The sequence below is a fragment of the Solea solea genome, chromosome 12 (genome assembly GCF_958295425.1).
Source record: "Solea solea chromosome 12, fSolSol10.1, whole genome shotgun sequence".
NCBI classification, from domain to species: domain Eukaryota; kingdom Metazoa; phylum Chordata; class Actinopteri; order Pleuronectiformes; family Soleidae; genus Solea; species Solea solea.
In genome coordinates, this window is record NC_081145.1 from 7128474 (window position 1) to 7416831 (window position 288358).

Genomic DNA, 288358 nt, shown 5'->3' on the forward strand with positions numbered 1-288358 from the left:
TCAGTCAAAAATGTCATAGTACAGTATGTCGTCCAAAATCAGTCAAAAATGTCATAGTATAGTATGTCGTCCAAAATTAATCAAAAAAGTCATAGTATAGTTTGTCGTCCAAAATTAATCAAAAATGTCATAGTATAGTATGTCGTCCAAAATTAATCAAAAATGTCATAGTATAGTATGTCGTCCAAAATTAATCAAAAAAGTCATAGTATAGTATGTCGTCCAAAATCACTCAAAAATGTCATAGTATAGTATGTCGTCCAAAATCACTCAAAAATGTCATAGTATAGTATGTCGTCCAAAATCACTCAAAAATGTCATAGTATAGTATGTCGTCCAAAATCACTCAAAAATGTCATAGTATAGTATGTCGTCCAAAATTAATCAAAAATGTCATAGTATAGTATGTCGTCCAAAATCACTCAAAAATGTCATAGTATAGTATGTCGTCCAAAATCAGTAAAAAAAGTCATAGTATAGTTTGTCGTCCAAAATGTGACAAAAATGTCATAGTATAGTATGTCGTCCAAAATGTGACAAAAATGTCATAGTTTAGTATGTCGTCCAAAATGTGACAAAAATGTCATAGTATAGTATGTCGTCCAAAATCTGTCAAAAAAGTCATAGTATAGTATGTCGTCCAAAATGTGACAAAAATGTCATACTTTTAGAAAGGGTTAGACGACAACGATAGCAATGTTTTGATGTAAACATTGTCTGTGTAGGTTGGAAATTGTGGACAGGATAAGAGTTTGTTTAGAGATTTTTGTGATTATTTTTCTGGATCTCAGCAGAGTGTGTCACTGTAGCTCAACGACCAGACACGCAATACACACTCATTATAAAATCTGAAATCGTCAAAAAAAAGTACAAAACTTAAACTGTGATTGTATAAAAACTGTAACATGTATCAAAACGTTGACTTAGGTAAGAAAAGTCTTGTGACCCGATTAAAGTTGCAATCATGCTTCTACGTTAAAGTATGACGACACTGTGATGCTCCAAAGTGGGCTTGGTTTTACTCCTTTTTTCAACCGTTTCCTATTCAGTTTTTTCACGATTTCTGTGGTTACTCGAAACGCTTAGCACACCATTCCCGATCAAGTCGCACATTTTGGTATAACATGTGAGGGGGTTTTCTCAAAACAGTGGGAGGAGTTACGCGGCAAACTTTTGGTGGAACTGGAAACAGAATAAACGCATAGATAGATGCTTGCACTGCAAGGCATTCTAGTGAGAACTCTAGGTTCACACTAGAATGCCTTGCAGCAACAGGCACTAAATACAGTGTTTGACGACAGCACCAGTGTCAACACGCCATGTCTCTGCCGTGTTTGTAATATTATGGTATATTGGCATCGCTTCACACACAGTGCAGTCCCTCCCTGCACCAGCTCTTATTTACAGCCACAGTGACAGGACTTGTCCTCCGGCTTCACCGTGAACAAACTATGTGTTTGAGGACTTGTTTAGTCATATTCTGTGAGGAGGAACGTCATGTAGCATCACAGATCATTTATTTTCCATAGCGTCTTCTCCAAGAAATAAATGCCAGCTACATCATGACCACAGACAGCAGACACGTTTCCAGGCCTGTGTATGTGTCACATGAAGACAGTCCTCAAGTAATTGGCTGCCAAACCCTGCTGCGTGCAGAGGCAACCTGCGCGTCGCTGGATCCAGGCTTATAGCCACCGGTGTTTATTGATATGACAGTTATAATGATCATTAATGAATCAATTTTTATGCTGTTAGCTGATCATAAATTAAAAGTGACAAGTGTTATGAGCTGTTTTGTTCTCATAACCCTTTGGAATTACCTGGTTCTGATAATTATTCAGCACATCCGGGGCTGAATAGCGTGTTATATAGGAAGCTAAGTTGTTTCCAAACTGTTGCCATGAACAATAGATGGTGTTAACATATTTTGACAAGTTCCATTAGTCTTTCTTCTTAAACAATGGGGCTATAGTGGCTGCCACACAGCAGCCAAGAGTGAAAACGAGAGGAGATCTAATGAATTATGCAGAGAGCGCTTTCTCTAAGCCTGACAGTATGAAACCTGCCTGGAGAAAATTGTAAGAGAAGTACAAGTCAGTGCAGCCATCACAAATCCCCCTCCCCTTCCCCCCAGGGACCACTGAGGCCAAGGCCTGTCAGTCAAGCGCTCCCTGCCTCAACCGTAATGTGGGGACCGCGCATTGAAGCCTGCAGGTCTGATAAAGTGCTGAAAGATGCCCAGAATCTCCCGGCACCTGTCAGGCAGAAGGGTGAGGGAGGAAAAGACAGCAAATGTCCCTAAACTGCCAACACAACATTTACCACATTTACCAGCCACTACTTTTGGATTACGCCCACCAAATAAAGTGTCTTCTGCTGCTGGAGCTCATCAACCTCTCCCTGAGAACTTATGCTCACTGGAGATTTTCTCTTTTTTGGACTGTTCTCTGTAAACAGTGGTTGTGAGTGAAAATCCCAGTAGATGAGTACTTTCTGAAATACTCGGGACAATCCATCCATCACTTATAGCCATGCCACGTTCAAAGTCACTTATGTGAAAAAAGTATGGCTGAAAGTCATAAAATGAGTATGATGCCTTATGTTAGCAGACAAAAAGGAATACTTCATCGATAACAAAGGTACAGCCAATTTATACAGCACTTTTCTAGTCTTGATGAGCACTCAAAGCCTCTTTCCACTCCACTTCCTGCCATTTACTCAACCTTCCAGTTGAAAGACAACTCACTCTGCCCCTGATCCACCATCGCCCATATGTTATGTTTTGGTTTGATGTATTTGACTGTTTCACCAACCCAGCTCATAGCACTTTGACAGGCAGGTTGCTAGAAGAGTTATTCGTCAAACACAAGGAGCTGCAGCTGTGGTTCAGACTTTGCTACCCCTCTCAAAAATGTCTAGAATTGAAAGAATATATATATTTTCGTTAACTGAAATGAAAATAAATAAAAAATAAAACTAGCGGCGAGCTGAATAAACTGCCGCTGTATATGACTGTATCAGACTGAGTCTGTGCTCTGGAGACCTCCGACACAAGGATCAAGCCGAACAGTGCCAAACTGTAAATCAGCTAAAAAGACTTAGGACAGCACCACTGATCACCAGCGGCGAGTGGCACTCTCGCATTTTATAGGAACAAGGTGGAGCTAAGGTGGAGCTCTCGAGGTAAACTTACTGGTGGGGTGGTAACATTCGCGGTGAAATGCGCATGCTGCCGTCATAAGCGCAGGGAATTCAACATCGCGTGTTTTATCGCCTCTACTTACACTAAGGGGGACCACGAAAAAGGACTGAATATTCTTTTTCCACACTTTGGCGACTGGTAGGGCCTCCAGAGTCCCAAATATAAGTATTAAATGATTAAAAAGTTGATTTTGCATAATATGTCCCCTTTAAAAGAACAAATAAATTGAAACTGAATTGTGTGTTTACAAAGCTAACTTAAACTGACTAAAATTGTAGCAAAAATGTGCTGATTTTTCGTCTTTGTAAATTAATTCCATACATAATCCTTTTGGGTTCATATGAAGTGTATTTATTTTTTCTCTGCCGGCAATTTTGAAAGGTTTTTATTTGAGCCACAATATTTATTATCACCTTTTTGAATCTTGCACCTGGCGGCAAATACTAAAATTATAAAAAAAAATAAAAAAATACTAAAACTAATAAAAACTAAACTGAAACTAAGCATTTACAAAAACGAATTATAACCTTACATTATGGACCGTACATGTTGTAGTAGATGGCAGTAGCTCTGTTCGTCTACATGCTGATTTGTCCCTGCTGCACACAGATGTGCTGTATGAATTGGTGAATATCAAACATGAAGTAGGTTAAGGTTAACCCTCATACATGTTGTGGGTGGATATTTAAAGTCAATAAAAACGTTTTTACAGTGCATTAATGTTGACTTGTCGAATATCTCTCGTCTCATCCTGTGCTAATTCTCTCCTGCTGTTGACACGTGAGAATGAACAGATCGTAAAGACATTTTACGGTATGAATCCTTTCCTCCCTATTCGGATTCCTGTCTTGACCGTTGTTGCAGCCATATGATTGACTGATTAGATACTTGCATGAACATGCAGTTACAGAGCCATACATACACGAAAAGGGGTCAAAATCATCCGTCCGCTTGCCCTCAAACCACAGTCTCACTCTCAATCACCACTCATGACCCCGGCGAATGTGCTTAGAGGAGTGAATTCACAATCAACCGACAGTCTCACCTCGGCCTTGGTAGTTCAAGGAGCGAGAGGAATCTTCTCTCTATTTTAATGAGAAGAGGCTTTCCTCTGTGGCAGGCAGCTGAGTGTGGGGATACAAGAGTGCAGGCTGGTAATGAGAGGCCAAAAGGTTCAGGTGTCTTCAAACAGCAACACATAGATGGAGCTTTAATACGCGCGTGTTTCTGCTCGCAGTGGAGGGAACATGGCGCTGGATGAATATTCATGGGGAGTTGATGAATTGTGTTGCCTGCAGCAGCGTGCCACTTTGAAAGCCCTCATGCTGCTCCTTTTTATCACAGGAGGTCTTTGCCACTGAACCTCGCCGGCCGTAACACAGCGCCACAGCATCCAACTACCAATTATCATCTGAGATCATTTACTTGTTATGTTGACACAAACACTGTAATTTCTGAGGCCCTTCTTTATTCAAATGACCCTATTCATGAGGAATGGCTGACTGAGTTGATTGGATTTTTTTCTGGCATGCACCGCAATCACTCAACAAGTGATGTTTGGACACACAACTAATGAACAGTGTACAATGCTTTGAACTGTGTGCGTGCTGTGTTTCAGGGTGGATAAACAAGCTTCGTAATATCTTTGAAAATATGCATTAGCACAGATTGGGACATTAATGGCATGCCGTTGAATTTGAATGTGTTGCTCTATTACACTGGGCACACACAAAGAATGTTTTTCACCCGTTTATTGAGAGGGCTGAAATGGTATTTCAGCTTCCTTTGGCACAGGGCGAGCGAGGAGCGAGTCGTCAGATGAATTTCTGACATGTCAGAGATTTTGGTCGGCTGTCGTCAGGCTGTCACAAAATTGAAGCAGAGCCACAACTCCACTCCCCAGCGTCAGTGCCTTTTTCCCTCACTGCACCTGTGTGAGGCAGCAAACAGAGCATCTGCCTCCATCAGGGTGTCACCATCCATCACCTCCTCGTACAACTAATCGATGAACCTTTTATTTCTATAGCATTACACCTACTTAAATTATACAATGATGCCACGGTGAAAAGATCCCATGACTTGATGGTATCGACATCAGCGCGAAAAAAACCCAAAAACATTTTAAATGTCCAGTGTGTAAGAATTAGTGACACCTTTGTTGCAGATTGTAACAAAGCAGAGCTCTCCCCTCCATCACCCAGGTGCATCAGGGAACTACGGTGGCCGGCACGTACCAGAGAAGATGATGTTCTTTGATTTTTTTTGCTTAGTAAACGTCAATTTCAAAAAAAATGAGAAACACATACTCATACACAACATGGCAGTGCAAAAATGGCAGCCTCTGTAAAGCAAGTCTTTCTCAAAAGCACATATAAAAGGCTTGTTCTAAGGCTGCAAAACCTATGATAGTGTTTACACCTGGTTCTTCCTTTTTAATTGTTAATACTATTACTACTTATATATTCATTTACATGATTGTATGTTTGTGTATGTCAGACTCTGCAAGTAATTGCCCCAATGGGAAAAATAAAAATGGAAAAGTAGGAAAGTCTGCAGGCTGATTGTTTACACAGCTAATGTTAGGTATCACGTTAATGTTACACACGTGAAATGGGAAAAAGGAGTCTCCGGTGTGTAGATATTGAAGGATCATTTTTATTCCGTAAACACAGAAACACGGCCGTTTTAACATACATGCTACAATTGCTACGATGCTTCGCGCGCTGGTCCTTAACTACAGAGTACCAAAAATACACATCATCATATTTACGCTGATAAGTAACACAAATACTTCTGTTTCAATAACATTACTGAGATCCTCTCTGTATTGCACAACATAATTATACAAATAATAAAGAAGATTTCCATATCTTTGCCACAACAACAAATTATTAACACAATAAAAACATTACTTTGCCTTCCCAACTATTGCAACACACATCATCTGGTCAATAACTAGAGTGAGCCACAACACACACCACACCATTCACACTTCTCCCTCACTCCCAACCACAGACGCACTTCTTTTCCCTCGCGTACGTCAGGTGCGCATCTCTCGCCGTCATTACGCACTGTGATCGTTAATATGCATTCCACACACACATTCACTTCACATACTTTCCGGTTCATATCTTCATTTTAACTCGCACTTCATCTCATACTATTAATGTGCATTGTCTGCGGTTACTCACCTGTAAACACAGAAACACGGCCGTTTTAACATACATGGCTACAATCGCTACACGATGCTTCGCGCGCTAACTACTGAGGACCCTCGCACGCGAGCGCATAGCTGCCCAGGCTACTGCCCGCCCGTATGTTTTCTTACCGTTTTCATGTGTACACTTTCATAATGAACTCCTTTACAGTAATGTGTGGGCTATTGTCTTCTATACCTCACCCAGCTACCAGACTAATAATAATATGATATACAATGAAGACATAATACTTGTTTTCCTATAGTACCTCATCATAGCACGGCTGCGTGAAAGTGCCGTGATGATGTTTCATATGCAACACTAACACACACAGTAGCAACAAAGCAGTTGTTTTCAGTGTAACTGAATCATTAGAATCAGTTCATTAAGACGATTAGTTCAGTACTTCCTGCATAACCGGAGCACAGTCTCCATCTCACATAGTCGCTGTGATGAAATACAGCGGAACGTTCAGCAGTGCTGTCGTTAAAAACACCAGGCTCCTCTGTTAAATGTTGAGATTTTAGACATTTCCTTGCCAAATGTTGGAGATGTACGCATGTTTTGAGGATTTTTAAGTCTTTTTAACTGATCTACAGTTTTTGTTCGGTTTGATTCCTGTGTCAGACGTCATGACTCTTCTAGTGACGACACTCCCTGTGACTCTCTGCGGAAAGTCTGTCGATGTCACATTCTAGTATCGGCTCAGCTCGCTTGGAACCCGCCAGAGCAGGTACTAAAACAGCACCAGGTACTAACACTAATGGAAAAGCAAAAACCGAGCCGTGCTAGAACTGTGCTGTTAGTGGCACCATGAGCTGGCTGGTCTGATCTGTGACGGCTGCTGTAAAACATGGCAGTGCAAGATAGCAGCCTCCATAAAGCAAGGCCCTAACCTAAAGCACATATAAAAGGCTTATTCTATATGGCTATGAAAACTTTTTTTTTAAACTTCAAAGCGATTATACGCTTACACTAACACATTTGTGGGTAGTATATTCACTCTCATGCCAATAACCCTCCTAAATGTTACTCTGGACCTTTCAGGCGGCAATCTCCTTACAGTGCTAGTAAGTCTCAAGGCAGAGAGATTAACGGGGGAAAGGACAGAGGCGGAGAAGGGTGGCAGGGTGGAGGGCCTGGGGATTGAGCAACGTCATGTTTAGCAGCCCCAGACGGGTGATTCATACCAGCCTCATCACTGGCAACAGACAGGACATCCAGGCCTTTATTACCTACATCCATCACCATCACTTCATCAGTCTGAGGTCCTGTGAGCCAGCTCTCCAACCAGTCCCCAAACACCCATCCCAACGTGCTGCCGGACAGAGATTTACACCCGCCCACTAACACCCTCTCCCTCTTTCACTTTAACACACACACTCATGCGCGAGGAAATGAGCTTCCGTGTCGGTTTTAGACACACACTGTGATGGAGACAGAGGAAGAGGGAGTGTGTAAAGGCCATTCTGCAGCCAGACATGGTGTGAAGCCGCTCCCCTAAGGGCCTCCGGCTGACAGGCTATCGTGCATTCTGAAAGCCACTTACACTTCAGCCATATCATACCACCTGCTGGTGCTGACCAATGTGTCAGAAAGGTGTAGCATGATGGATACACTTAGCTGTAGGAGAAATCATTAAATCATTCCCACCGCTCTCCCCATTATAAATCCCCACAAATATACACAGGACTGGATTCTCTAGAAAGAGCTTGAAAGAGAATGCAGAAAATGCCTGGAGTGATGCAATAAATATTTCCTTCTTCTGACAAGATATTGTTTGGATTTTTTTTTTATTATTATTATTATTGTCAGCCAATCCTGTGAAAATGCCAAAACCATGTGATAACTAGTGACATAAGAATCTGAACTCTCATTTAGAGCCTTGAGATTTGTGATATGTCCAGCTCCATGTTGAGTTTTTGTAACTGAGAAATCAGAGATGTCATCTGCAACTAACAATTATTTTCATGATCGATTAATCTGTCGATTATTCTATTAATTAATAATTAATTACTAATTAATTAATCGAGTACTCGTTTGGTCTAGAAAATTACAGAAAATGTTGATTGGTGTTTTTAAAACATGGAAATTATTATGTTCTCAAAGGTCTTGTTTTGTCCACAAACCAAAATGATTCAGTTTTAATGGATTCTTTATTACATGCAGCAAAGAAACCAGAAAATATTCACATTGAAGAAGCGGAAAAATCAGAAACCTCAAACCGATTCATTGATTATCAAAATAGTTGACGATTCATTTAGTAATCAATTAATTATCGATTAATCAAGTAATTGTTTTAGCTCTACCTGCAACCAGACTTGTATTGGACAATACCAGCTGTCAATCACACTGGTGTCCACTCATATGTGCTGTAATTACATTCATCTCAATTTGATCCTTTTCATGTTCTATTGAAAAGTAACTGAAACTAGTGAATTAAAAAGTGTACTGACGTCACAAATCAAGTAAGAATCAGAAGCAAATTTTTTCCATTCACTATCATGCAACTGGGTTCTTTTGCAACCTGTTGGCCAGTCACTATATTCTTGCTTCCCTATTAGTTTCACTCTGCAAAAATAGACTACAGCCCATCCATCCATCTTCCACTGCTTTGGTCGCCTGTCCTTCACAGGGGCACATATAGAGACTAACTACCATTCACTCTCATACCTATGGTCAATTTAGACGGTGTGTAATTTGCCTAATCCCAAAATCTGCATGTTTTCTTGGACTGTGGGAGGAAACTGGAGGACCCAAAGAAAACCCACGCACACACGGGGAGGAAGACCATGCCCAAAACCAATAATGTGTTTGCAGAGGTGGAAAATAATGAATTACATTAACTCACATTAACTGTAATTGAGTAAGTTTTTTGTGTATTTGTAATTTTACTTTTACTTAAGTATGTTTTTTTGGATGTACTGTACTTAAAAAATGTTGGTCTGAATTTAAATATAAATGAACGCACCGGAAACGTTGGCAGTGAATGACGAGGACAGGTGAATGAGGACAGGTGAATGATGAGGACAGGTGAATGATGAGGACACGTGAATGAGGACAGGTGAATGAGGACAGGTGAATGATGAGGACACGTGAATGAGGACAGGTGAATGATGAGGACACGTGAATGATCAGGACATGTGAATGAGGACAGGTGAATGATGAGGACACGTGAATGAGGACAGGTGAATGATGAGGACAAGTGACTGATGAGGACACATGAATGATGAGGACACGTGAATGATGAGGACACGTGAATGAGGACAGGTGAATTGGTGTTAATTTAGTTCCCTGAGTGAGAAAGTTAAAGCATTTGTGACCTTTGACCCATGTTGACTGATACATTCTGTCTTGACATATTTTATTTTGTCAGCACTTTCATTTGCAAAGGTTTGCCTTTAAATAAAAACACTTAATGTGAGATTTGTGCTCCTTGTCATTTTTGCACGATGAAAGAAGCTATTGGTTTACTTAGACCAGTACTTCTACTTGAGTCGAATATTTCAGCACTCTTTACACCTTTGTGTGTTTGTCCATTTATCCTTATAATCTGACTTCCCAATTTTGTCACAACCCCTGTGCAATTAAAAAGATTAGTGAGTTCGAGTTAGCAGGGTCTAATAAAAATTAAACATTTTACCCATGCGTATGTGTGTATAAGTGTTTAACTGTTTTCAGGTAAACATCTTTTGGGGTTTGTAGCCTCAGAAAAAAGCCTTTAATATGCACCATAGGGCTTTGCTTTACAGAATTTGCCACTTTGCGGCGCCATGATTCTACAGCACCCAGAACACACAAAGCAGCCAGGGCGTATGTTTTATGTTTGGAAGCTGAAGCTTAGCCTGCAAGCAATAAATGGATATGCCCACGTGAACAGGATTTATAAACCAATGAATGGCAGAGAGAGCCAAACAGCACAAAAGGGATGAACTGGGACAGGACACACTTGCTATTACATACATTTATTAGCTTTGTGTTTCTTAGTTGTATTGTATTGTGTTGAGCTCTCTGAGGCCTCACAAGTCTGAAGCACAGCGGCTTGCCTCAATACACCCATTCAACAGGAAATATCAAGGAAAATATCTCATCAGATAATCACATGGCAACAGCTCAATTCATTTAGGCAAGTAGACATGGTCAAGACGACCATCAACATCAGAATGGAAAAGAAAACTATGTACAGGCGTTTTTCCAACTTGCTCCTCTGACGCTTATTCGCCAGCTTCCTGCAACAGCGTGAGTGAAATTACAGTAATAACCACACGTTGGCTTTGACTTCTTAACTTCTAAGCTTTCAGAAACAGTTGGGATTTTTCCAATAGCACAAACCGTCGCATTATTGCGGTAATGCAAAGTGGCGTCCGGGTTAAGGTGAGCTGGTCTATTTCCAAAACTGCTGATTTACTGAGAGTTTATAGAGAATGGTCCAAACCAGAGCAACAATACATTGTTGATGCCAGAGTAAATGTGCCAGATTTGTTAAAAAATGATAAAGAAAGGAAAGAGTCATTGATAAACTGCTCAGTACAACCAACGAAGACCATCACTGAACACATAACACGGGGAACCTTGAAGCAGACGAGCGACAGCTGCAGAAAACCACAAGTGCCACTTCTTTAGGAGTCCTGTGTACCTAATAAAGTGGCCAGTGAGTGTAAAACTGATATGGTGAAATGTTCACAAACTACAAAGCAACACTTGAGATCTTCAGATGCTTCAGATCACATATGAATGTTACTCCTATGGTGTTTTAAAGGTTTGTCTGACTTCTAAGAGAAATATGTGTTTCTGTAGCTGCTAAACTTTGTATTACATTTCTGAATGAACCAGCAGCTGTTTGTGTTGCATACATGGGTTTGGATGAGGTCATTAACATTAAGACTGCAGGTCAAATGAATCACTTGAGAGACATTCAAATGCTCTGCAGAGGTGAAGGAAAGAGCAGCGCTCTGGTGTTTTTTTATATTTCTGTGTGGGTCAGAGTTATTTAATCCATGCCTTATACTTCCTGTAAAGGTGCGTTACAAACATATAACATCACACAGTTTATCACATATCACAGGACTGAACACTTTCAGGTTGGAACTATTTTCAGACGTGCATTAACATCTGAGTGATAATTACACAAAGTATTAATTCATATACTGTATAAATTACACACCATTAACTTAATTTTAGGGTGCTTGCAATAAGCAGTAATTCACAACTAATAAGCCACTTACATACATAAATATCTCCACACAAGTGCTTATAAAGCTGAATTAACTATTTCTATTGCTTAAATATACATATTGTTATATGTATTTATGTACCTGTCATAATAAGATGCTTATTAACAATAGTAGAACATTATAGATTAAGAATAATTATAATTAGCAAACATTTTTGAAGTTTTGATTCCAATGTTTAGGAAAAAAAGGAAAGATTAGATGTTGATTAACAATAATAAGAAAACTGAAAATTTAATTTACTCATTTATCAATCATTTTTTCCCGATAAGCACTCACAGTAAATGTGTTAACAAGCTTCTATGCATTTATTAACGCACATACTTATTTATGTTTATAAGCTGCTTATAAAGTCTTATTACAAGGACTTTAAGTGTTATTTATGGAGCATAAATCATTGAATTACTCAACATTACCTCGTTTTATTTAGTGCAAACAGGGGAAATGGCTAAATATTGCATTACCACCTTAATCTTTAGTATTAATCACACATGTGTCATGATAATGCACGCAGTGAACACAGTATACAAAGATCACAAGGACTGAAAACACGATTGTCTCCGTGTTTATATTCAAGATTCAAGATTCAAGAATTTTTTATTGACACATTTGCAGAGACTATGGCTCATGATTAATCATTTATTCACAAACAGTTTCCCAGGCTGCAGTGTTTATGCTCACAGACTGGTTTCATAGTCGTCTTGCTTTCTGCTCTTTGGGATGAGAAAGAGTTTCTCACTGAGGTCGTGTGTGTGTGAAACGGGTTTAAAAGAGAAATAACAAAACCAATCACTTCTGGACTTTATGTCGAATAGATTTATGAGCGCTATTATAAACTCCTCTACCTATTCTGTACATCCATGCACACACAGACCATTGTCAGAGTCTGTGCTGTGACACAGACGTGTCATTAGAGAGAGGAGCCAACATGAGGGAGATAAATCAATGTTCTGTTCACAGAAACGTTTCCATCTGCTCTTTGTGACATTATCGATTTAGACACCACATAGTGTTTCAACACTGTCTTACATTCATTTTACACATTTTTTTTTTTTTTGTTAGCCAGAGCTTTATTTTTATTTTCTTTTATAAGCTCCAATATGTTTACTTGCTTGGCCAAATTATGGTAAGTGGTGGCTGTGGAGAGACGGAGGGAAGAGGTTTAACAGAGGGAGAGAGAGAGGAGGGGAAACAGTTTAAATGTAGGTGTCTGCCAGAGTGGGGATGTTTGCGTAATGGTGGTTTCCGTGGTGACAAAGCGAACAGCAAATATACTAAGAGGTATTTTGTGCTTTTAGGGGCAGAAGTTGGGAATCAGGTTTTACAAAATAACTCCTTGAGTGCTTTATTTGGATGTTTTCATAATGTTTTGTCACACAGTTTGTTAACATATGCGTGTTTTGTGTGTGTGTGTGTGTGTGTGTGTGTGTGTGTGTGTGTGTGTGTGCGATGCCTGTGTGGGCTTGTATGCATAAGGATGTACTGTACGATATTACATACACACCCTCACACAGATATAAATAAGTCAGCCAGCATGCGGGGGGAATATGAATAATAAGTTGTGTCACTGGCAGCTATTCAAAGTTACACTCTGCCACGCTGGTTTGATGAAGAGCGAGCAGAATGCAGAATGTGATAGCAAATATTTGGCCTGCACTCACTGTAAATTCAATCAGCCAGTTATTTCTTTATTTATTTGCTTACACAGATGAAATTCATTGTCGGGCAGATTTTAGATCTTGTATCATTGCATCTCCTCTGCCTCAGTCGATGTTTTAATGAGGGTGACAAATGGGTGAGTGGATGGGAATGTAAGTTTGTTTGCTTATCTTTGTCTTAGGCATCTACAGTGTGTGTGTGTGTGTGTGTGTTTTGGGATGGGGGGGGGGGGGGGGGGGGGTTATCTCTTCCTCATTCAAGTCATGTCACAGGCCAGACACTCCATTGTCAGGAGGGGCTTTCATCCACTGACTTCAGATGTGCCTGTCATCCAGTCCAATTATACAGAGAGAAATAGGTATTGTTACACTTGTGAGATTGATTCAAGACAAAATAGAAAAGTCAAGAGAAGACGACACAGTCATCTACGGCCGTGCGCCACTTGCCTGGAGTCACACACACTTTTGAAATCACATGGACGAGCAACCTCAATATCTGGGCGATAGCAGAGCCTTATGAGGCGACGCAGCCACCCCCCTCCCCCCCGCGGTCTGCAGTGGAGGTTGGGTACAGCCATTTGAAATGGTGAGTGCGGCTCCTCCACCTCAGCCTCACTGTGGCGATGATAGGCCGGCTTTTTTATGGAGATAACTGCAAAATGATGGAGCAGCTGAGCAGCACTGGGCTTTAGGTAACTTCAACCTGCTGCTGCTGCTGCTGCTCAGAGCAGGTGAGAGCTACTCAAGCATTGGTCAGCCACACTGACATGAACACTTTCCTTGCACCACTTTCTGCACTTTTCTTGCCGCTCTTTTTGCTTTTCGCCTTCTCTCATAAAAAAAAACTCCAGAAAAGATGTCAAGAACATTTACCTGCAACCACTCAGGGGGAACAGCACCATTCTGCCATTGCACTCAGATGTGTTTTTACAACCTTGTCAGTCAACGTGAGATGTTTAGAATCTACACAGGTGGCTACACTGTAGTTGTAACTGTGTTTCTTCAAAAGTTCACAATAACTTTCTCAGGCTTTGTATTAAATGTGCTGCAGTGTGAGGACTGTGAATGATTAAGGGGCGACACGAGAGTTCAGCCTGGCTTAGAAGCTCCATTTAACTCATCTGTCATTTCATTAAGTCTGTCAGGTGCATCCTTGTCTGTACGCAAGAGTTGTGACAAGCACAAGATGGCAGACGTCTCAGTTTAGACAACCCTGTGTCTCCACAGAGCCTCCAGTGTCCTTGTTCCTGATACTGATTCACTGATGCGAGACGCACTTGGCTGAGAGGCTGGAGGACACGCGGAGAAGGATTTGCCTCTCTGCTAAATCTCTTCTCTCTACTGATTCCTACAGGAGGTTTTAAGTCGTCTGCCTTTGTATACACACTCTTAAACTGTTTCTCTCACACACACACAACACACACACACACACACAGGTTTGCACAGCTGTTTGTAGACTCACATCTAACATATATGTGTATATACATACATACATATGTCATCATCATATATATCCATATACAGGTGTGGATGGCTGTAGTCACTGTAAGTGTTGGGGCACGCACACACACGCACACACACACACACACACACACACACACACACGCACACACAGTTTCCCTGCCATCAATCTCCTAAATCCACCCAGGTTGTTTTGAAAGTGATAAATTCAGCCATTTAATATCCATAATTAATAATTTATTACACACAGCGCGCCACAGATTTAGATGAGGTAGTATTTTATCTAGGTAATAGTCGCACCCTTGAAGGTCACTGTGGGCGTCTTTTTCATTGTCGCTTCCTCCCATTTGCATTCGATACAGCTGTGTAATAATGCACAGGAGATAAGATGCATGATTAGATGTTAGAACACCTGTTTCCAGGGTTACATGAGGGTCTATAACAGGCTCTTGTTCTCTTAGATGACTCTTTACTAGTGTTTTTGTAGTAAGGTATAAGTACAAATAAGGAATTGCCGACTCTCCAGCTTTAACCCTAATGTGCACTTTTGTCAGTAATATACTGTATAAATGGGGCAATATTCAGGTTATCTCACTTAATAGAGAACATGCAATGTATGAACAATGTGTACTTTACACTGCAATATACAGGTCAATGTGCAATCTCTATACTGGCACTTTACATCACTCTTTTGATTGTGCCTTATATCTATTTGTGTTGACGTGTGTGAATATGTGTATATCACTGTGTGTATTTATGTGTTCATATGTTACATCAAGCTGCCTTGAGACTACAGATGAGAATTAGCTCATGACAGCAATCTGGCACATTTACATGCTGACATAAAATAAATCTCATGAGTTGGAATATGTCTTCAGTTTGTGTCAAAATAACCACTTTTGCACATTTGTGGTGTTATAATTGAATTAATAAGTAATATTATTCTGCCTCTGTTTGGTCTTTGAGAACAGAAACAGTGTGACATTAGACGGGAAGAAGAAGTATTTCTCCGTGTTTTTTGAGCAGGAGAATTCACTTGTGAAACTTTGTTCTATGTTTACCTGTTTGCAGTCGTCTTGCTTTACGAGCGCGTCGTCGCTGCTGCTGCTGCTTCTCTCTGTCTCGACATGAAACGAGTCACCTCACTGGAATGTCACCGGGCGACACCGCCGTCGAGCGAAAGGCAGTCGCGTGGAGCTGGTTTGTGTGAACTTGTTTGACAGTCGTTTGAATAGAACAGACACTTGTTTACATTTAAATCTTACACAAAGTTTTTTTTGTTTCTCAAAATGTCTTTGTTTGTATTTTCAGTTGCGCCGGCAGCCCACACAATCTGGTAAAAACAACACTGTGACAGAAATACCCACAGATAGTGAGTCAGTGGGTACTATTATTGGCATCACAGTTGAAGTAACAACTGCTTTATTTTTTGGCAAGCTGTTGCCGAGCCATTTATCAAAAGTTAAGCAACTTAGTGTTGACAGCCAGTGAAAAGTGAACAGAGGACTCTTTCCCTGACGTAGAGAACGGGCTCTGTGCCTTTTACCCCCTTTTTTCTTTTTGTAGTGAATAAATGTAAGTGAACCAAGTTATCTTGCTGTCATCCCCCTCCTCTGTCTCCCTCCCTCCCTCCCTTCCTATGCCTGTCTGTGTGTGTCTCTCTGAAATACACACACTCTCCCGCACAAAGGAGGGAAAGTGTCACTATGGAAACAAGGAGGCGAGAATCTAAAAGCTACCTCTTGAGACGAGAGTTAAGACAACAAAAAGGAGTCCACAGTGTGAGAGGCTGTAAAGCAGAATATGTACAGATTCTATACTTCCTTCCTCCTCTTCTCCTGCTACTGTGGATGTCATCATCATCATCATCATCATCAACCGTCCTTCTCCCTTCATTCCTCGGCTACGAGCCTTTCCCTTTGGCTGTTGAATGTAAATCTGTGTCTGCTCGCTCACATGCATGTGCATTCAAACATACTTTACAGCATGTGTTGGGTCGAGTGTTGTGTGTGGGTCTTTAGTCAACTGCTAGTGTGTGTGTTTGTGTGTGTGAGTGTGTGAGAGAGAGAGAGAGAGCATGTGGGTCTGGGTGTAATATGCACCACACATTTCTTTAATAGGGCTAATCCATTTTAATCCCACCTGCCACTGTTACCTTACAATGATGAATGTAAGCCTAAATGAGTTGAGACGCAGAGAAATGCCCACGGGAAACAGAGGAGGAGGCTGGGAGGTGGATGAAAGTCTAATGTGTGTGTGTGTGTGTGTGTGTGTGTGAGAGGGAGGGAGAGTGCATGTGTATTTATTAAGGCTGCCGTAGCAGCAGAAAGAGGTTTTCCTCCATACTCTGTTCAAGGCTATTTTTTGCAGGTCTGCGGGGTCACTGCTGTCCATCGTGATGTCTCCTTCAGCTGTAATCAGCACCATGGACAGCAACAGCAAGCCCCGCCACCGCAGGCACCACAGCAGGCATCCATCTCAATATACAACAAGTCTCCCTCTGCTCTGCTCCTGTCTTTTTTTCCATTCTTGGTGATCTAAAAGAATTGGATAGGTGAAAGCAGGCTGCCCGTTAGACTTCAGTCTTGATTTACTCCTCAGATGCTTGGTCTTTAACAGAGACAGGAGGGGGATGCAGTGAGAAGGACACAGACCAAGAGCTAATTGTGAAGATCCTACAGAAACCTGTGTCTATTTTCAGTGTTGTAATGAACACCTCACAGCGGATTTGTGGGTTTTTTGGGACGCCAGATTCACATTTTCGATTATGTAGTCTATTCAGACTTCTATAAATAGAAAAGTACAGTTTAGCACTTGTAACTTGCGCATAAGAGCCCAGTTTTAGTGTTTTAGTGTCTCACACATGTGGTGAAAAATAGAAGCAATATGTGGAAGCAAATGAAAGAGGGAAGGGAAGGAGAGATTAGAAAAAGGAGAAGCAAGGGGGGGAGATAGGAGGAGTATACTACTGTACAGAGTGAGTGGCTGAGTTATGTGAGGGAGAGATAGAGGGAGAGGGAGAGGGAGAGAGACAGAGAGAGAGAGAGCAAGAGGGTGCAGATTGCGGGAGGGGAAAACCTCCTCACTGAAAGGGATGATGTCAGTCTCTGCAGCTGAGCCCCGGTCCCCAACTCGATAGGATGAAGACTCTCTTCTTCAGAAACAGGCTGGCAAACAGGCACGACCGTGTCTACACTCACACACACACACACACACAGAGAGAGAGAGAGAGACAGAGAGAGAAAAGAGTAAACCTGCAGGTATGTATATGCGACACATTATCCTCATCCACATTCTGACTTCATTCATTCATTCATCCCTTTGTGTTTCTGCCTGTCACCGTGTGCGTTGGTTGGTTGCCGGCGTCTCATTAGTTCAAAGTCACTGTCATGTTGTCACAGTGAGGAACCTGATGTGTGTGTGAGTGAGCGGTCACTTGTATAATTCCATGCTTGTCTGTTTGTGTAATTTCATGTGGGTTTGTCTATTATAATGAGGGTTGTGGAGGGGCTGTAGTCACACACACACACACACGCACACATCGAGAGAGAGATTAGTGGAAAGTTTTTAATAAGGGGGAAACTGCTGTATTCATTCCTCTGGGGAAGAAGGCAGCTTTTTTTATTCAAATCCAAATCAGCAGAGTCTCCAGAGCAAAGGGCATGACAGAGATTTGAGATTAGGAGAAAGGGGATTTGGTGCAAAGATAACCTACAAAAAAAAAAAAAAAATGCTCTTTTATGTGTTGCGTCATTGTTATAGAGCTCTCCCTCTGTCTGCATGAGGGATTTGCCAGGTTAAAGCAATGCCTCCTGGGATACTGGTGGCCAGACAGGTGACATAGCTGTGGTGAGTCACCCTCGAACATCTGTCACTGACAACCCCTGTTTTTTTGCCACTTTACTTAGATTTCAGCTTTGCTGTGTGCACACGGGGGTCATTGTACAGAGCAGATAATTCACGGTCAACCATTGTACAAGTTCAGCCCCGGTCTGTAAGACACGCTGCGTATACGACATGAGGAAATCTGATTTTCTCATTCTCTCAGATTGCTCACGAATGTCACAGGCAGCCAGACAGCAGCTAATGTGGGGTCACATTCAACAGGAAACAACACGAGATGACACTGACAAAGGATGAAATGTGTCTTTGTAGCAGCGTGTGTGTGTGTGTGAGTGTGTGAAAGAAAGAGAGGGAGGGAGAGAGAATAATGAACTAACAAGCTACCAGACACCAAAAAAGAAAAGAAAAAGGGTAGCCTACAAACAAATAAACAAATCGAAAACAAGTGCCAAAATAAAAGCAGGTCACAGAAATATTTCACCAGCAGCCTCCATTTACTCGGTCGGGCTGCTGGAGTGCCACTCAGTTAGTCACAGCGTGGATCACACTTCACGAGGGGCTCAGTGAGAGAATCACGCTGGAAATCCAATTTTGTGTCACATCAAATGTCAGAGTACAGCCGTCTGAGTCTCTGTGATGAGCACAGACACAGCGGGAGGAGAAGAAGGTGAGGGAACACACTGCGGATGGAGGAGGAGGAGGAGGGGGGGGGGGGGGGAGGAGGAGGGTGTGGGGGGGTGCAGGATGAAGGTTATAGTAAGAAGTAATATAGAGGAGTGAGGGAGTGGATGTGGGGTGTGTTAGAGGTTCAAGGGGCTTCCCTGCAGGTCCAGCTTTGTATGTTCTTTTTGTTTTTCACAGACAGACAGACAGACAGACAGACAGACAGATAGATAGATAGATAGATAGATAGATCCTAACCCTAACCCATCCCTGGTTATTATGGGATTTCACTCTCTTTAATGCTATAATAGCATTCCGTTTATTCAAATTGTCATTTAATGATGTGCAATTTTGCTATTCAGAGATTTTTCTCTGGTTACACACCCACCAATTATTACCTGTTGACTTTTATTATACTCTGTGACACGGGAACGAAGACTGAGCAAGACTGAAAAAAAGAATAAAAAAAGAATTGAGTGAGGGTAACTTTACAAAAAGAATCCCAAACGTTCTTTGAGCATCAGCTGTGTGTTCGTGTGTAGACACCTGCACACAGACGGTGATTTGTTTGCATAGCCACCGCCTGCAGAGTGAGCCCATTTATTTGTGCAGACCTGGAACATCAGACTAGTGCTTTTAGCTTCTGTGTGGAGTCTGTTCCTGTTCTGGTGCTGAGTGAAATGACAAATGGTTGTTGTGGTGGATAAAGGCTTCATTGGCAGTAAGAGACCATGACTTCCTGGTGATGGGTCATTAATTAGGAAAATGTGCCTGACTTTAATGTTTCATCTTCCATATTATCTTCCCCTCACTGTGATTTGTTTTTTTTTACAACTCATTTTGACGTTACGACTGTCCCACTTCCTTTGGCTTCTATTTCAGGTGCAAGTTCCCCTGTCTGCTTTTCTTACTGTCAGTGTTTCAGAAGGTCAATGCAGTGTTATTTTGAATTCTTTATTTCAGATTTTTGTATCACTGACAATGTAATCATTTTCAAATTGAAATCCGAGCTGAAAACAATGCAAGTGGCCAAACACAACTGTTCTACTTAGGATTGTTCAGTGTTTGATGCTAATTGAAAGAGTCACGTTGAAAACAAGTCATATCTTTAACTGAACTCATTCCTGCATTGGACTATAGGAAGTAGAAATGTTTGTATCAATCAGTCTTTATAAGTAATGAAACTCACAGGATAAAGCGAAACCAACAATATATAACAAAGGTAGCAGAAGAGACAGAGAGGAGGAAATGAGGACGTGAGGAAACACTATCATAGATCTCAACAATCAGAGAAGAGGAAACACCGTCGACTAAAAATACAAGCGGATAAACAAAAATACAGCAGGAATAAAAGAGGAGAAAATAAATGAATACAAAGTGTCAGAAAAAATGCAATTAGACATTTTCTCTGACTCGTTCAGTCCTGATTTCTTTGTTGCCTTTATTCACACCAAGAGAATGTGTCCACACTGAATTATTCATACACTCTCTCACTGGCTTATTCAAGTGATTTCAGATATAAACCCAGTGGAAATTCATTACAATCTCACAGCCACGGTAGAATAGAGGGATGCTCAGTCATTACTTTCCCTTTTTTTCTCTCACACAACAAATCCATCCATCTATTTATTTGTCTGCACTGGCAGAAGCCTTCCATTCCCAACAGAGGTGACCTGCATGACCCCGCAGCCTGTGTGTCATTACCACTGACCAGTCGTCCATCTCCATCTGACCCTGATCTGCCGATCTCCCTGAGAGGCAGCCAGCGGCACATGCCGCGGTGAGGGAGGAGAGAGCAAAGGGTGACAGGGGAGAGAGTGAGGGAGGGTAAACAAGGGAGGAGAGGGGGTGTAAGGGTGAGGGGGCAACAGGAGAAATAAGGTGAGATAAATAACAAGGGATGGAACCGAAGAGTAAAAAAAAAAGATGGAGGGAAGGAGCAAAATTGGCAGAGGCAGAAGCAAATATGGAAAGATGAAGCGTGTCGCTGCCGGAGAGGAAATTTATGGAGAAAAGATAAAGAAATAAGGGGGAAAAAAGGAAAAGCCCGAGAATGAGGGTGGCAGCAGAGGAAAATAGATGGAAAACAGGAAGAGAGTCGGAGATCAGATGAGACAGGGAGGGAAGCTCACAAATAGAGTGAGAGGAGGAGAGAAGAGGTGCTATTTCAAGACCATACTTACTGATAATGTCACTCTACTTCAAAGTGCAAAGCGTTGCTGTCATGCTCCTGCACGGCTCTGCCCCAGGAGATTTTCCTCATAGATCAGATGATAAAAAGACGGCTGCCAGCGGAGCGTGTGGAGCGTGTGGAGCCCCGGCTCACTCTGAGTGACAAGTTCTGGGTTAAACTGTGACAAAACACACTCAGGCCTGTGTTCATTTTGTTTAATCAACTCACAGCTGCTGCCAGACCAAAAGGACCCGGGGGAGGTTTACACACGTGGGAAATCCCAGCGCACCATGCATGGAGCAGGTCAAATTCAGGTACGTTCTGAGTAAAGCTCAAAAGGCTGAACAAATCAATCAAATATCAAAATAAATGTGCAGCACAAGTGAGAAGGATATTAGATCAGAATAAAAGACGGCAGATTAAAGAGATTAAATTGTTAGATTAAAATGAGACTCCTCTGCTACCCCTTCACTTCCCAAGTGCATCAGGGAACTACGGTGGCCTTCACTTACCAGAAAGGACGTCATTCAGTCTTCATTCAGATTACCAGACTGAAGTGACTCCTCCCCAGTGTTTTTCAAAGACGTCATTCAATTATGAATTATGTAAGGGCTCAGAAATCCAATCATCAATTCAGATTTTATAATCAGACTCGTGGCATTTAATTTGCTGATCCCAGATATGGTCATCTGATCTGATCTGATCTGATCTGATCTGATCTTATCTTATCTCACAAAATAGTTATTTGTGTGCATGCAGCAGTTTGAGAGAGGGTGAGAGTTACTTGTACACCTTTAGTCATTAAAGTGAACCATGAAATCTGATCTAATAATGAATCAGATTTGAATTGGATTTGAACAATCTGGCTGGTAATCTGAATGTAGCCTGAATCGTACAAGCTATGTTCTTTTCTGTGGTTTGCATAGTCGGCTCCTGTTTTAAAAGATGAAATGAACGCTGTGGTTGCTGTGGAAACATGGTGACACATGGCTGTGCGTCGTTAAAGCCAGACCTTTGGCTAAAGTACATGTAAAAAGTGTAGCTCACACTAAATACTTCTAAATATTTTAAAACCGCAAACATGTTTCCCATCATTTTCTCAATGTGTTCCAATGAAGTGGTAGTGAAATAATTCTACTGTATGGTGATTATAATATTGCTACAACAACAATTCTAATGGACGTTTACACAGTAAAGTTCTGCTGTCTGCTGTGATTTTCTTTTCTTTTGTGTGTATGAATGTGCACATCTGTATGTTTATTTATGCATCGATGTGGGTTATGTGAGTTTATGTGCATATGCAAACTAATTTACTCTCGTGAACTTTTAATTGCGTATTTTATCTTATTTTAAACTTGTGTGAAGCACTGTGTGAAATGTGCTTTGCAGATAAAACCATTATTATTATTGTTATTATTTGTCTAATTACTGTTAATGCATTTGCTATGAAAACAGCAGATGGTCATCCAGCTTCACACTTTTCATTTGGTTTATGTGAGAACTGGAGAATCAGTCTTTATCTGTGGATTTGAATAGAAAGATGGCACACATACAAAAACAGTTCATCATTTAGTGAACCGCATTGATATTCACCTGTGGACTCAAGGTAAAACATCAGTGGATATTTGACAGTGTGACAGCGGAGAGGAACAAAAAGCCATTCAACAACTGCTATGCTACTAAGATTAGATGTATTTTTATTAATCCCCCATAAGGAAATAACTCGAGAAATGCCGTTGACATTTTTAATACACTAAAATTACATTTACCTCTTGTTTTCAGGACCTTTCCGTTAATAACTCTGCAGACACATGTTCATAAACACATGTTAGTTTTTAAAGATGGTGACAGTTGTCCAAGCAGATGTCAGTGTATGAACTAATGTTTGAACTAATAGTACAAAATATTATAAAAAGAAGATGTATAGTATGTGTATGTACAGATTCTTACATGTTCATATACTTATATATACATAGAGGAATGTGTGCATTAACACATTGTTGTTTATGTTTATTTCATCCATCCATCCATCCATCCATCATCTACCACTTTATCCTCACAGTGTGTCAGTGACACGGACACTATTACACTGTTACACTGTGTCAGGGTCACAGGGTCACAGGGTCACAGTGACACAGGGTCACAGTATCATAGTGTCACAGTCCAACAGTGTAATAGTGTAACACTGTGACACTATGTTACACAGTGTAACAGTGTAACATAGTGTCACATTGTGGACCATCTCACGTTGCTGGATTTAAATCCTGTTGGTGAAACCTCAGCACAGAGAGTAGACGTGGTCCATATTTCAGCAACAGTTACACATGCTGTGTTTCCTCGTGTCACCAGAGTCCAAAAATATTGTCTCGGCGTGTGCTGCCAAACCAGTATTCCCACTAAATTAATTAGAGAGGTTATTTCAGCAAAGGCGCTGCGGTTCTCCTCTCTACTAATGGATGTCTGCCACAGTCTCTTGAGGATGTTTTTACAAACAGCATGTGTCTCCATGGATGTTTATTATGTGAATACAAACTCATGACATTATTCTGGATGCACTAATGACATCTCAATTCATGAGCACGACTTAGAGCAACTCACCAAACATCACTCATGTATTTATGTGTTATTATGTGCTATGTGCAGGATACAAAGTATCTGCACATTGCTGTAGATTGTAAAAGATTATGTTTATAATTTTACTTTAATCTCTTTCTGCACCAGTTTCGAGTGGAAGTGTGTTTTAATAGCTATCCAGTCTTTGTTGTCTGCCTGTTGGATGCACAATAACGTCACCTTAATTAAGGATAATACAAATAAACATTCTGATATTAAATATTTTGTTCTTTCATGATGGATTGTGATGGAAGAAAATAACCCTTCCTTGTTTTCTTGTTGTCTCCCTTTCACAGGTCACATGGTGACTCCGTGGATGATTTGAAAACACGACTTTTGTATGTTTGCCACTGTGTGCTATGGCTTTTTATTCCTATGTGATGGTGAAAACGGTTCATGTAGGAAGAGAAGCCATTTTACACATGGTAGGAGAGCAACATGACAGAAGTGAGCGTCGCCTGCTCGTCAGTGCTCGTGGAGACAAACATATGGTTGGATAAATGTAACTGTTGTCTGTTTTCCTGATGTTTCCCTGAAGTAAAGATACATTTATGTCGATCTGAAGACAAAGCAGTGAAGTCAGACCTTGTTATGTGCGTGCACCTGTTTTTGCCTCAAGGCACAGGCAGCTTCCCCTGCCTGCAGGGTTTGATGCGAGTGGTGACAGCTGCAGTCTGTAGGGATGGAAGTGGGAACGCTTGCACAACATGCCACGAACAAAGGAAGAAGAGAGCGAGGAGAGACCATCACAGATCTTTAATAACAACTATAAAAGATGCATTCAGTGAACCACTTTACAACTTGCAAGAGGCGCCGCATTTCCCTTTCTTCTCTGATTCTTTTTGCACATTATTAAAATAAAACTTTGACATGAAGCATTACACCAAACAGTCTACCTACAATATTATACAATATAAGGTACATACAGTATAAACAAGATAAAGCACCTTTGTTGTCTGAGTAAATACTATTCATAATTCAACAGTTGTCTGATGAGTTGCAGACGCAGATGACTGAGTTTGTGGTTGGTGTGTGGTGTTATCAGTGCAGGGGAAGAACTCTCAATACAGGTCTATGGACTGTAATGTCCATGTATGCACCTGAGTTTATCCGTTAAGCTTAGGAAACTAATGGAACTGTTCCTAATTTTCTGTTCTATCAGACTACATTGATGCACTTGGATGGTTTACACAGTATCTTCAATAAACAAAAGAGAACCAGTAAAATCGTTTGAATGAATGTACTGTAACTGCTACAGATCTCCTGTTTCCCTTCAGCGGGCATTGGCATTCACATTACGATAATACACAATGTAGCACCAGGTAATGTTTATACAAAAGGCTAAAATGAGCATTGTCGATGCAGTACAGTAAAGTTAAAAAATAATAAAAAAATGTTACAATGAATATGCTGGAAGCATTTTACGAAAGGTGCACAGACAACAGTCCAGGTCAGTTATGACGTCATTTGCAAAAAAAGAGACTTAAACTGATAAAATCATATTATGAATGCAAAACGAACATGCATTTCTTAGAGGAAACATACTTTACTGTATTTTCAAGTATTTTTATTTTCTTTCCTTTACTTTAACGATATATAATCTATGAAAAGGACAATATCCAACATAGGAAAAGCAGACAAATTCTCCCAAATAGCATATTCATTTTAGACCCAAAATTCATATCTGCCATCTGTCCTCACATTTGGGTTAAAAAAAAAATGTACAAAAAAGACATAAAGTGACTATGTAAGTAATTAAAGATAGCATTTCACAGAAAACAGCTGTGCAATCTCATTCACCATAAGGAATTGTCTTAAAACATTTACAGTCTCTTATTCACAGATCCCTCAAACCCCCACTCAGTTAATAGATTCTGACGTGTCCTTCCTTAAAGGAATCTTAAAGCTAGTGAGTTTCTGACCAAACAGCTGGCTTAAGAGGTGGTTCTGGGACTCCACTGTCCGATAGGAATGGCTCTCCATTGACCTAACCCCCATCTTTGGCCTGGATTTATTCAAAGCATTGTTCATAGAAACTGAAGACACTTTAGAAATAGGGGGATGCAAAGGTCGACCCAGCGCTCCCTTTTTGGCTTTGTAATCCCCGTTCAGAGGATTAACATTGTCAGTTTTCTTTGGACTGCAGCTGTCAAGCAAACTTCTTTTTGATGGCAAAGTCGTGCTGGACGTCTTGCACTTGGAGACTATTTTGTTGCTCACGACGTCGTCCCGTACGGATGACAGCACGGGGTAGTCGCTGGGTCCGTCTGACTTTCTTTGTAGAGAGGAGTTTGCACACTTGCTCGCCCGAAATTTCTTCTTGGCCCTGGAGTCGACACCAAAGTTCTCTTGTGTGGCTGGAGAGGAGACCCTTTGCAGGCTGTGAGGGGATTTTGTGTCCTTCCTCTTCTTCTGTGGTCTCAGAGATTCTTTGTCCTCATTTGAGACGGACGTGTTGAGGGAGACCTTGGAGTGGAGGACTGGTGTTGATTCCGGAGCCTTTGTGCTGCTTGTCATCATGTTGTTCTTCATGTTGTCATTTGTTTTGGCAGCTCTGTCTTTCGTCTGACTGCTACATTCTTGCTCAGCACCACGAGATAAAGTTTGCTGTTTGCTGTCATTATTAGGAGCTTTTGACGTGCGCTGCCACTGCTCATCACCCATCTGCTGGTCCATCACTTCGACTGCTACTTCATGCCTTGCTGGTGTATTTGAAATTGTTAGATTTTCTCTTGAGATGCCAACAGGCTCTTCACCAGGAGGAGGCAAATCAGTTTTTTCCTCCATCTCAGCTGTGTCACCCTCTGCTGAGCTCATCTTAGCCTCCTCCCCCACACTACTGCTCTCTTTAGCTGCTGACCATGAGGATGTCTCAGCTCTAATGCAGACTGACTCATTCTCCTCTTTCACGTCACATACTTCAGCAACTGATTTTCCATTCCCATTAGGTGAGGGACTCGCGTCAATCTCTTCTTTCTTGGGCGTAGGAGAGTCTGACGAGCCCATATGGATACATTTCTCAAGCTCGACAAGTAGTTCAGAGTAGTCCTCAGCCATGTCCTCAGTCTTCACATTTGCACTGTTTGTGTCGCTGTTGCATTCGCTTGCCATGGTCTGTGTGGAGTCGTCTGCTGTGAACACAGAGAGTTTCGAGGACTGGGCGTCAGAGTTTTTATTTAAGTGCAGTGAGCTCAAACTCGCCAAATTAGTGCCGTCAGAGCTATTTTCTTGCAGACTGTGAGAGAGAATTCTTCTCTTTTTACTTGCAGGTGAATCACATTCATCTTCTTTGGACATGGATGCTTTGACAGGTCTGAGGACACCTCGGAATTTAAAGATTTGGTTCCCCCCAGACAAGTGTTTTTCCATGTGACGATCGAACTGTTCCTTCTTAGAGAAGGTGTAGTTGCAGGTGCTGCAGATGAAAGATTTTTTGATCACGTGCATGACATCGGCACAGAGCTCACAGGTGTACAGAGTGGTGTGTTTTGAGTCAGGCTCGTCCACCTCCTCGTGTGCTGCCTTCAGGTGGTCTTTAAGTGCCTGTGACTCCTGATAAGAGACGGGACACTTGTGACAAAGGAAGATCTTTTCCAAATTGTGAACCACTAAGTGCCTCTGGAGTTTAAAGGGCTTAGGGAACTGTTTCCCACAGTGGTGGCAGTCTCTTGATGGATCTTTGCAGTTGGGATGCATCTCCACACTTTTAGATGTCTCTGTGTTGTGGAGGACCTCCAGTGGGGTCAATGTGCTCTGCTTCCCACCTGCTCCACCGCTGCTTTTGGTTTTGTGAACTCTTGGCTCGGCACGGTCTGATGTTTTCCCCTCTTTCACAGAGGTTTCTGGAGAAACAGCTTTTTCCTGTTCTTTTGTGGCTTTGCTGGACTCCCTGGTGGCTTTGCTGGGGCGGTGTTGCATAATGGACGTGATAAAGTTCTTCACGGCTGTCTCCTGCATGAAGCAACCTGGGATGTCTAATATTGAACCTTGAGTCTGACCCCTCCGGGCAAACTGAGTGGCATGCTCGCGTAAATGTTCGTTGTACATCCACACGTCTGATATCTCCTTCAAGCACATTCCACAGGTCCAGATCCCTGTCTTATTCTTGGCATGTTTCTCCTTCAGATGATCTCTCAGCTGCTCCCTGGAGCTGAATTTGCGCTGCACACACATGTAGCAAGTTGGAGGTGGAGAGGGGTTGTGGGATAACTTGTGAAAGTTCAGCTCACCCAGGGTGAGGAACCACGTGAAGCACACTTTGCACTTGTATTGCTTATCTTTGACCTTAATTCCACCATCTTGCCGTTTCCTTCCACGTCGCTCTGCTACTTTCTTGGACTTTTCTTCATCTCTGTTCTCCACGTCGACAGCTGTAATAGTAGGAGACACTGAGATGTCATTAGAGTCGAAGATATGAACCTCAGGTAGTTGAAATGTGGTGTTGATGCTTTGGATGTCAATGCTGTGGAATGCTGTGGTTTGGACATTGTCTTTGACAGGTGGCTCCACAGGATATGGAACAGCAGGAAGGGGCAGAGGAGGAGCAGGAGGGGGAGGAGGAGGAGGAGGAGGAGGGGGAGGAGGAGGAGGTGTGGATGGCACTTCAGGTTTACAGGTGTTGGGGTCAGAGATTACTCTTGAGTCTGCGTCAAAGCAAGTCAAATCAGAGGAGCCACTCCATTCGATTGGTGGTTTATCGATGGTGCTCTCAAGTGGATTATGCAGAATATTGGCAGGCTCTTTAAGATCCTTATCAACATCCTTCTTTTGACTTTGTTTGGAATCTGGCAGTGGCTTGGCATCAGCCTTCAATGTGCTGTTGTGGCACATGTTCAACATGATGGCATCATCAATAGATATTGTCTCATATTCACAGTGGTTGGCGGGGTTGGCAGTGAATGGCTCTGCTTGCTTGTCCATGTACTGATCTTTCTTTGGCATGAAGCTTTCTGAAGAAGCGTAATCCTGAGTAGTATTTGAGTCGGACGACAGCTTTACTCTTTTGTTTTTTTTGCTGTACACCCTTGGACACTTTTTCCTTTTTGCCTCCTCATCTCTGGGGAACAATTGAGAGAATGTGGCGTCGTCGTCGAGTATGGCCCTCAGGTCGGATGATAAGCCAGGAGGACTGAGAGGGGGAGCATTCAAACTGGACAGAGGCTGTGAGGCCTTGTCTGATGGGCCACTGTTTTTCTCACTTTTTATCTCGACTTCCACTTTTCTAAGATTCTCCTGTGCAAGGTTCCCTTCTAATCCTTTCTGCTCACACATCTCTTTCATGGGACAAAGACTCTGTCTGGCCTCCTCACATTCCCTGATTATATTCTTGTCTGCACATATAGCACTTTCCACACCATTGTTTGCACATACTTCTCCATTTGCCACCTCTGTCAACCTTGTACATTTCATTTCCTCTGTATGATTGATATGACTTAGCTCCACAGTTTCAATCAGTGCATGTGTCTCTTTTGTTGGAATTTGAGATGTATCATCCAAGGCAGCGTCTGAAGTAACAGGGTCAGGGAATTGCTCTGTTCCAGTAACAGCTCTGCCATTGATTCTCACCTGCTCCTCTGGAGATTTGCAGTGTCCTTGTAGTCCACTGTTTTTGAATTCGGGAGTTAAAGCTTGAAGAATGTCTGTTTTCAGTATATTCAAAATCTCATCAGAGAAAGGGTCAGGCTTTGTGTTTATCTCACTCTTTTTGTTCTTCCTAGCTTTGTTGTTTTTCTTTGCTTTAGCTGGCAGCGGAGGGCTTTGACGGCCTATTTCATCCACCGACACTGCCTTTTTCTCAGTTGCCATTTCCTCCAGTAGTGACTCGGTCTCTGGTGCTTTAGAGATGAGAGTGTTACTTGTCTCAAGCAGGCTATCTATTTTTGTCAAATAAAAGGCCTGTGAATCATCTTTATGTTCTTTCTCTTGAGTTTGTGACACTTCATTAATAAGCATATTTGCCTGATGGTTTGATGTTTTCTGTGGGCCAATGTGTTTCTCAGTTCGGACCAAATGTTTCATGGCCTTATGTCTCTTTAACCCTGGCGCAGTCCTGAAACACATGAAGCAGATTTCACAGAGTTCTTTCCCCTGTTGAGCGTTGTTCTGTGTCTTCTTTTGTGACATTTCTGTCGGTACTTTGTATGTTTCTGGACAATGGCCAGTCTCTGTTGTTGGTTGTTTCTGTAACGGCGGGTCTGGTGGAAGAGGCATTTCTTCATTTTCACAGATGATCACTGGCTTAGGAGTGGGTGGACCATCTGAAATGTCTTCATGGTGAAGTGAACTGTCCTCAGCAGAAGGCTTGTGAGAATCCATATTCACTGCTTCAACGTGTCTAAGCAAGTCAGCATGGACCTGCACCGGATCTGTAGCCTCAACTGGCTCATGATGAATCTCAACGTCTTTCTTTGAACAACCACCTGAATAATCTGTACTACTGACTTCAGCTGGGAGACCCATTGGAAAACATGTGACTTCTATATGCTGCTGAAGAACCATTGGGTCATCTGATACATTTATTTTAGCTGCAGAGTCTGTGTTTAATTTTGTGTCTGTTGCAGCTTTGTCAAAGTTCAGTGCAGGGTTTACAGTCAGGTCACATGGTTCACAGTCATCTGTGGGACTCTGCTTACTGTCCTCTGGTTTACTGGCTGGTGAAATTGGTATGTAGTCATATTGATTCAGGTGTGGAGGTTCATCTGAAATGCTGTTGTAGTTGAGAGGACTGAGCTTGAAATCATATATTGGATCTTTCTCCCTCTCCACCTCTGGTGGTTCTGCTGTGCTGGTCACATGAAGTGGCGAGGGACAGGTGGTTTCAGAGCTGGAGATTTTACACTCTGTGATTCCCAAGTCCAGGTGAGGAGGGCTTATCAAAGAATACTCCATCTCACCTGGTGCCTTCGACTGTTCTTCACTGTTTAGAGCCTCTCTGGCACTTTGGCTGCCATCTTTTACATTTTGACTTGAGCCCTCATCGACAGACATGTCATCACATTTGATTTGTGAGAGACACAAAGTGTCTTCTAGGACCAATTTCTGCATTGGCATTTTAAGAGAGGTGGATAAAAGAGGGCTGCTTGGGGGGGCAGTGTGTAGAAAGAGGCAATGACTTTCTTCCATCTCCTCTCTGCACGGTGAGTTTTGGTGACTTGCCATGAAATTAACAGGAAGATGTTCTTTGATGTCTGGAACATGTAAAATCTCATCCTCTTTCTGAATGGAGTCAAATGCAAGACCCAGTTGAGGTTTCAAAGAGTCATTAAACTGAATAGCTTTGCAGGAATCACTGTCAATGAGAGCACCAGACTGGGAAAAGACCAAGAGATTGTGTTGTCCTTCGATGGACTGGGCGTCTTGGAAAGGTGAGCAGTGACTAGACCTCTCTGTACTGGTCTCCTCTAGTATTGGCGTACAGGGCTTTTCAGTGGCGACTATGTCCACTGACAAATCATTTCTTGGACTTACAGCACTCATCTTAACAGGGCTACAATTAGTGGATGGAGAAAGTCCAATCAAATCATAATTTTTAGCTGTTTCATGTGCCTCTATCAAAGTCTCAGATGCTTCCATATATAATTCACTAGCATGCATTGGGCTAAATTCTCCAGTATTACTATAATTATTAGAGGACTGCTCTTGCATCACATCTACAATTTTCATCTCAATGTTTAGACTGCTGTCAGGTGACGCTGGTGATGAAGGGTGGCTGTCGGACTGAGCGGTGATTCCCTTCACTGCCCGGGCTTCCTCACAATCATCCTCAGTCAAATGTTCCTGGTGATCGTTTTTGAATGACTGATTTAAAGTTGTTTCTGCATTACTGTTGTCACAGGACTTCCCAACCCTGTGCAGGTCATGTGTCGCTTCACTTGAACTGTGAGCAGACTCAATCAAAGGCTTATTGTCAGGGATATCCTCCTCTGATGAGACTTTAGTTTCACCCTCTCGATCACTGTTTTCCGAGGGCTCACTTGGCTGTGATGAAATTGGCTGGTTTCCATTCACTGTGGTGTCAGTGCTATTGGAGCAAGATGACTGTGAGTCATTCAGAATGAATTCAATATCATCCTTCCTCTCATTGATATTTGGAGGTGATAATATATTCTTATTCTCAGTAATTGCCTCCTTTTCACCGGGATCTTCTCTCTTAACGGCATCAGCTGCCTGACATTCAGTTTCTTGATGTTGTTGACTGGTGAGAGAGCTAACATTCACCTCCTTTTTTTCCAATATTATGGGTTCCTTTTTGAATATAGAGTCTGAAATCACCTCAAGGCTTTTCATGAGGTTTTCTGTATATCTCTTCTCTTCTAAGATGTCTTCCTTTGTTTCTAAAAGAGCCACTTTCTCAACACGCCTCTCCTGGGATTGTTGGTCACGCTGGAGCTGTGAACATTCAACATGTGAGGATGTGGTAATCATAACTGGTGCATCATTTTCTTTTTCAATAAAATGTTCAAGTGCCTTTGGATCATTGTTGTGCAGGGTATGGGGACTGTGGTGTTCATCCATTAGTTCAAATGTGAATGGACTGGACCAAGGGAGTCCTGGTTCTGTGAAAGGCTGTGACGGCATTCTGGTGACTGTGACATCCATCGGTCTCATATCAAGACCAGTGCTGTCACTCTCTGACTCATCAACCAGTCTTAAAGGTGAAAATTTGCTCATTTGCAGCTGTTTAGGGACATCGTGATCCAGTAATGGTGGGCTTTCCAATTTAGTTGTCTGCAGCTGGTTTTCAAGCTCATTAACTATCCTCTTTATCTCCAGTTCATCCTCTGATGCACAGCTGTTCAGATTTGCACTGTAGTCAATAATTTTTTCTGGCAGAGACAACGGGATGTGATTGTAATCTGGTTTCTTTTCATTTGATTTCTCACAGTTGTCTTTGTACTGAGATATCTCATCTGGTAGCACAGGGCTAACTATAATGTTCCAGTCTTTGTGTTCCAGAAAGGAGGGAAATGATGACACAAATTGCTCTTTTTTATCAGACATGGTCTCTATTGAATGGAGACCCTCTTTCTGAATTGGCATTTCTGAGTAAAGGCCACTGTCGAATCCTGTGAGGTCCCCGAACATTGACGAGGTGTCAAATGAGAGCCCTTGCTCCTGATCCAGAGGATAGGGCATGATGTGGAGCGAATCTTTCTGTATCAATGAGTTGCTGTTCTCAGTTGAAGATAGACACACCTCATCCATCAATAAGGTGCACAGAGATGCTGGCTTGTGTGTGTTGAGGTTACTGCCTAAAGTAATAGCCTCTTTCACCACACAGACACTGTCAATCTGTTTTTCCAATGTGGAGCTGTCTGATAGCTCTGGCTGTAAAGCTTTGGGCCCCTCTCTGATTTTGCCCTTTGTGTTTCTGTCAATATTCAAATCACTCTCTTTGTTGATGGCAGGAGAGTGTAAATCAAATTGTAGCAGCTTGTTCTCTGTGTTACTACTAAAACTACTTGGTGTTGGTTCTTCTTTGGTGCATTGGTTGTCGACTCTCTGTAGAGTGTTTTTGTCGTCACTGGTGGATTCTTTTCTGTGAGACATCAGCTTTTCTTTTAATTTCGTATGAAAGCTTCTGCTTTTTCCATAGTTTTTCAGTGTTTCCTTTGGTTTTTGTGGGGATGACACTGAATCAGCAACTTCTGGATTTGAATAATATTTCTTTACCTCGTGTGGACTGTCTTTGTTGTCGGAAAGAATGATTTTGTCGGTGTTATACTTCCTGACAGATTTGGTGAATGTCAGTGCTAGTGTGCTGGACTCTTTACATAACTTCTGTGGAGAAGACCTTTCATAGGTTTTCTGCTCTGAAGACGGTTTCCTTTTCATTTCTGTCTTCTTCTCACAGTCAGAGTCAGCCCGATCAGTGCTCTTGGGACTGTTAATACTATCACTTGAGACACTCACAGATGTGCTAAGTTCACTGCTTGTGGATGACCTGCTACCCCTCCTTCTTAGTCTCTGGTGAGAACCATGTTTCTCAGGTGAGAGTGAAACTTCCTCACTTTTTTTCACCTCAAAACACTCCTTTGACTCATGACGCCATGCTGCCTGGTCCCTCTCACTTCTTGCTCTCCATTTGCATTCTTTAGTGTATGTGTATTTACAACGACTTCCTTGATTTAGTCGACCTTGGCTTGCTATCTTCACAGGCTCACAATCATCATCAGAGTCTGAGACATAGTCATATTCTCCAAATGCAGGGTTCTGTACTGTGGGAGTCAGTCTCTCCATCACCAAGGAAAACTGCAGGTTTTTGGTGCCTTTAACTTGAAGTTTATGGAGCTTGTTCTTCTGCTGAACTATTTTGTGAATAAGTTCTTTGCTCCAGGTTCCCCCTCCACTGTTTTTCCTCTTGCTCTCTTTGACTGCAGTCCTTGAGGTTGGAGATGTGGAGACCTTTGTGGGTGGTGACCCTCGAGGTGCAGAGCTGTCCTGTAAGCTTTTAACCCCGCAACGTTCAGGCAGCTTGTTCGATGAGAGAAACCTTTGTGTTTTTGTGTTTTCATCCTCACTCTTGCACACTTTTCTTGCCTCTTTCACTTTGCTATCCTGTTCGCATGTCTTCTCCCTTGAGGCAATTCTTGAATTTTTATGAGAGACTTCTTTTTTTATGCTAATCTTCTCACTTTGTTCCAACGATATTTTCTCCAGTTTGCTTTCTGTGTGCTGCTTTGCTGTGTCGGGGTTCTCAACATCAGTCTTGTAGAAATATTTTCCTGGTGTGAAAGACCTGTCATCATCTCTTGCTTGTTTATTTTTACTCTCAAAGACCAGGGATTCTTTGGTTTTCAGACATAGTTTGTTTGATGTTGCTTTGACAGTGGTGAGGTCATCATCAGCAAATGCATCAATAAAGCTGCTGTCTATCTCTGCATTATCTGACTGATATCCATTTAGTGCCTCTGTGATTAGGCTGTCTAATTTTGCGTCCTCCATTTCCAGCTCAGGGAGAGGCACGGCGATGTTACTCGGGCCAGAGAACAAGTTGAGTCTCATTGGATCATCCTTACTGTCTCCTTTTGTTTCACTGTCAGATATCAGTTCCCCATTTTTGTTGAGGTCCAACAGGGACAGGTGGAGGTCAGAGGGACACCGGGTCATTGAAACATTTGACACAGAAGGCCCTGCTTTGGATGATTCTGTGTGAAACTTCCTACTGTCACCTGTCTTTGATAAGTCTTTGAGTTCATTTTGTGCAAATGTGTGTTGGGTACAGTATTGCTTATGGCCTAGAAATGAAGCCAGGTTATTGAAATTTTGATCACACTGCTTGCATGTGAGAAGCACGTCTAACTGGTCAAGGTTTGCTGTGGCTAATGAGGTGGCTAACAGTTGATGTGCAGAGTATGGTGGCGGAGGCTGGTGATGCTCCACTCCAAAACTGTCCACGTAACCTTTGTTTCCATCCATATTTGTCTTTGGATGGTTGCTGTTCTGCAGGTAACTCATGATGTCGTCTTTGGCTCTGTCTGGTGCATAAGGAAGGATTCGTGAAGCATCCGACTGTATGTGGTGGTTGTGAGAGCTAAGGTGATCTGAAGGTAGCTGGGATTTGGTTTGGGGCTGGTTGTAAAATGCGTGCGACGTCGCTGACTTTGACATTTGACTGTCCTCTGAGCTGATGTTTACAGGGCTGGTGGAAGCTGGGGAGAGCGAAGAGCACGTACTGCTGGACGCATGGTTATTAAGGGGGGAGGGCAAAGGGGATTCATAAGGTGACACCATCATAAGTCCCATCGGTGGTGCCTGTAATGGTGGATAGTTGTAGTTTCTTGGTGCCACTGGTAGAGATGGGTTGAGTCCGTAGTATACAGACTTATTTTTTGACTCACAAACCTGTGCATGGTTCACCTCTACTTTAAAAGTTGAGACTGTATTACTGGAATGTTTTACAGTCTCCTGTCTTTGGTTTGAAAAGCCATCTCCAGTTCTGCCGCTCTGAAATGAGCTGGGGTTTTTCAGCATGTTATGTTTATGTGATTTACTTTCATCCTGCCAGTCAGAGGGGGAAACAATGTAAGCCAATTTTTGATTGCTTATTTGCCTTGATAACTCAGTTCTGCTTTGGTTTGGCAGGTTTGGCCGCATCTGCTGCCAGGTCATTCTACTATTTTTAGATGGATTTGGCCTTTGGTCAAGTGCTGGCTGGTCCTGAAACTGAAACTTTTCATTCATGTCAGAATACTGAACTGTGCTTTGATCAGCGGGTGAATATGCCTTACTCTGACCTTCCCAGGACTGTGGTAACCTATTTAGAAGCTTATTGTTCATGTTTTTATCAAAATGATTTGAGCCTGTGTGAATGTTATTCACTGGAGGGCTGTTAAATGTCTTGCTGGTAAAGTGCATGTGTGAGCCAGGACCTTGTGAAATATTTCTCGGGTGGTGCACACTTCCTTGAATGAATGTTCTTTGGTTGGCCGCTGTGTCTTTAGGGTGGCAGTTCCTCTTATTCCCAGAGGTGATGTTTGAGTCCCTACCGTCTGCCTGTCCATTAGTTTCTGAGTTTTCCGGCAGCGCAGGCTTCCCCTGCTCTGACTGCTGCGAGCTGGAGCCCGAGCTGTCACTGCTGGCCGAGTCCTCGCTCAGATTCCTCGGACACTGAATGGAGGACGCTATCCCTTGTATGTACTGTGACTGAGGAGAGCAAGAATAAGAGCTACCATCCTCAGATTGCTGTTCATTACTGAACTGAGTGCTGTTTGGAACAATATTTTGCCCTTCTCCAGACGGAAAGGAAAATGAGTTGTGTGCCACCTTCAGGAGAGTGCCTATGGAGTCTGTAAAGTCTTGTGACTGGGGGTTCTGTTCACAGGGAAAAGAATCTGAAGTTGATTCCTCCAGAAAATTATATCCATATTGAAAAGGTCCTGGCACAAAGACACTTGTCTTATTGGCTTCTGTGAGGGTAGAGGATTTTTGTGATGAAACTCCGTAATTAGTCCTTTCAGGAGACTGCCACGGATTAGATCCACTCAGCTGAAAGTCAGCCAGCATTAGCTGGCTGCCAGACTGTGTAGTGCTGTTCTCCATGGAGGCAGGCTGCTGCTGCTGCTGCTGCTGTGATAGAGGTGGATGTGGGTGGAATGATGTTGCACTTGAGCAACCCAGTGCCTGTGAGGTATAGCTTGGGGAGGTTAGATTAGCGGAGGCCTCCTGAAAGCACCGGCTATAACTGAGCTCCTCCTGCTGTACTTCGGGCTCTCTCTCCGTTATACTGGGAACGTGGAATCTGTAGCTGCCCAAGTGTAGGCTGCGACTGGTCTCCAACTTCTTGGGTGGCGAAACCTTCTGCTGTGGGTAGGCGATGCCAATGGGATTGTTGGAGCGTGGATTTGTAATGCTAAGTCTGTACAGCTGCTGTGGGTTGCCACGCTCTGCCTTTCCTGACCGCTTCCCCTTGTCTTTGCTGCGGCCCTTTCCACTCGGGGACTGGGGGCTGCCTTTGCCAGTTGACCAAGTCCTGTCAGTTGCAAATTTTGATCGGTTCTGCAGTGACCTGAAGTCAATTTTTCCTGCTTGTTGTGGCCGTATGACAGCCTCACGCTGCTGAGGACAGTCCCTTTCCTTTTCTAGTTTTTCAGCTTTGGGCCCTCTGCTGCTGGCTCTGGCCTCAGTGCCTGTGCTTGAAAAGTGCTCGGAAGACTCCTTTGTGGTTTTGTCACTCTGCTGCTCCAGTGCTGTCTCCTCATCCTGCAGTTTGGACTCAGCGTCCAGCTTTTTGACAGCGGGCATTCGCTGAGTCTCTCCTGCCATGGTGCACAATGCGTGCTGTGAAGGCCTGGTCCTCAGAAGTGCTATCTGGGAGCCAGGGGCATCATCCTCTGGGTAGTTCAAATCAGTAAAGATCCAGTGGCAGGAACTGCAGGGACAGGACGACTCGCTGCAGGCTCATCTCTTCACCTTCATTGTGCACAACGGACCTGGTGCCATAGCAAAGCAGATCTGGAAAGAAAGAGAACAAGAGAGGATTAGAGGTGTTTTTGCTGTTTAATAATCAAAGTTCTGTGTGTATGTATAAACATATACACACACATATATATATATATATATGTGTTATGTACGGTATATATATATATATATGAACACACTTGTACAAATGTTCTAATTAAAACTGCTACTACTATTTCAACTCACAAAGGACTAAGAGTCATACAAAAAAATAAAAGCATAAGAGATCTCCAAAACAGGTTAAAAAACTATTCATGTACTTCAAGTATTAGTAAAGGAAAAATCTCTCCATGAACAATCTTAAAAAGCTTTAATTGGTCTAAAAAGGATGAATTACAAAAGAGAATGCAAGCCTCCACTTTAAAATGAAAACTTTAGTCCCATTATTATGCTTATATTCCAAGATTCTTCCAGCAGGGAGCACTATTGCATCATCACACAAGAGACAAGGAGTCAGCATAATCAATAGGGAATTTCAAAAATACTGCCAAACTCGTACTCAAACATCTTGGAGATATAAGTAACACTTAAATCTTGACAACAACAACAATAACACGTTCAAAAAAAGAATGCAGTTTCCTCTGTGTGTTGTATTCCTGCTTTTACAGCCATGAATCAACTGTGAAATTTCTATATAAACAATCACAACACAAAGAAACCAGTTTGGTCTAGAAATAACAAAGCTCACAACAGTACTGGGCCTGAGAGAAACTACAGTGCACGGATCCAGAAAGCACAGCCAGTAAATGAATCACAGACTCCTGAAGAGTGGGGACACAATGCCACAGTGTTCTATTGCTACGGAGTGCTGCAGGTTTAGATCATGGAGGAATATCAGGGATTAGTCAGTCGGCCATTAGACAGTGAGAACTTTGGGCACACTGATGTATGGAGCCTTTCCTCAGGCTTCCCAGACACAGACTCTCACTTCTTAGTTTACTTTGGCCATCCACTGCCTCTGCTTCTTTTAAAATTTGGAATTAGCATCAAAATGTCATTTCTAAGAAACATCAATGCCAACAGCTTGTCTGTTTCACCTGCTGATGTGTGCCTTTGTTGTCCTTTGTACCAAAAAATAGAAAAAAAATAAGAGTATTACACTATGCCAATAATAACTGTGGGAATGTAGCACATGGGCATTAATTGCAATGGAACTATCAAAACACATTTACAGCAGGATGCATTGCTCCTCTGCACCCTATATCTGCATTTGGTGACTGGTCAAATGTGCAAATATGGAACAATGCTGTAAATATGACCCCCACACCATCATCCTTATTTATCCCTGGAGATATTTTATTGTCAGGGTCATTTGCAAACTGAGCTCCACTGATAATTGCAAGTGATCAAAACAGATTTGTGTGTCCAGATATAAGCATATCTAAAGGAGGTTACAGAGGTGTACGTCATTGTTATGCGTCACGATTAAAGTAACACAAAAGACAATTTGACGTCCAATTTGAGCATCTGCAGAAATCTGCATTTCAAACCACCTACAAATGTGGTTTGAATGAGATTTGAGAATGAAAATGATTATTCTTTATAGCTTTCAGCAACTAATTGATAAAATTGGAATATGCAAAACCCCCCAGAATTCTTTTTCCTGGCAGATTGAACAAGGCCTTTAAGATCAGCATCTGATTTAGTTTCTGTCCTAACCTCCTGAGTGCCCCCTCCAACATCCCAGGGGGCTCAACCTTTATTGCATTGATTTAATTACACACGGGGCTCTTATTTACACAGCCAAGTACAGGTAAGAGGTCAGAGGTGAAATAATGTAGTCCATATGTCATATTTACCAAAAATAAAAGCTAAAAAAAAAAAAAAAACTGCACAGACAAAAGTATTGTTGAACAGAACACTTGAGTAGTGTTTGCAGAAATGAAAATCTTAGAAAAGATAAAAGAAAATTAAACAATAATACGACCCAACATTATTAGGAATGGGCCTATACGACTAGCACAGGTAAAATCACTGGATTAGACACCGGTAAATGTGAGTTATGTACAATGTGTGGACTTATATCTGTATCTCAGTGTTACACACAATTAAAGACAGAACCAGGTGATGCAGAAATCTGATAAGTCGACATGGCCTACAGCACTGTGTCTTACAGAATGAGCTACAGAATGTGAAATTACTGCCCTGCAGCCGATGCATCCAGATATTTTCCTGACAAAATAATGAAATAGTGAGACATGACCCTCCACATTTACCCTAAAGGAATCACTCCCTGCCATGATTTTCCCTGGCTCATCCTCTGGTAAACATCCTGGAGGCATTTAGCAGGTTGAAAGGGAGCCTTGAGGCTGAGAGCTGGCTGGGTTTAGGCCTGGTTGTGAAAAATCACATCCCCTCAACAGCTCCACAGTATCTGAAAGCCAGAGTGTGTGCAGCCATGTCTTCTACCGGTGGGGAGAAACCAGTATGAATGGCCCATGAGCTGTGAATCCAGCTCAGGGAGACAACAGTCACAATCATACATCACAGCCCCAATTGTATTTGCTGAGACCGACCTGCGAAGTTTGGGGGCAGAGGATGAATGCTTCGAGCAACACAAGGAGCAGCATGAGGATCTCTAAGGGCCTTATAGAAGTCACACCACAGCCTGATTTGACACTTTATGAAGAGTGAAGAGTCAATTTATGCCCAAACAAATGTCCTCTCTTCCTTCCCTCCAGCTGTGTGGTGCAGCTTGGAAACTCTTCCTTGTAGAAATCTCCTCCACACAAGCCAAAAGCTACTTTGCACACAGAGTGTATGTGACTTTGGTACAGCTTATTGAGTTTTATCTTGAAAAGTATAAATTGTTCTTGGATTGAGCATAAGTACAATGTGCTGGTAACACAAATGAAATCTAGGCAGAAGTTGATATCAAATTCTGCGCGACTGCTCTAAAATGTGTTCCATAAAAGTGTGTTTTAGTGGGGTTTTACAAGTCAATTAAGGCTGTGTGTGTGTGTGTGTGTGTTCTTTAGGCCTCCTGTCAAATCATCAAGTTCCTCAAGCAGTGGCGCCCCATATGGCTTCACCGCAACACCACCCTGATGCTGTAGACTGCTGAGCGTTGGAGAACTGCTGTGTTTGTGGTATAGGTGCATGTTGTGTGGGAGTTTTTTTCTCCTCACTTAATCAAGGGGCATGTATTGGTTTTCCTCTGAGATGAAGGAATATGAAAAGTCAATTTCCTAAAACTCATTTTCCTGTCATTTTGGTGCAGGATGTATGTGGTGTTGGCTTGAGTGAAAATCTCTGTCGACTCATGAAATTGGTGCCTTCCGCTTGTAATTGGCTTTACATTTTCTATTTTCCAAGAGGCTCAGACCCACAATGAGCTCCATATCTCTCAAAATCGGTTACCTGAAAAAGGCCAGACGCTCAGGCATCCCTTCCCTGAGCTATTCACCATTTCAGTTTATGCGTGCTCTGTAACCGGAGAGCAGCCATCGTGATGGTAAAAACATACCAAGATAGGCAGATATTTCACATCTGTGTAAGATACCACACAAACCTCTGCAGATATACAAGGTATTCTTAGTAGAGCCGAGGGAGTGACAGCAGCAGCCCGAAGAAGCCAACAATGAATCCTTTTATAATAATATAAATCAATAACTGGTATTAGCACGAATTTCCCAAGCTGTTCAGCTTCTCCATATGGTCACTCACTGAAATATCACCACACAGTAGCCTTAAAGAGAAAAAGAAGGGGAGCAGAGGAGAGGAGAGGAAAGACCATGCCAGGAAGTGAAGAGGATGTTCAGTGTGCTGAGTAGCCCAGGAGGCTGTGTAATCGGAGGGATGCGGGGGTGGGGGGTTGGGGGGGGGGATCAAGTGGCAGAATAAAAGCTGTCTGACTGCTCTCATCACACCTCTCCCAGCACGACTGGTCCAGTGAAGGGAATGCACACAGCGAGAACAGCTGGCCAAAGGCCCGGATGCGGGGCGCGCCGCCAAAACCTTGGTCAGCGTGCCTGCCCTACTCCTTCTGTATTTTTGGAAACATCCATTATGCAAGCAATTTGCTTTTAAGATCTTTGCACATATGTCCATTCACAGACGGACCGGGGCGAGAGATGTGAGGAGAACTCGGCTTGCTTTCACACACACTAATTGATAGAGCGGTATAGACTGTCAATGAAAACAAACACAGGTGTCCACTCACATGACGCACGGTTATCATCTATTTTCCGCTAAATGGAAAAATAATTGACAAATTTGGCATCCTGTTGTATTGAAGAAGAGCTGAAAGTAGTCAGTGAGGCCATTAACTCCTCAGGAAAATGTTCCCATAGACTTTCTTTTTGTAACCAGTGGAGTTGCCCCCTGGTGGATGACTGCTGCTTTTGACTATGTCCATTTTTATGCACAGTGTATGCACAGAAGTCATGGTAGGGAATGAATGTCACACAGTTGTCTGTCAGGAACTGGTTATTTTCCAATTACAGGGAATAATTCATTAAGAGTCATCTGTCGTTGTTCACACTGTGGTGACGTTGTGTCAGAATGTGTGGAAGACGCTGGAGAAAAGTTCAAAAGAAAGAGCGAGCGCAGAACTGAAGGAGGACTGTTATACTCGTGCCTCCCTACCTCCACCAACCATAACCCCACCCTTAAACCAACGTGGTTAGCTGAGCAGTTAGGAAAAGGGAAGGAGTGTGTACATAGTGTGTGTGGGAGTGTGTGTGTGTGTGTGTGTCTAAAGGGGGTTTGGTGTGTAATTCCAGAGGCTCCCCTTACCCCCTCCCAACTTTTTCCTCTGTCTTAGACGGGTTTTTCTTTCTTCTATTTATTTTTCTAACCACTAGATTCTGTATTCAAACGTTTCCATATTGAAAACCACAACATTCCACAAACATGATGGAATCTTTGTTTTAAAGAGTTTAAAGATTCATTTTTCCTCCTTTTTTGACATAGTTTCCCTTATTTCTGCATGTCTACGGAATATAACTTTGGTTACTCTGGTTCGGCAAAAATGAAGTGGCGAGGGTGAGAAGGTAAAACATGACCGAATAGAACAGGATATTAGCAGAAGGACAACACGAATTTCCTGACTCTCACAAATGTGACAACCTTATCCTTAATGAACAAAATATCTTTCTTTCTTTCTTTCTTTCTACAATCTAAGTAGATCAATATTTTCCTGCCTCTGTTTCTGCCTGGGGCAAAGTATTTGGTTGCTTCCCGAACTTCAGCAAAGTTTCATTAAATCTAAAAGAAACCTCAAAATGGAACGGGACAAGGGTTCATTAATGATGACTCTCTGTAACCTCAAACTTAATTATTGCAGTAACATCTGGAGTTGTCTCGCAGAGCTTGACTCGTGCTGTGTCAGCAGCTCAGGATACAGCGACAGGGCCCCAAACTAAATAGTGTCTTGAATGAACTTGTTGAAAATACCACAAATATATCATCAAATAAAAGTAAAACACAAAAATCAACTGTGTGATTCCAAGTCTTGGCCAGAAATGGCCTTTTTCAAAGAGTAAGTGGTGAGTTCAGATGTTCTTGTTTCCAACAGTGAATCACAAAACATCTGAGGCTGCACACTTACTTACTTTGGGAGACTGACCTCTGACCTCCCCATCTACACAAACAAAAGGTGAAGGATGAAATATAGTAGCTTTAGCTTAAATGTCAAGAACATCAAGGACATCATAAATCTCAAGTAATAACTGTGCTTCAAACTGCAGGCGAAAACAGAAGCAGCAAAAATATAAGAAAAAAACTAAAAACATGTTTATTTATTCTTTTTTGAACATTTTAAAAGTAGGATTTCCAGGTCCTGAGCGGTGTTACTGTGACACCTTTTCTCTTTCTCTCATATTCAATATTTTACTTCTATACACATAAACAGTAAACCCAGAGGCTGATGCATGCTCCTGCATGTGCTCACATAAGAGCTACAAATGCATGTATTAGTATTATTATTTCCACCATTTCTCCAGGGATTGAGTAGTTCTAATGAGCATTACTTAAAACGCTCCCATTAATCAAATGCTAATTTAAGAAAACATTACAAAGGAAGACATTTATTTATACAGGAACTGCATGTTTTGCTCTATTAACATTTACAAATACAAGCCAGTGGTAGTGAGAGGCCTTCAGGCCCACTCCCAGGTGAAAGTCCTGAGAGGAGACTGGGCAGCAGCAGCAGCAGCAGCAGCAGCAGCAGCAAGGTTACAACCTCAGAGTCAGTGGCCTCAAGGGATTCAACCTTTTCTTACTGACCCGTCACCCACCCGCCCATAAATCAAAGAACAAACTCACCTAAGACAAGTATACACACGTAGGAACGGGCAGCTGATAACCATGTCCACACCTATTTATCCTCATGTGTAACACATGCATGGCAAAACAATGATTCAGCAATGCAGCTGCTTCTGTTTGTGCAGAAAACCTAAAAAAAAGAAAGAAAAAAGCTGGGTGCATCAGAGGCTAAAGTTTTAAAGCGGTACTACTGTACATGAAACTAAATATAAAGTGGTCTGTACAGTACCAACCATGTTACGTTTAATCTAAATCAAAATCACAACTTGGTTTCTCATGAACACATTTTAGTTTAGTTTTTCCTGACAAGTATGGGGTGGGGTGACGTCTGACTTTGAAGTGTGATTCACAGAGTTTGGGAGTGGCAGACATCATCAAGGAATAATCAGGAGAAAGTTTGTTTGGATGCACCTCCAGGCCACACTCATGACCTTTCACCTGCAGGGACTACGCTGGCTTGTAAGACTTGGAGGGAGGTTTAAATGCATATATCAAGACAATAGGACTGACAGTCAAGTTCCAACAAGTGGCCGTAAATAGGGGTTTTCTTCAAACACTGTGGGAGCAGGCTACATGAACACACAAAACTACCTGCAAACTAAGTTAATGTTTGCAACAGGGATGTCACTATATATAAAAAAATTCAATATTACTTGGAAAGTGGGATGAAAAATTCACTTTTGAACTATAATGACCTGCTGAAAATGCATGCTGCCATCCCATAAGCAGCACCCCTTAGAATGCAGCAGAGGTAAAAGTTCCCTACCATGTATAAAACATTATTACATAACAATAATAACAAACACGTGAGACAGACTCCTCTCTCTGCAGGTAGTAAGCAACCCCCTGCTTAGGTGGAGAGACATACTGCGTGCAGTTCTGTGTAAGCTGGCTCATGAATACCTGTGTGTGCCAGGCACATCTGTGAGCGCTGAACACATCTGTGAACAATAATAATAATAGCACTAATACTAATAATAATCGTTTTTGGCAAATACTATCAGTAAATAAGTTGGGTCTTTTTGTTTGTTTGTTAAAAGCTGTCATAGCTTGCTCCTGTTGTCACTAATTTTCCATTCAGGGGGTGTTTATTCCATCCTACTCTGCAGAGTGCTGTATGTTACACTAGCAGCACTGTTAATACAATGATTAGAATTGCAATGAAAGCTGTGACGTGTGTGGACGGGTCACTGTGTCATTATGAATTCGTTGGAGCATGATTTTTGGAAAAAGGGACAGCCCTAGTTGGCGATTAGGGGAGATGGAAATAATTTCAGTTTTAACACACATGCAGTGACTGAGTGTGTGAGAACACATTTGCACACTCCATTGAGTCTAATTGGACATACGTGGATTTCAGTGTGAGCCTACTGGAGCTTTTATGTCTAATTTTGGCAGATATTCTGTGACAGATTGGTGGTTTTTACAGAGTAATGCGTATACTGCTATTTATTTCGAGCCTCAGCACATGAATCAAAGTTTTTAACGTTGTCTCACCGGGGTCACAGACTGGCACACAAACATTTAAATCAAAGGGCTGAGCAAAATCAGGAAGTGATTCATTTCCTCTCAACTTTGACACAGGTAATGTGATGTAGTCTGAGAGAAAAAGTCTGAAATACATCATCATCAATGAATTCCATCCTTCTTAAGTTTCTCTGTTTGAAAGCACAATGCTAAATGCATCATCCTGTCATTTTCATTCTTCCCCTCACTCTGTCATTGTTACTGTCTTTCTTTCTTTCTCTAACCCAAGAGCACATGAAAGCAAATCTCTCCCGTTTGGCATTATGTCACAGGAACTGAGAGGCAGGTGGAGGATGGTGCGAGGAGGAAACAAAAATATTTGTAAAGGATTCCGGACGGACGCTCATGGGGGGAACGCATGATTGACAGTCATGGTTTAATGCTAGAACCAACACAGCTAACTCAAAGAATAAGATCCTGAGCTGAGGTTATTGGGAGTTAAGTGTCTCGGGGCGAGCCTGAGTATAGTTTAATTTCTGCAGCGCAATTCAAGTATGTATGGTAAGGGACGGGTGGAAAGCATAGCAAAGGAAAAAAAAAAAAAAAACATTGAAAAATATTTTTCTCTCCCTTTTTTATTCTTCAGTCCAATTTACACCAAGGCCAAAATCAGTAGTCTCCTGGCCAATGGTAAAGAGGGAATTCCAGGCCCAGTGTGCTTGAGTCAGGACCAGTATTTTCCAAATGCATCCTGCCTGCCTTTAAATAGCCCAAGGAAATGTCCAAATGACCTAATTATGTCTCGGGCTCTCCTAAGTAGCCTGTGACATGGTATTCAAAAATACACACAGTCACAAAACAGCAGGACTTTAGTGGAAGTGAAGGATACTTCTCTCTCTCTCTGTTGGCTTTTATTAGCATTATGGTGGGACAGTGGGCTGGACACTGTCTGTCTGTCTGTGTCTGTCTTGGTTCTCAGAGCTTTCCTCGGCCTGGGCAGACCTTCAAAGACTCGCTGCGGCTAAATGAGTTGTCCAGATCACTTCATCACACGTTAATCTCCGTCATAATAATACCAACTGCAAACTCTGTTTCAGCAATCCAGTCAAAGCTAAACTGACGTTCCAGCAAAAAAACAAAGACCATTCAATAATTGTTTCTGTTTTGGGGTCCTGACACTGTGGACCACTTCAGCAGCTTATCACACCCACAGTAGTGCTGGTGGAAACAATAACAATGAATCCTTTTCAAACAAAAGCCTCACTCATACCATGTAAAAGTGAGGAATCTGACTTTTTTCTTTTACTATTTGTTTATTTACTGCTGCGGGAGACAAGGTGGCATGTATCCTGCGAAAGCCACTTTATGGTAATGGTTGAAAATAGTCAGGATAATTAAAGCAAAATGATGTGGGAAGTGATGGATCAGTTGGCGTGCCTAGCATTCCTGCTCAGTGTTTTGTCAATGGGCCACCTTTGTAGAGAAGACTCTTTATTTGCAGCTGCAAAAACCATCTATAAATACCTAACAGGAGGGGAGACGCTGACCTTGGGCAGCAACAGGATCTGAAATCAGATATTACCAAGTTCAGCAATTCACCTACAAGCATTATGTCGCCTGGGAAATCCAAAAGTCATGATCAGGAGGGAGAGAGAGAGAGAGAGAGAAAGAGGGGGGTGGGGAGACGTGAGGAAGAGGAGAGGAAGTCAAACAGAGAGGACACATAGTCCAGCTCCCGCAGCTCTGAGTGCTGAATGATAATCTACATCAGACCAGAGAATATGAGCGGAGTGATGAGAATTTACGCTCAACACCACCCTTCAACTGCACTCCACTGATTATCGCTTCCTGCTCAGGGCGATTTCCACACTGCTGGTTTCAAAAAAGAAAACAATCTGCCCTGTATTTTAATTTGAGCTAAAACTACAGCCTGGTGTCCAGTGTTGAGGTTACTTAGTGATACATTATTGTAAAATCATTAAGTTATTCAATAACAAGTCGTGCTAGTGATTATAATTTACATCTCAGTAATAATATTACAATTGCTAATAAACGTACCATTGCATTAGTAGGCGGTGATTTGTTGTTTTTGACTTTAGAGGCTCAGGTCATGGCAGGTCACATCGGAAGGAATATGCAGATAACAGTGAAAGACAGGACGGACCAATGTTTTGCTTTGTTTGCAGTTCTGCTGCTAATTTTGTTTCAATAAAATGTCTTTGTTTCCAAAAGAAACTTGTACAGATTGTATTTACAAAAGTAATATAGAAAAATATTACTTTTGATACAAAGTAAGTTTTTTAAGTAACTTATTACACTTCCAGAGTAACGTTGCCCTACAATGCTGGTATATAAAAATAAAGCTATGTGTAAAATGAAAAATGCTTCTGTGTGTTATATGAGATATTTTTGATGTGTACTCAGACATTGGTCAGACAAGCGTCACATGTTTGTTTTTGTTTTGTTTGTGCTTTTTTAAATATGCCACTCCAAAATGCAGCAGATATAGTTACATGTAAATAAGTCCCTCTGTGTGCTGTTCACCTGTAGACTAATCTGACATCTCTGCTTACAGTCAAGTGATGACATTATCATTTTCATCATTGTTTGCTTTGCAATAACAACAGATTTAACAGATACAAATCAAGACCATTGTCCAGGAATGCTTTTATTACCTATCTGATCAGTGAGTGAAGCACTCTCTTTCTCTCCCCCCTTCTTATCTTTTACTCTCATCTCTCTCTCTCTCTCTCTCTCTCTCTCTCTCTCCCTCGCTGCCTATTGTGGGTGTGGCTTGTGTCTTGCTGTGCCTGCATCAGGAGGACTACCTGATGTGTCGCTGTACAGAATGGGACTGAGGGGTCTGCAGTTGAAAAGGGGCTCTGTGCGGCATCTGCAGATCACCTTACACAACCACTTCCTGCTTCCGACCCGCTCCTCACAGGCAAGCCTGTGTGCCAAGGCCGAAAAAAGCACAAACAGAGGGGTTCAGTCCACCCAGTGGCTGAGCACAGGACCTTATTCATCCTCTTCCCAGAGCTCCTCCCTGCTCCTCCACCAAACTCAGGATAGCTTTATTTGAAAATTCACAAATATTCCCCTCTCAGCGGCATTAAGATTAACTGGCCACTCATTCCCTCTCTTCAGTGGAGCTTGACAGACAAACGTCAGTGCTGCCCCCAGACTGGGGAGGTGAAACACGCTGGTGTCAAGTATTTGTAGGATGTCTGTCTGTCTGTCTGTCTGTCTGTCTGTCTGTCTGTTTGGTGCAGCCACACCTCTGGCATCTGTCTTGTTACATAACAAGGAAAAGAGAGAGTCAAGGGTCATTGATAAAAGGACAAGCCGAGCTAAAGTTATAGCGATAGATCCTGGTGAAACAGTTTCCTGTGGAAAGACTGTCACTGCATGGGAGCAGACGCAGTCACAAAACATTTACACAGCTTGTGTAAAGTGTTGTGCTTTGCTGCTCAGTTTTTATAGTGCAGGAGCATTATTGTTCCTCCTTGAATGTGGCAAGGTATTCACAGAGATTAATCATCATTTGTGTAAAGTTGGGAGTGAGCGTTTGCAGGAAATTTGTAATTCTCAAGCGAGAATTCTGATACAGAATATAAGGGCGTTATCAGTTTCACAATATTGCATCAACACAAGTGTCTCAATACCACCATGGACCAATGACATATCAAACAATTTGTCTTTGATTTAGTTTCATCTGCAGCGGAGCAGAGCGCGGGAGGTGAGAACGACAGAGAGATCGTCCTGCGTGCGTCACACACCGCCTCCGTAGATCTACTTCACTGCAACACAAAGGTGTGAGTGAGCAGAGCGTGGATGTAGGAGAGAAGGAGACTACGATTTTGAAATTGTGGATGCTCCAGCCGCAGACATGTGGAAGTATTTAAGTTTCCATGTGTCAAGAAAAGAGAAAAGAAAAAAAGACAAACAAAAAACAACATGCAGACAATGCCGAACTGCAGTGACGTACACATCGCGGAATACGGGTCACAAGAGAGGCCACTTGGAACTTTGTGACCCCAAAAAGACTTGAGAAGGTGTTAGAGAGAAAACATTCACGACTACACTTCTCCACTTATTCAGACATTGATTTAAAATATTGCCCTCATTGTAGATGAGGGTAGATGAGTAGAAAATAGAAACAAACAAAAAAACCTGAGGGTAACATCATCCCTCCAGAGATGTGGATTAAGAACAGCTTCAGGTTGTTTTGATAACACGTCTTCCCTTCGGCTACACTATTCTGGTGAGCAGCCATGCTAAATGTTACAGCATGTTAAACTGGAGCTTCACAAAGGATTGAATTCATTAGCAGAACAAAAAAAAAGGATGAAAGAAAGTTTCAGAACAAGGTTGCATCACTGCTTTTTCACATCAACCAAACACCGTAGAAGTCCCTCCCAAGAGCCAACGAGATTACAAGATTTATCTGGTGAATGTATACAGTATACACAATATATATACCTATTACTCGCTCTGTACAAAGAGACACAAGCTAAAGTTACACAGAGAATAAAAGTGAGCGTCTCACTCACCACAGATGGGTGCATTTCACCTGCTATTTTCACCTACAATCCATGTTCTACTGTGGACTTGTTTCTGCATTATTATCAAATCATGAGATGTTGTTATTGTCGCATCCACACGATATATGATGAAACACGACACTGTCGGGGGGTGGATCCTTTTATGTTGGCCTTTACTGGTTTAGTGTAAATAAGCAAACCTGGCGTAATGAGGGAAAGAAGGGTCCCCCTAATGGCAACACTGTGCAGTCTACGGAATGTCGTAAAGGGGATACAATTATACGTGCAGAGGAGAATGGTGCATGATTAAAAAAACATCCCTGTCTGGTGTGTGTGTGTGTGTGTGTGTGTGTAGGCGTTGGAATCATGTTGCTATTCCTGGAATGCCCACATTGTAGTCCCATCTAGACCTGGTAAAAGTGGGGGGGGACAGGAGCTTGGGTATCGTGGACTCCCACCAAGTTGAAATATTTATGCAGGGACCCAATGAGGGCCAAGGGGGCACAGGTATTAAGATTCTTGGGGAAATGGCAGAGTGGGCAAATAAATCTTAAAACAAACAAACCAAGAGCATTAATAATGACTCTGTCACTGGAATGGATGTTTTCGCGTTTGCCCTTGCATATTAAAAAGGGAGGGCCTAAGTCACAAGCTGTTTTCACTACTGTCCTTGTTGTGTTCGACCATTGGTCATTGGCCTTGTTTTTCTACTTTAAATGCATTAAAACAGCACCTGATACGTCCATTCCTACCAGGGGGATAAAAAAACATTAGCCTGCCGGCTCCCTGGGCTTCCCCCTCGGATGTCAGCCTCAGACGAGGGTGAGAAGAATGACGCTCTGTACAGCCACTGCAAGAGGCCATTCATACAGCCACAGCTCAGTCACAGAGAGTGTGTAGCACTGACCCATGGTGGCAAGAACAGAACCAGCACTGATCCAGTTCCTGCTGTCCCAAAGCTGCACAACACCAGTATTGATCTCATCCGCGCTGGACAGGACAGCGCTGCGGAGACAACATGTCCACTGATTCAGTGGGATCACTGCAGGGTCTGACCAGTGTACAACACGGCCACTGATTCAGTCAGAAGGACAGACGTCTGCAGGATCCTTTTCAATTGGCTCTGTCAACACCTGCACAGATGAGAAGTTACACGAAGAAACTCGACTCTCTCCAGGACTGAATCACTGCAGCCTGTCAGAAACAACGCTGCTATTACTGATTGAGCTCTATTAAGACATTGCGGTGTAATAGACCCAAACCTGTGTTTACAGGGCTAATCTCTGGTCGATCAACAAACTTAGTCAACCTGGTCGACGGTGATTTTTTTTTCCACTTTCCCTATTTCCTCTGCCATACTGAACAGGAGGCCTTATTATGGGTCGGTGGCTGAGCGGAGGCAGAGGAACAAACCAAAGGTCCCTGGCAGGGCTCGTGTCGCTCCCCTCAGAGCTGCACAGGCTCACTGGAGACCAGCGCTAAAAGCTGGAATAGAGAAAGTGGCTTCTGTGCATTGACCATGTATGCTCAACCTCTGTGACTTCACATACCTGTGTGTGAGGTGAGCAACTGGGCCAAGCAAAAGAGTGACCCCAGAGAGAATGCTGTGTACTTTGGAAAGTTTCTCCACCCAGTTCACGAGCACTTAATAGCACATTTATGCAAAACTGACAAAGAGGATGAATTTGATTTCTCTGTCTCTGATTCACCCAAAAAGGCCCAAATCAAACTGAAAGCAACAAAGTGGTGCTGACATAATAGTGAAGCATTCTTCGGGCAGAACATGAAGAAATCCCCCCGACAATGTTATATATTAGCACAATATACAAATGATAGAGATGGATATAAAAAGAAGCAGTTTAATGAAGAAGAAACTGAGAGTTCAAATGTGTTATTCTGTTACTTCATTCTGTTTGACACAGGAGCTGCTGGTCTGCCTGTGTGCCTGTACTTCATACAACCACACTTCAAAATACATTAAAATATCACTTTAACCTTGAATACAAATTCTATGAAGGGCTGTAACTTTTCATGAAAACTCAGTGAAAATCACTAGACATGTAGAGTCTCAGTTGTATCTTCATCAAGCTGGTCTGTCTTACGTTCATCTCATCTGGCTCGCTGTGGCATTTATCTGATAAGGCCTGAAAAGGGGGCACATCATTTGGATCCTCTTTATAGTATATATAAGCAAGATAATGTAACCGCGTCCTCCCTCACATGAATCATACTTTCCCTCTGCTTCCTATTTTTACAGCTGCCGCACAACTTGATCTGCTCAAACGCTTTATTCCTCTGTGACTGGAAGAGACAAGAAGCCCAGAGTGTTTGAGACTCAGGTTCTCACAGTCACTCTACTTCCTCATACTCTCTGCATAAACAGCTACCAACGATCCCCTTTTGACCTTCCGATGCAGCCAAGCATTCATGCCCCAAATGTGTGTGCGTGTCTGAGAGAAAGCGAGAGAGCGAGAGAGAGAGAGAGCGAGCGTGTAGAAAGCTCCACGCACGTGCTTTACAGACTCTTATCTGAAAATCAGAAATGATTTAAAGGCTCTGTTTTTCTTCTTTACTTTAGCCAATTGACTTTTAACCACACAACATAAAACCAAAAAAAAAAAACTGTCACGTACTAACACTTGGAAAGCATTAAAAACATTCAGATATTGTGCTGACAATGACCAGCATCTGAGACAGGATACAATATATGAGTCACCAAGGACTAAGATGCCATAATAGTTTCTGAAATTAGACATAAGGATAAATCAGGATGTCAGACACACTTCGTTCGTGTTTAGAATTGAGAACTGCTGCTTGTGCTTTTCATTACAAATTGCAAATTAAAAACTTTCAGTGAATAACAGAAAGGTATTTCTTTAGTGAGTTCTACAGTGGAGTGTGCCAGCTTTCTTTGCCTTCATAACTCTGCACAACAGTCAGATGATTTCCATTTGCACAAGCCGAGGTAAAGATAGAAGACTGTAATTTGTGTGTCAAACTCTGTAAATGCACCAAAAATGCTGGTGCTGCACCCATGAGCAGCTGATGAATGTTGGGATCGGAAACCCTGTCATAGTCCATTTAAAGGCCGCAACAGAGGGACTCACTGGGGTCTGTAACCCTGTACCTTTGACCCCTCGGGTCAGCATTGAGGTTCTAAGGCTGTTTTTATGCAGCTGCAATAGAAAAAAACTACTTGTCTGGGCTGTGGTCGGCCTTTTGCGCTTTTGCCCTAGTTTAATTTGTCATGCCAACACCGCGTGGCCAGCCATTTGTGTTGGCACAGCTTGAATCTCTGGGGCAACAAGAAAGCCATTAATCTGAGGCTAGTGGGTCTTCAGGGACCATTGGTCACTAAAAAACACCCTGATCTCAGTTAAAAGATTCAGTTGAAAATAGTAGCCACCATTTAGGAAATATGTAAAAATATTTGAACCTGCAGAAATGCTAAATAAACAGAAGCTGTGCTCATGCAAAATGTGATTAGTTGACTTTTGAACCTTCTCTGTTTCTACTCACTGGAGGACAGAGCACCCTGCCTGATGCATTTTAAATGTCCGCTGGATCAGCTCGACATCACTGTAACATGAATGAAAGGTTGTCATAACACGTTCCTTGTGTGATACAATATAAATCTAAAGACCAAGAATGACATCAGAATTATTGTTTTCACAAAAAAAGACACTTGCACTAAGAGTTCATGCACTGAAAAGTATGCGGAGGAGTAAGTATGTGCAACGGTTCCAAGAAAAGAATAACAAACGATAATCTAATGGGTGTTTTTTTTTTTTCCAAAAGAGAGTAGACTCTGCATGCTTTATCCACCTTGCATACCAAGCATGTAGAGGAGCAGAGGACAATTAAAATGAATTACTGGCTCATAAACTCTTAAGAGGACTTCAACATGTTAAAAGCATCGCAGATCAACCTCAGAGAGTGAAAAGCAAAATCTGCTTTGCTGTTTTGAAGTGAAGACATATAAATAGAACATTTATCAGGGACATTCTCTTATCTAACATTGGAATACCTTTCTTTCTATGGCAAAGCCGGCCAATCACCATTCCTATAAACCAGCAATGAGAGAAGACAGAGAACGTTTGAGTGTGTAATTATAACGACTTAGTCGCAAATCAAAGGCCCTCATGCACTTAGCTTCAATGAGGATTAATGGTGTTTGCTTGGTAAGGGCCTCAGTTGCAGGTGGGTTTCCATCAGCCTGCTTTATGCCCATTTTAGAAAGAAAGAAAAGGAAAGGAAATGAATTTCATATGATGAAGAATGGCGCATCGATACAACGTAAATGTGAATAAGTGCAATGGAAACACATTCAGCTGAGAAATGAAGGACATAGTTTAAGAAATGGCACATGAGCTTCTGCATTTCACTGCACTGGGAAATGTAAGAAAGTGCAGATGAGAGGAGGAATGTTTGGACTGATGAGGAAACCACAACATTCCTCAACTTAGTGCAACAAGCAAATATTACGACAATTGTAGTTGGAAGCAGCAGCAAAATGCCGTCATGTATCAACAGCTACTGGCGCTCTTTATTTACGCAGCAAGAAGTGCTGCCCTTTCTTGCTGTGTCATAATTTCCATTCTCATTTCCTTATGCACGCACATGCCCACAGTTCCGGTCACACTGAAACTGAAGGTCCATCCGTCCAGCGTTACACACATGTGTACTCAATCTGACATTCCATTCCAGCAGTGCTGATGTCACGCCAGGAGTTCTCCTCCATTTTTATGTCCCTGTATCCTTTGAGTTATACATCTGTGTGCACGTATGTGAGGTGGATGTCCTCATATAACTTTGAGAGCAAGCTGAAACACAGAACCGTTAACTGCATATAAAAAAATATCAAATATGGACGTAGTCTTCTGGCTTGGTGTGTTTAGTGCTGTGCAAATGGATAGATGACACAATTTACTTCAAGCGGACCGTCGTGCACCTCTGTGAAGCCGTGAATGCAGAAAGACCTTAACCTTCTTTTATGGTGACCCAGGCTTATATACTACTATAGGATGGGAACACGCAAAAATGCTCATTTTCTTTTACCAGTTTTTTGAAAATCTGCAATACATTTCAATGGAAACCAGGTCAGTGATGTTGTTTCGCCACGAACGACAAGCTGATTCCACAAGTTCCATCTATGTTAAAAAAGGGAAAACATAATAAGGGGAAAGAGTCCCTGCTTTGAGTGGGAACATGACATCACAGTAGTAAAAATGCTCCCCTTGATAAGGCCTGTGACTTCAGTAGGTTATATTTATGAGCTTACTCTGAACTTTTAGGAGTCCATATGTTGTTTGTCTGTCATGCCGTCGTGTTATGTGATTGTGTTCTGCTCTTTAGGTCGCCTCAGTGAATATTGGAACATGTAATATCCAAATATGTAATTGTTGGCAATCGCAGCGTATAAAGAGTTTATAAAAAGGAAGAGAAGTGAGGCTGCGGTAAGGATGAAGAAATTGTCCTGAAAAGCCCCGGTTATAACCTGCAATGTTGACATCACAGCAGCTGAGAGTAGACTGTACTGCGGGTCAGAGGGAGGTTGTTGATTTATACTGTCTGTACTGCGCCATGTGATGAGCATGGTGAATCCACCTGGCAGAATCTGTGCCAGACTTCTTCCTCAGCAAGACAAAGCTGTGGGTGTGGGCAGTCTCGAGGAGTCTCATATACCCTCAGGCAGATGGATGTTAGTGACTAAGGCCAAAGATTGTTTTAGTTTCCGAGGGAGGATCTGAACGTCCCGGAGACAGTGTCAAGTATTTTTAGAAACTGTTCCCCTCTTTGTTAAATGACTCTCACAAGTCTTTGGAGCAACTCACCAAATCCCAGTCACTACCCAAAACAAACCAACACTGTCCCGTTCCATTCATTTTCCTGGAAGACGGAGGGAAAAGAAAAACGCAACAGTAACAGAGACGACGATGACACATCAGACGGTACAGTAGCAAACTGTGAGTCAGACGCTCAGACTGGAGAGCAGGGAAGCATTTGAAGAATTGGTGACTCTGTGGAGTGTGTGATTCATTGCTTGTGTGGTGAACCTCACAGAGAAGGGCAATGCCACCAGGCCTTGTTAAATCTCATCTGTTATTTCATATTTTCCAAGCATTAGCTGCTTTTATTGCCGCACCAAGACTCACAAAAGCCTCAGGGCCAAATAGGTGTGTAATGGCATTGATTTGAGTCTGGCTGGTTGACTAGCTTAGTGAGAGAAACCTGCAGGCATCATACAAGTCTGATCCACTCAGCAGTCTCTAAAACTTCATGAACTCTTTCTCACTCTCTCAGTGATTAAACGGTCCCACATCTTTCCCAGTACTAGTCCTTCTTTGCCACTCATCCTCCTACTCAGGCTCCATTTTCCATCACAATCCCTCCCTGTTTTCTTGTCTCTTTTCTTCCTCCTTTTTTCTTTGGTCCTCACCAGCACTTTGACTGTCTCTTTGGAGACAGACGCTTTAACAAGCCTGCCCCAGTGGGCCGTGCACAGTGAGGGGAGGTTATTTTTAGATTGCACATAGATTAAAAGTGGAACGTTTTCCTTCATCCTTGTTAAAGAGTGTTTTTTTTTCTCTATTTTACTCTGTAAAAGAGTTTAGCATCTCTGTGGGGGATCTTGTGTTACCTCCCCCACACGTACTCTTCTCTTGCCCCCTCACAGACTCGTCTCACTCCCCAGAACCAACACAGTCCTCCTCTCCAAACACTGACATCATCCGACTGACCAAACTCCTTCCTCTGCCTGTGGGGGCCGTTTCGTCCTGTCTCAACAGCATGAAATGGGAGAGTCTCAACTCTTGACACAAATCAAGGAACGTGAGAAAAAAACAAGCTGTCAGAGAACACACATCTGCTACAGAAAAAAAAAAAAGCCCGATCATTTCATCCAGTGCAGTTATCCTCAAATGACCTATTCCTCTGCAGCATTACTACGACATTTTGGTCCACTTTATTACGTTTCACATTTATTTGCATGAAAGCTACCAATGTAACCGATCAGGACCTTCTCAATGACAGAAGGTTCCCTTCTGATGAGGAACAGTGGTCCGACATCTAAACCCTGCAGTCTTTTGACTGTTCAACAGGCAATTGTCACTTCTAGGCAACAATGGAACGGAATGAGAAGAAACACAAAATATGCTATTTTTAAATGTACCAAGGGAGGATTCAAGGCAATTTGTGTTTCTTTTTAACAAATAATGTCAGTGCACAACAGTGACCCACGTGTTCCAGTTCTCCCTCTTGAATCTATTGACGTGCTACACTGTGTTGTGCTGGTAAGATGCCATAGTATTTACGACGTTGTCCCAGCTATCGCACTTCAGCCTAAACTTCCCGCTGTGGAAGCCGAGTAAACTAAAGCATTCACCATGTTCAACCAAATCACGCTGAGCTGAGCTGCACTGTACACTGCACTGCACTGTGGAAATGCAGCTATGGATTCTGAAAGCTCTGTAAATGGGGCTGAAAGACTAAAGCACACAAGTACGTTAGTTATAATTAGGTCAGAGGTTTATCCAGGATCTGAGAGGTGATGGGTGAGCTACCTTCAGCCTTTTCCTGTTTGAACCGAAACCAAAATCTGACTTAAAACTTCTGTTTCTACAAACTCATACACACACTTTCCCCACCATGTGGATCACCTCATCTCTGGCCTGCACCAGGGAAGTGAGTGGAGGCGACATGGCCCTCTAGTTTTTACTAGTACTACTGTCACTGACCCGTGACTGGGTTTAAAGTCGGATAAAGCTCCTGTTTCTTTTCTTGAATGTGTTTTTTGCATCGTAGTTGTTTCTTCACCCTGAACTTGAGGAAATGACCTGTACAGGAGTGGGTGATACCGAATAGTTTTTGGCCTGGCAGAGACTAAGCAGGAAATCTTCCATTAAAATTCACTTAGGGTTCTAAGCTCTGTGGTAAATATCAAATGATAGACAGAAGTTCTGCTCAAGTGTTTATAATGTCCTTCATCACAGTATGACCATTGGGCCCCAGCTTGAAACATGGGAACTCAGCTGAAACAAGCAGTCGAGATGAATCGTAGATCAGAATCGTAGATCGCATGCTGAAATGTAAAGCTTCTGATTGACAGCTGTGTTTCACTTTGGCTACAGGCCCTTGTGCGTTTGATCAAAGTCTCTTTGCCCACAGGTTTTTATTAATTCCCTTGCAATGGAGCCAGAACAAAGAGCAAAGGGAAGGAGCAAAGTATTGTAAAATAGTTAAGAGTCAAAAATAAAGAGGGAAAGCGATAAAGACAAACCAAGGGAGAAAATGAAGTCTAATCACAACAAAGTGCTCTGCTTAGTTACAACAAATCAAACCACATCACCACTTCTTCTTCTTCTTAAGTACATTTTATTGATGCTTTGAGAACTGCAGTTAAAAAGGGAACTCATTAGGGCTAATTGTCGATCACACTTTAAAAAAAAAGAAAGAAAAAAGAAATCTATATATTCTTACATGTAAAACACATGGTGCACCTCAGGAGAGCATGCTCTCCAACACAAACAGATGAATACAACTGTGACACCACAACACACTGACGCCCCCACTGTTTCTTACTCACAACGAAAATCACTGGAAAACAAAATGTCAGCAAGAATTATGAATTTCTTTCATGAAACAGAATAGCTGAGGTCCAGCACATGATTTCATGAGCAGGATGCACTTGAATGCCTCTGGGAATGTGAAGAGCCCTATGGTAACTCTGGCTCAGTCCCAGCCTTTGCTGGAGGGAAACCTGATAGTCATTCCTCTGGTCTGCCCACCCTCTTTCCCCCTTGCTGCTCTCCTCTGAGTCTGTCACTCTACTTGAAGGAGGTGTCTGGACCACAGAGGCAGTCTAATGTCTCCCAGAGCCATACCAAGTTGAAATCTGACTGCTTTCAGTAGCAGATGGAGACGCCTGGATACAAGAGAGGCAGAGTGGAGGAGAATTCCGAATAAGAATCAAAGAGTGATAACATCAATGTTCTCTGCTGTCTATGAGATTCCTTATATCTCCTTCTCCCCAGTGTCTGCCTGTGTCCTCAATACAACTAAGCTCCTTAGATGTGTTTCAGCTTCTCAAATAAAAACTAGCTGAGAGAAAGAGGCATTTGTGGTTGAGGGGATGATCTGCCTATTAGGTTTTCTATTGTTAGACCAAATCTGAAATCCCAAGGTTGCTTTTTCAGAACTGTGGCAGGAAAAGTGTTTCTGCTTCAGTGCTGCACAGCACTTAAGTTGTTAGCATACCTGGAGCTGTGCCTCCTGCAGAAAGCATTCTCATTTAGCCCAGGCTCGGTGGGAATAATAAGTAGACATAATTCCTCAGTGGGCCTGGTTGCTCTGCACAATGGCTTACACAAAAAACTTTAATTGTATTCTCCTTTTCAAAATGTGCAATGATGAAACTATATCCACTGCTTTTCTGGCTGATAGTTCTTCTTTTCTCAGACTTTAACATAAATTAACCACAAATGTGTGTATTTTGAGCATCATGGTAGGACAACGTTACGTTGCAGGGTTCCTGTGTATTTTAAACCTAAAATGAAGGCGACTGTGAACACATCCAGATTTATGTGGCTACACAACTACAATACAAGATCCAGAGTCACATGCACTTTTCCAGAGTCAACATCCTTATGATAATACTTTTTGCACGAGATTATTTAATACTGTGCTAACAAGTAGCCAGACGGAGTTCCCATGGATACATAAACACCACAAAGGTGCAAAGCAGCACTACACCTCAAACTGGCGAGACCATTGTTAGCCCAGTGAGTGGATATCAATCCTCTAATCTGTGAACACATTATACTATGTTTTGTATTTACATGTCATACCACTGCGTCTCACAGGGAGAAGCTGTGTTAGCTTAGTCCAGCTGCACAAGCCCACTCGCTAGATCTACCTAAAGAGAAAGATTAAAAAAGGCAGATTTCCCACAACCTACAGAGCAGAAGTGGACAATGCAGTACGCAATGCTGTATCAAATTTTGCTTTTATATGTTATCAAAAACTTCATTTGATACTGTGGCCTCAAGGAGATCCTACAGGGCTAATAAAGATTAAAAACACACTAATCTCTAGTATCAGCATTCATTTTCAGCCTCAGTAGCTGTCTAGGTGCTGATAGCATTACACCAAACTGTCAATCTCAAGTCTAACAGGAGATGGAGCGTGAAAAGACAGACAGATGAAGCCGCGCTCAATGAGATCCCCACTGCTCTGACCTCTCACGTCTGCTTCCACGGTCACACATGGTTCACATAACAAATCTTTCTCCTCATAGGCAGTTTCAAGCTTAATGCAAACCCAGAAATGAGATATACACAACTGTGCTGAGGTTAAGTCTAGAGGGTGAGCACTGACCTTCCACAGCAGAGATATAACCAACAGATAGCCACAAGGAACCAGTTAAACAGAAGCATATGTAGGTTTGTGACCGTGACCTCTCACACACAGAAACACACGTGTACACTCTCAGCTGGTCGTAACAAAGCAGATGACCTCTTTGTGAGTAGTCAAAAATTCAGGGTAAGGCAGAGGAAAGATGCTACAAGAAACAAGACAAAATAAGACTGTGTGCACAGATTCTCTGTGATCAGTAACCCGGATTTGTTTTGGGCTTGGCAATGAAATAGTCCTCTGAAGCATGGCGCGTTTGCAGAAATAACCAGAGTCAGTCTCTGGTCCCTTTAGATTTCCAGAAGCAAGCAAATTAAAGGTACATTTCAACCTGGCTGACACTCCCCTTAAATGGCAATGTTTAACTTTAATTTACACTGAAGTTTGTTATTACTCCACCTCATCACTCCAACCATCTCCACCTCCTACTTTCACAGCCCCAAACACCTGTTTCAACTCTATAAAATGTGACTCCATTATCCTTAAAAAGTAAAAGTTAAGCACTTGAAGCCTTCGTGTGAACAAACCACACATTTTCCTCAATGTATATGAAACACAGTGAGCTGTGAACTCTGCCTCTGGCAGCAAACACAATCACTTACTGAGCAATCACTTTATCTGGCCAACTTTTAACACATCTCATATAGTCTGTCTTGCTTTATTCCCAGAATCTGTGAATGTGTGTTTCGTTAAGTGAGTTAAAACACACACACACACGCACACACTTATGTATTTTCCACTATCCCTGTGTTGATCCCTTTTGACAATTCCATAACTCCAACCTTAATCACCACAACTAAATACGTAACCTTAACCTTTGCCCTAGGCCTAACCTAAATCTGGTTGTAACCTGAACTCTGAAAGCGAGTATTAAGCCTCAAAATGGAGCCTGCTGCACACACACAGGCAAAGAGAAAGAGGTTTACGCAGCTTTTCTTAAAACAGGCCTAACGCAAACCTAATCCCAATCCAAAAAACAAAACCAGTTCACACCTAACCCTAAATTTAACCTAATCACAATTAACAGGAAACTTAACCTGGGCTTCAACAATTAGGTTCTGCCTCATTTGGACAAAGCATGAGGACTACTAGTCCTGACAAGTCAGTGTTTATGCCAGAAAAGGTCCTGAAGATGTAACAAAGTACACACACACACACACACACACACACACACACACACTCTCTCTCTCTCTCCCCCCTCCCCAAACATACTGTCAATGTTTGGCTGTGCCAGCTGTGTGAGCTTGACGCTGGGTGTGGGGTGTATACAATTGTCTGATAGACTGCATGGTGTGTATACACAAGTCATAAACAGAATCTGGAGCGGAAGCACTGATCACCTAGATGTGCTTGGCCTTATGAACCCGGGGCTGAACTGTTATGCTTAGACAGCGTGTAATGCTCTGAGCCCATATGGCTCAAACACTTGTGGAAAGGCTGGGTGCTGCACTGGACCTCAGCCAGGAAAACTGTTTGTGTGTGTTTGTGAATGTGTGTGTGAGAACGGACACACGTGCTAGCGGCTATTCCTGATTCCATCCTTATTGTTTATGTTCTCGCGTGGAAGTAAATATAAATGATCTAAATGTATGTTTGTGTGTCTGTGCATGCAACGTCTGCGTCCAAGTCTTTGATGCTGACCACACATTGCACTGCAGTGAACTTGATACACAGGGAGAGTGAGAGAGAGTCCCACAAAGACCTACATTTTTGTGTCAAAAACATCTGCAGTTATATATATCTGCTCTAAAAATACACAAAGAGAATTATATGTGTGCTGTAAAAGTGGGAAAACTCATTCTACTTTTTTTTCTCAGCTTAGGAAAGGCGCTGTGTGAAAATCCTCAGAATATAGCCCCCAACACCTGAGAGAACAAATGAACGGATCACATGGACTGTCAAGGCCCTCATACCACACAGGTGAGACATGCACTGCTTTTAAATACTGCCAGGACCCTGTTTTCATAAGATGACAGTTTCCCCATCATCGAGTATTTGAAAGCAACACTGCTTTTTAAACAAAGTGCTGGAGATGCTAATGACTGCATGTGGACTGTTTAGGTCAATGGGAGGTCATATAGACACAGCAACTGTCTGATGACTACATAATCCAAATGCTACTTTCCATTTCACTGTGCCTCTGTGAGTTTGTGTGCGAGACTGAATGGAAATACATCAATTGTCTGCTTGCAAAACGCGCCATTCCAGCTTTCAACTCCTGAAGGGTCAAGAAGCCACTGTGAACTCCCTGAGCAAACACTGCAGTAGAAGTAATGAGAGGGAATGGTGAGGGATGAAGATCTGGCAAACATGCCCATTTGAACCGGAAATATTCAGCGGGATTATAAGTAATAGCTGTTTGAACCAGGAACACTAGAGAGGAGCTGGCAAATACATGTGTGTTTCAAAGTCAAACAGTGTTCAGGGCAGAGCCCTCATGGGGAATCTGACAGTAGAGCCTCATAGTCAGCTTCTGCCGACTCGCCGATGGCCTGGAGGTTTCCAATAGGAAGACACAATAAGGACAGTCATTTCTTCAAAGAAGAAGAAAAAGGTGCCATCCCTGCGTCCCCTAAAAGTGAGAAACAATAGATGCTTTTGTAGTTACAGTTATGGGGAATACCCTATACGCACATACCCCACACACTGAGAGGCAGAAAGAAATTCATTATCCCATTCCTCGATGGCATGAGATGCCAGGTTCACTGACTGAACGTGCTAATTAGGGAGGCAGGAACTTTTAGGCAGCATGGGACTCATCTAATCCTTTAAAAGCCTGTTGCTATTTGTTGGCAACCTCTTTTAATTTCACCCGACTTGTCAAGTTGTTATCAAGTTTTACTCAAATATATCATAAACGCCCATAGAGCAAGCTTCATTTGACTTACATAATGAAACCTAGTAGGCAAAGTGGTGATAAAATAATAAAAAAGACAAACAATTTCTGGCTTTGTAAAAATGTGTGCCTCCTCCCTGAACCTGAAAAAGGACATGTCTGTCAACACTTGAAATGAATGTGGTCATCTGTCCATGACACAGATTGCTGTGCCATGGATGACAGTCATCAGTAGTCCTCGGCAGAGGCTTTGAAGTGCAACCGCAGCACACTTCTTTCCACCCAGTTCTCATGGCTTTCCCTTTAAATAGAGCATGACATCAGACCCTGCACAGGTCTATCGGAGCAAGCCCAAAACAAATGTGTCTAAACAATGCCACATCTGGAGCAATACGCACAAGCGAGGGGAGAGGGGAGGAGCTGGAATTAAGCAGAAAAGGGGTTGAACAAAGGGAAAGCAGTTCTAAAAGTGTTTATCTCTCGGAACCCGGCCAAGGCGTCTGGGGATGTGCCTAGGCTGACTGGTGATTCCCCCTTTTTTTCCTCCCCCAAAAGTCCTGAGATCACCACTGTGGAGCAAAGTGTCAGGCACAGTGAAGTAAGTGGGAATGCAATGCATGTCTGTTCTTGTGTATTGTAGGCTCAACATCCTCAGTCAACTCAGTACCAAACCCTATGTATAAAAAGTGGACGTAGACGCCATTTTGAAGGCTTTTGATTTGTGATTTGTCAGTTTTGGAAAGTGAAAGTTCCCAAACATCACTTGCAGGCACCTTCAGACCAGTACAAGCTGTCACACAGGTGTCCACTGTGTCATGCTTTAATGTCTATTTTCCTCCAAATATTAACGTCATTTACAAAATCACCATCATGTGCTATTGTAGGCATGAAACTAGCAAATGAGATCATTACCTCCTCAGGAAACTGTTGACTGACATGATAAATAAAGTGAGAAGTGGACTTATTTTCCAATAGAAAATTATTTTGTTCTTTTTGAAATAAATTGTTATTTTGTTGTTAGACTATGTCCACTATTTATAAAAGGCCTTTGCTCATTACAGACCGAAGTATTTCTCTTCAATTCGGTATAATCTTGAACTTGCGAATGTTCTCACAGTCGTCAGCAGACTTCTTCCAAATTTTCAAAAGAAAATCAGAGAGAAATGCAATTTCTCATTTGGTTTGGCTCACTCCTCTGCAGATACAGGAGGGGGGTTTTCAGAAAGCCTTCATAGGCAGCCTGTTCTTGTTGTCGCTGTCAGAAACAATCAGAGTGGCTCCAAGGAACAGAGGAGCAAGGCAAATATTCAGGCCAGTTTTCTACATGCTGCATACAGTGTCTAGTAAATAACACCTGATCCAACAGTTTACCATATGCAGTGCACATGCACTATGTCACTAACAATCTGACAGAGACACTGCTATTCAGGAATGGAGTAACATTACACACATGCACTTGCACATTTACATCAGTCTGTTAGCCTGTGAATAGATGTGTGTGAAGCTCGGTGGGCTTTCACACTGAATGTGGGACCTGACACACACAGACACACTATATGTGCTGAATGGGTCCTGTTTAAAGATGAGAGCACAGATAGTGAGGATTACGAGGATGGAGGAGGTGGAAAGGAAAGATAGAACCAGAGGGACTCTCTTCTCCCACGGGTCATGTGTTTTACATCTGCACTGCACTCAGCCATCGAAACCCCACTTACAGGCCTGACTGTAGGTGTGGGCCAACACATGTAGGTGGTCAGTGGGAGGACTACTGACTGGAGATGGCACCAGATAGGCAGGTCACTGATAACAGTGATACATCATCACGTTTTAAAGGCCCTCAAAGTTATGACAGATGAGAACATTTTTAAGTAAACATATGGTTGCACTGCACATCTCACAGTTCACCTGGCTCCAACCTGGGTCCTGTTAGCGTAACTGTTAGCAAAGATGGCGGACACTGTTTACATTCTGGGAATGAGGTCTCGCATCCACCCCCAACGAGTGGGTCTAAAAATTCTAGATTCTAGTAATACAAAGCTAAATGCAAATCGGTATCCTATATTAGTAAACAATATTCCTATAAGTCACTTTCGAATTAAGTGACTTGTCCTTGTCCCACGATACAAGCACTTGCAGGGTGACCATTTATTTAAAGAAGGGTGTCTGCCTCCGCTAAGCTAGGTAGCGATAGGCCGTCTTTCAGCCTGGTGACCGATTACAACACAGACCAAAACAACTTTATCTGACGAGCAACATTCTTTGTCTTGTCCACCATCCATTAACTTAAAATTATAATTTCGTTTAAGCTGTCAGTCAAATCTGGAGTGTGTTATGTGTTTGGCTTCTTCTTTTATTTCTAGTTATTTGACCGCCATCACATTATCTGGGTAAGTGAGTCCAACTTTGAGAAACTGGACTGGACTAACATTTTTGACATGTATTTTAAAAGTCCAGTTCTAGCAACATTTTTTTTTTTCTAACATCATGTAAATGTATTGAGTAAAGCTGAGCCGAGGAAGAGATGACGACACAGTTGGGTCAAGCAGTTCGATTCTGAGAGCTTCCGGGTGTTACACAACAAACAAATGATTATCTGCTCTAGATGGAAATAAAACAAAGAGGGGTGTGTTGCAGAAAATGAAGAAAACAAGGGCTGACAGTAAAATATTGAGGTATTGCAGCTGATGCTCATACACTGAGCCACACTATCAATATATCAGCCCTCCTAATAATGAAAACATGTCATCTGCCTGTAAAGAACAACATGAATATTAAAACTGTAAGAAGACGTCTGCAAACTCTGATAGTGGATATCATATAATTGAAGCTCTGAATGAATATTACCGCAGTCACTAGTCCATGGGAAATATTTGATCTGCTATGCATTCAATGCTTTTATACTAAAGGTTTGAGAAAGTTAATGAATTATTTCTGTGCTTTAATTTTTGCTGCCTTTTCCTGCACACACTGAGCCTGCAGAGGCTTCGGACTCATGTGGTTCCCACAAGCCACATCACATGTGTGTTTCTCATGGGAAGTATTGAGTGATGTCAATTTGCAAAGGATTATGGGTGTCGTCAGTAAAAGTTGGAGGAAGAGAGTGCAGAGTCTGCCAGTACCTGCTGAGCTGAAATTGAACCAACCTTAAAGTCATTAGTTTGCCACTAATACAGTTCTTACACCAAAATCTGTGCATATATGCAGGTTTTTGCAACCCACGAGCAAAAAAGCAATTGCTTCCTTCACCACTGCCAAGGCATTCTGCAAAAAAAAAAAAAATGGGTGAAAGAAACACGTTCACACGGTGTCATGTTTCCTTCACTGCTGATCAAAACTGATAAACACCCATGACTGCTGCACAGTGACCTGGGATTGTGTACCCTTTCACACTGGAGAAGATTCCAGATGTTGTTGTGTGGTAATATTCTTTTTTCTTTTTTGCCTCATGGATAACAGTCTTTAAATTGACTAAAACCTCTGTAGTAGTGTAATTATGAAACACAAGTCCATTGGTTTTATGACGAGCAGCCGCTCTATCTGTTTTTTTTTAAAAGTAACCTGAGACTCACCTGTTTATACAGGCCTTTGTGATGCCTTAAATGTTTTTTATTGGCTGTGAATATTCTGTGTTTCTCTATGTTTAAATCTCTTTTTAGTGATGTCTTCTCTTTTTAGATGTATTAAATGTATCATTATTATTATTAAAGCTACTCTGCATAACTTTCCTGAACAGATACGACGTATGCTGTGTCTGTCCTCTGAAAATGGGTCGGTCAAGCAATACTATCAGAGATGACTGAGTGTATATAAGTGTTTGGGAAGGATAGACATGGCAAATGTGCATCAATCATCAATCGCACTTCCTTTCACACATCAGCCGCTGCATATTCAGTGAGGTTTCATTGGGGTTATCCCACCTACATGCACTTTTCGTCACAGTATCCATGTGGATGTTTGCTTTGAGGCACACGTTTCACTGAGACCTACTGTTGCAAGTGTTCCTATTCTCATATTTCACCCTTTCTGTAATCATGCATAAGTGAGGTGGTGGGGGAAACGGGAGGATACTGTAGAGGCTTTAAGGCTAGAGTTACACGACCAGGCAATGGGAAAGGCAGTAGGTGGTAGCAGGGTTCAGAGGTCACGGTGCCCTGACAAACAAATGAGCAATCCAGCAGGGAAGTCAACAAAAGATGCTTCCCTCTGTAGCTCTAAACGCCCTAGCAACAGCAGCTGCTGGCAAACATGTGTGTGACAAATGTGCCATCTGAACCAATGACAGGGTCTCAATCATCACCATATGGAGTTGCCACACAAACATGACACACAAACACAGCAGAAGGGGGGGAAGGGGGGTGGGTGAAAGACGACATGGGGTGAAGTGGGACAGACGAGGGGAGGCAGCAGACACAATAAAAGATAACAAGGCAGATATTGATAGTATATGAAAGTCATTGCCCTCATGGGAATTTCCACGACATAGAACAAACTTTGGTTGGCTTGCTGGTGGTCTGTTTACAATGCAAATGCTCTCAGAAATGACAGCAACAGTGCTTAATGTTGTATGACGACTCCCTGCTGGGAAAATCATGGAAGAGATGCTGCTGCGGCTTAATGATGAGCAAACTGTCTAATGAGTGGCCTCTGTCTGCCATTATATCCAACTAAACTCCCCCTTCATACACTGTCCTGAATGACAGAGCATATGAAGCACACATCTTTTTGTAGTTTATTTAGAAGCGTTTCATATCATTTTCCTGATGATTTCTCTTTATTCACGTTCTGAAAATAATGTTTTCAATCAGTCCTTGTGAGTTTCCACATGTTTGTTTCAAAACTTTATTTTCCTCTGCTTATCTCATGCTTTTTTTTTGTATTTTCCTCTTTCCCCTTCGCCAGCTCTGGAAAGTACATTCACACAGTTCAACAGTGACACAAGGACTGTCTCCTCCATGGCAAACTATGCTTGTGTTTTTTCAATTAAGTCAGGCTCCTGTACGCTATTCATTTGGGAAACCATAATTCTCATGGCCCAGCAGAAACTAATGGAAAGTCGCTTAGGTTCTTTTTTTTTTTCCAGGAGAGGTATCGGAAAGACCCGTTCGTAAAAAGCGTGTCATACAAATGGGGAAGTTGAGTAAAACCATAGGAACAGTATGCAAATACAGAGTGAGGAGGTGATGATAGGAGAGGAAGGCCTCAGCCAGGAGTATGGGGGTGCAAGCACTCATAGGGTGAGAGGCAGCAGGAAGGAGGTGAGTGAGAGTATACAGATGGATGGATTTCCAAGGGAATGTGGATGAAAGTGAGTGAGTTGTGGTCCGGATCTGAATTGCCCAGTAGGGAGGAGAACAGATCCAATGAAATCACTTCAAAGCCTAGTGTCACTGGGCTGCAGATGACTGCAGACTGTCTCCTGTCTTTTTTAACTCACAGAGATCAGGCCCATTGACCTGTTGCATCAATCTACCTTCAACAGCCAAGAGGGAAAATAAACAGCTTCACACATGCTGTATGGCTCTATATTACACTGAACCAAGTATAAATGTCAGCAAAGGCTTTTTAGATTAGAGAGAGTTTACATTTAAATGATAAAAAAAATACTGTCAATAACTGAATTATCACTTAATACTCACTTTCAGGTACATTTTATTCCAGTTCCCATCCAATAACAAGTGTGTCATCAGGCCTAGTCTGACCCTCTTCCTTGAGTGACCACTGGGAATCATTTATCACTTTTACCATAAACCTTTCACTGGCTGCTGACCAAGTCTGCACTCATACATAAACACTCAAGTAAATGTGCATACTCATACAGTAGTCGTCAAGGATCCTTCCCAAGGAGTGGAACCTTCCTAAACAGGGCAACACTCCATCCTTCAGTGAACGCATACATGGCTCATGCTGGCAAGTGTGTGATTGACCAGCTGCTCTTGAAATATGAACTGGGTAGAAAAGCTAAGCAGACACTGAATCCTTGCTTTGTGCAAACTGTAAATATTTATTTCATATATTATATTAAGTACATACAATGTCTCGTATATTACTCAGCGTTTAGCCGAATGTAGCCATTTCAGCTAATGTTAGCATTTTCTAACTGAGAATTATTGTCAAGTGATACTTGCATTTACGTTTTGGGCTTTATATTGATGTAGTATATTTACAGTTATGACAAACTTCCAGTAAAAATACAAAAAGGTCCAGTGAGGGTTTATTGGCAGAAGTTTAACTACCAATAAGTATGACTGTGTAAGTGCATTATCACTTTAAATTGTAATTTTTTTGTCGCCGTAGAATAACTGTTATATGTACGTAAGGCAAAGGCCTTGTTTTATACACAAAAGAATAACATCCTTCCTGGCTCCCGTAGTTTCCAGATGTGCATGGGAAAGGCAGGAGTGAGCAGTTGAATCCTCTGTGTGTTACAGCCAAAATACACTGGTTGCGGAAAGGTTGCACTGCGTCTCCAATCCGGCGTCGGAGCTGCTACGCATCCATTCTAGTCAACGCGTCAAAGTTCACTGGTTGCGAACGTCTGCGTAGCGGCTGCGTGTCGGGTCCGCTCAGTTGAGGAAGGTCGGCGTGGATACGCAGGACCTCTATTTCTGGTGGTTGCTGCACGAATTCAGCAGATCTCAGCATGAGCAGGAGAGGAAGTAGGAAAATAAAACATCCGGTTTACTTTCCAGAAAAAAACATCCTGTGTTGACATTTCACTTAACTACATCATAGCAATCCTTGCAAGCCCAGCGTGCTCCTATTTCTTCGGTCCGTTTGTTGTGTTTACGACATATACAGTGTATTTCCGAGCGAGAAAACCAAGTCTTCCAGCCGCGTGGAAGTGGGCGGACGCGTACATCGGTGGAGCCGTGTGCGCAGCGCAGCCGTTCCGCAACCAGTGTATTATGGGAGTCTTACCAGCAGGGGTCACAAATTCTTACATGCTGGACCTTTAATATTTAAATGGATACCGAGTTGTTGCTCTGGTAGCTCTGCTGTCACTCGCCACAGTTAAAAAGTCTGGCAAAGCATGTGCGCAAAGGATTGTGGGAACTTCCACTGTGCTGAGGATACACATCATGTATCTTTGTAAATTCAGTAAAGAGTCCTTTGCATTATTAAAAGGATCCAAGACATGAGGACATGAGGGCGTGATGACAACACACATCACATTCATGAAATCTAGCCTTAAGAGAATCAGTGAGTATACTCATGCACTTGTATACACACGTGCACACGCACACAAACACTAAAAGTGGGAGGGACTCATACCAGACAAACCCCTTCACACCAGTGCCCACCATCACAACAGTAACCAAGATAGACAGAGAGACAGTAAGAGAGAGAGAGAGAGAGAGAGAGAGAGAGAGAGACAGGCACGGGCAGCACACCAGCACACCAGCAGGAGACTGAAGTCTGAAGTCTTACCTCAAGAGTAATGCTGTGCAGCCAACACAAGGGAAAGCCTCATGATGGTATCGGTCTCTCTGAGTCTCGGTTTCTTTGTATCTCTCAGCTGTGGGGAGGCGGGCACTGAGACACACAGGCAGTGCAGAGTGGAGCGGCGCTCGGCACACTTTACACGCAGAGAAAGCAGTGGAGCCACGCAGATCCTGGGCTCGTCCACTCACACTCTGCCTTCTGAGGATGAAAAGAGAAGACTTCATTACCAGCTGCAAGACCACGCCTCCACCCCTCCAGTCTCCCTCCTCCTAAACTCTCCCTCCCTCCCTCCCCTCCTTCCTTCACTACCTCCCTGCTTCCCTTCCACACTCCCAGCCAGTAGCACGCTCCAGGGCCTGTCCTGACCAAGAGAGGGGGAGCAGACTGCCAAAGAAAACCTCCCATCTCGCTGCCTGCCAGCACTGTGCAGTGCACAGAAAGAGCGAGAGAGAGAGAGAAAGAGAGAGGGACAGAGTGACACAAGAGGGAAGAGATGGAGAGACAGATAGCTGGCATATGGAATATGGTTTGAATGCACAAACCGGTATTTTGTTTTGAATCGTTGAGTTAAATATACAGAATTGTTTGAGCATAACACTTTTACCAGTGAAGCACTACGGAGGATGAAGTGTGTGTGTGTGTGAGAGAGATGGGGGGTGGTTGTGGGAGTAAAATTAGTCAGGAATAAAATGAAGAAGGAAAACAGAAGTGAGGAGTGTGAGGCAACAGGGATTCACTTGAGAGATGGAAAGAAAAACACAGACACCCGGACAGAGAGAGAGAGAGAGAGAGAGAGAGAGAGAGAGAGAGAGAGAGAGAGAGAGAGAGAGATGGGTGAGCAACGTGAAAGGTTTAGGGAGAAAAGTCAAAAGAGAAGAGACACATTTAACTAGGGGTTGTTCAAAGTTGTTATTAAGACTTGATGTAAGAAATTCACATCAAAAGACTGTCATTTAAAAGGAAGCACGAGTGAGTCTGTGTCTCTGTGTGTGTGTGTGTGTGTTGGGTTTTTTTGGGGGTGGGGACGGTGTCTGCCTCTGCATGTTTGTGTTTCTATAAACCTGTCTGCGCGTCTCACCAACTCTTCACTAACTGCTTCCATCATCAACACGCAGAATAAGGATGACACTTTCTGTCCATCTCCAGTGAGTCTCTTCCCCTCCCTCTCATTCTCGCTGCCTTTTCGTCTTATGCCAAAGTGAACTCTCTCCCCATCAGACAGGGAAAATGGGCCTAAAAGCACTGGCTGTTTACTGTCTGTAATTATGTGGGGCTGGGTACACTCAACCCAGGCAAAGCTCTGCACCCTGCCCCCAGTGCCACCACACACAGACCGAGCTACACCAAGTCTGGGAGTTTAAAGCAGGTTGTGGCACAAAAGGAGAGGGGTGCAAAGAAAAGTCTAATTATTTAATGTCTTACATGAACTTATAATTAAGAACACATTTATTGATCTTCAGAAAAGATATGCAATATGGGATATTTTCAGCAGATTGCAGCTATGAGTTCACTAAAGGTCGAATTGCAAAAAAAAAGAAGGAAAAAAAATACCAAGGCAGTGATTTCACATGAATCTCAGTGAACTAAGTTATGGATTAATGCTGTCAGTCAAACTCTATTTAATTGCATGACAGTTAAGCCTTCATCCTGCTGAAAATTAAAACACAGTCACAGGGCATCATCACTACAGCGGACTGCCAATCCTGCGTTTCCCATAAAATAAAAAACAAAATTCAGAGCTGAGGTAATACAAAAAAAAAAGAGTAAAGAAACAGCTGTGAGGAATACAGCTATCATATTACAAAACAACACAAAAAATCACAGGAATTCAGGAGGAAAAATTCTACTGAGAAAAAAAGAACAAAAGTTCCAAAAAGTCTTCATGATGTTCTTAAGAAAAAAAAAAAAAAAAAAAATAGGGAATCTTTTTTTTTTTTATTGCCAGTACGTGATGAGGTCAGCAGGGATTATGCAGATCTCAGGCAATCACTCACACTAGCATTAACACCTACACAGACCCTCTCTGTGGCATAATAGTGTCAAATTTACACAGGTCCACAAAACAGCACTTAAAGGTTATATAGGCTGCCTTCAGTGTGGGGCTGTGAAAGCCCAGACCTGGGGTTTGGAGTTTAAGGCAGCTGTGGTGGGCTGTTAGAGACATGACAGAGAAAGGAGCAAAATTCATTTGAGTGCTTTTTATTGCTCAGAAACACTAATCCTTCAAAACCAGAGACATGAACAGCCCCTCTGTGGTGCTTTATGTCTCTAATCTGAGGCTTTAGTGACAGAAAAGACTAATCCAACATCTGAAAGCTATTGTTTGTTTACTGTCTACTATGTAATCAAGAAAGGCCATTACCATAACGATAGTAAATAGATAAAAATAGCATAAAGTGGCCATATAATGAGGAAAATTAAAACAGTAATGACAGTCTATCACTCACACTTAAAGGTATAATTGTACATCAGGATCAAAAACTGGGATTTAGGAGTGAGGTACAATTTATACTGAAAGGACACAGTATTGTATCCAGCCACTAGGGGCTGAGTTGAGCTGTGCTGTACATACAGTGCATTAACAATCATGGATGAGGCCAATTTTGGCACTAGCACTTCCACACATCACCACTCTCCCCCTCCTCCCTGTTTTTGTTTTTGGGGAGGATAAACCTTTGTGCATCTTGAGTGCATGACTGAGGTGTCTGCTGGATTTGGCTTATTTTCTTAGGGTCATGGTTCTTTTTCAAGGACAATTCCTTCCACATTTATTCCAATCAGTCATTTAATCCGGCGCAGCACACATACTATACAACAGGTCATTATGAAGATTTAAAGTAACAGATGTTCATCATTACAGCTGAATCCTGTCACTGCAAACTGAATTCAGTCCAAACAAAAACAGTTTGCATAATGTGGATGCCACATGCTGCCTGGTGTAAAAAAAGAAAAGAAAAAAAGAATGTGATCGTCACGAACAACAGATGAGACATCGCAACATGTCAAATGTCTCCATGATTTCAATTTAACACTGGGACCGTGATTTAATGATTAAAATGGGATGTTAAAAAAACACGTGGTGAAGGTGGGCGTAGTGGCATCCAGCTGCAGAGTTAGAGGTGATCATAATAAATGATTTCCTCTCCCTTAAATCAAATAATACACTCAACCTATGTGACACCGACACTGACAGGAAGATGGCCATGCAACATCACTGTCCGCACTGTTAATTGCAAGTGTGTAAATCGGATGTGTGCATCCAGACATGGGTTGCAATGGTAACAACACAGGTGAACCCATCTTTGTGGCAAAGATTTCCAACAGCAAATGGACATGCATCCTTTTTCTCGCCAAACATTTGTACTGTCGAGTCACAGTGCAAAGTCTGTGCTGAGCACTGAGCAGTGAGAGCTGTGGCACTCCGGTTATTGGTTTTGACGTTGTTATTGTCCGTCATGTTTAACGTCACACAATAAACAAATTCAAATTTGTTCATTTGAGTGTTCAGGCTGAGACACATCTGAAGGAAAACATTTCTAACCACCTCCAAATTAAGTTTGAATCAAATTTGAAAAAAAAAAAAAAAAGATTTCAAGTGTTTTTTTGCTGTCCAAACAATCTGGATAAAATCTGGACACGCAAAAACTTGGATTCTTTCTGGCAGTCTATACAAAGCCTAAATCTGTGCGCCAGAGGAGCCGGGTTGAGCACAGGGTCAATTTATATTTCTGTTTTTGTGAAAGGATCTTAATAAAGAGCATTGCCAGTGAGTGTTTTATGGGGAGTTATCCATAGCAGCAGTAGACCTGCTGCATTAATGGCCTCAGAAACTTCAGATGAAAGAATAAAAAGGAAAAGGACATGGTGTCATTTTAACTGTTTTTCAAAAGCCACAGGAAAAGGTGTTACGTCAGACATCACACACATCTGGCAAGACATCAGGCTTCAAAAAGCCAAAGAGAATCAAGAATAAATCTTAATAACAACAAATGTGTTTGCTCCAAGATCTCATGAAGCACAATAATGAAAGCAACTAAACTTAAGAAAAAAAAAATACATAAAGATGTAAAATTTATGCAGGACTTTGGGACAAACATGCCCTTGGATGGCAGCTGGGTTCATATTAGATTTTAGGATTCGACCATAGTTTGTTATGAAATTGAAATTTCACTCTTAATGACCTGAATTGAAAGCAGAGTTGAGGCAGATGGAAAAAGAAGGGGACTTTCTGTGTTCTTTATACAGAAAACCTTTGTGAGAAGTATCAAAGTGAAGGAACTGAGGTTTGACTCTCAACATTTCCAGGATGAATATGGAGAATGTTTAAACCCAGCCCCGAGGCATATGCATATCAGAACATCAATGGCCTCTATTATACTAGTCTAAACACATATTTCATACACGGCATTAAAAACACATCTGTATACTAACCCCTAAACCATATTCTCTGTAAGGTGTTTAAAATGGACTCCCTCTCTCTGCCTGGCAGAAATAGAGTCATATAAAACACTAATACTAACCTTGTAAAGTGTTTTAATGTCCTTGGAGTATTCTAACCTCCCCCATGGAAGCAACTCCTGGGTCAAAAAAGCTCATTAAACTGTGTCCTCTTGGAGGCAAGTTTCAAAAAACATTCACTGACCCAATGTGCAGTTGCCACTAAATATAATTCCCTAAAGCTAAATATAGTCGCTTGGTAACATGAACAAGCTACACAGTAGCCTTTCTTTTCTACTGGGAGACAATATTTAGAAACCAATTTTTGACTTCAAAGTCAAAAGGATGAATCAGCGCAGCCACGGCAGGAAGACATTTGGGTCAAATGTCGTACTGTGGCTACGTGCCACAATAACTAGTGCATGCTGAAGCACACAGTCATTAATCTGTGGTAACTGGGACTGAAACTGTCTTCAACAAGACTTGACAAAAGTTGATACAGAAAAGATCGAGCCTCAGGTCTGTGATTCATACAATACTTACTCGGCTTGACATGCACGGTAATACGTAGTGTGGTATCGGAGGACAATAGGAGCAACCTGTTTTCTTCCGACTTGTAAAATGATATTTGCAGCCTGATTTTGCCATGATTGCTGTGAGGATGTGCAGCAGCAGCAGCAGCAGCAGCAGCAGCAGCAGCAGCAGCAGGGTCACACCAGGTTATGTCGGTGCCACACCCAGAGCCCCAATGAAAGACCTTCCCATCACCACCAATACCAACTCTCCTGTAACTGTCAATTAAGGGCAGCGAGTGTAGGCACTGGCTACATATGGTGACATTATTCCATGACTCAGCGACTCCTAAACACCTGAAATGTCCAATAAAAACAATTATGTTAAACCTTTATAGCAGTAAAAACACAGTCTTTTACAAATACAAGAAACAGTCCCATGAGTGAACTGTGCGTTTGTGCAGTGAGAGAAAAAGAAAGAAAACCTAGACTGGGATTTAACTCAGACACAGGTAATGGCGGTTGACCAAAAAGGTCTAACACATCCATTAGCTCTCCGTCTGTCTGTGTGGCTTTCTGGTTCTGGAGCTTCTGGGTTGAGTCGCCTGCCTCAGTATTGGGAATTTCACACCTATGATGGCCACGACCACCAACTTGCAGAGCCCGTCACACCCAGGTGTGCCATTTCTGACCCAGAGGGCCCAGCGGCCATGAACACATGCTCTCCCCCAGGGCAAACACGAGGCACCCCAGTCAGTGTAGACTTAGCAGCACAGCGATGTGTACTCGCTCTGCCATGTGGACTAGGAGTGATGATGTTCCCAGGGAGCGAAGGGCTTGGAGGTTTGGGATGTGAGGAGGTGGGGTGGGTGTGGGTGGGTTGGTTTTAAAAAAATAAAAATAAAAAATGGAAAACTGCTTTTGTGTCATGGACTTGAAGATGCAATGTTGAAAAAGGTCCAATGTGTAACATTTAGCAGGGTTTACTGGCAGAAACCACCATGTTTCTGCAGCACTGCACCTCATCAGACCAAATACAGTCAATGATGCTTCAGTTACGGTTGCACAACACAAACATGAGAAGGTGATGGTTACAGATGACAAATTCAACTTTTTCTATTTCATACCAACTACAACGCCTCGACCCAAAAGATTTGTTGATACTGACGCTCTCGTTTCCCAGTTACTACATCAGCTTGTTGTGAGGGAAGGAAAGTAACTGATAGCAGAAATACTGATTTTATAATCAAATAGACAAGGTCAGTGTTAGGACAAATGCTGATTGACTGGATTGCACGGATGCAGGTGTGATAAGGCATAAAAACATTTCATAAAGATGAGATATGGGTAATAAAAGTCTATGTTTTATTACTAACAGATCTGTGATGACAGGCCTCTTTAACGTCATCTCCACACCCTTACTTTCTGCTTATTTAAATAAAAATGATACAGTTTAGTTCAGCAATGAATGAAAATAAACCAATATGGTACCAAGTGAAAGCAAGAATAATACAAAGTGCTTAATGATACAAAAGAATCTTGGGTTCTCGATATAATAACTTTCCACAAAGAATGATCATGAGGTCTTTCTTGTTTGAATCCAGTAGCAACATGTACAGTTTGCAGTAGCTGTGGTATCTTTGCTACTTAATGACTCGATTGAATTCTAATAATCTAATTTCACACATAAAAAATTTTTTGTAACCCTGGATACATCAAACTCCCAGCTCGTTTACAAATCAGGTTCACACGTTAAAAACCACATGATACTATACTTGCTGGTATTTCAGTCCAAACTGTAGATAATTGAAGGGTAACTGAGTGAAAATGTAGTTTATGCCTGGTACATGGTGATAAGTACTACAACACATCAATGGTTCCTCTTTGGGATCCATCTTCCGGTGTCTTGATTAAAGCGTGAGGGTTGAAACAGAGAAGGCTGGTGGATAGAGCCGCCATTGAACTGTAGCCGAGCCACAGCAAAGAAAACACACTGATGCCTGGTCCTCATCTGCACAAACAGGCCTTTCAATCCTTCCCCTCATTTTTCTCCCATCAATACTTCACTCTTCATGGAGACCAAAGCTACCAACTCAAACCTTCCCATGTGCCCCCCCTTCAAGCACACAGAAAGGTGAATGGCGTCTACTGTACCTCGCACCACTCCCCACTCTGTGGGGTAGAACACATTCTGACAGGCCTGTATTTATGGCTGGCTGGAGTAACGTTGGAATGAATCATGAAAAGGACCAAAATCATCTTGCTGGATGTTCATTTATATTAAGTGCTGGTCAGCTGTGTGGGTCTGCGTGTGTGGCCTGTGAGGAGAGACTATGACTTGTTATGTATAAGTGGGAGTTGAGGATTAAGATAAGCCCTCTAATGAGCAGCTAACAGTGTTTATTATGATGTGTTTGTTATCGGTCTCTGTCTGTATAAAAGATTGGTTCTGAAACAGAAAAGAAATTCATATTCAACTGCCACAAAATAGCCAAACAATGACTTTTGACTGAAATGCTACTTTCAGAAAATGACATGTCAATTTCTTTTCAGCAAAAATAACTTTTCGTGTCATCTGTCAAAAGATGCCCCTTCAGCCCATTCTTTTAAACTCGAGACAGTGAAAATATGCTTTTTGCAAACAACAACAATCTGTGAAAAAATGCAAATGCACATATTTAAGAAGTTAAGAAAAATACGCCAGTCAGTTTTAATCTCATCACTGCATCTATAACTCCAATGAGTTCATTTGCTCAAAACATCTTTTGAAAGCAGAGGTGCAGCCTTATGTATGTATCAGTATGTCACTCTAAAGTCATGCTTGGACTGTCTATAGCCAGCTTTTGGATGTGGTGAGGGGAAGGAGATGCCCTCTGCTTTCTGTCCTCAGACATATGAAGTGTCTGAGTTGTTTATTGTTTATTAATTTGGAAAATATAAAATTACCTACAACATAAACCTCAGCCTCAGGGTGTATGTGTGGAATCTTGAGTAACTAATACATGTGAAAATAGAACATATGTCAGAACAGATTGCAGGGGATTGAGCTCAGCAGCGTCCAGCATGCATGGCGCCCAGTGTGGATAACACGATAGATTAACATTAACAACAGCAAAGGGAAGCAGGCAACGCTTCTGGGCCCTTTGTGGTGCTTTAGTGTCCAGTGCAGCGCAGCCGCTGAGGCCGTCTCACACATACACAGAGAAGGCGTCAAATGAAGCACTTCTTATTTACTGCCAAACTGCAATGTGGGTCCATTGCTTCTCTTTGTCTGCATAGCTGGAGGCCGAAATTAAAGAAATGTTAAGCTTTGTGTGCCACAAATCTAACTGTGTTATGCAAATATTCTTGCAGAGGTGCTACAGCCAATCAAATCATGTGTATGAGTTTCCACTCAAACACTACACCATCTAAATGGAGCTGTCAGACACGGCCATTGTGCCCACGCCTGGTGTTTGCGTTGCACCCGACAATGACAGAAACCATATCGCCATGGGTTTATCAACATTAGCAACTCTTGCTGCAAAGTCAGCCAGGGCGGACGTTGCTATGCTAATTCTGCTGAATCCTCAAGGGTCAGGCCTGCTTCAGATTTTGGAAAATATCAATTTAATCAACTTAATCATCTTCTGGACTAGTACTTCCTTTCGGTTAGAGCACTAATGGTTGCTAATGGTTTTAGTTAGAAATACAACGTTGGGGTTCTGGATTGATTGTGTGAGCGTTGTCCTCTGTGCCGTGTTAACATTTACTTTGCCACGAGAGGGCACCAACAATAAATAAAATATACCTACCAGCTAGTCCTTTAATGTCGGAAGACGACTCTCTTTATGGCCAGTAAAACAAGAGCAATGATTACAGTGACCAGTGAATGTTTTAGACTCTTTCATATAGCACGTTCAATAAACATATGGGCCTGCGAGTGTTGTTTTAAGACAGACTTTAAATAAAACCTATCCTTTAATTATGAGCACTGTTAGCTTTATGCAATGTTGAGCTTGCAGGAAGACTTCCAGGCAAATAACAAAAGGTCATTACTTGGAGCAAATGGTTGTGACTCATCCTATGTGAGACCACTGTTGTGTGCAACTGATGCAGCTGCTTCATTGGAAAGATTTATCCAAACTCCAAAGAAACATTTCTCAAAGGCACATAGTGGAATAAAAATCCAACAACTCCCTTATATTGCATAGGGCGTAATATTTAACAATAATCTCCCCTTCAGTTCACACACAAACATGCCGCATGCATCACCCCAGGAATCCCTCAGAGAGCACTGTCTCAGTGGGTGTGTGGTAACAATGGGTACTGGGGTGAGCTAACGCAGACTCCTCTGGTCCCTCTCCACATAAACCTTTAATATGAGGCCTCCTCAGCACCAGTCAGCCATCTAAAGGCACTGTACCCTGTAATTGACCTTAAAAATACTTTCCGTGGAGGTCGGCAACCATGTCATTGGCCTTCGGCCCAAGCAGTGGCCGCATCTCCCCAGCCCAGAGGAGCCTGAGAAGGCCTCACAGTGTATATTTAGTGGCCCTGTCCTTTGAGTGGAGTAGGAGATGCAGATAATGCCAGTCTGTGTATAAAACCACTCTGCCGCCCACGAGTAGGCCTCTCTTAGGCATATTTCCTTCTCCCACGGGGATGCGTTTCCTGAGGTCAGAGTTAGGGTGTATGTAAGCCAGGTGAATCTACAAACATTTGAGATACTGACCAGAATATCTCCTGTGAAGTAGGGGCATCTTTTATCTCTGTATACTCTGATTTATTCTCTGTTGTATGACACTTTTACATGAGTCTTTTAAGTGTGTAGACTGACAAAAATGGATCCTGGTAGAATTGTTCCGTTACTCATTCACCTTTGTTCATGCAATGTGATTTGGAGTCACCATCTCCATGAAGGCATTTCCTCTTCAACTGTCGGACCAAAACTACATTCTCTCTGTTGCTCTTGATTTTATCAACTGTGATGAAGCACGACTGTCCGTTTCTTCTGCTCCCGTTGTGCAGATAACTCAAAATATCTTGTGCAGTAAATTCAAAATTCATAAACGTCTTCATCAAATCCATCCATTATCCAAATAAATTAGGATTTAGTTGTGTGGTCACGCAGAGACGAATGGAGCTAGAACGGCTCCACCTATGAAAGTCAGCTGATTGAGTGACAGAAAAGCACAGCACCCTTGCGACCAGTGTTTCTTCAATAATCTTTTCTCATACAATTCTTGACATCTTGTTGAGACAAACAGCCACAAACCAAGCAGGAAAAAAACGAGCTGATGGATGTCCTCTATTGTTGTCTTCTGTGTCACATCCGTATCTTGTTGACGCGGCCATCGGGCATAGCCTACACTGGGTCGACCTACCAAGTAAAGGTAGGTGGGGTTCTTAGTCTAACCAGGGCTTTACCGTTCCAATTTGTGCTGTACCAAACCAAATGGAAACACACACTGACCACTGGGTATTGCAGGCACAAGATGAAGTATTTGACAATCTGGGATCAATTTATGATGACATTTGTCATGATACCATTACTATGTGGTGACAATTACTGAACATAAGGAGGATGAGGACACAATTATTTATGTAAAGTGTATTTAATGACAGATCTACTGTCATACAACTGGGCTTTTTAATGCATCCATTTCATTTCAACTGTCTGAACAACAGTTGTGTTTAGATTGACCAGAGCAGCTCACAAACCAACAGACAATGTGCAACATTTGAAAATGACAGAAGATGGCCTGACAAGAGAAAAAATTAATAGTTCAGGTTTTATTTCAGTGTGGTTATATAAGAAAACTGACACATAGTCAGCATCAGCCTTTAATGTGCCTATGCACATTTAAGGATGTCTCTCAGTCCTATGACTGGGAGACATTCACTCAGTGAAAACATGGCTGCTAGGAAGACCTGTTTGATCCTCTCATTAAAAGGGATTACCTAAACAATATCTACACCTGCTCAAGTCCAATTATATCATCAGAATATGCTCACCATTTTGTCTTACTGTAAATCCAAACAAAGGATTTCATATACTGAAGTCAACAGATTATACATATTTGAACACAGTGACGGAGGCAGCGGTGGATTAATAACTCCTATGTTCTGTGATGTCAAGTCACAAATGTTCTCTAAGGACTTTTGTGCAGGGAGACAAGTTTACAAAGTTGCATTAACAACCTGCAAACATATTCTTCATGTATTGTACACTTAAACATGTGTGGATTTTATTAGGTCAGATCTTAAGTTGCTAAAATCTGTTTTCCCTTTTGACCCGTCTGGCAGTGTCCGGATCACAGGCTGGCTCAAGGAAAACGCCATATCCTCACTACCGTTCCTGTTTTTGGTTTGGTAGAAAGTCTGTTTGAACTTTAGTATTTTGATTATACTGTCCAACTCCTATCCAGTCCTTCATTTCATAAGAGATTAACACTGACAGTCATGTCTCCTTAAATATGATACAAAACATATGGACACTTTGCAAGATTTTATAGAAAGGGAAAGAATTAAATGATAGAAGAAGATGCAGGGATGAGGAGTGTACCAGTACTAGATATGATATGGTTGTCATACTAAGAAATGCATGGGGAACTGTTAAATATTGGTTAGGTTTAGGCACAAAAATAAACTACTCTGTTAGGTTTGGTAAGATATTTTGTTACAATAGGATCCTTAGTTATCTGGTTTTCCATGTATAATTGTAAAACTAACATACAGTATACTGTGTGGTATGCAGTGTACATGTTAAGTAGGTTGTAATGGAAATTCTAATGCAGCTGAACCAACCTGCCCTGATGTCGCACATACCTACCGTAACATTCCTGCTGTTTCCTGTGACAGACTGTTGTCAGGGGCATCTGCATGATTATTTATGATTTCTTTCATGAATGATCACTGGTCATAAATCAGAGCTTTTCTTTTGTGATGAAAACTGGAATTTTGCTTAAAAGCAAAAAAAGAGTTGCGATCCCTCAGTACACCTCACTCCTTCTGCATGACTGGCTCAAATTGGCCTCTCAGCATCTCCGGGCACGGGCACGTTCACATGTCAGAGGACAGGAGAGTGATGCAACAAAGCCTTTCATCAGATGTGAGTGAGTCATATGAACGTGTTCACAGCTAAACTATTCCAGTAAAAACAGAGTGGCCTTCATTCCTGACAGCTGGAGTTATTAGTGTAGCTGGAGTTATAAGTACCGCTTGACTCGTTGCCAATGGCCATTGATATTATGTAATGGTCATATATCGCTCTCTTGTCTCTCTGAGGCTCATGCCTATCTTACAAAGTAACACAAATAAATGTTGTGTGTCTGTTCTCATGGAGGAAGAGTAGATGGGCCAGTGTTTACATGTAGCATGTGCTATCACATCTTTAAATGTTAGCAGTGAAATATGTTGATGTACTTGGGCCTATGTATTCTCCTTACCAGAAGAAGCCACAAGCCTTGGCAAGCAATAGTTGGTCCATCAGTTATCTCCCCTTTCAGCCTCCAGCAAAGCAGACTTAATCCTACTCAATGACAAGGCACTAGTTTGACTCTGTCCTTCCAAAGAAAGGTTGTGTTTTGAAATGGATATACTTAATATTTCACAATAACATATTATCTCTTGACATTTCCACCTCTCTTAAAAGGCTCCTTTGGCGTCTTAACATGTATGCACAAAGTCACACACATAGCAGGAAATGGGACAAAGAAAGAGAAACTTCTGGATGCTCCTCCAGAGTATAAAATCTGAGCCCAACAACAACAAAGAAACACTTTTGATCTTCTGTATAAAAGGAAGGCTACAGAGCTTGACAGACCAGGGGTTCATGTGCTCACCGTGGTCATAGTGACAGATCTGCCGACCACTCCTTGCCCATCTGGGCTGCTGGTGGCACTCTGCCTGCTCTCTGAGGACAGTGAGTTCAGGCCAGTAATTTAGTTCAGATGAGGTAAAGCAATATTTCCAGATTAATACGAGCCATATTCCTTCAGAACTGTCCTTTCTTTCTTCTCCTCCTTCCTGCATTTTTTTATGTTTTACATGTCCAAAAACGTCTGGCTGAGGATGAAAGGAAGAAGTAGAGGAGAGCAAAGTGAGTGAGGGAAGACAAATTTTATGCGCTGTGAGAGCAGACACACTGGATAGAAAGTGCCAGGATGACAATAATGTTTTTTTCATTAAGTTACTTTTGTTCATTTAAAATGTCCATTAATCTGATCAGCTGATAAGATGAGTCAGGTGTCCTTGTGCTCTTCCCTTCACTCCTTCTCTGATAAGTTTCATGTTATGCACGTAGTGGACAGATTTATGAACCGCTCATCCATTCATCATTTTTATGTCATCAAATGATGTCAGATAATTTAAATAGACCCCTGAGAATCGCTGCATTGCTACAAGGCAGACGCTCTGAATACCAAATCCCACATACCTCACACCAGCTGTGGTGTACAAATGTATACGCTCTATACGCCCTTGAGCACTTAAAACATTGCCATGGTAGCAACTCTGATCAAAAGGGTTTCTCAGAAAGTGAATCTAAGCTACATACATACACTCAGCTGCTATTTTGAACTGCCAGTGCAACTGCTCATTAATAATTAATACAAATATCTAATCAGCCAATCACACGATCACGACTCGATGCATTTGGATATGTAGAAATTGTAAAGGTCCTGCTGAGGTTCAAACCTAGGATCAATACAAGTGACTTTGAACCTTGCATGGTTGTTGGTATTTCATAACCTGCTGATCTACTGGGGTTTCCACATGCAACCATCTCCAGAGAATACAGAGAATTATTACAGAGAGTGGTCCAAAAATATGAAATCTCCAGTGAGCAATAGTTCTGGGCAAAAATGTCTTGCTGTTGTCAGAGGTCAGACGATAATGGCCAGATCGGTTCAAAATGATGAATGAAAGTCAACAGTAATTTAAATATCCACTCCTCATTGCCAGTGTATGCAGAAGACCACATCTGACCTGAACCTCGAATCAGTGGGGCTACAGCAGCAGAAGACTACACCTGGTATCATTCCTGCCACTTTAAGGGGTGTCCTCTGTACCAAATAAAGTGGCCTGTGAATGTGTATCAGAATAAAACTGCTGAAGCTGTGATTAGTCAGGCTTGACAACAATATCAGCGGTCGAAGTTGAGGAAGTCACAGCTGTACTGCAGCTGCTGACTGAGCATGTGACCTGCTGGCTGCATAAGCAGCCCATCCTGATAATACACAGTGCTATAAATCTCATTGAATTCAGAGAGCAATGGTTCTCACAAAAGTATTTCTGTTAAGTGTTTTGATAATGGTGAATGAGATTGGTGTTCGCGGGAAGAAGCTCAAGCCACAGATGAATTGCTATCTGGGCAGCTGGGTGGCTTTGTTGTTGGAGCTGCACCAGCTGGATGAACGGCAAGCTCACAAGCCACAATCTTCAATGACTGGTCATTCTGTTAATATATGTGGAAAAGTGGAGATGAATAGATTGTTTCGTCATTGTTAGATAATGGAACAATACAGACACATAGTCCTTGTGCAGTGCTCATAGTCTTCAATTATATTCAGAAGGATGTTTGTACTTCATTTACACAGGAAAAGGAAAGCAGCCAGTTTGGCTGTGGCTCTGTAGCCTCATGGAAGAAGCATGTTGATGAAAGTCTGATGATGGACGTTCAACAATGGCCCTCAGAGGGGCTGGGATTATCCTCTGGTTTTCTTATCCTAAAGTAACCATGGAGTGTCACTTTGCTCCTGCCTCATAAGCAGGACCATGGGCTGGATGCCACGCTGTAACCACTTCTGCTGATCACTGCTGCAAATAATAAAGGAAGAGCCTGATTCCTGCTTCTGTTGCTGTGTTTGTGATGTTTTTTCTGGATCATTCTCATCCGCAGCCACACTGCATGAATGTGATGTCATGAGAGGGCTTTGACATTGGCTGGGCTCTGTTCACCCGCAGTGCTTGAATGGTGCAATTGAACAGCGGGTTTGAAAGGGAACGTGAAATTAGTGGTGATTCATCTCTGGCCGCTATGTTATTATATCATTTCTTCACAAGCAATGATTTCAATCGATCTAAAGTTCCATGAAAACAGACCAAAAAAGCCAAAAGTATGTGTCTGCATCTAAAAGATGGAAAATGTGAATTTTTTCAAATGACCACATTACTTTCACATGCTATAGATCTTAGCAATTATATGTAAGTGCAAAAGGTCAAACGTAGGGACGAGCTCCACACATTTATAGGATTTTTCACAGACTAAAATGCCTCTTTACATTTCAACTACAAGTGGATAATCCCAGATGGCAGTGTAATTTGTACTATGATGTGTCATTAGCTATATGACAAGAATTTAGCTATTGACAAAGTGTAAAATAAGTAAGCAGTGGAATGCTTCTTTTACACTATACCATTCAAAAGGGGCCCGTCCATATGGTCTGTGGGCAGGACACTTTGCCAAGTTGGACAGGTTAGCTTCCTGGTCTATAGGTTTAAAAAAAAAAATAAAAAATTACAGACGGGGTTTGTGGTATCCACTGGCTTGGCCTCAGCGTTGGTTATGAAAGCAAATAAATCCACATTTAGCTTTGTGTGTATGTTTTGTCGACAAGCCTTGGAAGTCAACAAGAGCAATAGTATTTGCAGCTTTGTTGCTTTTATGAGACGAGCACACAACTCAGGAAATACAACATTGTTATTCCTAAAGTACCAATACCAATACAATAATATTGTATATATTTAGCAGCATCATGCAAATCCTTTCTAACATTAGCATCAAACATCATCATTAATATCACCTATCATCATCATCATCATCATCATCGTCATCATCCCAGGAGAGTCCACAATGTTTTATGTGACACACTCCAGCATTATAGCAACTGTCTCTCCAGCCCATCTGCAGTGGACACCAAACTCATCCTCACACATTCCTTAGCTTTACTTTAACCCTGGTGACCTGTAACTGTGTGTGTTTGTGTGTGTGCCCTGTGTATTTGCACATCCACTGTTCCTTGTGTGTAATGGCGGGCCAAGGGACCACACCAGAAGAAAAGAAGAAGTTAGCCTTTATAAACAACTTTTAAATCAACCGTTGCATTGCTGCTGTAGTTTTCCTACAGATTTCTGGCCAGCTAAAATTTACGGGTCTACTGTGACTGCAGCACATTTACTATAATTGTGTAACAGCTCTACCGAGCTTAACTTAATTATCTACTTGCTGGCAAGTTGTTAATTGAGTTTAGGACAACCCATCACAACCATACCTCCTCAATAGAGACACTTGTCATTCTTCTGCCAGCATAGTCCAGTGCCTTGGCCTTAACATTGTGTTGCTTTTTAACCCTTTAACTACAGCATGTATTGAATGAGGTGTATGTCTTTGTGATGGATGTACATTTAGTGGAGGTAGCTCGTCAGTGGACATTTAGCCTGTTGGAATGCAGCCTTGCATTGCTGAGCATGGTTGAGATTTATGTGAATGCTGTGGGGCATGCATGTGGTTAACAGATGGTGGCATCCTGCTCCTCTTTGCTCCCTCGTCACATCACTGCTTACTTAATCCCCCACTGTGTCCCTATGTGTGGTTGATTCCTCCTCAGTTGTATTTGCCACCATTCTCTCTGTGACACATGAAGCCAGCATTAATTTGAGCTTGAATACACATGTCAGTTGTGGTAGGTAATCAGTTACTGTGAGTGAGAGAGTTGGGTTATTAAAGCCCACATAGACCGGAAGCTCCAATTAACGCTGCGTTTGTGTGTGTATCTGCGTCATTACCTCGTTTATGAAACCCTAAAGTTTCAGAACAAACAGTTCAGCCACTGCTGAGAAAATAGTGTTGTATTGTTTTCCTGGGCTCTGCGAAGCGGATCGGCACTTCCGTAGTTTGATGTCGTCATCAAAAATCCTCACCACTCCTCTCACCACCGTAGCGCCTCCCGGTGCGGGCACTAGTCCGGGCACATCCGGTTGCGTACATTCAACCGCAGAAGAAGAAGAACTACTCTCGTTGTAGCTGCTGAGATGCAGAGCATCCACCGTGCCAGAGGGGGAGCTGTGTATCTGAGAGCTGGCCTATCTATTACGTCACTTCCAGGTACCTGGCCAATCACAGTACAGTAGTAAAGCTCTCGTTGGCTGGCCAATCACAACACAGTCCTGGTTCTGGGGGTGTGGTTTTGGTCTGAAACAGCGCGGCTGACGAGAGCGTCAGTGAGGAGATATTTTGATCGGCTCGTTTGCAGCGATTAGGAGGTTTTTAATCATGAAAACAAGTTAATATATGTAAGTAGACCTCCATAACTAACATATATGTGTGATACAAGCATTCTATGTCGCCTTTAACACTTAACTCCTCCACAGTACATCTTCATAGACACTCAATTGTATATCGAACAGTTCATCTCTTTATGGGCCTTCCACAAGCATGCACAGGTGCCATTAAAAATGGTTTAAACCATGACAATACAGCATGCCAATCTTCCTATATATGGTGTTTAAAGTGATACCAAAGAAAGCTACTTTTCAAACCCAGAGGTGTCAGGTATGATGATTTAAAGTGCAGAGAGAAACAACACCTGCACTGCATGCAGTATTACATATGAGATATGTGTTAAAGTAAAAGTATGAAAAGCAAGTATGAAATGTTTTGTACACCAGTTTTAAAGCATTTCCCAAACCAGTTTGTAACTCCACTGATACGCTTGTAAAATACATAAGGTTGTATTTTTAACTTCCACCCAGCACACTTTAATACTCACTGTAATGCATAGATTAGTCAAAATATGGATTCATTTGCCACTTAACATACTGTTGTTGCTACAACATCAGCGTGTCAGTCAAGATGACAATGTGAGGAATCGTGATGTTACTGAAAGCAACTGTGGTGAAAAATAAAAATGGCTAGGCTCAAAACATGTGTCACGGATTAAATTGATACAAAGCAGTGACGTCTGAGATGACACTCCAAATGTTTTGCTCTCTTATCAGTTTCACATGAGGTCAGAAGGTCCTGAGGAATAGAAGTGAGCCTGCTGACTATGATTTGTTTTTCACATTAGAAGCCAAAGCCAAATATCTGGCACATATGCATACCATACAATAGAGTAGACAGGAAGCTGCTCCAGTGCCGTACGGCTGTGAGTTTAGAGCTGAGGAACTACTGTTAAAAGCAACCAAGCCCCTCTGTCCATATTTAACTGCTCTTACGTAATCAAGAAATCCTACTTTGCAGCAGGAGTGGCACCACTGAGTCATATATGACTCGGTCAAAGAAGCCATTTAATGTAAACACATACTTTTACACACGCTATAAAGTGTGAGACAAAGCCATTTATGCCAACATAAAATGCTCACCCACAGGGGCTCACTGAGCAGCATTCACATAATCCAATAAAAGGCCAGCGACTGCTGAGTGTTTCCTCCCACACACCTTGAGCTGGCATGAATCTCATATAGGTCACATTTATATAGAGACACAAATAAACACGCAGATGCAATCAGACTAACATATACAGCCATTGCCTTCAGCTGCAAGTGTTCCACTCTGCTAATCTAATCCCACTCTCAGAGTCTGGGAATGTACAAGTGTGTGGTTTAGTGACACACTGGGCAAAATGCCATGGGGAGTCACCTCGGGGTGTTATGAGCTGTACGAGTGTATATACTCTATGTATGTGTGTATGTGCATTCTAGTATTTGTCACCTCTTTAGGAACTTCTCTGGCATAAACACTGACCTTGTGAGGACCAGTAGCTCTTATAGAGACCAAACACTTGATCCTAATGGGGCAGAACCTCATTCTGAGGTACTGGTTAAGTTTAGGGGCTGAGATTTGTTAGGTTAGGCATTAACTGGTGATAGAACAATGCTTTGTTTAAGCTGTCCAAATGAATGGAAGTTAATGCAGTGTAAGAAGAACAGCCGCATAAACGTGTGAGTGAGAGAGATAGAAAGTGAACTCATGTACTCATAACCACGATTACTTTAACTATTGTGATAAACACACACAGAAATGGAGACACAAAGAAAGAGACGCACATCCTCTCATAGGCACAAGCGTGTGTATGTACACCCAACATTTGTGCACACCACTTGATGTCCTCTTTAAGGGCGTCTGTCCTCATTCATTTTTACTCTTAAGAATCATTAATGGGAACTTAAATGGGAAAAACAGCTGGACAACACGAGCAGCTCAGACAGCCAATCTGCTCTATTGAGTTACACCTGCTCCATTCAATAAGGACAACCAGTGACATAATATGCAGCTGATACGATGTGATCCATTTGTGTTAAACATCTAAACACAACGAGAAACACTCCTGTCGCAAATAGGGCACCTAATCCGGGACATAGATAGGACGGGATTGTGTGGCTGTGCATTTCTCATGGTGTAAGTTAACTCTGGCACACTACTTAACTTCCTGCTGGCAGGTTTTATGACCTCTACAGCATTGCATCTAAACCAAATGGGGTGTTGACTGCAACTCAGCTCTTTAACGTCCTCTGTTCTCCACACAGAACTAGGTGGGGACCATACATCAAAAATAACAAACGCAAAACTAACAGAGTTGGAATGACTAAAGCCCCAGGAAGGAATTGTGGTTCATTAAGTTAGTAATGTGCCTTCAAAAAGAGCTAAAGTTCATGGTAGTTGAGAGATTATTATCTCTACGTCCCCACCTAAAAGTCTCTGCTGAGGTCTGAGAGAAAGTGCTGAGAATAATGACATGCCTCCATTGATATTTGCCTTATTCATGTGAGTTTTATTACTCACATAAATACACAGTATAACATTTAATAGTATATATGGTTTACAAGTTCAGTATCCATCACCAAAAAAAAAGATTAATCAATAATCAATAATGTTAAAAAGTTAAAAAGACTGAAGACTAATCTCCAACATTTAGCAAGGACATTTCTAAAATCTCAATATTTAACAGAGGATATTTCAGTTCAGTGACTGTGTCAGACAGAGTCTGAAAGTACTGAACTAATCTTTTTAATTAACTGATTCTAAAGATTCAGTACAGGAAAAAATAACTGCTTTGCTCATCACTAGTCTGTGTGTGACGCGTACAAAGCAGCGTCACGGCAGTTCCGTGCATGCTATGACGATCCCATTCCATGTTGAGGAGGTACTAAAGTAATGGAAAATGATGAGCCTGGTTCCAAACCGAGTAGTGTTACAAGTGTATGATGGAAAAGCGCCAAGAGTTTACTGTGTCGTCTTCTTGTTTGTGAAATTTATTGGGGAGCTACACCGAGTTGTGCTGGTATGACATCATGCTACTCAATCGTAAGTGGCTATCCCTATTTATATGAGAACTCAAAAAGTAAGCGACAGGAAAAGGAGATTATTAGATGTTGGTGATGATATGGTTCCTGATTAAGAATTTCATAGAGAATACAGACACTGAGGGAAACTGAGAAGCCTTTATAGAACTTTGCACTCTTTGGACTGGGTGCTTCATCTATTTATTACTGTGCCCTACCAACCTGCACATGGCAAACTTCACATGTTACAATCATTTAGACAACAACTAATAATAAATAGGACAAGTACTTGCAAGACTAGAATTTGAAGAATATTTTCTTGGTGCCATCCCATACCTTGGGGCATGAACTGTTTGAGTGATCCCATGGACATGAGCCGGTTACCACACTTTGACAGCAAAGACAAAATCTGACATTAAATCTTGGAGCCAGATTTAATATATCGCTCAAATGTTTTTGCATGTCACTGTTTTTTTTAGCTTAAAGTTTTGATCAATGGTTGACAATTTTAATCCCAGAAGGAATATTGCGGTATCCTTGTTGCAGGCATTGATTAATGGAGACAAGTGAGGGCTCGCTGGTGTTGGCATTTGCGCCTCGCGAGAATGCATTGTGTATCTTGCTCTGTACATACACCTTTGCATACACATACAGCTGCAAGAGGGTGGTATGCACCAAGCTTAATCCAAAAGAAGTTTTGACATACCTTCTCATTCAATGTTTTTTTTGGTATTTTCTGCATAGATGAGTATTAGGGACACCAAAACCATGAAGGAACCAGAATATGTTTCATATTTTAGATTCTTCACCATAGCCACCTTTTGCTCTGATGATAGCGTTGCAAGTTCCCTGGAATGGTTTCCAAAACTGTCTTGACAGAATTCCCAGAGCTGCTGAGTACTTGTTGGTTACTTTGCCTTCACTCTACAGTCCAACTCTTCCCAAACCATCTAAATTGGATTGAGGTCTGGTGATTGTGGAGGACCAGACACCTGATGCAGCACCCACCACATTCTTAGTCCTGTAGCTCTTACATAATTATTTTCAGGTCATTGTCCTGGTGAAAAACAAATAATGGTCCCACTGAAGCGCAAAGCAAATAGGATGGCTTGTTGCTGAAGAATCCTGTGATAGCCAAGCTGGTTAAGTGCACCTTGAAATTAAATTTAAATTAGTTGGCAATAGTGTCACCAGCAAAGCACCTCCCACTTTGATGCTTCATGGTGGGAACTACACATGTCCAAACCATTAACTCACCTTTTCTGCATCTTACCAAATACATGGCAGGTGGAAGCAAAAATGTCAAATTTGGACTCATCACACCAAAGTACAGATTTCCACTGGCCTAATGTCTATTCCTTGTGTTTCCTTGGCCCAAACAATTTTCAATGCTTGCTGTTCTTCCTCAGTTGTGGCTTCTTTGCCGTTGTTTGACCATAAAGGCCTGGTTCACACTGTCTCCCTCTGAAGAGTTGATGTTGAGATGTGTCTGCTACTTGTGCTCTCTAAACATTAATGTGGCCTCTGCTCTGGAATGAACTCATCCTCTGCAGCAGATATGACTCTTGGTCTTCCTTAGAAGAACCAGTTTCATCAAAGAATTTGATTGTTATGCAAATACACTTGAGGACACATTCAAAGTTCTTGGCATTTTTTTACTTCTTGTTTCTTCTTGTATATAATATGGATTAGAACAAATGCTGAATGGGCCTCTTCACTGTATAGAACCTTGTACCAACCCTACTCTAGGTAACATGTAGGAAGGTAGGTAACAATTCCACAAATTGACAAGACACAGTGCAAAGCTGCCATCAAAGCAAAACCATACTTTGGATTCTTTAACCCTTTTTTTTGCTACTTAATTCCATTTGTGTTCTTTCATAATGTCGATGTCTTCAGTATTAATCTACAATGTAGGACGTCGTCAACACAAAGAACAAAAAATTGAATGAGAAAGTGTGTCCCAACTTTTGACTGGTACTCTATGTTGTGAACGTGACCGGTATTTCTGAATTTAAAACACATCAAATGTAAACTGGCAGTCTGACAAAAGCTTGTCAAAGTGACTGCTACAGTATATGGAGAACATATGAGGGGTTAGTTGAGCTGTGAGACATTCAGAGAAATTCACAAGAAGGGAGGAGAAAACAGAAAATCAGAAAGGAATGTGGTACCAAGAAAGAGTGATAGAGACCTTACAGAGAAAAGGCAGAGGGAAGGAAAAGTGGTCAAAAGAATAATTCAGCTTCAGAGGTTTTATTTGCCTAATGAAAACCATATCATTGCCAGACCAGACTCAGTGAGTCCATAAGACCAGGAAAAGAGAACAAGGAATAAATGCAAAGGAGCAGTGAGGGAAGCGGTAACCTGAGCTAAGATGTCTACACTGCTGATATGGTTTTCATTGTGACAACATTTACTGGCCATTGAAGAGTTATACGTACCAACTACCACCGCTGTCATGCAGCTGGACAGGGACTCATTCTTCCTGCTTTGCTACCGCTCTCTTCTTGACATCTGCCACTCTCCTTTCACTAACAATGGGTTTTACTCCTATACCTCTCCCTTTGTTTCCACTTACGTTTGAACAGCAACTTTATGTCAGACATTCCTCGTCCATTCTTTTGATCTCAGTAGAATATTTATCTGGCACCTTCAACTCTCAGCTTTGTAGCCTACACCTGGATTCCTGACCTCATTGCTGCCTCCAATCTCATAAATCAATCAATTACCCTATAAACTTTTCAAATGAATACCTGGTTAGTCCCTAGATAATGAAGACATGATGGGACACAGGAGTTGTACTCCTGTTGCCACTGTTTTTAATATTTTATGTTTTCATATGAGGGTCCACTTTCTAAAGATGTCAATCCACTGCTATCCAATTATCCAATTAACAATTTAAATTGTGAAAAGAGATCATTTGTGCATTACAGTTGTGACTGTTTTATACTGCCATTGTTGACACCAATATTATTTTGTGATGGACTGGTGACATGAACAGATTATCTGGCCAAACTATCCTGAAGGGTGAGGGGTTAACAGACGCAGTTATCAGTAGCAATCAGAGTCTTCCCGACTTCATATCCTAAGTATTAAACATCTTTGATATTTATGACTGAACAGCAATTTGGGGCATGAGCAGAACCCAGCAATAACCAATGAGAACGAGTTGAGCAGGAAACGGATGTTGTGTACTTTTGTTAAGAACCATGACTTGTACAAGGCAAGTTGATTCTGTCTCTCAGCCATGACTTCATCCACATTTTTGCGTTTGTCAGCACAAAACATCGCACACAACAGCTGTTAACTGATGACGCCGACAGTCCACCTCCATGTCTGTTTATATCCTGAGTTTCTGTGAGATCCCAAATCCCTGGATTCTCCTCCCTGAAATTGTTTGATTAAATTAAAGTGTGTGGTCCTGTATCATGTCTAGTGTGTGTTTTCTCAGGATTGAAACATTGAAAATTGGTTACAAAGTTGGTTGTGTCTGTGGTCTCCCATGTTTTTAAAATCAAGTCAGATTTGAAAAGTCCTCATGCTGGTTTACCTCAAGGGTGATCGTGTGTTAGCTGCATCCTTTTGGGTTTCATTAACAAAGCACAGGTCGGTTCATGTCCGTCCTCATGCTAGCTTACATCACATACATCACATGCTGTGCAAAAGTCTCAGGGCATCACCAGCTTTGTCATTGTTATGTCCGTCTAATTCTGTGATCATTGGCATTTGAGTGATTGATTGTTAAACTAATACATTATGAGCGTCTCTGGAATAAACCTGGTATAACAGACCTTTTTCACAGCAGATATAAGTAACACAGGTTTTACCAATGACATGAATAAGGTTTTAGGTTCAGTTTTAAGTTCACATTAAATACTTTATACGACTAAATACTTGACACTTTAACATGTAAAAGCTGTCATTTCACCATATTTTCTGGATGTGTTCCAATAAAATGACTGAGAAAAATGTAATCTAATGGTGGCCTAAGGATTTTGCACAGTACTGTAGTTTGGCTAACATTAGCAGCCGTCTGTTCTTAAGCCAGGCTTTTACATTTTATCAACAACACAGCCTGGGCTAGATGATATAACACACTGTTATATGTCCATACATAACTTTTTCTTTAATATTTTATTCACAAGTTAAAAAGCAAGCTTTATATTTTTCCTCGTGCTGTTCAATCTCTCACACGTGCACACACCCACACTTCCGACATCCCCATTTGGATTGGAACATAGTAATCAAAGCTAATTATCACAACCAGTGATAGAAAGTATGTAATAATCACACACAACACAAGAAAAATATATAAATACTGGCAGCTGCTTGAGCTGTGTTATTCAGGGTCAGGCAAAACCCCGTTCACATACTATAATATTGTTGTCTCCTTCACCTAGACATGCCGATGGCACACCTGGCAAAATGCAGCATTACACTCACGGGGGGAATGCCACAACTGGCAGAACGGAGGATGATTTTCCATCTTTTATGAGTGTGGTGCAGTGGTTAGGGTTAGGCAAACTGGCATGACTGAGCAGGCTCCAGTCACTGGGCAGAGAGCATGAAGAGGTGTAGAGTGGGAGGGGGTGCAGTGCCTGGTGGGAGGTGAGGAAATACAGTATAAGCTGAAAGGGGGCTTGCAACTGCAGAAGCTGCACTGTAGAGGAATCCCAAACATTCTACAAGGACTTCCCTATCTGCACTACCTGAGCCCCACCCTTTTGTCCCTAAGCCACACACTTGGAAGCATTTACCTGCCATGGATTGGCTGGAAGTAAAGGCTGGACAAGCACTATGTGTAGATGAAAACACCTGAGTGTTCACGAGAGACAAAAAGCAGAAAAACAACTTGTAGCATGTAGGAACAAAGTAGCATTTCGACACAGAGACAGGCAACACTTTACCAACACTGCAGTTATACAAAAGTAAATTATGATGCATGCTTACAGATCCTGCAGAGGCGCTCTTACATCCATTTGCAACAGATGTTTTCCTGCTTCACATCACTGTCATAACGTCTGATGTGTGTTGCAAATACAAAACTTTCACAAAAAAGAAGATCCAGCAATTTCAAACATGACAGCAAAAATGTGCAGGCAGCTCATATTGTGGCCAGATGAGGTGAAGACTCAAGTCTGTCTGCCCTTCATTGGGTGTCCACTGCTGACACAGCTAAACAAGAAACCGCAGTATAGAGCCAAAGAGGTACAAATGTGCGCATGCATAACGTGAATAAGCACCTGCAGGCTGTGACTTTGACAGTGTCTCTATTCTGCACTTCACTAGGACAGATACAAAAAAAAAACTTTACTCAAACAAATTTCGCTCATGCACTCGCTTGCTCTGTGCTCTAATTCAGTCTTCATCAGGTCACATTCACCCGCAGAGTTGTTTGTATTTACAGAGAAAAAAATATGCACACAAATGCTCACCTGCACACACTCATTCACGGGGAAAGCTCCCAGACTGGAAAGATGTTCTCTCCTCACCTTTGTGGGCTGCACAGTAAACCAAACCAATCTCCAGCATGTGAGGTGTGTGTGTCAGTCTGCACTTGGTCTCACTCCCTCTCACTCAATTCTCAACCTGTAGTCAATGCATGGCTCCAATTACACTCCACTGCAATGCACAGTGAAGAAGGAGAAAGGGAGGGAGGGAGGGAGGGAGGGATAGAGGGACAAATGAGTCCTGCCCAGGCTTCCAAAAAACGCCCTCAGGAGAGAAAAGATTAGAACGCAGCATTACATTTTGAACCAATTTCTTTTACCCAGCTCTTTTCTTTCTTTCCCAGCAGCAAGTAAAGTTTTCCTGAAACCACCTTTGCTTTCTTGAGGAAATGCCAATCAATAAAACAACTGTGCTAGTTTTCTCTTTCTGCTTCTTTCACTTGCAAAAGTATTCCACTTTAATTCCTTCTTTCCCTGCAGCAGTCCGTCACTGTTGTCTGATTTTCACCGTCACTCACTCTCTCTCTCTCACACACAGATTTATCCTTTTAACAACTCTGTGTTATATACCTTTACAATTGGTATATACGGTTATATAAATATTTATATAAAAAATTGTTACTGTCTTTTATTTTTATGTTATGTTATGTTATCAATCAACTTCCCTTCATTTGGACAGCCTCAACAGAGCGTCATCCCTAACCTTAACCTAACCACTATTCAAATATTAGTCCTAAACATAACCAGTTGCTCCTTCTTCCTCATAAGGACCAGGTTTTTGTCTCCATGCGGGCTACTGGTCAGTGCTAATGCCAGAAAATGTCCCAAATAGGTGACAAAACAAAAACACACGCTGATAGTAGGTGTGTCTGTCTCGTCACACAGCTGCACACCTTTCAGTCATACTCCAACAGTTTGTTTGCAGCTGTCTTGCTTTACTAGCGCAGTGTTGCTGTTGCCTCCATCTGTCTTGATATGAAGTAGACATGACGGCTAAACACCACTATACTGCAAAACAGAGAGACATGTATGGAGCTGAGAGACTTAATCATCGCCGCGTGAACACATTTCACAACTATGACATAATGACGTTTATTTTTGTTTCAGAGTTACACGCTACAGCTTCAAGGCCTTTGCACATCAAAACCAAAATGAATAAAAGGCATATAACTGCAAGTCACTCAGATTTTGACACATCTTCATTATTAGACCAATTAAGCCCCTGGGCTCCAAGCAGCATTAAATCACATTCATTCATTCATCGTCTACCACTTTATCCTCCACATGAGGGTCACGTGGCCACTGGTGCCAATCCCAGCTGACATAGGGCGATGTGTGGGGTACACCCTGGACAGGTCATCAGTCCATCACAGGGCCAACAACCACCCTGGTCTTTCTGCTGCAAAGGCAACAGCGCAGTGAATCACATCAAGGAAAAAAAATTGGATACACTCAACATCTAACAAAGATGAGCCGATGCTTGATTTTCTTAATGTGGATAAAAAATTAAATAAATACACAATACTGGAGAAAAGGCAAGAGCTTGCTTAAACTTAACATCTTAACAATGCTGTTGGACAATTTATAGAGGATTCCTTTTTTAATTTTGATACAGCCCCAGCTGAGTGCATTTGCTTCATTTATATTAAAATGTGGAATTTTAAACCGTCAATAACACACATTGTAATCAGTTAGATGTGTGACCCTTGGGAAAGCAAATATCCACCTTGCTCTAGAAAAACTAAAAGCCAAATGAGCCAAATGAAAAAAAAAATATGAATCAATTTTGCAAAGGCTGTAGCCAAAATGCCAGAAAATGTCATACATTTATGGAAATGTCTGCATCATCTTTAGTAAACTGTCATTGTAAGTTGACAGGCTCAAGAGGATGGAGTGCAGTCAGTTCAGTTCCTCTGTCAGTTTCTAACATGATCAAGAGATAAACCAGAGCAATGTTGACACTCTAACCATGACCTAGACAAGCACAACTGCTTTCCCTTCCCGGTCCTGCCAGACTGGAAAAAAAACATGTTTTTAGACCACATTATAGTACACAGTCATCCTTACAGTTGCAATCACCAGTTGGAAACAGCTTCGTCATCACACTAGGGATATCCTAGCTATGCTTACTCCCCCTCTGCCGACTCTACTAATAACTCTTACTATCTCTTGTTAGATCTCTGACCGTCCGTCCCTCCCATACTCCCCAGGAGATACTTAATCAAGGTGATAGAGGAAAACTATGAGTGGAGTCTCTGATTCAGCACTCAAATAGTGAGAAAAGATTATGTTTACATGCACAGGGCCCTTGACCTATGAGTCACTGTGTAGTCCTTGAGAATCTGGCACAGCTTCCTCTCTCACTCTTGATGGTCACCCCTAACTCCCCCAGAGTTTTTCCAATTCCTTGTCTACTTTAAAACATTCCCTTCAAAAGAAGAGTTGAGCTTGGACATGGACCCTCATGTGTGGCGACCTAACAACTGTTCACATATTTAGCCCAGTATCCTAAATATTTACAAATGTCTCCCCGGTTGTGTGTCGTTGCCTGTGCGTGCTTGCATGCCTGTATGTGCACATGTTTGTATGTGCATATCACAGCACTAACTTGGCTCACATTCGATGTTCACACAGCACTGATGGTTCATGGTGAAGGTTCACATAAACTGTCTGTTCTTGTAGAAACCAGATTCTATGTAGATTTTTAGCTTTTAATGGCCGTGTTTGAAACGTGTCGACAGTCAATCCAGTGTTTCTACTTTTTGACGCAAAAGCTTAATGTGCAAACAAAGCAGAACACAATCCTTTACACACATGGAAAACAGAGGTTTGGGTGAAGGAGTCCTCCATTTGTTACAATGTGCACTCTTAGCATCAGATCATTCAATCGTACATGCTAAACTAAATTGGCAGTGGCTAAAATCTGCTAACAAATATGCTATGTTGGTTCATTGTTTAGTTTGCAGTCTGATGTGTTTCCTGGACATGACAGACTGGGAAATTGAGGGACCATGATCACTTAATCTGATATAGTGCCCATCTCACTAGACATAGATTATGATGCCCATAATGATATAATAAACAAATAAAATCTAAGTTATTCAGGAGTCGGGGCTCAATTGTGGTCCATCACCTGGTCGGTCAAATGATCTGTAAGCATATCGGTGTTTACACTGCTGAATGTAATCACAGACCACTTGAAGTGAGGAGAGTTGGGTGACTACCATGATAAATAGCATGTGCACACAGATACTGGAAACTCTACATCCCAATTCCAGTTAGGAGAAGGGTTTACAGACATTTACGGGGGGGGTGACCATGGGTGTAAGGGATGAAAGTGTTGAATGGAAACAAGGGAAATGTGTGTTGTTTTTCCTATTATTTCACAATGCTGTGGTTTGGAAACATTTAGAGGAACAACCAGATGATGACAACTCATTTAGTCATCATGGTAAGGTTTACCGTACAATGGCACAGGTCAGAAATACATTCCTGTTTAGTCAATGAGGTGAAATCTCTGGAAAATGAATCAATACCTTGGTTGGTTTTCTCCACAGCCTCAAAAACCAACACATAGACAACTTCTACATCTAAAAGATTCTAAGCAAAGATCCTTGTCTACTAGCGTCTCTCCCAATCTACTACTAATGAGCACGTGTTTTATCATTCTTTTAATAAATAAGACTGTCATAGGCGTTTCAATGGATTTAGGATTAAGGGTACGTAATGAGTCTGACCGTGTCATATATGCAGGCACCGTCAGATTAGGATAAATTTAAAGAGTGTACATGAAAAAGTCAATGTTTAGCTGTCAAAGACATAAAGAAAATATGCCAAAAAGTGATGAATTACTCAAGGCTCTCCTTGACAAAGCAAAGTGAAATAGAAATGTAGCCCTCCAGCTGTAAAACGTGCATGTGCATAACATGGGTGATAATAATTGGAAACCAAGCCCTGCGGTGAAAAATTCCTAGCTGGGTGTCTTCACTAAAAGGTGAAGAGAAGGCAAATGAGTCTGTTTAAAAATGCATAATGTGAGTATGAAAAGATGTGAAAATGTGATTGATGATTCTTTGTTTGCAGTAACACCTGCTCCTGCTATCTCTACCCGCAGGAGACAGGCAGTGGAGTCGATGCAGGCAATGGATTGAGGTCTGTGCATGATCAAACTAGAGAAACCAATGTGCACTGCTCATGGGTTGTTATTTTAAGCACAGAACCTAATGACAGAAAGTTTCTACACTCTGAACTCCTAATCTTTGTGACTCATGGATGATCTAGGATAACATAAGATACGATGCCTTTATTGTCAATGCAGATTACACACAATGAAATTCGAGTGCACTGCCTAAAAATACAGTGCTCAAAAAACTTCAATCAAAAGAAACCTTGTGTGGTAATTGGAGGAAAATCAGAAATACTGTTCTAATGCATATACCAGAGTACGTGAGCGGAGTGAGCTGAGGAAATGTATTGTTTTTTTAACATAGACCGGAAGCTCCAATTAACGCTGCGTTTGTGTGTGTATCTGCGTCATTACCTCGTTTATGAAACCCTAAAGTTTCAGAACAAACAGTTCAGCCACTGCTGAGAAAATAGTGTTGTATTGTTTTCCTGGGCTCTGCGAAGCGGATCGGCACTTCCCTATGCTGATGATGTCATCAGAAAACCTCACCACTCCTCTCACAACCGTAGCGCCTCCCGGTGCGGGCACTAGTCCGGGCACATCCGGTTGCGTACATTCAACCGCAGAAGAAGAAGAACTACTCTCGTTGTAGCTGCTGAGATGCAGAGCATCCACCGTGCCAGAGGGGGAGCTGTGTATCTGAGAGCTGGCCTATCTATTACGTCACTTCCAGGTACCTGGCCAATCACAGGACAGTGGGAAAGCTCTCGTTGGCTGGCCAATCACAACACAGTCCACGTTCTGGGGGTGTGATTTTGGTCTGAAACAGCGCGGCTGACGAGAGCATCAGTGAGGAAATATTTTGATCGGCTCGTTTGCAGCGATAAGGAGGTTTTTAACCATGAAAACAAGTTAATATATGTAAGTAGACCTCCATAACTAACATATATGTGTGATACAAGCATTCGATGTCACCTTTAAAATAAAAAGTGCACCACGCCTCGCCATGGTTATTTTGCATTTCCATTAGCGACAGTACCTGGTACCTGCTACTTTTTCTTTAGTACCTGTTCTGGCAAGGTTCCATGCAAGCTGAGCTGATACTATGCGTGATGTCCACTGATTGGTCACAGTGCCGTCACAGGAAGAGGCATGAGCAAGACGTCCAACACAAGAATAAAAGCAAACAATGCTGAAACTGTAGATCAGATACAAAGACTTAACAATCCTAAAAACGTGGGTTAATCTCAAACAATTACCAGGGAAATGTCTGGTATAGGAGTCTGGTGTATATCACAAACCCTGCTGCTGTAGTCAGTGACTGTGTCAGATGGAGTCTGTGCTCTGGTCATGGAGGAAGTACTGGACACATTTTAATGAACTGATTCTAATGATTCAATACACTGAAATCAACTGCTTTACAAGTCACTAGTCACTTGTTTATGTGTTGCGTGTGAAACGAAGTCACGGCAGTTTCATGCAGCCCTGCAGTGATGACTCACGTGCCCACGTTGAGCATGTGCAATTTTTAATGAAAACCAACCTAAACTGTGTGGAGGCGAGCTAGGACCATGTAGTGGAAACACGGCATTAGTCACCTTGTAATTCCTTCTAATTTGGTTATAACAGTGTCTGAAGAATATGTGAAGAACAGAAGGATGATGAGAGAGTAAAATATCTTATTATATTTCATAAATCTGCCTCCTGTGGAACGTATGGAGCTGACTTTGCTCAGCCTTTTTTCACCACTGTATTTTAACGTTGGTTAAAACGGTGTTGCTTCGAGAGCTCAATATTTTCTCAGGTGGTACTTGGTTATAAAACACTTGCTTACAATTATTTTGTCGGATGTCGACGGGGAAAATTTAGGGAACGAGTTCCAGACTGACAGCAACTCCAAGCCCTGTCGCTCCAAAACTTTGCTTCCTTAAAAGTGTTGTTTGGAAAAAGTGACACAAATCTAATTCCATAGTATAAGTGGTAAAAAAGACATTTGATAAATGATGTTTATTTGCTATGCTTCTGTGCAAAGTTCAAAGTGGTGATTGCTTTGTTATAAGAAATGCTTATTCATCTTGTGGTCCTTGCCCTGATGGCCCCTGTGTCGCCGAGGGGGGTGGGACTTCAACAATCTCATGTCTAAAGGTCAAACGTTCAAAAACAGTCAAACTGTCAAGAGTAAATCAGAAGCTGCTCATAAAGTTAACACCAACACCAACACTGAAGCACTCTTACCATCGACACTTTTACACAAGCAGACAAATGCAATGATTTGTCTGAAGAACACACAAACAACGGTCATAGAGTAACTGTAAAGAACAGATTACTCTCCTTAAAATACACATTTTGATTCACAAAATCCAGGTAATCTGCTACATTCATCAGCATGTTTTACCTGTTCACATATTAGCACTCTCTACTACATACTACATACCTCTATCATATGTCTTGAGAAAAGAACAAATATTTATGAAAGAACTTGATGAAATGGTGCAGAAAAGTTCACAAGAGTTCACAGAGAGACTGCACTGAAACATTGGTGGAGGTAAATACAGTAATTACAAACAGGTCATCCATTTTAAAACAGTCACTCTTCCTCAGGCCTTTCTGCTTCAGTAATGTATATCTTTTTGGTAATGTCAAAAGTCACTGAAGGAGCCATCTATGCTCTTTGTATTGACAGTAGAGTTCTCAACGGGCCTGAAAATAACAACCCGAGCCGACCCGACCCGACCCACGGGTCTTTAAGCCAGAACCCGACCCGGCCCGACACTCCAGCATGAATAGATTAAATGTCATAAAAGAGATACATATTAAATTGATTGTGCTGCAGCACAAAAACAGCGATTTCACTTCAACTATATAAAATCTGCCACTTACTGACAAGCAGGAATATCAATAGCAAGAGACCAATGTCTATGTGTCATAATGTATGTAACTTAAGCCCCTTTTCCACCTATGGTCCCAACTCGCCTCACCTCGACTTGCCTCAGCACGGCGTGGCACGGTTTAGGTTGGTTTCCCACTACAAAATAGTACCTACTCAATGTGGGCCGAGTCATTACTGCACGGCTGCATGAAACTGACGTTTATTTTCAGTGTAACTGAATCATTAGAATCAGTGAATTTAAGATTTGTTAGATCTGTTCAGTACTTCCTCCATCACCGGAGCACAGACACCGTCTGATACGGTCACTGGACTGAAAGTGTGGGTGAATTTGTGATGTGGCTCGCCGGTCGCGATCAGCAGTGGTGTCGTTAAATACACCACCTCGCAGAAGTCTTTTTAACTGATCTAGAGTTCGGCATTGTTTGGCTTGATTCTTGTGTCGGACGTCTTGCTCATGACTCTTCCTGTGACGGCACTCTGGCCAATCAGTGGCCGGCAGTCTGGTGACGTCACACATAGTATCGCCTCAGCTCGCTTGGAACCTCGCCAGAGCAGGTACTGTGGAAGTGGAAACGCGAACATAACCGTATCGAGTATCGTATCGAGTCACGCTAGCGGAAACACGCCATTATATTCTTTATAGATTTGGCCACTAAGATAAAAAAAATCAGTCTAAGATCATCTGAGAGCAGCCTGCTCATTATATGCCACTATTTTAAGGGTTAAGTTTTACTATTTTTACTATTTCACTCTCGGCTAAAGAAAAATGTTGAAATAATATTCGTGGACAACATAAAAGATTCAAGGATATTTGACTTTTTTGTCCATTTTGCACTTTTGAGTTTTCCATGATTGAAAAAAAACAACAAAAAACTAAACTCTGTTCAACCTTTTCCAGTGGAAACACAGAACTGTGCAACTTTATGTCCACAAAACAGGTCCAAAGCAAAGATTTTGAGCACTGGGCAAAGGTCAAAAATGCTTTCAATTTTCAACAGATATCTACAATACAGTTTGACCTCAACACTGTCCCTTTATCTGCCCCCCGCTGTGTTGCGGGGGTGTGTCGGACAGGATGGGGATGAGACAGGAGAGGATGAGGAGGACGTGCCGCCTAAATATGGCTCTTGCAGCCTAGGCCACAGGGAGACAGAGAAGGGGACCACAGACCTCGGCAGCGTACAATTATCCAAAACAAGAGAGTCAAGCCAACCTCCTCTTACTGAGACTCACGACAAGAGCATAGCAGAGTAGAGCCAAGACAATATTTTACTGTCCTTTACCCTCTGGATCACATACGAAGATCTGTGCAAATACAGTATCCAAACACACACACACACATATATAATATACAAATGTAAAAAAAAGACACACACAGTGATCCACTGCATACTTCCGAGCTTGCCACATTCCAGTAAGTTGGCTCTATAAAAACGTCTGCAGTATAGATTTTTGCTTTATGTAAACATCTTTTAGAACAAAGCATGTAAACGATTACAGTTAGCTGGTTAGTTAGTTACTTGTGGTTAAGAATTTAACTGATTAGAAATGTATCAATTTATAACTGTCACTTTCCTTTCCTTTCGTTTTGTGTGTCATTTCTTTGACCCTCGCATGCCGTGCAATTATGATTTGTATAAAAAGAGGAGGCACATCAACCACAGCACTCCTGTATTTTGCAGGGAAAAGAAGTTGAGGTGAGATGAAGCGGCCTCTGAGCTGCACCTCTGACGGAGCAGACTCTAGTGGCCCCTAATTAGTGCAGTAAAAATAATCTGTGTTTTATCACAACAAAATTCTACATTTGCAGAATAAGGCCAGGGCCACAGGGGAAGTGTGAGCATTGCATCTGCTTTGGAATGTCTTGCTTTTCATTTTCACATTAACTGAATAAAGTAGTAACACGCCGCTCTTTGTGATGGTCGAGCTCGGAACTTTTGTTTTCTCTACAAGCCTGTGCACAGCAAAACAGAGAGTGAAAATAATGTTTCACCACAGTTTCAATGTCGAGATCTGTTTCGTATGTCACCCGTCCTGTACCCGTTTTTCAAAGTAAAAGCCCTCTAGCGATGGAGTTCCCTGAATCCATTTATTGTGAAACGTTTGCAGGACTGATAGATGCACAGCTTCATTCCTCATACCGAACAGTCCTGGCATTTTACTGTGTACTGAGGTATGTTATTTATGTTCGTTTTCAAAGGCAGACACTATGTAAAACAGCAGCAGCTCCACAGATGACGCGCAGCCAACACGCTCCATGTGTGGAAAACAGGGGTGCACAAGACGCAGCAGATTAGCAATGCAGGCGTCACGCACTGCACTCTCATCCAGTCTGGCCCTGGCCTGAGGGTTCTTCTGCCATTGGACTCAAATTGTAAAAAGGTTTTTCTAGAACTTCGGAAGAAGCAATGTGTGGACCTGTGATGCACATGGAAGTCTACTGCAAAGGCCAACATGACTGGTATGGTGTATGGTGTATGCCTTGGGTGATATATTGTTTGCATAGATCCAGCAATAATAAGTCAGCAGTCTTCCATTCCCTATCAGACCTGGAGCACAACCATCTAAATGCATCAAGGCTGGACAAGCTTGAGGGAATCACCTTTTTTTGAGGAGGCCCAGGAGGGAAATGAGATCAAAGGCCCACTGGCGTGTGTGTGTGGTGTGTGTAGGTGTGTGTGTGCGTGTGCATGTGCCGGCTGGACCCATGAACTTGTTACAGATGAGCAAAGGCGCCAGAGAACCATCTGGGGTTATATAATGGTGCCGCGTTCAAGGCGAAATAGTGTGGATGTAATAATAATAACAACGAATAGAGAATTGAGTGAAATGCATTTGTGTATGCCAACACCCTCCTGGACTTTTATTGGACTTGTTAGCGGAAATTACTATTTTAGAGGAGCAGTGACGACATAATCCAGGCATAAACTGATATCAGTAATGACAGTTATACGAGTCATAAAACAATGAATCATTCATCTCCATTTGATGATGTCATATTTAACACAATAATGGCATCCACAATTATTTAAGAAGACATGTTTTTCCATAATGAAAAGCTTAGGGAAATAATTATGATAATTATTAAACTTTATCTGGTTTACTCCCACAGTCCAAAAACATGCAATATGGGATTAGGTAAATTGGACACTCTAAACTGACCATAGGTGTCAGTGTGAGAGTGGATGGTTGTTTATCTCTATGTGTCCCTGTGATGGACTGGTGATCTGTCCAGGGTGTGACCCCACCTATCATCCTGTCAACTGAGATTGGCACGGCTCCCTCATGTGGAGGATAAAGTGGTAGAAGATGGATGGATGGATTAAACCTCTTAACATTGTCCCCAATGTTATGAAGATGACTTTGTCTCCAGGTTTATATGATTTATATTTACACAAATACAGGTACTTCAGGCACTAATTGTCACCACATGACTAAATAATTGTGGTGATCCTCCAACCTGCCAAGAAAAATGGCGGCCCCCTAACCCTGTGTCAATCCCAGCTGACATAGGGTGGAAGGCGGGGTACACCCTCGCCAGACCAGAGATTACAGGGCCACAAAGAGAAAAACAACCATTCACTCTCACACTCACACCTACAGTCAATTTAGAGTGTCCAATCCCTAAATCTGCATTTCTGTCTGCACACTCCCCTATGTGCTGTAATCTGTTGTCCTTAACCCAGCAGGGACTGGGATGACCAAATGTTTTGCTAAATCTGTGACACTTCTGCTCTTGTCTTAAAATGATCCATCCACAGTGTTTTTCTGTAGCTCCAAAGCATTCTTAGCTCCGTCCTCACTGCTTTTTCTAGTGTGGGATATGTTTTCTTACAGCAGTCTTCTCTGTGTGCTTTGACAGTGCATGCCACAAACCAGTCAGGAAGTCTTGCACCAAATTCACTAAACTGAGTCCATTTGCGCATTTCAGCAAATGAAATGTGATTTCTTTCATCTCGACCGTTTGGAGAAAATCAAATATCTCTGCTATTACAAGGGACTTTGGGCTTAGGTGATTTTTTTTATGTGTTAAAAATGCTCTGAAACATCTGTGTAACAGGCTTTTCAGAGGCTACTATGTGTCTGAGAAAGTTATATGTCTAAAAACCCATGAACCCATGAGAAGTGACTAGACATGGACTCTTGTTTGCGTTTCGGTCAAAGCTTGTCGCTAGTTTGTTGAGATTTTAACCATTTAATTAATGAATTAGAGACAGACAGGGAGCTTCAGCTTTCACCCTGTTTCCTGAAGAATAGCAGCGAAACCGCACTCGCACAAGAAAAGGTGTATTTCTTATGGATAGTGCACCTTTAAGTATCTAACAGTATTTGGCTCAGAACCAACGCCAATGCAACGCCTGATCATTCATATACTGTGATCAGTGAGATACGAACCTACAATCATTTCTGCCCCTGGATCAGCACCACTGTGATAGTGATGGTGAAGTCCACACATCTGTGGTGAGTGAGTTGTTCTTTGTAACTTTACCTTTTTTTCCTTTTTGCAGAGCAGTTCATAGTGTTTGACTAAAGTACATCTGTAACTGGCCTTTATATTTGGGGAATTGGGGGTGTAAATAATTTCTTCTGAGTCGACTCGGAGCACTCAAACCTTTACGTGACTGATATTTTTAGTGACAGCTGTGTAGTAGTACAGTATTGTTTTTAGTGTTTTAGTGAGTGAGATAGAGGGTTAGGAGCGGTTGTAATATCACATACCAGGACTCCCTGGAAGAAGAGATCTCATATCACAATGGGACGTTCCTGGCTAAATAAAGGATAAATAAATAAAAACTTCTTGCATTGATAGCAGATACATAGACCGTAAAGTAAAGTTGCAAACGTGTACAAAAAAAATTGGACCCCACATGTTAAGCAGCTGTTTAATGACTAACAGAAGTAAAATGACCTCGAGAATTCAGATGAGATGGAATCCCTTATGTAAATGATGGATTCCTCTGTGTGTGTGTGTGTGTGTGTGTGTGTGTGTGTGTGTGTGTGTGTGTGTGTACTGACCTAGTAAGGGCCAGTAGTCTGCGTGGTGACCAAAACCTGGTCCTAATGAGACAGAACTTCCTTTCTGAGGACCTGGTTAAATTTAGGGCTAAGACTTAAATTGTGGTTACAGGTTAAGGTTAGGGTTTGGCATGAACCAATCATGGTTCGGATGGTTAAGAGGTCAATGTGAGTCCTTAAAAGAATAGCATGTGTGTGTATATATATGTGTTTGCAGATGCATGTTATTGACGGTTGAGTAACTCATTACTCCCTGGAAACCATTAGAAGAGACTGAAACTAAAGCTTTGCCTTAGAGGGATACCTCAACATGTCCGAGCTTGGGGTTGATGGTATTGATGATTCCAGCTAACTGAGCTGCTTCCTCCTGCTTTAGTTCCTACTGAACGCCCAGGTTTGTATGAAGCTCACGTTGCATGCTATTTCTACTTTGCCTGCTCGGTCGTGACAAGAAATCAGTCCCTGGGTGCAGCATGGGAATGTGACCATAGAAAATATGAAAACAAAAAAACTAACTGCTATACTGAGAAACACAGAGAGTCATGTGGAGCTCATAGACTTAATCAGCATTGTGGGAACTCATTTGGCAATGGTTTGAATTTAACAGACATTTGTTTGTATTTAAAACTTACAAACTACAGCTAAATGAAGATATACAAATTGAAGTCTGTCTGACACCTGTGCATTTAACTCTTCTTACTTTAACATTGCAATGTATTAACTTTGCAAAACCTCTTTAACACTAAGAACAAATGAATATTACAATTTCACTCATGGCACAAATTACAGCAAAAGTATAAAAAGTGACTGGACAAAAGGCTAAAGAAAACTCTTGGACACAGTCCTGTGTGTCAGCGCAGGAACAGGAGGTAATATAATATTCACTAAGAAATCCCAGTGATATACAAGAGCTGCAAGTTATTAAGAAGCTAGCAGCTGGTTGCTCACAAGTACCTCTCACAAGACGCACTCAAGAACAAAGTGACAATTGTGAGAGTTGCTCTCTTTCACGAGACTTTAAAAGCATCATTAAACTGATTCGTAACATTAAAGGCCATCATTTGGGTCATAGTGCATTTCCATCAATGCAGTGGTCTGCATGTCAGTGTATCTTTTACTTTACACCGAGACACAATTGGTTCCTTAACACAAAATCCATCCTGTCTGATCATACAATGAATGCATCTGTGAGCTCAGTGATCAAAAAAAACATTTAAACAGAGGGGGCTTGATGGCTAAAGGCACGATTGGTGTCATTTTGCTGAGCTGTTTTTAGCGTTTTTAGCAGGTCACATGCTAAAATATATCACACTGGCATTCTACCCTTGACAGAGCAGAGCGCTACATAATAGGCATACATATACAACTTGACAAGGCATTACATTTCTAATAAATCAAAGAACTGTATGCACCAAATGCAAATTCAAGTCTTTGGACACAAACTTCTGAATCCAAAAGATAAATTATGAAGCGATAAGATTAACAGAAGCATGTCACAAAGGTGACAAAATGTGAAGAATAACGTTATTTACTTGATCTGCTTGGTGATCGAGAGTTGAGTGTATTGACATTGTGGAAAACTGAGCAACCGTGGTGGAGGTTTGTGCTGCATGAGTGCTTTCTTTAGTTGTTTTGTAAAACTATGAAAACTAAAAAAAGACATTGCATGTGTAATATCTAGGGCCTCAGATACCACTGTCCATACACTGTTAACATGTAATTCACCATCTAATACATGCAATCAGTGTTAATATCACTTTTGAGTTGTTTCATAAAAATGAATTATTACCAATGGGCAAATTCATACAGGCAGCACTGAGTTTGTACGTGATCCTTAAAGTGGCGGAAACTGAGTCAATAACGTTGAGTGACAAGACTTGAGAGACTTATATATCATAGTCTCAGTTGCACTCATTCTAATAACTAAAAGAATTGGCACCATTTCAAAAATGTGTATCAGGGTTATTATATTTGTCTTTGAATGCACCGGTCTTGAGCTACAGTCTCACAAAAACGCAGCTTGCATTGTTGTATTACTCACTGCGGTCATCTGGCAGTTCGTAAAATCAAAGCTGCATAAAGACTGTAATTTTGGAGGCATATAATTTACCTGTTTAAGTTTATAGCTTAAGGTTTGCCCTTGGTGTAAAACTATGTATGAGTTAACTTTCTGTTCTGTTAGGGTTAAGGTTGGGGTAAGTGCAGAGCTAGAGGGTAGAGGGGTTATTTTCGTGATCAGCCAACAACTGTGTTCAGGGTTGGGCTTCCTTTTAAATTTACGGTCGACAAGGCTATTGAAAACAACTCAAAAGTAGACGTACACTTACACATGGCCGAAAAATAACCCCATAAAGGCCAATTTTAAAGATGTAAATAAAACAACTCTCGCTCACAGAAAGAACATCCATAATCATCATGGTCTTGTATTTCTGCAGGAATTCAGCAAAACATTATCTTTTTACAATGTATTTGCTTTAAATGGAGGCCTGCAAGTTACATTAATGTAAAATCACTAAAGATGGAATTTGTAAAGGAAAAACGTTAGAATAAAATGCTTGTTTTGTAACCATCAACAGTTACTCTTTAACTAAATACTCTGGGAAGGAAAGAAGTCTTCCCCAAACTTTCCTCAAATGAAGTTAGGCTTGAAATATTTTGAATAGTCGGAATGTTTAAGAAATCCGCTGATAAGTTCTTGATGATGCAATGTTTTCATCATTGTAAAGCTCAAAAAAATTTAAAAAAAAATGCTACATTTGCTACATGCTCCACAATGTAATCTAGGTCAGAACTCACACCCCACATGTGTCTGTCACTAGGAAACATTAGAGTGGAGTGTCAGCCTGCATGTCCAGTCATGAAACTGTTCCTTCCCCTCAGGCCCGCATGCTTTGTGACCCTCAGGATCACTCTGAACTGCCAATCACCCAACAATGCAAGGAGACTTAGTGAGCTTGGCAAAAAAACACACTATCAAAACTGGCTCACACCAAACCTGTAAGGTGTTTTGTGACAGCATCAGGAGACATGAATATAAAGGGCCTTCTCTGGAGGAAGGGTAAAGACTAAATACTACAGATGAAATGTTGGAATGACAGATGCTTGAACGGCAATCATAGACGTCAAAAAGAACAATGGGGAAGGATTAGAAATATAAACTCCAACCAAATCCATTTACAAAGGCCTAATGATAGCTGCAGGTAGAGAGCTGCAGAGTCCCATTTTCACTCTGGCTGAATCAATGTATGAGGATTTACAACTAATTACACAGACCACTATAATTTTAATAAAATGCAATGCCAACTTGGTTATAGTAAGGGCTGTCAATCGGAACAAAAATGTTAAGTCATTTATCAAAGTATTTGGTGTAAGTTATTGTAAATTTTTTTCATTTAGCTACTGAAGCTTTTAATAACTGATTTTCAAATGTAGAATTAACACAAAAGAATTAGATTAGAAATTCAGACTTTGGTCACCTCCCACCTCGACTACTGCAACGCCCTGCAAACAGGGCTCCCGACCTGTGCTGTGAAACTACTACAGATGGTCCAGAACGCGGCGGCGCATCAGGTCTTCGATCAGAACTAAAAGGGCACATGTCACCCCTCTGTTCATTGAGCTCCACTGGCTACCCTTAGCCACCTGCATCAAATTCAAATCACTGCTGCTAGCCGACTAAGTGCTTCATGGGTCTGCTCCCACCAACTAAAATGCTCTCATAAAGGCTTAGGTTACCCCTCGACTACTGCGTTCAAAGGATTGACGCATGGCGGTGCCAACACCCCACATAGACAATCCAGAATCCAGTACCCTTTGGTACTCTGCTGCCTCCATCATTAACTTCAAATGTGTTATCTTGTAACTTAGGTGTTTGAAATCCTTTGTCCGGCTTTACCGAAGTGATTCAAACTTGCCAAACAAGGCTGCAGCTCCTGCGTCTCTGCAAGTGTAAAACACTGGTTTTCTCTATGGACTTTGGACAAGAGAGTGAACTGTGTTCAAACTTCAAATTCCACTTAGTACAAGCTGCACAACAGTGATATAAAGGGATGAACACCTTTGGAAGATATTGTAAAATCTGTTTTTGCTTCTGTCTCTGCTGGCAGCCGTGGTATCAGTGAGAGCACGGGAATGTCAGCACACTTGGTGAGGTCATAGCTGATTATGAAAGAACTGGAATTATCCCTTTAATTTGCATTGTGTGCTCAAACAGTATAACATGGCCAGGTGTATTTAAAGAACAATGTCTGCTACTTGGTTCTTTCAATATTTAAATCAAACTCAGGTTAAAGCAGAGATACGATGCTTTAATAAAGTATCTCTTTGTTTCTGGACTTATTCTAAGTCCAGAACCTTGAGAACAAAAATATCCAGCCATGACTGCGTAAATCTGTTAACAGTATAAATCTGGAACCATTAACAAAACGTGTGCTCACACCGAGTCCTACAAAGAATAATTTGAATTGGAGAGAATGGTGACTCACTCACACCTGCACTTGCACAACATTACTTTATTCACACCACTTAACGATTCTTTTTTTAAATGATTTAAACATTTGACCTAATCCACCCATGAACCATTACATTATCACATTATCATCTGACCCAGAATTGCCACCACAGAAATGAATTACTTTCCATTCTTCCTCCCTGCCCCTTCCTGTTTTTCTACCAAACACATTTTTCCACAGGCCCCAGTCACTCACCATTTCCTCCCTGAATCACTCACACACTGCCTTATCCTTTGGGACTATTCAAAAGCTTAGACACTCTTACTATCTAAGGACTGATGCCCTCATTTCTTCAAACTGTGTCTACCAATTCTCCCAAGTGAGCCTCCACTTGAGTCGCATAGTACCCGTCTGCCCGTTCTCTCTGCTGATGCATGCACCGCCCTGTGTCAAGGTTTTGTTTCCTTAATTTTGATCTATCTCCTCTTTGAAGAGGAGGTCCAGGTCTGGGGCGAACGATGGCTTCTCGTTTATGTGAACATGTCATTTGTCTCCAGAAGATGCTTTTATCTTAGCAGCAGAAGCTTTCTTTCCAATGCATTATAGTGTGGTTGCATAGAGTTGGAGTGTGTATTCTATACGTCTGTGTTTGCATAGGCACAGGTTTTTACTTTATATTCAAAGTTTGGATGTCCATTCGAACTTGGAGGGAAAGTTCAAATTCAAACCTGATTGAGTTCAATATATACAGCCTAGAGGTGTATCTGACCATCTGTACCATTTGTGAACATCTTAGTCCGACTGAAATTGTACGAAGTCAAATTTCTCAACTCTGAATAACACACAGATTAAGCAGTTGCGAGTCCAACTGCTTTTGCATGTATACGTTCGCTCGGACCTAAATTGGCCTCGGCAAAGCGCCCATATTCCACAGATGCCACCCTCTGGTGCTTGAAAACTGGCAAAGTCCAGACCAACATGTTACTTGAACTGAGAAGGAGACCGAGTTTGTGCTCTATCAGCTCAAAGAATGGATGTTAGGAAGACTTTGAATGGTGCTCGAAAACTAACTAGGTACCAGTGTAAGTGGTTTTTGTCTGTGATGTCATAGATCAACTGGAAAATGCAGAATACTAACAAGCTGAAAAGGGGGCGTATTGCTACCTCGCCTAGCGGAGGTGGATACCCTTCATTCAGTAATTTGACTCCCCACTAGTACTTGTATACTGGGACAAGGACAGTGGTGTAATTAAATGGTACATGGTACTTAACTGTGAGTCCAAATGTATATATTGTGTTAGTGTAAAAAACAGAGGAAACAGAAAAGCTAAACGTCCTCCAGAAGCAGACCGTGTGTGGAAGCTTTCAGGTTCCGAATATCCTTGAACGAATAGAGCGTTATGTAATATTCTTACATTCGTTCAACTTCATTTTTGGAAAAAGTGACAGTCCAAGTGTGTTTTAATGTCAGTTTATCTTTATTTAATCTACGTCATCCGAGCGAGCAACAGCGAGGCCCTGAGAGCAAGGAGCCTTAATCCATCCGAGTGGTTCACATTTTATGGCTTGTCCCCTGTTACCCCACCTGAAACACATCCATTACATCTCCTCCCTGCGTCCATTTGCTTCATCCTGGCAACAAATCTATGATATTATTTTCACAAGTCGTAAATCACATGGCCCTGTTCGGAGTGGGCTCAAAGTGTTATTTATGTTTATCACACAGATCAGGTGAGGGATTTTGTTTTGGTTTTTCAAAAATGGAAAGGAAAAAAAAAAAGACTTATGAAATGACAGGCACACAGTGGTAATGAGGTAATGGGAAATTCTGTATCTGGACCCAAACAGAGCGTGTAGAGAACCTGAGGATCTCGAGGGATGATTCATTTGGTGTTCAGAGATCCAGCTGAACAGAAATGGGGAAAATTCCCAGCTGAAGAAAACGTCCTGCAACTCCTACAACAAAAATGATCATCTACAAAAAAAGAAACACTGCATGTGACTTGCTTGTGCATAAAGCACTTAAAAACAACCCAGTTTTACTGCAGAGACCTAATAGCCTGGGTGGGATAATAAAGTTGACGGATTTGATGAGTGGGGAGAGGGGTTTTTCACGATAGGACCAGAGCATGGCTATAAGCCTCAGGGAAAGCATGGAACCAGGCTGAAAAGTGTCCTCACTGCCTCTGACGTCCTTTTGTGGCTTCAAAACCTCATGTCTTTGGCCTCCAGTCACTCTCTATTTATGCAAGAAAATAAAGAAGAGAACACTGCCCCTCCTATATCTGTAAACTGCAATTAAGCTAAATTCCAAGTTTATTTCAAAATGCCGTCCTTGCTCCAGACCATGTGAGAGACTTTGGTCTAAAATTATCACACTTTTGGTCAGAAGGCCAAGACGAAGCCAGCACTAGGACTGTATTCACACAGGCCACATGATCACAAAGATGCTGAAGCCATTGTAATAATCAGTTGGATGGCCATAATTCAGAAATACCTCATCTAAACCTTCTTCCTGACAACCTTTAGACAAGGTAATGGGTGCATTTGTGAAGACAGGAGGACAAAATATGGGGGAAAATATGTCTCGGTTGTCAAAGGAATCAAAATATTTCACAGAGTACACATTTTCTTTTGGCTTTTAACAAGTTAAAAATATAAATGATGAAGAAAACAGACGTGCGATGAGGAGGCAACTTAACAATGTTTTGTTTCCATGAAATGAGTTATTCCTATTGTTTTATAATCACTCGACCTCCTGAAAGCCAAAAGGACTCATGCAGTGAGGCATCATGTCGGGTTAACTGTTTTATGTTAGTGTGTCTAACCAAAGGTCTGCCGCTTAAAAACAAACACAAAGCAGCCCACGCACCCCAGCAAATCTCTCTCCCTCTCCCCCTCTCCCCCCTCTCTCTCTCTCTCTCTCTCTCGCTCTCTCTTGCTCCGTCTGTCTCTCCATCATGTGTTTACACGTCTGTAGAGTAAGTGACAAGGCTGTAATCGGAAGTCTACAACCGTGTCATTTGGAAGACTGTTGTCTTTTCCTGGGAGCGTGGTGGTCAACAGAGAAAAACAAGATTTACATCGTCCAGGGAGGAGCAAAGTGTCAACCATGCATTATCCTCTATTGGCTGTGGTCAGGGATGGGCGTTAACATGTGGTAGAGGTAGACAGAAGATATCGGCAAATTTTCACCAAAGGGAGAATTTCTTTTTTTATATCCAAACTGGGGAAATCTCATACCCTGGGAATGCATGCTAAATAAGAAACATCTGCCAAACCAGTCCAGATGAGGGCTGCACTCTGTGTTGCACTGTTTCTGGAATCGCCAAATTATTACTCTGTGAGTTTCTAGTTGTTGTAAGCTTTAGATTAGACCAGGTGTGCGTGCGTCAGTCTTTGTTTGGAAGAGAACAATGCCACCTATAAACAAATATGGAATAAAAGAAGATTTATAAGATGTCAATAAGTGGTCTTGGAGAATGAAATAAGGCATTTCTGAGGGTATTTTGAGAGCTTTGAGAGACTTTTGTTTTTCCTCTGTGATAGCCTTTGATATTGGAGCAGTTTTCCATTTTCAGCTGGATATCAAAAATAACAAGCGTGTAATTAAACTTCCTCTATAAGGCTTTTATTACAGTTGTATTTATTTATCCTCAATGTTTACTGTTTATTCTCTCGAAAACTATGAGAGGTTTACCACCACAGGCCTCCAGTCACCTCCTGGAAAGAATTATATAGTTTGGGGTGACGTATCTTTGTCATTGTGTTTGCCTAGTTCTGGTTAACAGAGAGGAAAAGGCTTCATTCAACCGCCTGATTGGAAACGGTTCACCTTTTGTCTTTTGTTTGCAGTCAATGTGTGCAAATGAGAGGCACAGAAATGTGGAGTGAAACCAAATAAATGCGAGTCGTCTGAAGAGAAGAGAAAGAAACACCACTGATTAGACGTGCTTCCATCACAGCTTGAAAATAATGAACTAGCCGGTACATAAGAAAGTACGCCCATAATTCAACTGAAAGGCTGTCTAATGATCACGACTCTGGCACTGGCAACACCTTCCTACGCAGCTAAGAAACCACTTGATGTGAGATACTTTGATTTTATTTTAATAAGCTGCAGATAACATATTAAGTTGATCGCTCAAGATCTCTATTGTCTTTGCAAGCATAAACAGTCACATGCCCCAGAAGTGAAATGCACTTTTTTTGCAGATAATCCAGCCGGACAGACACGTTAACACGTTCAAAGCTCTGTCAGTTCACATGTGGCCTCAACCTGAACAGAGTTAGAGAATAAAAGGAAAAGACCCCAAGAAGAACAGAGGAAAGGGAAAAAAGGGAGGACTGTGAGTAATGTATTGATGTTTGTTGTGTCTGTAAGAACTTGAAAGGTTGCTTGTTTTTTTGTGTGTGTGTTTTTTTCCTACTCATCAACCCCAGCAGACTCTGAGTTTGTCAATGCCTGCTGACCTAGACTGGTCATCACACCCCGTTCATTCCCATGACTCACACTGCTGAATCACCATCCAACCCCCAAGAGACATGTCAAGCTCTTGTTCATCAAGCAGAAACAGTCAATGGGGAGTCATTCGCATAGATTTAGAAACCAGGGCAATAATAAACATGTGCATACACAGACATTATCTCACACTGACTGCTTAAAAGTAGCCACAAAAAATGTACCTCCTAAACAAAAGCATGGGTCCACCTGTATTCACCAACAGCAACACATGAGTTCACAGTACACACTGGAATCAGCAAGCTTATGACCATGCTCTTTAAATAGAATTCAGGTTTGTCACTAAACATCTGCACACTTGGGGAGGCCAGAAAAGGGGAACTTAGTTTTAAAAAGGCATTCTTTTGTACAGAACTAAATCTCATTAATGACTGTAGACAATCTAAAACAGTCATCCCCCGAGACTGGGTCGAGACTCACAGCTGCTTTACAGAGGCTTTCTTTTTTTTTCTGTGCTACACATTTGCCAATACATTTCCAGAATTTGGTCCAGTTTTAAATGCATGAGAATTAGTAATGACGGTGAGACTGGAAAATTCAGCAAGCGTATCAGATAGGATATTATTTTCTGTCTGACAGATTGCAGTTTTCATATCTTACTACTTTTATTTTGTTTTGTTTTCCACTAACTCTCGTATTGCGCTGACTTTTGATTTAAATGATATGAATTCTCTGTTGTAAATAATGGCTTTCTCTAACTATGCCCTGTATCTTCTTATCCTATATGCACTGACCAGAATCCAGAAGTCCTAGGACTGTGTAGACTTCACCTGGCAATAAACCTGTTTCTGATTATTGTCGGTTTATGCATCAGGTTTATGTCAAAGACCACAAGGACACGGATGCGGATGTAAAATATAGTGAATAGTCACAAGGGGTCTACTCTGCTAGTTGCAAAAAGAAGTAATTTTGACTGGGAGTTTATAGGAAAATGAGCCTAATTCTCACAATTCATTACTTCAGTAAAACATTTTCCTGAGGAGTTAATGGTCTTAATAACAAGTTTAAGCTTTTCTTCAACAGTACATGAAGTTAATGTTGTAAATAACGTTCCCTTTCAGAGGAGGAAAATATGTGTTTGACAGCTGGTATTGTCCAATAGGAGCCTGGTTGCAGGAAACGCGTCAACATTGACAGAATCGTGATTCCGGCGGCTTCATAATGGAAGTTCGGATTCTTTTGGGACAACGCCACAACCGGTTTCACTTAGTTTGAACAACAAGATTCTGCTTCAATACACAAACTGGTTCTTGTAGAAACATGGCAGCACAACATGGCAGTCTCTGTCTTTGTTTCAAACACTTTTTAAGAAGCATTAATTAATCAATCAATCAATCAATCAATACTCACATCAATTAATCAAAAAAAATGTATTGATTTAATTGTTATATTGTTGAAATATTGTTATTAATTGTTTGAAAATGCACTTGTTCACTGCGCTCCCTGACTTCTTCTTTGCACTGTTTTTTTGTTTGCGACTGTAACCATGGGCGGGCCTTAGGACGCTGCCTGCTGATTGGCTACTGATTTTTGGACCAGAAGTAGTCACAGGCTTGGAGTCGCCGTCTGTCTGGAACTTAAGTATTTAACGTTTGTCAGATTATAAACATTAGATAATTACAATTATTTTGTCGGATGTCGACGGAGGGGAAACTTGGGGTTTCAAAACCTACGATTTCCAGACGGAACAGGCAGCGTCCTAAGGCCCGCCCATGGTCAGAATCACAAGCAAAAAACACAGTACATAGAACAAATCAGGGGAGCGCAAAGAACAAGTGTACTTTCAAACAATAAAATAGAATATTTTTGAATAATTAAATCGCTATTTTGCTTCTTAAAATGTGCTTCACAAATATAAGTACATTAAAAAGGGCTTATTTTTAGGCCACGATAACTGAAGTAATAAAAAGTAAGTAAAAGTAACACTGGGCATTTACATTTTATGTGTTAACATTGTAATTAATTCATGTATAAACTAAAGCTGTGATTCATTTATCAACATGTACGTCTTGGAAATGTCTGATTTAGCGCTTCAAAATAATATTAGGTCTAAAAAAACTGACAGAAACATGATGTTTGCACAAATTAGCTCCTGCCATGATTTAGTGTCGAGGATTGGGATGCGATAGTTTGTCATTTTTAAAAAGTGGGTCCCCACATCAAAGATTTGTGAACCACATATATAAACCGCTCCGCAATAAACCAGTGAAAAGCAATGAAACATTGTAATTATTTAATTTCATACTCTCTGAAATCATGTGCTGACTGATCATGGATAAAAAACTAGACTGTTCCCATCATAAAAACTGGATTTACTCTGTGTAGGAGAGTCGAACACATTCTCAGAATTATAACTCATATGCAGTAAAACAGTAAAAATATGTCCATGGTTGAAAGGTGACCTCAAAAACATCTGCACCACATATTGTATCACATACCAGTGATTCCATAAGTATCATATCATAACCGTCTTTGCAATAAAGGTGAAACCATGCACATGTACAGTGTGGTATGTCATTTTGATATCACACTTGTGTGACTGCACACACAGACTTCAACATTTGCAACAAACGCCCATGAACCTCCTGCTCTGGGACCGCCGCAGCATGTTAGAGTGTGAAGGTAAACATTTCTCAGTGAATTCAGCGGGGGAATGCCCTGCTGGAGTGCAGCAGCAGTGTGAAGGCCAAAGTGCTGTGCTCTATCTAAACAGTCCACACGATTACTGGGGGGACTCTCAGAGTTCAGGGCTGAGCGCCATGATGTGCTCGAGGAGAAAATAATGTATAGATTGGCAGAGCGTGAAACAGCTGCATACGTTTTTCAGTCACAATGCACAGGAACATTTGGATAATGACTCTATTCAGAGGAGTATAATTACTCTTCCTTATCTTGTCTGTTTTGCTTGATTTATGATCGTGCAAAGCACAACAGTCACTCTCATCACGAAGACCATGAACTGAACTCATATTTCATGTTTTGGAGAGATGCGATGCCAATATCGTGTGTTTTTTTTCCCGCCTTAAAAGGATTATGTGGCCTAAAGCCTCTTTGACAGCAAACCCTCTGACATGTCACAGCAGCACAAGCACAGTTGTAACTGCATAATATTAAAGTGGCTCTGCTTTATGTGGGTGTGTTTGGGCCTTGAGTCTATCCATGCTGGCTGGGCCACTATAATGGAAAAGCAACATCATTGATGTTATTAGTTTCCCCGGTGCTTTTCCCCAAAATGTCTGCTGCAATAAAGGCCTTTGACTGAAATGTCATATTTCATATTGATTCCACATGGAAGCAGTTGAACTGGATGCTTTAAGTAGTTAACTCATTGAAGTATGTCCATGTATCACTGTTCAGAGATTTACAACAAATTCTACAGCTACGTCACTGTCACACAGGCCTGTCCCCATTGTTATGTTACAAGATTTCTACTGAAGTAATCAGACAGATTTGATTTGATCTGGTTTTATCTGATCGTATCTAGCTGTCTGGTTTCTAGCAAAAGTTTAATTTAATGTAATCAGTTTGAATTGGTTTTCAGTTTTATTTCGCTATTGTAATTTTTGGTTTGATTGATTAACTGTTTGTTTTTGCAACGTGAGGCACTTTGAACACATCTCGATAAGAGACCTGTATAAATAAAGATTATTATCAGTGTGATTGTTGTACAGTGTAGGATGTTCTGCATTCTATTATCCCACATCCAAAAGAAAGAAAAAGAAAAAAACCACTATGGTTATGATACCACACCTCATTTATTTACAGAGCACACCAGTGTAGAAACATGCAGGACGTGGTCCCAGTGGGAAAGGCAACACAAATCACCATTTAAGGTCAGAGTTAAGATAAACTTCTCGTCATCTCCCAATGAACATGAGAATCAGCGCAGATGTCCAGCGGAATATGTATGTATATGTATGTATATGTGTGTATATGTATGTATATGTATGTATATGTGTGTATATGTGTGTATATGTGTGTATATGTGTGTATATGTGTGTATATGTATGTATATGTGTGTATATGTGTGTATATGTGTGTATATGAGTGTATATGAGTGTATGTGAGTGTATGTGCATATGCAGGCATACAAAGCTGTATAAACAAAGCCACATGTGTGTTCCATGGCTGCACTTATGTCCACATGCATTTGAACGTATGTCGTGGTGTTAAGGATAAAGTCATTGGCTATTAACCTTAACGGCTTATGGCTTTTATAGCCAACTCGTGTCTACTTGTGATTTGTCATCAGAGGCTCATGGTTTATGGGCGAGCAGCTCACTTCGAGAATGACCTTCCTCTGCTCACATGTGACCCCTCAGATTTATATTGTTTCCTCTTACAACCCTCCATGTAAAAACCACTTGTATGGGCAACTGTTAAAGGATTGCTGGGAAAAAAAATAGTTGATTGCTGAGTTTGAACCACAGGTTATTTATATATTACAACTCTCTGTCCTCCTGAACTCCTTTAATCCATCACAAGAGCACAGACAGATGCACTAACTGACAGATGACTGGAGGCAATCTCTCCATCCATGAAACCCTCAGACATTGACACACTTTTTATTGTGTTTACTCTTGAACTTTTTTGGAATTTGTTCCCGTTTTTAGGTTTCTTTGCAGCTCAGGATATTGTTGCCAGCAATCATAAAGGGACCTGTAAGCAGAGCAGGTGTAAGGGAAGAGCCAATTGGAGTGTCCTCTTTGTCTTTGAAGTGTGGTGTGATACGTCAGAGTTTCCTGGCACTATAAGGATTTAGTAGTGAGGCTGCCACTAGAGGCCAGAGGAGGAGGTAAAGAATTGAACTCTCTCTTAACTCACTTGATTTACATTGGGCTGAAAAGTTATTATTGAATAATTGATTGAAAACCATCTACTTAACAAAAAAAGAATCATATACTGTATAATCAGCACATTTTAGAGGTGTGGGCTGTTATATTTTTTAAACCTTTGCAGAGTGTGCCTTGCTTTCACTCATCATGCTAAGCTAAGCTAATCCCCTCTCAGCTGTGACTCCATACTTATCGTAGAAGTGCGAGTGGTGTCAGTCCTCTAATCCAACTCTAGAGGGTCCTGGCACGTTTCCCAAAAGGATCAAGCAAATATTTGGTTATGATTGACGGTGAAAAAGCTTCACACACTTGTTGACATGAGTTAGGAAGTGAATTGGGATCATTGAAGATAAATAATGACCATGCACCCACTGCAAAGTCCTCACCCTCACCAACATATTCTAGTGTCATATTCTATGTGCAGCGTCTTGACTCAGACTCCAGCCATCACAAAAGCAAACTATGCAAAACAGTGGTACAAAGAAAGAGGAGGGGGCTTAAAGTATTGATTGAACAAATAAAGCAGGATGAAAGAAAACTGTTTTGTCACTTCCTCACTGGGTAAATAAACAACCATACCAGATGTCCTGACTCCTCATTCACTCTGCCAGTTCTGCAGCCCCACCCTCCCTCTGTTCTCTCATCCAGAGCAGAGAGCAGAACCTGTGTAATCTGCTTTTCTCAGTCAAACACAGCATCAAAAACAAATCACCATGAGCTGAATTGAATCACACATAGCAGGATGTTCTATAGACAAAAAGACAGCAAATCTCACAGCTTCCCCAACGACTCGCTCCACCAATGCGTTCAACCAAAAACGTCAACCAAGCAAAGCTGAATATGTTTGACTCATGACAAACGGTTACCGTTAACCTCCATATCTACCACCAATGACTCACCACTGTCTGGAGAGTTGCAGGCTTTTAATGGTTTGCAGGTGTATTTTAAATCAGCATAATACAGTCATGACCCTTTAGCTGTGTTAGCACCTAATGTAGACCAACTAAGCCAGATGCACAGACCGCTGATGCCACACTCAATATTCTCTCTGGAAACCTTCACACGTGTGCGCACACACACACACACATCTCTCATGTTACCTTTGATTCAGACGGTCTCATGTCCTCGCCTTACGATGAATATTCACGCCACTGCAGGTCTGTTTCCGTGTGTTTCTGCTCCTGAGCAAAAACAGACTGGTGTCTAAACAGTTCCAGGAGGGGTTTTGCTGATGTTTTCTGACCACTTATGTTCTCCTGAAGCTCCCTGACACCTTTTAGCTGTTCTGGATACTTCTGCTTGTCACATGCACAGGCAGACAGGCCTCGCGGCACACACATCTGTCGGCCCCCTCGAGGGCCCGAGCTGCATCTCGTGAGCTTTGAGGCTCTCAGTCCAGATTACACAAACACTCAAGTCCACAAACCCAGACTCCGGCCCTCTGGCTATGCTTTGGTTAACCTCTCTATCACGCTCGAGCCTCTAGGTCCGTCTGTTGTCCAGACACAAACACACAACCCACACAGCCAAAATCATGAACACGAGTAAAAACCAGACGGTGCTAGCGCTCCAGCCAGGAACAGACCGGAGCAAAAATACTGATGTTTTCTATTTGTCACTCATCAGTTGCTTGATGTCACTGTACATCCAGCTCTGCACTAAACATTCCATGAGGACATAAGTGGATATCCATGCATCTAAACAGGTGTGTGACTGCTTTACTCTGAGCTTGCCAACAGCTGAGCTCTCATTGTGAGCCAGTGAGCCAGGAAGAGAACTTGTGTCTGTCAGACAAATAACAAAACAGATGAATCTCTGGGGGCAAATCAGAAAGAAAAGTTATTTCCTGAACAAACTCACACACACACACACACACACATATATAGTTATCCAGTTCCAAGGAAAATGTCTATGTCTATAAATATTTGCCCAAGATGTTTATACATACTAAACAAAAAAATGCGTTAGAAAAGTCACTTTTTCTATGAATGAGCAACAGTTTGGCAGGACTGTCTAATTACTGAATGCAGGACATCTTTTATCGTCCTCTCCAAGTGTCTGACTCACAAGCAACGGTAAAAGCTCGGAAGTGAGGGAGAAAACCTGGTGAGAGAAGGTCAAACCAAAGATAGTGCACGAATAATTGCACACAAATGGAGACAAATAGAGAGACGGGGGTAATGTGCTCATTCGAACAGTATGCTTTCCATGCGCACAAAAACATAACGCATGCTACACTGTTGCTATCAAACAGATGTGCATTTGCCTATCAGATGTGGTTTTTAGAAATCATTTTCCTCTTATCCAGTCTGTCAGACATGTGGTCCAAGGTTTGAACGGCCTCCAGAACCTGCATGAAGTCTGGAGGGCAGCTCCCAGAAAACAAAGGACTTTTCAGAATTATGAGGGAGAAGAGTCGGCACTGATTGACACTTGGCAATGAATGAATACATCATGCTATCGGCTGCAGAGGCCCGAAGCCCTTTAATTCAATTGAAAAAATGTTTTCACTGGTTGTTTAAAAGTCACGTTTCCTTGGACAACTGTCTTGTCGATTTCACCACTCCAATCATACCCAAACCGCAGTGATCCTTATTTCAATATCAACAAGGAAGTAAATAATCATTTCAAGACAGCTGATCTTTAGTGCAGATGTAACGTAGCCAGTTGTTTCATGCCTCAGTGGCTTCTCTCTAACTTCTTCTTACAGGAGTTCTTTTGTCTCTCATTCCTAAATACCCGTGTGGAGCCTCTTTGATTTCCGCCGCTTCATCAGCTGTGTTGATTAGCCATTAAGTCAAAGAGTCTAGACTACTGTAGACTGGGATGAGAGTGCATACACACCCCACACTAATGTGTAATCATGCATGTATTGTGCCCTGAGCAGCTACACAGAGAGTGTTCTGACTGGGTGACTGTGGTTATTCCACCACTGTGTGTCATTACAGAAAAGATAATACCTCCATGCACACCCACCATAGGTATCTGTGTACATGAACACATGCATGCATTGTAAATGTACATTAAAACACAAGTGTGCATTCACACTTGAGCTCAACCATTTCATTGAGGAACGAGGTTTGAACTGATCTCATGCAGCCGTGCAGACCAACCAACACTTTTTTTTTTCTAAACTTGAGAGGACACTCCCAGCCATCAATCCTGATCTTAAACACACATACAGTCTTGCCCTTACATTAACCCCGTGGTTCCCATACATTTTCTGCAGCCTCACCCTACACACTTTAGTTAATATTTTGAGACACCCAACACAGTGTGGTCTCTCATCGTCACTTACCAGGTCCATGTGTGTGTGTGTGCGGCGCTCACAGGCGGCGGTTCAACAATGAAACCTTTTTTCTAAAGGGGACAAAAGAAAAGAGAGCCAGATTTAAGATGAAGGACACAGCATCCACATAATGTACAGCATTTCTATTCACACAAACCAAATGATGTGGTTTTACCCATAAGTCGTTCACAGATGTCTGTGACACTGTTGTGTGTGTGTGTGTGTGTGAACGTACAAACCTATCTTTGTGAGGACACTTTGACCTTGTGGGGACATTTTGTCGGGGCCCCTTTAAAGTGCCTTTTAAAGGGGTTAAGACCTGGTTTTAGGGTTGGGTTAGGCACTTAGTTGTGATGGATAAGGTTAGGATAAGGGACTAGGGAATGTATTTTGTCTATGAGGCGTCCTTTACTTAGATAAAGGGTATTATTCATGTCATGGGGACCTAAATCAGTTTACATCATGGGACAAATAGCAAGTCCCAATGACATAAATTATTATATTTTAAGGTAAATATGTATGTTGTATGGTTAGAACGAGGTTAGGCTTAGGTTATTATGGTTAAGGTTAAAGTAAGTCTCCAGGCAAGTAAGTCAAGGAGGTCATGGAAACCAGACTTGCCCCACTGCCCATCACTTACTGTGACTAAGGAATGCCTGTGCATTTTAACATGTCTCACCTGACAGGTGAATGGATTATTGTAGTAAAGGTGTAGTGCTCATTAATACTGATAGAGAGAGAGAGAGAGAGAGAGAGAGAGAGATTTTGTTTTATCGGAAATGTAAATGAAAAGTTTTAGAGGTGAATAATACTGCTCAAACAACATGGCTGGTCTTCAGTTTGACAGGAAAAATGCTTCTTGTTCCCACCCACCACTACACACACACAGTCAGATGTGAGAGTTTTGCATTCAAAGGACTCAACAAACAAATAATAATCACTTATTTTCATGAAGACCAAACAAAAGCAGAATAAAAACATATGAATAAAAAGATTCTAAGGAAGGGAGGATAAAATCGGTAAACCACACACACACACACACACACACGCACACATGTTCGACATTCATGACTTGAGGGGACATTGCATTGACTTACATTCATTTCTTGGAGACTTACTCTAACCTTAACCACAATTACTACTGGCCTAATCCTAATCCTAACCCTAACCCTAACCCTAACCTCAACCTAACCATGAAACATATCTTCACCTTAAAATGTAGTCATTTACGTTATGGGGACTTGCTTTTTGTCCCCACAAGGAGGACAAGTCCCCATAATGTGACTGTGTAAACAGGTTTTGGTCCCCACAACATTAGTAATACCTGGTACACACGCACACACACACACACACACACACACACACACACACACACACACACACACTATCTGAAATGACTCAAACTAATTTGACCCCGGAGAGACTGATTCCTAAAACACTTTCACTAAGGGACAGCGATGTTATCTGGAATCCATAAAGTGTTCCCTGTTAGCACCTAATCAACTCATTTATGGTTAGAGGGAAAAGAAAAGGAAAAACACCCCTCTGGGCTTTGAGCAGACAAGCAGTAAATACAGAGCTTCATTTATCACCGTCACAGCTTTGGGGCACGATTTGACTACAAGCACGAGAAGTGAAAATGAGCGGTGGCTGCACGCTGCAGGACAACAGTGTTATCAAATACAAACACTGATGCACCTGGACACATGCACACACACACTCGCCAAACAATACACATGTAATCATGTGCACTCGCAGACTCTTTTTATCCCTGTCTCCTGGCAACAGTCACTTCCTCAGGATACAGACCAGTTTTGTTTTACTTCAAACACCACCTCTCCCCGAATCCTGCCCTGTCCTGTTTCCTCCTCCGTACCCATCTGTCTCTCTGACTGTCTGTCTCTTAGTGTCTCTTTTTATTTTCCCCTTCCCTCCAAAGAAGTCAGGGACACAAACTAAATCAGGAAGACTGAACAAAGGAACAAGTGACAAGAGGAGAGAACCGCAGAGCTTTCTAATCTGCAGAAAAAAAAATGGGCATGAGCTACCACCATTCCCTACCGCTCACTTCCACCTAGTCAAACCAACAACAGCCATATTTTATGTCCTTACCCCAATACTAACCACAGACTGAACCCCAAATTACTATCTGCCAAGCATGACAATCTCACAAGCCCACCCACAACTCCAGCGATGCCGCTACCTCAAAGCGAGACAAAGACCGACAACTACTACTTTTGGCACATTCAGCACACTGTAATCAACCAGGCCCCGGGCAATTATTTTGTGTGTGTCTGTCTGTGTGTGCGTGTGTGCGTGCATTGCATCTAAGAATGTGCACTGTCCGCATACAGAGAGCGTGTTTTCATTTAAAACAGTTTTAGGTATTCAAAGAGGTGATGAACAAAAGGACGGGTAGTGTTGCTTTCTGGCACAGTGCATATCCTCCCGACGCTCGCCAAAACACTTATCTACCACAGAACCTAATAACATCTGTGTCTCTGGTTAAAATCGTCAGGAACACTCAGGTGATGTGGTAGAAGCTACATGATGTTATTTTTCTTTTTAGGGAGAGCCAAATTCATTGTGATGCAACGACAGATACGGTAGGCAGCGTAGGAAATCAAAGACGAGGAACTGCAGCTGGAAAACAATCAAATCCCATCTAATCAGCTCATCTTCCTGTAGTGTGTCAACAGAGAATGCAAGCACAGTCAGTGCTGTTTGTAGTGTCTTGCCACCGCGCATGCTGCCAGGCCATAATTAAGATGATTTAGGGGCTGTTAAATACAATTAGTCTGTCTGTGCATAAAGCTAGTGTGTGATTGGTCTTAACGTCCTATTATCTAGTGCACATGCACCGATTTAATGTATAGCATTATCATTGTTGTCATCATTAGTGATGTCATCATTGTCATTTGTGTCTACCCCGGCCTGCCCACCCGACCACGGGACAACAACTTGGCAGCAGCAGGTGACCAACAATGAGCCACCTGGCAGGTTTATTCCCTTCTCTGTGCTCATCCTTCAAGTCACCGTGATACGAAGGGGTAAAAACTAATTTAGCAATGGAAGTTACAGTAACTCAAGTCTGTCATATAAGTTGTTAGGTGTCACATTGAGGCGTATACTGTACAGTGTCAACTTGGAACATTTATGTTTATCGGAAGACAATTAGCAACACTGTTTAAAGCAGGTGAATGGGCAAAGGATTTATCTCTCTTGTCATGTCCTATTTTACAGCAGACATATTGACTTGCCACAATAAGGACAAAACTGGGTAAAACAAAAATGAGTGAATGATTTCATTTCACTGCTTCGGGGTCCAGGTATTGTGCATTCTGTCTACCTGTCAAACTGACATTAGCTTATTGGAACGTTTGACAGAAAACAGTCGTCAGGTAAAAGTACAGATGTTACATTTCACTTGTTTGACAAGTCCAAGTGTTTGTTGTGGCCAACACAGACTGAACCACTGAACAACCTGCCAAGGGACACATGTATCTTCTTGTCTATGCACAAATTCAATATCTTAAAACGCCGTCGCAATGACGTCACACTTTTAGACACTTGGGCCAGGGAAGTAAGTCAATATAGTCTTTGTTCACTCCAATAAGCTTTGATCGTCCCATCATCCAGACAAAGCTCCTGAATCAGTTAGTGAAATGTGTTTTCTTCACATTTGAAGGAAAGGATTCACCCAGACGTGGCAGTTTAATTTCCACACCGCTGCGAAGTAAGTGGTGCTGGTAAGCCATTGTCGTTGATTTTAAGTTGAATGCATTATTTAATTCCTAGTCATCTGAGTAGCAGCCAGGTTTTGGTTGACAGGTGCAACAGAAGTATCTGAACGGCCCCTTATACGTTGCATTCCCTTTTTGTGAATGTGCCTGCATGAAGTGGTATGGAGTAAGTTCTTTGAGAGTTTGAGTTAATGAAAAGCACTGTATAAATAAAATGTAATGCTATCATTAAGTGTGCACGCTCCAGCTCCTTTTGCACTTTGCATTCTGCTGGCCTTGCACCTTCATAGAAAACAGGCAATGTGCGTATGAATTTGGAACGTCGACTAATAGCGGGTGAAGATTGAGAAGTCTTTCATTGATTTCCTGGAACGCACTACCAAACACAACTGCATCAGAATGTCCAGGTGCTGTGGCCAAGAACTGTCGTACTTCAGCTATAATGAGGCTTTTGAAGAACTGTGCCACTGAGCTACTCATTACAGATGCAGAAATCCCAATGGTCACTCTGAGAACTGGGAAATGTCTGAGGTGTCTAACATCAGACTTGTCCAACACAGAGTTTAATGCTTTTTACTGACCTTGAGTTACTGGTAAACAGTTTTTCATACCACGACTCAGGGCAGAAGTAAACAAGTGGACAGGATGTTTGATCTGCTCAGTGTTGTTTGTACATTGTGCATACAAATTACTTTTTGAAATGAATAACTTATTATCAGGAAACTAAACTGTCCGCTCAACCTCGATTTCGAGAACCTTCTAGAAGCTTTAATATTCCGCTTGTGTCAGACGCCCACAACTCTCGAGAGGTCGAGCTGACAGCTACAGTCTCGGTGCTAAGGGCTCTTGTAAAACCACAGGGACCTGTCTACACGATATAAAAGGCATCAGCAAGGCCTCTGTAACACTGGTACTGATCCTCTCACAAATAACAAGCATGACCTCGTGCCTCCCAACATGGGATTTCACCACCGAGTCATGGCATTCTGCTCGATAAGTGTTAGTGGGAGAGCCTTGTTCTGTTGTGCATGTGTGATGTGTTGTGTTGTGTTACCTCTGTCAAAGAGCAAAGAAAAGGAAAATCATTCTGCAAACAACAGCATTTTGTTTTTTTTTTTCACACAAGGCAACACGTCTGCACTATTTCAAATCAAGTCCAATGTGTTTCTGCGATACTGAACAGCAGTCATAAATGAGAAGAACAATTACAGTGTGTCAAATTTTAAAAACATCTCAACATATGGTCATTTTTCATAACTTCTCCAGGCCTGGTAAATAAAAACTTAAAATGATTCGACTTTTCCTGTGTGAGAATCATGGTAGTCCATTCATGTCAGGGTGTTTTTCTTTTTCAGTCAGGCAGAGGGGCTGTGTGTGTGTTTTGGCTTGAGCTCCCGGTGAATTTGAGATGAAAAATGAGAAGAGACAGCAGGCTACCTGTTATCACTTTAAATATTTTCTTTCCACATACCCAGAGTTTAACTTCAACAAATGATTGAAAATTAGATTACATACAGCTCATATCGTTTAATTCAATTACTCTTTAGAGACGATGGCCTGAATGTAGCCAACCAGTCGCTTGGCGGTCAAAGTTGTGCAGTTCATGGATTGTGAAAAGCATAACCTACTTTAAATTATTGACAATGATTAAAAGATAACAGTACCAAGTGATTGATGTCACATTATGAATTCCATACGTCCTTAAGTCTTGGTATTGCTCCAAACAAGTGATCAACAGATGTAACTTCACTTACGAGAGCAAACATGGCATTTTGCACAAATCTCGTGGCAGTGCAGACATAACTGTTCTCTTCTTAAAAGTCTAAATGTCCTTGACCACTAGGAAATGACAGGACAGCAGAGACATGAGCGGTGTCCCAATTCAGGGGCTGTACCCTCTGGAGGTTGCATTTGAAGACCTTTCCATTTCAAAGGCAAAAACAGTCTACAAATGTGCCCTTCCATTCCAAAGAATGCAGTTTAAATGTGTGTGGATGCTTCTCGTGCTAACCTAGTCCAAGATGAATTCACTACAAACTAGCTATAGTGCAGTGAATTAAAGTACCTGCAGATGCAATGGTAAAGCTGCTGACACGGACAGGAAGTCCTTGACCTGGTTGTGGCCATTGCATACCAGAAAGAATGTCGTCAAAATTCTTATAGATTCTCTTCCTTTCCCTCCTTCTTTTATCTTGGTTTATGCATGTGGGCAAGGCAGTGAATCAAAGGTACAGTAAAGGTATTTTCTAATAGTTCCTCTGCAGTTATGATCTAAAGCTCAAAAACAGCTGCTTGAAGTAAAAACACACATGAACTGAGCTTCTGAATGGCAGGGACGCTGCTGTGAGAAGACATGTCTCCTCCTGAAGCTTTGTGACAGACACACACAGAGAGAGAGAGAGAGAGAGAGAGAGAGAGAGAGAGAGAGAGAGAGAGGCTGCCTGAACAAGTCAGGACTATGTGGATTAGGAGGAAACTTTTTGTGGGTGTTTCTTGACATGTACTTTCAAGGAGGCGGGCAGGGACATCAGACTTTCCCTGCTCCTCAGGTGAGTCTGCAGAGCTTTCAGAAAGGATGACAACTGTTCACTGCCATCTCACTGCATAGCAGATACTTTCACCTTCCCTCCATCAGTCATGAATGAAAAGCATTACTCTGAAAGAATGCAGTGCGGGAATGTCACCACAGACATGAAGACACAACACTGAGAGATACTGGGAGAAACCCTGAGAAACACAGATCAACATTGTCCAGACATGCCAACCTCTATGCATTTTGCGTAGCAGACACAAGGGTATAGCGGCTTTCAGTTAATCTGTTTAGGTGCATCAGTGCAGCAACCCACGCGCTACAATCTATGAGTCTAACTTTAGCAACATAAGCCTGTGGAGAGCTGGAGAGACGCCAAATTGCAAGTGACGAAATCGATTGTATAGTTTTCCAGGGGAGGGCGGCGCTGAACACCGTTCTAATGCTACATGGACCGGGTTTAAGAATGTAAAATTGTAGTTGTAATTGTGTGTTAATTTTAATAACAGACCTCTAAACTTCTGGATGAAATTTAACATTAATGACGTGACCGTTTTAACGCCACAGCTCAAGAAATGTAACACTAGTAAGATGGTCCTTTTTTAGTCCCGCAGTGAGGAAATGTACAGTTAAACTATAAAGTAGTGAGAGCTGCTGCAATACGTGAGACGCCCATTTCACTCAAGTGCATGTGGCACAGAAATATTCCTACAGAAAAAATACGGGGATTATGATTATGGTTGGTTGCACCACCTCCATTTGTAAGAACAATAACATTGACAATATTTCCCCAGTTGCTACTAAGTTGTCTGATTGTCTGAACTCATCTGACAATGCTTTGATTGTAACAATTATACACGTATGCAAACATATTTATGTGTTGTAAAAATAAACCCTTCTAAATGTTACATACTGGCCTTTTAATGCCCCATCATTACACCAGAACACTGTGGAAATGTTTCTAATAGCTCATGTACCATCTGCTATGAATAATGCCCACACTAGTGTTCACTACACACCAAGCACCGATGCTAATTTTGACCTTGACCTTCCTCACCAAAGCCATTTTGTATTTCCACATGTGTACATGGAACAGATGGGAAACAATCTCAGCTGACATAGGGAGATCACCAGGCACCAGTCCATCATAATGCCACATAGAGACAAACAACCATTCACTCTCACACCTATTTAGAGTGTCTAATTTACCTAATCCCAGATTCCATTCCAATATATTCCAATAGGGCAGCCCGTGGCCAAGTGGAAAGGGAACTTGACTTGTAACCGGAAGGTCGCCGGTTCAAATCCCCACCCGGCCAAAAAGGGTGGGGACCCCTGAGCAAGGTACCCAACTCCCAATGCTCCCCGGGCGCTACTCAGTGTGGCTGCCCACTGCTCCTAATTCTAGGATGGGTCAAAATGCAGAGGAATACTTTCCCTAAGGGGATTAATAAAATGTAACTTATATTGGTATATTCTGCATGGCCAGGAGTTTTGCAGCAAGAAGACCTGGGTTTGCGAAATGGTTGGAACAAGAGTCTTTCTGCATGGAGTTTGTATGTTCCCCCGTTTGTGCTTTGTTTTTCTTCAGATTCTCCAGTTTGAATCCAAAAAAACCAGAATGATTTTGGGATTACGCAAATTGGACACACTAAATTGACCATGTCAGCTGGGATTGGCCGCAGTGCCCCCCGCGACCCTCATGTGGAGGATAAAGCAGTAGAAGATTCACCCCCAATTATACACGTGCGAGTACTGGTGGAACTCAAGCAAGTGTCCGTGGTTGCTGTCTTTTTCGTTGTCTCTATTGACCAAAACAAGAGTGGACCAAGAGAATGGACTTGAACATATCGTGCTACAGCGAGCATGTGCTGTTGGCAAATACGGTACATGCAGACTCAAACTGCGCAGGATCAGCAGAAATGAGTGGATGATATCCCACAGACCGTCTGTGGAAATGCAAAGTATGATCTGGGCCTGAGACAGATCATTTTCAGCTGTCACCTGTCTGTCAGGAAACTGAAATGATTTCAGCGCCAAACTATTCTAAACAGGCAGTGTCCTGCACAGTGAAGTCAGCTGGCAAGTCTTTGCCAAAACAAAGAGCAGCACACACTGTAAAATAATACCACCACTGAAGGAGAGACAGTCCACAGCAGAGGGCCTCCCATCACCTCAGGCTCCTACATGTAATCACAATCTCTGCATGATGGGAACTCTGTGTATGAACAGTAGCATAGGGGCCTCATTCATATGAGTTTAACCACAGAGCACGAGATTGGTGATGACAACACGCCAACCAATCAGAGCAGAGCATCCAACAGGGTTATTAGACGGTTTGTTTTATAGAAGAGGAGTCTCTGGCACTGGTCATGATTCCTGCTAATAAAAAAACATCGGGCGCCTTCACTTTTCTGTTCGGGGCTGACAATGATTTAGGCCCCAAAAACATTCTTCAGTGTGTTTACTTTGCATAGTCAATAAAAACCTGACCTCCGCACAGAGTCATTGGTATGCTTCTCTGAGGGTTTCAATAAGCATGTAAAATATAAACGCTAAATTAGAGATTTTGGTGTGAAATACTTACAGTGTTGGACAAAGATAGTCTCTAAAAGCTTCGAGGAGCACAGAGTGGTGAGTGTGCTACTATACGGAATGAAGCATGGATTGAAAAGTTCTGGGGGTTCTTTGAGTTTTAAGAATCAGAGCCTTGAAGCGAAGCCAAAATTAACACACTCTAATGGTCCATTATTTGCCTAAGTGCTTTAATTTACCATGTTGTTTCATTCAAAGTTGACTGAACAAAGGTCTTTGTCGAGGTTGCTCCATAGCCCCATTCTTTCCAGCGCTATTCTCATGTAAGTGTAAATTGTTACATACTCAGTTTCTGATTAGGAAAAAACCTTGAATTATTTCTTGATTTCTAAAATATTGATCTGGGAGCTCATGAAGAAAATTTGGCCAGATGCAAAATTGGCTACTGTATTAAATATCTGAAAACTTTGCAATCTGGAACTATTTATTTCTTAATCTAACCTGATCCATCAAAATGATTGCACCATTATTAAATGTTTGGCTGCAAAGATGTGGATATAATCAGATAGCACTTACCTTCATGACAAGATGATTTCCATAGTTTAAACCACATCAGGGAATTTCTTTACTTTTATTCTACCTTTAAATCCTTGATATGAAAACCTCATTCAAGGCTAAGCTGGCACATCCTTTCAAGATTAGAAAATGATGGAAATAAAGCATATCCAAAACAAATATAATCATGGGACGATGATTATGAACATTTTTTTCATTTACACTGTGTGTAAAGTGTATGTTTATGGGTCGACAAGCTAATAATGGGGATTAAAACCTGCAGCATATATTCCAAGTCTGACATCTTTGGATCTTAAATATCTCACAGTGTGCGCTAGAGTTTGAAATACTTGCGTGGTTGAAGACAATGCCGTAATGACGGACCTGTAGTTCAGCGTGAGCAGTTTAAATGCTCAAATGGAAATAACATTGAAGATTTTTATTTCGGTAACTTTAAATCTCTGTAGAAACGCAGTAACGCATGATAACAAGTTGACAGACACGCACATTTGCACACACATACTCATTGAGCCTCGCACAAAAAAAACCCTTAACAATCAGTTTTCAGAACAGAAAGAAACACCCAAGGCTCAATAGTTACAACGACACAAAACCAGCGATTCTAGAAATATTACACTCTGACAGGTCTAAAACTAAAAACACACTACAAACAACACCCCGCATCATTAAATACTTCAAACCCAAACCACAGGGATGACAAATGGCACAATAGTGCTCACACACATTTACTACTATTACAACACAGGGTGAGGAGAGTGCCAAAAAGGGAACAGTAACACCACAACAAAAATGGTTGCTAAAAGAACCTACTGTAAATGTATTGAAGCTCGGCTCATTTGCTTAAGTATAATGTATACATCTAAGTTTGTGTAGTAATTAAATGGGAGTTCAAACTTCTTCCAAATTGTTTGCCATGAAAAAAAATAAAAAAGCAGCAAAGTAAATCAGAATGACACGATTGTAGTGGTTTCTTTTCTCCAGCAACACAAATCCAACTGTGCCAAGGTCATGGGTGAGGGCCCAGCATCTGATTTGGATGTGCTGACATTCATTGACTTCTCCTGACCTGCTTCTTTGTTTGCCTCACTCACCAACTCTATCTTTTTCCCTTACCCATTTTTACTCACCAGTTCAATTACTGCCTCTCATCAAGCAGTCTCACCCCCCGGCCACATACTTTACTGTGTGGGAAAGTTAATTGCATGTGAAACAGCAGTTCATGTAAAATACAGATTCAAGGCAGAATAAGGAAAACAATGGGACATTGTTGGATGTCGTGCAGGATCAGCTGGCGGAAGTTGTTACGAACATGCACGCACACGCAAAATAACTGTACATGTACATGCTGTGTCTATTTTTGTGCTGCTTCCATATGGTTCTTTACTGGAAGCACAAGAGAGCTATATTTTATTAATAATGACTGAAGTTCTATTGGCAACATTCAGCTCAGTGCTTTTGGCCATACATTCTCAACACAGCATGGGAGAGAAAGAAATTGGGCAACTGGTATGTTTCAGAGTCTTCAGAGAGTATTTCAGTTGGACCAACTCGAGACACTAAAAGTACATACATTTATCAGGTAAGGCTCACCTCCACGCTAGAAGAATTTAATGAACTCTGTCACTGACATTTATGATTTCTTTGTCCTCACATAACTTCACGTTCTCACACTATGTTGCACAGCTCAACCTTCAGAGCCAAGAGTTTCAGTATACATCGCGCAATAGGTCACTCCATTCACTCATCACTCATCTTAAAGCTATATTTTTCCAGACATGTTTCTCTTTAATAGAGACTTGTGCAAGGGGTAGCTGTAGCAGTGCTGCGGCAGGAGCAAAGGAGGAAAGCAGGTGATAGATATGGAATAATATGGATGATGCACTTCATCATTGTTGACTGTTCCACAGCTTTATTATTGTAACCGTGATATCACAGTTCCGCAGTTGGAGATGTCTCTCGTTTGGAGAAAGGGAGTGAACTACACGTGTGTTTCATTACAACTTCTGCTGACAAACAAGTTTCACGCCATGTTTATGTTCTAATGTGTTCTGGAGCAAAAGACAAAGGAAAACTGTTGACTTGTTTCTGTGTTGTTCGAGACTTCACAGAGATATGTACTCAAAACTTGAAAATAGCACCTCAGTTTCCTTTTAACATAATGTATATGACAATATATCTGTTTCACTCACGGAAACACTGATGCTTCTCAATCATTTTAACAATCCCTCAGACACTTTGGCTGCTAAACCCCTGGTTATTATTTCTGCAAGACAAAATTAAACATTATAACTCAGAATTGACAAACTAAGTCAATATAATTACATTTAAATAAAAACTACGTGCCGACTGGATCAATTCACTGCCTTCAATGTTTGTCTATGAACATGTGCCTTAGCCTTAAAATAACAAAAAGACAAATGAGAGAAGGTTTCAATCTGCCATCGTAGATTTGTCTGTGGGTGTGAGGAGTGAAAGAGTTCAGCGATAATCCCAGAGTATTAGTGTTCTATTTGCTGATCAGGGTAGCAGGGTGCATATGTATTACTCCACTCACAACGCTGTGTTTATCTTTAATGCCGACTAATAAGAAAATCCTTGAGAAAACAAGCAATTTGTCTGAGTCACTGCTGCTAATTCATGCCGGCCACAGAATGCCTGTTTGAACCTCTGACATATTTCTTTTGCATTAGTCAACAGGAAGGAAACCATCGCAGTTACAGGCAACCTAATGGCTGTTTGAGTCTGATTTGATGACTGATATTCAAAGAGTGGAGACAGAGTTTGGGATAGTTTCTCACATCAGGTGTCACCAGGAGGATTTAGGCGTTTCCGGTGCAAATTCATGTGAGATTTCACAAAAATGTCACACTCTCGTGTTTGTCCGTGCCATCAGCGCACAGAAAAGGCTCCACTGATTGTTTTATTTCTGCTGGATTTCCTCTTCTAATCTTTCTGCATGCAGGAGCAGAGCCGCAGGGCAGATGTAGAGACACACACATCTCTAATGATGGGGCGCCCGTTAAACAATACCTTTTCCAGACATCACTCCTCAGCCTGTGTACACCAACGAGCCCTTGAGGACACTTCTCATAGCAGTGGAGCTAAACAAAACTAAAAATACCATGAACAGAAATACAAACTGCATACCAACATCTGCTGTCAAACATGAACGAGTGATGTGAAGTTATGGTCTGTGTTTTGTGAGGGGAAATTCATTGTCAGGATTAATGTTACTTTGATAACTACGATCATGCGAGAAGAAATAAACCGTTGCGTAACCGTCAAATCAGTCTTTAGGTAGTAATGAGGCATTTCATCCACATATCAGCTGTGGCACATTTCTCTCATCAATAAAATAAATTGTCTGGAAAAATGTAATAATCCAGCGTCTGTAGTCGTCACATTACCATAATAAACACGACCGATCCTTTCACTTGGTGTTTTTTTTTTTATAAACGACATGAATCAAACTGTCATTACAGTACTTTCTATTTCACTACTGTTCAACTTTGAATTTATTGTTTGAGGGTTGAGCTTTGAAATAAAGGCTTAATGAACATTTTCTGTAATTTTACAGGACATTACAGACTCAGGGTTTTATCAAAGTGGAAACATGTTTCACCCTAATTAAAATAATTGATTTGATTTGAAGAGAAATCTACTTAATACTTAACATGCGAGGCAATAAAATTGACTGATTTCTTCTTTAACTATTTACAAAACATCAATAAAAAAGGCTTTTCTCCTGGAAATCCTTTTTGGAATTTGGAGTGGACAAGCTGAGGCTTGTGACGAGCTCAGTCCATTTGACTTCGACTCAGCTTTACTCTTAAAAAAAACATTCACTAAGAAAAGAATAATTGTGCTTCAACAGGAGTTGAAAGCCGGGAATAACTGACAGGCTTTGTGAAATCTTCAGTAACAGGAGGTGTTGAGTTAGAACAATTAATCATTTTTAAATCAAAATATGCAATTTGAAACGATACACATAGCAAATCATAAATATATTCTATCAATGTAACATGTGCACATTGGAAACAGTTCATTTCTTTACATTTGAATCCTTGTTTTGATAGAAAGAGGAAGACGAAGGAAGATGAGCAGGTTGAGAACTGCCTGCCCACTTTCAGCTCCACACCCCTTCAAAGCTGTGTTTTCTTTCAGATCATACTCCAAACAAGAAATCTTTCTGCAATACAAATGAGCTGTGTGCCTGCAACGTCTACTTCCACAGATCTCTGAAGTGACAAGAGCATTTCATCGCCATTGCATCACTGTTGGAAGCCACTCCGGAGAGAAACAAAGTGAAATGCAAATAACCACAGCGCATTAAGTTTTCCAAAACACAGCGTGCAGATTGAAAGCATGCATGTGGCCGTGGCCAGACAAACAACAGCACCGCTGTCAGATCCCCGATGTGAGGACTCGGTTTTGCAAACCACCAGAACACAATGAGCTGGACCTCAGCGCGGCCTCGTGGTCGTATGGACAGTAATAGGCCCAGAACCTCACCACAGGTTAAATAAGAGTGTGACCAGACTCTAACCGAGGGATCCCAAAATGTAGATCCCAAAGACACAACCCTGCATTGGTTCTAAACGTGGTGTCAAGGCCGTTCAGCAGAGGACAGCAGTAAATTGTTTTGAGTTTCTGGTACACCTAAGAAAACTACAAAAGAGGGTCACTTGTTGTATTCTCTTTCTGCAACACTGAGGGCTTTTCTTAATTATCCATCCTTTGTAAAATGAGCATGTGCTGGCTCAAGATTTGTAGAAACTGGCAATAGGTGACAAAAATAGTAATCCCTGCTTTTTAAGCCTGTAATCGCTCCATCATCATTGAGAAATACTGAAGGCAGGAGACGTCAGGAGAGTCAGACTATAGCTGAGAGGCACAGTGCCAAGAGGACATCCGGCTGGTGGTGGTAGGGGTGTGGGCTGAGGCTGCATTAAGGACAGACAGGAGACTTGGAGCTGGTCCAAGATATAGTATGAGGCTCTGGACCAGGTCCAAGTCAGCTGGAGAAAAGTAAAGAGTTAAGCCCTGCATTAGATCAACCTGGATCTGTGCAGTCTAGCTGCACTGCTGACAGATTTATCAACCTGGCTTGGAAGAATTGCCGACTGAAATGGCAATATACCTATAACCATCTCCCTCACTCACTGTAAGCTCCTCTCTGCATGAGCTGCTTTACTTTAGTTCTTGTATTTCTCCCACTATTCTATCTTGTCATTTTACTCTTTCACTTCATGTTCATACTATTCTAGCAATAAAAGGTTCCACTTCACCATTTTGTGCTGTTATGGCCCTGAGATGTAGGGCTTGATGAGGGTGTTGTTTAATGTTTTGTGGGGACAGTTTAGCTTTCTTTTCTTTAATGGATCATCTGTCGATGGCGCCGGGGATTCCTCTGCCCTCCTGTGAGTGCTTTTGTTTCTCCAGGCTTCCTGTGGTCCCTGCTACCTGCATGGATGCGCCGTCAAGTCGTCCGATCACCGGGTGCAACAGCAATGTGTTCCTTTTATGGGCTCTGTTGGCTGTGAAGCTGTCACTCACTCCTATAGTATACTAGTATGCTGTAACTAAAGTTAAAAGTGTATATCTGTGTGTATATATGTATTTATTTTTTTATAAATATATACAATTGCTGCATTGTAATCTTATGGGGCAATAGCGCTATTATTATATGAAGTTTTATCTATAAAATACAGGAATTTCCCTTTAACGCACTCCATGTAGCTAGTTTTTTTTAATGAATAAGTCAGGAATATTAGGTTTGGTTTATGAATTATTGCTGCCCACAGCCTTTCTCTGTGCTCTCTGTAACTCAGTTGTTTTTACTTTATGGTCAGTAAACAGTAAACAGCTTTCAGCTATTTAACATCAATAGCCACTAGAACCTTATTCACAACATTAAAACAGTGTGCATCACTGAAAACAATTATGGTGCTGTATATAGAGCTGGCCAATATAATGACCTCAAAATGGGATCACAACAGAATTTAGGACGACAATGATGGCAATCTTTGGACATATTTAACTGATAACAACAGCTGTCAACAAGATTCTGCCTGTTTGTTATGCAGGATATTGAGTGTAGTTTCAATTGCAATGGAAGACAGTGACGTTGGAAGGAAGGAGGAACTGAGCAGAAATCAAGCTGAGGGCAACAAAAGTAATGGTGGATATCAAAGTGTGTTGCTTGTGTTATCCCTCCAACATCAGTACATTGTTGCTGGAAGTGACAAGTGTGTGGAGCTGGTTTACGTCTCGCAAAAAAAAAAAAAAAAGATGAGGAGCAGCCAACCGGGACAGGAAACACAACAAATCTTTTCCATCACCTGAAAAGATACCATGCCAAAAACATAATGAGAGAATGCACTAACACTGGCACATTACAGCACACTGTGTTATGTTTTATGTTTGATGAGGTCATAGGCAAGTGAGCTGTTCTAGAAAGTTCAAGTTGAAGCTGTTGTTGTTGTTGTTGAAACAGGGACAGTGTCCAAGTGCTCCAAGAGTACAAGACCATAAAAGCCACACAAGCCCATGTACCCGTCTCTCTGCATATATACTGAAGTTGAACTAATTAAACTTCTGGTTACTTCAGGCATTAGATTAAAGTATAAGTATTAGATAAAATAGTATGCCACAAAATGATTGACAAAAAAAAATAATAATGGCATGTATAATATCAAGATCTAGTAATATGGGAATATATATATATATATATATATGTATATTTTTAATCATATTAGCCAGCCCTAAGCTCTACACTGGTCCATTATTTTTGAGCATGTCCATAAAACTTTCCATATTCAATAATTCACAATACTGTGGCAGCTGCAGCTTTCCAACTCAACTATTAATTATGAGCCATTTAAATTCAATCAAACTTTGAGCTGCAGCCATAAGATAAAAATGAGAGGAGAGATGGCCTGGAGGAGGCAAAGAGTCCAGAAGTGGGCTGTGCCGCGGGAGTGAGGCGACTGCAGAGCGGCACACCTGTCTGCCTGATTAAGCCATGGACAATGAGACCTCTGTTGCTACCTGTCCACCTGTCTACCAAGTGAGGCCCCTTTGCTCTTTCTCTGCAGCCATTAAATTCCTTACTCCTTACCTTAACTCCCAAACGTTATTGCACCCCAGGGTCTGCTGGTTATTAATAAATACTTCTTGCACACACATTAGTGTAGAAAAAGAACATCAGCATGGAATACAGATCTTATATATCTATAACAGTTTTTTTAACCAGAGCACCTGCCGGGAAAAACACAGATGCCTTGCAGCTAGAGCTTCACTTTTGTACACAATCTCACACAAAGCAAAATAACTTATCCTGTCCAGTCCAACAAATCAAAGCTGGTCACTAAAGCAACTGTATAGAAGCTTGTGCTGCCATAGCTACAGATTTGAATATGTGTTATGTTATTTCTAAGGTCTATTTCTCAATTAAAGTATAAACACATTTATCAGTGTTTATACTACGGGATTTCACCCCCACACAGACCCTTTTTTACTGTAAAGTTTAAGGGCTGCTCCATACTTTCTGCATTACGTGTCAGCGGATATGAACATCAGGGCAGGAAATTAGCAAGGGCTCAGGGCAAATGGCCTGTCAAACCTGTGTTGAATACGGTCCACTCGGCATCCTGAGCACACAACGTTTGTAATCATACAAATGTGCTGTAGGATTACACATATCCTTACAGATGACACACAATTATTTCTAAAAGTGATTCTAGGTTAATATGTACTTCAAAAAATGAAATATTCTTATCAGGGTAATTAAATTATTATTATTATTATTATTATTATTATTGGTCTGTCAAATCCATCCATGCATGTTTAATCACACGATAGGCGATAGAGAGGTTGTCTGCCTTTTAAATCAAGTGGAAGCAGAGGGACACGTAGAAACATTTGGAAACAACAACGGCGACCACAAAACAAGGGAGGGAGAAGAATTCATGTGTTTGTTGAATGAGAAGATATGATGTGCAGACCCTCTATGACAAGAGCTGGGCCCTACAGTATGCAGTGCAGTGCACAACCAGCCTCTATGGTTATTGTTTTTCAACTGGACTGCAAAGTGTTAAACAACAAAATATAACGGAACACAGTCAGCGTCCACAAGGTCACACAATCTGGATATACTTGCATGTACTGCTGCAAACAAGCGCGCATGATGAAACGTGTGTCACACGGAACAAAGAGACAAAGTATGGATCCAATGTGTTGCTTAATGGTCAAGGTCAGGTTTCATTTTTGGCAACACCCTGAGTAAAGAGACATTATGGAAAAGAAAAAACAACATTTTCTTTAGTTAGCCCAGCACCAAGTCTTTTTGGGGAAAAATAAATAAATCTTAAAATAATATAATGATTACAAATATAAAGTTAAACATGCGGTTGGAAACAGCTACATGGAGAATTCTCTGTAACTGAGCCATCAATCAGCCAAAACTAACACACAGTCCTGGTTCGCTACTGAAGCTCATTATCATGTGTCTGTTTCTAAGTCTTCTCTCCCACATTATGGCCTGTCTGGACTGCAGCCTGTGTCATGTGAAGCATGTACACAGTGTCACAATCACCGATGATGAACGACGTGAATGTGATGTGAATGCTTCGAAGGGTCTTTGAGTCTGATACTGGTGGCATTTTCGTCTTCTTGTGGTTTCCAGTGGAATGGTTTGTGTGCATAAGAGTGTGTGGGTGTGTGTGTGTTTCTACACATTCCCTTTTCCTGTTTCCTTTACTGTTTTACTCATCAAACTTCTGTTTGGATCTCTCTCCCTCTCTGTCCCTCTCCATCTCTTCCCCTCACTTAAAATGCACTCACATTTATCACCATTTACCTTCATCCCTGTTTTGCTTTGGAACATGTGAACAGTTAAGTAAAGTTTTGCTTGAAACCCAATTATGAAGTAGGAGAAATTATACCATTACATCTTTGAGTTTTGGACACCTGGTATGAAAAAAAAATCTATTAAACAACAAAAAAGACTGAAAGATGAAGAAATGAATCATTACAGTAGCAGCTACATCATCAACACACAAGCTTTTACATTTCCTGTACTTTATTCTTTGTCGCTTGCTCACTATCAGTGCATTACTGATTATAATATGACTTCTATAACATATCTTGTCTACCTTCAGACTGATCTCACTGGAAAGGTGAGTAAAAACCAGCAAAAGAAAGCAAAAGCATGTACATGTGTCACTCCTGGACACCACATCTTACTTATTTTTACCTATGAAGACCACTTCCACAGTGTCTTGCAATGAGGAAAAAAGGTAATGATGTGTATAATGTACTCAGTGCATAATAATCACTTTTTAAGTAGGAACACATACCCATTATAAAAGCTCACACACTGCATGCAGGATTCAAACCACTTAGGATAAGAAGTGCAATTTCTCTAAATGAAGTGACACATTTACGAGGAAATGTGCCGAAGAATATTTGGTGAAGAGGTCCCACAATGAAGAGCCTTGTTTTTTTGTTTTCCTTTCAAGTTTCCAACAGACTCAGGCATACTTAAGAAATTATACTATATTAAACTACGTATGGATTACACACTGTGATACTTTCCAGTGGACTCGAAAATGCACGGACATTCTGAGCTAGCAAATTTGTCAAAAGCTATTTTTCCAAAGCAGGCTAATGACAACCTTTTTTTGGAGAGAGCAGAGAAAGTGTCTGAGGCTGTATTGTTAAATGTCCCTTTATAAAAACCCTCGCAGCTGTGCTCTGTCCCACTGCCAATCGTGTCCATTAGACAAAAGCCACAAGGTTCCAACATGTATTGTCTAATGTGAATCGAATACCCACTGTTCACATTTTATGGTTCCAAATTCCAGCCTCGCCGCAAAAATAGCATCAGAAACTTGTGTGTGGCTGGAAACTTTGTATGGACAGACTAAAGGAGGGAGAGATGAAAGTGGTGGTTTATCCCTATCAATGATATTCCCCTTTCCCACCATTCTCACTATTGTTGCACTCTCCACCACATCAACACGGACACAGCTTTTCAGAGGCAGGAAATGTGTGGTCAAGTTCAAGAAGGAGTTTAGAGTTGGGATGAGCAATAAAATAACCCATTGTCAGTTGCCTCACTTCAAGAGTTTACACTAGCTACTTATTGTTTTATTATTTAATGGTTTGTCAATACAAGTGTATAAATTGTGATCCTTCCCAGTGTTGGAGTTTGAACACTTCACTTGTTTGTCCTCATACAACCACGGGGCCAACAAATGAACTTTATTTAAAGTGATTTTCTCCAAACCATGAAATAAATTCATTGTTTATTGAAACCAGTATATCAAAAACATCCGTGAGGTTCTTTTATTCCAGTATTATGTTACTTACTCCACTTCAACAGTCTGAAGAAAAGACTTCCAGCCAAAGGGGGGATTAAGAACATGATGAGTGGTTTCTGCACCGCTGAATATCACATGAAATTAACTGCAGTCCATTTGATGGACTTGAAACAACAGCGTGTGATACAGATGTTGGGAAAAGTGTGAATATATACACACACTATAATGTATGTTTGGGATGAGGTCGTTCCTCTGTTTGAAATGAACGTCACTGCAGAGATGTGTGTGGAACTGCGAGTTCTTATACTGGAAGGAAGTAAAACGAGCACATGATGCAGGAGCCCGGAACTATCCTGGGAAGACAGTTCATGATTGGTTCTTTATTTGACTTTCCCCTCGAGCCTCATTACAGGTCAAGCTGACATTTACACATGTCCTTCGCTTTATTAAGAGACCAAACTGAGAGGAGGAAGATGGTGGAGAAAAGACTGTTTTCTACACATCATAGCAAATCTGTCCAGCAGAGAGCAGACTCACTGCAAGCCACAAACCATTGCCCAGTGGTTTCACTCGAACACGTCAGCCAGCGTGTGTGTGTGTGTGTGTGTGTGTGTGTGTGGCTACTGTGGTATGTCACCTCCAGTGATCGTATGGGGCTGTTTTCACAGACCCAAACTCTCATTAGCAGCGTCACTATTAGCTGTGATTAAAACACTATTAAGGCACACTTCCTCCCTTTCACAATTTCCTCTCCTCCTCGCCTAATCTGCCATAAAGGTCCTGGCTTGCAGGACAATAATGAGGTAGTATATTTAAACATCTGTGGACACACACCAGTAGTAGATGTCTCACTTTTTAACCTGCATACAGCGATGTGGGCTCGATAAGAAAGAAAAACCCTATTTATAAAAAGATCCACAACATGACCCCCAGAACTCTCTCGTGTTTGCTGTCTCTCTCCCCGTCTCTCTGCTGCCAGACACATTAAGGAATGTATTTTTGTGTGCTTTGGCAGCAGATCAGCATTGGTTGGCGGAGTGTAGCTGTGCAGATGGCTATCAGCCTTATCTGCTGCTAATAATTCTCCCAGAGGAACCGTATAGAATCCTGTGCTCAGACTAAACTCTGTGCCTTTCAACCGGTCTTCATCACCATCCACCCAATAATCTGCACAATTTGGAAAGGGAAAAGTACACAAGGCCGTGATGCAAAGCACTCCGGAATTGTTCTCATCAACAAAATGACCTTCAAGCTTAAACGATTAGGAGAGGTCAGCATCAATAACTGGCTGGACAACTGTTCTGACTTTGTTTTAGAATCAGAAAATACCAGCACACTTTGCTCATTGTTGGCATTTCTCTCGTCCCAAATGTCCCCTAATGAAGAAGCTGCCGACATCGGGTGATTATATTAGAGATTGTACTACGTTGTTTACTCTTTAAGCCCAGGTCATACTTTCTGCACAGCACGTATCAGTCCAGTTGTTTTTTTGTTTGTTTTTTTCAAAAGAGACACCTAAAAGGACAGTAACCATGGAAACTTGCTTGAGGTTAGGTGAGGAGGTCCACCAGTACCCACACATGTACAACTCAGTGGTCAAAAAACACAAGGTAATATAAGTGAAAACATGCATGTGACTAAAGTGCTTAGTTTTGGACCTTTATTTTAATGAATTTGGCAACAACAACAACAAAAGTTAAATATGTAAAAATGCTGTTTTGGAAATAAATACAGGTCTAGAAAAGTGAGGTAGTGCAGCATGAAACAGAACTGCATTGAGCAGTTCATTCATGAGCAATCTCCTGGTTGTGATGCTAATAAAAGCTCAAATAAATGTAATGTGCGTTATGTAGCTACTTAATCAAGACACTGTTGTTGTTACCCTTACCCTAACCCATTTCAATTAATGTGTTATATCTCTGAGAAAATGAGGGCTAAAGGACTTCACCTTGACTCAGACCATAGTCAGTAACTTGATGGTTCGTGTCACATGTCTGTTTACATCGGTAACGAGCTAGAATAAACCTGCTGTTACCTATTATAATTTAGCAGTGGAACGTACAGTATACTTTGCTGTGATCAAAAGATTGTGGCTCAATACATTCCTGTGTTTATGGGACACTTTCAGTAATGGCTGAGAAATGGAGTAGCCAAGAGGTCCAGTGCAACATCCAGGGATGCTGGACATTGCATATATGACCTTTAATGTCTCTCACTGCTCCTCACTGAGCAACTGTTCCTTGTCAAAGGAAAAGTTTCACATTTTCAGCAATACAAATATTTGCATTCTTGCTGAGAGAAAGATAAGAAGATGGATATCACTTTCATGTGGACGAACATGAAGCTACAGCCAGCTGCCACTTATATAAACACCAGTGATGACTGAAATAAATATTTATGTCATGAGTAAACAAAAATAAATCTGCCCATCTGCTCCTTTGAAGCTAATCAGTTCATATCTTGTATGATTGGACAGGAGTGTTATAGAACCTGTCTGCCATTTTGAAAGGGAAGAGACTAAAAATCCACAATGTAGCTGAGCATCATCTCCCGATCACACTGTACACTGTGATTTAGCCAGAAGGTGTTTATTCAAGCAGGTACATCCACACCCGCACATGGTGTGATGCAGAATGTGGCGCTGCATGGATCCTCACTCAGACAGCCAGGGTAGGCTACATACCACCTCCCTTCAACCCTGCCCTTTTTGGTTCTCATCACATTTGAGGAGAAACAGTGTGTGGAAGAAGATTCCCTTTGACCACAGCTGCCGAATGTACTCACACACACTCATGCACTCACACCAGAACAATGCCACTACAATCCAAGCACAACATCTGTTCCAGTCAGAAAGCAAGCCACTGCCAGAAACATGTTCAAAAACAAAATAGCATAAAAGCAATGAAGTAAAAGAGAAATAAAGTAAAGGAGAGGTGCATGAAAAACGAAAACAAGAAAGTCTGTATTTCCATTTGATACTCTGTGTTTTTTGTGGCACCCGCGTCATTTTCCAAGTAGCTGCGCTCCCACACAGCCCCAAGCCCTCAGTCCTGGGATTTCTCTCCGAGATAATAAAATCACATTGACATTAAAAGGTGCTAATTGCCAAAAAAAGTGAAGTTAAATTAATTAAAAGAGAAAGGATAAATAACAGCAGAAATGACCGGAATGAACATTAATATTTACGCAGAAGGAAGTGTGTGTCTCTATATTATATGTAAGTGTGTAGAAGTGAGTGTATGGGGAAAGTACACGGCAACATGCTAAAGGGGAAAAAGATTCCTTCATGAAGAAAATTGCAGGGAGATTTTGTAATTTTATTTATTTCAAAATCACACATTTGTATATTTTCTTGGCATTGCATGCTGGAATCTACATTGTTTTTCCTTTAAAAGGAACTTCGAAAATAGTTCAGCCATGGGTTTAAAGTCTGCAGAGCCTTGACAGGCAAACTTAAAAACAATTACAGTTGATTACACAAACACTTTCTTTAGGCAGGTTTTGCAGAACAGACTATAAAAAAGTCCGGTAAAAGTTCCTCAGGTGTAAGGCTATTAATGTCTTCCTCTTTCCTCCCATGAGGAATCTAATCAAGAGCATATGGACACAACAGCTGCCAACTCCAGGGAGATAGACGCGCATTATCTCACGTAATATCTGCTAAGTCGAGTAAACAAGTCCACGCTTTTGCACTGACTCTTTTTTAAGGCACAAAACGGTTGTGAAAATCATATTTAACATTTCACGACTTTTGAATTCTCCAGCGAAATAATTTAATCAACACGTTGTTTTTTTTTGTTTTAATAAAATGAAAAAAACATTTTGTGAAGAGACGTCTTATGTGCAGTCTTTAAGTCGCTCTATCAGAAGTGTAAATGTTTCCACAGAGATAATTAACAGGTCTTTGATGACTCTTTTCTTCTGTCGCCAAGTTTTTAAAGAACTACAGCATGTCTATGTAAATGATTCCAAGTGTGTGTTGAGCGTGCATATACAGTACAATGTGAATGTGAATGTGAGCAGCCGAGTGCACCGCAGGACACGCTGCTGAGACACTGGCTGTGATCACAGGGATGGGCGCTTGATTTGGATACAAAAGGAGACAAAAGGATTTGGACAGTGCAACTATTGCATTGAGCTCGGGGATGAATGTCAACACATATCGCAAGAATCCTGGCTGCTTAGCATCAGAATTACTTCACAATCAGATGTTTTTGAAGGAGTCATAAAGGAAACCGATGACAGAAACTGTAACAGAGGGTAGAAAGTGGAATGACGGCTGGACCTTTGACTTTAATAAGAGTAAACGGACACACCCACTTGTTGTCTGCCTCCACCGCGCTGAGATTTAACAGGGTTTGAAACCTAGTTTTCAGTCTCTGGGGTTCTGCCTGAGGGAGCGCTGGATGTGAAAGCCAGCAATTAGTCTTATTTTAATCTGCTCCAACTGAAAGTGCAGGTGAACTGCGCGCCTGTGGATCATTCGCACAAAAGAGTGATTCATGTTTTTTTTTCTGTCAGCACCGTAGTGAGTGCATGATTGAAAAACTATGTGTGCAACACATATGACAGAGCATGACAGAGCAAGCTGCAGCAAGAGAGAGAGAGAGAGAGAACTGAAGGCTTGGTAAAGGAATTTGCTGCAACACACGTGTAGTTTCTACAGCAGCATGACTGTACAACGAGCAAATGTATGTACGTGTGCAGCATGTTACGGTAAATGTGTAATTTTATATTATACAGTCACTTCTAAGAGTGTGTAGATCGTCTTGCCGTTCTGAAGATAATTTGCTGTGAGGTCACTTCACTGAAGCCTTTCGGGAGTTTTAAAAGGTTTTAAGTGTCATTCAAAGAAAAAGAAGGCCAATAGTTAATTTGTGTTATAATGGGAAAATGTGACAGGTCTCCAAAGACACAGGGATAATGAAAATGATCCTCTGGAAAATTTGTCCCTGTAACCTGAGGATCGTCATCTGGACGATCTGTTTACCCTTTTGTTTGGTGAGAGAGTCTGCGTGCGCGCGTGTGTGTGTGTGTGTGTGTGTGTGTGCGTGTGAACTGACCTTGTTAGGACCAGTATCCTCATGGAGGGCTTCTAGTGTTAGGCATTGGTTCGGTTGTCTAAATGAATGGAAGTCAACGCAGAGTCTCGCTGCGTGAAGCGATGTGTGTTTTTGTGTGCGTCTCCCAATACTTTCCATGTGTGCAGGGGGAACACTGACAGTGTTTTGAAGGGACCAGGGAGAGCGCTCGCACAACAGGGCCAGAAAACTGCACTACTGGTTGGTGCTGACGCCATTCGTCACCGCAAAGACCACTATCAACAAAGAAGGGACCGTAACGAAGAGAGACTGTGTTTTCTGACATTTGATTTCCCCTTTTTTCCACAAAAATCATCATTGGACAATTACAAGCACGCTGTATACATAACCACTCGCCTTCAACCATAGATCTCCTAAATACTGTGGCTGGAAAAACTCCAACTACTGTTCTTTTGATCTGTCAAATCGAGGCAACGGAAAATTCCATCACAACAGATGCGTAAATGAAATATTACCTTACAATCACAGGCACGAGATGTGAAATCAATCCGCCGTGTCCCCACATCCCTTTTTCAAAATCTTAAATACTGGTCAAATACGTAAACAGCCGTGGGACTGTCAAACATAACAAATGTCTGAGATGTGACTTTGGCTGAAACCTTTGAAATAAACATCACACGATGACAAGGTCGACACTGTGAAAACATTGACAGACGACTTTCTGATGTCATGAACGCAAACGGCTGCCTCCAAGGACAGAAAGTGAAGCTTATACATATTTATGTATATATGTATAACTATTTATGTATCTGTATCTATATCTATATATATGTATATATCTATATCTCTCTCTCTATATATAGAGATATAGATATATATGTATAAGTATAAGTATGTATATACACACACATATATGTATATTTCCTCAGCTGGTTTAGACTAAACAAACAACAGCAATCTTGTCGATTTTGTGGTTTTAACTTTAGGTTTTCCATGTTGTTGTAATTATACTCATCATCTTCTGATCCCTGGTTAATCCTTAAAGTCATTCCCCTCTGCCTTATACACACGCCAATGAAAACCAAACCTTTACTCTTCCCTTTCCCTTTCTCTCCCTCTCTCTCTGTCTGTCTCTCTCTCTCACACAAACACACACAGACACACACACACACACACACATGCACACGCGCACACACACACACACACACACACACACACCTCATTTTCTCCAAACTCATGCACATGCGGAAACAGTAGTGAGGCCGATGCTGTGGCATAGGGATCCCGGTCTGTGTGATGTGGAAGCTGAACGTCTACTGTTACAGAAAATAAACATAGCAGGATTGCCCCAGAGAAACGCACACTTGCCGGCAGACAGACTGAAAATATTTCTCCCCACCTGATGACAACTGGGAGAGTTTTCCATCGTGATAACAGAACTGTTTTCACACCCTCTGGACACATACAGTCTCCTCATTGTGGCCATTTTCACACAGAGAACTTGTGTAGGGTCCAAGGTGCACACACTGGAGTCCAAATGAAGGCGGCCTGCCCACTGGAGACGCTGACAGATGATATATCTGTGGGTTTGGCTGGGATTTTCTCTCACAGTCAAAGACTTATCTGAGATTCTTCCTTTCTCTGTTTCTGATCAGGTCCTAATCCCCCAACTATATCATGCGAGTCAAACCTGACCAAACCTGTGCCAACAGTGTCATTTAAAGAGTGCACAAGCACATTAGCCGTTTGCAGTTGTAACAGAATATGTCCAAACTTGCATTGTGTATATTTCTTGGGGTTGAGAGAGGCAGTGAGGCCTGACACAGCAGCAACCATCGATAATCCCTAGAACAACACAGGCAGGCTTTGTCGCTTCCTCTCTCAAACCAAGGCCCTTATATTACACACACACGCGCTTGATGGTACACAGAGACCATTGGAAACCACAGATGAGTGAATACCTGTCTATGTACATTCAACAGCCAGGTGAGAAGTCACCGCCTTCCAATGTCTTTCCTCTGACTCTGTGTAGGAACATCCCGGACGTACATCCTCATCTGCCGTGGTTTCTTTCTGTACATCTGTTTATTTCTTTCTGTCAGTGCAATAGTGGCACACTTTACAGATGTGTAGCTGATTACAGAATGAAGGGAAACACAAAGAGTATTCAACTAGACAAAACATTCCGAGGGCACAGACCTCTGCCGAGACTTCTCCGTTTTCACCACCTACTTTCCCACTGAATAACCACCAAAATAGAATCATGTTTTTCCTTGGACCATAAGCGATATTCCCAGAAACTTTCCCCCAAATCCGTCCTTTACTTTTTGAGATATGCTGCTCACCACTGCCAGTCAGACAAACACAATCAAAAACACGGCCTCGTGGGCAGAAGGGAAGAAGCAATAATGTGATAACGTTTCTGAACATTGGAATAATGATATCAGTTAGAACAAATTCAAACATGTGGTGTTCATGTCTTTCTGCTTTGGTTAACATAGTCCCAAAAAATGAAATGCATTATTTCCATTGCAGCAACATTGTTTTATCTTAAACCCCCAAAAATATGCAGCAAACAAGTTTCATTTTAAATAAGCGTGAAAATAATAACCTCAGTCCTCATTAAAACTGCAAAACCATGTCTTTTCTCATTTTTTGCAAACAAAGTTGGGTATGAGAGTGTTGTAGTATGGAGATTTAAAGGTGTAGTTTGTAAATTGCTTGTTACATTCACACCACTGTCAAATGAGTTCACACAACGCTGATTATGCCAAGTGTGCTTGACCGCAATCATGGTAGGAAATTTGAAAATGAAAAAAAAAAAAATCTGAAAAAAAAATAAATACATAAATTCTCTACATTGATGGTAAGTTATTGGCCATTTTTCCCAGCTCGCACTGTGTCTGTGTTAAGTATTATATCTTTTGTGATATGTATCTTGCACACAATATAACAATGAGGGTAAATGGTTGATAAACTGTGCAGCCCTTGCAGAGGTAATGAAATAATGACTATAAAGTAACCCCACCAGCACTCAATTGACATGTTGACAAGCGTCACTGTTGGTGGGATCCAATTACATAATGGTCTGTAGTTTTGAGCCTGCCTGTGTTTTGAAGTGAGGACTTTGCTTGGTTTTCTGAAAGCGGCTGATTGCCAGTTAAGAATCTCTATCTTTAAATCTGCCCCCTGAACCTTGCTCTCAGGTCCCTTTTGTGAGAGCCGTGACAAATTCACAAAATTGCAAATGCACGCTCATAAATACAGAGTAAAATTTCCACAGTACTGTAACGTTGCTGCTTGCAGGAAGCTTTTGAGTCAAGGCCAGAGGTGACGGTATGTTGCCAATCAAACTATAAAGAGTTTGCTCACTTAAGGCAGTTGACGAAGACCTGAATACATAATGAGGACCCAAGGGGTTCGTTGAGTTCCCTGCGCGTTTCTGTGAGCCCGTCCCAGCAAGTTCAGAGCAGGTGGGAGGGTGGTGTTACACACACCTCACTGAGTTCATACCTGTGTTCCTGACAGGGTGAAAGAGCCATCGCCGTGCACATACACACACATGCAAGCAAACAGTGATGGGTTCACATGGATATGAACAATGATCACATTACCTGACTGACTAACATGCACAGCTACTCCCAAACATCCCAACATATCCCTTACTTTAAAACACACAAACACACCGCGGTGACATCAGGAAAAATACATGTAGCTCCTTCTGCCAAGCAAGTCCTGAGCATAATTTAATAAATTGTTGTCAGCACTCTGTGCACTTGAATGGAAGATGTATGGGAAAGACTATCCACATCTGAAAGATCTGAAAGAATAATGCTGGAGAGAGGCCTCTGCATTCCCCAGGGGCCAAGATAAGAAAAGATAACCTCACTGTGACAGTCACGTCCATATGATAGGTATGTATATTACAGTAGTCGTGTGTGTGTGTGTGTGCGTGTGCAAAAAGCAGCTTTGCTTCTTAATTCTAGCCCGCAGAACCAAAGGAAAACTGCTGTTCATCAATTATAGAACAAATATTGATTTACCTCTGATTTACCTCTGCCAGGTAGCTGAGACTGACAAGAACTAAGTAGCTGATCGGAGCGATAAACGGGGAGCCAGGTCTAAACTAATAATCACACACCTGAGGCAGTGTTGTCATGATTTCAACTTCTGGTTTCTAATCAGATCATTTTGTTTTTCTTAAAAGCCTGCAAAGATAAAATCTGAGATATGATCTAAATCATGGCTTAACCCAAGCAAAAGAAAAACATTTATTTAGTTATTTATTGGTTTGTGTCATTTCCTCTGGCGAAAAAGGATGTCATTAATTATCTGTTTGCCAGTTACTTGCCACATTAAAATGTATTCATTCACTACTTAAGTACACAAAATGCATCTAATAGAGAGAGAAAAGGGCAATGCATTAAAATTTGCAACCCTATACTGTCAAATTTGAACAAGAGCTGAAAGCATCTGGATTTTGTCCTCTCAAATGCTATAGAGGCTTGATAGGTTCCACTACTTGTTGGCAACACAATAAGCCTATGGATAGTTAACAACAAATGAACTAATTTTAGTTCTATTTTTTTCTATTTTAATTTGCAAATGTACAGTATATTTTTTTTTCTTTAAAGAAACTCCAAAGTTATCATTTGCATACAGCAAAATTGTCATATATTCTGATATTTCACTTATATAAGCCTGTGGGGGCAGTGCTATGATGTGCAGCTGATTCAGGTAATCAGGTCTAGGATGAGCAACATTATAAATATACTGAATATACCTAAATATACTCAATGACCAGATTTAATAGAAGATTTTTATGCAAGAACTTTTAATTAATGAAATATTGCATCATTTCATCAAAGCAATGCCATGGTGGATGTGTTATGTATTCAAGCTGAAGGCAAGCCAACAAATTATTCAAATTTGTGACTTCTCGTCCGGGCAGACGAAATTCACGTGTTAGTGTGAGTCTGTGGTACAAACAGCGACGCGTGATCTGAATGAAAACTATTCCTCCGGTGCAGATGGATCTGACACTTATCTGACAGCTCTGCACAGCACTGCATGCAGTTAAATAACCACACATCTTTATGAAAGTAGCACAATGAGCTCGGCTACAACACATTATCCGGTGAGTCCTTACTCAGCGCGATGTCAGCTGAGTGCACCGACACGGCCGAGCAGAGAACGTATTGCAGGATAAAATGCATGCGCTGAGCCGAGAAAGAGGAGTTTGCCACATTTCATTAACCTCACGCAGAGCTGAGCAGCACTGATGAAGTCATACACTCTTCACTCCATTTTGATATAACTTAAAAGACTTTCACTGCAGTACACAAGTCATCAATCATGTCCTCATGCGGGCTGCCCCCGGGTTCACGATGGAGCTGGAGCCACATGCACTTACATCCACTGAGCCACATGTATGAGCTCAAAGGCACAAGCACACAATTAAACACAGCAGGAACATGTACAGCCAATCTCTTCTGCAGCCTCGCACATCATTTTTACCGTATACAGACGCACGTATGCAGATGCACATAAGTGAAGCAACATGCATCAGTCAGGAAGGTCAAATGGGCTCAAACAAAAGCTGAGGTAAAGCTTCTTAATCCTGTCACCTTTGAAGAGGAAGAGGAAGAGGATTTAAAAAAACAAAAATAATCAATGATTCGGATTGAAGTTTAAATATAATTTAAATTGAATTAAAGGATTTGCTAATTATTTCCGTTTAAACCCTTTAACACCAAGTTGCACCGTGGATTACTGTAATTACACAACTGTTTGTGCTATCGGAAAAAACTGTTTCCAACAGTTTCTGAAAGGTGAAAAGTGTCATGTGAAAGCCAACATTGTGGTTATTGCGGTAATTTCACTAGTGTTTGTGCAGGAAGCCGACAAATCAGCGTCTTTGTCGCCAGAGGAGGGAGTTGGAAAAACGCCCGTACATAGTTTCCATTTGTTGAGACAATATGTTTTATACTGTTCAAAATTCTAATTTAACATGCAAAATCTTTTTTTTTTCTCGAAGACCAATTTCCATTTTTTGTTTCTCGTCATTTTAAATAGTTAATACACTGCCAGATATTCAAAGTTATTCTGGAAAAATCGCTTATTCGGAGGACGTTTTTCTGGCACTGTTACAGTTAAAATAAGCAGGACATTTTGAGGCTTAGGTGTTGAAGGGTTAAATGTACATAAAAGTGAATATTAAAAATAGGCCATTTAATTAGGTACAGCTGTTAAACTGCTTGTTCATAAATATCTGATCAGTCAGTCACATGGCAGCAACTCAGTTCATTCAGACATGTAGACATGATCAAGACAACCTACAGAAGACATTTTAGATTTATGGGACTTTAAAAATGGCATGGTTGTTGGTGACAGACAGGCTCATCCGTATTTCCATCCATCTATTTATTTATCTTCCACCGGAGGGTCGCAGGGGGTGCTGTGCCAATCTCAGCTGACATAGGGCGATAGGCGGGGTACACACCCTGGACAGAGCGCCAGTCCATCACAGGGCCACACATAGAGAAAAACAACCATTCACTCTCTCATTTACACCTACGGTCAATTTAGAGTGACCAATTTACCTAATCCCCATATTGCATGTTTTTGGACTGTAGGAGGAAAACCCACACACACACGAGGAGGACATGCACACTCCATGCAGAAAGGCCAGGGGCTCGAACCAAGAGCGCTAACTGCTCATCCGTATTTGTATATTTCAGAAACTGGTTATCTACTGGGGTTTGCACACACAACCAGAGAATGGTCAGAAAAAAACAACATGTAAAATGCCTTGCTGATACCAGAGATCAGATGATGACCAAACTAGTATGAACTTACAGGAAAGGCAACTCAAATGACCATTTGTTACCAAGTTATAAAGAGGAGCATCTGTGAAAATGCCCAACCTTGAAGCAGATGGACAGCAGAAGATAACATTGGGTGCCTTGTTGACCAAAAAAGCTGGCCACTAAAGATATAAAGCCAGTTCAGACACAACAAAAACGACTGCATTTTCCAACCCATTTCAGCCGAGAGCCGAGCATGATAGCAAGAGAAAAAGATCCACAACTAGGGGGAATTTACAAAATATTAATGTGGGAATAAACCCCTGCATGTTGGTGAGGGCTGTAAATCCAATAGAGCGGTTAAAACTGGCAGCCACTAGAGTCTGTTGAGAACATGGAAAACAGCACGATACCTGCAAGCTTCAGCAGACTGTCAGACCCTTTAAAGCCCGTCTCATCACTGACTCTGAGCGGTCTGCTGGCACGCAGGAAATAACTCCTTACAGCAGTCCATTTCTGGACGCCCACTGGATTCGTCCATTTAATAAAGTGTCCAATCTGTGGCCAGGCCTGGACCCACTCTCAAAATATTTTCCTTGATTCCTTCCATCTAAGTCCCAGATTTAACCAGATTTCCTCATTTTAATAACTATGTAAATAAAGATAAATCCCGTTTATTCCTCCAATTCTCCTAATTAAAGAGAAGGAACATAGTAGCTGAAGTTTCCCACTGCCCTCCTTTACACTGTTACAGTTCCTCCATAGTTCCCTCTTCAGTGTTAGAGCCTCTCAGCATGAGCTGGGCGACGTCCCAGAGACATTAACCGCAGATATAAATATATACATTATATATCGTAGGACAGAGCGCTATGCTTTTGTTGACGTATCAAAGACATATCCTCCCAGCACTGATTCATCACAGATCTTCTGATTACAGTGCAAACAAACCGTCAGTTTTACATCGCATCCTTGCAGACATTTGGTTGAACATTACAATCACGGCTCTCACCATTGTGCCCTCGGCATTACTCATCACCACCATTCTTTTTAACAGCTGAACCGTGCGCGTGCAGCGAGGTGGAAGTGTCGACTGGGAGAGAGTGGCTGCTGTCAGCGTGAGCTTCTCCAGCCAAAAACCATCATCTTGTTCTTCAACCGTGGCCCATAAAGATTCGTCTGTGTTTTCATTTTCAAGAGGAAAAGCGGTTTTTAAAGCAGACTGTCCTCATCTTTTGGCAGATATGGCCTCTCCTGCAAAAACACGCACTCCATCAAAGAAATATATAGATGAAAAAACATGCATTTATTCTCTATGTGAATCTAACAGAAGGCTTGAATCGTGACTCTGACAGGCTCAGGGAAAACATTTTGGATAACTGATGGTTATTTGAAAGACGGGCAGTCAAAATTCTTCCATTTTTTCATTAAAAAGCATAAAGAGCTGAAGGGGAAAAGATGAGCTTTACAGAGCTAACTAGGTGCTAACAATGTTCCTTTTCCTTTTTTGGTGCAGTAAATGTCCTCATAAATGTCACACAGCAGAATGGTATATATCTGCATGAGAAAAGTCCTGCAGTTTAAGTGGCAGGTTTTTAACCTCGTTAGGAAAACTCCTTATGTTCCCTTCTTTCTATTCTAATAAATGAGTTATTGTCGTTGTGACAGTTGTGTTGATATGAAAGAGCAGGAGGTTGGAGAAAAAAAAAATTGAATCCAACATTTTTTTTTTTTCTCATGAAGATTTAGAGCCCTTGTGTGTTGGAGATGAAGTTGCTGTAAGGGTATAAAAGTAAGTGCAGATGTTCTGTCCTAAACCGAGTCACTTGCTGCCATGTTTAGACATTTACGTGGCTGCTCGAGTGTGTCAGACTGTCAGGGGACCATGAGCGTTTTGTTACAATGTTTACATATATGAATTGCGGTTTCCGTGAGGCAAAGAAGACCAAACAACAGTACATGGGTACGCCACAGAGAAACAAAGGAGACACAAATGACGGCAAAGTGGGTAATGTCAAATCTGGTTTGGTTTACTGCACACTTTAAAAATTAGTTCCATCATGAAGCTGGAATCACACACCAAATTTTACAGCTTCCAATTTCTGTATTAAATTGCAGGAGACAGGAGTATAATGCTGTTGCTGCTAGAAAACACAGACGCTGAAGAAGGTGGAAAATGAGTAAAATGCTGTATATGGTGGGGATGGTTCGATATCACAACCTTCACTTCCTACCGACACCTATGAGAGTCCGATACAGTCTCTTTTAAACAACCACCGATTGACAGTGGTGGTTCATATCGCTCTATACAGCATTCATGTCATAGTTAGGGTTTAAGGATCAAAATAGATTTTACTTTTTTCTTTTCCTGATATCCAATTCAGTGATTTGAGCCAGTATTGAACCGAGATGAAATGAGAGCGAGAGGAGAAGTAGACTGGAAGAGGGAAAAGGGATCTAGGACACACACACACACAAAACTGATTTATGATAACAAAAGAGGCTCTATGAATTTATCCAAAAGTATATTAGTTGCATTCTTTGAGCATCAACCACCTCCTTTGTGGAAACTTGAAAACATAATTGCACATTAATATGAAATGTTATTAATAACCATTGGTAGACTCTTCCAAGGTTCCTGATGCAGACGCGATTTAGACTCAAGGAAAGATGAGATGGAGATGCTGTGGTGGCGGAAGGACGGCACTGGGTGCCAGGGGCTCAGTGCCACGGGGAAGAGAGCCAGTCTGGAGTACACAGCACTATCCCACTAACTAACCATCATCAATATGGTAGCAATCAGCTGTGGTGCTGGAGGAAAATGGAGCCGAAGGAAAAAATCCCCCACACCGACTTCAATCCCCAAACCCCCTACACAAGGCGCCCCTATGTTTTTCCTCTACTCCTTCCCACCTTCTCCTTAAGTCAGTGGTGCTGATTGTTCATTTGGAGACATGAACAAACTAACATGACTGTTCTGGGCAAATGCACAGAGGCAGACATGCCAGTGGTTGAGGCAACTGGCAGGGCACAAGACACCACATTATCCATCCCAAACCCCCTTCTCCCTCTGCTTCCCATCTTATTACCCGTGAGCAGAGATCTACTGATGTATGTATAATGACATATGGAGATACAGTTAAAACTACTGTTTCTTCTGCCGTTTATGGTGAGAAACAGAACATTTCTTTTCGTTAATTTATGCTTTAATGGATTTACAAGATTTTTATTACTGCCTGGTACGCTGCCCACAGTCTGAGGTGAGGAAGTTTTCATGTCAGTGCTTGAAAACCTTCAGCCCAGTGAGAAAGGCCCAACTTATGGGAGCACTAAATCAAATCTGCCAGCATTTAGATCAAGGGAATCACATTGCTGTTGAAAAGCACACTTGCACCCACAAACAGCTACAGTCCCAACCAAGACACATCTGTGCCAAGAGAGCACATGGTAAATCATACCCACCCCTGAGTACAGATCCAAATGATCTTTACAGACTGGGATGTGCATGTAGTAGCATTTCTTAAACGTCAGTACAGAGGCTGCAGCTTGAACAGAGTTTTTCTGCAGCACAGTTTCAACTGCAGAGAGATTTAAACCAGAGAAAATAAACAGCGAGTGTGAGGCAGCCTCTGTGTCGGTGCTTTTCTCCACGAGTGTGCGGACAGCACGGCTCTGCTGTTTGTCTCTCTTTAATAACCACTAGAAAAGCAGCCACAGATCCAGCTAGATGTTTTCAAAACCAGTGAGTTATGGTTTTACCACACTGATGTCACCGTTTAATAGCTTGTATTTTGCTGAATTCTGAACTTTCCTCTAGTACTTGAAAACCAGTGAGGACAGAAAATCTTTGTTGCCCCTCAGTGCCCTTCAGCTTTCTGTGCAATCAGCAATTGTCATTGGGTTTGTGTTAAGAAACACAACCCACAACCACACACACGCACACACACACGCACACGCACATGCATGCACGCTCCACCACTTTTATTGATGACTGACTGCACCCTAGACTTCAACTTCCATCCAACCATTTTCTACCGCTTTATCCTCCACATGAGCGTCGCCGGGAGACTTCAACTTATGCAAGTAAATGAAAAACTGAACTATATACATAGTCTATGGTTTGCCTGTCTATAGTTGTTTGCTTTGATGAAGAAACCCCCGATATTTCTCTCCATCTCCCTCCTTCTCCATCATCTTCTTTGGGTTCTCATTCTCCAGCTCTGACTCATTCTCCATCACAAGTCCCAGGTTTGGCATCAGACAAAGCACACATTTACAAAATCTTGACCAAATAAGCCATTTCAAGCTACACAATGCTGTCTTTTAATCTCCATGGTTTTCAAGTGGACATGCATTATTTCTGTGTCCAATGGAAAGTCAATATAATGTGTGTCTTCACTGCCAGACTTGTGCAGCATTGTTATAGGTTTGTGCATATATGGTTTTAATCATCCATAAACAGCTTTAGTTCATATACACTTTTGTATAAATAAGAAATGAGCAAAGCACGTGTTCTGCCAGTGTGCGCATGAGCCTGGTAATGCGTTGTTTATAGACACATAAATGAAAGACTGTACTTTTCAATTAGAGTCCATAAAAACACACAGAAAACATGAGACATTGCCATGATGACATCATGTCTCACAAACGAAGACATTCTGAGGTCATCTTCTTCCTTTGCATAGTGTCAAAAAAATCACATTAGACAAATTTCATATTTGCTTTCACAAAGAGTACAGGCCACAATTCTCACTTTCACAAACGCAAAAGTGAAGCGTAAACAAAGACAAACGGCTTGTCTCAACTCCTGCGATGGTGTGATGCAGTTTAAATTTCCTAACTATCTTAAAACTCCGTCAGTGTCACGACTGACCTTCTCTCCTGCTGTTTGCTGCCATCTAAGACCACCTCAGCTGCCACAGCTCCTTCAGGACGTTGCAGATCAAATGTTACATACCTTTACATTTCCATACTTCCTAATTGCTGACATTTTTCACTCTGACAGTCATGGATGAGAGGAGGGGGAGGAGAGATCTCCCGGGTTCCCCGGTGGCCTTTTAAAGAGAAGCTCATCCATCATCTCCTGACAGCACTTCTGTCATTCCAACCTCTCAGTCCAGATTGAAAAATATTTTTTACAATAAAAATATTTCTGTCACTGGAAACAGCCGACAGCTCTTCCCTCCTGTACAGCATGAGACGAAGTAATGCAATGTAACTGTGCATGTGCATTACTCTCTATTTATTTGAGTTTGAACAAATTATAAATAGAGCTGACTTTGACTGAGGCTGATCCATACTACTCACTTTTCATGTAAAAATGCATCAATTCTGCTCTGTGTATGCGTTGTTTGTATTACCCCGGGGTTTTAAAGATGTCACCAGCTCTGTTTTCAAATGAAAACTCCAGGGCTGCATTTGAGTATAAACGTGCAGAATTACAGATACATTTACCCACATTCACTTCCAGACAGGTAGTTATCGGGCACAATTATCAGTAAACCTATACTTCTGTTGAAAGTTTCACTTCACCTCGTTGTCAGCCAATTTTAAAGCACATTTTATATTTGCGCAAATAAAAAAGCCTGAATAGAAACACAGAAAACTTGGAAAATAACGTTGTTATGCTGCGAGAGGTGGAAAAGCTGGTGTATCGATAAAAGGCAGATGTGAATGAGTGCATTTCATATTACTGGAAAATTGGGGATACGGTGACTGATGAGGAAACCACCACAACATTTCTCAACTTAGTGCAGGACGCAAATATTATTACAATAATGAATTGCGGTAGCAACGATATGTAAGCACATATCAACAGCTCATAAATACATGATCAGGCCGTGACTTGTTATCCCTCTGTGGACTTTTGCACCACTTACTTGCTTATCTTGTTTCTCAGTGTACTAACGACCAATATTTGCTTACAGCAGTTGATGGAAATGCAGAGAAATTTGCATTTTCTAAAATGTCAATGCATTTTAATGGAAACCTATCTTTTTAAGCTAAGCAAACAGCAGAGGAGAAACTCTATTTCCTGTTTACAACAGCATGCCCGGCGTACCTGAATAGTCACGTGATATATGTTTGAAGCCGCATTAGAATGGATGCAGATTCATTCTAAAACACAGCTGGAACACTTGTCTGTATACAGTAGTTGGAGTGAGAGATATGGAGATTCTAATTATCATTATTTATTTTGATTTATTTATTTATTTTATTTATTATTATTATTATTGTTATGATTTGCTATATATTTGTTATTTTACTCCAAGTACCACCAGAAGAAGCTCACGTACCACCGTTTTGGTGCTTTTCCATTGTACAATTCTAGACCTACTCGGCTCGGTTTGGTATCAGGCACGTCGCTATCAATTACTATAGTAGCTCCTCAACATGGGGAGCATGGAGCGGCCGCATGAAACTGCCATGACGTTGTTTTATACGCAACACAGTTGTTTTTGGTGTTGTTTTTGGTGTACTGAATCATTAGAATCACTTAATTAAAAAGATTTGTTCGGACTCCGCCTGACACAGTCACTGAACTTTAGAAATGTCCTGACTTAATGTTGGAGATCTTTTCAACTGATCTACAGTTGGGCCTTTTTTGCTTTGATTCCTGTGTCAAACGCGCACTCATGACTCGTCCAGTGACGACACTCTCCGGCAATCAGTGGCCGGCAGTGTGTTGATGTCACATTGTCACATTTCAGTATCGGCTCAGCTCGCTTGGAACCAGAGCCGGTACTAACAGAAGCACCAAGTACAAAAAAAGGAGGAGAGTCGAGCTGAGCCGAGTCATGTATGGTGAAAAAGCTCCATTTAAGAACTATGGCATTAGACTAACACAACTATGTTTTTCTTTTGTTGGTGGCCCAGCCAAGCTTAGGATTCCCTCTCTGCGTTGCATGATGGGGAGTGATAAAAGTCTGAAGAGGAAAGCCCCAATTATGAGGGGGGCTGCAGCCATGTGTTACTCAATGCCATGTGTGGTGCCTACTGTGGGGCACACACAGACTCTGCTCTTAGTGTAATGAATGCCCTTAGGGCCTGAGCTGCAGTTCCTATACCACCTAATGAAAGAAAGATGGCTGTGTCAGTATCCCGCACTCAAAGTCTTTAGCTAACAATCCCCCTGTGAAATATTCCTCTCTGCCACAATACCCCATTATTATATTCAAATAATGCATGCAGGGCCTGACATCCAGTCCATGTGTAGTGCTGTTTGTTTATTCTTTAAGACTTTGTCTTGCACCGACATGTTCTTGCCGATGTTGTGCTCTTCTGCACCCGTGTGAATCCCATAGATTTGATGCAGATTGCTCTGTGTCTGTTGTCTGCAGTCAGGGCCAGCACTGTTTCACTTGGTTCCTGTTTACAACAGACAGGCAGGGCTCACTGTATGCCAGGCTGGCTCGCTCCCTGGGATAATGAGAGACTACACTTCAGTTTGGATTGTTGATTAAGGATTATTCAGCAACCAAACAAGCTACTGTTCAGCCATGTGTGCGCACGTGATGCATACCGAGCTTTAAAGTGCACAGTCAGGTTTGGTCTCGGCATACACAGAAACTAACGGAAAACAAGAGGAAAGTTAATCTAATAATAGTGCATTAGTTATGTGTGTATAAACACTGGGTTGGCATCCCCTCACCCATGCTGTCTGTTTGCTTCTCTGTGCTGACATAAGTGACAATAAATACTTGTGTCCTTCTTTTGCTATTTACGAGTCAATTTTACAAGGCAATGGGGTTTACTCTTGTTTTTATAAACATTTCTAATTTAAGATTTAAAAGAAAATGCTAATGACATTGTAGACATACAGAGGTCTCATTATCTAGCACCCTACCTACAGTGGTTAGATTCTTGTTTACTTTACTGGCCTTTCAGGAGGTATTTTGCAAATAAGAATGAATGTAAACAAGGCTAGAAATCCTGTCTTTTCTGCAGTTATGCTGAGATGCAATGAAATACAGTGAAGAGGAATAACCTACAGCCTATTGAATTAGAATTGGTGACATCTAATGGTGAGACAGCAGATTGAATTCATCCCATTTCTTTCCTAAATGCATCAAGGAACTACGGTGGCCTTCACATACCATAACAGTTATCATTATTTACTTATCCTCAAACTCAACCTGCTTCATGGCCGGGGTTTGTGAGCAGTAGAATTCAATTCCGAAACTTTTCATTGTTGCTTCTTTGTCTTTTCAGTCGTAAGCCAACGTGTTTGCAGCCGTCTCGCATTTGCAAGAGTAATGTCGCTGTTCTTGATATAAGAGAAATCACTTCCTGTCTGCAGCCAGGGACTGTTGCCAGGTGACTCAAGATAACCACTATACTGGGAAATGCAGAGACAGTCACGTGGAGCTGATAGGCTTGATCAGCATTGTGTGAACTCATTCCACAATGGCTTGAATGTAGTGAACATTTGGTTGTATTTAAAAGTTACACACTGGAGCTTTAAACAATAATCATAAGACTTTTGAAAAGTAGCTGAAGGGCAGGTTTAAGCAGTCATTGTAATTACTTGTGCATACTGTGATAACAACTGATGTGGTTTAAATCATAACATGCATTATCTGCTCATAACCAAACCAAACTTTCACCGTTGCATACTTTATCCCGCCAAAAAAAAGATCAAATCAGTGTTGTAGCTCACCGTGCATCTGCAGCTACACGACACAAGTGCAAACTAACTGCTGTGCAGCTACAGTGCCTCAGACAACTGCATGTGTAAGTACAGTTTGTCCAGATACAGTTTCATTTGGGAATTGATTCGATACGCTCACTTAGATATGTCACTTTTTAGATTCACCCAATTGCAGAATCAAATATCACTCACAGGGAAAATGAGTATCTGTTTCCAAGAAAAGAACAGCATATCTAACACACTGTGTGTCCCTTAAACAAGTTAAAGCATCCTTTTAACGATAACAGGCTTGTTTGAATAAAATAAAAAAAAGATACCATCTACATTCACATTTCACAAGATATAAAGTCTCTGGTTTCTTACTGATGAGGCCGAGCTGAACTGAGAGACAGAGCTGGACAGTAAATCGAGGGAAGAGGGAGGAAGGATGGTATGAGATGTATTTGGACATGAACACTTGCTGAGCTATATGCACACATTGAGAGAGCATGTGGGGAAACTGTGTTTGTTTTCCTCGTGCCTTCCATTCCACAAGTCATCGAAGCCGCAGTGAAATTACATTCATGTCAAAATTGTTTACTTAGATTTTTATATTCAGTTTGCTTATGCACCTGAACGCAACCTGTGGTTAGCAAAGATACTCGGCACAAATTAAAGAGGAAGCAGTCTTTTCTTGCACACTGCTCCCTTGTGCATTTCATCCTTCTGTCTATTTTGGCCTTGCAGACAGTTACTTTCCAGTAGCATAGATGTAGTAAAATTCACATGGCACAGGAGCTGAAATCAGGGGTGACTGCACCTTTCCAACGTGCACTTATAATAACTGTTATGCATTTTCCAGTCTAAAAAATCTCTGGTAGGTGAGTGTAAGACCTCACTGTCGGCTCGCTACACTTTTTCAATCATGGAAAAATCAGTTATTCATTTTTATGGAAATGAAACAATATACTTTTACCATCTGTAAAGCAGCGCACTTAGAAATCGCTGCCAAAATAAGTGTTATTTCTGCCAAGATCAATCACAATGAATTTGGTTGAGATATGCAAGGCAGAGGTCCAGCAGGACACAGCACGGGTCCTCGGTGACAGGGCTGGCTGACGCACGTTACAAGGTCAGTGGTGAAACACATAACAAGTAACAAACTGCAGACCTTCACCATGTCAGTGTCTGTCTGCTGACAGCAGCCATGACACACAGGTGTGCAGGTGTGGTGCTTATCACAAGGAAAAAGTGATGAACATGGGTCATTTAAAGAAAAAAATCAATCATCCCCATGAATGTAAAGAGACACACCGTGATAAAGTAGCAGTATTTCACAGCAGATGGTTGGTTTTCTGTGCTAAAGATCAATCTTTCACATGATTGTGTGAAAAATTGCGTGAAAATGGCCACACAGCGACATAATGACTAGCACTGTTGCTTTGCAGCGAAAAGAATCAGGATCATGACCCTGCATGAGTGTGTTCTCCCCGTGGGTTTTCTTTGGATACTCTGGTTTCCTTCCACAGTCCAAAAACATGCAGATGTTGATTGGACACTCTAAATTGACCATAGGTCTGAGTGTGAATGGTTATCCATCTCTCTATGTTGGCCCTGTCATGGACTGGTGACCTGTCCAGGGTGAACCCCGTGTTTCCCCCTTTGTCAGCTGGAATTGGCTGCAGTGGCCCACGAACCTCATGTGGAGGATTAAGTAGTCGACATAAGTGCATTTTAATACGGCAATTCACATCTCACTCATTCCCATGAAATAAGTGTGACTCACTGTTATCATAAAGGGGTTTTTTTTCACTGCGAACATTTTCACTTTCCATTGTAGAAAAAGCGGTGTGACGAATAACATTAGCTGTGGCTGCATTCCACTCAGGTGTGCCAATTGCAGAGCCACTTGGCTTGGCTTACTGGCTCTCAGACGGGCCATCATTAATGAGTTTAGTTGCAGTTGTGTTTGAAAAGTCAGATTTTCTGCTCTGATAAGTATCTTCTGTTCATCTGAAACAACTGTGTCCAAAAAAATCTCAAGATACTATAAACTATAAACGCAGCCATGACAAAGGCTCTGTGGAGACTGAGCTTTTATCACAGGGCTCAGAGATAAATGCTCACATCAACACAGGAAACAATGGCAATGCATTTTAAATAAAAATGTGTCATTTGTGTGTAAATACTAATTGTATCATAGTTGCTGACCTCTTTCTCTCTGGGGTTCATTTTGACCACACTATTTACAGGTTTGCCTCACTGTCTAGCAGCCATAAGGTACATCACCAATGACTGTGGTTCATTAAAATTGTGCCATATTTGACAATTCAATTCTGAGATCTGTTTTTATTCAATATGGCTTTGTCCCACACAATGTGTCACTGTTTTGGATAACAATAATTCCAGAGTGAACAAGAATCAAGTAGTGTCACAATTATTTGTATCCCAGACATCTCTTGAATTCCTCTATGATTTTCTATTAGGTGATTTGTGCAGTTCCCTGCCACGACTGATGGCCTAATGACAAATGACATTAAGTGACAAATAAATGTAATAAATTGAGATGTTTAGACTTACTTTTCACAACTTCAAATACATTTTTTTGTTACTACAGAGACGGTAAGAATCGCAAAATGGTATCGTTTGGTACGAGTGCCAAATTCAAGGCATGTATGTACATTTGAACCAGTATCAGTTCAAATGTGAATGGTACCATCTATACTTTATAGTGCGGATTTCCTAATAAAAGCAAATCACTTTCTGTGTGCAGCGCAGGAATGCCATTGGGGGAGCCAAGATCTAAGCGCTACGATACTGAACACAGAGAGAAGTGTTGTGTGAAGCTGATGAACTCCGTTGACAATTGTTTGAATGTAGTTGGACATGTGTTTATATTTAAAAGTTGTGCACTAGTTTTACAAGTCCAGTGTGTAAAATTAAGGGGAAATTATTTTCAATTGGCAGAAACTGAAAGTAAAATGATTCAAATGAATATTTTATAGGTGTACAAGTACCTGATTGTATAAATTGTTGTTTTTTTATTATCCCAGAATGAGCCAATAATCGTTTTTTGCTTTGATGCTAACTGAAGGCTACATAGGTTCTCCAACACACTTGGACGTGAAGGGTACATTTTACACACTGTAACATTTATAGAAACCAAGTTGGGGGAGTTTATAAATATGGTCTAAGTTTAGATTTAGATTGAATATCACCATCACAAGGTTTCATGCAGAGGAATTAATATCGTAGGTAAGTAGTCTAATATGGGATTGTATTGTGTTTGTTGTATTTGTTGTTATTTTGAATTTACACATTGCAGTTAAAAATAATTTTTTTTTTTTTTTTTTTTTTTTAAATAACTACATTTCAACAGCAATGTACAATGTCACAGAGAAAGCTTGAAAACAAAAATATGTGACACTTCCTGGATTATAGGCCCTTGCACACAAACAGTATGCATGGAGAGCACGTGTGTTACATTCCTGGTGGGTGCACAAGTGGGAACCTGCCAGGCCCAGCATCCTGTGAAGGGGCGGGAGGTGACCGAGAGAACAGAGGCGTCTCAGGGACCGGACAGCATCATCATTATGAGCCCTGAGGATAAATAACCCAGCCTTAATGCAACACGGCACGGCCTGGCCAACCCTTGTCAATCGTGCCTCAGATAGCACAGCCCGCAGCAGCCAACATCTCAACAAGTATACAGGAAATGTCGATAAATACATAAATAAATATGAGTGTTGGAGTTGGCAGTCCTGCGTTGTTTGAGAATAACTCTGTATATTTGGGTTGCTACTCGAAGCGCCGTGCACTGCTGGATAGTCAGTGTCTATACAGGCCTTTCATGAGGCAACAGAAGGCTGAATACGGGGTTTGATAATTAGGGAGGAGGGCAATTGAAATGTACCACAGTTTAGGTGCTGAATGTTTAGCTTGTGGAAATGTAGATTTAATGAGTTATTGACATCATTATGCATCATTAATGTTAATGTGTCTCTGCTGCTAAACTTCTCCCGGAACACATGCATTCATTTACATGCACACAAAACTTAAACCTATACACTCACAGGCACTTCGTTAGGTATAATGTGCACCTAATAAAGTTCGCCGGTGTGGTCTTCTGCTGCTGCTGCAGCCCGTCTGCTTCAAGGTTTGACATGTTGTGCATTCAGAGATATTCTTCTGCATAACTCGGTGGTAACCAGTGGTTATTTGAGTTACAGAAAACTGCCACTCACTGGAAATTTCCTCTTTCTCTGACCATTCTCTGTAAACACTAGAGATGGATGGATGTGAAAATCCCAGTCGATCAGCAGTTTTTTAAATATTTAGGCCAGACCGTCAGGCGCCAACAATCATGCTACTTTCAAAGTCACTTAAAGATAGTCTTTCGACATTAAAAACATTGAGACTAATGGTATTTTGTTGAATTGTGCGATTACACAGCCCAAAAGGTTTCCAAGACTTCAAATCAATTCCATTTTTCAATTTAAAGTAAATAAAGGACAATTTAATTTTGGTCACCTTTTAACAACGTCATCCATTTTACCCTTCTCTGCTTTGATGCCCGGGGCAAACTTGGGCATCAAATGAAATGTCAGGGAAAAAAATGTTGGTACTAGTATTTAGCCAGTGTGTTTTCTTTTTTAAGTTCCCATAATTCCTTGCTGCTTCCCAATTTCATCAAACTAAGCCTTTTTTTATTATTGTTTGGACTGAGAGACCTCCTAAATTATACACTGTGTGTTGAAATCACCTTTCTGAACAAGTCCAAATAAAGAGGTGACAAGTGAGTGTAGTTACACACAGAAAACCACCACATATGAACTGCGCTGAAAAAGACAGTGTCATCATATCAATGACAGTATGACGACGTTAATGGACCCGTGTGAACATGTTCTGGATATGATGTGTTTAGTGATACAGTATATGTTGTTTTATACATTTGAAATGAACATTTGAATTTGATCAACTCAAACGAAGAAAACAACAAAAAAACAACAGAAGAACGTCTTCCCAGAAACACTTTTCTCTCTGGATAATCCGCAGACTTTGCTGTCAACAGTTTTCACATGAACAATTTCTTTGGTAGAAATTTGTTCCACTAAAAACAGTTTACAAAAAAAGTCTGTGAATAATAATGTTAACACAAAAACCTTTTTTGGAAAAATGGGGAAAATGTAATCTCTTAAAGCTTTGAGCACCACAAATGTAATGCTGATCATTTCAAATCATTAAAGAGTGGTTTTAGTAAAAATATCTACATGACGAGAATCTCGGCACCGCTTCAGTACAAAAATATTGAGAGTTGTAATCCAACTGACTGTTAGATACCAGATGTATGCAATAATGTCACCAAATTGGCCTTGTGCCTTTTGTTGTGTGTTGTACCTTAAATTGTCGAGTCTTATATTGAACATATAGAGTGGGTTCAGTGTTCAGTGTTCAACACTCTGCACAGCGTCCCAAACCAACCAAGTCTGCAAGTTGTCTCCACTGTTGTTCTAATCCTTTGCTCTGCCAAAGCTCTGGAAAAGACGAGAAAGTCGGGGCAAGAAATCCCCTCGCAAACAACAGCTGAGACCTGGGACATGTTTGAAATCTGGACACTAATGTTGGCTCTTTTTACAGGCCTTCTGTAATATGTTTTATGTGCCTCTCAAATATTAGTTCTTGCGTCCCTTTCCCTTGTCCACTGCTCCACTCCTCCTTTATCCATCCCATACATCACACGGAGGAGCTGGATGTCAACTCGCCTTGGGTCTCCTGCTCTTTCTCTCGCTCATAGCAAAAGTCATGTGGCTCATATGAGGAGCAAGAACAAAAGGAGTTGATGACATGAGGGGAGAAGGGATAAAATAAAAGGCAAGAGAGATAGAGCGAGGAGCATAAATCCTCACGTATAAGTCTTTTTCTACAAGAACAAGGGGGAAGGAAAGGTCATCTGCTGAAAACATCTGGTGTCAAAAGTTTTCGCTGACTGAAGCCACAAATCACTGGTCCTTTAATTAGCAACAGAGCAAATTTTTTGGACATTACACTGGATATCTAATATTCAATCGTGGTTGGAAAGAAAAAGGGAATGAATGACTCAACTATCGCTATTTACCAATAATATACACTGGTCTGGTTCCCTCAAAAGCTGGAAAATGTAACACCGCTTTGTCCTCAAAGAACTAGAAAGGCAACACTTATTTCTCTATGACCCCCTGATCTTTACAAGCATGATCTAATACTATCAATTGTATAAAAGAAATAAAAATGATTTGCAGCTCGGGAGGAAAAACGTGCAGTGATTTCTTCCATTTCAATACTAATAGGAAGCATTATATTTTAAAACACATGTACACACTCTGAGAGAGAGAGAGAGAAATATATATTATATATATATAAATAATATGGTGTGAATAATATGAGTGATGAGGAGCAAATCCTCTCATCTTTCTTTCCTGGTGAAAGCAGGCCTTTTTCTCACTACGGCTAGATTAATGGTGAACACATGTGAGGAGGAGGAGGAGGAGGTCACTGTCTTCCAGTGGCTGCAATTTAGCATTAGTGGAAACAATCAGATGGAAACAGCTCGGCTCCCATTCTGCCTTTCACTTAACCCGCTCCTTCTCACAAGACCTCCCCGTCATTTTAAACCCCCTCATTCATTTCCCCTCAAATCACCAGCTGAATTGGAGGCCTCACGCTCTTTCCTACGAGGCTGGTGTGGTTTTTCTCCGAGGAGGAACATAAACAAGACACATGAATCGGGTTAGGGGAAAGGGGAGGAGAGGGACACGATTAGTTCTCTGAATGCTGGAGACCAAAGTGCTGTGGCAGGGAAATGCACTGGCAGTCAGGCTCTGTGCTGCTCCAACATTAACAGTGGCCGTCTGTATCACACACGATGCACACACACATAAGTCTTCCTGCAACGGCCTCGGCGTAAAACAGCGAGACTGACACACACACACATGCATGCACATGATATCAGGATAATCCCTCACAATCTGGGCTACTGCCACGGAGGTATGAAAGTCTGGCAAGGACATGTGAGAATCGACACCAAACCAGAACAAATAAACCGCAGCGTAAGTTTTTCCCTCACTGCAAGAACTGCGAGAAAAACTGAAAAAAAAAAATGAAGTGTTGTGAGAAAGTGAAAAGCTGCAGAGGTTTTAAAGGCACGAGGCGCAGTGTGTGCCTCGCATGCAACTGCTTCCCACCCACAGGAGACGCGTCTCCATCATGCTGTGCTACAGCAGGGCCAGCATGGTGAGTGCTGGAGCTGACACTGTTAAGACTAGATAACAGATATTACTGCAGCAGCGGCCAACAGAGATCAGGCTTGTTGATTTAAGAGCAAATGAAGGTCAAGAAGGCAGGGATATTTCAGGGAAAAGTGGTCATAAAGGGAAAATGTGTGTTTGGGGGGGGGGGTAAAAGAAACATCCATTATGCGATCCACATGCAAGAAGATAAAAGAGTGGAAAATGGTTCCGTCTCACCTAACGTGAATGTGATGTGTCTATATGAAACTTTGTTTATTTGCTTTTATTTAGCACGGCATTGATTTATGTATATAAACACAGAGTCACCGCGCTCACATTACATTTGACTCAATGACAAGAGGAATATCAGCTGACTGTCGTTTCCCCTAAGCGCCACGGAGCATTTCAACATCTTTCAGCAGCAGCTGCAGGCAACAGTTTACAGAAAAGTAAATCCACAGAACAAACTAGCAGCAAAAGAGAAAAGTATCTCGCAGCTAAAAATGTAAGTGTTTATTTCAGGGGTTGGAGAAGAAACCAGAGCTGATTTACATTTATTGTGGGGCCAGAAACATTTCAGCATGCATCTCAAACTACTGTAATCTGAAAGTACCATCAAAAGTGCAGCAGACTGCAGTAACAAATACAGACCTGCTGTTGAGGTTGAGGCAACTGTGCCAAGCAATCGACCTACAGTTTGTGTTTCTGTGCTGTAATGTTTCTCATATGTCCAGGATGTGTGTGTTGCTGCTCACAGATCTGGTTTAAAACTGTAGTGTGTGTATATAATCAAATGTCCATTACAATTAAACCATTGTCAAGACAGATGGAGGCAACAGCAACACTGCTAGAAAAGTGAGACTGCAGCAAAAAGGTTCAATGTCATATAGTGCATTACATAATTTAGTCTTGACGCTGCTTTACTCTACCACTGCCATTCACCCATTCACTAGTGATTGTGCAAGCACGCATATTTCATACTCTTTCACACACAGCCGTCAGGAGCAACTCTGGGTCAAGTGGCTCAGGGACACACATCAACATGTGGATTAGTGAAGCCGAAAACTTAACCTTTGAACTTCTACTTAAAAGACGATTCCCTCTACCACTGATCCACCATTGACCGAAAATTATGGTGTGTGTATGAATGAAAACACAAACAAGTTCCAGGACTGAATTCTACTGCTCAAAAATCCTAGTCATTCATCATCTTAGATGGTTGCCTCAGGTCTGATAGTATTGCTTGACAGAGACCAGTTTCAGATGAAGGACGAAGCATACAAAATACGTTATGTTGTTTCTGTTTACAGAGACCAAACAGAGGCAGAATAATAACGTCAACAACAACACAAATCACCAACGTTACGCAGCACAGTTTTAACTTTGATTGTGTACAATGAAACGCACAAAAAGATAAAGCATGAGAGGCAAAAAGTCATCCCCCCAATATTCTTCTTTTTTTCTAGTCACAAAATTAATAACAATAATACAAAAATATGTAATAAAATTAAGATAATTTAACCAGTTCAGGTCAAGAGTCTCTTCTAGAGAAAGAGGTCAGTCCTGTAGCCACCCTCAAAACAGCCAGTGACAAGTCGTGGCCATCACTTCAGACCAGAGTGGGTTCACATGAAGTGAATGTGGCTGAAAGTTGGGGGCAAAGTGGTGAGCGAAAAGAAAAACTGCAGTTAGACGAGATGTTAAGTTGATGGGAGGCAGGGCAAATGAGGGGGTTGGGCTGTGGAGAGTGGGCCCAGGGAGGCCCATGCCTGACCTCAGCTGCCGCGACGGAAATGATCCCATCAATTAACCAGGACATATTCCCAGAGTGCTCCAAACATTCAGTGGCCAGACTTTACGGCCGTAGGAAACTTTCTGCGCTGTTTAACTGCGGTGACCTCACTGCAGTTAGCGTGCACGGCAGCTCTGTGCTAACCCAAAAGCATGACGTCAGGGGCAGAGAGAGTTTAAAGACCTGTGCAGTTTCTATACAGTAGTTAGCGTAGCGACGTAATGTGTGTGTCTGCAGGAAGCAGACTGGCTCGAAAAAGTGAACGTCTAGGAGGAAAATAGCAAGACTTATTAGCAACCAGACAGCTGTTTAAAGTATGCTACTGGATGGCTGAAGGATATAAACATGAGCTCAATTAAATAAATAAGAACTATCCATACTGCTGACAATGTAAACTGTTTGACAAAATAAAACAAGGCCCCGGCTTTGGGAACATAAGTCCACCTCCATAAATTCAAAAACGGCTGTTTTCATGCAAGTGATATGTCAAGGCATAACAATTTATGCTGTGATGATACTTTGGCTACTTTAAGCTTTTTTGGCCAGAGATAGTTCTAAACAGTTCTAATGTTTTTTTAAATCTTTTTATCACCAGTGGTGGTAAAGACAATTCACATGATCCTACGCTGCTTCCCGACATAATCAAACTCCATATTTTGTTTTTATTAAGCAACCGCTTACGTATATACTGTGCGTTTAAAGGTCCAGTCTGTAAGAGGCTTTACTGGCAGATATTGAATCCACTACACATAGGTATGCTTGTAAAAGTGCATGATCAATTTAAAATAAAAATCTTTTCATAGCCTCAGAATAACATTACTAACATTTCACATTTTGAACGAACCAGTATTTAAATACACAAACAAAGAAGAAAGGCTGTGCCCACATAAACCTGATGATTCATTTTATTAAAAACATCTCTGCAGTATCTATGGAAACCTCATCCTTTTACGGACAACCTGACAAGCTTGTTGACAACATAATCCTTTCTGGTATGTGAAGGCCACCGTACTTCCCTGACATGCTTGGGAAAGGGAGCGGAGAGGAGAGGAGTCTTCCATTTGTTGCAGTCTGCAGTCTCACTGTAGGAAGTCACTCACTCTTACAAAATGGACCTTTAATTATTGATAACTACTACTTTTGTCCTGTATTGGGGCGTCTAACATATGCGCTCACACACAGGACTAACAGCCAAGGAGGGAAAAGTGAAAACAGGTAATGATTCTTGGCAAACTTCAACTCATGCTTGTCAAACTGTGGGCCAATCACAATGTTGTAAATAGTGCAGTCAAATACCTCAATGTCAGAATGTGGGGATATCGCAAATGTATCTATTTTTACAACTGTAATTCATATAAACTGTTGTTTCACACAGCGGCTGAATGCTGCCATTCGATAGCCAAACTGGAATCGGCTAGAGACCGATGTCAACCAGGATCAAAGTAAATGATTCCCACAGTTAATAAGGCAGTTAATTTATCCAATGCATTATTCATAAGTAAAACAAACATTACATGCGTCAGTTTTTCTTGGTAAGACTTTTGTGGAGAAATACTGAAAACAAAGTAACATAACCACACATATGACCTTCCATTAAGCTAAAAAAGATGTAAAATAAATAGTATGCTGCAGTCCACATATCCAGAATAAATGTTCTGCTGACTCGGAAAAGTCAGGGCACGACCTGGTGTTGTCAATCACACCCTGTGTTCAAGACGTGTCACTCATCAGATTCTGCTGTAATACACGTGAAATATCATGTTCATTGTTCACAGTCAACAGAGCATGATTAATAATCCCGATCCATGCCAGTAAAACCATATGGTTTTACAAGAAAAGATTCAGCTGTAAAATGAATAGTATTAGTCCATCTGACGAAATTAACGATTGGACAAATACAGTGAAGAGCAGCTCAACAGTTGGGCTGGGAGAAAAACACTGGAGTAGGCCAATATTGGCCAGAAAAAAGAAAGCTACTAATCTGTTTTTGCCTACATGCAAATGGGAAACAGATATAAAGGGCCCCAGATACAGACCGAAGGAAAAAATTGGAGACCAATGAGCAGCAGTACGGGTTCATGCCAAGAAAGAATATCACAGATGCCCTGTTTGCTTTGAGAGTGCTGATGGAAGTATAAAGTAGAAGGAGAAAGCTTTTGATCGGGTGCCAAGAGAGGAACTGTCGTATTGCATGAGGAAGTCGGGAGTGGCAGACAAGTATGTGAGGGTGGTGAAGCCTCTTCTTGTTTGCAGTGGTGATGGACAGGTTGACAGATGAGGTCAGGCAGGATGTTGTTTGCAGATGATATTGTAATCTGTAGTGAGAGTGGGAGACAGGTGGAAGAGAGCCACCTGTGCATACCTCCACCAAGAGAGGTGGAGGTATGCACTGGAAAGAAGAGGAATGAAGGTCAGTCAGAGATAGTCAGATAACCTGTGTGTGTGAATGACAGTGAGACAGGTGGTACAGTGAAGATGCAAGGAGGTAGAGGTAGCGAAAGTGGATGAGTTTGAAATACCTGGGGTCAACCATCCCAAGCAATGGACACTGCACAAGAGAGATGAAGGAAAGAGTGCATGCAGGGTGGAGGCGAGTGTCAGGGGTGATGTGTGACAGAAGGATCACAGATCTGATATGATATGATGTATGGCTTGAAGACATGTTAAAAGTCAGATTTTAGTCAGTTTTCTTAATGTCATGTAAACACATTAATCATTAATAAAATTGAGCTAGTCTTAGAAGGACTAACATACCTGGATATGTTGCACATATAATGCGATTCATAGTCCAATTATTCGAACTGGATTTGGACTTGAGGTTCTGCACATGCACCAAAAATGTCAGCCGTAGCTCAATGAAACTGTGCATGAAAACGCTTCGACTGGCACTGTCTTAACGACAGGTGATGCAGCTGGAGGGGGCAGAGCTGAAGATGACGAGATTCCCATTGGGGGTAACCAGGATGACTACGATTAGAAATTAGCATATTCGGGCCAGCTCCGATTGAACGGTCAGGAAATAAATTAAGAGAGACAAAGCTGAGAAGGTTTGGTCAAAAACGATGTTGAAGATGGAGCTGCCGGGCAGGAGGAAATTAGGAAAACCACAGAGAAGGTTTTTGGATGTTGTAAAGGAGGACGTGAGGACAGCTGCTGTAACAGAGGACATAAGGGAGAGGACAAGACGGAGGCAGATGATCGGCTGTGGCGACCCCTAAAGGGAGAATCCAAAAGTAGATGAAGAAGAAGTAGTAAGTATGACCATTCACATCTGGAAATCCTAGATACATCTCATTTGACCAGATATGATTGAATCTCAAACCCGCAGGCTGTTGTGTTTGAGAGAAGTATCATTGTACAGTCCCTTGTCAGTGTGTATGTGCGTAATGTGTCAACAGAACTACACACTGATGTGTGTAACACAAAAAAACTGTACACTTGGAAAAAAGAAAGCACTTGTTGATCAGTGCTTATACTGGCCACGGTCTACAACATGTGATGCTGATTAGCATTAAAAAAACAGTTTCAATTCACTGTGAAGCTGCAGCATGTCAAAGGACGTCAGATTGTGTTTAGGAATGTGTCCTCAAACTCCCTCTGCATGTGTTTTTTGTGATTGGATCTGAAGACACATTCAGGACGCAAGGGGTGTGTTCAGACCTGCACTTAGTGCTGTCTGTATGTATGTGACTGGATCACTGAGGACATGTGTAAATACCTGGTCTGAACAGAGTCATGAATAACTGGCTTATGGCAGAGGAAAGTAGCAGCTCGAGACGAGACAAGACGTTTGTTCCAGCATTTCAAACAAGACACTATCTTACATGCTGCACTGCTCATAATCAGATCAGGAATCGTATCTGCCTCAAACACAGAGGCAGATCTGAGCAGACGCACTGCATGTTTGCATGTACAAGCACGAGTACAAGACAGATGTTATGTGTGCTGCAGTGAAGTCAGCCAATTATGTCTTCACACTGGCTCCCAGTCAGCTATAGAATATTGTTAAGAATCGGTTATTTATTTTAGAATATAATTTTAGAATATGTTCTATTGCTAGTCTACAAATCATTAAATGGTTTAGGATCAGTATTCCGGTATACATTAATGACATATTTAAAAAAATATATAAACCTCGCAGGGCTCCTAGATCGACTGACTCACTGCAGATAGTTGAGCCCAGAGTGGTGAAGCAGTGGAACAAATTACCAGTGGACATTAGCACCAAATGTTTTTAAATTAGGTTAAAACATTTTTTATTCTCGTACGCTTATGATTGAGGAATTTTAAAGCACTTTTAATTTTGAAAGTTTTATTTTTTTGTTTTTATGTAAAGCACATTGGGTTGCCCTTGTCTATGTGTATGAAATGTGCTACACAAATAAAGCTGCCACACAATCTCTTTCCTAAGCATGGCAGAACGACAGATCCATCATGAGCACGGAGCATGACATCATGACAAAAGGAAAGACATTAGTCCCATAATAAATTCAGCGCTGACAATTTTAATAATCTCCTGTGTTTTAGCAGATTACCTCCCTGTGTAATAAATAGCGTCTGAAAAAAAAAAAACCTGCACCACATAAATTAAGGTTGTGAGCCATTTTTTCCATCATTATGCAGCATGCTGTCTGTTTCAGTGTGGGTCACTGTGGAGGAGACACTTAAAATACAGAAGATGCTGACAGCAGAAATCATGTTACATGACATCACCCCCCGGGTCCTAAGGAATTAGCTGATGAGGGGCTGAGGTGAAAGTGGTAAAAAGGTCAAGAAGTGTTTTATCGCTTGTGTGGAGAGGAGGTTTCATCACTGAACACACAAACACCAAAATCCACTACGACACTTTGAGCAAAATCCGCCAACTTTAAGTGAAGTGAGGGGGCACTTTTTTTTCTAAACAGTCTTTTATTGTTGCTCTACACAGCTTTAGACAGCACCACTTACATCAAAGGCTGTGGCACAAGGCATTTATTAGTCTCTGACGCTGCAAAAATGGGAAAAACATTGAAATTCCTCAACATTGCATGCATCACTGAACAATGTCATTTACCACATCACACATTTCGACTTTCCTCCTGCGGCCTCCCTCACACTTGGAGTTCTGCATTAATGCAAAACTCCAGTCAGACCCAATACTAACAATCACTTGACAAGTTTGACTTGCAGCATTTGTTTGTAGATGGGCTTCAGATGAAGTCCATGATCACGCATGCAGTTGCATTTAACCTTTTTATTTTGTAAGTTAAAAAATGTTATATGAAGAATGTACTTTATATTAGGGCTAAAAAGATTATCATTACAAAAATATATTCAATCACTGATACTGATATTTGGTTGCAGAAAACAAATCTGATTAACATATTACTACAGTTTATGTTGGAATAATTATTGTGAAAGAACTCTCGCTACCCCTTCTTCCCATCTCTGCAAACAATGGATGCAACATTTTTCATAATGCAAATCATTCCCTCTGTTTATAATAAAGCCAAGAGGGCATACAACTTACCCACATACAGTATGCTTAGCCTGCCTGCAGTCACTCGATACTCCAACTAATTTGGCCTTAAATATTCTGACTATTGCTGTAATATTAAATAATTAACAGCCACTACACACACAGAGTGACACTGTATGCACTGGAGCAGTCAGACCTTTAAATCTCGGGCAATAATATTTGGAGCGCAGGGCAAAAATTTTAAATCCCCAAAGACAGACCCCTGCCCACACCTTCACACCAGCAGTGTTTGTTTTCCATTCCTCGGATGTCAGTAGACATGGCAGCAAAGAAGAAACAACCAGAGCTATGTAGGAAATGGCTTCAAAAATAAATCTCTTTAGGTGTATTATTAGTTAACATAACAGTTGCATTCGTATCAGTGTCACAAGTAAGATCTAGTGCAGGAAAGCGATTGGTGGTAAAACTGGCTGTGGATTCATCAGCATTCATTAATGCAGATTTATGAATGGCTTAAGCTCAGCTGCAGCTCAGCTCACTGCCGTTAAATGCCTTTGGTCGGTGTAGCATTTTAGTAGTGTGTTTTACTGCACTTAATAATTGTAATTTTACTGCAGCACATTGGGCATTTCATTGCTCAAGGTGTGTTACTAACCAAGTCTTTTACTGCAATGTTGTACCTGGCAGCATGTTAGTGGGATCTGCATCCAAATATCACTCACACAGGTTACACAGTTTGATCAAACAAAACTAAAAACAGACTGAAACAGGCAGGCGTTTATGAGCTGTGCTAATAATATATGTTTTAATAGTTCCTTGACAACCTTGGATTGTTGTTTTTGCAACTTTTTCCTCAGTTCTATTGACAATACCCCACAGTCAGGAGCACTTAATTGATTCATTGCTTTGCTGCTTTTTAATAACCTGTTTGATAAATGGCCCAGTCCTGTCTGAGAACTTTCCCCCTGAGTTTGAGGTGGAGAGGATAGAGGAGAGCAATGTGCAGAGCAGGGTAGCAATGGGCATGAAGAAAAGAAATATAGAGGGGGAGCACAATGAAAAGTGAGGCAATGGTTACAAAGACCTTCACATGAAAACAGTAAAACGACTGTTTTCAAAGATCATTGCAGAGAAATTAGAAAAAAACAATCATTTAGAATAGAATTGACAGAAATGAAGACTTGTGTGTAAACATTTATGTGTGGGGGGTGATTTGGAGAACACAGCTCCATTGATGTGCTTCAATGCACACAGTCAATCTGTGGAGGAACACAGTGGCCTAACCTGGCAAAGGTTAGGCCACTGTGTTATATAGTTTCAGGAGTACACAAAGGACATGGTTCTCTTCCAAAACTCTGATTACAATTTTTGAAATAAGAAGAATTTTCCTCCTCCCTTGATGCTCTGACTGACTCACTCACTCAAGGAAGTGATACTCGAGGCAGAGACAGGTCCCATCTTGTACAGACTCACTTGCCGAAAGCATCATGATGGAAAATGCATGTCCATCAAACCTCTTGTATCATATCACTGTTGGTGTCGAGTAAAGTGCAGAGCAGGGGAAAGCACGGCTCCAACCTGCCACATTTGTTTTTCTTAGCTGTTAACGCACACATTTTTTCATAAATGTTACTGAATGTTTAATACTCGACGTGGGACTCAGTAACTTTTTCAAAGGGAAATGAGGTGACTTCAATGTCTGTCTGAGCACAATCATATTTAATAAGTGAGATAATTTTCCACAAGCTTATCCTTATTTTCCCCCAGTAAACTACCCTCTCGTTTTTTTTCCACATTAGTATCCGCTTATGAATATGAATGAATGCTTGTCAAAGAAATTCCATATCACTCAATTTTCCACGCTGATTGCTGCTACTGAAGCATTCCAGACGGGCACATGTCATTAGGTCAGCCTAATCCCACATTAGTCTCCATTACTAAGACGTGGTTTAATGATTCCACTATCTCTGCGTATTAGCCCACCACTACTGTCCTTCTCTCACTCCCCATAACACACACACACACACACACACACAGACACAGACACACACGTTTGAGCAGCTACTCTTCTTAGGAAACTGCTTTGACATCCATTCATTAGGACCAGTAAATACAAGTACACACACATATATTCAAACACACTATCTGTGCTGAAATACAAAATCCTTCAGTCACATGTGCCATGTTTTCATATTTTCAGACATGTGTCCATCTATGACAAATCTTTCGCAATGGATTTAATGCATGGAGAACACCGAAGCCTGTAAAACATATAGCTGTTAATGTCAGCTCCAAATGACACACATTTCACCCTCTGATTTACTGGTTAACATTTCCTGCTGAAATCCATCCAGCATTACAGAACATATGGAATGAAATCAAAACATAAATCAACACATGTAAGGTCAGCCTCCACCTGAGGAGGCTGGGACTGAACAGACAATAGCACACACTCATATACAAACACACCAAAGCCAAGAATGGATGTGCTATAGCACAGACGTCTTGCTCAATATATTATGGCCTTTTTACTGCTGTTGGCTTGTGTTCCACTCAACGCTCTTTTACAAACACACACAGTATATCAATCAGCTGCCTCTCAGCTCACCGTGCGGCTAAACCCATGGATCAGTTAGGTGGAGGAGCCATGAATGTCACTGGATCTGGGGTCAGCAGGCAGGGCAAACGGAGTGCACAGGAAAATTACACCAACCTTTTGACTGTTGTAGGTTTCTTTTACTGTACACGTGTGCATACTTGCTCCAAACGCATAGTATGTATTTCACACAATGTATTCTCTCCATGTTATATGCCACATAAATGGGGTTGATATTTAAGGTTCAAGTAGGTTTCTAAGGCCTTGATTAGACTGCGGCCCAAATTGTATTTTTAAGCATATCCAGATTATATCTAGCCTGATTTTTTTGGCAGCCTGGACAGCTAAAAAACACATTTTTCCAAACCACATAAGGAGGTGGCTTCGAATGTGATTCAGATCGGATTTTTACAGATCCGTTTCAATCTGAATGTCTCAGTCGCTCAGATAGGATTTCAAAGTGTCTTCCCCGGGGTTCTGCGTCCCTCGCAACAACATAGATCCGGAAGTTAATTGAAGGCATGTTAAACAGAAGGCAATAGTTTAAAAATCAGAAGAAAGTTTGCACCGCAGCTCCACATAGCCATTTGTGACGATTTATGTCGTCCATATAGTTAATTTTGTCTTGACCGCTTGTTTTTTTTTCCAGGGCGTGGCCTGTAACCATAGAAATCCATGTGGAAGACTAGACTAGACAATGTCAACATGGACACACACCGATCAGATCTGACTACTTGCAATATATAATGTGAACAGTTGAGTCAGGATGATCAGATTCGAATATGCTTACAAATCATATTTGGCCTGCCAGTCATACCATACCAGAACCTTGCCTCAGTTTTAATTCAAATCAGGACATCTAAGTACAAGTAATCAATGTAATAAACTCTGAATGATGCATGCCACAGACCCAATCCCTTAAAGGTCTAGTGTATAACATTTAGCAACATTTATTGGTGAAGTTGCATGTTGCAGCTGAATATCCTTCCCTCACTCTGCCTTTCCAAATGTGGTGAATAACCTATGTAGCCTTCAGTTAGCATCACAACTGGAAAGATGTTTAGTTTATCCATTGCGGGCTAATGTAAAAACATGGTGGGCCAAAATGGCACCCTCTGTACAGCTGACCCAGCTCTACAGAGTTAGCTTTTCTGGCTTACATGCAGGATAAATCCGTACTGCGACCATAGTTTGTATGAGATGGAAGAAGGTAAAGAAGTCATGTTTTCCTCCGTAGCTGACAACATTCTTGACTTCAAAGGTTACACGTCAGTTGTGTGAGGTGTCGGGGGGGCGTGAGAGGCAGGGCAGGACAACTCATACAATGGTTTATACAGATAAATAAATAAATAAACAAACAATGATCAGGTTCTCAATAGTATTTCAATTCGGGGGGGCGTGAAAACATTTCTGTCCTCTGGGTTCTCTATTATTTATTGTCATGCCCCCCCGCATGACAATAAATAATAGAGGACCACTGCACTACACCAAGAATGGAGAAGACGACACATGACAGAAATGGAGACCGAATGAACCGAGCCAGGGGAAAGAAAGGGAAATTTAAAAGTTATCATTAAGCATAAAGACCAAACAACAGTGTTGACTTTGTTGCTATATTTAGCCACTTTACAGACTTTCTTCAAAAAAGCAACACATCTAGCAAGGCGCGACTTTCTGGCATAATCCTATCAACTTTCCGAGAAGAAAATCGTCAGTTCCGCAGTTTATCTAGCTGTATTTACTGCAGGCGGAGATTCGGTCTGACTGTAGACACACAGAGAAAGAGAAACACTGTGACTGCACAGAGTCACAGACGAGAACAAGCTGTGGATGTGCAGCACAGCTGACAGTGTGCGGAATAATCACTGACCTGTAGAAGGAGTGTCTGTGAAAATAGGTTCTGTTTACTCCTCCCCTTATTTTACGATTCTGTTTTACTGTTAATCTTCAACACTTCTTTTTTTTCTTCACCTCTGTGTCTGAAGTCGCTGAGGACAGGACGTGTCCTAGTGATATCTAGCGTCTTTTCAGACTGACTTTAGTTACTATTCATTGATAGTAGTTGGTTACACTGCCAAACAATCTCCAAACACAATGATATGATGACAATAACAACGACAAAGACAGACAGTGAAGGCCAGCGTGAGAGAGAGGCAGGACTAAGTAGTGTATGCACCGTCTACACAAAAACACAATGCAATGCATTTCGAGACACTGTTTCAGGTCTCTGAAAAACCCATGTTTGTGTGGACAATACACCAATACAATAAATACATTTAAAAAAACTATGCATATTCACCTACACTCGTTTCCATGTGGACAGGCCCTCACCTAACAGACTCTATTGTTAAGTTTACCTAATTAAAATCCGGTTTTCTTTAGTCTTCAGTCAAGATGGTCTTGTGATATATGATAATAATATACATAAAACACAATCAATATTGATCAACATGGGAATATAGTGTAATCACATTTAAGTCCTCCAAGCATGACCTTCAAACCTGATTGTTGTATGTGGACCGAGCAGGAATCACAGAGGTAATGGATGTTTGGGTGTGTGGTGACATATTCAGAGGGGACAGCAGCTGAATGATCCCCACGGGAGGCCTGAGTCATCCAGCTGAGCAAACACATGAGGCTGTGGTCCAGACTCTTTCAATAAAGCTGAGCTCTGAGCGAACACATGGACTAATGCAGACCAGGAGGGCAGTAATCGGCAAGTTGTCACAAAATGCAGAGTCATGATTAAGTTCAGCAGGTAGTAAAACACCGAAAAGAGAAACGTAAATAAATGGGAAAGAAATTAGACAGCCAGCTAAATGAAATTTAGATTTAAAAAGTAGTGCTTCAGCATTTTCATAAATTAGGTTTTATAGACAGAATCACAGTTGTTGCACAGACTAGGAAAATCAATCTCCAGTATTAAACTTTGTACCAATGCAAAAATGTCCATAATAGAGCTGAAACAACAAATCGATTATTAATCAATTACTAAATTAATCGACAACTATTTTGATAATCGATTAATCGGTTCAAAGTTTTTTTCATGATTAAAACAAGATCTCTAATTGTTTAAGCTTCTTAAATGTGAGTATTTTCTTAATTTCTTTGCTCTGGAGAACAATTAAATCCTTAAAAGTATCAAACGACCAACCTTCATACATCAGGTGTGTGTGGAGTGGAAAAGTTCACTTTATGCTCCATCATATTCTTTGTATAAGTTTGTCTGGTACAAACATGATGAGCCACAAGATAACGCCATATTGCCGCTTTACGTTGAATCCTCTTCCCTCGAGCTGTAAGACACGGTTGGTTAAGTCATAATTAAACACATAGCACCTTTCAGCTGTAATTTAACCTATGACTGCACATAAGACTCACAAAAAAAAAAAGAAAATGCTAACACACTGAGCAAGATCTTATGGCACACATTATACAACACTGTTTTATTAAGGTTCTGTCAACACTATGTCTCCTGTGATTAACATGACTGCTGTTCCACAAAACTCTACAGTTTGAATGAATGTCATTACAGCAGTTTTCACATATGAACTTGGGGTAATGTGAGGAGATTTGAGTCCAGACATTTTCCGAGTTGGCTGTTCACATAAGACGATCACAGCGGGGGACACTGTCTGGGGGAGAGGCGTTCACATCAGTGGGAGAATCATCAGAGCATCCATGCGAGAGGATGGAGCCTAGCTTAAGCATGAAGCAAGCAGGACACACGCCCGTCCACTCACTGTGGATCTTGCTCAGAATGTGGCAGAAGAGTCTGCAGAGAATCTTCTCTCAGAGTTCCTCAACACAATCTCTGGAGAAACTTTGTGATTCAGTGCATGTCTGAAAGCAGATTTAGAGGTTATTACTGAATGCACAGAGTAACGGTGAAACTGATCCCCTATTAACCTAACCCTCACTATATTATTCTCTTAACCACTGGGAACGGGATTGCCATGAAAAAATGACAGCTTGATTTATGGCCTGAATTAAATGTATTATTCCGTATCCAAAACAATGAAGAAACAGTGTTCTCCCAATACCTATTAAGTTTTTTTCACACAGGGCTTCTTATTTAGACCTAACACAAGGAAAACCTGCTTGTGTCCTTGCAAAGCTCTTGCTACTGCTGCACCTTTTTGACACAGACCAAAGAACAACCACTATGTTTGTTTAAGTTTATAATCGCTTCAAAATAGAAAATGTTTCATTTTCACGGCTTAGAATCAGCCTTTTACTGTATATTTACTTTAGGCAAGGACCTTGCTTTACGGAGGCCACCATCTTGTGCTGCCATGTTTCTACAGCAGCCTGAACAGACAATCCAGATCAGGGGTCGCGTTTACCGAATATTTTCCGTCATTGACCGTTTTTTTTTAAAACGGTGACGGAAAAATCTGAGAGCCATCCGTCATTTTGACAGATTGCAATTCACACCCCTGACCACTTGGTGGTGAAGAGCATATTACAGTAAGTTGAAAGTAGAAAAGAAGAAAAATGTCACGGCAGTTGAGTGTCAGAAGTTTCTTTAAAAAGCCCAAAAACTATGTTGATAAAAGAGGTGAAAAAAGAGGGATAGATGCAGATGAAGGACAAACTCAGCCCTTGGCCTCAGCGGAGCGAGGAAGCGGCAGTAAGGAGGTTAGGCGAGTTCAGTGGGAGCGGGAGTTCTCCTGGCTGAGGAGGGAGGATAGAAAATTGTTGTGCGACAAAATAAAGATTCCCATCGGAGACTCGAGCATAATTTCTGACCTGGACACCGTACTCAATGCATCTCGCTATCCTTGTAGTGCTGACAGCGTGTTAAAGAGCTATGGACAGGAAGCTTTGGAGCGCGTCTGTGACCGGTGCAGCTGATCCACTGGTGCAGAAGGAGCGCATGTTGCGGGATTTCCTACCACGCGCAACTACGCGCAAGCAGGCATGCGATTTAAGTCCATGTGGACCAGGAGGAAGGTGTGAGACTGTGCGTTTAGGCCACAGGTGAACTGTTCGTATTCCACTGCAATATGAACAATACAATTGAATATGTCATTATTATCATTTAAAGTGACCGGTAAAAATTGATTATGACGGGATTTTTATGACCCTGTCAGTCAAAATGACAGACAACGAAAAAGTCTAGCGCAACCTCTGATCCAGATATGAAACGGGAGCAAAGGCCACTGTACTTCGCTGACACGCTGAGGAAATTGAGAGGTTCGTTAAAATCAACCTCCGTCTGGTACAATCTGCGGTCTCGTCATTAGACGTCACTAATTCTTACACACTGGAATTTAATACCCTAATGAGCTGGATACCATAACATCAGTTTTTATCCCAAACCATATGTCCTGATATTATATGTAGTGCAACTTTCATTAACAGACAACAGAAATGTATGTATCATGCAATAAGAGACACTTTCCTTGAAAGAGAACAGCAGTTGGAAGTGGACTCTTTTCTACAATTATCAGTTTATGTCTTAACCCTGACAAAAAAAGAACTGTGCACATAAGTATGATTGCACTAGCAGCTTAACCCCTCCTCACAGGCAGCTTCTGCCTGACACGTGCAAAGTGGGGAAAAGATTTAGTCCCGTAAGAAATCTCGGTATCTCCTTGGTAGCAAATAAGCCATAAAATGCAGAGGCAAAAATCTCTGGCATCTGCTTTTCAAAAGGGCCATCGGGGAGTCTCCACTTTCTCTTGGTTACATAAACAATGGAGCATTAAAGTCTAAATGCCTTTAACAGTATGACTACTGCCGTTTCCTCCGTTCCTCCTTCTTAGCACAAACTTCACCTTATAGACCATGTTGTCTGAGTTAAGCTGCATCCTAAAAATGACCAAGCACCAACATTCCAATGAGGTTTGTAACTATGTGCTTTGTATAAACACTTTCACTATAAATGTACAAAAAACAAAAAGCTGGGTGATGTGACATATCACTACTTTAAGGTCTAATAAGGTTTCAGGACTGACCAAATAATGGCAAGTAATAAAAGTTATAACCAATTTAAGGTTGGCAGAAAAAGGAGGTTTTATGAGAAAATTAAATACAAAAGCAATATAGAGGGTGAGAGGGGAGGGATATTGTCATGGTCTTTTGAATGTTCCCAGCCTGAGAAAAGACAACACCGGCTCGCATTTAATTTGTTTACATCTTTCATGCAACTCATTGTTTTTAACAAGGCCAAGAACTTACACAAAAGCAAGAAAAATAAGCTTTGTTTTTATTTGAGAACAGAAGGGAAAGTGAGCATTTCCCTCAGTGTGAGCCAGCAAGCATTTTATTATGTGTTGCTGCATATATGTGTGTGTGTGTGTGTGTGTGCGCGTGTGTGCGTGTGCGTGTGCGTGTGCGTGTGTGTGTGTGTGTGTGTGTGTGTGTGTGTGTGTGCGCGAGAGAAAGAGACTGTTTACACAGCTGCAAGTTAAGAGCGGAATCACTTCACCTGGCGGTGGTTCCTGGGGTGTCCACTGTGATCCCATTAAAAGACAGACAGGCTCTGGCACCTTTTCCAGAAAACAATGAGGACTTCACTTGTGTCCCCACATTAGAGCTCAGAAAGCTGGCCTTATCCCAACAAACCCCTGCTGAATTTACTGAGGGGGCAAATGGTTCATTCTCTGAACTGCTGATAGCTGATTGCACTGGCAAGGATAAGGTGGATCTGCTGAGTGGCCTCCAGCCCAGTTTCCACTCCATTCAAGTTTCCATTCAGACCCAGACCTGCCTCTGCACATCCCGCTCTCACTACAACCCAGCCTCTTCGCGTCCTCCTCCACAGAGTTCAGTCCTAAAGCCAAAAACACTCATGCCAGATTTAGTGAAACATCCATATCAGAAGGTGTTTGAGGACCTACTGTACCTCTGTCTGAATGTCTATGCTGCTCTCTGTCGCTCTCTGACCCTGGAGCTTTCTGCTAGATGTGATTCACTGATGAGGAGATCTATTACCCAGCACAGTTTTGTTGTAGATCAAATGAAGCTCAACTGCCCCTCATGGGATTGTTAATCCATCTCACTAACAGCTCCTCTGAGTCATGGTCTGTGATACAGGACAGAGGACTACACAAGCTTGATCCATTATTACTCTATTGACCCAAAGCCAGCCTTAGCAGCACTACAGTCAGCCTGCCTGCATGTCTTTATCAGTTGTTTTCTTTCCTGGACAAAAAAACAGAGGGCTTTATGGCTTCACTGCGATATCAAATAAATATATAAATAAGCTCCTTTTCATTCACACTTAGATAAGCATGCGTGCCTCCAAATGCCCCATGAACACAAGCACACATGCTCAAACACATCCACATACAAAACTAGTTGCATTTCAGTCTGAAGAGCACGAGCCCAAGACTTTTTCTCACTTATCTTCTGGTCACTGATCTGCAGTCAACAGGAAAGAAGCACGGACACCAAAACCTATTACATTACATTACATGATCACTATTAGCAGTGAGCCTGAAGTCGCGGCTGTCATGTGGAACATAGAAACTTAGACTGTATGTAACAATGTATGTGGTCATTTTTTTCTGAAAAGTGAGGTCTAGAAAGTAGGACAGACATAGCAGTGAGCCACAAGACGGTTGCAAAAAGAACTCCATTACAAATGGGAAAATGAGCTTCTACTTCTTACTTGATTTATAAGATCAGTTAACATTCTCCTGAGGAGTCAGGAGATCTCAATTACTAGTTTCAGCTCATCTTCAATAGAATATTATGTCAATTTAAAGCAGGGTGTGAGGCGCCAGTCAAATCGCAAATCTCACGGCCTCACAACGGACGTTCATTTTGCAACTAGAAGACTTTGTGCCTATGCACAGAAACTGGACTCATTCTGTGTTTCATAATGAGTCTGCTGTCCCCGCCCCGCGCCTGTCTGATTAAGTTCTACTGAAGCAGTTCACTGGCTGCTCACTTATGGTTTGTGCGTCATACCAGACCGAAGAAAAGGGAGGCACTCTTGCATGTAATTAAGGCAACAGCATCAGTTTCATACACGTTGTGGGAGGTGGAGGGAGAGAGAGTGAGAAAGAGGGGGAATAGTGGATTATATTGATATTGACCACATTTTAACCACAAGCAGACACATATTTAGACAGACAGGAGAGAAAAGTGTCCGTGTGTCATAATGTCAGTAGTTCTGCTTGTATTTTAAGTCAACAACAACACTTTTTTCGATTCAGTTCATACCTGTGTGGTCTTCAGCCAATCAGTCAACGCGAGGATCCAAACTGGAGCTGCAGCTGCACAAAAGAAATATATGTTATGCAGCTGTTGCCAGGACACGATACAGTGGGTCATTCATGTGTTGTAACGTTAACATTAATACATGGTCTTTATATAAAAACATGAAGAACAGTGATATCACATAGTATTAGAAAGAGTACATTTTTTGTCATTACTGTGATATATGTATCTACAGTGTATGTTTTTTATGTAAAATAATAAAACATCAGTCTTTTACAGCTTTGTGATTTCTGAGCAAACGTTCTCAGATTGTACCTATCTCACCGCAAAGCACTCGGCGTGCAAACAGGCAGAGGGTGTAATCTTTGGCACTCGTAAAATTCTGACAGGATGATGCCACAGAGATGAACATGTTACAAAAATGTGGAAACTGTGATGATTTAGGACAGGGCTCAGCAAGACCAGCCATTGTAAAACAAAAGGGTAAATATTTCTTCCTGCGGGAAACTGGCTTTGGAGCCAGTCATCGCAGATGCACAATAAAAACAAACAAATAAATCAACAGCAACATTGAGATATGCATGCAATTCAGAACAAGTTTTGATTCCAGTGGAAAATATAAATTTGGTAGGTGCTGGAATAAGATGTGGGCTAATAAAAAAAATGATCGAACAATAAGTCAAAGCATCATCTTGACGTGGTGCAAACTGCAGTGTTTGGCAAAAGTTCGTGCTGACAGAGCAATTTTATAAATGCATTGTTGCTCCAATAAAAGTATAAAATAAATATAAATATATCATGTAAAATAAATTAAATATTTATTTTACATGATTTACTTCAAGTCAAGTAAATCAGTGCTTAAACTGATAAGTAAACAGAGATAGGTTTGAAAGCTCACAGCCTGCCAAGGGGATTAGTGGTTTACTTATCTGTCAACAATCTGACTCTCAATGTAAGAAGTTGTTCAAGTCATATTTAAACAAGACAGTGTGTACAAGTACAACAGGAACTGTTACTGTATGCAGTGAAAGTGCCTGCACCAACAATGTGTCAGCCCTCAGAAATCTTTCTGTCAACAGACATCACGATAAACACCTTCCAGTTTGGCGCTCTTATGGCAGGCTACGGCATGCAAATACCAGTCAACTAAACAGCATCATGAGGGCACATAAGAATGTGCACGTCCACAGGTTACAATTGAATTAAATGTAAAATACAAGCTGCTGTGCTGCCAGTCAACTCATGGTACACAGCTTGACCTCAGGCATATCTCAGCTCTTCAAGCTACTGCATATTGTGAAATAAAAATATAAAGCTTCCTTGATACCACTTTTTAACGTTCAATATGAGACTGATTTCACACCAATGTCTTTTTACCTTTTATATGTTATACATTTTGGAAAACCTCAGCAAGATTTTAATTGGATTTAATTAATTTACGTTGAGTAGAATGAAAGGCCCAAAGGGAAGGCTAACCTTTGTTTGTGAAATGTGCCGTCACTCAAAATGTTGCATAACATGCCAGGCTCAGTTTAAAAACATGGTCTCCATCCATTGAATAGGGGTGTAAAAGGCAGGGGAAAGGTCATCAGGCCATCGCGGAGCCAACACACAGAGATAATCAATCATTCACTCTCTCTCACATTCACACCTACGGGGGATTAAAGTGTTCAAGTAACTTTTTGGACATGTGGGAGGAAACTGGAGAAAGCCCATGCACACACAGGGAGAGAACATGCAAACACCACACAGAAAGGCACCGGACCAGGGCACACTGGTATTAAGGCCACACAGTGGTGCACATGGCTAGCACTGTTGCTTCACAGCGAGTATGTGGTTCGTGCCCTGGTCCGGTGCCTTTCTGTGTGGTGTTTGCATGTTCTCTCCCTGTGTGTGCATGGGTTTTCTCCAGTTTCCTCCCACATGTCCAAAAACATGCAGCAGTTACTTGAACACTCTAATCCCCCGTAGGTGTGAATGTGAGAGAGAGTGAATGATTGATTATCTCTATGTGTTGGCTCCGCGATGGCCTGATGACCTTTCCCCTGCCTTTTACACCCCTATTCAATGGATGGAGACCATGTTTTTAAACCGAGCCTGGCATGTTATGCAACATTTTGAGTGACGGCACATTTCACAAACAAAGGTGAGCCTTCCCTTTGGGCCTTTCATTCTACTCAACGTAAATTAATTAAATCCAATTAAAATCTTGCTGAGGTTTCCCAAAATTTATAACCTTGAAATTGGAGCTTCAGACTTGTCCTTTTTTGATGGACTCATAATAACCAAAATACCTGTACACATTCCTTTTCTGCAAGATCAAAGGGATGTGCCTACAGCGACACATTTAACGGCATAAACAACATGATATGTGTTTCAACATACGCCCGGGGATACATCGCTAAAATGTAATGACCATGCGCGCAAACATACTGTACAGATGCATATAACACATACATGCACACTGATGCCAGACAGAGCCTGAACACTGCTGTTTTGATAGGCAGTGGAGTGAGTGTTGGAGATGAGGATGTGTGTGAAAAATTGGACCTGCTCAGAAGCTGCTGTGCATGAAGCCTTGGAACCCACACATGGAACACGTAATTGAATGAGAAATGGTCTCTCGTTGGATCTAGACAGTTTTCTGGCTCAGCCATTAAAGTATGAGGTCGGTGCAGACCTTTAGTATTTTTGCTGCCTTCATTCCGTTTGCAGATCTTTTATTTAGTTAGCCTTTTTGGGTGCTCCCTCTGCATCCTCCCTGTACCAAAGCATGCACAATGTCATGAACCTCCATTGTTCAATATTTAATAAAACATATAAATCAGATCCAATAAACAGTGGAAGTACCTGTTTCCAGAAGTAAGAGAGAGGCCGAGAGATTGGCTAAGTGTTTTTACTGTGCTGCTGCTGCTGCTGCTGCTGCTGCTCTGCCTCTCCAGTGTCACAGGTCTGCTGCCAAGATGCCTCAGCACTGGGCTCCTTCTTTCACACTTATATAAAAACGGAGGCAGCCACCAGGGATGACTCAGTGGTATGCCGTTAAGTAATGCAACAAGAGGTGCAGCAGTTACATGTGCATAAATAAAAAATAAATGCTAATGTGAACACCAGACGAGGAGATGACAAAGTGACAAGAGGCAACTGATTTACAATCCATGGCCACAGAGAAAAAAAAAACTAAAACATATGTGTAAACAGGCTCTTACTTTTAGTTGCTTTTTGGCAATCTGGCTGCCACAATCAACAAAATATATCCCCTCCGACTGACACGCTGGGAAACTTCTAATTATCTCTTAAAGGAACCAAAATAGTAGCCTCCTCATTGACTCGTATGGGAATAAACTAACAAGGAGTAGAAAACTGCCCTGCTTCTCACAAGTTATTTGTTTGAACTGTGAAGTCCAAAAGCTTTATCTTAAAATCCTCTTGGCTGTTTATGTAGGCATCACAATGTGGGAAGTTTAAACATTAACATCCTCCAGCGGCCGTAACATCAAGTCCCGAATGGTTGATAAAGTTATGAGGACAGTCAAACTGTCATTAAGTGGTGATACATAGGGTGGAAAACATTTTTAATTTACAAATGAAAACACTGTCACTATCAAATTTTTTTGGAAAAAATCTAAAAATAACAGATGAGCACAAAGAAAAAGTAACAGTTTTTTTTACCTAAAAATGTTATTAGTGTCAAGAAATGTCTGAAATAATGGATTTATAAGAACAGTCTTCTTCAAGTGCTCTCTGGTTACTCTGACATCCTCCCACAGAAGAAAGTCATACAGGCTAAATTATATATTGATAAGGATTTAAGTGTTGATGGTTGCGTCCCGTCATTTTACTTTGAGTGAGTATGGATCAGGTTTCATGTCGGCGTGATCATGTTTAACGTCCCAGACAACCGTGGTGTTCACTTAACCTGTTTTTAGAGACAAAAAAACCCGAGAAACTCAAAGTGGGGTACACACTAATATATAACAGATATGAAGTTGAGTTCACCACGTACCTTATTTCAGTTACATAACCACAACACCATTTAGAAAACCATTAGGGGTCAAAAGAAGTGGGAGTTTAAATATGCATAAGTTACTTTTACCAATATCTCCAGCACACATCTATCAGAAACAGAGAGGACCACAGACATCAAGGGAGTTTTTACTTGGTTAATGATGTGACTTTACAAGACTAATGATGTGTTAACCCTAAACGTGGAGCAGATTTTTTACAATAAATAAGTGTTTGATGGTAATGTGTCATCATCACCTCGGCGATATACATTTACGACAAGAAAAGGAATGGAAAACAGTGAATGGCAGTGAAGCGACCAGAGCTAATGCCATGTGAGAAAAAAAAAGTTAAATTAAACAAATAACAGCCTATCGCAATACAACAAAATAGACAACTGACACGTTGATGAACAGACACTCTTCATCAACGCAAGGCTTGAACATTCGACACACAAATGTTAGATAAATGCATCCAATAAACCAGTTTCCATCGAGTTATTTATCTCATTTATAAAATCAAAAAAATTGTAATAGAATTTTCCAGTTGTCACTCCAATTTTCATGGTACTGTTGGTGCTCCCAAGTGTTAAACAATGGCCAGACTTCATAAGAGAAGTCAGTCCTGGCTTTATAAGGACTTTGGCTACTCACATAGCCACAAACATCTATCAATGTGTTTCACAATGTCAGACCACACTCATAGAAAATGAATATTTACTGAGAGTGAGGTGATGGAGGGGTTTAATGGAGTTAACGGAAAGAAGCAAATAGTTCTGGCTTCGTATCTTCAAACTAAAATTTGGCATGTCGTGCCTCTCGTGAACCCAGACACCCCTGTGATGGGTGGTTTTATTCACAGGTTTATACAGAGACAGGTGATTAGAGTGAAAGGATTTAGAGGGGCACTGAAAACCAGAGCAACAAGCAACAGAACAAGCAAGTTCCTTGATTAATCCCACATTTTCTTTCTGGCACCCACAGAAACTGTTCTTTTGTTGCAGAACCCCTTTCACTATTGTGTGCTCTCAAACAACAAAAACATAGCACCCTGGCAAATAAAAAGCAGGTTTATTAAAGTTAAAAAAAGGTGCAAACAATCTGAAACACGATTTACATCCACATAGGGTGTTCAATTTCAGTTTGATCCCTTATAAATCAATGTCACGAGTGCATGTGAGGAGGACTGTTCTGAACAGGAGCCATGATAACAATCAAATCCTCATCAAGTGATCCCGAGGTTGGACTAAGATTTACAGTTAGTGGGTGATCTGAGTCCAATGACTTACTGAAACCATGAATAAAGTGAAACATTTCATTATTCTCAGTCCTCGTTAGCTCAGGATCCAGAGCTGTTTCATGAATTATTAGCCATCTGAGGAGCAGACACTTGTGTACACAAGTCCCACCTGCATCAAGAAACCTTATTCCAAGACAAGCGGCCCAAAAGACTTTGGAGTTGCTTCATTGCACAAGAAACATGGAAATATCAATACATAATTGGAAACACACCAGCCCTGGACATGTGGATGCAGGGTCTCTGATCAATACAAAAAACAAACCTGTTTTTACTGCAAACCGGTGTCTTCGGATTTATTTTGCAAAGTAATCCATACAAATTACGCAAAACAAAGATCGAACAGGGCAAATCCATTTGTCTTTTGTCCAAATTATTAAAGGTTTGAAGCCCTCTGTTTCTGGCCAATCAAATGACACAAGGCTGTCATTCATAAACACTGCACTGGTGTCAAATCCTGAAGTCAGTGGACGTACTCAAGTCAAGTGACTATATTTACATTCACATGAAGTATTCCAGTAGTGCTAGCCTGTGACTCCCGAATAAGCATTTTCTCTCCGTCTCTCCCTCACAGCTCTGAACAACGATCATCATGTTTGATCATTAATCGATCACTTTCCCCGTCACTGCGATCCGCGTCAGCTGGTTTTTTTCCTTCTTTTCTTTTGATTCATAAACAACTCTTCAGATCAAAGTGTGATAGTAGGATCGCATTAAGGCTTAATTACGCCACATAACTTGTCAAAAGACCTTCAGGACATACTGAACTTTTCTTTCCATTCACCATCAAAGTTATGTTCCAGTCGTCCTTGTTGTTGGTTTTTTATAGAAAATGTGCCCCCCCCCCCCACTAGCATTTTTTTTTTTATCACCAGCCACTGGTGAAAACACCGTCTTAAATTTGATGATCATGACTATAAATTTAAGCAACGTCTCACAAATAACAAATCACTTTGACATTCTCCAGCATTTTTTTTAAAGCAGTTCTCCTAAGGTCATTTGTTCCACTCAAACTGCAGTCCTGATGATAACGTCAATCTTCTGTGTATCCTCCAGCCACATAGTTATCATGTTTGATCACATCACAAATTGGCAAGATGTGCAAGTCAAGACAAAAACATCTACTAATCCTCTGTTGATTTGTGGCAGATTCAATTGTAGCGTGCACAGGGTTTTAGAATCTCCAGGCAAATGACAAACTGTTTATGTTTATGGTGAACATCAAGATCTTACATCCAGATCATGCTGTAATCCAAACCAGTATCTCTCTCGAAACAACTAGCCATGAAAGCCTGAGGCCAAATCACACCTCTGCAGGAACTGAAACATTCTCGCAATCGGCAAAGAAACAGAAACACTGGCAACGTCAAACTATCCTATCGTGTATCTCTCCAACCAGCAGAGCTAGAGCCAAGGAACCTACACAACATGAAACCACAAGTCCCTCAGGATTTAGGGACAGAATGAATACCATACCATTAAACGTGTATGAAAAGTAGTATAAGTAGTCATGGATATTTTTGAACAAAGCTGAAGGCGTGATCTCATCTTAGTGTAATATACTTAGCAGTAATACGACAGAAAAAAATAATAAGGCTATGAACTCACAAAATGCTCACTTGTGGTAAAGACCAGCTAGTCCATTGATTTATGGAAAGCAGAGGTTCTATTGCATTTTTGTTGGACCACGGCTCATTTGGCAAAAGAGACTAATTCCACCTTAATGCGGCAAATACCCGTTTACCTGACATCCCTCCCTAAACCCCTCTGGCCTCCTGCTGGCTACAGGACATAATGACTTACCCCCACCAAGACAGAACTGTTTGTCAGGCACTACAACATAAAAAAACAACACTAAAACTGGAAGTTCCTTTTTGGTTTGAACTCTTTCTGCCAAGAAATTTAATTTATGAGAAGGTTTGTCTACAATAACACATTAAAGCTCAGTGAGACGGCAACGGCTGTTTTTATTTCGCCTACAGGAGGAGCAGTCAACGGAAAGTGGAGGAGTGGAGTTGTTCTGGTTAGAGTCACAGTGCACTGCAAATGTACTCAAGTGGTTATTTGGTGTAGGAAGTGTGTGCTAGAATTTGACAGAAGCATGTACTGTATTTCTGAGGGAAGTGAAGGCATTTGGTATCGTGGTCAGGTTGTATCCAGAGCCAGCCTTAAGAGTGTGCCTCGTGTCTCAAACAATGCTTCAGAGCTGCAGCACATTGTTTGAGGTTAAGCCATGTGGTTGAGTAGAGGTCTAGTGCACACTGAACTCCAGTGTCTGCCTCTTCGTTTAAAACAGTGCAGTCTCTCAGCAACAAAAGGGAAACCAGTGACTCTGAAGTCAAAGGTTTAACGAGATTGACTCGGCGCCAATTTCTTTCAGCAATGTACATGTTCAATACAGCATGATATCATAGTGACACTGAAGGGGTGAGCAGTCTGAGAGAACCCTACACAATATGATGAAACACCTATCAGTTTGTTTGATTTAATGGAACAAAAGTGTCTACCACCATTGACCTGAGACAGAATAGTTGTTTTGCCACAGTGCATCAAATGCATGTCCATCTTTATTTCTGCCTCTACTGATGCAACACATTTGAAAATAATAATAACCCTTGAAGGTGATAGAGGTGTATTATGAGAAGCCACTCGGAAAATTGTCAGCCCAGAACAATGTGGAAAGGTGTTGTCTGAAGTGGACAAAGGATTCACACATGGGGCCACCAGCCCTCACAAAGTGACACCTTTTGTGGACACATGTGTGCTGATGTTGTATAAATACACATTGTAATAAAGGTGTAACTGCACTCCTCCAGAGAAAATAAAAATACAACAGTCATGATGTCTGCAGGGACCTGTGTCCATATTCAAAAGGGAGTGATGTTGAGCCTTAACTCAGTTTTTTTTGGGGAAATGTGAAGGATTATACAGTCAACCTCTAAGTTGTTTCAGGACTCTGGTGTGGCATTACAGTAGAGCTTCTGCATGTGTGTCCAAAGAGTAACAGTGGGAGTCATAATCACAACCCCTGCTTCACTTCAGCTCCACTAGACTACAGTGTGTATTATGTGAAGTAGATCACAGTTTGACTACCAGAGTGCCAGGTTCAAGGGCTTCATTATGTGACCTCACACCCCATGTGTAACGAAATTGTTTGTTTTTGAGAAATTGGACGTGGTCATACTGCGCCCACCCGGATTATCATCAGTCCTGTGAACCACACTGTGGTTCTGTCCTAATTTTAGTAAGGTGTTTGACTTATAGTGTCATGGATTGTCTGGGGGGAAAAAAAATTATAAGTTCAGCTTGTCTGAGTTTATGTTTACTCTGCAGTGCAAACACCTAATAAACCTGTCTGAGCACTGGAGCACTGAGTAAAAAAAAATACATGTGCGTACGCCTACATGTGGTAACTGCGCAAACGCACTCACAAAAGGAATCTTTGCAACACTGCCTGGGTGCAGTGGAAGTGTGTTTGGCCAGGTTAGCCAGATCCACTGACTTTCACAGCATATTGTAAATGATCATATCACTGCAGAGCCAAGGAACACTGGGGGAAGCTATTACAGGCGTTTCAGGCTATAAATGTTGCCGAGACACACCTTTCATTTTTGACACTGATAGAACTGGTAACGTGCCACTTACTGCAGAATTTATATTTCTTTCATATTGTGCAATAAATTTAAGAGCAGCTGTGCAACAAAAAGTATCAATTTCCAGCATGAATGGCAATTCCAGTGACAGCGAGGAAGCCAGCCACTCAAGCCCCGCCTGTCAATGGGAAGGGGGCTTAGTGAAAGAGGCAAGCAAAACAACATTCTCCAGCAATGCTAATTGGCATACTTTCACATAGGCTGGAATGCTATGATAACATCCACCTCTATTCCCTGTGGAGGCCTTGATCATGCAGGCATTTAGTGGGTCAGGAGTCCTTGATGTGGATGAAAGCAAGGTAAAGGGGCTCCATTATGGATATACTGAAATGGGGGATGGTCTCTCACTCTTGGAAAGACACATGGTATTTGGATATGTTGGGGGAAGTTGGAGCTTCCAGCAATGGTGTTTTGAAGCATTGGGGGATAGAGGGAGCTTTGGACTAAACTTGCTGTAATTTAGGGGCCTCTGCTGTCAGGTAGCTGCCACAACCGATGCACAGTGGGGTCTATGAAGCAGGGGGCCTGGTGAAAAGGCAGGGTGGGTTTGGGACAAAGTGGAGCCCTGTCTCTGCAGGGATGGTCACAGAGGCACGGGATTGATGGGGTGGTGATGAGAGATGGAGATGTCAAGAAACAGACACCCATTCAGTGTGGGACCAGTAAGAGAGGCCTACTGGGGAAGTCTGGGGCCCATCATCACCTCTGCTCTCTGGCCTGGGTTTGGTAGAAGAACCTGGGGGAGGGAAGAAAGGAGAAGAAGAGGGGACTGTCCAGTAGGGTTCACAAACATCACCCCCACTATATGTTTATTATTCTGGAGTCAGCTGCCCAGAGGTGTACAGAACATACAGTCTGTGTCCACACAATATGCCGGGAATCAATAAGTTCTCTATGCGACTTCAGTAAAAAACACCTTCACAGAGCATAGATGGGTGTCATGGAGATGAAAAAACAAATGTGGCTGTTTCCTCATTTGAAGGGCATGACATATTGGGTCACACCGCTCCATCAAAGGACCTCCCAGACTATTCTGAGACACTGAAATATGAGACTAAGAATCAGTCAGCTAAGGTCAAATGAGGTTCTCAGAGGGAGATTTTAGATGATATCCAAATGTCATAGGGATTCATCAATCATATTCTCTCGCTCTCTCCATTCCAGTACCTCAACCCGATGTCAAATTATCATTGTGATACAAGTCTTTCTTTTTACCAAATTTAAAATCTGTGCATGTCACTGCTTTTTGGTCAATTTGATATTTTACTGACAGTAGATGGTAAAATGATGAGCGCTGGGTCATTCTTTGCATGTTTGGTGCCAACAGAGAGCTGCTTCACATTTCTGCATATTCATACACAGCCACAGTTCCTTTCCTTCTAAAATGAGTCGAGTACTAGTACTGGCCAACCTCAAACAAGCGTCCATGTTTATAGTCTTCTTCGTTGTCTCTGTTGACCAAACAAGAGTGCAGCACTATGTTGAGGCGCTTGTGTTCCTCTGAAAAGTGTCCACACGCACCTTTGCGTACGTGATGGATCACAGCATTTATGTCATGCAGACCCAAACCTGACCTCTTACCACACATGCGTAAACAATGACCCAGGCCTGACAAGAAATAAGAGGGGAGAGAACATGAAAGGTCAAGGAAGCCAGGTGAGATGTGGATGAACGACGTTGATCGATCCATTCATATAATTACATCTCCTGATATAAGGTCAATCTCTGCCATAGGGAATCAACAGAATGACTTTTTTTGTTAATTACTCTCTACAAGATAATACTGTATAATGTTTTGTCTATATATGCACTGGACGCATTCTCACTTAGGGAAGAATTGAAGGTCTTTTTTTGTTTTTTGCTGGTTATACCACCCCTGATTGTGGCTGCTGCTGCTGCTGCTGTAGACAAACAAAGACATAGATGAATTGGCTATTGTTTGAGGTACATGTGGCATATACATCAAGGGACAGAGTAACCAGAGACAGAGCCTGTCCACATCCTCACCAGGGAGTTTAGCCTGAGAAACTTTAGTCACGTTCAAATAAATGCTTTCCTGTCCAAACTGACACCCTTCCGTTGCCATGGTGTGGCTTTGGTTTAGTTTACAGTAATTTGGAGTCTGGGTGGCAGACTGAGGGACTGGTTTTTAGGTTCAAGATGACCTGTATGCACAAATGATGGGCTGGATTATCACTAGAAACTATATAAAGAAAATGTTTATCAGAGGGTAGGATTTTAAATGAGATCATCAAACCCTTGAAAACATGTGAAAAACACTTGGAGTTGTTTTTAACCAAGGTTACAGTCCTGCTACATCTGTCTTAGCTGAGCAATCTGGGAGTTACTGAGATGATTGAATTCACCACAGCCTTGCCATGTTAATTAATGGATTAAACAACAAGAACAAAATCAAAAACAAACACGATGGGTTATCAGCACCCTATTTTCACAGCTTGACTGATCGATGCATGGATTAAAAAACAGATTTAAAAATTTGCCATGTCAGGGTGTGTCCTGACATGGCAAATTCAAAAAACCTACCAATTCAAAAAATGTAGATATTTTTATCTTGGTGTGGAGCAGACATCTGTTGTATGTCTTCAATTAAAATAATGAGTTTGTGTGCACAAAACACTGCGCAGAAACGACCCATGAAAAACAGCTTAATAATGAATCTCTCTTCCAAAGTGATTCTTGATCTTTGTCTTCCTACATGTCAGAATTTGTAGTGAAGAAAAAGAAAATGATACATAAAAACATACTATCCCAACCAATGCATCTATTCCAAATATAATCAACCATTAACGTCACCAAACTAAAAACATTAAGTTTTTACACTAAGAATAAGAGACTGCCCAGACGGCAACACTGACCGACTTGGTTTGGTCAATTTGAAACAATGACAGATCTACATGTGGTGCAGTCTTCATTTTCAGAGGGCAAGATCTAATAAACGTTTTCTATGTACACAGGATGGACAGACACATGGTGTTCATAAGTGACATAATGCTTTCACTGCTAAAAAGGTAATGGAATCCCCATAACACAGAGGAATTAAATACAGACATATGGATATGTGCACACATCCACAAAAAGACAACATCCCTCCTTACACACACGAGCACACACATTTGTGTAGCTATTCTTCTCAGGACACTGCAACGACACACTGCATTGGTTTCCATTCATTTGGACAACAACAAAGCGTTATCCATAACCTTTTACGTTACTAGTTAATGCCTAACCATAACCTGACCTAACCACAATTCTAATCTTAGCCCTAAACTTAGACTTGTAGTCAAGACCGCCTAAATCGAGACCAAGACATTACCAAGACCAGAGGGTATCGAGACCAAGACAAGACCAAAACCAGAGGGTATCGAGACCAAGACAAGACCAAGACAGACCGATTCAAGACCAAGACCAAGAGAAAAAAACACACTAGTGTTGAAGTTACAACATAACTTGCATGAATTGCATGAAGAATACTGGGGTTCAGCCACAGTTTACATTCAATACATATAAGAAGGTATTACTTCAACTAGAGGCAGAACAATACAGAGACAGAGTATGTCATGTGAGTAAAGGTTTTCACAGATTGGGTGAGATAAACTATGACGGCTGTTACTGCACTATTAGAGGATTGAGACTGTGTTGAGGACTGACATGACTGCTACTGACTGGTCCCAAAGTCATCTGGAAAAACAGCCAACAGCTCCAACACCATCTTTCACCTCCAACAACTGTCTGAAGAACGGGAAATATGTAACTGATTTAAATCAATCGTGACATCAAATTCAAGATACACAATTCTAAACTTGTCCCATTGTAGTAGAAAATTACACTGTATGATATCAACTTCCCTGAAATGGATTAGGCATATGGTTAAGTCAACACAACGGTGATTTTGTTATATAGATTATATTATAATGATGTTATTGATTAAGTCAATGACCCCATTTATTTAGTCAAACAACACCATTTTAAGTACAATACTGCAATCCAACAATGATGTGCACTAGGGATGTAACGATTACCGGTATGACGATAAATCGCGGTAAAATTCCCGACGGTTATTATACCGTTTCAAATTTTAATTATCGTTAAAACCGTGATTGATTACCACAACTGATTACCGAAAAACTCACAGTGATACTGCTCATTTCCTGGAGAAGCAGCAGCACCTGAACGGCACTCGCTCAAGTTTGCACTGTCTGTCCAGTGACAACACGGCTGAAGCCACCTGCGCTCCAGAGATTACCCCCCGTAAGATCAGAAGTCTGGGCCTATTTTGTATTTTTAAACGATGTTGAGGGTAAAGTAATGGAAGACAATCAACCCTTGTGCAGAAAATGCAAAAAAAAAAAAAATCTCCGCGAAGCCACTTCCAATATGATGAGCCATCTCCGTGACCACCACACACAACTTTTCAGCGGGTAAGTCAACAAAAACGGGATTTCGGAATAGTGGGAAACGTCATGGTTTGTCTCGCGAAAGCGAGTAGTGTGCAGACGACACATACCGTAGCAGACCAAAATGTGTTTGTTTCTGTGTTTTTTTATTTTATTTTTATGCTGTGTACGACCGCTGCTACTTAATTATTATCCGACACAGAGTGAGGACCTGTGTGTGTGTGTTTGTGTCAGTCAGTCAGATGATAATTATTATTATTATTATTATTATTATTATTATTATTATTATTAATAATAATAATAATAATAATAATAAAATAATATAAAATATCTTTTTTTAAATAAAACTTGGTTAAAAGATTTCAGTGTGTGTGTTCAGTACTTTTGGAACATTTTGAACACATCTAACAATACCGTGATAATATTGATAACCATGATAATTTTGGTCACGATAACCGTGATATGAAATTTTCATATCGTTACATCTCTAATGTGCACACATCACAAGCACGCATTTACACACACACACACTGAGATTGTCACTGTTAACTACACATATGGCTCCGTCTTGGCATCCGTGCTATCTGGGCTTTGAACGCAAATTCAATGACCAAGGAATTCGCTGACATGATGACTGACTGACTACTATGCTGGATCTGTGCTCTTAATAGCGAGGCATAGCCTATTGAATGGATGAGCTCCCAGACCACTATGTCGATCTGAGACAGCGAGACCTAGACAAGACCAAGAGATCCAAGACCAAGACAAGACCGAGACCAAAGACCATGTAAAAGTGGTCTTGAGACAAAGAGCGGTCTCGTAACATAGAACTCTACCTAAACTTTACCAGTTCCGAAGAAATTAGGTTCCGCCTCGTTAGGGCCAGGTTTTGGTCTCTATTAGGACTTTTCTGGGTTTCTTCATCTCTTCTACACTTTTTACTATTCCTATACCCATAATCTAAATTGTCAGCAGTCTTTCCAAATTCCTGTCCTAATGTCAAAACCTGTCCTCTGTTAGGAGATGAGGCAGGTCTGCAATACAGATCAGATTTCTGTTAGTGTCCATCTTACCTGCTGTTGGTTAAGATAGGGCAAGTTAAGGACAATAACAGTAGTAGCAGTCCAAATCTAGAGTCCCATGGACAGGGGTGTTTAATTAAAATTCAGAGACGTCTCAGTGGAGAAAATCTCCTCATGCAAAGGTTTGGAACATTGTGATGTCTTGTTCGTAGTGTTATGTTTCAGTGCAATATAAACTTTTGCAGCAGCGTGTGTGTGTGTGTGTGTGTGTGTGTGTGTGTGTGTGTGTGTGTGTATAGGCAATAACTGACTGGAATGAAAGTTTCACATTAAACTGGAGGGGTTCTCAATAAGCACTACAAATCATACATCACAGCAAACAAAACACATTTTAGGAAGAAAATGTGTAAAATCACTCTAACTTTTGTGAACCAGAAAAGTCTGTCCAAATTAAAAATGTCATGTCCCCAGAGTTGTGAAGTTCTTTTTTTTCTCGACTGATCTTCTTCCGAGTGTCTATAAAGCTTGAAAAGCTGCACAAACAAAATGCTCCATCAAAACATGGACAATAGGAATAGTTTATCAGATCAACATCTGGATCTGGGTCTGGATTTGAGAAAACATCCTCCATCTGCCATTGTGTGACCTCAGCTATAAGTTACAGTGTGCTAAAAAGTAAGACACTTTGTAGCACTATGTTATGTGACATTAGCAACATTTTTTTTTAAAGACATCTTGATACATAAGATATTAGGTCACTAAAAAGCTCAGCACTTCACTGCAGTATGAAAATTAAACCATATACAATTAGTTAACGGAAAAAGGAAAGGAAAGGAGAGCTGAAGTGTTACAATGAGATGAAAGGTAGACCAGCAGTGTGCATCATGCAGCTTAAACAGCAGTTGATATAGATGCTAAATCAAAGTTCATACAAAGAAAAGGAATCGACACAAATATGACTGTGATCCTAGAGTTAAACCTAAACCTTTACAATGGTTCTCATTAAGTCACACTGTTTGGGGGCTGGGGCTGCAGAAAAAGTCTAATCTGTGTTACTCTTTAATATCCATCTCAAAACATAGGACAACTCAACTCACCTTTAATCATATCAGTCTTAACCATAACATCACAGGCAAGGTGCACCATAATATGAATTTAAACTTCCCCAATTTACTCAATTAAAGAAATTAATCTCATCGTACATTATTGCTTAGTGTCTTGCCTCCAATTATATTTGTGAATATAAATATATTTATTTACTTCATTTTATTTTATATTCTTTTTTTCTTAAGCGAGTGAATAATTAAATTCTTTCTCAGCCATCAGGGTCAACGATTCAAAGCCATAAATAAAATATTAATGCAGTGGTTATTATTCTTTCCAGTTACATAGTACTGTGAAGGTTAAAGCAGTCTAACTTGAGGTTCACAGTCCTTGAGTAACAGGAGAACACACAGGGCAGCAATGTTTGCCCAGTCTGTTTCCAGGGTCTGGAAGCGGACTCCCAATGGAAGAGCTCACCAAAAACAATGTTCCTCTACAAATCCAAACCATCCTACGTGTCTAACAGTGCAGCACTGATGATGTCTGCAGCACAGACCACGAGGGATCCCCATGTACTTTAATGAGAGACTAAGCTGGATGTCACTGTTTATAAAAGGAGGCCTATTCTCGTTAATACCATTGCATATTTCCGTATGTTGCTGCCCTGGCCATGACCACTTACAACTTGATTATTACAATAAATCTCTCCACATACAGGACACAGAGCAGTAAGCGTCTTTACGGCCACTTGTTTCCTTTCCAAGGTTGATCACCACATTGAATAAAAGATCAAAAGTGCAGCGAGTGCGAGGCTGGAACAGTTAATCTCTCTGTTTGAAACAGAGAAAAACATCTCAGGTCAATAAAACACTGAAGTAATGAAGTGTTGAGTTCACAGTGAGTCAGTGGGACGGTCCAGCTTTGCAACGAGAGACAACAAGGCCAGGTTAGGTCCACAACTGTTAACATTGGTGCTGGACCATAAAGTCAAGCTGGACAACTATGATGTATGATAGCAGGAGGAAATACACAGTGCTGACCAGCTGCTGAAAGAACAAGCCTTTTGTTTTTCTGATATCCATGTGAAAGAAGTGTTTGATTCAAACGTGTAGAAACTTGCTGTTATACTTTACATTCTCCCTTAACATCCAGTTTTTGAGACCTGAAAAATCACATACGTCACCTGCAACCAGGCACCTGTTGGACAGTATCAGCCGTTGATCACACTGGTGTTCGCTCATCAATGCTGTTCATAGATTTCATTGGAGCATTAATCATCACTCCACAAATAACCGGGAAACATGACCAACATCTCTATCTGCAATTGGCTGCTGGATTTCCTCACAGAGAGGCCACACACAGTTTGGGTTGGCACAGACACAGCCCACTGAGCATGGGGAACCCTCAAGGATGTGTGCTTAGCCTCTTGTTCTTCACCCTGCTATCCCATTACTGTTCACCAAAGTTCAGCACCAATCACCCCATTAACTTTGCACACGACACAACTGGAACGATGAGGCCAATGACAGGAGAGACGTGAGCCACAAGACAGCAGGTGCAATGATAACCTCCTGCTTAACAAAGGAGTCAGTCCTTGACTTCAGGAGAGGCCCCATCCAGCACTGCCTGCTGAACTTCAACATCTCTGCTAGAGAGAGTCAGCAGCACAGCATTTCTGAAAGAGCACATCACTACGCCCCTCTCCTGGACACCCAACACCACATCACAACAACAACGACATTTTACTCTGGTAGTCCAATTAGAAGGGTGCCAAAGTATAAAACGGTTGGAGCCGGTTATTTTAGCACTATTCTTAATGGAAAAAAAATAATACATTTCCTACTATACGAATGTTTTATGGACTTTGTGACTTTGGGAGTTTTTTTAAATATGGTAGATGAAGCTCTTTATTTTAAAAAGTACAGATGTGCAACTGGAATTCTTAGTAATTTCCAAAAACTGACAAATGACATATGCCTGAATGATCTCACACCACTCCCATCCCTCCATTATAGTTGCAAGAAGCATTTATCCCACCACATTGATAAATGTGCAGTTTTTAGTAATCCTCTCTTTAGTGTTATGTTGTTGTCAGTCTTGACATATCAAATGACTTCATATGATCAGTGTGGGAATGTTACTCAGCCTCACGAGATTCAAAACACCACAACACTGACCAACGGAGAGAATCACGTGGAGCCGACAAGTTTAACGTCAGGACTGTTTTAATCACCTTTTCCCCCTTCCCTTCCTCGCCCTTTACCTGACTGTGCTGTCCCTGCTGTTTTCACCTATGTCAACCTGTGAATATAATCTGCAGCACTCAGCACTGTCCCTGCCAGATTGTCTTTCTGTCCCTTGAGCCCATTACTCTGTTGAGTTTTCCTAGTGTTTGCCTGTTGATGTTGGACCTGGTTTGTATATTTGGTTTTTGGATTTTTGCCTTGCCGTTGCCTGATTTGTTTGCCTGGTTAAGACTGCATTGCTGAGTCTGACTTTGCTTGCCCAGTGGATTTGTGTTTGGATTTTGGACTGGACTTTTGTTGTTTGTCTTCTCTGCATCTGAATTCTCTCTGTCCCAGTTTATGTCACATTTAATCAGCATTGTGTAAACTCATTTGCCAATGGCTTTAACGTAACAAACTTTTATTTATATTTAAAAGTTAAACGTTGCTTTCAGTCCTTATAACTGCTCTGCAAGACTGCGAAACTCTAAAGACTGCTGTGCCAGACTGAGGTACTTTAATCCACTAACTTAAACTCAGTCAGACAATGTTTGTGGAAGATCATACTCACCCACCAGAGTAACATAATTATTGGAAGAGAACAGGTGTCTGGTGTGAGGAGTGGGAGGGAAAGTAGGACCAGTTTCCCCCATTACTGGTCAGTGTACCATCAAAATGTTGATGAAGCTTTTATTTGAAAAGGTAAAATAGCTGCATAACCTTGATGAAGAAAATCTACATATGTACATACTTGTACATAGGGCATTAAAGGGCCAGGGTTAGGGTGTTCATATACATTTTTTCCACTTTATCAGGAGTTGATGAAAATTACATATGATCTCATACTTCAGGTGCATAACATGCTTTCTTCTCTCACCTTGGGGCTAATTCTCTGTCTGATGAATGCTTTAACAAAGTTGTTTTGACTTGGAGCATGGTGGGGATAAGCACCTGCTAATGTGGGAAGTTAAAAAGGTACGTGACGCAGCAGAACTTATTAAAAACTGTTTTAATGGTTCACCAAACAGACAGGAGGAAAACATTTGACCTGGAGTTGGAGAAGATTTGTTTATCCTCTGTTTTTCACTCCTGCGCCGGAGGACTAAATGAAAATGGCACAAGGACGAGACTGTGCACATTAAGTTTTGGGCAGATTTGCATTTTTTGCACACGGTTTGAGTTAATAACAATGTGTGTATCATTTTGTATTTTGAGCCATTGCCTGACTCTTTTGTGACAGTGGGTGGGAGCCAAGGTCTGGCTTCACTTCTTCATGTAGGATCTGGCTCTGTTTACCTAGTCCTGATGGAGTCCAGATGAGCTCTCTATGACTCTCCTCTTCCTTACAGTCAAACCAAGTCTGGACCACCGACTCCAACAGCCGGACAGGGCTGAGTGGATCATCTCTGGGCAAGGAAGAGCAGATAGTTCTAAACTGAGAGGCAAGACGGCTAATGCATCATCATGACAAACCTGGATATGAATTCAAATATGAAGTCCAGCTAGGAATGGAAAAGATGATGTCCAAAGAAAGTGACAGAAAGCGCTGGACCTCAGTCCTCTGAAGGGTGAAGTTATCTTGGCAGAGAAATGTCAGTCTACCTAAAATCCATGGATAATGCATGATGCAGGATGAATAATTGTAGTGTGCGAAATAACGCCATTGAGAAACCGACTACACATAATGTAAATTCTTGCAGACCAGGTTTCACACTCTTTACGGTTAAAATGAAACCAGGCCTTCCTCAGCTCCACTAAGAAGACAGGGGCTTCAAGGAAAAACAAGCTCCTGGGCATAATGCATAGATGGTCTCCAGCCCCCTGTCTCCCTGTGGAAAAGCACTCCTAACCCTCAGGCTAATAGCTTCCATGTGCACAACCCAGTGCTCTAAAAAAAGTGTAATAACAACATGGAAAAAGAGCCATGTTATTGCATTGCATGTCATAATCTTCAAAAGGCTGACACTTCAGCGTGTCAGAGAGATGCACCTCCGATGGCTGCTGGGGCCCAAATGTCAGGTCTGTTTAGATACGTCACTGAAGCGCGCATCATTCTTCTCTCTCTTACTCCCCCACATATGTATAAGCATACGTGTATTGTACAGTCACAGCAGCCATAACGCCAAGTTATGTTACAGTTTGTTTTTACATCTATGTGCTTAAACAGAACTGTTATACACATTTTCTGCCTTCACCTATCCAAATGAAATATTGTCACATTTATAGCCATAGCCAACAAAAAGGTGTTGTACATGTACATGTCTTAGTAATTTAACAGTCAGTACACAAACCCCGAGTCAAAAACTACCTGTGTGAACAAGCCGAGCGTTGGAACAAATACAGCAACTTCTGCACAACAAGTGCTTCACTTGTGACAGATATTATGGGATTGAAAATCATCCAAATCAAATGTAAACAGATCCTGAATTTGACACTACATGTTCTCATTTTCCATTAAAAACACAGTGTTTTGCCACAGGCTGTTACTATAGCTGTTACTAAGTATTAATACCAGCCATATTCATGAATATTATGCTTACATCACTTATGTACACAGAGCAGCAGCTGTGCAAGTACATACATATCCAGACAAGGACCAAGGACAGCCAGGTTTGATTTTTTTTTGTTTTTTTTGTTTTATCAAAATGTCTCAGCCTTGAAACCTGAGATCATTGTCCTGAACACAAACAAATACACAGATGCATGTATGTAGGTACCATTAAGTATCTCTGATTGCACTGCACTGTTTCCTCAGTAAATCAGGCCCAAGGACACTCTTTGTGCTCAGTGACAGTTCACCATACTAAAAGTTGCTAAGGAGCCGGATTTTCACCAACCGCAACAACAAAGAGCATAATGACAGTAATCCAGATGACACCGGCCCAAGACCAGGCAGCGCATGGAGGTGCTTCCACACATTTAGCGAGACTTGCCAGTTTAGTCCTCTATTGCTGCAGAATTTGGTTCCTTCCTCCAGTGTCACTTCCAGTTGGAAAATTCATTTGAGAGCTAAAGCAAATCAAAATAGCACATTCCATACAAGTAACCTTAATGCAGTTTAGGCAAAGTAAAATAAATCAAAAGTTAAACCTCTGGGATTAACTTGGGTCTGCTAACAATTCCAGCACATAACTGTAAATGAATAGAGCCTCAAGTTTGGATCTGGATCACACAAAAGAACTGAAGGAAGATTAACGGTGTTTATTGCATTCATGGGGTGACAGACTGCCGTTATGTTTGTTGGATATGTACATATGCTATATTCAATTGCCACACAGCTGTTCCAATCTCATATTTAATGAGCATGTTTTTAATTTGGGGTTAAGTTTAAGTTGGGGTTTGCATTAAAATTTAAAGGGATGTTTGTCATGAGCGCTGTGACTGTGTTTGACCTTCCTACCCCACCAGAGTCCTCATCTGCTTATACAGATTTACGTCCTTCAAAAGCTCAATATTAAAGGACTGTTGACTGAAAATTTAGAAATGTCATGAGATGATAGGCTGTGGGCTTGATAGGGGCAATATAACATATGGTTTATTAATCTGTAGGGTTCCATCATAACAAAACACACTTTGTTGTTGTCACACATTTTCCTGAACGGATGATGTCAGACTGAAGTGTGGTGTCAGGCCAAACCAAAATCTGTGACAGAACATGGCAGCATAGCTGCTTTCCCTCATTACTCGTCTCAACTGCTTCTCCTAAAACACCCTGCTTTTACCAGTCGCTGCCCTGACCTGCCATAAAGGCAAAGTACAGGACAGAACTAAACCACTAAGTGAAACTGATACAGCATTTCACAATTTAAATGCATACATGGATATTTATGTACACGAGCATTTATGCCAGCTGGAGCAAGGATGCAAGCAGTACTGGGTTAAATGACATTTTCCATGAGTCCCATTCATTACTTAACACCCATGAGAAGGGATGGATAGTCCAAACTTACTAGACTGGACTACACAATGATACCCAAGTGGCTGCCAGGGTCTTTAAATGAATGAAAAGTAAATGGATATCCACTCAGTTATACAAGGAAATGGAGTCATTCTGTCCACAGTAGTTCCTCTCATATATTTTGTCCTTGTTAATCCGCTGTCTTGTGTATTGCGCTACATTGTTTTTTTTCTTCTTTTCTTTCCATTTCCCTTGCTCTGCTTAATGTAAAAAATCATGTGGCATGAATCTGCTCCAGGACTTTACTTCACCAATCATTATGCAAATCGTCTGACAGATGACAGAAAGAAAGCCTCCACCCACTGCATTATAGCATGCGTGATTTCTTTTTTCACCTGCAGATACAGATCCCTTGAGATGTCTTCCCCGCTTGCATAACTTTTTGCAATATCGCTCCAGGAATATTTGTTAAAAGCAATGTGAGTCATCGGACTACTGAAGCTACTGACTCTTGTCCAGGTGCACTCAGTCCCCCCATCTGTCCTTGAGGACAACTACATCATCATTCATCCAGATAACAATGGAATGATTGGATCTTCCTGAGCCACCAACCCAACTCCAAATTCCATCTGTAGGAGAATAGAGAACATATTGTTCCTTTAACACACGAACAAACGCTGTAGGTGATCCACTCACTGCATTCCACTCACAAATGTGTCTAATAGTTTGTCCTTGGTCATCCAAGGACAGAATATTTTTATATTTGTATGGACAAATGTGTATCTGTGTAAAATTAGACATCAACCTGTTGACTTCTGTAACCTACTGCTGCTCTCCATCAATTCTCAGAATCTCAATAAGAGTTTGGAAATGCGATGCAGCTTTTTTTTAGCTATTTTCCACTTCAACAATGCCCTAATGAGTTCAAAGCTGCCTGCATCAGGTGATTCAAACACACAACAACACACAGCTCCAAACGTGAGGCAGTGCAGTGTCTGTGCTTCAGCACAGATCTCAATTCTGTTGCTGCTCATGGAAATGCAGCGTCTCGTCCTCCCAGCTCCAACTCTGCTAGATGTATGAAATGCACTTATGGTTATGTGTCGCTACTGACTCAAGGTACTGTTGGCATCACTTTTTAAAACTTCTACTAAATGTTTTAATCACAGAGGCAAGCAGCGGGCAAAGAAGTTAGTCCAAGAAGGCCTGCCCTCTAGTGGTAAGGTAAGACTCTCTCGCAGCTCTCCATCACACCTTTGTGTTCTGGGTCTTAAGCATGAAATGATAACGATGTGTCAATAAAAGGATCAAAATGCATAAGTATTGAACAATTCAATAATAATAATAACAATAGTAATTGTATGGATTAAATCCGGACAATACCCATTCCTGACAAACTCCAATAGGTTCGACCCTGGTCAAAAAACACCCAATTTCCACTAGTGAAATTCACACAAGCTGCAAATGTAAGCGCCGTCAGGGTCAGAGATGTTCCGACTATCAAAACCCAGCTACTAGGGAGGAGGAAAACGTCAATGTACTGTACATACCCAGCCACGTATGTTGGTTCAGCACTGACAGTCAAACAATACCGTCATGGACAGATGAGATGACAGATGACAGCACCACACCCACACTGACAAGTAGCCAATCAAAGCCTGTATGTGCAAAAGGATAACTGAGATCATGCTGTAAAAGCAGCTTAAAATGGGGACCACAGATGGAAAAGCTGAGAGAATTAGGAGTGGCACTTGTCCAGGCTTTCTGATGTGCAAATCAGTGGAGCTTGAATCTGAAAATGGAGTACAGCAAGTTCAAACACAAATGGAGACAAATTAGTCTTATTACAAACATACCACTGTGTCTTCATGATGAAAATGTTATAACTGCTTCAGCGTGTACCTTTGTCAGATGTGATGGCGCCTGCTTCACGGGTATGAAATCAGTAAATATAGTGGCCCAGTAGCAGAAATTCCACAGTGTGTTTTTAAAGTGAGTTCATGCCTTGAGTGAATAATTTAAAACTTATGAAAAATAAAAAATAAATGATGTCATAAGAGAAAGGTCACCTTTATAGCAACAGCGTCTTGTTTTTTTTGAGAGAAGCACACAGAATATGAAACGAGAGCAGCAAAACCTAAACACTTTCTATACACCTCCTCGGCCACTGATTTTACAAGATTAAACAGGCAACTGAACGTACTGCGAGAGGCGTCCCCAGTTTGAACTCATAGTTTAGTATAGTGCCAGGCCAACACATGCTTGAATCTTGCCAATACAAGCCAAAATATTTCTCCTGAGAGTAAAAGTTGGAAAGTGTGACAATGGACTGACATTAGAGGGACAATAGCATTACTGTGATTCCAGAGACAATAGGACCAACAAAAAACAAGGCAGAGATATGACTGCAGCGGTGTGGAGAGAGATCCATGGGAGAAAAACGGAGAGAAGCTGTGCAGTACATCAGACTATTTTGGAGGAGTGTCAGTATGGAAGTGAAGGGCCTCATATATCTGCAGACACATACATAAATCAGTTATCCCCTGCACACGCACACACACACACAGACTTGATATGAAATTCAGCTGACCTGCACGGCCTTTGCAGTCAACAGAGGGTTTTAATTGTTCATGTATTTTATTTTAAAATAAAACAACTTTCCTCAGTTCAACACATATGGGAAAATGTGGACAAAGCACCACAAAAGGGGATCTGTTTGAGCATCCAATCCCTCTTCAAGTGTTCCAAGGCTGTAACACACTGTGTTGTCACATATTTAATGTCACATGTGTGTATTCGAAACATAATGATGAGCCAAAACAACATGTATAAAGTCCATCTAATGTTTTTTTGCTGCGTTTAGTGCGTGTACACATGCATTACCATAGCTCCTGTTAGGATTATTTAACAAAACACTGTGTAACCGAGCTGTAATATTTATAGCTGGCAACATTAGGCTTTTAATCAAAGTATCCCAGATTGATAACACCCATTCGTCTACTCTGAATTATTTCCCACCCCACCCCCCATTTACAGTAATGGCATAACAACAGACTCAACAATTGTTTTACCACCAGTCCAGTGCTGATGAGGGTCATCATGATAACTAATGAGAGCATTATGCTTGCATGGGAAACAAAAAAAAATGAATCGAGAGCTTATGAGTCAGATATGCTGATTATCTCAAGATGTGTGTCAACCTGAAAATCCGTCTTGATCCTAATTTCCCTTCACACTGCCATGCAACATATGTGTATGTAGCTGAGGGAAAATGCACACCGTTACTTTCTGAACTCCTTCTTTCTTTTCTGAAATATTCTTATAGACATTTGCTGCCCACCATCTTTTATAAATGTGTAATCGGCAGCATGATCTGTCAGTCTGTGTTACTCAAAGGTTTAGAGAGGGGCCTATTGAGATAATGATGGACATGACTAGACTCTGACGGGGTAATAAGCAGGCCCTTACAGGTGATGACTGGGTCCTCTTGAGGGTCACGTCCTTTGTCTTGGTGTGTTGCATTAAGTGCAGGCCATATTAGCATCCATTGTGCTGTATGAATTTGCCTATTAAGGACTTTGAACACAACTCAGTGTTTAAAAGTAAACACAGCATGAAGACACAGTCAGATAAAACAAAGTCAGATGGGATTCATTGTGTCCCTGTCACTTCCTTAAACTGATCCAAGTCTTTGACTGTGGAAAAAAAGCACCATATGTGTGCTGAATGTCTACCCCCTTGTGGACAAAAGACATATTGCTCTGTCTTGTGCCGTAAAGACAATGGGGTTTGTTTGTTTTCACATCTGACACAGGTCATCTGAAAATAAAGAAGTTAAATAAGAAAAAGTAGGATTTAAAATTAAACCCCATTCATATAAAAGAGATGCAGGGCTTCCTTTGGGCTGTTGAGAATACGATAAAAAGGTGTAAATTATCCCATCCCTAATTCTGCCTTTACTGTTCTCATGAATACAACTGTCAGGGTAATTTCCATTGACCCGAGACAATCCTGTGGCTTCTCTGTGTGTGCCAAGCATCATTTAGAAGCTATAAAGGCTGCCAAGGCCAAGCCCTGCAGGCCCTGATGTAGACAGAGGAGCAATGTGCATGAACCTGCTAACCTTCAGCAAAGGAAAACTTGAACTAATCTCAGTGTCACTTCAGTATGCTAATTTAAGAGTATAGAGATTTTTCAAGTATAGCAGAGATGCTCCCAATCGCACTATGAGTGGCACTGGTGCACACATTTCACATTTGCACCAAGAAAAAGGAGACAGGAAAAAGAGATTTCTCTGGAACTGATCAGGAGCTCTGATATTTCTTTCCACAGACTGGGATTTTTCTTTCCACACAGACAGGGATTTATATATCTTCACAGAAACACGGCTGTTGTGAAACAAAGGCAGGTTAGTGCATCTGAAATCTGCATGTGCTTCAGATCTGCATGTGCTTCGGATGCTATCGGCATCGGGGTTAAACTCAAGATAGTGATCTCAGAGCGATTGCTTACTCAGTGACTCACTATGGCACAGTCTTGGCCATTTACCAAGACGTTCTCCTGTCATGCTGCCAGATGTGTTTGTTTTGCTCATTATTCCTCGAAAAACAGATGAGATTATCGTCCACTCCTATCGAAGCAAACAAATGTAGGAGTGGTGCACACAGATGACACAAAAACGATTTCATTTTGACACTTTTATTGCAAAAAACAGTCCTGTGTTTCAACATCTTGCTTCAATCAGTGACAGACAAATTCCAGTTATCGTCCATTAAAGCTCTCTCTTTCTCTTTCTCAAATATGAGTGGTGACATTCATCACACAGACAGGGCAACTCATAGTGCAGTTCTTAGAAAGCTGATATGTAATATTCTGTCATTCAAATTACTATCTATTTCCTCTGTATGCAATAATACAAAGTGCATAACTTCCTGCTGTGGATGGATAATACATTTGTGTGTGTATTTGATCTTCTATGCGTCTGTGTCACAATGATAGTACGGATAACATTTATCCCACGCCAAATCTGTGGAGGGGTTTCCATGGCACACCAGGGGAACTAGCCTCTGCCAGTGCTCACAGCAACTCCGAAACGTGGAGCATATAAATAACAACACAAATAATAACCATCACCATTCCCGCTTTGCAGCAACTTTATACAGCAGTAAGTGCAGTGAGGGAGACATGGGATCAGGGGATCTTGGAGCAAATCAAAACCAACATTCTCTTTCCTGGGAAGGTCCCAGGGCCTTTGTTATCTGCCTTCAAAGTATGATTCATCAGCTGCATTATGGGTGTTGTTGTTGGCTGTGGGAAAGGGTCTTCTCATGACCCAAAAACTACAATAGAGATAAGTGCCTTTTTTATTACTGTATCCCGAGCCACCTGACATTTACGAGCAACATTTGTTTTGATCATTTTACAAGTGCAAGTGACGGTGGAGCCCTTTCATTCACCTCGCTGACGGTGCTTTACATCAAATATAAAGAGATGAAGCCATTGCTCCAGATCTGACGGAATACCACGAGCTGTCAATCATGTTTACTGACCTGGCCTCTCATGTCCCACAAACCCAATCATCAGTGATCATCAGTCAGCAGGTCTACAAAGCCTGGTGTTTACCCCGTCTAGACAAACCAGGAGGACTGGCAGCCATGGGCATCTGCGTCGTATACTGCACCCAGTTTAACCACAAATGACTGCTTCACTGTCATTTACCATCATAAATCAGCACTTTGCACATAAACAACCTATAAGGTTTAGGGTGTTGAGAGTATTTCAAAGGATAAGCAGCTCAGCACTGGAATTTCCAAGCGTATTAGCGCACTCGACTCCCCAGGCCAAGCTGTGTAGAACTGTAAATCAACAAGTCAACGTACGATGTATGTTCAGTGTTCCCACTACCATTATACCTTTGTGCAAACACTGCACAGAGGTGAACAAAGCTACATTTCTCCCAGTTATCTGGGCCAATCGTTTCTCACTGTGGGCAGAATGCTCTTGTCTCTGAAAAACAAATGTTATTTCCACTCTTCAACTGGCCAAGCACTGAAAGAGACATGCTGTACTCGGCCTGCCTGCAGAATATCCAGCTGAAACCTCAGTGCAACATTGTCTGCAGCTATGCCTGGAAAAAATTATGCCACCGCATATTATCATATTAATTACCACAATGTATTTTTTGCTCACCAGGAGGAGGAAGAATCACCAAATCACAAAAATGAAAATGTTGTCTAACCAGAGGAATTTGTTTACACAAGTTGAGAGAGGGGGAAAAAAAAAGAAACAACTTTAAACAGGAGGGGTTTTTTTTCCAGCACACCACATTTTGCAAGAGAGGCTTTGGACAAAAAAGATTAATTGCGACATCAATTTTGTCAATTTTGCACATTATTGAAAGAGGGATTAACACCCTGAGCTATGCTAGTGCTTTTCATGAGCATTGGACTGTCACACACTAAATATAAGGCTGTGACAGTATATTTGTGACTCTGCACATTTAGATTATGGCACTGAGAGGGGGGGGGGGACAAGTTTATACACAGCTGTGACTACTCTAGAAAACAGAGAGGCTGCTGTTTCTGCGATGTGAGCCGATAGCGCCTATTCCATCTGCTGCCCCTCATTTGGAACCACTGCCCTATCACTGGGAGGAAGTGGACCTGTTATTATTATGACCTTAAAGTCTTTGGGTGGTCCAGATACACAAAGACACACACATGAAGCAAGACAGAGAGAGCAGAGACAGCAGGCATACATAACTGTACAACTACGCAAAACACTTTGATACAACTTCTCCAAACACCAAGCTGTCATTTCCCCTCTTAAGCGAGCACAGACATTGCTGCAAAGGGCAAACAGTGTATTCACCTGAACTTTTATAAACAAAATTAATCCCTGGAATGCATTTTTCATTGAAACAATGCAAACTGTTTACAGTAGAAGCATATACACATGCAAACTTATCCAGCGATGTCTCATTACCCTACATATATGTACAGTATAAAGGGGAGTAAAACTATAAACATGCACATATGCACATAGAGCAGCATTTTTCAAACTGTGGGGCGGGCCCCGCTGGGAGGGGGGGCTGGGCGTGGAGACTTTCCAGGGGGGGCGTGAGTCCTAACTAAAGTTTAGCAGGTGGAACTTTTGGTCTCGCTGTAACCCGGACTCATTTAAGTGACGTACCACAACAAAATCTACACTGGTGACAAGGTTTGGATAATAGAGAAGTTTCTGACAGGGGCAAAAAGAAAACTGTGCAATGTTTCGGAAAACAAACAACAAGCCAACGTCAACCGAACGGAACAATGATTCGCGACGACCAAAACCCAAGACGAGAAAATGCCACCAAAGACCTCTCTGGGTGTTGTGTCTCAAAACATTGGCAGGGGACAGCATTTGTATTGCTAAAACAAAACAATGTTATTTGCACAGCAAATTGTTGATATTGGTAAAGTATTCTTTGTTATCCAAATGTATTTATTGTTCAAAAAATGACACTGTGTCTCACAAAGGGAGTGCATCTTCTGCAGAAGGTTTGCCTTTGAAAAATATGATATCATTTTTAAAACTCTAAACAATCCTACGTACTCACCTAAATGCCAGGATGAATTGAGTGAGCTGAACTGCTAGAGAGCTTTTACTTTGAAATATTTGCCTCACCTATAGAAACTGTAAAGAAAGATATTTTCCATAGTCTGCAGTTGCAGTGCAGCATATGTGTTTCCGTAGTGTGCCTACTCTTATCAGTTAAGATGTGCCTCCATGAAAAGTAAGACACTTTTGCAGATGTAATGCACACATACATACATCCAGTGTGGATCCATCCACAGTAGTCTACTTGTGGATTAGGTGAAGTGATCTCAACACAAATGTGAATGTCCTAGGATGTCAAATCTGCAAATCTGGTGATGCTTTTAGCAGACCTTTACTTAGCTTTGTCAGATTTCACATCAGGTCCAAAAAGTGTACATGATGCATCATGTCAGTGAGGTACAACAAGTCATAAAACATCCCTCTACACAGATGACCCATTTATAAATGCAGCAGCTCTTTCAAAGACTGCGCTGTCTGACAGTGTTGTCCTTAACATGATAATCACTGTGTTGAGTAAACCGTTACACACAGAAGCTGCACTCACCAGCCACTTTTATTAGGTACACCTGTTCCTGCTTAACACTAATATTATCCTATTAGCCAATCACAGGGCAGCCATTTGTTGCATTTAAGGAAGTAGACATGGATAAGGCAACCTGCTAAGGTTCAAAACAAGCATCAGAATGGAGAGGAAAAGGGAATTAACTGATTTTGAATGTGGGCTGGTCTGAGTATTCCAGAAACTGCTGAACCATCTCTCGGGTTTACAGAGAATGGTCCGAATAAAGAAAATATCCACTGTGGCAGTTCTCTGGGTGAAAATGCCTTATTGATGCCAGAGCAGAATGGCCAGACTGGTTTGAAATGACAAAAAGGCAACAGTAACTCAAATAACCACTGCTTACAACCCAGGTATGCAGAAGACCAACACTCGACACACAAAACCATGAAGCAGATGGGCTACAGCAGTTGAAGACCACATCAGGTGCTACTCCTGCTACTTCATTGTACCTAATAATAGTGTGTGTGTATATACCAGACTCCAATACCCGAGGTTGAATGTTATATTATTATGATATAATATTATACAGCTGCAGTCAGAGGTCAAATATAAACGTTACGTTACCATTGCATTACAGCTCCAAATCCTTTAATAAAAGCTCAATACCAGTTCCAACCATGATTTCTACTGTTGTCTGTGAAATGTCTGGTGATCTTTGCTCAAAACCTCAAGAAGATAAATCTTTGTTTATAGATCAGTGTTGGGAACAGAAAAAAATCACAATAAAACATGACAACATGATATAACAAAATATTGAATACTGTACCCATGCAAATTGTCTTGAATCAAAATGTGATTTATTTATTTTTTTTCAATGATAAAGATCCTGAGGTAAAAGACCATTTAAGTATTCCTTTATTTCACTCTTACTACCATTTCTACAATGAATAACACATTTTGAGGAATTCCTTCATGCTTCAAAATACACTTCAGGGAAAAACTAATTCTTAGATAATTTCCCAAGGAAATGACTGCACAGCTCCTTTTTCTAAGTAAATCTTGATAATAAGATTATTTTCTCAATATGTTTTCCATTAAGCCACATACTGTTGTTCATATTGTGTTCTTTAAACTATGCGAGTGAAACCTTGATGCCTAAAGGAACAGATCCTAAGATCTTGTGTCTGGTGTGTGTTTTATTCAGATTTGCTCCATGTTAATGTCTCACGGAGGTAAATAGAACGGTGCGCCTCTTGTTACCTGGCAGCACTTTAGCGATGGAGAGTAAATTGCATGCCAACAGCTCTCTGAGGGCTAATCATACAAGCTCATTCAATAACGGATCCATTACACATGGGAATTCATAAATGATTGTTTTTCTTTCTTTCCAAACAGAGAATTATAGAGCACCAATGTGTTATCAATGTTTTCAAAGCATCTTACTACTGTAAGAGTTTACAGAGTTAATCATTATCAGTCACCACTTCACTGCTTCCTGGTGGCTGGGCCTGGTATCACAGTCCACTGATGCCAAGAGAAGAGGACATCACCATAACGTCTTCCTCCAGTGTCTCCTCACCAGCTTCACTCCTTAGCCCTTGGCATATGATAGTTCAGCTTCATCTTGAATAAATGTGTGTATTTTGTAATATAATCACATAATTTGATTATAGGGTCAGTAAACAGTAAACCATTTGAATTTGTAATGTTCCTCTTGAAGATTGAAGCAAAATCTCCCAATCCACAGTTTGAATTTTGAGAAAAAGTTGTACTTGAGTTGTCAGCTATGATGTTTAAAATGAGAAATGTGTGGGTCAGTTTGTGCTGTAGAAAGCATTGTGCGTTGTAAATAAGCCATGGACACGGAATATATATTTATATGTAAACATATTAAAGACCCCCTGTGGAGGATAAAGCGGTAGAAAATGGATGGATGGCATATTAAAGACCTTTAGCCAGTTATAATCCCACAGTTTGTGCCCTTTCCAGCTGAAGGCTTTAACATATTATCCTATGAATCAAAACCAAATGGGATTTTTCCGTCTATAAGAACTCAAGAACTCCTTTTTTTTTTTTTTTTTTTTTTAAAGAATACTGCTCTCCTCTCTGTCCCTCGACTGGCGTATATGTAGTATGATCTGCTGATACTTTTCTCAGCACTCTAGCCAGCTCACAAAAGACATTAAAAGGAGAAAGACAATGATTGTGTAGTTCAGTGGTTCAAGATTAACAGATGTGTATATAGATATAGATGCATGGATGTGAATGTGTGGATAATTTTAAGCTGGGATCTTTGACAGATCTCCCTTATTTCTTAGCACTTGTCTGACCAAAATATGACAGGAATGATGGGAATCTAAAATCTCTGCATATAATACTTGTTCTGAGCCTTTTGTTTGGCAATAATGGCATTTCTTCCATCCATCCATCAGTGATGTACTGTATATGCAGCACAAATGAAGGTGGTGCAGGTGGTGGAGGCATCAACTCAAACTCAGTGTCAAGCAGCGGTGAACTGCTTCATTGCTTTGCTCTGCTCTAATGCACGTGGCACAAGTTTGAGAAATGTTTAATGGCCAATAATAATAATGTGAGTACCAGCTAATGAAATAACATTTTGCCAATGTTCAAATCCCATTTATGTGTTAAAGCTACAACACAACACAACACCTTCCAAATAGAGTGCTTGACAGTTCTTAAAGATGGGGGGGTTGTCAGAGAGAGTGCACCTAACAACAGTCAACAGGCCTGCCAAATATCAAGTGTTAAAGCAACATAAAGGTACGAGTTGGCCTTAAGGCTAAATAGTTATATGCATGCAAATTCCAATACAATACTATATTCATACATGCTTAAATAACATTGCACTTACCATGTTAGTTTCTGTACAAGTTGTACCTCTGTCAGTAGCACGGTCCTATCACAAACAAGAGCAGACGTGTGTTAGACACTCGGACACATCAGTAACATAATTAAAGTCAACGGTTTACCTGAAAACACCTGATGAGTTTGGTATGCTAAAATATATATACAGTATTGCTCCACAGGCAAAGTGGAGTGGGAGTAAACATCTTGATAAAAGACAAATCAAAAGCAACTCTCCTTATCTCCAAATGTCTTTCCCATAACCATGAGACCATAGGATCACTTCAGTACAAGTGTTTCTTGGAAACATTTTAATAGTTGCATAAATCACTGAATATCTCTGGCAAGACAAGCAATGAATGAGTGCAAAAAGAAGTGTAATCAATCAGGAAAATGACAACAGAATGATCTGGCCCATCAATTGCAGTGGTAAGAAACGGCATTCCGAACACTGGGGTCAATATCAAGTCACAACAAAGCCCAGCATATTCTCGATGCCAAGCTACAATGACAGAAATACAACTTCCATATTCAACATTAATAGAAAAACAATGGACAAGAAAAAATGTTTTGGAAGGATGTGTTCTTTTCACTGATTAACTCTGTGATCATAGCGTACAGTATATCTATTAAAGCATCTCATTGATGCCACATTAAAAAAAACCTAAAAACAAAATATGCTTCAAAATATTTGGCAGAAGCGAAGACAGCAGGACTCTTGCAAGGAAAGTTTAGAGACAGGTGCTTGTAAGAGCATGCAAGGTTAGAGTTAGAGTTAGAGTTGAGAAACACAAAAAGTACACTCTTGTCCTAGCCTCCAGCGTAGAGTTATATATTCATGGAAATGCTGACAAGGACTCATTTAATTCAAACAGCTATGCACCCGACTTTATTCCAAAAGCACTCAGCCCAGCTGGAAAGTGACAATCTGATTTATTTCTGGTTGAATTCAACAAAAGAGCCTTAAACAAGAGGAGAAGAAAAAAATCAAAACATAAACATATGGACGTTCATTGTTAAATTTGAATCTCAGTTGCCTGACACAGCAATGTGGTGTGTGTGGAGCTGTAATTAGTGCACTATTTTTTTCTGGATGGACTTCATTAAAATGGCTCAAAACCAACAGCGGTTTGTCAGCACTGAAGTTCAACATGCATCATGAGCACAAACCGAGAGTGTGTTTGGTCGATAAAGCATGACAATGTTTACGATGTTGAAACGTCACAGACATCACTGGTGAGTCAAACAAACCACCAACTGTGAACTGTAAACAATAGGGATGGGTATTGAGAACCAGTATTAAATCGACAGCCGTCCCTTGCTGGTCAATACCAAAGTCTCAGTAAGCGGCTGGACAAACAATACAACTATTACTATTTATCTTGTGTTAATTCCAACTTTGCTTCATTGGAAAAAAAATGGCAGCGCAGGTCCCTAACATTTTTTACTTTACAGCATCACTTAATGATGACTAAGGCACTGTGTTGTTTGGGCTCATTTAGCTAAACATCGTGACAAGTGACTTGTAACGTGTAACTATGTAGTTTAGAGTGAGCGGGTAAAACCTGCAAACGTTTAGCTAGCGTGCCAGCTGCTGCTAATGACAGCAGCATTTTCTGTGCAGCTTCCTGGAAGTAGTGTAGCTGCTCAGTCCTGATGTGCTAAATAATCTCGATGAAAGTCAGGCAAGCAGCCACAGCAGTCAGTCTAAACAAGGTAACATGGCATGAAGTTTACTGTACGAGATTTAAAGCCCTTCACTATATAATAGAGGAGTCCTTTGTTTTAAACAGGGTGGTACCTCACAGGTAGCTTTGTTCAGGCATTTTCATCATCAAGTTATTGAAAAGTATTAATAAGCAAATCAGTTTCAGTATTACAATCCTACCGATACCCATCAGTAGTAAACAGTAGAGCTGCAACTAACGATTATTTTCATAATCGATTAATCTCAATTAATCGTTTGGTCCATAAAATATCAGAAAACCTTAAAAAATGTTGATCGGTGTTCATCAAACCTGGAAATGATGTTCTCAAATGTGTTGTTCTGTTTTGTCCACAAATGATTGATTAACTTTTGATTTATTTGTTATCCAGAGCAAAGAAATTAATAAAATATTCATATTTAAGAAGCTTAATCAATCGGAAATCTTGTTTTAACGATGAACAAAAGCTTCAAACCGATTAATGGATTATCAAAATAGTTGATTATTTAGTAATCGATTCATTATAGTAAACAGTATTTTCTTCTTCCAGATCATCTGGTTGCACTTTTCTGATGTGTGATAATTAGTCGTCTAAGAGCAGTGATCTCCTCTGAGCACCAAACACTTGTGAAATGTGTGCAAAGAAACAAGGTCACTTCCATCCAACAACAAGTAGAAAGGACACGGCAATGAACTAAACTACATTTTCAGCATTCTAATGAAGGTTGTCACAGGTGAATGGTTCATTTCATTTAAAGTGAAGTGTGTTTTGTGCACATCCATGTATGAATCTTACAACATGTTTGTGCACTGAAACAAACAGGCACTGTTTGTTCATAACCACCATGACCTTGTCATCTAAATATTCATAAAAGCAAATCGGTCCTTATCCACAAAATGAGAGTGTTTGAGCCAAACCCTCCAGTCACGCTGACAACTGTCCATGCTACAGTACAAACGCTGTTGTTCACGGACTACTCTGAAAAGTCATAATTTTGTTTCATACACATGGTTTGAATCACGGAGAATTGGCTGTACTCAATGTGTAGAATCAGAAAGCTGTTATTTTCATGGACCTCCTTTTCCAGGGCCCGCTGACAACACGATGTAACCTGTGCTCAAACACAGGGACACATCCCTGGAACAGACAGGAGTGATGAGTTCAGCAGTTATGCTGACTGCACATGAGGATGCTCTGCTCTCCTCCATCACTGTGCCAGCACAAATAGTAGTGATACCCAAGCACAGCAGCCACTGCCAAAGGCCAGTACAACACATGTCCTCATCAATTCACTGTGAGCATCTTTCTCAGGTTACAATGAACTGTGTCGAGCTGTGTATCTTCACTAGGTTCACGACTCAATTACGATTTCAGATACATGATTTGATATCACGATGCAACACAACTGAATTTTCTATATACACTTAAGCACATGGCTATGTTTTCATCAAAAATATAATCAATCTGATAAATATTGATTTTAACTTCAACTCTTAGTGTTCCAAAAAAAAAAAAAAAAGCTTCTGCAGACGAGCTGCAGCTTCAAAGCTACTACAAGCTGCATGTCGGCACATGTTCGAGATTCTGACAGTATGTCACATTTACGTTTATGGTATTATGGTGTTGCTCTGCAGAGCCAACTACATAAAAGCAGTTAAATCATGTGATTTATTGTTTAAACTTATGTTAAATACAGTTGTACTACTAATATAAGTATAATATCAAATGTTGCTGTAGTAGCTATTCGGATGTTGTCATGTTGATGCTCGCATTCACTTAAGGAAACAGAGAGAAAAAGAAAATCATCAACTATTTACAACATTCACACAGGGGGAGCGAAAAGAGAAAGTGTCCACTCATTTGTTTACTTAATACAACACAGGCATGCACACACAAGGGGGGAGAGAGAGAGAGCGAGAGAGAGACAGCTGGAGTGGCCGTGAGTGTATGGACTCCTGCAAATGTCCATTTCAAGACAGTGTTAGCTTGAATGTGGTACAGACTGATGTGTATAATCCTCTTGCAGCACAGTCACACTTCACTTCACACCTCAAGTGAACAACTGACCAACTGCTCACATCACACACAAGGCGAGGGGTCGCGATGGATTATGGGCCGTCATCGTCAAGGTCTGCATCGTAATGCCTCTTTAAAAAGATTTACTACAATCGTAAAGTTGTGGGAGCAGAAATAAATAGAACACAAACATACATGTGTTTCTTCTTTTTTTTCCCTTGCATCCAAGAAACCAAATATATTTATCCTCTTTCTGTCACGTGGGATGGTGGTGTTCACTCTGTGTGTTGGCTGGCTGGGTAATTGCAGAATGCTTTGAATGGGACTGTTGAGGGAAAATGCTGAGCAATTCTTTGGGGCTACAATCAAAACTACATGAGATAATCCAAGGGGTTAACTGTGTGACCTCACAAAAATAGTATTAAAGTAAGAGAGCCACGCCAACAAATGTTCTTAATTATGAGAGGAAAAAAGGTTACAAAAATGAAAACACTGATTTTGGTTTATGGGTATGCAACACATTTTTGAATCTCTGACACGTTTCAACCCATGTTGAACAATTGAGTGTGAATGACAAACAATCCAAAATGTCCAACTGGCTCTAGCAATATTTTATTGGAAAAAACAACAGTCTTCCAGTCCAAAAAGATACCTCAATTCAAAATATGGGGATTTAAATGTATCCCCCTTGTGGGCCAATTCATCTCCTCCCCCCTTAAATTTGGGGTCTCCTTTACCACTGATGCCTCTGGCTTCCCACCACTGCCAGAGCTAGCCAGAAAGATGAGCCAGAGAAATTGCCAAATTGCTTGCCAGTCATTTGATCTTTCTGCAAGTCATTTTTGGTGGAAAATAGTGGTAAGGCTGTTTTTGTGTATTCATGTACAACCACAGCTGTTTTCCCCATTTCTCCTGTGCTTTTTCTGACACAAAGACCATTAGGGCAGATGTACACTCCACCTGGAGCAGGACTGACAACCAAAGCTCCCTTGTGCTTATGGATTTGGATTAAGGATACATGAAACATATCCTGTCTTTAAGAGCTATTATGTGAAGGGCTTTGCTCAATTCATTCAAATAACATTAGGTCATCAGACAGACACCAAAAGCTGCAATCTACCTTTTTTTACAGATGTTACTAAAATAAACATATGTATACACAGTCATGGTTACACAAACACCTAAAATTCCTTAAGTGAGTCTGTAGTAGATGTTTACGTACAACTTGCATCTTCATGATCCAAATTTCCTTCATCAGCATCAGGCAAGCCCAAGAATGTGTCTGCCAAATCCTCTCCTTTAGTCAATTTGCTCTGCTCGCCCCTCTATCCGCTCACTGCTCCCCTGACAGTCTTCACATTATCCCACCACCCACCCACCAACCTCTTCATCAGCATGCCTCCATATACCTTCTACTTATGTATTCAATGGAGCTATGACCATCTTAAGCCTTTCCAGGGGCTCCTGAACCCCAATACAAACACAGTGCGGGCCTGTGAGGCCTGGGGCCTGACATGTGGAAGCAATCACACTAGAGAGAGATGAAATGGTATATGGAACCAACACATAGATGGATCAGAAACGACTGAGAGGTAATGTCTAATCAAAATACGTTCACTCACCACCGACTGTGACGTCATAGTCCTGGGTGTTTGAAAGTGAAAGGCCCCTGGTCACTAATGACTCAGCTCATGTGTCTTATCATAATAGATTGGAATGCTCCCATTATACACCGTTTGCCAAAAGCGGTCAAGTCAATGCACTTTACATATAGAGCAGGTCTTCATCATACTCTCCATTATAGTATTACAGAGAGCAAAACTTCATTTTCAGAGACATGTTGACTTTTCTTCTTGCAGGAAGAGCACTGCATCAAACATTGGTTCAGTTGGTATGTTATCAGTTTATATATCAACAACAAGTATGTCATCTTTTTTTCTTAAGGGTATAATGTTTAAAACATCTAATGGTGAGACCACAGATGGCAACAATCAAAGACCTTCACTTATATGAAAGGCATTCTGACTGGTTTGTCCATTTGGCACCTTTTTCAAAGCGAGGCCGTGCTTAGTGCTTACATTTTAAGGACTTCTTCCAAGGCTATAAAAAGCAAACCATTTTTGTTTTAAAGTGATTATATACACATACAAACATACTTAAAAAGGTAGTATATTTGATATCTGCCAATAAATCATCCTACATGTTATACACACTGGACCTGTAAGTTCCTTGTTTCATGTGTTTAATCATTATATAACATAAGATCTTATTAAAAATAATGTGTCAGTGAAGTGCAATTTAGTGCGTTTAACAAATAAAAATGTTTAATATCCATTTATCTTTATTTAGTACTGTCTCAACTGTGTAAAAGGTATGCACTGGAACTTTAACTGTTATTGTTCTGCCTCTGTCTGGTCTTTGTGAACAGAAATAATGTTACATTATTTTCATATTGCGTTCTTCATCTGATAACATGCTCGGTCTAGCAATACCATCAGACTGAGCACTTCAGGTCCACGTAGAGCCTCACTCATAGATGTTATTCTAACCATTAGACCTCATCATTACAAATCCGATGATGTTTTTCCTCTCGACTTCAGTCATCATTGCTGAACAGCATGCATTATACTACAAAACAGCCAAACCACCCATTAGTTTCAAAAGAAACTGCAGTGATTTCTCTGATGAGAATTTTTTGAACAGCTTTATACCACAATGACTTAAGGCTCACAATGGCAACTGAACCTATCCTGGGATTTCTTCATTATAACTTCATTGCCAACAAGCACGCACCTCTAAAACTGAAACTGAAGAACAATGTTATGTGCAGAGATTAGAAACATGTTACATGAAAGCAACGCCGTCTGGTGTAAAGCACACAAAACTAAAATCACACACACACAATGTTATGTGCAGAGATCAGAAACATGTTACATGAAAGCAACACCGTCTGGTGTAAAGTACACAAAACTAAAATCACACACACACACAGATTGACAACACTGTCATTTACATAACAGATGTTTTACTAATATTAGAATTTCCACATCATCATTTCATATCTCAGCACTGACTAAAAGCAATGGGAACTGCCAGTAAAACCCCTCTTAGCTATCTGCTATTCATCCCAGCTCGCGAAATTCTTCAAGGCTGCACCACTATCACATCCAGGAAAAGTATTTGTGACACATTTAATAAACAATTCATCAGATTTCATCATTGACAATCATGCACTCTACTACTCTGGCTGGTTCACTAAGAGCACCAAGGATTTGAATGGAACTAGAGCTCAAATGGGAACTGTGCCAGTGCATGAAAACACTAAAAGTAGGATGCAATACTTAAGTGTATCAAAGGCTTTGGATGTGGTTGGAAATGTTGGTAAAGCTATTGAAGGCTGTAATCATGCGTGATTATTGGCACAATGGTGGAAGATAATGGCTCGGATAATGAGGCAGTTGTTGGAGTTGAACAGCCATGTGGTAGGACAGCAGTCAGGCGGACCATGAAGGGTGATGCCCAAGGTGGTGGAAGAGAGGGCAAGTCCAACAAGCACATACTGAATAAAATTATGTGAAGAGTCACTGTAAAATTTCAGTGAGAATTGGGTCAATCTTTTTAGCAGTTCTCGAGTTGCAGGGCTGCAAACCCATTTTTAGTCAAATGAGTTTTCAGGACAGGATGTCTGCAGAGCTCAGATTATCTCATGGACGTGTGTAACACAAAGGACGAATGCTGGACAGATCGGTGAGGGAACAGTAGACAATGTCCAGTTGACAGTAAACGACAACCGCAGAAACTTTAACCAAAGCAAATTATATAACAGTCTGGCGGTACACAAAAGAGGTATTTGTTTGGAGGCAAGAGTTGAGTGAATTTCCATTTGTTAGACACGAAGGACAGTCCAACCTCCTCGAGCAGACTGACAGGAATTAAGAAAAAGGGTCTGATCCAAGTCTCAGTGAGCATGGGAGGCTCAGTGGATAGCTCGTTAGCATAGACGGGAATGAATTCCATTTTGGAAAATGCAGATTGGCATACACCAACAAAAGGCGGTGGCGCAGTGAACAATGTTACAATTCATTGTTTTCTTTATACTACTTGTGTTACAAGGACAATGGGAGTCAAGTGAGTGTGCATCACTACAAAGTGCTAAAAGTTTGTACTATAGTAAATAGTTATGCAGCCAATCTCTGCAGCTTGAGCAGAGATTCATACTCTGGGATTGTGCAATTGCAGTGTCAAATGAGATTATATATTTATGGGCCAGGACTACTGTACTGAATCCACTTCAAGACAATAATCAAATAATCTGGATTTTGATCAGTAGTCACTTGATTATGAATCTATAAATCTTAAGCATACTGCCAGTGCTACAAATTGTCAAAAATGTAATCAGGTGAAGTTAATATGTAAAGAGAATATCTCAAACAGTCACAGAGAAAACAGTGTGCACAAACACACATTCTCAAGAATCCAGTGTCATGTTTCTGTCAATATATCTTCAGGTCGCACTCTCCACATGAAGAATGTTTCTGAACCCGCTCCGTAGTTCTCACTCCTTATCTCTCATTCAACGTCTCTATACTGCATGCCATGAGGATCAAATGTAAGAATCTTGAGGCTTCTCCTCTTCTCATGATGACTCGATGTCATTCATAACATATCGTGTTGTGAGATTAACTCTGTGCGTTGCAAAACAAAGTTAATTCTTCCACCAAAAAAATATGGAGGGGGATTTTGGAGAAAGTATTTTTATTATAAAAATAAGTTGGGTTTTCTCTCAAGCTTTGTTAGAAAATTACACAAAAAATGTTGATCTCAAAACATGACACGTTTCAGCTGTTACCATCAGCAATGTGCTTTAGACTGCCTGTATGTACAACAAACAAGACGTGGTTTGAATTATACCAGAAGCCATCAGACTGGTGAACAGCAGCAGTTCACGAAATGGTCACTTCACTTGGTGAATGCACTCACACTGAAGCCTTACCCATCCTTCAGTACACATGTTTCACTGTGACATCTGTTTTTAGAATTGTTTATTCTTGTGTTTTTGCATTTCAGAAATGTGAGATTTGTATGTGGATGAGTTTGTTTGTTTGTGGATGACTTTAGTTGTCTGCTGTTTGTTTGTGGGTGACTTTGCATGTTTGTTGTTTGTTTGCAGACCTGCTTGCCTTTAAATTGGCCCTTGGGAGATGAATGAAAGTATTTTGGAATTGAATTAAACATTAACACTATCACATTACTGCACACATGTTTGACAAGACTGCTCTCTATTGTTCAATAATATAGGCCACATAAAATCCACTGACATCTATCCAATGATATAGAGTCTGTGGCCATTAAGCAACTCTCCAAACTGAACCTCATACATAACACTATCTCAGTGATGCACTGCCTTATGCTGCAACACCACACTGGGTGACTTTTATTGTGTGTTTCTGAGTTCACTCCGTGCAGACTGTGGAGTTCTGTTAATCCTTCACGTTTACATCTGATTTCTCCCTGGACCTACTAAACGGCCACTGACAGCCATACTCACTTCTTCACGTGACTCAGCAGCGTCAACACAGCCTTTGGGTGTTTCCTGATCTTGTCTCTCACTCTCTAATTGCACTAAACGATCACTGAGCCAGGACACAGCTGGGTACAGCCACATTCACCTCATTTTCCAGGCCTGAGTACGACTACGTTAAGTGGAGCCGGCAGCCCACATCCTCAAAATAAAAAGGTTCTTGTTCAGAACTGATTGCAGGAATAATTGTAAAAGCTGGAAAGCGACAGAGCCCCAAGTCTATTCTTTTCCCATCCCTCCTTCACCACTGTCCTTTTGTCGTTTGCATCACAACCTCAGCACAGTTTGCCCATACTTAGTCTGATCTGGATGCTGATTGAACCTGAAAACCAAAAGTTAAGCCAAAATACAGCTTGAGCTGGGAGGTTTAGAACATCCTCCTCCCTATGTTCCTGTTTTCTTTTTTCTTTTTTAATCCAGCTAAAGCAGTGTTGTTTGTGATTTATTTCACTGTGAGAGATTTAGGAGCTTCTGCTTCTAGTTTTCTTCTCTCTCATGTTTGCCACACATTTTCTGGAGGTCATTAAGAAAAAATGGAGATAATGACATGGCATGAAAGGCAGCAGAAAAGGCATGAAGGTGCTGAGAAAGCAGCAGACTCAATAAACCCATTCTTGTGACGGACAGGGACAATAACTCTGCACTCTGTGTTGCCTTTACTTAGCTCATAATAGCTATTAGATTTGACGAAAAATAATAATACAAAAGGAGTGCTGGATTGGGTCAAAAAGATGTCAGTTAAATGGGATGCTCTTCAAGGATAAGAGCAATATTCTATTTAGAATTCACAGTAATGATTAGCCTTTACAGTCCCTAAAGTATAAGTGGTAGTCCATAATAAAAGGTATCCAAGACACTCGATCTTTAAGTGGATCCTCACCAAACAAAAAACATGTGTGTTTAACTTTAAACAAAGCTATAGATGGATGCATACTTTAATTATCCCTCTGAGGAAATTCAGGTGTCCAGTAGGTCACATAAACTTTTGACAAATATGCCTGCATATAATACACAAATGCATTAAATAAATAGATAATAATAATAATAATAATACCACATTGTTCCTGAGGATCATTACAAACAGTCCCATAGTTGGTGGAGGTAGAGTGTGTGCATAAAAAACAAAAGGAACAACCAGTGGTCCATTTCATGACCCTTGCCACTGACAAACAGTGTTTAGTGGGGACTCAGATAATTTTATTTTGAATTAATAGTTTATAGACTTTCTCTAAGGATAAAAAGGCAATTACTGTGAATTTTGAACAGACTGTTGCATTTGATTTTTAATCATTCTATTCCTAAATCAAGTACTTTCCCCAGGAGAAGTCGCTCGGGTGTGGAATTTTTTTTTTCTATTCACATACAAGAAAAAAAACATAGTTATTACTATGAGCACTGACAGTCACCACAGCTGAGCCCATCAAGACCTTCTTCAACCACCAATCAAAGGATATCACTGCTGTTGATGTTGTCTGATGTGAATTCTTTAATTTGTTTTGCTGAAAGGGAGTTTCAAATGACAACATATTATTCCTACTGTGGGGCTCTGGGAAGTGCTTTCAATACTTAAACCATCATCTTCATCAATCCACAGCCGCAACAAGTTAATAAGCCAGCTATATACAAAAAGTATTTTGTATTTTGGCTTCAGTATAGCTGTCCGTTACGTCCAATGAGACCATACACTATGACTTGTTATAAAACTATTGGCAAGGTGACAATTAATATAGCATATTTAGCTTATATTAAAATTTTGTAGCTCTAGGCAGCATTTAAATTGATGTTTGTTCACCACTAGTGAAGAGATGTATCATACAGCGAACTAGAGCTGCACTTAATCGACAACTACTCTGATAATTTGATTAATCGGTTTGAAGCTTTTTTCATGATTAAATCTGGATTTCTGATTGTTTAAGCTTCTAAAATGTGAGTATTTTCTTCATTTCTTTGCTCTAGATAACAAAGAAATCATTAAAAGTGAATCATTTTGGTTTGTGGACAAAACAAGACATTTGAGAACATCATCATTTCCAGGTTTGACAAACACCAATAAAGATTTTTTTTAAGTTTTTCTGATATTATGGACCAAACGATTGATCGAGAAAATAATCGAAAGATTAATCGATTATGAAAATAACTGTTTGTTGCAGCTCTACAGTGAACAATGAACTACTCCCAAAAATGTGTGATTTGTGTTTGCTGTGGTCATAGGGCAAACCAACTTTAAAAATTGTGCAGACAGTTGGTAACCTTTTAGAGAACTGCACGGGATATTACAGACATTTTGGCATTTGACAGCAAGAAAAGCACAGATGCAATTCATGACATTAAGGATAAATGTGTTTAAGTGCTTTTCTGTGATAAAGCATCTCCTATTTTTAAGCAATGTGTTCCTTCTGTTGTAGCAACACATGTCAGATATCATAATCCAGCAATTATTAAAATTACAGATGAAGTTCAAAATTTAAACAAGATCACTCAGAAACACAAGAGCCAGTGCTCACACCATTAAAAGTGAACATCTGCTAATGTGAAAAGTTAAAGTCTACAGTATGACTATGTTTTGGAGCAAAATTTGTAGAATAAATAAATGAAATACAGAACCAGACTTCCTTCTTCCAGCTTATCTTCAACTGTCACTCCCGCTCTCCCTCCCGTTTCTCGTCATACTTTCTACTCTCGAAAAGTATCCTCCTTTCACAGACATTGACGTCATGCTCTCTATCCTCCATTTATTTGAAGCTGCAAACAAACAGCTTTTTTTTTGAGCATGCAAAGATGATAATGGAGTTGATATCCAAAACCTTTTTGACCACATGTCATCCGATCACATTCACAAGCTCCAGCCAAGTACTTGAACATGCTATAAACAAAGGAGGAAACTTGTATGTAGACTAAACACGAAAGCATTGTCCCTACAGATGGATGGTGATGTTTGGTTGAATAAATGTCAGGGTCATTGGCCTGATGAAGTTGAGAATTTGACTAAAGAAGTGCTTGTTTATTAGATGAGGAACATCAGTTGAAATCAAATAAAATTTATTATCCCCACAGGGAAATTCTCAGGCAAAAGTGATTCAAGGTCATCAAAAAGCAATATACAAGAGGGATAAACAATCCTTCTTGTCACTTCCTCCTAAGGTGATATCTATCATGTGACTTGTAAAAACACACACTAACAAATACAATATCAAATGTTTATGATAAACAAAAGGGAAACTCCCCTGAATGGATAAATAAACCACTCTCCAGCTTGTACTACAAATAATTACAGATGACTACATACTAACTTGTAATGTTCAAGCTGTTGGCCGTTATGTGCTAAACAACTTTAAAAGGCCACAAAAGGCTGACAAACAAGGCAAGAAGTTTCAAAGTAAAACAGGATGGAGTATAAGAAAGAAAACCATAAAGCCCCAAACCATCATGGACTTGGACCCCGTTCAGACCTGCTATTACCCCCCTGAGACGATGCATCTCAAGGGGCTTCTCCTAATAATATAAAGTACTGTACATTTTAAGCGACATCCATTTTCAAGCAAGTGATCCGATCATGTGCAGATTGCATGAAGTACAGATCTAAACACTGACTGTTTCCTCATATCTGATCATAAACACCACGATGTACAGTCAGATTCATTGAAAACATGTTTGTTAAGTGTGTATCTGAACACAGGGTGGGAAAAGCCAGATCTTCTCCAGGAAGGACATTTCAGTGTCAGGTACCAACAGTTGTCCACATGCGATTGGATCACTGAGGACAGACTTTCATGCCGGGTCTGAACTGGGCCTTTGATGACTTCACCTGCTAAGTGCCTGGGTGTGAGAGGCTGCAAGGACTCAGCATTATAGAAACAGCAGCACCTTATGCTCCATAATATGTTACCCAGGACTCTTTAAACTGATGTTTTTTTACTTGAGGGGGATTGCAAATAAATAATAATTAAATAAATGACATCATTGCGCAAAGAATAATATAAAATAAATGGTTGATTAATTAACTTAATAGCATATTCTTAAATTCCTGTAATTATCCTGATTACATGAAAATGTTGTGGTCTTGTTATGTCACCAACAGAGTTGGTTGCTCCTTCTGGGGCTATATTTTCCTTGCTCTTTTCAGGTTGTGCTGTGTTTGTTCCTCATAAGCACACTACGCTCTGTCGGTAACTCCCTCAGAAAAATACTGCAGAAATGGCCCCTTACGAAAAAGTGGCCATAAAGTGCTCAAAATGGCCGTAAGATGGCCCTCACACACACTTGAAGATTTCACAGGGGGACAGCCTTAAATCCTCACGGGCCGTGGCGGCGCCTCAAAGTCTGTGAGTGTGCGAGGGTGGACATTGGGACTGGGCCATCGAGTCCAAACAAAGAGTAAAAAAAACTAATTTAATAAAGCCAGATGATAAGAGAAATTGGAAATCATGCTGTAGTTGAACTCTCTTCCTCTCTCGTTGACTCTATTTATAATTATTTCACCTTGTCTTAACGAAGTCGTTAGTCAAATAAGTGTAAAATAGCTCAATGTTTTCGCAAATACTCCTAATGTCGTGTTCAGTCAGTGACATGGGTTCTCTGTTTGAAAGCTCTGCAAGTAAATGTAGGACAAATGTCAACTATACCGTGACACTTTGTCCAATCAGAGCTAGAAGTCTCCAATCGAGGCAGTCGTAAGGTTAAGCTGCTTGTCGTCTCCTTCCTAACAAAACATGTTTATAAAGTGACGATGGACAGTGGAAGAGGTGAACCACAACAGACGGGAAGTTAGCCAAAAGATGACATCGCCAACAGCTGTATTAACCTTAATACATCCTTCCATCCAATGATCTTGTTCTTTCCACAAATTATTGCAGTATTTCAAAGAAGACAGCATGAGTCATATGCACTCAATAAGCCCAGGCCTGCTGATCCCTTTCTGTCTCTGTTCTTAGTGAACGTAAAAGCTCATTTTCAAAAGACTGAAAAAGGCTTTACTCTTGTCCTTAGGTGTCTTTGGTGGCAGGCTTTCTCAGGCACACTGGTATTAGGTGAGGCTCAGGCAGAGAATGGCTTAGCCTTAAGCTACATCAAACACCTCTCCATTTAGGTATTATAAGCCATACATTCTGCTGCAGATATGCCTGCTGTCCACAATCCCCCCCAGCATTTTCAAGCCCTGAACACTGAGAATTTTAAAGATTTATTTAATTTGGAAGGTGCATGGAGAGGCAGTCATGGAGACCATTTACACCAATGATGCAGTTGCCCTCATTCACAACCATCAGCTGTTAACCAAATGCTCCGTGAACACATACTTTTAGTTTCACCCCATTGTCGGTCTAAAAAAAGAATTCCATGATCTGACTTTTCACCACTGTTCTTCATTAGAAGACACAGCAGCACATGCATGCCCAGTGTATCTGAATGGCCATGTAATGTGTTGCAAGTATGGACGCAGAAGAATTACATAGCTGAAACTGTGAAGAAAGTTAAATCACAATATTGATATAATAGAATTATAGTACTGAGAATGTAGCCTTAGACTTTGTGCTTGTAGAATAAAATACAACCACAAACCATATGCCCCAGGCTTATACACAAATAGTAGTCACGTTTCACTTTATGTAAATTCATAAACACTCAAGAAAGATAATAAAACACGTCTGTCTCTCGTGCACACACACAAACATTGTATATTTATGCGTGCTAGCCAGCACAGAGTGATGCAAAGAATTTTGATAGGTTAATGTGTTAACATAACCAGAACTGGTGGGATGCAGTGTCAGACACTGGTGTTCAACAGTTCCTGTTTTCCTGGGCCGACCTCCTGGTACGGTGACAGCAGAAGAAAACATGCTTTGAGATATCAATCATTTATGGCTCCAGACAAAGCCTTGTACCACATGCCACATTTGGCATGATCATATTTATAACCATAACAAAGATATGAGGAGGTAAATCAAACACAGCCTCTCCGACCACTTACACGTCTGCTCAATGAAAAGCAAATTGGAGTTTCCTTTCATCACGCAAGAGATTTCTGGCGTTAACAAATAAGCAGCCATTCTCCCATGGAATCAGTACAAAATGGGCGACCTCTCTCAGTCCCTAATGTCTCTGAAAACAAAGGGCCATTCTGGCAAGCAAGAACTTACAAACTGTGAAGACAAACACACAGCAAGATGCAGTCATTTCCGTCTCTGACCTATAGTGGAAGAAAAATACACGTCTCCCTAAGTGAAGTTATCCTAACCCTTATTCATATTTACACAGACATTCTATAGAGCAGCAGGGCCGCGACCAGGCTATGGGCTGGGATGGAAAGGGACGCAAAAAAACCCACAGCAAACAGGCCGACTAACATTGTGTGTTGTAATCATTTTCAAAAAAACGTATCACAAGGAATTTATATGACCATAACAAAAAACCCACGCTGAACCAAAGCAAGATTTCGCAGCGGACCATCTGCATCTACCACTCAAATACTTTCAAAAAAGTCACACCCTCAAATAGGCATGGACCGATAACCTGTTTCCAAATATACCACAATATTAAAACCACTAAACTCATACTGATCCATGGCTGGCTCGAATATTTAGTTGGATCGCCTTTAGCTCGATTACAGCATGCGTTGGCGTTGGCGTCTTGGTTTTGATAAGCTTACACAATGTCACAACATTTATTTCCTTCAGGGGCTGTATTCAATTTTCACCAACATTTCAGAGCTCCAGATTTGCGTGTCTGTTTACACCACCACAATGGCAGAAAAAAAAAAAAAAAAAAGCCTTCAGAGTTCACCAAGCACTTTAAATCCACAGAGATGGAGCAACATATTACACAAGCAGACAAAGTGAATATATATGTGACCCTTCGAACTCCCACATGGGGTCTTTTGTGAGTATGGAAACAGCCAGAGTGGACATTTTTTCATAGCAACTTTCCCTTCCTCCTACTACAGAAAATGTTTGCACATTGCAATAAAAGCATGTAGAATAAACAAGACATTATATTTTGGAATATAATGGAAGAAACATGGCCGTTCAATACCTTTAGCTAGTCAGCTGACCTCACTTTTGGGCATATAACAAAAGATTGCATTGTGTGCATTATGCTAACTGTTAAGAGTATGTGATAATACTATCGGCTCTGTAGCATCTGCTCTCCCTGACAGGTCTATCAGAAATACTGAAATCAGCAATAAATTATAGAAACAGTGACATTTTTTGCCTGATGCATGTATTCAAAAAGGTTGGAAACCCCCAACTAAAGATAAAACAGCAGCCAAAGCACTCATTGCTAATAAAAGTGTAAAGTCACTTAAACACAGAGCTCATTGAATACACTCGTCTGGTTCTCACACTTAATACCAAACAGGCAAATGTGATGAGTGTTTATGACTTTGGCTCGTGAAAAATAATGACCTCCATGTCATCCCCCAATCCCCTCACACATTAACAACACAACACGCATGCAAACACTGATATCATCCGTAGTGAAGTGAACAATGGAGACTAGGATGGATGGATCGATCCATACACACATATGTATACATACACACACACGTATGTACGTACACACACACACACACACACACACTGTAGTCGTTTACATAAATGCACCAGTAGTGATTCCTAAAGTGAGGCTACATGGACCTTGGCAGACATTTCGACTGATCATGGAGGATAAAACCCTGGTGTAAACCATTCCATTAAAGATGGCTGAGTGACTTTTAGCTCCCTCAGTTTCAGTGTGTATGATGCTCAATGTCACACAGTCTTGACATACTTGAACTGAGCATTGTTGAGTTAATAAAAATTAATAAAAATGATCAGTTACACACCAAATCTGTACATTTTAGATGTTTGCCTCCTAAGAGTTTGCATAGGTACAGAATACAGTTGGAGACTATTATTAAAGCAGGATTGGTATTGTTAATTTGCAACCACAAATTGTTAAATTACTAACATTTTGGGATTAAGGCCGTCTGTCCTGAGGTGCTTTCATCAGATGAAGACAGACAGAGACTTGTTTCTTATGTAATAAATGACTTGGGAGGAAATTTCTCTATGGCTGCAACCAAAGATTATTTTCAAAATCGATTAAACTGACTATTATTTTCTCAATTCATCGGTTACTTGTTGGGTCTATAAAATGTCAGAAAACATTGATCAGTGTTTCTCAAACCTGGAAATGATCATATTCTCAAAAGTCTTGTTGCATGCACAAACCAAAGTTATTGAGTTCTAATGATTTTTTTTGTTATATGGAGCAAAGAAACCAGAAAATATTCATATTTAACAAGCTGACAGAAGAAAGCTTGTTTTAATTATTGAAAAACACCCGATTATCAAAATGGTTGATGATTAATCTAGTTGTCGAATAATAATTGTTGGAGCCCTAAATCTCTCCATTACTGAAACTGTCTGCCAATACTGACACGCGTTTCATCTAACACTGTAGGAACATTTGGTTCTTGAGGTTGAGGAATGTTGTGGTTTCTTTATCAGTCCACACATAACCTCCTCTAATCAACCGTTTTTCCAGTGCGGTGAAATATGGAAGCTGGAGTGGCCTTTAATCAAGTGATTTGTAAATGTTATCTGTTATTAATTGAAATGTTTTCCACTGGACTTATTCACATTTCCCTAAATATATATATTTTTAGGACACAAAAAAATGCACATAAACATAAGATGATGGAAACCTAGTTCAGCTGCTCAACAACACAAATATCTAAATCAGCCAATGACTTGGAAACCACTCCCTTGCATTTAGGCAAGTAGACATGGTCAAGATAACCTGCTGAAGTTTAAAATGAGCATCAGACTGAGGAAAGAAGGTAACGTGGCTGTTAGTTGGACATCATTTCAAATGGTCCAAAAAACAGAAAGCATCCAGTGAGCAGCAGTTCTCCGGGTGAAATTGTCATGTTGATGTCAGAGAACAACCAGACACATTCAAAATGATCAACAGGCAACAGTAACTCGGGTACCAACACACAACCAAGTGGAACTTCTTGACTATCGGGATTTGGCCAACATGATTTTACGACTGGAAATTCACAGACAACACCGGCAACCAAGCACCTAATGGTCAGCTGTCAATCACACTGGTGTCCACTCACATGCGCCATGCTTCATTGTCTATTTCCATCTAAATAGACAAAGAACTTACTCGCCTGACATCATGCTCTATTAAAGACCTACAAATAGTGATTGAGACCATCTTTACTTATGTTATGAAGCTAGTATGGTGGAGTGGCTCAGTGGTTAAGACCAGTACCCTGTGTGGGAAAGACATCCCACACAGGGATGCAAGTTCGATTCCACCCCTGCCTGATTGTACTCAATTCATTGTAAGTCGCTTTGGATAAAAGCGACTGCAACATGACATGACATGTAATGTAAAGTATGACTTCTAGTCAACATACCTTCTGCAACCAGTGGAGCCGCCCCCTAGTGGTTATTCAATATATTGTTTCTTCCTGATTATCTTCAACTGACAAATCAGAAAAATGTCTTTTCTCCCTTTTATAAACAATCTATGCACACAGCACAGCACATCACACCAGGTGCCACTCCTGCCACTTAATTAGCAGCCATGTGTACCTAATTAAGTGAGTGTACATGATAATGAAGGGATAATATGTGTCAATAATTAAAAAAATTAAAAAAATAAATGCACTTTTAAACGCAATACAATAACTCAAATCATGTTTTTACATCTTTAACTATTCCATATGTACATTTGTAATTGATTACAGGTGCTTGGTCATGCTCCTGCTTCATGCCTGACGTTCAGACCGCTGTCATGGTGTCAGCTGTGACACACGTGTCGGTGTCAAAACCGGCAGTTAATGTCGAAATTCGAGCAGTAAACAAGTGACACAAACGCGACACAAACGCATCACAGTATCAAGTGAGTGTCAAACGGACGTCATCACTTGTCAAAGTTCCGCTGCGCGACAGCGACGTGACGCACTTTTCAAATTAACAATAACAAATGGCAACGAGTCAAGCTTCGACTTACCTCGGACGCTGAAAGAAGACGCATGGAGTCAAGTGTCCGACCTGACGACACTTTGTTTTTAGGACACTCGTTGACCAGGAAGCATCTGAAGTTTGTCTGGTGGAGTGTGTCCCCCTCCTCTCTCTTAAACACACACACACACACACACACACACACACACACAGCTGCTCCCTGCACTAAAGGAGAACCTCCCTCCATCCACTCACACCTCACTAGTGTCCATTCATCTTTACACCTCACAGAAACTATACATTGACGCACCTTCATGTATCCCAGCTTATTGTTTCCAGGTGGGATAGCACCCATCATGCACCGCGTCATAGTTCCTTTTTTTTTGTTCCTTTTGCTGAGCATCCATTTATTTTGACAGGTCAAAACAGGAAATGACAGGTGTATGTAACCAAAGTAATAATGGCTGACCCCTTGCATTAGATGGCTGTAAAATCACAAAAGGTTATTCATTTGCACTTTCATATTCAAAGTGACGCTCTACGTGTGGTGATAGTGAACAGGAATTGAAAAATAACAAAATACAACAGCAGACAATGCACTTGTTGTAAACAAGTGAACCCGTTTAATGGCTTTTGTTGTTAAATCTTTGGACAGATGTGCAAATGTGCAGTAAATGTGCAATCATCAACCGCAAAACGCAGATGTCTAAATATATCTACATATCTACAAACATATCTAGATTTCATATATTTTATGAGGTACTTTCTCATAATCGCGACTTAACATCTCATAATTACGAGACATTTATGAGATAATAAGTCATACTTATGAGATGCTTTTTCACAATCTCATATTTATGATTTCGTTTCTCATAATTATGCATTCTCCTTTTTCCAATTGGCAGGAAAAGGCTTCTATAAGTGTGGGCTGTTTTTGTTTTGAGTAGCAGAAAGGGAAGCATTAGAATGTTCAATTTTCTTCCAACAAAAAAACATTTTGGATTAATTTTTGCAGATACAAAAAAGTAAGATCCCAAGTCTGTCTAGAGTCTGTCTGCCATTTGATATTTCACAATCATAGAACAAATAGGAGATAGTTTCATTCCTGTATTTGGAGAAGGTACAACATCAATGTCGGTGGACTCGTGTATGGTCACACCTGTTAAGTATTGAATTCAGGTGTTTCAATCACTATCTCCAATGTAGGACATTTGTGGCGACAGTTTGAGAAAAGGTCCTTTTCTATTCCAACATGACTGTGTGCCCCAGTGCACAAAGCAAGGACTAGAAAGACCTGGTTTGACTTTGAGTTTTGGTGGGAAAGAACTTGACTGGCCCGCACAGAGCCCTGACCTCAACTGGAGCACCTTTGGGATGAACTGGAACAGAGGTTGTGAGCCAGGTGGTCTCGTCCAACATCTGTGCCTGACCTCATAAATGCTCTACGGAATGAACGGGCACAAATTCACACAGAAACACCTCAAAATCTTGACGTGGGGAAGCTGTTATAGCTGCAAAAGGGACCAACTTCATATTAAAGTCCTGCATTTGAATGCGTCATTACAGTCCCTGTTGGTGTAGCGGTCAGGCATCCCAATACTTTTGTTCCTACTTCTGCAGCTTTGTTTGAAACAGAATACTTGACTGTAGAAGGTGAAAGGCAAGTGAAGCCTTTTTCTTTCTTAGTTTATGTTCTTCAATACTGACGTCCAGACAAAAAACAATCCTCTGGGTTCAACTTTTGAAGGATTCAATAAATATGCTTATTATTGCATTTTATATCTAATAGGTTGATCTAACCCAGCATTGGTGAAGGGATTGTTTGTGCTTAACTTTAGTTAGAAGGTCTGAAGATGATGATGACTGACAATTTGTTGGGAAAAAAAGGCCAGACAGTTTGTTGAAAATGTAACCGGGGATGAAAGCACACATGTACAGCGCTATAAAAGCCTGATTTCTTCATACATATGGAAACTGTGTTCTTACTCTGAAGTGTATTTCCAAATCACAAATAAAAACAGGTGCAAGAGGAACATCACACAAATCACAGCTCTGTCTTTACCAACTGATTTCTACACAAAGACAGTCAATCGTCTTGGAACAGTGACGTCTATTTTATCGTGCAATGAAAATTTCCATCTTTACTGAAAAAGGCTTGTGCTCTTTAGATAGATTTATATTATATATATATATACACATATATATATATACATATATTCTTCCATCTGTGATATTTGGTACAGTCTACTAATAAATTCTATAATATGTAATAATACATACACTGTGACCAAGATGTCAAGCTGCATCATACATCAAATTGCCGACTACTGAACAGCAACACATACAGAATTCCCATAATTTAATGTGTACAAAGATGTAACTTGCGTTCTCAAAACTTTCATATTCAGCGAGTGTGTGTGTGTGGGGAAAAAAAGTGTATTTTAGGCTGTAAAGTGTAACATGTGGTGTTTGTGCATGTGTCCACTGGTTGTCAGGAGTTTTCTTCTCCAATGATCGAGAAATGCTGATTTATGTTCATGGAGAAAGACTGTTTGGATGATTTATCTCTAACAAATATGTATTAATTCATCTTTTAAACACCCTGAGATGACTCCTCCAATCCTGTGAAATGTTTGGAGCAGTGTGGGGGGGTGGGTGTCAAAGCCAGGTATATAACAGAGGCTGGTATTTGCATGTCAAATCAGATGCCAGCAGAGCTGAGCGTCACTGAGGGAGAACACAGGAGCCAAAGATTCACTGCCTGGTCTCTGTCCATCACTCTACTCCCTCTGCTCAAACACGCCATGTACTTCCAAACAATCTGAGTTCTCCATCTATCACTCATTTCTGTTTTCAGCAGGTTATCAATAGGGGCAGCCCGTCGCTATGGTAACCAATCCAGCCCCTGGATGGAGCCCAGGGTTGTAAAAGTGAAAAGCAAGACAGTTATGAGCTGGGTCTGTTTCCTTCCAAGACCAAGATTTAATAGAGCTGTCACTGGCTGGGGGGGGCAGTTGCCCAAGCCAACATTTGAACTACATCAAGATTATTTCAAAGGGATGAACCCACTGGTCTATCCCATGAAATTGTAGCCTGGCTTAGCGTAAAAATTTTAAAGGGGAGTAAATGGACTTTAACACAGCTTCCAGAGAGAGGAAAACAAAAGCTGAGAGAGAGTAAAGGAATAACGGAAGGGAGGCAGAGAGGGGGAACGGACAAGATGAAGAGGCGGTTTAAGTGGGGGTCACAGACAGCAATATCAGACTGAAAGGAAACATGAAGAAGCAGCCAAGTCCATGGATGTTGTTTTATCAAGTTCATTGTGTTGCCTGGTTCTGTCCAGAACTCCAAAATACACTATTACATCACAGTGAGCATGGGAAATTTCCCCAAAACAACACCGAGGGTCTCGCTTATCTCTTTTCTTCATAACTGCAGAAATATTCATCACTGGAGGATCATCACTCCAGCACAATAGAAATAAATGCTCTGGGGGTTTCTTTTAACCACACAGTTGACACAATGAGGATTTCTGAAGAAAAGCTAATTACAGCTCAGAAACTGTTAAAATGCAGCCGATATATTAATTATCGTTTTATGGCAACAGATCCCAAGACCAGAGCTTATTTTTGTTGTCTCGCTCGTCAGCACAGTAGCCTAATCTTATGGTTGTTCAACTTGACATGATACATATTTACTTCAGAAATAGTCAATTTGCTCAACATGAAACACGACCTCAAAACCAAACAATTATTCCATGCTTTCCTCAACTGTCTATTTGTAGCAGATGAAAGCAAAATCATGTCTAAGAAATCTTTGAAGCCACTTTTGATGAGCATGGCTGATGGACATGAAGAGAAATACAGAAAGAAAAACACACTTTTATGGCAACCACATAAACATATTTTATTCACTTGTATGTATCTTTCACAGAGACAAAATGTGTGTGTGGGGGGGGGGGGGACGACTGTCTACCACTGGCACCATCTCTCTCTGTGTCATGGTCTTCTACCTCTGAAATGAAAGCTCCCCCCAAAATTATAGCATGATACAATTAGGTAAATGGAACAAAGCTGTGTGGTTAAAGTAACATGAAAACAAGCTGAACCAAAGTTAAAGGAGGAGAGAGGTTCACAGCCAGGAGACAGAGTGTGTGCTCATTTATGGAGAGTGACAGGGAGCCAGATTAATCACAAACAATAGTAGCTGTCCTCGTCTCAATATTGTGTTCCACTGCAGACACCTGCGGCCACACAACTGATGAGAAAAGACGAGAGATTCTGAGGTTTTACAAACTCTTGCAGGGGCTTTCAGTGTTAGCCAAGTAGCTTAAGTCCAAATAACTTAACTCCACTATTTTCTATGGTTGACGTAAACAATTGTGTGCTGATTAAGTAACGGGGCTGATGGTCTCCTCCCTGGATAGACCATAATCCCATGGTGTGTACTGTTGTGTTCCAAGTCCATTCTGGTGGTGAAAGCACCAAAAAGAACAAAGTGGATTTCGGAGCATTGTAGTCTTTTCAAGTCTTTTCTTTGTGAATATCTCCATGTTGCAACATCTGGTTGGCAATGAGCTGAGCAATTGCAGATGAAAACCAAAAAACAAAACTGCAAAAAACGCTTCTCCCATACAATTTAGCAATGACCTTCAGTGTTTGCTTGGGAAACAAAAAAAGTTCTGACGTGACTTCTCAGACTGTTGAAAGTTGTTGACCTCCTATGTTGGCGTTGAGCCTCATCAGGCCGTGCTGGAGGGGGGAGTTCTGGGCTGAGCTGTGGCCTCTCAGGTGGTGACAATCTGGACCACCTCACCGTTCTCGCCCTGGATGGTGCCCTGGATGGCCTCTTTCACCTCCATGTCTGCCTGCAGGGCTGGAGCCAGCTCAGCAGCCTGGGACACATGAAAAAAAGAGGACAATGAGATCTCACACGTAAACACATGAAACAAAGCATTTTGTGTGACCAATAATCTACAATATATATGTTCAAAAAGCCCTGGCCAGATGAAATGTGATAACTGTGAATAGGTAGAGACTAAGGCCCTATCCACACGGAAATGTAAACAATCTTTTTCTTTGCCGTAAACACAACATTGTTTCAGTAAATATCTCCATCCACGCGGAATCCCCCAAAATGACTCAACACGCTGTGTAGAACATATGCCGGGCCTGTACGTGGCGCTGTAATACTACACTAAGCCGAGGGAAAGAAAGGAAGAAGAAAATAAGGCTGATTTAGTTACTTTTTATTGAAAGCAGTTGGCAACACTGCCAAACAATCTCCACACACAAGAGAAAGGATGTTGATAACAATGACAAATATACGGACAGTGAAGGCCAGCACAAGACAGAGGTTGGACTGATGACATCATCGTTTTCCTAAAGTTGTTTTTGTGTAGTAGTCTACACAAAAATGCAACGGCGGCATTTGAGATTTTCTCAGTGTGGGACCTTTATCAAAAAATACTGTTTGAGGTCTCGCCATATCCATGTGGACGAAACGCCAATAAGATAAAAAACATCCCATGTCCGTATAGAGGTGCATTAACACGTGCGCATAAATGTCCACGTTCCACTCAGACTAAAATGAGGGTCAGCGTCAGTGTTTTGAGCATTACATTTCATAACAGTAGTGGAGATTTCTCACCACAGGTTTACTGCCATTTTAAATGTCCTTGTAGTCTACACAGGTGGGGCCAGTGGTGGATTCCCTCGAATAACATCAAGCAAGTGTCGTGGTTACTTACATGAATAAAACAGGAGAGCGCCACCACCTGGACTGACAGGTTTTGTGTGTTACTGGGAGCATGTGCAGTCAGAGTGTAAGTGTATGTGGACATGGGTGGATGAGCATATTTATGACACACAGACAATAGCCGATCTCTGTGAATATATATGACCCCAGGTTTGTGTCATTGTGGGTTCCAAAATTCCAGGTGAATTTTCTAAATTGGAAACTGTCCGTGGGAATTCACTGGAATAAACTGGGAAAGTGAGGGACTTAAATATAGTTGGTAAATAACATATTGTAGCCTAATCTTTGGCTAAAACAATCAGATTAGATGCAAATGCACTTGTATAGCAATGCTACTCCTCAATCACAGGCACATAGCTCACTACTTCTTACTGCAGGGCTATTTAGGCCATGCCCCCTTTATGATGATATATTGAGGTGGATATTTGATCTATGGTGTTAAAGTTTAACTAGCAACTATTAAATCCAAGTGTATTTAATTCGCATGTATTTAATTCTCATAAATTTAAAACGAAAGTTTTCAGTTTGGAATAGTGGATGTAAACTAAAACAATTTCTGCCCCTTTGCAACCCATTTGTTTGCTTGTGAATCAGAATCCTTGTAAAGTGACAGGCGTGTATCTATTGTCTACTCATACACACCAGTTTCTAGTTCTGTAGTCTAGTCTAGTCAGTGTTTAAGGACATCTGTTCGGTCTATCACATTGAAACAAGTTGAGTTTTATGAGATGGTCCCAAAATGTAAAAAAACTAAAGAATGTAAGAGGTGGAAGTTAATACTTTTGCATACCATGTTCTCTGTGATTATTCTGTCACATGAGGTTAGGACGGTAGCAAAAGTGAAAAAAAAAAAAAAAAGATTTGAAAAATCAAAGTTTGTGCCAAAAAAAAAAAAAGATCTCAGGCCAGAAAAAAAATAATAAAACCCAGGATGAGAGGCTGACAGTGATTATGGGACATTCATTATTAAGTGGAATTTGTTCAAGGAATGAAGGAGAAAATAATCACATCCACCAAGAACCTGCAGGTCATTTATTTCATAATTAATTAATCTAATTAGAATGGTATAAAAAATATAATTTGGGAGCCTGGATGATGTATAGATAAAGATTTGGTATCAATTTCATGGTTGGTTGTTAAATTTGGTCAGTGCATTAGTAAGTAAATTATTCTTGTCTATTAAGAAATGTAAGAAATTGAGTTTACTAGGACAGCTGGGCCTTTACAGGTGATAAAGTGATTAATATAAAATGACCAGGTTGCAGAAATTCTGGCTTCACTGATGTTCCAGCCACTATATTCACAAAATAGACTGCAAACTATGTTTATGTTCGGTTTGAACATAAACATAGTCGCATCACCGACTGCAACCCACCCACTAACGCAGCTCGTAGCACTTTCCAGCAGAGCAGGCAGAGAGCAAGTGGTTGCTAGAAAATACTGAAGGACAGCGAACCTAAAAAGCCTCGGTACCCTTCTAAAAATGTCTTGACCAGAGGAGATGAAAAAGCTACGTGCTACGTTAAAATAGAGACAGATGACAAAGGAGAGGAAGTTAACAGTTTGGATACTCTTCTCCCACAAGGGCAAAACAAAAAGAGGAGCATCAGCAAGGTCAGCAAACACTCTCTCCCCCCTATTTCTCTCCGTCACTGGACGTGGATATTTAACATATATAATGTTCTGCTCTCATCATGTGACGATGCTGCTCTAAAGCAGACACGCCAGGCCTTAGGCCTAACTCACACTTTCACCTTCAACCTCCACCTTATGCACAGAATGTGGACGTGTATGTGCATGAACACAAATCTGGCAACCTGACTAAACCACACTCAATGTTTTAAAGTGGGATTGAGTATCCTGTACATATTTTGCATATATCACCTTTAACATTTGTGTGTTTATGGGGTCTAAGAGTATGAACAAACTTGTGTAAGAACATGTTTGGGCAGTATACTGAGTTCTTAAATTACACTGGTGTATTGTTAAATGCAGTAAAGGATTAGGCAATAGCGTTTCTACCATGGGATAAGGCTGTGCTGGAGTTTGGAGAGGAGAGGAGAGGAGAGTCTGTTAGGGTGAGTGGAGAGTGAAGTGGGTGCAAACGCTGAGCAGCGGCGCTCCGACAGCTCCAAGTGGAGTCCTCAGGTCGAGTTATTTTTTTTACACTAAACAAAATGTTTTTACACACGTTACGGTTCACTGCTTGCACTGAAAGTCAAGCACCGGCTGACAGGTGTGTGTAAAAGCACCTGCACACTGAGGAAACCGCAGATTTTTTTTTTATCTTTTATTTAAAAAAAAAGGACAAACACCTGCGGGAATGGGAGGTATTAATACCAAGCCTGCGGTATGATTTTTTCCTTTTTGCCCAGCACTAGAACATATTGATTAATCCCAGGTTTCCCTCAAACATTCATATACAAGGTTTAAGCACAGACTTTTGCTAAGCCATGTGCGTGTGCCTGTTTGTGAATGAGGCCCAATGAATGGACCAAAGACAAGAGGATCAGAGGAATGACAGGAGAGATCAGAGAGGAGATCTATCAGAGGGAGAATGATGAAGGTTGTGAAAGGAATGAGTAGAGCAGTAGAGTGATAGTCGGATGACGAGATGTGAGTTATTTGTATGTTAATGCTCTTTGACTGTCTCTGTAGCCCGTGTCAGACAGAGCGAGATATTGTGTGCATAAAAACCTCCCGAAAAGACGAGAGGTTCATGACTCAGTCCTGGATGATGACCATGAAGAGTGACTCACTCCTTCCTCAATGTGGACGCCAAAAGTTCCTTTAAACACACCTGCAGCATTTAATCCTCGCTGCAGTCCAGCATGCTGTCACTTGACAACAGCCTGGCCTGGAGCACAGCTGCATCGCACACAATGGAACAACAGGCCAACACACTCACCGAACATGTTCAACTGTCATAACATTCAGGCATTTTCCAGAGGAGTGTGCTTAAACATGGCTGCTGGCAACCTGCAGTCCACACATTAGCCCCGAGCGGAGTCTAAATTCAATCACATACTTTTACCAGCTTGCAAAAATATTGCAGTGCATTGCATTGCTCTCAACATCATCTCCTTTGTGTAATGGAAACTTAAATGGGGGGGAATGAACAAATAAATAAATACAAAAGCTTTAAGTAATTTTTCAAGAACTTCAGTGTTCAATGAACGCTTGCATATGTCTGGAAACAGATGAGAGCAGTTCTCTTGATTCAACACTTTTGGAAGGTGGGGTGGGGGGGAGAAGGGGAATGGGTGGCAACAGCACTGACCTTCATCTGAACTTTGAATATACAGTAATGTTTAGACTCTGGAACATCAAAAACTAAACTGTGACACTATGCCACTGTGTGCCAGGCCAGAAACAACATTGGCCAGTTGACCCTGGTCAGTGCTTTCTGTGCTCGTCTTTTAATAGACTTAATACACGCAGCATTCAGCCGTGCAATCATTTGTAGTTTGTATGAAGTCAAGCAGACTGTGACTTTGTCGGTTCAAGTAACAATAGGCAGCGTCCTTAGAAAAATAGTTGATTGGTGACACTCATCCCGAGGTCATGAAGTACAAGCGTGATCGCGAATCTCTGTCCTGAGCCCCTCCCACCAGATGGTCACCAGAAGATGCACTCCTGCTCCTTGACCCCGGGGGCCATCTCTCCATCTCTGAAACTCTTCACTGATATTGACACTTTTTGTTATTAGTTATTTGTCTGATTTTTTGAGAGTTTTACAAGCTCTTCTGCTCCAAACTGCTCAATTCGTCAATTTCTTTCATACAGTTTCATAAAGTCTCATCGTCTGCTCAATAGTGCCAAAAGTATTACTGCCTTCTCCTTCAGCTTTATGGCCTTTAAAACATGAAATTAAATGTCTACTTGCGACCTGTCCAGGGAGTACCCCACCTTTCCTATGTCAGCAGGGATTGGCACCAGCAGCCCCGCAACACTCATGTGGAGGATCAAGCGGTAGACGATGAATAAATGAATGAATAATAATGGTTATCTTGAGAGTGTATACATACACCAGCCTACTTTCTTGGCACACAAACACCTTACGTTACTCTGGGTAAGAGATCCGAGAACCTGTTTTTGCCAGTTTAAAAAAATAACTCTCATAACTATATGAGGTGATGTATTATCAACACTGACTTTTGCCAAGCATGCTGCCATTTCCATGAGCCAGCCTTGGATGTGGATGCTCACTCTCACTGATAACATGGCTGCCAGCGAGGGAAAAAGGGAGGAAAAATTGATTTTAGCCACTTAATAAAAGGCTCTCCTACTAAAACTTACTCTTGCTTATGTCTGCAATATCTTCAAAATATGTTTGCAGCTTTATCTCATAATTTAACTGCTTTAACTTTTCTGGCTGAACAGTGAAGTGTGTAAACCGCTCGCTGTCTTGATTCAAAGTCCATAGAGATAATCTGTGTTTTTGGTCTGCAAGGACACAGGATTTGCTACTGCTGCGACGTTTGATATGTTTGGTAAACCCAAAGAGGATTTCAAACACAGAAATCACAAGAGGACACGCTTGAACTTACTGATGGAGGCAGCAGTGAATCAACACTTCTGGTATGCCGTAATGTAAAAACAGCTGATTTTCTCTCTGGACTTTGGTGCAGGGAGAAAGCAGCTTTACAAACTTCACTTTCCTGTTTGAAAAGGCTGTCTAAAGGTGGGGAAAAAGCAGTGAACACATTCTCAAGATAACCTAGAATTAAGCAGGCAATTATGTGTTATGTGCCTGAAATCTCTTCTTCTGACATCACTGACAGCAAGGGTCCGGGGTTCCCAGGCTGGTTGATGAAAACAGTGGCATGCTCAGAGAAACATGTGCTCATCAGGTGTCAATACCGCATACAACCACACTTGAAAACTACTACCTCTTTATATACTGTTTGATGAACAGACACCACATTGTGAACAGACAGTTTCATCCTGTCCCAGACTTCATCCAAACACTCTTACTGAACCCAAAAGCTGATGACTGATCCGACCTCTGTCAACTTTGTTGATTTTTGTCAAGATCTGTGTGGAAAAGCGAGCTCATTTTAGGCATGAAAATCAACTTAAATCAGTTGAGTAAACAAACAGTTTGATTGCATGTGTGCTCCAAGTAACATGGAGCATAGAGCGAAGAATACAGTGCACTACGGTGGCAATAATTGTGCATGCACATGAATGCACAAATAAATAAGGTTTCAAGAGTTTATCAGTCTGTGTATGATCTACACCCAAAAGGCATAATTAAAATAGTTTGCTTTAGCAACCTCCATGCTCAGCAGGGCCAGGATCCAATTACCTAGCCAACTAAAGACAACAAATGGACAACAAGAGAAGACAAACTCTTCCTCTTACACCTTACGTGTGTCTGGTCAGAACATTTGTTCTCCGCATGTCTTACAGGGAGGCGAGTATAACCAATCACATGAACAAAGTCTGGATGAGGAAGATCATATCTCCATAAGACTGGCATTTTACAGTCATACACCATTTGAAGTTCTCTCTGTTTACATCATAACAACACAACAAAAGCCTTGCCTCACATCAGGTCTAGTGGGTTCCCGTTTTTTAACATGTGATTTGAGGGAAAGAAGCCATAAAGAGAAAATGTTATTCAACATATTTGAGGAAAACAAAAGCAGGGAGACCAAAGAAAAAGTGCTGTTCTTTTATTTTCCTCGCAGAGTTAAAAAGTGACCACATCAAAGGCTGTTGTGCCATATGCACCATCCTGTTTCCACATGTGGCTCCGGCTCAACACGCTCATTCATCAAGAGATTTTAGGCATATCTACTAATGACTACTCTTCTCCTTTTAACACTCCATCCACTTCACTCAACTAGGTTAAATTACTGTTTGTCCAAACACCTGTCATAATGACTGAAAGCTAAGTGCTTTTTATTCAAGAAATAATTATGACAACAGGGGAAAACGCAGGCTCGTTGTTACTGTAAGTAGTTTGCCTAAATTGCTGAAATTACATTGTTTCTACTTCGACATTATAGTAATTATGAATTCAATATTTCAAGATTTATTCCAACGCAAGCTAATCAAACTATTATAGTACAAAAGAAAGCAGGTGTCAACACCAACAACCAGACTGGTTGGCTCCTAGTCAGCTTCTGCATTCTTAAAAGGCAAGAGAAAAAAGAGGACGGGAGGATAAAAAGGTATGTATGAATGCCTAAGAATGAAGTCACCACAGAAAACATGGATTATGGGTAATTATTTAAGTGGATTGAGCTAAATTATTAAGTTTAATTTAAATTGCTGGCCATTTCTTAAAAAGACCATGCATTTTTCGGAAAGATTGCGTGGCATGTTTTAGATTCAAAATCTGTTTTTAACGGGTTTGACACAAATACAACGAACCACTGTTCTGACTGGACGGCTGTACAGTGTTGAAAAATAGGCATACGGACAGTGAGGTGACAAGCTGTGGAAGCATTTCAGCGCTTATATGAGCATGAAATTGGACTTGTCGAGTCATTAGGTCTAACAAGTAGCAAATGTTTAAAAAAAATAAATCCGGTTCATTAAATACATTTAAAAAGAACAAGGTTGGGTATTTCATTTTAGGTGATTACAACAAGCTCCATGGGACACTTGAATAAGAAACATCCCTTCTCTGAGTTTAGAAGCTACTGGCTGAGAGGCTGAGCCTTGTTGAATAGTTTTGCCAAGTTTAATAAAATCCTTTTTGGATTCCCTGTCAGTTTGCTAATGACTTGAAATGATGTGGTTGCTGGTTGTTTGTTTGAAGTGACGGTGTTTTAAATTAGCTGCAAAGGTAATTTTGTGGCTTTGACTGGCATCTTCAGCAGGAACAGCAACTGAGGCTCATTAGTGCTATATTTGACATACCAGATGAACAAAAGGTGCAATTAGTCAGGAATCAGAGCCAGTATATTTGTAACTGATGGAAATTAAACCCAGAGTCGCACAAAATTATCCAGAAGAAGCAAAATACACAAAATCATGGGACTTGCATATCTTGGCTGAGCACTGATTAATCTGAACAGATTACTGGCATTGCACATGCACTGAGAATGAACTAGTACAGAAGCTGAGAACACTGTCATATACTGTATATAGACTGGTTAAAAACAAAAATGTAAACATGTATTTACCTGTACTGCAGCGGTGTGATCTGTGACGGGGGCTAGTTGGACATACTGCACTTGGATGTCAGGGGGAAGAGTGGAGCCCTCTACTGCCGTGGCCCCTCCATCAGCTGATGCCACCGCTATCAGCTGAGCCCCACGCAGCACCTAGAACACACAAGGAGGAAGATAACGGTTAATCGCCATTATTAACATCTTCCATCCAATTTCAATATCACGACGAGAGGTAAATCGTCATGCTCTCATTTTGATTACAATGAAACAGATCTGAAAGATGCCGCCATCATCAGCTGTGTCCAGTTTAAAAAACAACAACACCCTTGTTGATTCTGTGACGATCTACAGCATGAACCGCTCAACATAAGAACCAAACAAAAACAGCAGAGAGCCTCATTCATGTGCTCTGTAATGTTTTTATGTTCTTTTATAGATTACATATATAGATTACCGCCGTCAAGCTGTGGAGAAACTTTATGGTCCATTCTATTCAATTATCTTTTTACAAGACTGTTTTTCCCTGGATTTCATAACTCGATATGTTAGATAGCATGTGTTATTATTTGGTTTCACTTCATTATGTAGGGGAAAAAAAGAAAAAAAAAGGAAAGGAACTGGCAGAGAATGGTTAGTGAGACATTGCAGGGTAATCTCCCACAGTGTTGAAAGTCAGCCAGGCAATATAATTATATAATTACAGAGCAGTGCAGTGCAGCTGGAGTGTTGCTGGGTATTCCTATAGTTTGTCGAGGCTATTCCTATATATAGACAGTAACCACAAACTCAAAGAGGATTCCATGTACTGTATATGCACTTTGTAAGGTCACTCAAAAAACACACACGCTGTGGGATTAGCAGAGCACTGCTGTTAATTTGGACAGCATAACTCCCATGTGACAACAGACGTACAAATTAGAATACAATCATGCTGTCAACAAAAACACTGAGAAAGATGGATGAAGTGGAACATCCTTTCAGCTTTGTGCTTGTGAATATTCATTTTAATCAGACAAGGGTCAGAAACCAAACACTACCCTCTAGTGTGGCCCAAAGCTTTCAAAAATCAAGTTTCTCAGAGGAGAGGGGGGGGGGGGGGGGATCACAGGTTTGAAATAAAGGGCATTACCACATGAGCCAACAGCATGGTCTCATTTATCATTTTTTCATGGCCTAGAAATGAACACAGGCCTCGTCAGTGTTTTTTGGCTGGCACATTTCATTTGTATGTTGTCCCTGTGTAATTTCTCTGCGATGTTATGTGAGATCTCCAGCGTGCAGACTTCCTCCAGCTGCATCCAGCTTGGTGTTGAGACTGGCTGGGACATGGTGAACACACATTAAAAATTTAAGGGAGAATGTGCAAGCCCACAGAAAAACCTAAACCTCGCAAACCTCAATTACAGATGTTGTTTGTTGCCCCCTAACCCTTCCAATCCCAGAGTCCCACAGAGTCCCTCAAAAACCCTGAGTACAACCTTTGCTTTGATGTTCAGAGTTAAGTGATGGGTCCAAAAGGTTCAGTTAACCCCCATGGTATCCACTGGCTTGCCTCGTCATCTACCAGACTTAATTATTTTCACCACAAAGCTGCCACTTCTTCACCATAATGCACTGGGCCTGACTGGCCCGATGGAAGCTATTAGCACACTAATTACAAGTCTGTCTGACTCACCCTATCAGACAACCAGGACACTTCAAAGACCTGGATCGAGGGTGAGTGAGTTAGACTCTTAATAACCCACCAGACTATGAGAGTATGAGGGGTGGGTCAAAATGAATCAGTGTTTGATGAGCAATCAAACATTACTCATCAATTAGACGATTGGCCTAGAGGGTTTGTGAAATCAGTAATGAGACAGTTACGAGAAACATTTTAAAATTGTGGGAAATGTGCGTAATTGCTTTCCGACAGAGCATTAGAACCAGAGATCAATGACACATCAGTGCCTGAAAGCTGAAAATTAAGTTTGGAGGTAGAGGCCAGTTAGTTTAGCCAAGCATAAAACTTGAAAGCAGGTGCAAAGAGTAGCTTGACTGGTAGAAATAAGAACACCTAACATTCTTGAGCTAAACTTCTCTAGAGCCATGGTTCTCAGACTGTGGTACGTGTACCACCCGTGGTACGCAAGCTTCCTCTGGTGGTACTTGGAAGAAAAATCAGAAGAACGGTTCTACTGTGTATACCAGGGTATGTGATCAGAGATTTGACCAGTGTGTAGAAAGTGAAACAAAATAATAATAATAATGATAATAATAGTAATAATAATAATAAAAATGACAATAATTAGAGTCACTTTATCTCTATTGAAATGGCATTAAGCTACAGCACATAGCAGGCATCAGTCCACAGACAATGAACACAGTGCCAGGTCAGACATGTTATAGAGAGGACTTAAAAAGTAAAGTGTTTCTTCATGGTAAGAATCCATAGATGTTTTCTTATCTCCATCTTCCATCACAGTGCTTTCTGCCTGGTGCTTTTCTCTCTGCAGTTGTGTGTGTGTGTGCATGCGTGTGAACCCAAGCGTGCTGATTAGTTTGTACTGTCCAACTAACCTAATCTAAATGTACAATTAAGAGGGTTGAAGGGATGCTGTGGTTTAGACAAGCGATAGTAAACAATTGTCTCACACAATTAGATTCTCAACCTCCATTTGAGAACACTTTGCATTCTCAGCTGTGAGCAGAAGCACACAGAGGCTCACAAAAGCATTTACAGAGTTGGACCAGTGTGTGAGATCTCTGCAGCGATTACACAGGAACTTCTCGGGGCTCACATCCTGTCCCACGACTTGCTTTGTCAGAACAACTTGTCTCCACTATTTTGGCAAAATACTGTCACGCTTGGCCCTAAAGTATGTGTCAGTTCAGAATAAATGAAAACTAAATCTGTGCTCAAGAAATGTCAGCCTACTTCACAGAGGTGGTCTGGAGTGTGAACTCTGTCTATAATTATCTCAAGGTTGGAAATCTGCATTGGACACCGCTTTGAACCCTATTAAACTGAATCATTGAGTAATGACGATTCAGCTGATAAGATTGGGTTGGTTGGCAATGATGGAAAAATACAAAAAAACAACTAAATCATTCAAAGAAGAATTTGTATGTGATGAAACATTGTTTTTTTTTTTTAAATGCTGACTATAAGCAGACACTGATACATTAACAAGGTGACAAATATTTCAGGGCGCTGTCATGGGCCAAGCAAGTCTCCTGACATTGGGGAAACTTTGCAGTCTTGCCTTGATTGCATAACTGCATCAGTTTGCACCTAGAAGCATGGCTGACTCGTTTAAAATGCAGGCCAATACATTCGATTTGACTAAGTCTGTCAGAAACACGGCCCATCAGCAGATCTTAAGAGCATTAGTTACTGCTGACCTCAAGGTTTTAGGAAATGGGTACCTTAAATAACAGCGCTGGTTGGCGGGCCACCCCTGTGCTGAAAGGCCCAGGAGCAAAACAGACAAGTGTGATATGATACTGCAGCGCGGTAATGGACAGAGAAGCGCTGCACAATCAAGAACATCTTAAATTTTCTGCAGGCTTTGCAAGCTGCCATGGCCTTATGAAAAAAAAGGGGAAAAGTAATAAATCTTTTGCTGATGCTGTAATGTTTTCAGTAATGGATCCAGGACACTAAAGAAATACAGCCATGGGAGAGGAAACACACACAGAAAACAGCAGCAGCTTGATGCAAAAAGCATTCATGACTTCAAGACTGAAAGACAATAACCAACTGGATAAACAAGAGCCAATGTGTTCAAAACCAGCCACCATCTCTGTCGGTCTCACATGCATCTCTTAAAATGCAGTTTTCTCCTTTTACTCCCTAGGAAACTCGTTACATTTCAACAGTGATTGCTTTGAGAAAATATGGGTTGTTCAGAAACACAACAATGCTTCTGAATTCCCATCTCTATTGTTTTTAGCCATTTCGGAAAAATGCATCAATTGAAAAACAAAATCTTCAAATGTGCATACTTGTTTGAGGCTGGCATCAATTCCCAGGCTCTCCGGAGGTCTCACTTACACTCAGCTGTGAATCGAAAGATGCTATGAGTCACCCACTTTGTGTCCATATGTGTGCTTGTGTCCATATGTGTGCTTGTGTCTGAGTATGCTTCACCCTAAAATCAAAGTCGGCTGGAATCTCCAAAAACACAAGACTCTTCTCCATAAAAAACTTTTTTCTGTACACTAAAAAAAGGTCTATACAAATCTGGTTCCTATCACTCTATACCTCCTCCTCCTCCCTTTGAATCTGGAAAAAAACTGAACCCAAACAGGGAAATGGGGGGAAAAAAGAAACATTTGGACTTTGGAGTGGCTGGAAGTTCCTCTCAGCTTCACAGCCGTCAACAACATCTGCAACTGCCAACCCCGGACAGATGTCCAAGCAGAAACACAAGCTCCGGGTGAGGATGTGTGGGTGTGAGAGGAGAGGAGGAGGGCGCAGTGGGGGTGGAGGGGTGGGGCAAAGGACTGGCTGTGACATTGCTGTAAAGGTGCCCAGCACAGCAGTGCACAGACTGCTTGTTTGGTGTAGACTAGGAAAGTGAAAACACTGGCCTAGAAAACATGTCTCACTGCAGTCATTATCTGTGTTAGTTACATATGCCTTTTATTTTACCTCCGAGTCTGAGGAGTTTTATGATTTCAGCTGGGCCTCGGCTCGCAACGTGATTGAATAGACAACAGAGGAGTTGTGATACAAATCAAAATGTGTCAGAGGTTGAAATAGAAGCCAAAGAGTATCATTCTTTGTTCCTCTATGATTTGGGAATTCTTTGACGGATTTTCAGTTAAATGTGCAGACTTTTTACAGATGGTATTACCATACGTTGCTGATATGTCAGTTGTCTGTCTAGACATAATTCTTTTCAGGGTCAAGTGTGTATGAATTAGTGACATCTGACGGTGAGACCATTTCACTGTCCCCACTTTTTCCCCCGGAACTACGGTGGCCTTCGCATTCTAGAACGGACATAAACACTCTCTCTCTCTCTCTCTCTCACTCTCTCTCTCTCTCTCTCTCACTCTCTCTCAACGGCCCACTGTTCTACCAGCTCTTCCTATCTTCTCTGCCATTTCCTCCTTCCTCTTCATTAATTTATGCATATGGGTGGAGCCATTTGTCTTCATTTGCACAGTAGAGATTTGCACTTCAAACCGTGAGGCACACAAGAAGGCAAAATGGCGGCCTCTGTACAGCAAGGCCCTTGTGGAAAGGACCTGTAAAGAGATGATTCTAAGGCTCCAACAGCCAAACACAATTTATCTTTTGAAGCACTTATATATTCAAACTTACTTATGGAAGTCAATTTCATTATTTCTGATAAACCCTCCTAAATGTTACACACTAACTGGACCTTTAAATACATTCACCTTGTCACTGTTAGATGCACTCATAAGAGCTTGGCACCTGCATTGAATCAAACCCCTATCCTTTGTTCTGTTTTGTTTTATGACGACAAATTTGAATTCTGATTCAATCCAGAACCTACAAATCACTAAGCTGTGGACAAAAGTTAAATTAAAAGTCAGCCCCTTAAAGAAATCAAAAGGAAGAAAATTATACCAAGGCTTTTTTTTTTTCCTCTGTTCTATAATCCAAGTTTGAAATCGGCAGGCCTAATTGATGAAGGCATTTTTAAAATGTCTGTAAATTTAGGATGATGACTTAATCATGTTTTTAATTATCCTATTTAATTCAGTGGAGCCAGAGATGATATACACAGGTTGTAAAACTCAACCAACAACACATCGCACTGCACCAAAAAACCCAAATCTCTTAACAAGTCATGTAATCTAGAACCGAGTCAGAATCTACAAAAGCACATTACAGCACATAGCAGGAATGTGTCATATTCCTGACACACTCTGTTTTCAGTTACAGGGGCTTGTCTTTAAATACCCCAAACAAATAAAAATGCATTAGAAATGGCATATTGATGGTAAATTCAAAACTAAAACATCTGTGTCTCAGGAAGGTGTGGGTCCCCGTGTGCTGCCAGAACAACTTCATGTGCGTTGGCATCTTTTCTACGAGGCTCTGTATCTGTGCCGGAGTGACAGAGCACCATTCATCCAAAAACACATTCTGTCATTTGGTGTTTTAATGATGGTGGTGGAGAGCACTCTATAAAAGTGTTCAGCTGGATTGCGATCGGGTAACTCTGAAGGTCATAGCAGAAATAATCCACATCGCATTCAGACCCAGTAAACCAGTAAAGCCGTGTTTCCATCGAGAGGAACAGTTCGGTTTGGTACAGTACGGTACATATTATTTCGCTTTTCCATTAGGAATAGTACCAAAATAATCAGTCCCTACCGTTCCATTTTTTGGCATCCTTCCCTTGAGGTCCCGGAGTAAAATGGTACGGTAAGGTCAGCTGACTCTCGCGCGTGGAGTCGAAAACAAAGAGTTTCTGGATGTCCTCATAGACTATGTAAACTATGGTTGTAGCTGGTTGTAGCTCGACTACACCACTTAATTATACCACTGTTCTTGTCCCAGTATATAAGCACAAGCAGGGAAATTATTTAATGAATGACATGCGTCTGCCTCTGCTGTTAGCTGGTGATATGCCCCCTTCCAGCTTGTTAATATTAGGCATTTTCCAGTTGACCTATTACTTTACATAATTATTATTTTACATTGCTATATATTATATTATATCCATCCATCCATCTTCTACCGCTTTATCCTCCACATAGGGAGCTCTGCCAAATATGATATTAAATATAATATTCAATTCTTTAGGCTGACAGAGAATACACTCAGTCTCGTTGTTGGTAGGAAATTGCAACGGTCGTGATTTTGCCATGTTTTGTTGCTGTTGTCTTAGCTTCTTCTATTATTCACAGGTCAATTATTTTTGGGTTATCTATTATTTATGGGTCAAAGCCCTGGGGCAGGAACTGTGGAACACCCACAGAGTCACTAAGTCAGTTCCAGTTGGGTCCAGTTGAGCTAGTAAATTGCATTTTTGGGTCCAGTTGAACTAGTAAATAGCATTTATCGCATTATCTGGGTGTGTTCAATTTAGAGAAATTTGATTTAATAGAATTTCAGCTGCACTAACGTGTATGCATGTATTTTAAAAGTCTGGTTTTAGTCAGACTAACATACTTTGATTTCTGATGTCATGTCACCCTGTATTTCCACTCATTTTCAGGCGTCAAATCCATCAAATGCAATCACCTCCTCTGGGCCTGTACGTTTGACATCATTGATAAACTCGCACAACATCCGTCTCAAGCATCTGCCATGTCCTCTTTCTGTCATTATTATTTGTGCAATGGTCACGCTGAGGTCAAGCAGAATGGGTGGTCTGAAAATATCACAGTAAATCGTCATTTTGAATTTTGTTCAGTGGTGAATTTCACTCAACATCTTTTAGTTGCAGTGTAAGTCATGGAAGCCGTTTGCCAACATTTCCATGAAAAACAAGTTTAATTGTTCCCCCCACTGCAAAGTTATGCTGCTTCTTCCTCAAACACACTACTTTGCATCCAGTTCTCTTCATGTTTGTGGTGTGTGGAGACAGAAATCAGACTATGCTATGCAAGCCAAGAGTCATTCGAAAGACTGATGAGTAATCCAGATCTGTTTATCAACTTACTCTATGCTCTCTATGATTATGACTTTCATGTGTGTTAATTACCTCGACTAAGATGTTCATGTAACAAGAGTACTGCCTTGGCTTGGTTATAATCAAGCCAGAGTCCATGTCAGTAAAGTCATTATTGCTGTATTGTGCCTAGTAGGAGCCTGCTGGAGTTGAATCTGATGGATGATGGAGAGTTGCAGGCCTGGGACTGATCTGCATCAGACCTGTGCTGATGGTGAGTCATGTAGAAGTGCATCTAAACATCTGGTTCCTTTTACTCGCACAGACAACACTGACCCTAGATTCTGCCCATGACAACAAAATGGGAACGCCACTGTGTGCGCTGTTTCAAAATGCTGAGTAACAAACACTCACACCCACACCTTCATTCAAAAGGAAGGATTTCCCCGATCTGTGGCCATTTATCTCCTGGCAATGATGCCACAGGGACACAAAACAGACCACTGCTCCTTTGAAACAGGATCCATCACTCGGCCTCTAAATCCTTGACTGCTTATATGCACTCCACTTATACTAAACATTGGTCAAAAACCTTTCATTTCATCTCATCTCACTCATTTATGAGTGCTGTGAATCAGAGGAACCTGAACATCCAACCTCAACACTCTAGAAACAACATCCTTGAGCAGAGAGGAGAAAGAAGAGGACAACTGAATGACTCTGGCCAGATTGATTCCAGCGCACATCATGCCCCGATTCTGTGAGGTTAACAATGCACATCCTTCACACATCTGCTTTGTGTGTAAGAAAGGCCTGACAGCAGACATCAAAGGCGGTGACGTCTCGAGCAACAAACACTCACGCAACTGTAATAATGTCAACACTTACAGCATAGCACAAGTTCAGAGGTCAAAACTCTCATTCATTAATGTCCTCTTCATGTCGAATGTATTGGGTTACATTTTACCTGTTTGGCATTCTTTTCCCTTCTTTTCCCTCAACCTGTCCTTCATCGGTTAAAGCTTTACATCATGAACATTTATTGTTCCCCAAGTCCTGGACTGGTTCTGTATTTTCAGGTCCCGGCAGTGAGGCCTAAAAGGACCAGTGTGCCGAGCTTGACTCTGTTCTGTGACCCATTTCCCACACTGAGCATTAATAGTGACGCTTGGGAGGATCCACCAGATGCACATTACCATGTGCTGAGAGGGAGGGATGACAAAGGCACTATTAGTGAATGACAGGATAAGTAAATTTGCTGAGGCTTTCCTCTAGAAGTTAAAAAGTCAGACTATTTTTTTATTTTTTTTTTTACTTTCTCACAACAATAAACCCCTCACATGATTTTTATGTGGCATCTGGTAACATGCATTTGTTCAACGGTGTGTGTTTTTGTTTGATTCACAGCTCAGCTTGTGTCAGTTTCCAATCATGAATGTGGCAAAACATCTCTTCCAGACGGTCTCGCTTTTGGCATTCCTCCCCTCATGTTTTTTTTCTTTCTCCCCTCCTCCTCTTCCTCACCAGTCACTCATTTCTTCTTCCAATACTCCATTTGGTCTCCATCAGTGCATGGCAAGATCACAGCCCAGAGAGAGAAGGGCACTTGATAAGAGGCTATGACGGACAGGGAGAGCAGTAAAAAGTGTTATGTTTTTCCCCCCCTCAATCGTTTAATGGGTTTTCCCTCTCTTCCGTCTGCACTACAGGGTTTTTATAGGCAGCCAGAGAAATTTGTTTTGATTCACAGTTGGCTCTGCTGCACCGAATTCAGGGCACAGTTGGCATCAGCCAGCATGAAACGGATACAGCCAAAAAACTACACAAATTCAATGTGTACATGCGCTAGACAAACAAATAAATTTGATTTGCGTAGCACACTGTTTAAACACTGTGACAACTTGCAAGTTTTTTATTAATGCCAAATTAATGATTTTAATGTGACTATAAAATGTTTTCTTTCCTTAATTCAGTCGTTAGGAACGAAATTACACAAAATAAAGTCTTTACAGTGACATATTGTAACTTGAGCGATGGAATCGTGTGTGTGTTTTCATCCACATGTAATCATTAGACGCTAACTCATTTTGTTTTTTTCACCTTCTAGTGAGTAGGTCCTCTCCTGCCTCTGTCTGCCGTGTTTCAACAGTAGCCCAGCAAGGACAAACCAAACACTGAGTCGACATCTCAAAAACCTTTGTGTTCTTCGACAGCTTTGGAAAGGCAGAGTGAGGGGAATTCTGACTGTTGCAAAATGCAACTTCACAAGCAACTACTTGATTCTCAAAAGGAGTCATGCTTCTATAGTTTCATCTTCATACAACCAACACACACTCTACAAGCAACATGAGCTGGTTGTTGTGTGCTGGTTACCCCGCTAACACTGAATCTGAGCAGAGGAGATCATAAACAGACAGACAGACATTAGAAGTCAGTTTCATAGTCTGCTTGCTTTTTATTTTTCATGATGGAAAATCAAATATTTAGACCCATTTCCAAACAGTCAATGGCAGAGAGAGAGAGAGGGAGAGAGTATGACTGCCCAACAGCAGTGCGGAGAACCATTTTATTAGGTCTCTAAAAAATTCCACAATTGGCCTAGGGATTTTTAAAGATATTTTGAGACAGCCTGGGAGTGGGAGTTGAGGACTAATGTAAAAAAGAGTGATACATTCATGCAATCCATCTCCCCGTATTCACATAATCAACACTGGCAATCAGTATTATTCTAACCCAACACTGATCTGCTCACTGCATGCAAAGACTATACTCTGGCTACAGAGGAGGGTATTAGGTGAAGAAAGGACAGAAAGAAGGGTCAGCCTGCAGACCTCTCAGCATATTAAAGCTGCCAGTCTCCTCTTTTTATTATCTCTGTAAAGCTGGACCTGGGGTTTGACCCCTAACCCATTAACAGAGCTAGAAAACCTCTCATTTCCCTCCTTAGGACACAGACCTCATTCTGAAAAACCTACCACAATACAAATCAACACCAAAAGTGTTTTTTCTGCCATCATAATGCAGCCAAAATACATTAAGAACTGTATTCCCAAGTCAGAAATGTGATTCATGAAAAACTTCTGACAACAAAGTCGGTATGAAACTGGCCAGCGGAGAACATTATGTGCCATGAGTAGCAGCCTCATAAACAGAAAGAAGAGTAAAACAACTAGCCAAAATAGAATGGCGTACCAATTTTTATTTTCCATGTTATAAATGTGTTGGTTTTTTTGAAGAAAACTGGCATGCCCATTACTTCTAAAGACAGTCAGCGAGGTCTGCTGACAATAAAAGGACTGTTTGGAGGGAGGGGAGACTTTTGATATGTGTTACTTATTAAAAGCAAACAAACAAAAAGATTGATTAGGCATGCACACAAGTAATAAGTTAGTAGAATGAGTCAACGATCTATTACCCATGTCAGTGCCAAGTGAAGGAGAGGAATCAGCAGAGGGACTAAACTGCTTCCAGAATGGAGGCCGAACAAAGCTCTGATAACAATATGTCCAGTATGTTGCTTCTTGTGGCTACACGCGACGGACATGACAGTTTCACACATAGCTGAGATATGACAGTCGAGTGCGAGCCAGGCCACCTCAGCATGTGGATTTTGGAAACAGCTTTCAACGAGACAAATACCGCAGATAGACACAAACTAAGCCAGTTGCAGACAAACAAGGAAAACATGTGCAACAATTAAAAGAGACCCTGTTGGAGACAGAGAGTGTAAAAACATCTGTGCGGAGCAGTTAAAGCTTAAAGCCATGAGAGTACCACAACTCTTTCCTTTCCATTTATGTGATGGATCTAAATGCAGTCAAGAGTCAACCAGAGAGTGTAAACAATCGACAGTTTATGTGACCCGTAGTGTTTGGATGCGGCAGGTGGCCCTTAAAAGACAGGTGTAGCCACAGCTACACAGTAAAAAAGCAGCAAGAGTGAGATGGAAATGAGAGGAAAACTGCCCCAGAGAAAGGAAGTGGAGAGAAAGCGTTCTTATGTGATGAATTGCTCGGCCTAGGTTACACTAACATAGCCTCTGCACAGTTTTACCACATTACAAAAACAGTGACATCATACATTGTCTATTTGATCTAAGCCTCTCTGTAAACACACAAATTAAGACGCGCACATCAGCGAAAAATCTGATGTGTACTGTCTTTGTCTGAGGTCCTCAACAGACATCTGGTCCAAGATCAACTAACACCAATCAAGATAAAGAGGCAATATGTCATTTGTACACAACCATATCTGGTCAAATGGATTTATCGCAATGAAATGCTATCACTAATGTCATGCTTGTTTGGGCCCTGCTTCTCTTCAGTGTTTATGGTCTTTCTGGGATTCAGCAGATTTGGGAGCTGACCTAAAATGTGCCTGCCCTTGTACTCCATGAGAATATAAGCATGAAGAAGAACCGTAACAGCGTAGCACTGCATGTGTGTGTGAACAGCTCGACCTGCAACACAAGGTTTAAAGAATAAGTCACTGTGTGCTTGTTTTGGCTCCAAACTCTGTACCATTTTACAGACTCAATCAAAGTATGAGTGGAAAAATAAGGAATAATAAAACGAGCTTTTTATTGGACTAAGCTCCCAGACACTGCCAGGGGAATAGAGGTCTTCGTGCAGTTTTTAGTGCGCACATCCTGGGACACTTTGGTGTCCAATTTCAAAGGACTAATACCTACATACATACTGCACTCCACACAGCGATTTCAAATACTGCATGTTTAATGTACAGTATGTTGTATGGGGTATAACTCATAGTGAGTCAAGGAACTTAACCAGATAAAGCTGATCAAAATCTGCAGGGACACATAATGACAGCCATATACTGAACTGCAAAGGGAAACGTCTGTTGTTGTGTTAAATCTCAACCAAACTTTGGCGAAAACTTGATCCAAGATCCTAGAGAGAGAGGGAGAGGAACGTTGCTGTCAGGATCAGGAAGTAGGTCATATAAGGACACGGGCATAGACGAGTGTGTGTGTGTGGGGGTGTGTGTGTGCGCGGGAGAGAAGCAGCACAAGCATGTGTACCTCGATTAACTGAAAACACACAAAAACAAATGGCCAATCAAACAATCTAAACAACAAAAGAAAACACCAGTCCATTCACACATCACAAGTGAGCATGCACACAGATAACCAATAGCGTCTTGAATCTATCAGTGATAGGGAACTTAATCAACACAATAAAATGAAGAAATAAGCAGCTGAACGCACATGGTTCCAGTTGGTGGGTGGCTTGTAACGCTGACTTCACCCCACATTTTGATATATTCAGCACATACGGTGATTGCCTGCAATTTCAAACGCAGCTTTATAGGTCCCATAATTCCCAACAAAGCAATGTTATTGTAATCACATCACTACTTAATGCAATGGAACAAAGCACCGCAGGCTGTTACTCAGAGACCAAATAGATTCTTACTCTAGTCAAAATTTTAAGCATCTGAATCAATGGAAGAAATCTCAGATCTGGATGAAATTTTCTGGGGATGTAGATTTTAGCCCAAGGAAGAAATGACAACATTTTGGTGGTGATCCAAATACGGATTCAGGACCTTTTAATATTGAAATCGCTGACACTGTGGGAAACTAAGTGGCCTTGGTGGGGGGTTTGCGCAGAGCTTTCTTATTGATTCATTTGACAGTGATGATATAAATAAGATTTATCCCTTCTTATTAAAATGGAACGGATGCATTGTATATAAGAAACTTTGCCCTACCTAAGTTGCAGTCCAAGTCAGAAGGGGTAGCAGGGTTTGAGTTACCAAGCCACATTACTCATGAATGGAAGATTTGAGAGCTACTACATTTCGCTAACCAGAACCTCCAATGGCTGGGTTATCAAATTGATTCATAAAATCCTTAAATCAATCTGCCTTTTCCTGGATCCTCTACCATGATAGTCTCACCTGACCACAGCTTACAGCTGAATCCACAGCATTTTCCTCCGTTACTTTGCCATCTATTGTGCAGAACCAGAAATACTTACTCACACTGCTTTTCAAAATGGTTTCACTCAACAACACAACCTCACTGTTTTCTTCTGTTCAGCAAAGGGGGGGGGGGGGGGGGCATGGATGCAGGTTAAGCTGTGCTCACAGTGCCCTCTGCTGGACAACTTTGTAATTAATTCAAACTGTCTGATGCACTTCTGGACTAAAACTGTACTGGAGAGTCATATTAAATAAAAAAAAGACATTTATGTACTTTGAGGTACATTTTTAATGCAAACATTACTATATTTAATGATGCATCAGGTTTCAAAGATCCTACTTGTGTGCAATTTGCAACATTAACAAAAAAAATCTCCTTCATGGCCAAGCAAAATTGGAAACAGAAATATCTCAAATCAATCAAACGGATTCAGGAAATCAGTAGCGTTACCCAGCTTTACTTTTCTAACACAAAATGACATTTCCAGGCCTAGCTAGTGATGGATTTGAACAAAAGTATTACGTGATACAAATAAGTAGTTTGTCACCTATAGCAAGTTAATATATAATTACATCTTTAATTTTGTATAAATGTGTTCTTACCTGTCCATCCTGACCAACATGTACCTGGTGGATCTGGAGGTTTCCCTGAAATAGAGAAATGAGAAGACATGGCATCATAACGCTGCAGCAAGTACTGTATATATCGAGATTTTAAACATGGATAAGCATGGTTGACTACGTTCCCATTGCCAGTAGAGGAGTTTGTCTCTGTGATTTTTACTTGGTGAGTCATGCGAGTCATGTTTGACATTACGAACAAGCTGTAAACCCCATGTGCCAAAACACCATGGAGACCAGTGACAATGTTACAGTTTTGTACCTTTCACTTCATGTCCTCTGTCAAATTCAGCTTGACTGAACCGTTTAAAATTGTTGCTTGAAAGGAACATGTCGCAATGCAGCACCTGGAAAACGGACCGAGTCAGCAACTTGAGTGCCAACATCAAGACGAACAAGAAAAAAAATGGCACGTTCCCCTGGGCGTCATGTTTTTATTAATGGAGCTGAAACCGATTAAATATCTGGATTCACTGCAGGGTCATTCGATCCAGAAGTGAATACTGATTCAATCCATTCCGACTGCAGGAAAAAGCCAGATGTGACTGGGTTTTTGATCAGTGGAAATTGTGCCTTAGCTATTTACCTGGAGAAAGGTAAACGTGTAAAAAATAAAATTACACCTCGTCTACTCCGTATTCTCATAATCACCTTAACTAATAATTATAATAAATAATACTATTGGACAACAGATTATTAAATTAGACCCTTCAACATTCAAACCATTAAAAGTGTTTTAGTGAACCACTTCCCCCTTTACAGTCATGCATCATGTGCTGCATGACAGTGGCAATATCTGTGAAGTGTCTGAATTATTTTGACTGGATTCTGAGTGTGCAGGTTTTGGCAGCAGCGTGTGTGCATACGATGACGTAAGACTGAAAAGTGGCTCCATTGTCCTTGTTTTTACATCTGTTCTGTCATTGCTGGTTAAAGAGCAACTCCCCTAAACAAAACCAGAAACACATTTACAAAAGGCACAAGCCCATCACAGGCTCATCAGTGTGCTGCACGAGCTACAATGACCATCATAAAACCTCTGAACATCCGTAGTGATATTAACAAGACCACATGGCCATGCATGCCATATTCAGTCAACCCCAGAGTCAACTGCTCTCTCTTGCTAATTGTATTTCATGTATATATGCAGCACTGTCTGCACTGCCATATGGTCAGAGAGCAGTGCAATCTCCCAAACAGCTCATTTCCTTTTCTAGCGAGCTAAAATGTCTGTGATGAAAGGGCCCGCTTCCTAATGAAAACATATTCTGTGAGTGGCAGTTGGAGATGTGGGATTTCGTTGCTAAGCTTTGAACTTCGAGAAAACAAACAATATCATGCAACGGGAAGGAGAGAGGAGAAAAATCTGGGCCCAGCCACAAAGAGCAGGAAAAGCTTTAGAGGCTTTCTGCCTCCAATTCACTCTCACTCAAATGTGCATTTCTTCCTCTGAGCGTCCTTTAGCACAACCGAGGAGGAAATGAGAAAAACACTTGGTCAAGGTGTCAATTGCCTCTGCAAAAAAAAAAAGTGGTCATGCATGTGTGGCATGAATCAAATACAGTATGTGATGATTACGTGTTAGTGTGTACACAGACTGGCGCCTTGAAATAAACCCTCTCCCACATCCTCGAATAAAAATCATTATCAATGATGCTGATGCAGAAATTCCTCTTCAGCAGTCGGTGCGGTTAGGAGTTAGATTTTGATTTCAGCTGGCAGGCCAACCATCAACACGGAGTGTGCAAGCAGAGATGTCTGCTGGGGGACACGACACATCTGGCCTCTACGTAAAGACGCAAGTCATAACCTCATGCGTAAGCGGACGATCGTATAAACATAAAGATGCTCCACACAGAACAGCTGCTAAAATTATCTAATGACTTTAATATTGTTAGGGTATTGCTCTCGCTGGGACAGCTGCTGGCAAAGGCCAACATAAACACACAGGGCTAATCAGGTACATAAATGTTTAACGATTTTTAACCTGACTCATTTTATAGATTAGTAACAGACAGTTGGATCTATTTGACTTTCTTTAAGAGGAAGACTGGTGTAGGTTTGTTCTGATGGCCGATACGTTTTGCTGATTTTCTTTGTTCTTCTTGTGAATTAAGTTAGAAACTTGTGGTTTTTCTCTCCAATCTATATGGATTTTAAGTAAAGATTATGTATCGACTAAATATTAATTACATGACATAGGTCGTCAACAAAACTAAAATCAACTTTTGGAGGAAAACATAAGGTTTTGGTGACTTGGCAGAACGGATTAGGTTTCTGAGAATACAAATGTGTAAATTTAACGTAAGTTAGCAACAAACAGCCAAAGAACTACATTGAAAAATCAGCCTGATTATTCAGCTAACCAGTTATTTGGTCTACTTCGACTTTCTTGGCAAAGTAGACGAAGTTCAGAGTCAAACTTATGTGAGCTGCACAATCACAATATTGGGAAATGGCAATTGATGCAGTGCTACACAATGAACCATTATCAAGAAAGGTTTAGCATTACCCTGCTGTGAAAACATTCCAATGCTCCACTGACAATCATGTTTTGATAGATGTGGTATTTCATGTGAGAGTGTATGTGCGTGTCATGAGACATTTCTACTACTACACGTGCTAACGCTGAATGTCCCTGGCTTTCAACAGGCCAGCTCCCTCTGACAAAGTGAAACAGACACCTAAAGCTTAATCTGGTATTATTTCATTGACATAGCCGACAGTCAGATCAGACCCACAATCACCACTAATGTCTGTTTATAATAGACATCTGAAACCTAGAGGGCAACATGGCCAACAAGTATAATCTGGCAAAGAATGCTGCCGTTAGACATGCCAACAGAGAAAGGTTAGCGACTGTGACAGATAACATAATTATGTTCTCATGCCCTCAAATATACGTCAGTGCTTGTTTCTATTAGTAGAAGAAGTGCTCAGGCCGTTACGAAAGGAGTGTTGAGTCTAATTTATATAAATAATTATTAAACACTGTGTGATAAACGGTTATTAAAAAAAGCACAAGTAAAAAGCACATCCTTGCATATTATTATGACACTGATCCAAGCGTTATGAAAGTTTGTTATCTGTGTATACAAGTGTTGATTATTAATAACCTGAAAAACCTACTGAGCACAGCACACAAATTAATGAGGTTATAATTACTTTTGTACTTTAGAACTCCATTTATTTTCCATTTTCTCTTTTCATTACATAAATGATCACTATCATTTCCTCCATTGGTGCATTGTAGATTCCTGTGCTGCACTATTTACCTCCTGCTCGCTCACATTACAACACAATAGTATACTCCCACTATCATCTTCTGACAGTCAGACCATACATGCCATACATGGTGTTTTTCATGGATTATTTAGCTCAAATATATACATTCCACTAGCCACTAGCTAAATAAAGACATCATTAGAAGCCAGAAGGAAAATTTGCAGTACTGACACTAATGACAACAATCATCATCTCTCCAGAGCAAAACCACCTTCCACTTTCACACTGTAGTTTGACGTTGTTTGCTTCACTTTTTCATTCTCACTCTCACACAAACATGCTGTTTATATTTACACACACACACAACTTGCCTCACTGTCCTGTGTGATCTGCACCTCCTCTCCTTGTGGCACCTGGGCAATGTGCAACTGACCCTGTGGAATCTGAAAGAAGCATGAGAAACTACAGAGGTTAAAAAAAATATGATCATTAACTGACATAGACACATTTTCCCTTTATCATTTGTGCTATTTTTGACCACATCATAGACAGACAAATAGAGAAATACCTCAGTGTGTACCTCAGAGAAATTTAGAAATTAAATTACAAGGATAAATGATGCACTTATATAATTAGGGGTGCAGGGGTGAGTCACCACCGATGAGTATGCTTTATTTCCCCTGTTGTATTAACAATACTCATAAATTTCTCCCTCAGCCACACCCTTTATTACTCAGGTCAGGAGTGTAGTAAGTGCACAGTGAGCTCTGGAAAGCATCTGTCTCTCCCACCCTTCAACCTTCTCCCTAACTCTCCGTCTTTCAGGCCTGTTCCCTCCTCATCATCATTACCTTCAGACCCATACAATGTCAAAAACTCAACGCTGTTTATTATGAGGTGGACGCAGAACAGAAAGTACTTCTCCGATGTTCCCTTTGTATAACAGCACTGCGTCTGATAACGATTACTACATTTTTATTTGGTAACAGTGACTTTGTAACTGAGACACATGCAGTTGTAGCACTTGGACAAAACAATCTAATTTAATCTCCCTCATAAATAAAATCCCTCATGCAAAACAATGTCCCAGACTGTTGTGAGTATCTGTCACTGATTGTTGGAGAACACAAAAAGTGGCATAGGCTGAGCCATAAATTAAATTCAATTAATGACTGCAATCTCTGTGACCCAAACAAAACTTGGCATGTTTAATTAATCCAATTTGTTCCATACACACATACACATACTTGTTTTTATATCTTAGTGAGGACACATTATAGACATAGGCCCTTATCCTAACCTTAACCATCACAACTAAGTGCCTAATCTTTATCCTAAACTCAACCTAATTCTAACCCTAACTCTAGAAACGGGTCTGAAAAAGCACTTTAAAATTGTGGGGCCCAGAAAAAAATCCCTACAAAGATAGGTTTGCATGGTTTTTTTGGACCTCACAAAGATATAAATACAAGTACACACACTGGGGTATCAGATAAGCTCTAAATATGTGAAGTTCTGTATCAGGTCAAAGAGTTTACATGGTCAGTTCCATGCTTGTCCTTTAACTCAACTCTACTCAATTTTTTTTCTGGAGCACATTTAAAAACAACCGAGGTTTACAATTGGATCATTTGTAAATGTCCAGTCACTTCCTCTTCGTGGGCTTGATTTTGACCTTTGAACACAGCAGCTGAATAATAACGTCTGTCACATGTTACATATGCAGAGGGAGGTACAGAGTATCACTTTCCCTCTCAGTTGAATGGGAATGTTTACTGTTAAAGAATAGAGGTGGGCTGACTTTTTTATTTAATTTTTTTAAGAATCGGCATTGGCCTGGCTGATTATTACTTAATTATTCTCAAAAACTTGACAAAACCTTTATTTTTCAATTTTTTGATGACCTGTTTTCACATATTTAAGGTTATATTGGCATCATACTATATAAAAGCCATTGATTTTAGCCATCGAAAAAACCCTTATTGGTCAACCATCTGTTTGCTTCTGGAGTGAGAGAAAGGTTCAGATATAAAATGTCTGACACTCACCACCTGAACTTGCCCATCTTCGCCAATTCGGTGGAACTGGACCTGCTGATTAGCCAGCGTGTAGTGCAAGGTTTGTGGGGTGGATGTCTCAATGTGGGCGGCTTCTTCTGTCATGCCGTCCTCTGGATAGGATTATAGGATTACAAGCAATATGGTTACTGGTATGCCTGTGTGTATAGTGGAGGTAGGTCAGAATTACAGTGCTGATACTGATACTTCAGAAATCAGGATGAGGTCTCCAAGGCTCACACACAGGCAGACACACAATCCCACACACACCCACACATGATCACGCAAGAGGCCTTGACCTCATATCTTTACAAAAAGAAAACTTAAAAAAAACTGGCTGATTCCAAGGCCATCTGCTGAATGATGTGTGTTTATTCTTCATGCAACGCCTAAATACTCAACAAAGACACTTCATCACACCATTTAAAAACACTCAGGGTGTAGGTGAAAAACACAAACTCTACACACTCTCAGTCTACACACTCGCTAACACACAGCAGGCTGAAATTCCTACATTGATGCATTGCGTCATCTGCTACAACCCTGCAATAGTATGAACACCTTTAGGCAACATCTTTACTACGACATTTTCCTTCCTCCAGATACACCTGTCGTCCAGGGCTGTGTTTTAATATTGGGAGTCGCTGAGAAGACTGAATTTGCTGCAGTTTCACAAAATGAATTAACACATTGAGAAAATAATTCGAAACAAAAACAATAGATTATGTGTTGTTGAATACGTGTGTATGTGGAGAGAAAAGAAAAAAATGACATCCTATCCTTCATCTCATCACTGGGGAGGGTCAAAGCTTGTTTCAGAGTGGGCTGTGTGTCTCAGTGCGACTAAGATGTGCAAACAGGCAAATTGCAACTGGTAAGTGTCACAATGGACGTGTGTCTTCATTGAAAATAATATAACCATGTGCACAGAATACGATACAAGGGAACGGCCCCTTAACGGATACCTTATCACCAGTCAAAGACCAACAGAGCACTCTGTCATCTACACCACAGGCCACAAGATAATTAAAATCACGCCTTCACTTCTCAGACATCAAAACAAGCAGCAATAATGGGAGCCTTTGTGAGAGGTGAGCACTGACATCATTTCATGCAACAGACCAAGTAGCCATTAACATTGTTGAGAAAATGGATATGGCAAAATTCTTGACCATGAACAGGAAAACAGAATGTTGATATAAAATGACACACAACACATATCACATACACCTGAAATGTTCTGTTTTGTGTTACTTTAATGCTTTGAAAATTTGAGGCTGTCTCCCATCTTTCATTATTATGAAAATAATACTCAGCTCTTTTTTTGCCAGATGAGGAAGCACGATACAGGTGCCTTGAGCAAACTACAGTTCTGTTCCGAGTTCTACCAGCTAGTTCACTGGAAATGAATGCCTTTAAATGCCAAAGATTTGCTTCTTTCGGCCCCATAAACATTTAATCTCATTAAGGATTGAAAGGATGTTTAGTATGCATTTTGCATGTTTATGCATGCACTATTTCAACTGGTATTTGCGTAGTACACTCCGGGGTGTGTGTGTGACCTGAATAGGCAGGGGCTGACACTCCAGCCCCAGTATGTGCTCACAGGATATTTGGGTTTCCCCTGCAGTCTTACTTTCCCTGGTCAGAGGTGAGAGGTGATGGCTCACAGGGAGGGAGGGACAGCGAGCATTGTGTGCAGATTACAACCATCTGCAGCAATGCACACTGTCAGAATTCCCACAGTTTTGGCCTATTTTGAGTTTTAAAGCCATCCAACCTGCATGTGCTACCAAGTGATATGACTTATGGGCACATTCTTATTTAAAATAGCATTAATGTAACATTAACATGATCAGGAACAAAACCTAGCACTATGAGATGGCAATGCTATGTGTTTTGAGCTTGAGCAGACAGCCTAGAAGTTCACTCTCAACTAATTAACCATTAGCCTACTGATTCAAAGCAACAAATCAATGAGATAAAAGGTGAGCTACCTAATTAAGTAGCTTTTTTGGAGCAGTTAAGGATCAGACATAAGTTAAACTGAAATCTTCCATAATTTTGTCAAAAAGTAAATACTTCCATTTATTCTTTTTCATTGGACATGCAACTTAAACAACAGAGAGAGGACAAATAATCTGTCTGCGATGGTCTTTTTGCATCTCTTCCTATCAGTAGATGGAATAAATATGAAGTCCAAATCTTAACTCGTAGTAGTTAACAGTAGTTTAAAAAAAAATATCTGTCATCCTTAGTCTGTCAGTAATAAATCATAGGCATAATTAATTAACTCCAGGCTTGTTCAGGGATGTAAACATGAAGATGCTATTATGTATTTTCCTTAAATTGTTGTGTTCACGACAATTCATCTACCCACAAACGCCACCACATCTTATATAGCATATTCCATGGTTTTGAGTAATACTTCCAAGTTGTACATTCCTCCTCCACTGGAAAACATCAGCAGCAGCACAGACAAATACATGCTTTACAGTTTCCCGGTAATAATCTGTAAAAATCTTTACCTGTGACTGAACTGCGAGGTGTGCGTTTGGAGAAGCTCTTGACAGCCAGACTCTGGCCGCGCTGCTTGCGTCTCCAGGCCGTGCGACACTTGGAGTCAATGCTCTGCTTAATTCGGTACCAGTCTGACTCGCTGATGGAAAATTTGTGAAACAAGTGACCTGTGGGTTCGAGGAGAGATCAAAAGGTCAGCCTTTATCAATCAAATACTGTAACATGGTTATGAATGGACATTTCCTATGTCCAAATTGAGCATCTCGAGGCTAAGGCCTTATCTACACTCGCGCAAAGGCACTGTCCTACATGCAGCCACCGAGGTGTTTATGGTCGGCAGGCAAAATGTGACTTACACAAGACTAACTTCCACATCTAATAAGCTACATGAAAGCAGTGAGTGTGATAGATGTGGGAAGTTTCTGTGTCTTTGATAGTTTACATGTAACATGTAACAACCCTGTGTTGCTTTGTTAATCACGCCATAAACACTCTTCTGTGATCCTTAGAGCTGCTTAAAAAGACACATTTTATTTGGCTAGTTTTCACGTGATGCACGACATTGCGCCGCGACAACTTCAGGAGTACACAGGCCTAACCCACCAGCAGTGATGACATCATTTCTGGCACGTGCAGCCAAGCACCAGACACGTTACAGCAAGTATAACCCTACCAAAACTTTTTTTCCCCCCAGTGACTCACTATGTCCCACTGCATCAGATATTCTCCCTCTGTAATCAATGTATACATGCAAGACAACTGAAAGAAACACTTGAACCTGATTCTGTTTACTTTTTCTCACCTTTTGACAAGTGGTGTGAGACTGCATGCAGCTGAATTTAGTGGCTGTCTCCCTCAGTGTTATGAACTGTTTGAAGGGTGTGAGCCGCTCGACAGCTCATTTCTACATAAATTAACAATGCCAACAACAGCCTGAGGTTAGAAAATGAGATAGCGGAGGAAGGGAGGGAAGCTGATGTGTATGAGCAGACAGTGGGGTAGCAGTGCATGGCAGCCCTTTCACACATGACAGGTCCTGTACAGACAGGTAGGGCAGGTGCTCTGTAATTCCTTTTCCTTTTTCTTAGGCGGGGTAAGTCACCCAAAAGTCATTTGGCAACGCTCCAGACTGTGCATACTTCTATGTCAGGGTCAAGTCTGCATTTAACTACACACACCCACGCTGCTGAGAGGAAATACAGATGACAACAAATACAACCATGAGGGATATTTGCTGAAAGCCCCCTGCAAAAGGCATGGGCTTATCTTAGGGATCAGCGGACAGTGCTTTATGAACCATTTCACATAGTATATAATCACAGGACATCATAAATGTCCATCTGTCTGCCATCATATCCTTTAAGGCTGCTTCAACAGGAATCAAAGAGCGAGTGTGACTCCATTAGGATCTTTCCACCCGACATGTGCTTGTCATTTAGAGTCTGGTATGTTATAAAATGTGTTGCACATTAATGCGTGTGTGCAGTGATGAATGCATGTTGTTGTAACCCGCCTTTGGAATACAGACTGCAGTCTATTTCTGTGTTCAATTCAGTGCCGCTTTGTAATGGAATGGGGATGAAATGTGGGAAGGTCTCAGAGAGTTCATTTATTGCCACAAGGGGGCAAGGCTTTCAACTCTAGCTGAGTGGTATTTATTAGCATCATTTAAATTGAGAGAAAATATGTAATAATCATGAGATCAACATCAGTTTCTAGACACTGTGGTTACTGGGTGATCATATGCATACTGCACTTATAAAGACATACAGTATGTCTTATGGATTTACCTCTGGAGTTTGAGAGGATCTATTAATACTAGCAGCTGGCTCCGTTTGTGTTTACAATTTTGCTCTGACAATCCCTGCTGTCCACATTACCCCTGCGAGTACTGAAAATAGAGAAGTTTGAAAAGAAGCTTGAGAAGATCTGTTTATTCTGGTAGATGGCTCAGTTTATTAATTTAAAGATGCATATAATCTGTTTCATAAAAGCCTGCTGTCCACATTACTTTGGTGTTTAAGAGCCCTGAATGTTTGAAATCTGTGATGGCTTCATTTTTGCCTGAAAACTAGTCAGTGCACAAATTTACCTCCTGATTAGCTCTTTTCAGCCACAATTTGAATATCAGCCATGTATGAAGAGCTTTGTTTACACTCAGTTTCACCTCATTGTTGGACTCAGAAGAGGAACCCTTGCTCTTAATGTTCTCACTTAATGGGAATCCCCTCTGAATCCAATCAGACTTCAGAGGAGAGAATAATAAATGCTGGACACAAAGCCAACGGGAACTGGCTTGAACCTGATACATTTGTCAAACGTCAATGACAATTATGACGTCAGGACTCACAGCGAATTCCATAGATCATGAGTGGGTCCAGCTGTTTTTTGCCATGTTTGCCTTGTCCAGATAGATTTGACATGGCTTGGACCTCCCGGTGGAAAAGGTAGTCCAACAGAGTCAGTGCCATTTTCTCTGGTGTACGGCAGTTTGTGCTGATGTGGAGCATGTCGGCTGGAGACACTGGACAACGCACTCTCAACTCCGAGTTGGTGTCATCCCCCAACCAGGTGCCTTCGGGGAAATCCTCTGGAGAGCAGAAACATTTCTTTAGAAAAAAATGCTTCACAGCCTTCTTACAGCACATGTGCAATTCATTAATAGCATTAGTACATTTTACTAGCCTGTTATTAACCCTATCAAAACGTATTGATTCACAGGCTGACAAATACTACACAGGCAGTCAGAGAAACTGTTCTGTGTACCATGTTATACAATAGCACACCCATGTGGCAGGAAAGGTGAACTACTAGTTTATGGGCAAACCTGTGTTATAATGAATTATCTAAAAATCAGAAAATTTGGTTTGGCTAAAAGACTAAAAGAGTTCATGAGACATAGCACATACACGCATTTTTGTATCAAAAGCTCTGACTCAAACCTTCTGAATTAAGTGTGATGAGTGTGACGTTTGGGCCATTTTGTGCGTTGCTGGAATGACCGCCATTGGAGATGGTGTCACTGGCCTCTGAACCGCTATCCTGATCATCCTGGCTCCCTTCAGGGCCCGGAACCTTTACCAGGATTGTGTTCTGTCGCCGTCTGTTCACAGCGCTGAAAGGACACACAAATACAATCAGAAGATCAAATGAGCCAAGATATCATGGCAGTGGCCAGTGTGTACGAGGACGTAAGATTCTGTACAGCCCTATGGTTATTTTGGACTGAAAATTGGGGAATAACATGTGGTACTTTCGCCCAACAGAGATAACAAGAAAAGTAGATAAACAAAACAAACATAAACATGACTCACTTGCTAAGCAGATTCTCCAGTGGTGTGTCCTCTTGGCTAGAATCCTTCAGGTTTTCACTACTTACTATCACGTTTGTTTGTGGCACAACACTGCAGCAGGGATTGAAAACACCTTGGTTAAACGCTCTCGTCCATCTTCACCTTGACCCACACATTTTTCACAGCAAAATGATTTATCGCCACAGTTTAAATGTCCACATTTGCCACATACTTCACAAACAGAAAGTAAAAGCACTCTCATTCATACTGAAGGATATGACAAAAGAAGATTTATAACAACATTTAAAACATTAGCAGGTACAGAGCAGTTACACAGCTGACATGCTCCCTGTGTAAACAACAGATGTGTGTGTGTGTGTGCAAGATGTAGCTGACACACTCCCTGTATGCCCCATGTGGTGCTGCTAATCCCTGTAATTATAGCACAGCTTTGCAAATTGATTAAGGGACATTTTCCCTGCATCAAGCTCACCATCGCACTTTGTTCCACGTTTGAGTGGCTCCCTGCGGTGAGCCTGCAACCATAGGAACCTGGACAGGACTCTTAGCACAGGAAACCATGCTGTCCAGTTTGCGTCCAAGGGCTTTGCATGTGGCATCCAGAGCCTCTAACTTTGACTCAATTCCCTCCAGCCGCTGACTGATTGATGCAGTGAATGAAACCAACAGATTCTGGAAAAAACAGAGAATAAAAGCTTGTGTAATTTATCCACATTTTTTTTATTCCTCCAGTAATTGTCAAAAATACAAAAACATATCGTCTATTATACAAAGCAATTACCTTAATAAAATGTATGTCTTGGTTGTTGCCGTTGTTCTCTTGGCTGATGCTTAATTTCCTCTTTTTCTTCAGAGGCTTGTCTTCATCATTTTCTTTGTTCTCCAGCAAATCTTGTGCTGGTAAGAATCATAAGAATCATAAATACACAACATGACAGCTTAGCGGAACTATGAAATGAGTTATGTTTTTTGAATATCTGCTGATACTAAATCCAATTTAGATATATTGTTTGTAAGAAATGTTATATTTCTATATATAGGTAATAATACTGCACTTACTAGATTAAGACTCTAACTATTCCGTGAGGAGTGAAGATTAGGTCAACATTTGTCAATTTACAACACAATTTACAGGACTCTCACCTGTACGGCCATCCTGGTCAAAGTCCTCCACGGTTATTTGCACGATTTCATTCAATTCTTGCTCTGACATTATTCACAGCTAAGGTAAAAAAAAAGAACAGGACAGGAAAGTTATTTTTAATGGTACTAAAATCCAGAATTGACTGTCTGTTGGGCCTGTGTTGTACTCAATTTTTGACTTTAATGCACATCAAGTAATCACAAACAAAATACCTTATACTGCATTTCACTTGTTTGTGTGCCCGGGCGACCAAAGTGTTTCTCAACATTAAGTTACTTCTAAAGAAGAAGAAAACAACTTATCCATTTAGGTGTCACACATTTTTCTTTCATATTTTCTGTCTCATCTGTTATTGTAAAGGTATGCCTGCCACACAACTGATTTTAATGACAATTCTTCTTGTTGTTCTTCCTCTCTGGTGTTTTCTAGCACTTGGCATCCATTGTGTTGCACTGTTGCCTCTTTCTTCTCTCTCCTTTGCACACCTTCATACAGAGCAACTGCTGCCAAGTGTGTTTCTGTTAACCACAACATCCCATCTGTTTTCTTAGCTACATGGTTTAACACTGAAAATATGAAGATGATTATTGTGACCGTTTTTAGCATGTGTTGTTTGTCCCGAAGCAACCCAATGCCTTGCTTGAGTAAGCCCACTTTATTTTGATTTTGCATAACACTTTTCACAACATGGTAGTAGTTTCATTCGTTGAAATATTGGGGATTTTTCAAATTTGAGGTAAAAATGTACCTTACGAATTGCTTTCATTTGACAGAAATTGAAAACAAAAGAATTACTACTTTTAGTGTACAATTGCCTGACTGTATGAATTGTTGTTTTGACAAACTAGTTTTGATGCTAACGATAACTGAAGGCTAGATAGGTTCTCCAACACCCTTGGAAGGGAAGGGTTAGCTGAGGATATTAAGCTGCAACATATAACTGTTGCTAATACAAATGTTGCTAAATTTAACACACTTTGCCTTTAAGAGCAACTCATTGTTTGAGCTTCAGCATGGAGTTCTTGTGTGTTTTGTCTGTGTTTCAAAGTATGTTTGTAGAGTGCAAATACATTTCAATATAGTATAATAATATAATGTAGGATTTCAACTATCAAATAATGTCTCCATCAACTTACAACAGAGTGAATGGCAACCCTGTCAAAGCCTGAGCAGGTCTGCATCTTTGGCACTATGGAACTTGGAACAATATTCTACTTTATGGCATTAGCAATATACTCAAACTAAATCATTATGGGTGTGATGTCATTTTGGGGGGGTTAGTTTATGTTTCTAATGTAACAATATAATCCTATTTGTGTAAAATGCTTTAACATAGGCCACTGTACCTGGCCTAAACACATGGTTGTTTGCGCTTTGGAAGTCCTGCTTCACAGTTCACAGGTAGGGTTGGCTTGTCAACAAATGCACATGTTACCGTGACATTTATTTTATGACAATTGTAACAAACGATACTTTGCCAACTCTACAGGGACCTGAGAGTCAATCCTATATTGTGTCACTTTAACTGTGAAAACAATGATATAACCATATATATGCCCTAAAAACATGCTCAGCTGAGACAAATACAGCAGAAAGCTCAAGCAAAGGTGTTTGGTCTGAACAAGTATCCAGACACATCATGTCAGCCATGTTTTGTATCATCTGAAAATGTAGGTCCAACGAACAACATTTTAAAATTTAAAAACAACAGATTTTAAAGAAAATGTTTCCTTAAAAATGTCAACTGCATGTTATTGACACTAGCATCCGTTAGTTGTAGTACTATAGGCAACCCGAGTATAGCTGTTGTGGTCAAACCATGCTTCTCTTGGTGATGCCTTCTTAGCTGTATTATACAGTGCAAGAGTAGCCGTGTTAGCATAGCCTAGCCAGCTAACTGGGCGGGGGTCTTAACTCTTACAAACAAATAATTAAAAAAATTAAATAAAAGAGGAATAGAAGAAAAAGTGGTCTGTTTTGGGCTTTGTGCAGCTTAGATACGAACGTCCGAGTCAGACAAAACGCTGCATTGCTGATTAGTATGAACACAGCCAAGCTAATATTAGCTCGCGCTACAAAGTCGCGTTTCCGAGCCGAGTTGCCTTCAAGCTTGAGAACGGCTAAGGACAATCTGTGTGAGCTAGCGTGGTGCTTAGCATGCTAAGCAGGGCCCAAAGGCCGTTGAAATGTAATGCAAAAACCATAAGATGTTGTAACAAATATCGAAATAATTTGTTGTGTAATCCGCTCATTTCCCACTGCACTGCTACACAACGCATGTACCGTGTAAGATTGGGTTATATTACCGTGTGAATGATGAATTCTCGTGTTGTTTGTAGAGATTCCGATAACGACGCCGTTCCTCGCGAGAGATGAGCCTTCGTGTGTTCCTCGCACATTCAGAGGGAACAAGGCCCGTGCGCCAACTGCGTATGATACATCCAGAGATCGGTGGTACGAACCCAGCTCGACCCAACATCTTTGTGACAATGAAAACACCTAAATTAACAGAGTTATGAAGGAGGCTTATTCTAGAGCCAAGATGGAGACGTTTATATGAGAACTGGGATCTTGCACATATTCTCGATGTTGTTTACCCAAAGCAAAATTTGAATATCTTTTTCACATTTCAGTGGTTTTGCCTATCCCTCCCTATTCATTTATTTGGCTGGGATTTGTATGAAAAAGCAATACAAATAGGATGAAATAAAAAAGGGATGAGGAATGTTAGCTGCAGTTATTGGGGAGTAAAAGTTAACATTGGTAGTAACATGATAATATGATAATAAGGAGATAATATTACAGTATTATGTTTGGGAATCAAAATCGATAATTTCCATATTATAAAGTTGGAATTCAACCTTCCTTATGTCCTTCACATATTGTTTTTAATTGTTATTTCCAGACTATTAGTTTTGGATTATTATAGAAATATGATGTATTACCATAATATCACTTCTCATTCACAAAATACCATTATCATGTTGTGACTACTATAATGTACAATGTTGCTGTATATATAGCTTCTGTGCCATGCCCTCTGACCCATCCCACGTGGGATTTCAAGACCATTTTTTACAAAAAGAAAAAATCATCTTCCAGTGATAAATATATAAGCAGAAAATTACAATAAATATTTAAATAAACACTTTCACACGCAACCACATTATTCCCAACTACACTGTACTAGAGCTATTAGATGCAACATTGGCCTATCACTGTCACAGATACTATATATCAGTATATGTTGTCTAGTATTGGCCACTGTGACATATTTATTGTTTTACATAATGCATTTTACAAATATGATTCTTCAATTTCCAGTGCCGTTTGCTATTTCAGTCCACTGCTATTGCTTTTTTTTTTTTAGTAAATGAGTTTACTTGTTTGGCCTTGGTCTTGTGGTCTTGGTCCATAAAAGTCTTAATCTTGGTACAGTCTAGTCCTGTTCATTTTAAATTAGCCTCTGTTGGTGTGATATTGGCTAACACTGATACTTTCACTTTCCACTGCTGTTTTAAGTCTTATAAGCTTATTTAGATGAAGCCAGGGTGAGCAGCAGTGTGTCTAAATAAAAACTGTGATATTTTGGCCTAGTTAGGAGGCAGACATTAGTTCATCTTGAGTTTTGAGAAGTATTCATTGCATGTTGTACATGCTGTTTCCTTTTTCAGTTATGCCACTTTTCCATATACAGCTCGAGCACTACTCCGCTTGACTCGACTCAACTCGGTTTGGTATCAGGCATGTCGTTTTCCATTACTTCATAGTACCTCCTCAACGTGGACCTGGTGGTCATAGCACGGCTGCACGAAACTGCTGTAACGTTGTTTTATATGCGACACACTCTCTTCAGCCACCAACACAGGAACATCTGCACCGTGTCAATAGACCAAGGTTTATTGTTTGACTCTTGTGTCTGACGTCGCACTCATGACTCTTCCAATGACGACACTCTGACCAATCAAACTCGGGAGAAACTCACAGAGTAGTAGAGTAGAGTGCTGTCATCGACTGGTATTAACAGTTAAAAATGGTTAGCCATAGATATGTATGTGCATCCGACTTCTCGCTGGTGACAGTGGCGCCTCAGCCAATTGTGACCAGGTTATGGTCCGGTTTTGTAGATCAGTTAAAAATCCTGAAAACATGCGTTAATCGCCAACATTTAGCAAGACAATGTATAAAATCTCAATATTTGACTGAGGAGTCTGGTGTATTTAGTGACAGCACTGCTGGAAGTTGGTGACCGTGTGCCGAATCACAACCCGTTCAGCTGTATTTCAGTTCAGTCAGTGACTGTGTCAGATGAAGTCTGTGCTCCGGTCATGCAGGAAGTACTGAACTAATCTTTTTAATGAACTGATTTTAATGATTCAATTACACCGAAAACAACTGCTTTGCTCATCACTAGTTTGTGTCCCTTGTAAAACCACATCACTGCAGTTTTGTGCAGCCCTGCTATGATGACTCCGGACTCCGCCCACATTGAGTAGGTATAGTAATGGAAAACAACGTGACTGATACCAAACCGAGTAACACTATCAGTTGCAGAGTAGTGCTGCTATCACTGTAAAATGGAAAAGCACCATTAGTAAAAAAATAAATAAAATGGAAAAGCATTAGTGGCGGGCTGCATGAAGTCAATCATGGGGCTGCATATGGCGTAGGGGCCGCATATGGCATACGGGCCACAAGTTTGACACCTCTCTCAAAGAAACAAAATAACCACACGCAACAACACAGCCTGGGGAGTCAAACCATCGTTAGAAAAAAAAAAATCTAATGCTTTTATAAGTCTAATTTAGCTAATTCTTGTATAATTTGTTGTTCTAATTTATCAGACGGAGGGGAAAAGGAAATCGGCCAACGGCAAACAAAGATCTAACTTTGACTTGTGGTGAGAAGAAGGAAACAGTGAGCGCACGGGATGTGTTTCTTTTACGTTGTGGTGCGTGACCATCTACGGTTCAAGTGGCTGGTATTCACTGAATTGCAGAGTCATTCGTGTTCGCTGTGTCGACCTAATACCTACATCGGCAACACCCGCTCACGCGTCATTACAAGTTTCAGATCAGCTCAGGGTCCAAGTTATATAGAGAAACTCCACAGCCTGCGCTTCCTGTTTGCCTGGGCAAAGATCAGAGGGAAGATGGAGTCTTGTGCAAGAGTAACTGCTCTCTTTCTTGTGTCCATGTTATGCCTGTGTGCTGTTGCTGCAGAACTTACTGCAGGTAAGTGAGAAACTAGTTGTATTTGAGCTGTTAAATCTGAAAATCTAACTACCATCACTTCGTGTTTTATTGCACCTTTGTCAACGTTACCTTGCACCCACTTACAGGTCATACTGTTCAGAGGTGAACAATCATTTTCCATGCACTCTACTAAGTTTTAGCGACCAGAAAAGTAACCCAAAATGACCAGAAATAGATAACAGTGAGCCCATTGTCCTCTTCTTTCACCACACACCTGTTCTTCCAGTTTCAGGTAACATTTCCATTGTAATGACACTTTACTCTGCAGAAATTACAGCAGTTATCAGACCTGTACATACTCCGTATGCATGCAGTAATGTAGGGAATGTAAACTAACAAACAAAAAATGATAAAACAGAGTTGCATTGTGCAACTGCCTTCAAGGTTGAGTGAGGTAACCAAACAGTATAAAAGTACACCCTGTTAGTTATTGTTGTACCCATGTACTATTAATCTTTTATTTGTTTATTTGTTTATTTTTTAACTTATTGTGTCAGGACAATTCCTTATTATCTTTTATTGTTTCACATTTGTCATTTTTATTGCATCAACAATGTTAAAAGTACCAGACATCTCCGCCCCATCGTTGTTTTTACTTTTTTGGCATTTTACTGTTATTAGTCATGTTGTTTTACCTCATTAATCTTTAGTACCAAGTGCAAATTGATGTTAAATATGAGTTCAATTATGAACTTGTTAAACTGAACTTAATTGCCTGTAGTTGAACTGAAATGTTTTTTATGTGCTGCTAAAGGCACATCCACTCTCACACTCACATCTATGGT

The 288358-nt window shown here is 41.1% G+C and overlaps 3 protein-coding genes across 9 annotated transcripts in view; 1 reads left to right on the forward strand and 2 right to left on the reverse strand.

Moving 5' to 3' along the window:
• Positions 1–24782: 24782 nt before the first annotated feature.
• LOC131469607 (uncharacterized) lies at positions 24783–243196 on the reverse strand. Of its 3 annotated transcripts, XM_058644753.1 has the most exons (6): positions 243074–243196; positions 223769–223813; positions 191238–191290; positions 125775–125836; positions 70953–71165; positions 24783–37994 (listed from the first exon to the last, which is right to left on the reverse strand). In XM_058644753.1, exon 6 carries the CDS (start codon positions 37803–37805, stop codon positions 25902–25904), a length of 11904 nt encoding a protein of 3967 aa, XP_058500736.1. In that variant the 5' UTR covers positions 37806–37994; positions 70953–71165; positions 125775–125836; positions 191238–191290; positions 223769–223813; positions 243074–243196; the 3' UTR covers positions 24783–25901. The 3 variants fall into 3 exon arrangements, with proteins under 3 accessions (XP_058500736.1, XP_058500738.1, XP_058500737.1); XM_058644755.1 differs by lacking the exons at positions 125775–125836; positions 191238–191290; positions 223769–223813; positions 243074–243196 and adding an exon at positions 96679–96767; XM_058644754.1 differs by lacking the exons at positions 125775–125836; positions 191238–191290; positions 223769–223813; positions 243074–243196 and adding an exon at positions 96622–96724.
• A 3777-nt stretch (positions 243197–246973) lies between these two features.
• On the reverse strand, positions 246974–284768 carry banp (BTG3 associated nuclear protein). 4 transcript variants are annotated; one of them, XM_058646039.1, is made up of 14 exons: positions 284625–284768; positions 282531–282596; positions 282318–282396; positions 281956–282071; positions 281647–281846; positions 281175–281264; positions 280803–280975; positions 280211–280450; positions 277869–278027; positions 275332–275453; positions 273655–273726; positions 270041–270085; positions 255924–256064; positions 246974–247918 (listed from the first exon to the last, which is right to left on the reverse strand). In XM_058646039.1, the coding sequence occupies exons 3-14, from the start codon at positions 282385–282387 to the stop codon at positions 247811–247813; spliced, it is 1536 nt and encodes a 511-aa protein (XP_058502022.1). In that variant the 5' UTR covers positions 282388–282396; positions 282531–282596; positions 284625–284768; the 3' UTR covers positions 246974–247810. The 4 variants fall into 4 exon arrangements, with proteins under 4 accessions (XP_058502022.1, XP_058502023.1, XP_058502025.1 ...); XM_058646040.1 differs by lacking the exon at positions 284625–284768 and adding an exon at positions 282697–283148; XM_058646042.1 differs by lacking the exon at positions 282531–282596 and having other exon boundaries at positions 275335–275453; positions 284625–284755.
• Positions 284769–287233: 2465 nt separating this feature from the next.
• The window catches only part of LOC131470360 (fatty acyl-CoA hydrolase precursor, medium chain-like), a 5884-nt gene continuing 4759 nt past the window's right edge, over positions 287234–288358 (forward strand). For both annotated transcript variants that reach the window (XM_058646128.1, XM_058646129.1), the window contains exon 1: positions 287234–287552. In XM_058646128.1, coding sequence (XP_058502111.1) covers positions 287249–287552 — 304 coding nt within the window. In that variant the 5' untranslated portion in view covers positions 287234–287248. The remainder of the gene's footprint in view (positions 287553–288358) is intronic.

Excerpts from the sequence above, each read along its gene's own strand:
- LOC131469607 (XM_058644753.1), bottom strand. The coding sequence starts at position 37,805 with ATGGCAGGAGAGACTCAGCGAATGCCCGCTGTCAAAAAGCTGGACGCT.
- banp (XM_058646039.1), bottom strand. The coding sequence starts at position 282,387 with ATGTCAGAGCAAGAATTGAATGAAATCGTGCAAATAACCGTGGAGGAC. Across the intron at positions 281,847-281,955 it reads AAGACATACATTTTATTAAG|AATCTGTTGGTTTCATTCAC; the intron begins GTAATTGCTTTG and ends TGTTTTTTCCAG. Across the intron at positions 280,976-281,174 it reads CTGGAGAATCTGCTTAGCAA|CGCTGTGAACAGACGGCGAC; the intron begins GTGAGTCATGTT and ends GTGTCCTTTCAG.